At 35.5% G+C, this 288,358-nt stretch overlaps 23 protein-coding genes, 1 long non-coding RNA gene and 1 pseudogene across 26 annotated transcripts in view; 15 read left to right on the forward strand and 10 right to left on the reverse strand.

Annotated features, from left to right (window-relative positions):
* Nucleotides 1–13,077: 13,077 nt before the first annotated feature.
* Nucleotides 13,078–24,305, reverse strand: LOC124541420. Of its 2 annotated transcripts, XM_047119286.1 has the most exons (12): nt 23,528–24,305; nt 22,473–22,591; nt 21,338–21,453; nt 19,743–19,859; nt 19,369–19,488; nt 18,750–19,192; nt 18,099–18,236; nt 17,455–17,567; nt 16,683–16,803; nt 15,864–15,966; nt 14,625–14,710; nt 13,078–14,271 (listed from the first exon to the last, which is right to left on the reverse strand). In XM_047119286.1, the coding sequence occupies exons 1-12, from the start codon at nt 23,957–23,959 to the stop codon at nt 14,080–14,082; spliced, it is 2,100 nt and encodes a 699-aa protein (XP_046975242.1). In that variant the 5' UTR covers nt 23,960–24,305; the 3' UTR covers nt 13,078–14,079. The 2 variants fall into 2 exon arrangements, with proteins under 2 accessions (XP_046975242.1, XP_046975241.1); XM_047119285.1 differs by lacking the exons at nt 13,078–14,271; nt 14,625–14,710 and having other exon boundaries at nt 15,841–15,966; nt 16,683–16,800.
* An 87-nt stretch (nt 24,306–24,392) lies between these two features.
* LOC124541421 (dioxygenase tasH-like) lies at nt 24,393–26,718 on the forward strand. The gene has a single exon (XM_047119288.1). It carries the CDS (start codon nt 24,685–24,687, stop codon nt 25,606–25,608), a length of 924 nt encoding a protein of 307 aa, XP_046975244.1. The 5' UTR covers nt 24,393–24,684; the 3' UTR covers nt 25,609–26,718.
* Nucleotides 26,719–29,717: 2,999 nt separating this feature from the next.
* Nucleotides 29,718–30,654, forward strand: LOC124541617 (dioxygenase tasH-like). Its single transcript, XM_047119540.1, has one exon. It carries the CDS (start codon nt 29,817–29,819, stop codon nt 30,630–30,632), a length of 816 nt encoding a protein of 271 aa, XP_046975496.1. The 5' UTR covers nt 29,718–29,816; the 3' UTR covers nt 30,633–30,654.
* A 1,815-nt stretch (nt 30,655–32,469) lies between these two features.
* Nucleotides 32,470–34,775, reverse strand: LOC124541399. Its single transcript, XR_006967245.1, has 5 exons — nt 34,743–34,775; nt 34,642–34,653; nt 34,309–34,425; nt 33,276–33,394; nt 32,470–32,552 (listed from the first exon to the last, which is right to left on the reverse strand). It is a non-coding gene; the product is annotated as an uncharacterized LOC124541399 (long non-coding RNA).
* A 4,602-nt stretch (nt 34,776–39,377) lies between these two features.
* Nucleotides 39,378–44,353, reverse strand: LOC124541715 (tetratricopeptide repeat protein 1). The gene is made up of 4 exons (XM_047119652.1): nt 44,004–44,353; nt 42,234–42,461; nt 40,579–40,735; nt 39,378–39,738 (listed from the first exon to the last, which is right to left on the reverse strand). The coding sequence occupies exons 1-4, from the start codon at nt 44,167–44,169 to the stop codon at nt 39,459–39,461; spliced, it is 831 nt and encodes a 276-aa protein (XP_046975608.1). The 5' UTR covers nt 44,170–44,353; the 3' UTR covers nt 39,378–39,458.
* A 389-nt stretch (nt 44,354–44,742) lies between these two features.
* On the forward strand, nt 44,743–50,886 carry LOC124541730 (adrenodoxin). Its single transcript, XM_047119667.1, has 3 exons — nt 44,743–45,136; nt 48,568–48,747; nt 50,707–50,886. Exons 1-3 carry the CDS (start codon nt 44,994–44,996, stop codon nt 50,861–50,863), a joined length of 480 nt encoding a protein of 159 aa, XP_046975623.1. The 5' UTR covers nt 44,743–44,993; the 3' UTR covers nt 50,864–50,886.
* A 2,053-nt stretch (nt 50,887–52,939) lies between these two features.
* Nucleotides 52,940–54,756, reverse strand: LOC124541721 (BRCA1-associated RING domain protein 1-like). The gene has a single exon (XM_047119658.1). The coding sequence runs from the start codon at nt 54,658–54,660 to the stop codon at nt 53,044–53,046; it is 1,617 nt and encodes a 538-aa protein (XP_046975614.1). The 5' UTR covers nt 54,661–54,756; the 3' UTR covers nt 52,940–53,043.
* Nucleotides 54,757–58,305: 3,549 nt separating this feature from the next.
* On the reverse strand, nt 58,306–87,997 carry LOC124541693 (transferrin-like). Its single transcript, XM_047119621.1, has 11 exons — nt 87,706–87,997; nt 67,924–68,032; nt 65,867–65,994; nt 64,996–65,147; nt 64,149–64,293; nt 62,706–62,860; nt 61,746–61,882; nt 61,104–61,310; nt 60,186–60,383; nt 59,299–59,711; nt 58,306–58,832 (listed from the first exon to the last, which is right to left on the reverse strand). The coding sequence occupies exons 1-11, from the start codon at nt 87,809–87,811 to the stop codon at nt 58,366–58,368; spliced, it is 2,217 nt and encodes a 738-aa protein (XP_046975577.1). The 5' UTR covers nt 87,812–87,997; the 3' UTR covers nt 58,306–58,365.
* Nucleotides 87,998–95,679: 7,682 nt separating this feature from the next.
* LOC124541676 lies at nt 95,680–101,008 on the reverse strand. Its single transcript, XM_047119602.1, has 4 exons — nt 100,919–101,008; nt 99,351–99,447; nt 97,170–97,325; nt 95,680–96,307 (listed from the first exon to the last, which is right to left on the reverse strand). Exons 2-4 carry the CDS (start codon nt 99,393–99,395, stop codon nt 95,825–95,827), a joined length of 684 nt encoding a protein of 227 aa, XP_046975558.1. The 5' UTR covers nt 99,396–99,447; nt 100,919–101,008; the 3' UTR covers nt 95,680–95,824.
* A 518-nt stretch (nt 101,009–101,526) lies between these two features.
* LOC124541679 (probable small nuclear ribonucleoprotein Sm D1) lies at nt 101,527–102,096 on the reverse strand. The gene has a single exon (XM_047119606.1). The coding sequence runs from the start codon at nt 101,962–101,964 to the stop codon at nt 101,587–101,589; it is 378 nt and encodes a 125-aa protein (XP_046975562.1). The 5' UTR covers nt 101,965–102,096; the 3' UTR covers nt 101,527–101,586.
* Nucleotides 102,097–102,139: 43 nt separating this feature from the next.
* On the forward strand, nt 102,140–104,851 carry LOC124541677 (caltractin-like). 2 transcript variants are annotated; one of them, XM_047119604.1, is made up of 5 exons: nt 102,140–102,354; nt 102,899–102,992; nt 103,292–103,465; nt 103,995–104,107; nt 104,768–104,851. In XM_047119604.1, exons 1-5 carry the CDS (start codon nt 102,250–102,252, stop codon nt 104,825–104,827), a joined length of 546 nt encoding a protein of 181 aa, XP_046975560.1. In that variant the 5' UTR covers nt 102,140–102,249; the 3' UTR covers nt 104,828–104,851. The 2 variants fall into 2 exon arrangements, with proteins under 2 accessions (XP_046975560.1, XP_046975559.1); XM_047119603.1 differs by lacking the exon at nt 102,140–102,354 and adding an exon at nt 102,578–102,759.
* Nucleotides 104,852–105,093: 242 nt separating this feature from the next.
* On the forward strand, nt 105,094–106,364 carry LOC124541678. The gene is made up of 2 exons (XM_047119605.1): nt 105,094–105,276; nt 105,897–106,364. Exons 1-2 carry the CDS (start codon nt 105,267–105,269, stop codon nt 106,295–106,297), a joined length of 411 nt encoding a protein of 136 aa, XP_046975561.1. The 5' UTR covers nt 105,094–105,266; the 3' UTR covers nt 106,298–106,364.
* A 461-nt stretch (nt 106,365–106,825) lies between these two features.
* Nucleotides 106,826–107,697, forward strand: LOC124541660 (protein D3-like). The gene has a single exon (XM_047119586.1). It carries the CDS (start codon nt 106,840–106,842, stop codon nt 107,398–107,400), a length of 561 nt encoding a protein of 186 aa, XP_046975542.1. The 5' UTR covers nt 106,826–106,839; the 3' UTR covers nt 107,401–107,697.
* On the forward strand, nt 107,646–108,405 carry LOC124541661 (eukaryotic translation initiation factor eIF1). The gene has a single exon (XM_047119587.1). The coding sequence runs from the start codon at nt 107,716–107,718 to the stop codon at nt 108,046–108,048; it is 333 nt and encodes a 110-aa protein (XP_046975543.1). The 5' UTR covers nt 107,646–107,715; the 3' UTR covers nt 108,049–108,405.
* A 4,117-nt stretch (nt 108,406–112,522) lies between these two features.
* Nucleotides 112,523–151,788, forward strand: LOC124541531 (dynactin subunit 1). The gene is made up of 31 exons (XM_047119447.1): nt 112,523–112,723; nt 112,793–112,987; nt 114,248–114,378; nt 116,070–116,102; nt 118,302–118,358; nt 122,175–122,286; nt 122,600–122,716; nt 123,985–124,182; nt 125,423–125,633; nt 129,450–129,592; nt 130,059–130,166; nt 130,954–131,025; nt 131,875–132,009; nt 132,392–132,524; nt 133,408–133,620; nt 135,528–135,612; nt 136,288–136,393; nt 137,590–137,752; nt 138,972–139,141; nt 139,453–139,593; nt 139,971–140,411; nt 140,918–141,057; nt 141,975–142,096; nt 143,213–143,248; nt 144,116–144,151; nt 146,329–146,413; nt 147,176–147,338; nt 149,098–149,217; nt 149,754–149,864; nt 150,228–150,328; nt 151,150–151,788. Exons 2-31 carry the CDS (start codon nt 112,811–112,813, stop codon nt 151,232–151,234), a joined length of 3,945 nt encoding a protein of 1,314 aa, XP_046975403.1. The 5' UTR covers nt 112,523–112,723; nt 112,793–112,810; the 3' UTR covers nt 151,235–151,788.
* A 54,162-nt stretch (nt 151,789–205,950) lies between these two features.
* Nucleotides 205,951–209,768, forward strand: LOC124541755 (homeobox protein not2-like). The gene is made up of 3 exons (XM_047119700.1): nt 205,951–206,141; nt 208,290–208,431; nt 209,520–209,768. The coding sequence occupies exons 1-3, from the start codon at nt 206,104–206,106 to the stop codon at nt 209,634–209,636; spliced, it is 297 nt and encodes a 98-aa protein (XP_046975656.1). The 5' UTR covers nt 205,951–206,103; the 3' UTR covers nt 209,637–209,768.
* A 9,750-nt stretch (nt 209,769–219,518) lies between these two features.
* LOC124541757 lies at nt 219,519–229,329 on the forward strand. Its single transcript, XM_047119701.1, has 3 exons — nt 219,519–219,656; nt 227,276–227,360; nt 229,035–229,329. Exons 1-3 carry the CDS (start codon nt 219,638–219,640, stop codon nt 229,327–229,329), a joined length of 399 nt encoding a protein of 132 aa, XP_046975657.1. The 5' UTR covers nt 219,519–219,637.
* Nucleotides 229,330–232,885: 3,556 nt separating this feature from the next.
* On the forward strand, nt 232,886–235,980 carry LOC124541355 (annotated as a pseudogene).
* A 1,272-nt stretch (nt 235,981–237,252) lies between these two features.
* On the forward strand, nt 237,253–242,020 carry LOC124541526 (serine hydrolase-like protein 2). Its single transcript, XM_047119441.1, has 6 exons — nt 237,253–237,529; nt 237,769–237,900; nt 238,595–238,732; nt 239,545–239,695; nt 240,591–240,728; nt 241,693–242,020. Exons 1-6 carry the CDS (start codon nt 237,475–237,477, stop codon nt 241,997–241,999), a joined length of 921 nt encoding a protein of 306 aa, XP_046975397.1. The 5' UTR covers nt 237,253–237,474; the 3' UTR covers nt 242,000–242,020.
* A 1,373-nt stretch (nt 242,021–243,393) lies between these two features.
* LOC124541723 (serine hydrolase-like protein) lies at nt 243,394–247,799 on the forward strand. Its single transcript, XM_047119660.1, has 5 exons — nt 243,394–243,644; nt 244,178–244,339; nt 245,200–245,307; nt 246,230–246,506; nt 247,438–247,799. The coding sequence occupies exons 1-5, from the start codon at nt 243,593–243,595 to the stop codon at nt 247,742–247,744; spliced, it is 906 nt and encodes a 301-aa protein (XP_046975616.1). The 5' UTR covers nt 243,394–243,592; the 3' UTR covers nt 247,745–247,799.
* A 3,493-nt stretch (nt 247,800–251,292) lies between these two features.
* Nucleotides 251,293–256,465, reverse strand: LOC124541542 (serine hydrolase-like protein). Its single transcript, XM_047119458.1, has 6 exons — nt 256,323–256,465; nt 255,072–255,139; nt 254,258–254,527; nt 253,435–253,631; nt 252,571–252,668; nt 251,293–251,732 (listed from the first exon to the last, which is right to left on the reverse strand). Exons 1-6 carry the CDS (start codon nt 256,352–256,354, stop codon nt 251,438–251,440), a joined length of 960 nt encoding a protein of 319 aa, XP_046975414.1. The 5' UTR covers nt 256,355–256,465; the 3' UTR covers nt 251,293–251,437.
* A 2,546-nt stretch (nt 256,466–259,011) lies between these two features.
* Nucleotides 259,012–265,679, forward strand: LOC124541710 (serine hydrolase-like protein 2). The gene is made up of 7 exons (XM_047119645.1): nt 259,012–259,329; nt 260,693–260,809; nt 261,852–262,004; nt 262,386–262,488; nt 263,300–263,387; nt 264,622–264,719; nt 265,272–265,679. Exons 1-7 carry the CDS (start codon nt 259,275–259,277, stop codon nt 265,576–265,578), a joined length of 921 nt encoding a protein of 306 aa, XP_046975601.1. The 5' UTR covers nt 259,012–259,274; the 3' UTR covers nt 265,579–265,679.
* Nucleotides 265,680–267,367: 1,688 nt separating this feature from the next.
* Nucleotides 267,368–270,794, reverse strand: LOC124541564 (THAP domain-containing protein 5-like). Its single transcript, XM_047119483.1, has 3 exons — nt 270,487–270,794; nt 269,594–269,777; nt 267,368–267,772 (listed from the first exon to the last, which is right to left on the reverse strand). The coding sequence occupies exons 1-3, from the start codon at nt 270,561–270,563 to the stop codon at nt 267,401–267,403; spliced, it is 633 nt and encodes a 210-aa protein (XP_046975439.1). The 5' UTR covers nt 270,564–270,794; the 3' UTR covers nt 267,368–267,400.
* Nucleotides 270,795–271,166: 372 nt separating this feature from the next.
* LOC124541671 lies at nt 271,167–279,121 on the forward strand. Its single transcript, XM_047119597.1, has 6 exons — nt 271,167–271,367; nt 272,120–272,200; nt 273,011–273,219; nt 273,779–273,964; nt 275,683–275,842; nt 277,310–279,121. The coding sequence occupies exons 2-6, from the start codon at nt 272,120–272,122 to the stop codon at nt 278,849–278,851; spliced, it is 2,178 nt and encodes a 725-aa protein (XP_046975553.1). The 5' UTR covers nt 271,167–271,367; the 3' UTR covers nt 278,852–279,121.
* Nucleotides 279,122–287,787: 8,666 nt separating this feature from the next.
* The window catches only part of LOC124541720, a 2,707-nt gene continuing 2,136 nt past the window's right edge, over nt 287,788–288,358 (reverse strand). Inside the window, exon 2 of the mRNA XM_047119657.1 lies at nt 287,788–288,358. This exon is cut by the window's right edge and continues 727 nt beyond it. Coding sequence (XP_046975613.1) covers nt 287,884–288,358 — 475 coding nt within the window. The 3' untranslated portion in view covers nt 287,788–287,883.

Here is a 288,358-nt window from a genome sequence, read left to right on the forward strand (position 1 = left end):
GGTGAAGGAAAACATCGTGAGGAAACCTGCATGTGTCTAATTTCATCGAAATTCTGCAAAATGTGCATTCCCCCAACCCGCATTGGAACAGCGTGGTGAATATGTTCCAAACCCTCTCCTCAATGGAAGAGGAGGCCTTATCTCAGCAGTGGGAAATTTACAGGCTGTTACTTTACTTTACTTTACTTTTTATATAACATTATTGTAAAAATGTTTTATTAAAAAAACATCCTGAAGGAAGTCTCGAGCTCCAAGATTATAAAAAGGCCAATTTCAGTAGGCTAGTAGGCTTTTCAATTTTTTGCCGCCCCTACTTTTTTGAAAAATTTATGATTTGTGTTCTATTGTCCTTATTACATCGGTTTTTTCCCGTTATTAGTATGATTATAAACTAGGTGATATTTCTGTCAGTTACTAGATTATATTTCCAACCCGCTATGTAGTGACGAGTATACGGATTACGGACGTAATGTGGATACATATTATTATAATTATAAGTTTTTATTATTTCTGTAAGATAATAAATTTGGGCTAAATTTGTCGCCCCTCTAAATCTGCCGCCCTAGGCTCCAGCCTACTTAGCCTATTGATAAATCCGCCACTGGCCAGTTTGGAGAATCAAAACAGTTCCAAAAGCACTCTGCAACTATTTTAAAATTTTAAAACAGCTTACGTTTAGTGTAGAATTTCCAAACAGTTGTATAGTTTGAACGAGACTCTCAGGCGACGCAATAACCCAAAGGCTGACCGCAAATACAGCCATGCATAACACCTGAAAGAAAACAATTTGATGAATAACTCAAAATCACCGTCTGAAAAAATCACGCTTCACATCATAATAAATAAAAATTAAAAAAAAAAGAAAAACCGACTTCAAACAGAACACTATTTTAAAACAAATAAATATGCAGCAAAAGTAATGAAAATAATTGCGTATTCAACATATTTTTAAGAGTCCTCCTAAGTAAAATGCAATGAAAAATATTAGACTACTTAAAAGTCGATTTACGATTACATAACGTTGTTATATTTATTGCTATATTTGAAGTCGGTGTCAGCCAAGAAAACGCTACAGTATCTATCAAAAAACGCTATCTATCAAAAAACAATACGAGAATACTCCTCTTATTGGATAACATAGTGGGTCGTATCGCTTCTTTCTTTTGATTGTTGAGGCGCGTGCCCTTTGGCAATTTTATTTATTTTTTGATTTTAAGTAAAGCCGACGAAGACTAACTATTTTTTCTTAATATGGATAGATTAAGCGTGCCGTTTATATGACTAACTAAACTACTTCGAGGACAATTCAAAAGAAAATACATGCAGCATAAACGACAAGGACAAGGTACTACCCTCGAAAAAGCTGTAATCGATATCAGAAAAAACCTTTGCAAAAGAGCTAATATATGTCGTACATCATATGACATCACATCACATACACGAAATTTGGTTAAAGACAGTAAGAAGTTCTGCCCCAAATCGCACCCTAACTGTGAGCCGTTTAGGAGTTCCATCACTACGTAGTATATAACAAAGTCGCTTTCTCTGTCCCTATATCTTTAAAATTACGGAAACGGATTTGAATGCGGTTTCTTTATGTTTTATAATTATTTAAAAAAAACACATAACTAAGAGACGACTGTTGCTCTTTCACGGCCAAATACTGAACCGATTTTAATTAAATAACACCATATGAGCAACATTTAAAAAGCTCGCGTGAAGTCGCTCTGATAACTAGTTTCATACATCTGTCCTTGTACTAAATATGCTTAATAAGCTGCAAGGACTTTTGCAGCGCTTGAGCATTTCAAGGCTGTCTAAACTTAATTAATTCGTATGTAATATTAATTACTAATTAACATAACAATGTGGTAAGTATGACGACCTCCGTGGTCGAGTGTGTACACCGGTTTTGGGTACGCCACTCCGAGGTCCCGGGTTCGTCCGGCCGAGTCGATGTAGATTATCATTAGTTTTCTATGTTGTCTTGGGTCTGGGTGTTTGTGTTATCGTTACATCTGATTTTCCATAACACAAGTGCTTCAGCTACTTACATTGGGATCAGAGTAATGTATGTGATGTCCAATATTTAGTATTGGTTTGTTTAAAATATCAACATTTAAAGAGGATTTTTGTTTTTATATAATGTATGATATTTTATAAAACCCTTAAGAAATTATTTGTATTTTTAGTTAATTTATGTAAAATGCTCATCAATCAATCTCGTGCTTAGCGGTGAAGGAAAACATTGTGAGGAAACCTGCATGTGACAAATTTCATAGAAATTCTGCCACATGTGTATTCCACCAACCCGCATTGGAACAGCGTGGTGGAATATGTTCCAAACCTTCTCCTTAAAGGGAGAGGAGGCCTTTAGCCCAGCAGTGGGAATTTACAGGCCGTTGTTATTGTTGTTGTATGTAAAATGAAAATTACTAGTAACTACAGTATGTCTGAAAGCATGTCTATTATTTTTACTTGTTCGGTAGACTACAGGCTAAGGTATGACATCTTAGTTCCCAAGGTTGGTGGCGCTTTGGCGATATAAGGAATGGTAATTATTATAAAAGCGCTATGTCTATAGGTGGTGACCACTTACCGTCTACCTATTTTATAAAATAAATATTTAAATGTGTATCATGAATGAGATTCGAAGTGAGTCTACAGAATAACACTGCTAGGACTGTAACGTCACGAACGCTGTAAAGTGCTCGAAACGTCGGGATGTCCAAAATAATTAATATACGCGATTAAAATCCATTATAACTAGTTTTATTTAAATGTGTAATAATCGCGAAAATTTAAGACAACATTAAATGGTGCTTGCTGGCATTTCGACCTGCGATCTTTGTTGCGTTTCACGTGTGACCTATAATAAATAATTTATAAAAAATTAAACCGACTTCAAGATTAAAAACATCTATTATCAGTGAAATTACTGGACCGATTTTAATGAAACTCACACTATTCCCTAAGTTGAATTATACCTGACTTAGATTTTAAATGATCATCTCAATACGGCGTTTAGTTTTCGAAAAAATCGTTGAGAAAAATATACTTACAAAATTGATTACACGTGCTTGGAAGCCTAAATGTATTATCATACTCAAATGTAATTAAAATCCAACAATATTACATACAAACATGTCGAACTGATAACCACTTTTGTTAAAAGTCGGATAAAAAGACTACCGTGAAGTTTATTCTGGAAAAATCTAGTAGGAGTATTAAAGAAATAAATATTTAATAAAAATATTTACAAACCATAGCTGTGAAATTTATCGTAACGAGAACGAACGCAGCTAACTTTGACATTCCTTGTAATTTGCCGCACATTCTGACAGCTGAAATAAAATGTTACCATATTAAAAAAATCATTATACAGCACATTTTCCAAACTATTATAACTTGCTGTGATTTCAAACTCAAACTCAAATTCCTTTTTTCAATATAGTAGCATTACACTTATAGTACGACACGACTTAGATGTAGCATCGACAAATTCAATAAAACCGATTACTGCCGATTTACACAAGCAATAGAAACAGCTCCCTATCGCGCCATACGACGCTATTCGTCGCTATAGATTCCCGCGTCAGTTCAAACCGAGAAAGCAAGTGCATGTAAATCGACGCGTCAAATTGACGAATATAATAGGTCATATGATATTACGAGTTATTACGTTTGTGTAAAGATCATATTCACATAAGAAATATATATTGATAATTTGGGATAGCGTACTTAATTCGGATGTGATCGGTTTTACGAATTTTGCCGATGCTACATCTAATTGTACCGTACCATACTGTTTCGGAAAAGATCAGGGTATATACCCTGACCTGAGAAGAACCGGCGAAAGTAACTCAGAGGGTATATATTTACATAATATGTATGTTGTATATAAATGGGAGGCGATCGTTTCATTCCCAAGGTGTGCTGTCAATCATATAGTCATTAATTGTATAACCTTTCGTACACAAGCGTTCTTGAACAATTCGATTCAATTTAACGGGGAAATACAGTTATATCCTAATATTATAAACGCGAAAGTAACTCTTTTACGCTTTTAAGATACAATTGCTAAATCGATTTTGATGAAACTTTGTGTAAACCAATTTTGAGCCCTTCGAAGAACCAACCCCTATTAGTATTATTTGTTATTTCAATTGGTATAAATTTTATTTTAATAATCATTTTTAATAATAAATCAAAATTTAAATAATAAATCTCCCACGAAACGCGTTAATTCACAAGATTTTTTAGGAATTTCGAAAGCGATAGGTTTTTTTTTTATTCAATTTCATTGTAAGCTATTACGATTTTGAACCGAGATGGCCCAGAGGTTAGAACGCTTGCATCCATCGTCAAACTATCCTAACACGAGTAAAAAAAATTACTTATATGAAAAATTTTACTTGGAAAACGTAGGTAACCTTTGTTTAAAAGGGAATTGTATATTCCTAAGGGAAGGACAAGTCGCGTGTACATTATTAATTAACAAAGTCGCAGAGCATTCACCCTAGTTAGCGAATGGGAAAAATAAAGCCTTTTAAAATACAAAAAAAAAGTTAATAAAGAAAGCAAGTATGGAGTATATGTGATTATATTATTTATTAAAAATGTCAGTGTGGTACATGTCTTCCAAGAAAACGAGAATCTGATGTTAAGTAAAAATATAAAATACTAGCTAATAAAAAATATTATTGTAGCCTAAGTTACTCCCTATTATATCAGTTATCTGTCAGTGAAAATCCCGTCAAAATCGGTCCAGCCGTTCCAGAAATAAGCCGGAAAGCAAAGCATACAGAGTGACAAAACTGTAAAAAATGTTATTCTGGTATATGTACCGTGTATACATATGCAATGAGTGAAAAAGGGCTATTCCAATATTACAAAGAGACACTCCAATTTTATTATATGTATAGATAAAACGCCAAAATGTATACATGTAAAATGTCAAAAAGGGCACGGGTAACTGTTGAAAATTAAATTTAAAAAATAATGTAATATTATTAGTAATAGATATTGCATTGAAACTGGCTTTGGATATATAACCTCCTTGCTTAAAAGTCGGTTGGAATTGATTTTTATATACTATAATATATGACAAAAACCAATTACTTAGAAAAGGATTAAAATCAATGTTTCTCTACTAATGTATGTATTTTACATATAAACGTTCCTCTGTAATTACTTTATCTATTACACAAAACCGCATCAAAATCCGTTGTGTAGTTTTAAATATATAAGCACATATAGGGACAGATAGGAAGCGAATTTGTTTTATACTATGTAGTGATATATGTGTAATTATTATGAAGTAGCGTGCGAAATCAACACATACATATTATTATTTTATACATACTTAATTAAACTTATTTTTATTTATTTATTATTATTAAAATAATCAACACTTACCGTAAATACAGATGTCCGAATTTGTAAAACACAAATTGAAAAGAAGGTTTTACTATTTATTTTTTTCCATACAAAAAAAGTTTAAATATCAATATTGAAAATCTGTTTTTTTTTTTAAATTAGTCTCTACTTTAAACAGGATTAAATAATCGAAATAATATACAATTCGTAAATAAAAACTTTAAACAATTTAGTAGCGCGTCCATTCAATACAACGCTCGTTGCATTACTGAAAGTCTGAAACGAAAATAGAAAATATAAAAGGTAATAATTATAGAGGCGTCTGCATTTTTTATTCGTTGGCGGCAAAAATCTATCGATTGATATCAATACCTGTGACTTAAAATCTCACTACTATTAAAATTATATTGTATTTAACTGTATTGTAATATAATATAGTTTTTTCCGAACCGATACGACATGGGAACCTTTAAGAAAAGAGCGTACTCCTTCCTTAAAGGCCGGTAACGCACCTGCAATCCCCCTGGTGTTGCAGATGTCCATGGGCGGTGGTAGTCACTTCCCATCAGGTGAGCCTCCTGCTCGTTTGCCACCTATATCATAAAAAAAATATATAATAATAGAGCCGAGGGCCATACCTGGGGTTAGAACGTGTATCTTAACCGATGAATGTGGGTTCGAATCCAGGCAAGCTCCACTGATTGTTCATGTGTCTAATTTCATAGAAATTCTGCCACTAGTGAATCCACGTTAGTGTGCTGGGGTTTGAACCCGCATGCATCAGTTAAAATGTACGCGTTTTCACCACTGGGCTTTATAAAGTTTTCTGAAAGAGAGTTTCTCGGATTCTCTTATTAATACTTTATTTAGGCTATATTAGAAAATATCTTATTTATAACATAGCTATTGAACTGTTTCTGTTTCTAAATTTTATTTTTAATTTGTATTAAGTAAGTACGTTTTTTTTCATTGGTTGTTATTTTTAGTTAATTTTGCGGGAATTTTAAAGAGCGACCTTTAGTACCAATTCGTTCATGTTTGACTACGAATTTCCACCAACGTCCTTTCTGGTCATTTTATGTCGATTGATTTGAATTAATTTCTTGCTTTTTATACATTTTTGGAAAGCTAAGAAAACGGTTGGCTTTTTAAAATAATCTGCAGGCCAAATTTCCTTATGACTTTTTTAGTTTTTAAGGCATTTTTGAGAAAAAAAAATCAAAAAAGTATTGAAATAATTTCGTTTTCCGTCTCGCATTTTTTAATTTGGTCCGATAATTATTGTTTAAATAATGAAAAAAAAATAGATTTTAATTGATACTTTTTTTTAAATGAATTTTTGAAGTTACATTTTTAACAAATTTTGAAAAAGCTAAACAAACGTGATAACTCAAAAATGGTTCACCTTTGGATTATGCATATGGGGGTAAAAATTATTGCAAATAGTCACCCCTATCACCTCCCAACGGGAATATACTGTATATTTCATTTCATGACTTAAAATTTTAAAGCTTTTTTTTCCTTTACGCATTATTTTCTTTTAATTGCTACTAATATTTTCCATTTACTACTAATATTTTTTTTTGTACGACAACACTAGACAATAATCGTGATGTCTGATCGTCATTTTATGTTATATGTTTTTGGTGTCCTCGAAATCTATGACATTTTTCAAAGCTAAACACCGAACACTTTCCCTGCGTGTTACTTTCATAAAATGTCGTAATTGGCCAAATACGTCTCACAAACAAGAGATGTAAATGCTGTGGCGGATTTACCAATAGGCTAAGTAGGCTGGAGCCTAGGCCAGCAGATTTAGAGAGGCGGCCAATTTAGCCCAAATTTGTCTTACAGAAATTAAAAAAGAAACTTATATGTATACACATCACGTCCGTAATCCGTATACTCGTCACTACATAGCGGGTTGGAAAAATAATCTAGTAACTGACAGAAATATCACCTAGTTTATAATCATACTAATAACGGGAAAAACTGATGTAATGAAGACGATAGAACACAAATCATAAATGTTGCAAAAAAGTAGGGGCGCCAAAAATAATATAAATAGTCTACTAGCGGCAGATTTGTAAATCTGCCAGTATGAATGACATTAAAGAAAAAAGAACCTAATCCTTCGAGCCGGATTAGAATCTGACATTATGGATACCAAGTCCGATTGATTCCAATAAATAAGGCGAATGGGTTGTTCGTACCCTACTTGGATTAAGGCCCGCAATTCTTAATATTATTCTTGCCGTGAGTGCCTTCTGCACAAATCAAATCAATTGTATTCAATCAAGTAAACTTCAATTGTATTCAAGTAGACTTGGTGGTAGGGCTTTGTGCAAGTCCGTCTGGGTAGGTACCACCCACTCATCAGTTATTCTACCGCCAAATAACAGTACGCAGTATTGTTGCGTTCCGGTTTGAAGGGTGAGTGAGCCAGTGCAACTACAGGCACAAGGGACATAACATCTTAGTTCCCAAGGTTAGTGGCACATTGACGATGTAAGGAATGGTTAATATTTCTTGCAGCGTCATTGTCTATGGGTGATGGTGACCACTTACCATCAGGTGGCCCATATGCTCGTCCGCCAACCTATACCATAAAAAAAACTTCACAATGAAGCGTTTTTGAATCGTCGATAATTAAATACTACCACCGTTTCAGAAAGCAGCCTCTAGCGAGAAGAAACGGCAAGAAACTCGCATAGTTGCTCTTTTCATATATTTAAACAGATTTACAATGCTGTTATTTACAGTAATTCGTCATCACTATAGTAAGCCGTCCTGTGATGGAGCCCGAGCCTAGCTCAAGGGGTTTCTTTCTGAAAAGTACTCTTTAAATGAATAATATGATTTATTTATTTAATCTTAAAACTTTTTAAATTTTGTTAATGGGAAATTGATTATATTCCCGGTATCTTATTATATATGCGTATACCATTGCAAAAAACGTTCTCTTTACCGTATGCAAACGGAAACTAAGGGTTACAAGTTTATTTTTAATTTTTTATTAATAGTATGTATATCGTACAACAACAAAATAACAAAAAAAGTAAATTTAATGCATAAATTCGTTCACAAAGGATGGCGTAACCAAGGAAATAGGACTCATTTTTATTTATTGTTATAGATTAAACAAAAATATTGTGTTTTATACTGGTCAGCGCCATCTAGCGGATATATTTTTTAGTTAGCTAACAATGGTGTTTCGTTAGTATTTTAAGTAATTGATAGATGGCGTTGATACGCATTTTATTATATTTTTTATGTAATGTAGTCACAAAGTATTACACGCTAAATGAATAAAATGTAATAAAATAAATAAATCAACATTTAAATAATCATAGAAGGAGAAAACTAAATGTTTTTGTACTATTAAGAGAAAACAAGATCAAAATAATTGAATTACTAAAAAATGTAATATTGTTTGATAGGTTTACGGTCATTGGCCTCATAGAATACAAATGGGGTCAAAAAGAGACAGGCATCATGACTAATTATGACATGATATGATTAATGACCTTAATGACTTAGTATTGCTGGATTATACATAAGAAATTGGGACATAAGGTTTCAAAATTGTTACAGCCAAACATATCTCTTAATTGATGGTGTCAAAGAGAGTAAAATACCATAATTATAAATATCAGTTAGCTCAAACCGCAGGCGAAAGCTGATTCCACAGAGTGGTTGTGCGAGGCAGGAAATGTCTTAAAAATGGCGCTGTTGTGGATTTTCGGAAATATAGGGGGTGCGGGTGACATTTGAAATTTTGGAAGTAACAACAACAACAACAACAGCCTGTTAATTTCCCACTGCTGGGCTAAAGGCCTCCTCTTCCTTTGAGGAGAAGGCTTGGGACATATTCCACCACGGTTTCAATGCGAGTTGGTTGAATAGGTGTGTAAGATTTTCCTTCACCGCCGAGCAGAATGAATTATAAACACAAATTAAGCACATGAACTATCAGAGATGCTTGCCTGGGATTGAACCCGCGATCATCGGTTAAGATGCACGCGTTGTAACCACTGGGCACGCGCAGGGCGACGCGAAGCCAATGTGTCAAGTATAAATAAAATTTTAACAAAAAGAAAAACCGACTTCAAACAAAACACTATTTTAAAACAAATGAATATGCACGAATAAGTAATAAAAATAATTGCGTATTCAACATATTTTTTAGAGTCTTCCTAAGTTAAATGAAATGAAAAATATTAGACTACTTAAAAGTCGATTAACGATTATATAATGTAGTTATAGTTATTGGTATATTTGGAGCCGGTGTCAGCCACGGTGCCCTTGCCCCAACAATCAAAAGAAAGAAGCGATACGAGCCCCTTGATTGATCCAGTATATTATTGTGTAAAAGGTAATTTGTAAAAAACATATTTGTTAAAGTATTCTCGTATTGTTTTTTGATAGATATACTGTAGGGTTTTATTGGCTGACACCGACTCCAAATATAACAATAATTATAACTACATTATATAATCGTTAATCGACTTTTAAGTACTTAGTCTAATATTTTTCATTTCATTTAACTTAGGGAGACTCTAAAAAATATGTTGAATACGCAATTATTTTTATTACTTATTCGTGCATATTCATTTGTTTTAAAATAGTGTTTTGTTTGAAGTCGGTTTTTCTTTTTGTTAAAATTTTATTTATTTTTTGATTTTAAGTGAAGCTGATGTTGACTAACTAATTTTTTTTTAATATGGATAGTTTAAGCGTTCCGTTTAGATGAGTCAGAAACTACGTCGAGGACAATTTCAAAGGAAACTTGCGAATAAAGCAAAAATAGACTTTCGAAAATGCGGATTTAATACGTCACGCGGCGTAAACTACAAGGATCCCTCGAAAGAGCTGTAATCGAACTCAGCAAAAAAACTTTGAAAAAGACCAACTATATTTCGTACATCATATGACATCACATCACATACACAAAATTTGATTAAAAATAGTAAGAAATTCTGCCCCATATCGCACCCTAACTGCGAGCCGTATAGGAGTTCCATCACTACATAGTATAAAACAAAGTCGCTTTCTCTGTCCCTATATCTTTAAATCTACGCAACGGATTTTGATGCGGTTTTTTTTAAAAGATAGTGTGATTCAAGGGGAAGGTTTGTGTATATAATAAATGAACAATATAGTAAAGAAACACTGATAATTTTAGAAGTTTGCGATGTGATGTCGTAAATAAACAAATTCTGTAGTATATTTAGTATCAGTATTGCACCCGTGCGAAGCCGGGGTGGGTAGCTAGTTAATTATAATATTCCACTATGATAATTACATAAACATAACCACATTACGGAAGGTGACTCAAATATCCAAATAACCTATAAATAAAAGATTCGACCGAGTATCGCTAACGTGCTCCTCAGAATTGTTCCGTTCCCTTCCGTTCCGTTACTTTGTCATGGATCCTGTGCTCAGAATCTTACCAAACTTTCACCAAATTACCCTTGAAGTATATATTTTATAATAAAAAAAGAATTATCAAAATTGGTTAACGTGATTTGCAGTTATTCACCTATTTGTCGCGCATATACATAATGCAAATTTAAGACTTATGTCGTTTTCACATGGATTCCATCATCGGAAAAAAAAATAAAAAATGGGACCCCACGGGAAGCACTACCTTTCAAACAAAAAAAAATTATCGAAATCGGTCCACCCAGTGAAAAGTTATGAGGTAACAAACATAAAAAAAAAAAAAAAAAAAAAAATACAGACGAATTGATAACCTCCTCATTTTGGAAGTCGGTTGAAAATAGACAACTTCGCACTTTATCTAACTTAGCAATGTTTATTCTGTGCGCGGGCACAGAAGCACTCTCGCCTTTCATTTAAACACAACGATACTTTTTTAATTGCACTCCATACTCTGTAAAAGTTAATCGCACAGATTATACGGCCGAATAACAAGTAAAAAGTATTTAATCAAACGATGTTTTACCAAAAAGTTTAAAGGATTTATTTAATTCAATACAAAACTTAAAAATAAAACAACAGCATACAATCAAAATCAAGAATAATTTTATTATAAAATAACTTATTTACACATTACATCTAAGATAACATTTTACGTATTTTTATAACAAAAGACGCAACTGATTGGGTCATCCCCTCCACTCCCCCCACCGACCTGTGTGTGCACTCGTAGCGTTAGCCTCAAACTACACCTTATATGTATAACGCCGTATTGTGAATGTCAGTCAGTGTTATTCTGTAAAAACTCGCATCTCATCTATCGCGACCATTCCACGCGTTTAGTTATTCAGATGAAGTTAAACTTAATTTTCACTCCATTTTAAAAATAGCTTAAACGCTTCTTTAAAGACAATTGGAATCCCAATTCTTGTAATTTTTTATAAGATTTTAGAAAATCCATACACGATTAAAAAAAAATTGTATAATATACACATTTCATCAGATTTTTGACCAATTTAGAATACATTTTTTACTGATTTAGAAAAAAAAAATAGTTCATTGAAAAATAAAACATAAATGTTCAATATTTACTTGGTATGACTGTATATATTTTTTACTATTATTTCGTGCCAATCTATGCTGATCGAGCACGAATAAATTCATTATCTTTAAATGACTTGCAAATGACAAAATGTGGTTTCAATATTCCTCAGCCATTCAAGCTGCTGCTTGAATCCTCAACACAAGTCAGTGACAACTCACGACCGCTGCTCTCAGCCCCGCGTTACTCCTCAGACTATATCCGCAGCATCAGATCCCGGTCATAACTACTTTCCACCGACTAGTGTTTATATGTGTCACCGTAAGATTACAAAATTCGTTAGATTACAATCTGTCTCGTGAGATTGTAATCTGTCGAAATATTTTGAACCGTGCAATGATATTCCAATAAACAGATATGTTATATCCATACTAAACAATAGAAAAAAGTGTGTCACGCCGTGGACCGTTTATTTTAGTTTATTTTTACATTTCGTTAAAAGTAAAAAGGATAGCTTGATAAAAACAATAAGTAAAAGGGATAACTAGATGTTTTAATTACGCAAAACGTATTACTACGTAATTATGATGTATTATAACGTATTACTACTTAAAATGACTAAAGGCAAACGTACCAATTAGGACGTTTACATAGTCTTCACTTTTTGCGCGTAATAACATATCTGTTTACTAGAACATCATTGGAACCGTGAAATATGATTACAATTTAACGTATTATTTTTCGCTACCTATATTGTTCTCTATCGTATATATAACTGTCAGATTAAATTATGTCCCGCGTCAAACTCTCAACTGTCGAAAACTCGTTAAATTGCGATCATATATCACGGTTCACAATATATCGACAGATTACAATATCTCTCGTAAGATTGTAATCTAACGAATTTTGTAACCTTACGGTGACACATACAACTTCCAAATTGAGTTTGATTTAGTTCCACCAGACTGCGATATGGGGGATCTCATGTCTCTAAAGTTTCAAGGACTGTTGCCGAGTTGACCTTGAATGTTTATTAATACGGGAAAGTTGACTAGCAAATGTGCTGACAATACAGGCAGACAGGCTTTCGGGCAACCTGATGGTAAATGGTCCCCACCGGCCCCACACTGGCTCACTTACCCTTTCAACCAGAACATAACTATACTTATTGATGTTTGGCATGGAATAACTGGGTGGAATTTTTCAGTTATCCAGGTGACAAGTTAAGCGATGACTACCGTAAGTAGTCCAAACGCCCGTAGATGACGTTATTCTGTCCGATTGAAACTAGGAAGGCCTTCTCAATAGACATTATTTAGGTTTGCGCAAGCGCAGGTACAACTTTGCACTGTCTATTCATCGTCAGATGGATATTTTCCGTTAATTTACAAATGATTACTCAATAGGCAAAGAAATAATACATGATACGAGTATCGACATGTCTGTGCGTGTCCGACGCGTTACAAGCACGAAGTCCCCTCCCCCGGCCCGCACACCCCGCTCTCGCCCTCCGGATACTTATTGCATACATAAGTCTCGAATTCATTCTATATATGTAAAAGTACATATTACAAAAGTATTTACAACAAACCCACGACTCTGCTCGTATTATTTCTGTCCTGGTGCCAAAAGGACCAATATCAGCGAGCCTTCAGCTACTCAAAATACAAACGGATAACGAACGTCGACAGCTTGTATAACATACGTCTATTCGTAATATTGTCAAACTCAGAGATGTTTAGTACAAATGATTAGTGACTATTCGCGAGTCGCGAGTCGCTCCGACCGCGCGCGCTGCCGTGAATACGCCCCGCAGTTATTGCAATGAGGTCGATAGAGTGCGCGCAGTGACGCTCCGGCGGCGCTAGTGTCGCGATGTAACGGAGTCGCGGCGGCGCTAGTGTCGCGATGTAACGGAGTCGTGGCGGCGCTAGTGTCGCAGTATTGCGGAGTCGCCAGCGTCGAGGCGGTGCGACGTCGCGTCGGCGCAGTGTCGCAGTGTCACGGCGTCGCGGCGTCACGGCGCTGGTGTCACGGCGGCGCTAGTGGTGCAGCGCGTGGTGTGACGTCACGACGCTAGTGTCGCAGTGTTGCGGAGTCGCCAGCGTCGAGGCGGTGCGGCGTCACATTGGCGCAGTGTCGCGGCGTCACGGCGGGGCGGCGTCGCGTGTCGCAGCGTCGCGGCGTCACGGCGCCGGTGTGACGTCACGGCGCTAGTGGTGCAGCGCGTGGTGCGGCGTGAGCACGGCGCCGCCGGGCGGCAGCACGGACGTGATGACGGGCGCGCCGCCGCCCACGCCGCCCACGCCGCCCACGCCGCCGCCGCAGAATATCACCTGCGACACGGGCGTGGCGGGCTGACCGGGCGTCGCCAGCACGTACTGCTGCTGCCGGACTCCGCCCACCTGCAAACCCAATATCCACGATACGTATAAAATGGTAGCAATTGACGATCTCCATGGTCAAGTGGTATGTACACCGGTTTTCATGGTTACGCCACTCCGAGGTCCCGGGTTCGATTCCCGGCCGAGTCGATGTAGATTACCATTACTTTTCTATGTTGTCTTCGGTCTGGGTGTTTGTGGTACCGTCGTTACTTCTGATTGTCCATAACACAAGTGCTTCAGCTACTTACATTGGGATCAGAGTAATGTATGTGATGTTGTCTCATATTTATATTTATAATTACAGAACATAAATTATACGTTAGTCTCCGCTCTTAATCTTCGCGGTACCAATAATAAGCTAGGTACTGTACCTGGTGTATCTGCTGAGGCTGCTGAATCGTCTGCCGGTGGCCTTCCGTCTCCACCACAACTTGCTCCATGAAGGTGCTGCCGCTCGCTGAGAAACGTAACAGAAAGTCTGGTATAAATCGCTACCTAGCGATAAGACCGCCTTATTGTGCATCTAATTTTATTTTGTATATATTTCATTTTTATTTGTTAAATTACTGTGTTACTGTGGTGTACAATAAAGTATATTATTATTATTAAAACATTAGCCCTCAGTCTCAACTGTGTTGCAAATACATACATCCTCATCGGGTGTTACAACAGAAATTTCATAGAATTCTCTGCTAAAAGTAGCCTCAATTACTCCTTAATACGTCAATTATCTGCCAGTGAATATACCGTCAGAATCGGTCCAGCCATTACAAAGATTAGCCGGAACAAACAAACAGACCAACAATAATTTCAAGAAATGTTATTTCGGTATATGTACCGTGTGTACATCCATATGCATTTAGTAAAAAACAGTTATTTCAATATCACAAACAGACACTCTAATATTATTATATGTACAGTCGCGGTAAGAAAAGGTTCGTCACCTTAAGATCCATTTTCGTGTGCTCAGTGTGAGCGATAATCTGCTTCACCGATCGAGAGTGACATATTGCGTCGCAACGATCCGACGTTTAGATTCAAAAGGTACTAAGAGCTTAAGACATTTAAATAATGTCTGTCTGACTATCATACATACAGTCTACCCGTGACCACGAACGCTGTAAAGTGCTCGAAACGTCGGGATGTCCAAAATAATTAATAGACACGATTAAAATCCGTAATAACTAGTTTTATTTAAATGTGTAATAATCGCGAAAATTTAAGACAGCTTAAGACTTGATGTGAGCTGAGCTGAGATGGCCCAGTGGTTAGAACGCGCATCTTAACCGATGATTGCGGGTTCAAACCCAGGCGAGCACCGCTGATTCATGTGCTTAATTTGTCTTTATAATTCATCTCGTGCTCGGCGGTGAAGGAAAACATCGTGAGGAAACCTGCATGTGTCTAATTTCATCGAAATTCTGCCACATGTGTATTCCACCAACCCGCATTGGAACAGCGTGGTGGAATATGTTCCAAACCTTCTCCTCAAAGGGAGAGGAGGCCTTTAGCCCAGCAGTGGGAATTTACAGGCTGTTACTAAGACTTGATAAAGTAATGAATCTGAAGACTGACGTAGGTGTCCTCACTCTGAGTGTACGTTTAGTAACACTCACTCGTGGTGTTGTTTCCGCCGGCGCTGGTGGCGCCCTCGCATCCGAAGAGACAGTGCTGCACCGTCCAGCGGGGCTCGAACGGAATGTGAGTCTTCACCTGGAACCGTTTCAACATATAATATAGTCCATGTCATGATAATTAATATATATCTTCTCGGTAGAACCTACTTTCCGAACCGGTGGTAGCTTCACTTAATTGTTAAATGACGATTCAAAAGTGCTGGTAAAAGCCCACTTGAATAAAGTATACTTTGAATTTTGTTTTTTTTTTTAAATAGTTAGGAGTTTTTAATAGTTAGGAGGACTGATATTTGGGCCGTCGAATGGCAAGTGGCCACCACCTCTTCGCACGGGTAAATTGCTACATATACTACAGAATTCTTCTTGTGTCTTTACTATATTGTCTATGTATTATATACAAAAAACCATCCTCTCAAATCACTTTCTATTTTCTTTTTTTTTATGCTATAGATTGGTGAGCATATGGACCTGATGGTAAGTGGACACCATCACCCATAGACAATGACGCTGTAAGAAATATTAACTATTCCTTAAACCGTCAATGTGTCACCAACCTTGGGAACTAAGATGTTATATCCCTTGTGCCTGTAGTTACACTGGCTCACTCACCAAACCGGAACACAACAATACTGAGTACTGTTATGTGGCGGTGGAATAACTGATGAGTGGTACCTACCCAGACGGGCTTGCACAAAGCCCTACCACCACCATCGTTGCGAGTTAGTTTCACATCTATAATATTAGTATGAGTGTTAGTATTAAATAGTATCCGATGTAACAACAAGCACGAACCTTCAGTTCGGTGGTCAGCATGAGGATGTGTCTGCAGGGCAGTCGGAACACCTTGCTGAAGAGACAGGAGCACTCCTGCGTCGACGTGCCGTACTTGCAGATCGCCGCACTGCTATGCCTTCTGCGTCAAACATATAATTAAAGCGCAACTAGATTTGATTAAAAAAAAAAAAAATTGTCTAAAAGAGGTTTCATATCAGTGGCTCGATGTTCTAGGTTCAAAGTCTGAATCTAGCCTATAACTTATAAGTAGAGATCATCTCAATAGGCTATTTGACTGATTTTTAAAATCCATATTATATTATTTAATAAAGGTCAAGGAACCCAGTAAAAGATGATTTTTTTATTTCTAGTACATATTTGCCGAAAAATATCATATTAAAAATTCCATCTTTAAATACTTGGACAATATGGCGCTGCAATGGGGGTTGGTGACGTCACTTTGCTGTACTTTAATCTGTGGTACATATAGTAGAAAATTTAGAAAAGAAAATGATTTCATCATAACCCCCGCCAATCAGGAGCGTTTTGTGTCACGTGACAAACGTTTGAAAAAATGCATTTTTATTTATTGGTTTTTGAATAAATTAAGTATTATATTCAACTTTCGTTGGTAAATAACCATTTTTAAACTCATAATATACACTGATTATAATAATTCACAATTTATTTTTCCCATTCTCAAATAGCCTATTAACCATGTGACCATTTCAGTCTCCCTATCAGTCGAGTTGGTTCTATGGAACACACAATGGGGCTCAATATGACCGACCTGCCCGCCCTGTCGTCGAGACACTTCTGCGCGAGCTTCGTCTGATGGCTCATGAGGTTGTAAGCGTACTGCGTTATCGTGTCGGTGGGCGACTGCTTTAGAGTTTCCGTATCCTGGAACCATGTATACATCAACATCATCGCGGGACAAAGTGATCCGTTACTTAAGGAACTAGAGCAATTCTACTAACAAACAGTTACGTGTGTTAGTAGAATTGCCCTCTTATATTCTCAATTATATTTCGATCGCTGTTGTGACAATAGAATAGGAAAACAATTAAATAGAACTGTTTCAATAAATAAATAATTTGTTAGTGGAATTGACGTCCTGTATCCAATCTCAATAGCAGTAGACAAATAATAAAATAATAAATTTGAGTTGACATGACATAGTTGGTGCAAAAATTTTTTTTTTTTATTTAATAAAAAAAATAGTACTTATTGAATATTTAAAATTAGGACGTAATATTGTAAGTTTTACCATCCACGAGGAAAATTAGTATACACATATCAAACATTCAGCTACCGGTTCGAAATATTCGAAAAATCCAGGATTTAAATAATCAAAAGATAAATAAAAAAAAGTTTTTAATAACTGTTTCAGCTTACAAACAACTTAAGAATAATGGTCAAACTATAACATACCCGCAGCCTGCTCACGGCGAAGCTACGGCGCTCGTCTTCGAGCTGATTGGCGACGTTGAAGAACAGCGACACGAACTCGTCCGGCTGCATCTGACTGCGGACGAGCCCCTGGAATTTGGCCACCAGTCGCTCCAGACCCTGTGAGGTGTTCAACGAAAGGATTTCACTAAGCGATCACGTGTAACTTTGAGGAAACAAATCGACGGGCCCCAAGAACAAAATCGTATCTGCGAAATTCCTACTTTACAGTGTGATGGCTTAAAGTTTTGTAAAACTATGTTTTTCATATATGGCATTTCATATACGGTATTTTTCTACTGTTTATCTCAAAAAGTAAACACTTAATTTAAAATAAAAAACACACTACCGTGTAGTTAAAGTTATAAAGGTTATGAAAATTATCTTTATGTAATATAATACTTCTACTGTTATATGTACCGACTGTTACTTGTGAACGGCAACTTGCCCAGATAAACCCTTTAGGGGTTTTCGTTGTATTTTATATTGTTAATATAAGCTGTATTTTCTTTTGTATTTTGAACAATAAAGAGAAAAAAAAAAAAAATTAACAATAAAGTCGATTTGTCCTATTCTTCCATAAGATTTTGTTCTTGGGGACCGTCGAAATATTATAATCTTTAGTATTGCCACCTTGTGCAGGATGTTGGTGTAGTTGTCGGGCTCGAGCCAGGCGTCGAGGCGCGCCACGGCGCCGCCGGCGCGCGTCAGTTGCTCCCACACTCGCAGCGTGCCGGCGCCCGTGCCGATGACTGCGCGCTTGAGCACCTGCAGCTGCGCCGGCGTGTGGTCGCCGCGCAGCAGAGCCAGCGCGTAGGTCTTGCAGCGCGCCGCCACGTCGTCGGGCGCCAGCGCGGGCGCGTCGGGCTCGCGGGCCGCCGCCGCAGCCCGGGCCGCCGCGCGCGCCGCCTGCCACACGGAGCACGACACGTGCGCCGCGGGGAAAGCGCCGCGCACGTCCTGCTGGCTCTTGGTGGGGTCGCACACCACGCAACGCACCTGCCGCCACGCCGGGTTGCACGACTTGAACGTCTCCAGCAGCCACGTCAGGTCCTCGCCGATCAGCGTCGATATGCCTGGAACGTACGAACGGATTTTTAACCGACTTCAAAAAAAGGAGGAGGTTCTCAATTCATCGGGGCCTTTTTTTTTTTTTTTTTATTTTTTATGTTGTAGATATCATCTCCCCGACTCCACAGTACATTCTACTATAGGAGATCACGACTTTAAACGTGTTTAAATAAAAATATACCTGCACTGACGATGACTGATTTTCCGTTGCCATCCTCGGCTAGGAACAATGTGACATTGTGTTTAACACTTGGACTGGTCGTTCCGCCCACTGTTGGGATTGCACTGTTGAACTCTATGCCTGGAAATACATACACAAAAATTATTTATAAAAAATATAATTTAAGATTATTCCTAACAAGGGCTTAACAAACTAAATCATTTGCATTGTATAACAACTTACTAGGTTAGTATGCAACAAACAAGACTAATAATTTAACTTTACAGCTCTGAAGTAGAATAAGTGAATCCTTCAATAAAAAAATAAGATTTTATACAAGAGTTCAATTTAAAGAAATTTACTTTATAACAATTGGGTAAACATTAAAAACATACCCGTCTCGATGCATAGAAACTGTGGAACTGCATTGAACGCTAACTGCATGCTGGGGGTTGTGAGATATACGCACTGAATGCAACCGGACTGTGAGTGTAAAAGTTTGACGCCTGCATCTGAAATCATTGCAAACAATTTAAATGAGCATCAACGACACACATATAAGATTTGTCAGGGTAGTGTACGTAAAACTATCAATATACCAGCATCAACTTTCATTGTAATAAAATCAAGCATACAAGTAAACACACACTGGTATATTATAGACAATAAAAGCAAAAGAGAATGGGAAGAAGAAGAGCAGAGATGGCTCAGTGGTATGGTAACGCGTGCATCTTAACCGATGATTGCGGGTTCAAACCCAGGCAAGCACCGCTGATTCATGTGCTTAATTTGTCTTTCTAATTTATATCGTGCTCAGTGGTGAAGGAAAACATCGTGAGGAAACCTGCATGTGACAAATTTCATAGAAATTCTGCCACATGTGTATTCCACCAACACGCATTGGAACAGCGTGGTGGAATATGTTCCAAACCTTCTCCTCAAAGGGAGAGGAGGCCTTTAGCCCAGCAGTGGGAATTTACAGGCTATTGTTGTTGTTTGTTGTTGTACCTGTCTGAACAAGAGTTAAAAACAGATGGGGTTCAGTGACACAAGTTGGAGAATACCTTTGCCAACAGGCACAGACAAATCTTTAAAATGTTTTTATACGCAACTTTCTTTTCAATAAAGACAGCCTTAATATAACATTTATAGTAAAAAGTTTCATCAAAATCTCTTTTAGTTAATATTCGTAAAGAAAGACTTGGAGGGCCAAGCCATTTTGGTACAGTCAGAGTAATAAAACCTTCGTCAGTTTTCAAATTAATTCCTTTATCAAGTCTTAAGCTGGCTTCCCACGGCCTGATTTCTCACAGGTCAGACCGCGCCAGGACAGGCCGATAGGCCATGGGAACCGTCGCATCTGATGTGGCCTGCGGTGGCCTGATGTAACCCGTTCGACCCATCGGAAGTCGGTAAGTTCAAAGGCGCGGCGCAGCGTGGCACAACGGTGCCTGTCGTGGCCTGTACGGGAGCGTGTGCGTCGGTTGTAATCGTTCATTTCACCTGCGGCGTTGCCTGAGAGTACACGCACATGATGGAATGGACAAACGAGCTGATATTTGAGTTTTTAACTCTTTATGAAAATGAACCGGCACTTTGGAATAGTTCGTCGCCTCAACATAAAAATAAAAATTATGAATGTGGGAACGCTCAGTACAGGCCGTGACAGGCCTACACAGGTGGGGCAGCGCCTGGTGAGGCTTGTCGCCTAGCGGGTCGTGGGAATCCACCTTTAGACTCTTAGTACCTTTTGAATCTGAACGTCAAATCATTGCAACGCAATATGTCACTCTCGATCGGTAAAGCAGATTATCGCTCACACTGACCACGCGAAAATAGATCTTAAGGTGACGAACCTTTTCTCCTCTCCTCGACTGTACATTTGGTAAAATTAAATTTTATAGATCTTGAATTTTAAGAATAAGAAAACTAGATTTTTTTGTGTTTCCCTTAATGGACTTTAGATGTTCTTATATGGTTATATATTTACCATAGTTCAATTGGAGTTTCCTAACAACAAAATCATATTTTTGGTTGAGCCAGCGCACAGCACCAGCGCCCGTCGCAACCAATTGTGCCTCCGTTGTTATAATTTGACCTTCTGCCCTGCAAATGAAAACAAACAATTAACAATAGTATTTATGTGTCTAAATGAAACTATTAAATCTACTACTATACAATACATTCTTTACACTCATTAATGCTAATGTAATATAATATTTTATAGTTATTTTTAAGCCTTTATAAAACATTTTATACATTAGTTAAAAGTGTACTTCTTTTAAGATTTACGATGTGTATCTAGATAGAAATATAATGACGACCTCCGTGGTCGAGTGGCGTGTACACCGGTTTTCATGGGTACCCCACTCCGAGGTCCCGGGTTCGATTCCCGGCCTAGTCGATGTAGATTATCATTAGTTTTCTATGTTGTTGTCTTGGGTCTGGATGTTTCTGGTATAGTTACTTCTGATTTCCCATAACAAAAGTGCTTTGGCTACTTACATTGGGATAAGAGTAATGTATGTGATGTTGTCTCATATATATTTTAAGTTAAAAGGTATGAGTTCAAATTAGCATTTTTATAAGTTACTAGCTTTTGCCCGCGACTTCGTTCGCGTGGACTTCAGGTTCGTCCCGTCTAGTCTAGTAATCGCTTAAAATCGCTTCGTAAATAAGCCATTATTTCTCATACAAAGTAAAGGATAAAAAATGGTTATTGTGGGTTATTCCTAAGAGATATTTTTAAGTTGTACAATACTGTAGTACATTGTTTTGATCTATCTTGTAGGATTCAGTCAGCGTTTGCAATGTAAGCGCAAAAAATGTGTTTTTTTACGACCTCACATTAGAAACCTCAAAAATTGTAGCCTATGTGTTATTCTGATGTATAAGCTATATTGTGGTAAAGTTTCATTCAAATCCATTCAGTAGTTTTTACGTGAAAGAGTAACAAACATCCATACATACAAACTTTCGCCTTTATAATAGTATAGTAGACTAAAACCAAAATTATTATTATTTTTATACTAGTACTAAGCCAACTATAAAGTACATTTAGATTATATGTATGTGTGACAATACATTTTAAATACAACCTCTATAATACAAATAACTGTCAATACCTGTCCGACGCATCCCCAGGGTTTTCTATGATGGCTACTTCATACTCTTGCCCTTCTACTTGGGCATTATTGCTCAATTCAAACTGCTGATATGTATTGCTTGCTTCCTCCACTGGTTGCTGGAATGATAAGAGATACTTCTCAAACAAATATGATATAATATACAAACAATGACCCACAATGAGGCTTGATATTTCTATAGCTAGAACTGAAAGATTGTGAGTTCAAAACCTAATAAATACTGTTTTCATGTTCTTAATAGTGTTATAACTAATCTGATGTTGCAATTATAGTGTGCTTGCAAAAAAAATGGACAATTTTGATACTTTTACTAAAAATTCAACAATGCCTGCCCGCCTCAGTCATTTCTCTTGATCAGGCACAAGTTAAATGTCTTAAAATACTCTCTGAGGCCACATATACACAGCCAAGCACCAGCTATTAAGAAATTCTGAACAATAACTTTTAATTAGGCTAAACTTGCAATAACATTAAGAATCATAGAGTACATTTATACACAATCAACGTTTGTTGATTTATTATTAATGATTGTTGAATTATTATTACTGATTGAAGCAGAGCCGGATTTAAAGGTCTGGAGGCCCCCGGGCCACAAAGCAGTGGGGGCCCTAGACAAACAGAAGCGTGAACAACCTAATATTTATATTATCATGAATTAACTACTTTTTTTATAGCAATCAGTAACAACAACAACAGCCTGTAAATTCCCACTGCTGGGCTAAAGGCCACCTCTCCGTTTGAGGAGGTTTGGAACATATTTCACCACGCTGTTCCAATGCGGGTTCAATCAGTAAGTTATGAGTTATTTACTTGTATCGGTAACTTTTAAAATATTAAATAATAACATTATTATAATTTCACTATATCTCGGTATTTGTTAACTTGCTGAAAACTGTGGCCGCCACTAATGTGGAGGCCCCAGGGCAGTTGCCCCGGTTGCCCTCCCCTAAATACGGCCCTGTAATGAAGTATACACAATACCTGGTCTTTTTTGTTGCAATATTTAGATCATTAATAGAACAAATTCGACTTACGTTATTGACTTCAGTTGCGTTTTGAACGAAAGTGCTGCCTTCCTCCTCAGGTTCTCCTTTAACATCGTATATAGTTTCCGCCATGACAATTCTACCTGACGAATCCATGCTCCACATCCCGCCAAACGCAAAGTTCGAAGGATTACCGCTTTGTTCATATAGTATCACAGTGTTCGGACCAAGTTGCACTGGCTCCCCCTTCATGTTAACAAACACTGGTTGTTCAAAGTTTCCCTCAACTAACTGACCCGTGTGAACTATTTGCTGACCCTGCTCGACCGGTACTTCTACCACCTGGTTAACTTGAACCTCGATCTTGTCCTTTTCATCGTCGTTTTTCGCGCGATTGATCATTTTCTGTTTTTTTTCACCCTCACCTTGGTCATCACTTTTCCGCTTAATCACAGTTTTCTTCTTACTTTTCTTGTCCATTTTCACTTAATTATATATCGGCTTGCACTAAAACGCGCATATAATACGCCTGGACGAGGGGTTTATACGAATTTTCAATAGTAAGAAATATATCGAAACGCCTCGCCCAGTGTAATTCATTGTCCCACTAAGTACAAATTATCCTAATAAACCTAATTTAATATATACTTATTAGTTAATGCTATAACACAACACACGGCCACATTTTACAACTTTTGTAAACAGTAATTCTTGTTTTGATCGTAATAAAATGAAAATATCTTGTGCGAAAAGGACAACTCACAGAGACGCCATTTCTAATCGTGAAATTTATATACCTATCTCACTCTAATAGTATACGCGTCTTTGTCTGGTATTTCCTCACGTTTAAAAATCGAGTTATCATCGGAAAACGGCTCAAAAATAAAAAATAAACTTTACTCTATGAAAGACAGAGATAGTGACAACTATACCTAATTGTCAACGTCAAAAAATCAAAAATACACAAAATAATTGTACCTTTCGAATTTGTTATGATTAAGATTTCAAAAAAGATTTAATGTTTTTAAAGGAATGACTAAGTGCCTTTAAATTATTATTACAAACTACGAATTGTGAGTGAAACCGAAATGATGATTTAGAGTGCAATTTCCCTTGTTTCAAGGTCTTTGCTTCGAACGTCATTTTTTATAATGATAAGTGTTTTATGTACTTATTTACCTTGAAGTATAAAGTCAGTCATATACATGATCGTTCTTAATACGTTCACAATTCTTATTCAAGTTGCTTTTATAGTTTTTATGTCATTATTGTCTATGAATATTATTCGTCACTTTTCTAGTAGTGCGAAAAGAATGGCCGTGTTAGCACCAGCGATATTCGTTAACCATGGAGGTGGTCCTCTGCCATTATTAGGCGAAAAAGACCATTTAGGTCTAACAGTATTTCTTCGGGACGAAGTAAAGAAACATGTCAACCTTAAGGAATTAAAAGCTATCATCTTGGTCACAGCTCACTGGGAAGAACAAAAAGTATCAATATCGTCAGCGGAACATCACGACTTGTACTTCGATTACTATGGTTTCCCGCCAGAAACTTACAAATACAGGTACGATGCTGCGGGAGATCCAGAACTGGCCAAACGCATTCAAATATCACTAAAAAATGCTGGTATTGATTCTAAATTAGACCCGAAAAGAGGTTGGGACCATGGAGTATTTGTGCCAATGATGCTTATTAATCCAAGTGCTGATATACCAATCATTCAAGTATCAGTTCTATCCAATCAGGATCCCGAGCAACACTATGCACTTGGACAAGTTCTATACCAGTTTCGTAAAGAAGGTATAGCAATAATAGGATCTGGTATGTCATATCATAATATGCGTGAATTTAGATACAGTCGTGATACTGGAAAAGTTGTTAATGCTGAATTCGACGAATACCTTAATAAAGCCTGTACATCAGGCAATGATAAGAGGAAACGAGATTTGATAGTCTGGGACTCCCAGCCTGGTGCGAGAGATGCCCACCCACCAAGAGCCGCTGAGCACTTGATGCCACTCATAGTGATTGCTGGGGCTGGTGGAGAAGGGCCAGGAGAGAGGATCTTTAACTGGGATATGAGTGGTACTTTCAGATTGAGCGGGTTTATATGGAAAGGAGAATGATGTCACATAGGTACAGATTAATAATTAATGATGTATATACTGATAAAAAATAAAATATTCAATTTAATAATTATATAATGCATGAAACGTCACAATTTTTAAGAACAATTATCGTTTTAACTTCATAACTAAATATTCATTACTTTATATAATGACTTTGCACAACAAGTATTGAATAATACTTAAAAACACACTCAGTGCAATATCATGGAACAATCAGGAAAATATTAAATATGTAATCTAATACATGATACCTAAATGAAGTAAAAGTGAAACTTTATTGTCTCACTCGAAACATTCAAACTTCATTGCATTCAATTAATTTTCACCTGAATGTGTTAATGTACATGCATTTCATTGCTTTTTCTCTATAAAAACTTATATACTTTTTTATGTTTTATTAAATAAATTTGTTATTATAAAAGGATTATACAATGGGTTTAGCTGGTTTATTTAGCATTTGATGGTTATTTAATTATTAATAATAAATATATCTTTATTTATAATTTCTCCATTATTAAAATTAATGATTTGAGCATTTTAATTTGTTACCGAAAAAGTTTCACTTTTTTTTCCACCAGTTTCCTCGATGTAGTCCATCATTTATTAAATATCAGAAACAATGTAAATTAAGCCTTATTATATTGATATATTGATCAGATATAATATTTATAATCTGACATCTTTTCTTAGTTGATGGCCTTTGGTCAAAAACGCGCAGCTGTCCGTTTTAACAAAATCGTACCCACAGATTGCAGTAAAGATATTATGCATAGAAAAGTAACTATAAAATAAAAGTAACTATTATATATTACTTATGTGAAGCTTTTTGATTAAAGAAGCGTTAAATACAAACTCCTCAAATTTTCGTGATCCATTATGACCTTGAAAATTAAATGACAGCGCGCCAAAAAAAAATTGCCTATGTTATGTTTTTGTTTTAATACACACAGAATAAATAAAATAAAGAACAATTCTTTTTTTTTCTAGGACTGTATAAAATGGGACCACTAGAATATAGTTGATTATTAAAGCAATTACAACTTTTTATCTGTATTTGCGCTTTATATTGTTGTGTATTTTTAAGAATAAAATAATTATTGTTATTTTTTTTATTTTATATTTATTTTTATTTTTTTTATTTTATTATTATTTTTATTTTATTATTTTTAACTTTAAATAAAGATACTATGATTATTCCAAATAATTTGCTTCTTCACAAAAAAAAATACGTATCTCTCAAATTGTAGATTTTGAATATTTTAGCATAAGAAATGTGGGATAATTTTCATTGCCCTGGCATCCCTATACGCACGCAGTGTCACGAACAAATGAATCTTTATCATGACATAGAATAAAACAATGTCGCTTAAACCTGTTTGTCCCTATGCTTTATTAGATCTCTACAAATTTTGATGCGGTTTTTTTTAAATACATATGGTGATTCGAGAGGAATGTTTTTGTATATAATACATGGACAATATAGTTAAGAAAGATAATTGTAGAATTATAGATTAGAATATTTAGTATCAGTATTGCACCCGTGCGAAGCCGGGCCGAGTCGCTAGTCGCTGGTTAATTATCACTATATTACCTTGTTCCATGCCTCTAATACTAGTACCCTACACTCAAACGCAAGATGGCGGTTGGGAATTCTAAATTCTTAGTTTCTGTATCGAAACTTTATTGGAATTAAATAAATGATAATCTATAGTGAACTAGTCATGGCACCAGCAGGATATCCGGCTGAACATTATTCAGAAATCTGCTATATCCGGATGCATTATAATTACCTTCATTTTTCCGCAGTCAAACTACATATGTTAGACAACATATGATTAACAAAAGGAATTTCTGCAATGATTCACTTAATTTATTTTTGTATTACTAATTGGCCGAGCTGGTGACTTAGTGCGCATTTGACTTTAACAAAATGGTTATTGTTACAGCTTAAGTTACTGCTTGTTAAATCAGCTGTTAGCCAGTTGAAGTCCCGTCAAAATCGGTCTAGTCGTTCCAGAGATTAGGCGGAACAATCAGATAGACACAGTCAAAAATTGAAAAATAAGATATTTGGGTATGTGTCATTAAATAAAGTAGAGTCAGGAATTATCTTATCATACTTAGTCGAGGTTTTTGCCCCAATGGAGGTTAAATATGCAAGGGGGATGAAACTCCATGTTAAGTAGGTGGCATTAATTACTTAACAATGTGTGATCTAGTTTATTGGGATAATATTTCTGTCAACTGTACCTTAATATATTTAAAAAATGGTTTACATAAATTATTAGACAAACAAAAATTGAAATATAAATTAATATTACAATTAATACCTACTCCAATTTTATAATATTGTCAAAGAAGCTTACTAAAATGCTAGAACCCAAATATGTTTTCATATTGTAATGAATATAATAGTCAAATGATGAAAATCATTTTCATTCGATTGAGGAAATATGATATTAATTCATCCTATATGTTGTATTGAACCTACTTCTTGCGATTAAAGAAAGCACATTAATAAATAGGCGCCATATTTTATTCCAATTTCACCCCCTTGGTGATGAACATTCAGAAAACTATAGCAGCAATATTGAAAAAAAATGACGACCTATATAGCCTTCCTTAAAAGGCTTTATTTACACTGATTTCCATTTTTCTTACATAGATAATAATTCGAAGTTTCACCCGCACCACCTTGATGTCCAAGAAATGTCTAAGAAATCGCGCTGTTGTGGCTAATATTCTTAATATTCATCCACAACAGCGCGATTTCTTAGACATTTTCTGCCTCGGACAACCACTTTGTGGAACCAGCTTTCGTTGGCGATCTTTCCGAACCGATACGACATGGGAACCTTCAAGAAAAGAGCGTACTCCTTCCTTAAAGGCCGGCAACGCACCTGCAAGCCCCCTGGTGTTGCAGATCGGTGATCCATGGGCGTTGGTAGTCACATCCCATCAGGTGAGCCTCCGGCTCGTTTGCCACCTATGTCATAAAAAAAAGACAATTTCGAAATTTAGTACGTTCATCCCAATTTCACCCTTGGGTAAAATATTGACAGAATCTATAACAGTAATATTTTACTTGTGATAATAAGTCTAAATACCAATTCAAATTTTTGTAACACTATAAAGACAAATTTCTTATCGAATTTTCATCAATTTTCCGATTGCCTGTTTAAAATTTCATCATATTATCACTAGTTAAGGCTATATACCTATGTCAGAAAATTCATTGTAAATTGTAAAAATACTCAGATTCGATTTATCTTGATTACCAATTTAAATATGCAATGGCGGATTCGACAATAGGCTATTTGACTGGTTTTTAAAATCCATTTTATATTATTTAGTAGAGGTTAAGGAACCCAGTAAAAGTTGTGTTTTTTTATTTCTAGTACATAATTGACGAAAAATATCATATTAAAAATTCCATATTTAAATAGCGCGCGAAAACGCTTCTTGGACAATATGGCGCTGCAATAGGGTCGGTGACGTCACTTGCCTGTATTTTTTTTAACGTTTGAAAAATGCATTTTTATTTATGGATTTTTGAATTAATTAAGTATTATTTTGAATTTTCGTTACTAAATAACCACTTTTAAACTCACAATTTACACTGATTACAATAATTGACACTTTATTTTCGCAATGTCAAATAGCCTATTATGATTCGTTCGACAGGTAATTTTTTTTTGGTGCCATTTTTAATTCTTTCAAATAATCTGCATAAACATTTCATAACGAACTATCTTCGCATAACTTAACGATAAAATTATTTGTAATTTCAAATTAATATTATTTTAAATTCTAATACTTGATTCCATAAATTAGTTTTATAATTCGACGTAATTGGGCAAGGCTTTCTCGAAGGTTTATGTTTTTTTTTACTACTAAATAGAACAAGTTACTACTGAGTAGACGTTTACGTGTGGGCACATCGTGAAATGCCAAGGCAAAGCCAGGTTTAAAGTCTTGGACCTCCCTAATTACTATCGCTTGTAGAGGCCACAGGAAAAACTGCAAAACAAAACTGAGTTAACTATTTCGTGTGTAACATTCCTTATTATCGAGGAGTGCATTTCGGTTGCCATTTTTTTTTAAATTGTAATGATAATATGTATATCGTAGCGAATGTGTAAGCATATTTAAGTTGATTTTCTATCACAATAGTTAATCGTTACGACATTGGTGGTGCGAACAAAATGGCGGTTATAGCACCCGCGATATATGTCAATCATGGACGCGGTCCCATGTCTCTATTGGGTGAAGAGGACCACCTAAGACTAACAATATTTTTTCGCGACGAACTCAAAAGACTCGTGAACTGGAGGAGCGTGAATGCTATCATCTTGGTCACAGCACACTGGGAGGAAGAAATAGTGTCAATATCCTCAGCGAAACATCACGACTTATACTTTGACTACTACGATCACCCCTCAGAAACCTACCAATACAGGTACGATGCTCCAGGAGATCCCGAACTAGCCAAACGCATCCAAGCATCACTGCAAAATGCTGGCATTGATTCTAGATTAGATCCGAAAAGAGGTTGGGACCATGGAGTATTTGTGCCAATGATGCTTATTAATCCAAGTGCTGATATACCAATCATTCAAGTATCAGTTCTATCCAATCAGGATCCCGAGCAACACTATGCACTTGGACAAGTTCTATACCAGTTTCGTAAAGAAGGTATAGCAATAATAGGATCTGGTATGTCGTATCATAATATGAATGAAATCAAATTCAGACGCGATACTGGAAAAGTCGTTAACGCTGAATTTGACGAATACCTCAATAAAGCCTGTACATCAGGCAATGATAAAAGGAAACAAGATTTGATAGTTTGGGACTCCCAGCCTGGTGCGAGAGATGCCCACCCACCAAGAGCCGCTGAGCACTTGATGCCACTCATAGTGATTGCTGGAGCTGGTGGAGAAGGGCCAGGAGAGAGGATCTTTAACTGGGATATGAGTGGTACTTTCAGATTGAGCGGGTTTATATGGAAAGGAGAATGATGTTGTAAAAGGCTCAAATTAATTATTAAGATAAATAAATTAAACGTAATATGATAAAATAAAATTTTAATTTACTTTTCACGTTTTTGAAAAAATTTTTGTATCTTCGCATAAACTAATTTATACAAATTAAAAAAAAAAATCTTCGCTCATAAAAATATTGATAACAATTATGAGATTATCTCTCTCTATAATTAAATTCAATGAATATGCAATAAACGCGAAAACAGATTATATAATATCAAAAAACAATGGCGGGAACCGCGACGCAAAATGACAGCTTGGTTATTTTTTTTTAATTTGAATAGAACTGTGTTTGATAAGACACATTAAAATTTTGAATATTTAATTGATCTTTTTTTCTTGAATTAATAATCTTATTATATAAAAGTTTATTTGAGACAGGTACTGAATGTTATGTTTTAAACTAGTGCGCGTTTAAATTGAAATTTAATACATAATTCGAAAATAAAAGCCTAAGTTACTCCTTATTTACATCAGATATCTGCTAGTATAGTTCCGTCAAAATTGGTTCAGTTATTCCTGATATTAGCTAGAACAATCAGAGAGACAGTCAAATATTGAAAAAAAAAAGATATTTTGGTATATGTGTCGTGTATAGAAATTCATTAAGTAGAGTCAGGAATTATCATACTTAGTCGAGATTTTTGCCCCAATGGAGGTTAAATATGCAAGGGGGATGAAACTCTCATGTTAAGTAGGTGACATTAATTGTGTGAAATAGTTTATTTAGATAAGAATTATTACGAGATTCAAATGTTTTTGTCAACAGTACTTTATTTTAAAAATGGCTTACATAGATTATTATGAAGTTTCCTTCGTTTCTACAGATTAAATTTAAAATCTTAATAATAAAAAAATTCAGACGCTGGTCCAGTGCTTACCTTCTTAAATTCAAAATTAACTTTGATGGACTTTTTTAGTTGAATTCTAACAGTATGCGCGATAGATTGTCTGAATTCTTAAAATTTATATCGCACTAGGCTCCCTGGAAACGGCGAATCCCACATAAACCCTGACCGCGTGGAATGTTGACAAAATTCGCCATATTTCAATATTGAGACGCAATTCCGATGGTCCGGGTAAAAATTGAAATCGTCAATACATATGTGGTATATTTCTTATGTTATATGTGTCTCATTTCAAGGAACGCAGGTTATAATAGCTACATGCTGATAGAGAATGAATTATTATACTAATATTATAAATGTGAAAGTAACTCAAGAGTCGAGATGGCCCAGTGGTTAAAACGCGTGCATCTTAACCGATGATTGCGGGTTCAAACCCAGGCAAGCACAACTGATTCATGTGCTTAATTTGTCTTTATAATTCATCTCGTGCTCAGCGGTGAAGGAAAACATCGTGAGGAAACCTGCATGTGACAAATTTCATAGAAATTCTGCCACATGTGTATTCCACCAACTCGCATTAGAACAGCGTGGTGGAATATGTTCCACACCTTCTCCTCAAAGGGAGAAGAGGCCTTTAGCCCAGCAGTGGGAATTTACAGGCTGTTGTTGTTGTTGTTTGTTGGAAGTAACTCTGTCTGTCTGTACTCTTTCACTACCAAACCAATAAACCGAATTTGACGAAATTTGGTATGGAGCAAGCTTGAACTCCAAAAAAGGACATCCAAGCTACTACCTTTTTTTACTAACACGTGACATCCGTCCCCTAAAACGAGCAAGCAAAGCCGCGAGCGATTACCAGTATGTATATCAATTACCGTATGTCCTGTAGTGGTACGTAGACTCAATTATTTTAATAATTAATCATAAATAAGGCTGTCATATAATGGAAAAATAAAAAACAGTTATTAATAAATAAAAATATAATAAAAAATCATAGACAATACAAACAATTTCGAACAAATCATTGACACGGCACCGACACGGCAATCTGAAACATAAATTACGTTGAAACAATTCACTTTATCTATTTTATTAAACAACTAGCTGCGCCCGCGACCTTGTACGCGTTTAAATTTAATTAAATAATATATTATTGTAGCCTAAGTTACTCCTTGTTATATCAGTTATTGGCCAGTGAAAGTACCGTCAAAATCGGTCCAGCCATTTCCGAGAATAACCGAAACTAATACAAATAACAGGCAGACAAAAATTAAAAAATATATATATTTTGGAGTATGTACCGTGTGTGTACGTACATAATGCATTGAGTTAAAAAGGGCTATTTTAATATAACAAACGGACACTCCAATTTTATTATATGTATAGATAGATATTAAACAAACAGCCCGCCCCAGCTGCGCACGGGTTGAATAAGGTACAATGCATCTTAACTGACGATTGCGGGTTCAATCTCATGCAAGCGTTGCTGTGCTGTGCTTAGTTTGTATTTATAATTCATCTCGTGCTCGGCGGTGAAGGTAAAAATCGTGAGGAAACCTGCATGTGTCTAACTTAATCAATTCATTCATTCAGAAACATTGTAGTGGAATAAGTTCCAAAACCTTCTCCTCAAAGGGAGAGGAGGCCTGAGTCTAGCAATGGGTAATTTACAGGCTGTTGACGATGAATAACGGCACACCAGAGTTCTACCAAAATATGACGAAAAGTGGAAACATCAGACAAAAAATGTAGTTATAAAGTACATAATTACCTTTGAAAACAATCGGAAAATCATCCTAGGAGTGAGATCTGCGTCTCAGGCGATATCGTCTGTCACACCGACGACAGCGTTTGAAGGAGCCCGATCGCGATCGACATCGCCACGAGTAGCTGTTTGAAAACAATAGAAAGAAAGAAAGAAAGAAAGACATGTAATAGTTTAAACCCGCGGCTTTACTTGCTCGATTAAGGGTTAAAAATTACCCTTCATCCTTCCTTGAAGCGTAAGCTTGCAAATAAGTAAAAGTCTAAAGATCAATACACATCGTTTTTTAATTCATTACATCGTATAAAACAAGATCCCTTCCCGCTGTCTGTCCCTATGTATGCTTTACATCTTTGAAATGACAACGGATTTTGATGCGCTTTCGTTTCAATCGATAGATTGATTCAAAAGAAATGTCAAGCTCTAAAGTAATCAGTGTTTCTCTACTGTATTGTGCATGTATCATATACAAAAACCGCATCAAAATCCATTGCGTAACAAGCTATTTGACAATGCGAAAAATAAATTGTGAATTATTGTAATCAGTGTATATTATGAGTTTAAAAATGTTTATTTACTAACGAAACTTGAAAATAATACTTAATTTATTCAAAAATCAATAAATAAAAATGCATTTTTTCAAATGTTTGTCACGTGACACAAAACACTCCTGATTGGCCGGGCTTATGATGAAGTCACTTTGTTGTAAACCTTGCTTTTCTACTATATGTACCACAGATAAAAATACAGCAAAGTGACGTCACCGACCCCATTGCAGCGCCATATTGTCCAAGTAGCGTTTTCGCGCGTTATTTAAATATGGAATTTTTAATATGATGTTTATCGGCAAATATGTACTAGAAATAAAAAAAATCAACTTTTACTGGGTTTCTTAACCTCTTCTAAATAATATAAATTGGATTTTAAAAACCAGTCAAATAGCCTATTTCAAAGATCTAAGCATACATAGGGACAAACGGCGGTAAGCGAGTTTGTTTTATACAATGTAATGATGAGCGTAGATCTAGAATTAACTCACCGTGCTCCTCGTCTAGATCTTGATCGACAACGCCGCCTCTTGCAGCACTGTTTTATACGATAATGACGATCGCCGGACCGACATTTCTTAAATCGACCCTGCTTAGTGCGACAACGGCTGAAAAAGATCAATCTTAATCTACTATTCAGAAAAAACAATGTGATTTTTTTATGAGTTCGAAATTGAATGTATTATTTCTAGAAATTATTTCTTTAAATATAATTAAAATTAAAGAAATGTTAATTAATTATTAAAATAAAATACTATGCACTTTAATTTATTGGTGACTTATCAATACAGTTCATGGCCATACTATATTAAAAAAAAACTCACGTTTTACACATTCTGTAAAAGAAAGAAAAAAAAATCATTAAATAAAATTAACTTTCATAATTAAATTACTTTAAAGCAATTCATAGACAAAAATAACATACTTCCGTCTCCTTCGACATTTCGCCATTGTGTCTGCAAAACATTAAAAAAATATTTATTTTTCATATTAAAAAAAAATTATGTATGTACCGATCAAAACGAGAGACGATTGTATCGTATCTGATAACAAGACAAATGTTTCAGCGCTTCTCAAAAAAGCGTTTGTTTGTAAATATTATAGATCAGACCTAGAATCGAAACGCCTGCATTTCTGAATTATTTTTATTTTGAATACATATGTACATTCATAATAAGAAAACATTCGTCAGTTTTCAAATTCATTCCTTTATCATGTCATAAGACTTTAGCATAAGCTCTTAGTGCCTTTTGAATCTAAACATTGAATAATTGCGACGCAATATGTCATTCTCGATCGGTAAAGCAGATTATCGCTCACACTGAGCACGCGAAGATAGATCTTAACGTGACGGACCTTCTCTTACCCCGACTGTACATAATCTAGCATTCTTGCCACCATTCCACGCGATCAAGATTTATACAGTAACTATTTATATATATATATTTTCTTCTTTGCTACAGGTTGGCGGATAAGCATATGGGCCACCTGATGATAAGTAGTCACCATCACCCATAGACAATGAAGCTGTAAGAAATATTAACTATTTCTTACATCGTCAATGTGCCATCAACCTTGGAAACTAAGATGTTATGTTCCTTATGCCTGTAGTTATACTGGCTCACTCGCCCTTCCACGAGCATGATTCTAGTATTATCTTTTTATATTCAACAGTACACCAGAAGGCTATATAGTAGGATTTAAGCCAAAGAATAATGTAGATAAAACCAGTATGTAGTGTAAAGAGAAACAAAACTGGAGCAAAGAGGTTTGTAGTGTAGGTTTGAGAGTGTAACCTCTTTTACAAAAATCTCCTTTAAAAATAAAATGTTTAAAAAGAGACTAGGAATTTACTAGCGATATATTACATAATTACATAAAGCTATTAAATAAAAAAATATATACTATATATTCCATATATGAGTTTTAGTCAAAACAAATTTAAATTATTTTTATGTATAGGAGATTCGAATTCTTACACTAATTATTATGAACGATTTCCACACTTATCGTAAGTCTGTTAAATAATCATGCAAAGATATAAAATCATATAAAGATCATGCAATTATCTAGACCAATGATTGATATATTGATTTCACTACTTCTAATATTCCATTCAAATGTCAAAACCAATTGTGGAACAGTTAAACCCGTTACCAATGATGTTGTAGTAAACAGATATGATATTAACGCGTAAAAAGTGAAGACTAGAAAACGTCCTAATTGGGACGTTTGCCTTTAGTTGTTTTACTTAGTAATGCGTCATAATACATCATAATTACGTAGTAATACGTTTTACGTAATTAAAACATCTAGTTATCCCTTTTACTTATTGTTTTTATCAAGCTATCCTTTTTACTTTTAATGAAATGTAAAAATAAACTAAAATAAACGGTCCCCGGCGCGGCACACTTTTTTCTGTTGTTTAGTATGGATATAACATATCTGTTTATTAGAATATCATTGCTCGTTGCAGATAGATTGGTATTGAAAAAGATATGAGGGCTCCTCGTTGAACTGTCATTTGGATAGCATCCGATGGCATATTTTACACACTCAAAACTATTATTAAAATAAATTAATAAGACTCACCTATTTGCTTATAACAATTGTGTATAAGTACATTTGAAATAAATTTAATGTATAAATTTTACATTGGTTAATTTTCACGAAATAAAAAAAAAATATCTCAAAACGCGTAACTTAGTCTCCGGAAAAGTAATATGTCACTACAGAATTCTGGTTTTAAATGTTGTCAATCAATTCTTCTTCTAAACGGTCTTTTTTCAGATTGTTCAGTAAAGAGTTTTTATATGCTAGTTCAATGAATCAAATATAAATACAAAAATATTACTTTTTTTGTGCCAGATTAATCATTTATGTGAGTGTGCACATTTGGACCCACATCAGAATCATATTAAAAAGCGCCCCAAGGTTTAGCCTGGTTTCCAGGAGTATCCAGTAATGGTAGGTGATGCAGGAGTGCAAAAAATTCAAGTCTAGTCTAGTCTAGAAGTGAAGTCAAAAGTCTTAAAACCCAATTTTGGGATGTGAGATCGTCAGAACACTGTTTGTCTCTGGACCCTTGGTATCCTCAAAACTAAATTGGTGTCATAACCTCATGCAATCACCAGTCGCGACTCCGAAATTCCCTCAAAGTATTTGTAATGTTAAAACCCATATATTTACAACCACTGATAAAAAAACATCAAAATCCATATTTTTTGGGTTACCTGTGCGAGAACCTCATCAGTTGTACAACATACATAAAGTAAAAGTAAGGTAACAGCCTGTAAATATCCCACTACTGGGATAAGGCCTCCTCTTCCATTAAGCCACTGTTTGGAACATATTCCACCCCGCTGTTCCAAATTAGACACATGTAGGTTTCCTAACGATATTTTCCTTCACCGCCGAGCACGAGATGAATTATAAGCACATATTAAGCACATATACATATAGTGGTGCTTGCTTGGGTTTGAACCCGAAAAAAAAGCTTGCACAAAGCCACCACCAATAAAATATAATATGTCATTTATAATGTCTAGCTATTGTAAATATATAAATAAATTGCATTATTTGATAAAGATAATAATAAATCTAATCAACAATCATTGTTTAAATACGAAATGTAAATAAAACATACAATACAAAGTTTCCTACAAAGTCGTCCTTCCTGTGGCAATATGGATTTCTCAATTGTGTATAAGAGGCAAGATGGCCCAGTGGTTAGAACGCGTGCATCTTAACATATAATTGCGATTTCAAACCCAGGCATGAACTGCTGAATATTCATGTGCTTAATTTGTGTTTATAATTCATCTCGTGCTCAGCGGTGAAGGAAAACATCGTGAGGAAACCTGCATGTGACAAATTTCATAGAAATTCTGCCACATGTGTATTCAAACCGCATTGGAACTGCGTAGTGGAATGTGTTCCAAACGTTCTGAAGAAAAGGGACAGGAGGCCTTAGCCCGGCAGTGGGAAATTTACAGGCTGTTGTTGTTGTTTGTATAATTTTTCATCTTACCACTAGCGGCCGCCCGCGGCTCGCTCACGTATTAGTATATAAAAGATATAGGTATGGTGTCGCGGACGTTTTTGTAGAAATAATTAAGACAAACCAGGTAGCCATAAATTGTTTTTAATTTTAAGCCACTGTTTAGCCAGCGCACGCAAATAATTCTGTTTTATGAGGTATTTTTTTCCGACTTGCTAGATAAAAGTTATGATATCTCGGTTAATATAAATATTATATAAACGATTTATAGTCTATAGCACTCAGGAATAATGTAGCTTTCGGCCAGTTAAAAAAAATTAGAATTGGATTATGAGTTACAGAAATTACCCCCTACATACAAACTTACAAATTTTACCTCTTTATAATATTAGTATAGAAGTATAGATAAATATCATTATTAGACCTTATATATATATATCTCTTCTGAGTTTCTTTCGCCAGTTATTCTCAGGTCAGGTTGTTTCCTTTTTATTAAGGCTGCTTTGAAATTAATTCCTAGTTTTTATACATTCTTCGAAAGCTAAGAAAACAGTTATGTTTTTAAAATAATCTGCAGAACAAATTTCATAATGATTTTCTTAGTTTTTAAAGAATTTCCGAGGAAAAAAAATCAAAAAAATAATATCGTTTTCCGCCTCCCATTTTTAAATTTGGTTTCCGATAATGAGTGTTTAAATATTGACAAATATCCAGTGTTTATTCGTTTTTATAAATAAGAAGAAAAATAAATTTCTATTGATATTTTTTTCTAAATAAATTTTTGGGGTTTGCATTTCTGACAAATTTTGATAAAAGCTAAACAAAACGTGATAACTCAAAAATGGTTCACTTTTGGATTATGTATATGGGGGTTAAAATTATTGCAAATAGTCACCCCTATCACCTCCTAGTGGATGTACGTCGAATTACCAATAACCCTGTATATTAATAGCGCCAGAAGATTTTTGTCCCAAAGATTATGGGACGAGGTCTGCATATAAAAAATCGGTCAGCCTCATAAAAAGGATTCTTCTTGTAATTTACTAAATTACGATTTAACAGAAAAATATTTTTAAAGACCGGAAAATGTTGCTAGCCTGTAAGGGAGCTGTATATGGTCAAAGAGACCATGTACTATGTATTAAAGTTTATATACCATAGCGTTCTGTTTTCGATAGGCATCATGTAAATATATTTATCACTTACCTGCAATCAATGATGTTTTAGTAAACAGATGTTATTAACACGCAAAAAGTGAAGACTAGAAAACGTCCTAATTGGGACGTTTGCCTTAAGCAGTTTTACGTAGTAATCCGTTATAATACATCATAATTACGTAGTAATACGTTTTGCGTAATTTTAATTACATCTAGTTATCGCGGCGCGGCACACTTTTTTCTGTTGTTTAGTATGGGTATAACATAGCTGTTTATTAGAATATCATTGCCTGCATATATCAAATAGAATTACGGCCTCTGCAAAATCGAGAAATCTTTGTTTTTTTAACCGCACCAAAAGGAAGACACATAGCTATTGATAAGGGATAATAAAACAAATAAACTTTCAAAGCTAAATATATTAACAATATCACAAGGCGTAACTTAATCGTATATTTAAAAAGAAAACATACACACAAAATGTCTATTGTTTGAAGTTAATCTTGTACCCTTTCGTTTCTGGGTCTTGTTCCATTTGGAAATTCTGCGTTGACAGACCGAAGGGCTTCAGGATCATGTTTCCTAAATCCTTGAGTTTGTCTAACATTTCCGTTTTCAATTTATCGTTCCTCTCCGCGATCAATGGCGGCAAACGTACCATCGCGCTTTGTGCCTCCTTGTGCGACGGATCTATTAACAGCATCTGCTTGTAATCCTCTAGACTTTCATCTAACTTCTCTGTTATTTCGTAGCACTGGGCTCGTCTGTCAAAATCGAAAGATACAGATTATTAATATTGGTAGCAAGTTTTTTTTTTATTTGGTAATTAACTGTACTAATATTATAAAGATTTTTTTTTATGGAATAGATTGGCGGACGAGCATATGAGCCACCTGATGGTAAGTGGTCATCGTCACCCATAGACAATGACGCTGTAAGAAATATTAACTATTCCTTACACCGTCAATGTGCCACCAATCTTGGAAACTTAGATGTTATGTCCCTTGTGCCTGTAGTTACACTGGCCCACTCACCATTCAAACCGGAACACAACAATACTGCGTATTTTTGTTTAGCGATAGAATGTCTGATGAGTGGGTGATACCTACCCAGGCGGGCTTGCACAAAGCCCTACCACCAAGAAAAGAAAGAAGAATTAAAATTTGTTTATTTTGTACGTAGGTGTTAATCATTAAAACTAATTATTTAATTCTAAAATTATTTTACCCACAGAGAACATTACCTAAGTATGAATTATATATATTTTTTATAATAAGTATTGGACAACATCAAATACATTACTCTGTCTCAATGTAAGTAGCTAACGACAGCACCATAAACATAGAAAACTAATAAACTATTTCCGTCGGGAATCGAAACCGGGACCTCACAGTGGCGTACAAATGAAAACGCTACGCTACTCTATCGTGAAATTACAGATAATTACGATTAATTATTCTACAAATATACCAATAACATTATGTTAAAGCTCTGTTCCATAACTAACATAAATACAGACAGGATAAATGCATATGAGACATAATTATGGCCGTGGCTGCTGTTGTCGTCGTTGTTGTTGTTGTTGTCGTTGTTGTTGTTGTTACCTGTAGTATGCTTTCACGTATTTATCGTCCAGCTCGATGGCCTTCGTGCAGTCCTTGATCGCGTGCTTGTATCGCTCCAGCTTCAGCTTCGCGGCGCTCCTGTTGCAGTATAGGACCGCACGTTGTTCGTTGAACTGCAGCGGACATATTTTCAATGCTGAAATAATTATATTTTTTTATGGTATAGGTTGGAGGACGAACATATGGACTACATGATGGTAAGTGGTCATCATCACCCATAGACAATGAAGCTGTAAGAAATATTAACTTTTCCTTACGTCTTCAATGTGCCACCAACCTTGGGAACTAAGATGTTATGTCCCTAATCTTTGAGTCTCTAATTGTTGAGATAACTTGGAAATTTGACTTTATTTATAATACAAAACTAATCCACTAAACTACAGTACGACACAACTTAGATGTAGCATCGGAAAATTTAATAAAACCGATTACTGCCGATTCACATAACCAATAGAAATAGCTCCCTCCCTCGCCATTCGACCCTATTCGTCGCTATAGATTCCCGCGTCAGTTCAACCCGAGACAACAATTGCGTGTAAATCGACGCGTCAAATTGACGAATATATTAGGTCATAATATTATGAGTTATTACGTTTGTGTAAAGATCATATTCACGTAAGAAATATTGATAATTTGAGATAGTGTACTCAATTCGGATGCGATCGGTTTTACGAATTCTGCCGATGCTACATCTGAGTACGTATCGTACAATACTTATATCCAGTATAATAATACTTAAATCATTCCAAAGACCAATTCGACGACACTCAAAATGTATTTATTCGCGAATACATAATTAATTATTCAAGATGTCGACCGATTATTTCGCGTCAATTCAACAGCATTTTTTTTTACAATACAACAACAGCCCGTAAATTTCCCACTGCTGCTAAGGCCTCTTCTCCCTTTGGGGAAAAGATTTGGAACATATTCCACCAAGCTGTTCCAATGCAGGTTGGTGGAATATACATGTGGCAGAATTCCTATGAAATTAGACACACGAAGTTTTCCTTCACCGCCGAGAACGAGATGAATTTATAAACATAAATTAAGGACATGAATATTCAGTGATGCTTGCCTGATTTTGAACCCGCAATCATCGGTTAAGGTGCACGCGTTCTAACCACAGAACCCTCTCAGCTAAAACATACACTTGAGCATACATACACTTACAAATTTAAGCACACTATGTAAGAATATTTAACAACATCACATAAGTTACTCTGATCCCAACGTAAGTAGCTAAAGCACTTGTGTTATGGAAATCAGAAGTAACGACAACACAAACACCCGACCCGAGACAACGTACAAAACTAATGAACTTTTTCTACATCGACTCGGAATGGCGTACCCATGAATAGCGGTGTACACAACACTCGACCTAGACGTGTAAGCCTGATGGTACCACACATTTATCACATCTACCACCTAGCAGCAATAATTGGTACACTTGTTTTACTTGGAGGATGACAGAGCCAGTGTTACTATGTACAAGGAACATCTTAGGTCTCAAGGTTGCTGGTGTTATTGGTAATGTAAAGAATAGTCAAAATTTCTTACAGTACTTGTCTGCGGTGTACAAACCACTCGACCACAGAGGTCAAATATATTTGGAAAATAAAACCCATCCTTACCTTCTGTATATTTCTCGATGCTTCGTTCATACTCCTCGTTTTTGAACGCCAGGTTGCCCATCGTCTTGAGTGTTTCAGCGATACTCCGACGTTCTGATTTCTGGTCATCTGTCAAGTCGACTTCCGCATCCTTCAGTGATAGCTCATCAATCGAGTCTGTGTCACTGTCGTCCTTATCTGATTGTTCATTTTTGACTTCATCCTCCTCATCTTTTAATAGTATGTCGACTAAAAAAAAACCTCATCATTATCATCACATAGTAAAAAACAGAGTCGCTTACCACTGTCTGTCCCTATGTATGCTTCGATCTTTAAAATTACGCAACGAATTTTGATGCGGTTCTATTAGAGTGATTTACGAGTTATCTTTTTGTATATAATACATGGAAAGAAACATCGACAATTTCAGAAGTTTCCAATGTGATGTAAATAAACAAACTCTGTAGTATATTTAGTATCAGTATTGGTCCCTTGCAATGATGTGGTGGATCGCTATTTATTCACTAAAACATTTCAATTTTGAAGCCTTAATAAAGCAAAGATTAACGGACCTCTTAATAACGAAAAAGTTCCCAGGATTGATCCCGATCCTATTATCGAATTCGAAAATTGATAAACTTAAAAATAAATTGGTATACCAGTAATTCCTTAATTACCTTGGGGCTTTGCTACTATTCTTTATGAAAAAAACCCTGATACTCAAGATACATATATATCAATATTATTAATGTAAAAGAAACTATATCTCACTGTTCATGCTGTTTCATGGTCAAACATAAAATTTAAAAACAATGGACCCCAAGGAAGGGCATGGCCTACACTGTTATACCAAACACCGACGACTAAACCGTAAAATAGAAGTGACCAACTACTTACAAGGCAATAAAATATGGTGCTTAATCTACCACAATGGTCAATGGTTTTTTTAATTATAATAAAAATGTATTAAGTATAAAAAAATATTAATAGGTGATTATTTAAACAATATTATACTAGAATCTGATGCCTTATAATAGATTAATTTGTTTGTTTTAGAATAATCGTAAAATTCATCCTCAGATAAGAACACAATTCAAGACAAATATACTACATTCCAAGGAGAATCTATTGATTGTATCGGACAATGTTATATGCTTACTACTTGTTGCACATTTAATTGGTGGTAGCTTTGTGTAAGCCTGATGGTACCACTCATTCATCACATTTACCAGCAATACTTAGTATAGTTGTTTTATTTGGAGGGTGATGGGGCCAGTATGTACAAGGGTGTGACATCTTACTTCTCAAGGTTGCTGGTGTTATTGGTAATGTAAGGAACAGTCAAAATTTCTTACAGTACTTGTCTGCGTCTATGTGGTGACCATTTACGATCAGCTGTCCCATTTGAGCAAATTAAAAATGATTAGAGATTTCGTATCCCAGCTACATTAAACAGCCAGATCCTATTCTATATGGGATGGTAAAATATATAATAAAAAGGAGTTATTTTCAATGACTGGCAAAGCAGGATGTCCTGAAAATAACTACTGTTTCTGGACAGAAGCTACATTCTTAAGCAGTCAACGAATATGAATAGTGCTTGTAAAAGTCTACTTGAATTAAGTATGTTTTGATGAGACCATTTCTGTTTTACTAAGCGTGATCACATTAAATACATAAAAAAGTTTGTATTCAAAAATAATAATATCCTTGTTAATTTATCGTGTTTATATTTGCGACGACCTCATGCTTAATTAAAGAACAACAAATAGGTGTGATGCGTCAACTAACCCGATGGGCTTGCTTTCGAAGAATCGCCAGATGCACAATTATCATGATCATTAGAATTCAATCCGTCGTCATCGTCTGGGCGTAGAGAAAACTCCAAGTTCTTTGTCAAATCCTGAATAACGTCTTCGTTTGATACGCTGTTTGTACTTTTTAATCGATCAGACATTTTCTTATTTTTCTAACACTACTAATATTTGGTACTTTTTATGATCAACAAGTTATAACAATTTGTGTATAGTATAATCACACACGAACACACGATTTTATAATATTACTTATTTTTTATAAATTATTAAGGGTTCGTCACATCATTTGCGTTTGACAGCATCGACAGCGACGTTCCGTACTCACAGTATTAATACATTATTAATTTTAACAATTTCCCAAAGAGAATTAAATCACTACGTTTTATCGTTTATATACATTAATATATTAAGTGATTTATTTAAACTAGAACAACAATACATTTTTTCAATTCAACTTATCCTAAAATTAAAGATATTTTTCAAATACAAGTCCATTTATTTTTACTTGTGGTGGACGTGAATATAATCAACATTGCGTGAAACATAAAACACGTTGACAGATGACAATCGTGACAATATAAATAAGAGATTCCATTATTTGCATTCCTTCGGTTATAATATCATTTAGAGAGATTATTCTGTGAATAATATTAAAATCTCCACTAGCATAGAATGAAATAGTTATATATTTTAAAATAATATACCATAAATGAATGTGTAAAGTAGTTAGAATACAGAAGTTATTCTATTTTTAACCAATTAATTTAGGTTGTGACAGAAAGATAACGTAAAACGAAACCAAAACTAACCTATTCATGTTGCAATTTCAGGGTCAGGTAAAAATATTTAAAAGCTATCGTAGTTGCATTATCATAAAATTTAGCCGTCGCGGACGCGTATAAATTATTCATATCTTTTCTTCCGCCATAGTGTGAACAAGAGTGCTCTAAACATCGTTCAAAAGATGTTTTACAAAAACATTTTGATAACTTTCTTTAAATCAAGAACATCTTATTTACGGACATATAACGGTGTTGTTACGACTTTCGGTAATTACAGAAGTGTGTTACCCTTATCAACAACCAGACTCGCGCTAAAGGATGAAAAGTAAGTAATCACTGCTCACTGTTTCGATTAAAAAAAAAACAAATTATACATAATCACTAATGTTCTTTTTGTCATTTGGTAAATACATTTAAAATTATTTCAATTAAAATCATAATAATCTTTACATAATTTATTGTAACTTTTGATATAATTGAAGTGGCAAGCAATATTTTGAGTCTAAGCTAAAGTGTTTATCATCACCAATGATAAAACCCTTATCACAATGACTATTATAAATTGAATAAATATGCGATACATAAATTAATATTAATACATACATTTATACTAATTATTCTATTTTTTATTTAGTAAACACAAAATAAATATTCATTAAATTGTCTCATCACTAAAGTAAGGGGCATGTTAAGTCATAAAATTAACAAATTTTGTTCAATTCTGCTATGTCTATGGCATTCGTAGTTGGTTACTTTGAAGATCAAAATTAATGATAAATCACTTAAATTACATAATCTAATTCACATCTAAATAAACTAAGTTAATTTTTCCACATTTTCAATACTTTAATATAAATATTTGAGACACAATCAAAGTTATATTTTATCTATATAAAGATAAGATTTAAAACATTGCTTTTCTATAGCAGAACCATAACATAACTTGATGAAAAGAAATCATAAACTAAATTGCAGGGAGAAAACAACAAGGAATGAGAGATACATAGTCATTAAAATTTATGTATCAACAAGTTAGTTGTTGATCTACAAATAAAAAATCAAAATAAACTTTTATTCTTTTTTTACAACTCTTCAATTGTCATTTAGCAGAACTATATTAAAAGTAAAGCTACTATCAATCGGAACATTTGAGATATATTATGTTATTTAATTTCATACTATATCCTGCCTAAAAGTTAACTAGTATAGTAACTCCTGACTCGCAAAGCAGGCAACGTTTTTTTTTGTATCTAAGTAATAATTATAATGGTCAAAAAATGAGCTATGAATGATAAAACTAACAAAGTCATTCAAATTTAAATTTTTTTTTTCCTAATTTTCATGCTTTAAGTTTTGTTTTATACTTTTTTCCCTATACTTAAGCATTCTATTCCAGGGTCTATTTGGCCTATAGAAAAAGATATTCCTATGTGTGAGTGTATTGTGTGTATGTATGTGAATTCGTAATGTTGTTAACAAATAATGACATTGACCTACTTGTTTCATCAGACACAAAATTATATAATAATGAATGATAGGCTATCATTAAATTCGAATTTGAAGTTTATCTATTCTATAAATAGTTATAACACAAATTCGCTTTCTGTGTCAACTCTATAAACCAGAGATGGAGGGATAGAGGATTCTAAACATTAAAAAAAAAGGCTGAACAATATTGGTTATTTATAATTTATGATTAAAAAAAAAGTAAAACACTTTTTTTTATTCTTAAATGTCTAACAACTAACAAATTCATTCAGAATTTTGACAAAAGAACAAAAGTTATTGATTTCGTGATATTTACCAGGTTTTTTGTTCAGTGGAGCTCGATATTTCGACATGATCTACGAATGTCTTGTTAACGAGAACTAAAATCATGGTAAATATCCCGAAATCAATATCTTTAATAATAAAAATAACCATGTTAATTTAAAATCTTATAAAAGAACAAAACTCTAAAACAGCCACTACTACTTTTTTTCATAATCATCTTCATTAAATGTAATAAGTGAATTGAAGTGAAGTGTCATGTTTTTACCATAATACATACAACATAATAATATTATCTGTGCAAAGCTGCTACAAATTTCACGCTTTTTAAAACTGTAAACAAACCTTTTTCGTTTCTTACCTCAGCTCTAAGGTATGGGAATTCTGTAGAAAGAAACATTTTCAAACCATAACAAATGCATTAGACCAAAGTAAGGTTTATAGATCAAATTAATAGTTAGTAGGGTGGTAGGTTTTAAAGATTTTTTAATAATATTAATTTTACATAGCCTCATATGTAGCATTTTGAGTCATTATTGTATACCAAAAGAAATATTTACGTGTATAATATATAACTCATAAATCCTAAAAGCAAGAGACATTGACGTTACTTCAGTAGTAATGCATATGTTATGCAATCACCGAACTCGTCAAAATGAGGCGACCCCGCCGTATGATAAGTGGGCCTAGGGTGAAAATATTTAAATGGTATATATTTTAAAAAAAAAAAACGTTTAATTATTTATAGATTTATATAAATATGTCATGAGCATGACTAAAAAAAATATAAATAAAAAATTAAAAAGTAACCAAAATGTCTGATGATTTTAACAGTTAAGGTAATTATTGTAAGAGCTCTCCAAACATCCGTTCACTTGAAAATATATTATCGTTTGCACATAATTTGCAAACGGATAATATATTTTCAAGTGTTTATGTAATTGTATAGATAAATATATTATCTAGCGACCAGCCCTGGCTTCGCACGGGTGCAGTGCTGATACTAAATATACTACAGTTTTTTTCTTGTTTTTGACTATATTGTACATGTATTATATTTAAAAACTTTCGTCTTATCATCACTATTCGTCTATCATCACTATCTATTAAAAAATCCCACGTTGCCTAATTTGAAAGATCTAAGCATACATCGGGATAGACATCGGTAAGCGACTTTGTTTTATACTATGAAATGATTGCAAATAGCTTTGCTAGGACTAAGGGTACTTAGTATTCCGAGAACCATTCTAGGAGTGGAATTGCCCAAAGAAGAGAAATTAAAGAGAAATACGACGAATGTTTCACGAATATTCATGGTTTTTTTTTATATGCTTTAAACTGTTAACGTTAACACGGATAAACAAAACAAAACACATTGCGCATTGGTTTAATTTCTTGGGTGTTGGGCGTTGGCCGTTGGTCAACACTTATCTGTTGGTCCACCAATCAAATACATAAAATATAACAGTAGTCATATCTGATGTTCAAAGTCTCAGCTTATTAATAAGTAACGTTAAAATGATAATATCCTCTAGGAAATTGAAACGGTATCGCCAGTAGGCCAATTTAGCGGCGCTTGGTCTTGGTCAAAGCACGCTTCCTGTACACTTCGTGCCTTGATCTTGTAAAAAACCAGAAGAATTATTGTGAAGAAATCCAGATAAATGTGTTGTAACTGTTTATTTAAACAAAAATTAAATACATTATAAAATCAGTGTAATCGGTTTCAGAACGTCGTACGTTTTGTTTTGTAGATAAAACAAAATTGCCGATTTAATATTATATGAAAATTTTTTGTCAAGTATGATTTTATTTTAAACTAAGAATAATAAGGTATATAAAATTAAAAAAATATACATATGTATTATGTGTAGTAGTTTATTTATTACAAGATATATTTTTTAAATTAGCCGAACACAGCAGAGTCTTGGTCTACCAATATGTTATTGCCAAAGTAAAAAAAAAAAATCCCAATTAAATTTCCAGGGTCAAAGTGACGTTTAATCTCTACGATGGAAGGAAGCTGGAGGCTGAAGGAAAAGTTGGTGACACCCTTCTAGACGTGGTCGTAAATAATGACCTCGACATAGACGGGTATGGCGCGTGTGAGGGTACCGTGACCTGTTCCACTTGCCACGTTGTCTTTAAACAGGAAGACTTCGACAGGTGACTTTATTGTTTATTTTTATGCTATAGCTTGGCGGGCGAGCATATGGATCAGCTGATGGTAAGTAGACATCACTGCTCATAGACTGTAAGAAACATTAACCCAGTGGCGGATTTAACAATAGGCTAAGTAGGCTGGAGCCTATTGTGGCAAATGTAGCCCAAATTGTCTTTATCTTACAGTAATAAAAAAATCTTATAATTAAATGTATACGCATTACGTCCGTAATCCGTATACTCGTCACTACATAGCGGGTTGGAAAAATAATCTAGTAACTGACAGAAATATCACCTATACTCCAGCCAAATTCGATGTGGAATGTTTAATAACAAAGCGTTGCTTAGCAACCAACATCAGGCAGATGCTAAAAACATTTTTAGAAATATGTACAACAATTATTTTTGATGATAATAAAAATAAAAATTGATGATTAATAATAATATATTAAAGACAAATGACTAAGCGCATTCTTGGTTATAATTATAATACTTATGATCATCTGGAATAATGTAGATCTCAAAAATAATACCTCCAATTTTAAAATGATATCAGAAATTACCTCATAGTTATATAATTCTCTTTATTAAATTTATCTATCGCCTCCCAAACGACAGGACTCATTTAGATTAATTTGAAACAGTGATTTTAGTGCTATATTTATGCTAGCCAAAACAAGATGTCTTTTTTTATCTGTGTGTAATGAAACGTTGTGTGTAATTTTAACATTCTTAACCTGTTGTGGTTATACTACCATTATAATACGACTAAAAATATACACCACCAATTACGAAGAGCCTGTATCGCTATTATATACCTTCCTAAATCTGCCAATTGCTTAAAAAACACTCCAAATGTTACAAACCTGCGATTTCTTTACGTCAGTATTAAAATATAGGGTTGTTAGTTTTGTAGTAAGATTATAGTGGTAATTAAATATTTTTAAACTTTTATTTTAAGCTAATTTTCATATAAATTATGTATTGACCGGCTAAATAAAATTTTTGGATTCTGTATTAAATTATTTTTTTTGTGTTTAAACAGGAAATTGTGTTATAAAGAATATAGTTGTAATTATAATGATAATTATTTTTTATTAAGAGTGTATCAACCCTATTTATGATGACTCATGGTTTGTTTACTAAAATTCCAGATCGAATGTGGCTGGAGTATAGTTCATAATCATACTAACTAATAACGGGAAAAAGCTGATGTAATGAGGACGATAGAAAACAAATCATAAATTTTCATTTTCAGAATAAATTGTGTTGTGAACTAAACAGACGTATTTTAAAAGTAACTAGGGGCGGCAAAAATCGAATAGCCTACTAGCGGCAAATTTGTAAATCCGCCACTGTATTAACCTTTCCTTACATCGCCAATGTGCCACCAACCTTGAGAACTAAGATATTATGTCTCTTGTGCCTGTAGTTACACTGGCTTACTCGCTCGATCGATTTTGATGGAATTTGAATTTGATGAAATTCATCTCGAACTCGGCGGTGAAGGGAAACATCGTGTGAAACCCCGCATGTGTCTAATTTCATCGAAATTCTGCCACATTTGAATCCACAAACCGGCATTGGAGCGGCGTGGTCGAATATGCTCCTTTATCTATATACAACAACAACAGTCTGTAAATTCCCACTGCTGGGCTAAAGGCCTCCTCTCCCTTAGAGGAGAAGGTTTGGAACATATTCCACCACGCTGTTCCAATGCGGGTTGGTGGAATACACATGTGGCAGAATTTCTATGAAATTTGTCACATGCAGGTTTCCTCACGATGTTTTCCTTCACCGCCGAGTACGAGATGAATTATAAAGACCAATTAAGCACATGAATCAGTGGTGCTTGCCTGGGTTTGAACCTGCAATCATCGGTTAATATGTTTCTTAAATAATAAACTAGAAAAATAAACATAAATTTTCGCAAATTTTAAGTGAATATATTTGCTATTTCAGATTAGCTGAAGAGGCGGGCGACGAAGAGAGGGATATGTTAGATTTAGCATATGGTTTAACGGATACATCGAGGCTGGGTTGCCAAGTAACCTTGACCAAAGAACTTGACGGGCTCGAGGTCAAAGTGCCAGAGAGTGTCAACGATGCCAGAAGCTGATGATGTTTCACATTTAGAATAAATCAATGACGCTGTAAAAAATCTAGATAATAATAATATTTTTTGGCAAATAAGTATAAAAAATAAAAAATATGTAATTTAGTGTCGAATTTTTATACAAGGTTTAAAGGGTTGGGTTAGCTATCTATTTACGCAGCTAATAGTATATATTTTTTTACGTTAGCAACACTAGATGTTTTGTAATACACGACGAAATATCCAATTAGATAAATGATAGAGATTAATGTTACCTCAATATAAAATTTATGAAAGACTTTGTCACTAATTAAAATAATATAAAAAGTTAAATTATCTGTATAGATAATATATTATTTTTTATAATCTGTTAAATAATTAGCACTGTTGAATTGTCTTTTAATGTTAACCTGAAGTATTAGGTTTTAGTATAAGATTAATCAAGTTAGAATAAATTATTACAAAATTGTACACTTTTTTTAATCGATTTGTCCATCCATACCATCGCCTTGGACAATGATAATAATTAAAAAAGAATATGTTGCCACACAATGATGATTAAAATTAGTAATTGAAACACGTGCCTTTCTAAATAACGGCTTCAGTTCCGATACACATCGTATTTTGAATATGGTAACACTCTTTAATCGAAAAATTTAATTAAATAATTAGAAAATATAATGGAACATTGTATGATAATTAATATTTTATACAATTGTATATTTTAGAAATAGTCATTTTTATACCCTGTACATAGAATCAGAAATTATCTAGTAGTCTTAAAAATAACATTTAAAATATTTGTAATGTAACGAGGTGGTGTGGTATGTTATGGTATCATGCGTGAAATTCTTTTTAGCACTAGACACATAAAACATTTAGTATATAAGCAACGCTGGGTTCAATATTCATAATGAGCACCTATTTAATATTACAGGGTTATTTTTGGACTCCGCGTCAAATTGAAATAAGATAAACTATGCAATAAACTAAGAAAATTTGTGTCGGTTCATGTACCTAAAGCAATATACAATGTTTGCTTTTTTGGAAGTAATTTATTTTATGCATTAGGTGGTCACTGGTGAGTAGTACTAGAAAATGTCCCACAAGCAAAAAGCGCTGTTACACTCCAGGAATCCTTTTCCTCGCTTTCCATTATACGCCTTTATATAATACTTGTTCTCGCCCGCAGCTTCCGTTCGTGTTTTATGAGCTTGGTTGTCATGTGTTAGGCAAAAAACGTAGCCTATGTGGATCCTTGGAGTTCAAATTTGCTTCATACCAAATGTCATGAATAGGCTATTTGACTGATTTTTAAAATCCATTTTATATTATTTAGTAGAGGTTAAGGAACCCAGCAAATGTTGATTTTTTTTATTTCCAGTACATATTTGTCGAAAAATATCATATTAAAAATTCTACATTTAAATAACGCGCGAAAACACTACTTGGACAATATGGCTCTGCAAAGGGGTCGGTGACGTCATTTTACTGTAATTTAATCTGTGGTACATATAGTAGAAAAGCAAGGTTAACAAGAAATTGACTTCATCATAAGCCCGGCCAATCCGGAGCGTTTTGTGTCACGTGACAAACGTTTGAAAAAATGCATTTTTATTTGTTGATTTTTGAATAAATAAAATATTATTTTCAAGTTTCATCATATACAGTGATTACAATAATTCACATTTTATTTTTCGCATTGTCAAATATTTCTATTGTCTGTTATTCAATACATAATATACGACGGAAGCTACTTCGTTCGAATTGGGTATCTATTATTTATTTTAGTATAACACTTATTTAAAACTTATTCTAAATATTTATCATGTTTGTTATTTTTATTATGGTGGAGCTCGATATTTCGACATTATCTACGAAAGCATTGTTCACGGGACTCATAAATTTTTTTTTTAATGTTATACCTACTCTTAAGCACACTCTCAGTGAGGTCAAGATTTTGAAAAGCCTGGATCTGCCGAGTTAATTAAGCTTAATAAAACAGCTTTTATAACAAATTATTTAATGGTTCCAAAAAAAAAAACAGATTACAATCAAATTGAAAAATTATAATTTTATGTTATTAATACAAAGCATAATTTATATGAAATTTTTTTTGATAAAAATAATATTTTATTCGGACTTAAATTATGTACATCTATCATCATAATATCCAGATCATAGATTTATATATAGTATAGGATTCACCAAGGTTCACATAGCTCATATTTCTCTATACATTCAATTAACCAGCCAATGGGTAATGCCTTAAAGTGAGCCATATTATACATTGGCTCATAAATGTCCTTGAAAATTATGTAATGGGAGCAATTAGTGAGTTTTCCATCCTTTTTCGCATGATACGGTACTAATTTCTCTGCATCAGGTATTAATTCTGGATTTGGTACACGTCGTAACACAACACCACCTGCATCTATGATCAGTTTAGTTAATATTGCTTTAGTAAGAACAATTAATTTTGATATTTCATACTTTGTGTTGAAATTGTGTAAATAAAAATGGCAGCCGTTGAATATTCCTGGTAGCTGTTTATATTTGTTGTATCGTGAATTTTTAGGGCCTAAGTAGGAACTGTTTCCGACCCCTTTGACTTCATAATCTTTAAACGGCTCCAGATTTGTTTCTGTCGATTTAGTTATCCAGTGAGCAGATATGATCCACAGTCCACTAACAATTCCTTGTAAAATATCCAAGCTAGATGTACATATACCATCATCTTCGGTGTCTACTATTAAATGAGTGACTTTTTTGACGAGTTTAGCTTCTATATGTAGGTTTGAATGATGTTTCGATAATATCTTTAGTTTATTGTGTATAGTGCGGAATTGTGACACACAGAAAACCCTAATATCTTCAAAATCTAATTCCGCATGTAATTCTGAAATTATTGTAACGTTAGCACCTTGGGTTTGGATAATATTATCAGCAGCATCCTCGAGGGTTCTTTTCATGTCTTCCGATGCTAGCTCTATAGGTGTTTCGCCTTTACTATTTCTGCTTTTTATATTTGCACCATTCTTAACTAATTCCTCTGCTATTTCTCTGTGATTGTATCTTACGGCTTCATGGAGGGGCGTTTCGTTGCCCTGACCAGGGACGTCAATGAGTGTATTATATTGAAGCAAGATTTTCACCAAATCCAATCGACCATTTTGTACAACTTCATGCAAAGGGGTCCAGCCTGCGTTGTCTTTAGTATTTGTGTTTGCACCTTGTTTCAGTAGATCTATAACAGTATCGACCTTGCCTAAACGACAGGCTACATGTAGTGCAGTTTCTCCTTTGTTATTTCTCTTTTCCGCACCTTTATTAACTCTAGAACTAGCTGTTGACAATAATGTAGAATTTAAATTGTCATTTTTGTTTTCTACTTTTTTAGATTTTTCTGAAGCGGTCATATTTGTGTTCGACCTGACTGTTTTCTTATTTTCCTTGTCGCTAGTCTCAATGCTGTGGGCTTTTTCTTTAATGGCGCGTTTTTTACTGGTACCATTGGAACTCTCGCCTTTCGTGTTCTGTAACACATTCTTGTTTCGAAAGCTTTCGAATATATTGCTAAGTTCTTTAGTGGACTTAATACAAACGTCCAAACGATCGTCAGTGAAGGTCGTGCAACCAGCAAGCGGTATATTACATGTGGGACAATTTCTTAAGTTACTAAAATGTTCCGAACATATCAAGTGAAAACACGTACTCAAAGTAACAGGATCTTTGCATAATTCTAGACAATAACCGCACGTGTAATCCAGAGTGACCGCGTCTAATGCTTTTAAGAACTTATTAAGTTTTTCTGTAGACATTTTATGTTAAACAGTTTACAAGAAAGTATGTATGTATTTAGTATTTATAAAATGAAACTTTCCGCCGCGAAAACTTGATCTGACAGTATTTTTCAATGTCTGTCAAAGTCAAACTTAAATCAATTGACATAATATTATCACAAACTTAAAATACAGCAAAACGCCATCGAAAAGTAAAAAAAAAGATATGAATCTTTAAAACTTTTACTTAAATTTGCAAATACCTCTTTGAATTTTCTTTCGAACTTCTAAAAGTATGTAAGTATGAATATTAATCCTGATATAACTTCGTTAGAAAGTAAAAAGACAGGTTATCTTTCTGCGATACAAAAACCTCTTTTAGAGAGGTAAAATTTTCTTCCGATAGAAATATAGTCATTAATTTTCAACAACCCATGTACCATTTTACATGGGTTTTCTGTTGATATGGGTTGATTGCCCCTATCCTACTTTAAATCATTTTGAATAATTAAACTATACTTGCTTGCTTGTCTGATGAGATGAATTTATTTAAAAAATGGTCCGTATATAGACAAATGCAGGAAATAAAATAATAAAACACTTATAAATATAAAGCTTTATTCATATAACTTAAATTACAAAAATAGGGAGGATGCGAAATTTTTATTTTTGTGTCTATTTTAAAGAACTCCATATAGGATATATCACAAGTATATAAAAAATCTAAAACACTTTAATTTAAAAACTAGAACCGTTTTCGTATGACGTCACTGCTGTTTGCACTGGCCCATGGTAGGTACTTGTCTTCGCTGGCTTTCATACTTAAGTATTTTTTCTTGACCTTGGAGATACTTTTTTGTAAAAATTGAAGACGGACTATCTACACTACGAAAAAAGCTTTGTTGACGTATGTTTTGAGCCAAGTTGTTCATCAACTTCAATAAAGTTTTCAAATAAATAGCTTTTAACTGGACCCTCCGACACAAAATTTAGATAAAAGTGGTTTCCAGATGAAATTTTAATTCGAAAAACGCAAATGATTTTCGTTTTAATCTTCAATTTTTTTATAACTATAACCTCAAATAAGTAGTCATAACAGGAGTGACGTCACTGAACGCTATTAGTGTTTTGAAATATATTACGTTTCACGGTACTTTCATTCGTAATTATTGTTAATAAACAAAATTATATATGGACCTGCTGGGCCCTTCTTTTATATTTAGTTAACATTTTAATAGCTCATAAATATTATATTTGCATGTTCCCTGTTATGTGATCTATCTTACACCATATTGCTTATCATTTCTTACATTGAAAGTACTTGTAGCTAAACTTCTTTAACTACGACTATACAAGCTCACTTTAAGTAGGATGATATATATATTTACATAATTTTATACAAACAAACATGGGCTGTAATGCTATGTAACTATGTTATTAACAGCTTATAGAAACGAAATGAAACGCTTGGCCCTTGGAGTAGTGGTGCAAAAAGCTTCATCAAAAGTATAACACCTCGCCTCATTGCCTCCACTGGTGACAGGACGGCTGGTTCGTTTGCCCAGAGGATCAGAATTGCGATTCAACGGGGAAATGCTGCTAGCATTCTTGCCACCACTCCATGCGGTAAGATTTATACAGTACTAGTTTTAGTTCATATTTGTAAATATTTAAGCATTTAATGTTATTAATTCTTATGAGTAAAGTATATTTTAACAGGTTATATGAAATAATAATTGATGAACTTAACTGTAGAACAAGTCACTTCGGCGGCAGAAACAACACTGCCCCAGAGATCAATCACCATTCTATTATATCTCGGTTGGCACAATAAAGGACTTGCTTGAAGTATTTATCACCTACCCTCAACGATTGATTAGAACACAACACTTGTAATAAATAAGCATTATACTTTTTACAAACATGATTAAATTGTCATTAATATAATAATCTGTCACAGGCTTTAGTTTGGTTTACCTGGGGGTGCGTTTTTATACATTTTAACTTTGCCGTTTCGTAAATTCAAATCGTTTATAAAAAAATACATTGGTAAAAAAGGCATAATATTCGATACAAGATTTTATAGATGATAAAAAAGCGTGGAGTTAATACCTGTTGAATTCCAGGCAGGATATATTAATTGCCCACTTGAATAAAGTATATTTTGATTGATTTTTGCAATCGTAACACCCATCGTTCGATCCTGGCATACGGTTTCGATTTTATTCCAAACAACACCTCCAAAGGTTTGTGATCGGTAATCAAATCAAATTCTTTTCGGAAAAGAAAAACATTAAAATGTTCTATAGCCCAAACTAACGCTAGAGCCTCTTTCTCGGTTTGACTGTACCTGCATTCACAATCAGTTAATGTGCGATTTCCATAAGCAATTATTCTAGGTCCACTAGAATCTATTGGCAGCAAGACTGCTCCTAATCCGAAAGGACTAGCATCAGTAATCACTTGAATTTTATCATTAACCTCGTAGTACCCAAGTGTTTTAATTTTCGTAAGTTTTTCTTTCAATTGCACAAAAGCTTGATCTTGTTCATTTTTCCAAAACTTTTCAATATTTGTATGTTTTCCAAATTTAAATCGCAATAAATACTTTAATGGTTCTGTCAGTGTAGCTAGGTTTGGTATACATTTGTTTATATAATTTACTTACATAAAAGCCCTTCGAAGTAATGAATGTCCTAATGTGCCTTGAATTTGGATGCAATTCCACTTGATGAAATGCGTTCTTTACACCCAACTTGCTAAAATACTGAGCTTTCCTTATCTTTGGCAAAATATGATCCATGGATGGTAATGGGTGGTAATGGGTGGTTCTCCCGCATCATTGCTGCATTAGCAAGTCGCAAGTCTACTATTTATTCTTCAAGTGGTATTGGAACCCGGTTTCTTAAATTCAAATCGTTTATAAAAAATACATTGGTAAACAAGGCATATTATTCGATACAAGATTTTATAGATGATAAAAAAGCGCGGAGTTAATACCTGTTAACTTCCAAGCAGGATACATTATATACATATATAATTGTATTTAACTTATATGACTGCATTTTAAGTGTTGAAAAAGAGTAACTACTGAGTTTCTTGCCGGGTCTTCTCCGTAGAATCTATTTTCGGAACCGGTGGTAGCTTCACTTAATTGTAAAATGACGATTCAAAAGTGCTTGTAAAAGCCTACTTGAATAAGTTTATTTTGATTTCATTTGATTTTATTTGTTATAGCGCGGATAATTACTTATTATAATCAGTGGCGATTTTACCTATTCAACGACAACAATTCAATCACGTTGAATTTATGGAATATTAATGGTCGAAATATTTAATAATCTATGGTATTTATAATGGATTCGTAGGAAATGTCATTTTGATCGTCACAGAAGTTGGCTTCGGAAGTTTGGAAGTAAAGTGAAGGTAGGTAAGGAAAAAGGTTAAATGAACCGGGTTTTAATATAAATATATAGCAGAGCTAGTAGCAAATCGCATGAAATAATTCTATTAATGGATTGTTTAACTCTTAACTACCCAGTGTGCTTTTGTAACGTAACTGACCAGTAGTGTCTATTTAACTCATTCAATTTTATGGATTGGATTACGATTTACATACACAGGTTATATTCAATGATAACAAAATTTTTATAAAACATATCTTATTTCAAAAATAAAACCAAGTTGCTTAAAAAAATATATTTATTGCACTATTTATATAACATTTTCCTAAATTAAAAAAGGCTAACTACTTAATACGTAAGTGAGTAAAGATGACATTAAAAGTAAAAACATGGGCGCCATCTTGTCAGCCGCGCTTGGCGCCAAATCTGTAATCTGACAGCTGTCAGATGTGTTGTTCAGAAAACTTCGTTCGAAATTCAAAGGCATGGAACGATACGGGTGCATGTTCAATATATTCTCGGTGGCGAGTATCTTTGTGTTATTGTGGAACAATATGTCGAGTTGGTGATTGAATTGGCCGTACATTGTGAACATGACGCTGTGGAACGGCTGATGTTTGCCAAACAGTTGGTCGAGTTTAGTGAAAACTGTTATGACCTCGTGTCGTCTCATTTGTGTTATGTTGTTGGCGGCAAATATGTGACCAATGTTTGACCAAGATATGTAACAGTATTTTGTGTTTTCTTCCGGGCATATTGAGATGATGTCGACGACCGTGCTAGCCCAGGGTTCCATAATTAGTTTATCTGAAACAGAATTCATTAAATTAGCTACGTTAAATTACGGCTATCACAAGGTACACTTTATTTCATGTAAGGATTTCGTACAAGTCCTATCGCATAGTTAAATGGTCCTTTATTTTCTTTGTCCTTCGAGTCGAGTGGAGAGTTTATAGTTTTGTGTTATATTCAGTTTTATATTTAAACATCTATTTTTTTTTAAATATTATTATCTTAAGTTTATATGACATTATAAAAATGAGAAAAGCTCTTTTATAAATCTTATAAAATTTTATTACACCTTATACAGTTGGGCACATTTTACATTATACAATTTAATTCATTTCATTTTCCGCGGTGTAGGAATATATAGTGAGGAATATTTGTCACGTTTATTTTAATCAACATTTCCCTCTGGAATAGGGTGGTGGAATAAACTTGCCTTGCCAATTATTGTGAGGTTACCTACCAATAAAATAAAAAATCAACTCACTCTGATACATGTTAAAAGTTTTCATGCTTATAAAAGCAACGTCGCTCCTCCCCTCGACAAGTGCCCGCAACGCCGCCATTTCCCCATCCACCACCCTCCCATCCTCTTTGTAACAGGCACTCGTGAACTTATCAACAATTTCACTACTCGTATTGTATTTCTCAACACCGGGCGCACATATTTCACTGAAATAATTAAACGTTGCGTCGTAACAGTTGATCTTTTCTTTGTTCTGTATGTAGCGTAGAACGGAATGCCAGGCGACGCCGTCGTAGCGCGGGAACGCGGCTCGTTTCCCGCGCAAATCGGCCATCTTGCTTATAATGGCGTCCGCTCTCACGTATGCCAAGACCGTGTCCATTTTCTCGACGATCGGCGTGACTTCGAATAGAATTGGACGTAAATTGTAATCTCTGTAAGAAATATACGAATATTTGTATAGATTTTTTAATACGAGAAATCTTTATTTTTGAAGTTTATAATTCGTAGGGAGATGCGGCCATGTTTTTTATATTGGCTTTTTTTTGAGAATCTAAAACTTATAAATAGATCGATCAAATAAGTGTAGAGAATGAAAACGATATTATAAAAAAAATAGTAAATTTCCCACTGCTGGGCTAAGGCCTCCTTTCCCCTCGAGGAGAAGGTTTGGAACATATTCCACAACGCTGTTCCAATGCAGGTTGGTAAAATTCACATGTGGCAGAATTTCTATGAAATTAGACACACATTTATTCACGATGTTTTCCTTCACCGCCGAGCACGAGATAAACACATGAATATTCAGTGTTTAAATCCGCAATCATCGGTTAAGATGCTCGCGTTCTAACCACTGGGCCATCTCAGCTCAATGATGATGATTCATGAGAATATACTCTATTATTTACCTCATAGCGGTGGGAATGGCGTCTCCACTGGCAACACTGACGTCGCTCTCCCGCGCGTGCACGGCGCGCAGGCAGGCCGTGTGGTCGCTCCGTAGGACGCACTGTAAGGGCGGGTTCACACCGTACACCGCGCCCGCCTCGCTCAGCCACTCGCACTTATTCTTCTCCAGTAATGTCGTCGTGCAGAGTGTTATGTGTCTATAAAGTATAATAATAAAATTAATAAATAGATTCCCTAAACGGAAACTTGATCGGTGGAATCTTTTTACAGTCAAATATATTTATGTCTATGAAAAAACACGTAAGTCTCCTTACTTAGCCCTTTGCCGGTTCTTCTGCGTAGAATCTACATTCCGAACCGGTGGCAGCTTTACTTAAAATAGTTTTGTAAAATGACTTACTATACTTGAATAAAGTATATTATGATTTTGATTCATCATAAATGGTTAAAAAACGAATATATGTAGGTATTTACATATTAGCAATGCGCTTTATGCGCGATTGAATTTAATAAAAAAATAATTATTCAGTTCCCAGATTTTATTATAAATTATTAATTCTGTATCGGGCTGAGCATCTTTTATTACATTAAATGTTGGTGGGAGGCACCTGATGTGACGGTGGAGACTGGTATGCGCTACTGGACAGTATTTGGACATTAGTTTATATATAATTCTAAAATAAATGAAGTCTAAATAACTCTTTAGCTAACTTCTACTGAAAGTCCCACCAAAATCGGTCCAGCCGTTCCAGAGATTAGCCCGAACGAACATACAGACAAATTAAATTGTAAAAAATGTTATTTTCGTATACGTACCGTGTGTACACACATATGCTTTGAGTAAAAAAGGGCTATTTTAATATTACAAACAGACACTCCAATTTTATTATATGTACATATTATATACAATTACTCACCTTGGTGGATCGCATCCACTTTGACTGTACGCCTCTCTAAAGCCCTTCGCTGATGCCAGGTAGTCTAAGGGGACTCGGGGTGGGTTCAGCGGCGTGGGGGCCTGGCGTATCTCTAAGAGAGCTGTCAGGGCTCCTCTCCAGTGGTTATTGAAGAGATCTTCCTCCTTCAGCGATGAGATCAACTTGCTAACATCGTGGACTGCTTTTCTGATGATTGTTATAAAAAAAATATATATTTAAAATGATTCTGCTTAGGAATCTGAACGATTTCACAAACTGCACAGCAGATATTATTGTGCAAAAGTGTGTGTGCAAACACATGTGCTCTTTACCCCCACTCTCATATCCATATTATGGGACATCAAATCCGATACAATTAGCAATTACAGTTATTTAATATGGGATGCGAATGTCTTGTCCTGAACTATTAATTATTTTAATGATTCCATTTGAAATTTACCGCAGCGGTTTTCACAGGTGTGTGTGAAACTACCTTTAGTTCTCAAATATACCACATATGCGTCGTATGATATGTTGGTTCCTGTAATGGATTTCTGTGGATATACGAGGGCCTATCAGTGGTAGTGTAGTGTGTTATTATGTGTGAGGGCCCGTGGTAGTGTTGTGAGTAGTTGCTATTACCGTTTGGCGATGACGACAGGCCAGGGCCTCTGCAGCCACGTGCAGGGCGGCGCGTCCAGCGAGGAGTACGAGCCGTCGCGGCACAGGAACGAGAAGCCCTCGGGGGACATCGGGGGGGACTTCGATGTCGAGTTTATCTAGGAAATTTTAAATATTTACTTAGTAGTAGGAATATGTGCCAAGCCCTCTCCTTAATGGAAGAGGAGGCCATTAGCCCAGCAGTGGGAAATTTATAGGCTGTTACTTTACTTGGTGGTAGATACCACCCACTCATCACAAATTCTACCTCCAAACAACGGTACTCAGTTATAGGTGGCTCACGCAGGAGGCTCACCTGATGGAAAGTGATGACCACCGCACATGGATATCTGCAACATGAGGGCTTACAGGAAGGTTCCCTAATCGTATCGGAAAAACCGCCGGTGAAAACTCAGTCTTGTTTTGTTCCGATTTGAAGGGTGAGCTTGTACAGCCACAATCCACATAACATCTTAGTTTCCAAGGTGGGTGGTGCATTGATGATGAAAGGAATGGATAAAATTTCTACAGCGTTAATGTCTCTGGGCAGACCACTTTCCATATAAATTTATAATATATAAATTTGCCGCCATAGGCACTAGCCTACTTAGCCTATTGGTAAATTCGCTTCTGATTTATAGTCAAATAAACACTACCACTCAAGGTAACACCCAGACCTAAGAACTGGGGAAGGTAATCAGATACCTGTTGACTTCCAGGCAGGATATATTAATTTAATAATTGTATTAACTTAAAAATTAACTAACATGACTGTATTTTTTTAAATGTTAAAAAAGAGTAACTACTGAGTTTCTTGCCGGTTCTTCTCGGTAGAATCTACTTTCCGAACCGGTGGTTGCTTCACTTAATTGTTAAATGACGATTCAAAAGTGCTTGTAAAAGCCCACTTGAATAAAGTATACTTTGATTTTGAGATCTTACCCCGAAGTAGGCGAGCACGTCGTCGAGCTCGCCCCACATGGCGTCCCCCGCGCCCTCCGCGAGGCACTGCAGCGCGCCGACGGGCCCCCAGTACTTGTCCTCCATACTGCAGTCGGGGCTCGCGCACGCCGCGCACAGCGACCTGTACTTACGTTCTGGAAATTGTATCCTAATGATTAACAGGACAGGGATACTTGGTGGTAGGGCTTTGTGCAAGCCCGTCTGGGTAGGTACCACCCACTCATCAGTTATTCTACCGCCAAATAACAGTACTCAGTATTGTTGTGTTCCGGTCTGAAGGATGAGTGAGCCAGTGTAACTGCAGGCACAAGGGACATAACATCTTAGTTCCCAAGGTTGATGGCACATTGACGATGTAAGGAATAGTTAATATTTCTTACAGCGTCATTGTCTATGGGCGATGGTGACCACTTACCATCAGGTGGCCTATATGCTCGACCGCCAACCTATACCATAAAAAAAAGAAGCCCAGATGACCCAAAGGTTAGAACACGTGCATCGTAACCGATGATTACGAGTTCAAACCCAGGCAAGCACCACTGTATTAAATTAATTTAAATAATTGTATTTAATTAACATGACTTTTTAAGTTAAAAAAGAGTAACTACTGATTTCCTTGCCAGTTCTTCTCGGTAGAATCAACTTACCGAACCGGCGGTAGCTTCACTTAATTGTAAAATGACGGTTCAAAAGTGCTTGTAAAAAGCCCACTTGAATAAAGTCTATTTTGATTTGATATATTCATGTGCTGAATTTGTATGAAGGAACACATCGCGAGGAAATTGCATGTGTCTAATTTCATAGAAATTCTGCCACATGTGTATTCCATCAACTTATTGTTATGGCATTGGTTTGGTGGAATATGTTGCATCTTCTCCTCAAAGTGAGAGGAGGCCAGCCCAGCAGTGGGAAATTTACAGGTTGTTGTTGTTGTTGTTGTAACGAACAAGTGAACAGATTGGGGTGACGCACCCGTTTCTATAATAAAATTCTACGGATATTTTTAACTTTGCCGTTTCATAAATTTAAACTAATATTTTATTTACTGAACATTAATTAGCACATCTTTCGATTACGAGCTAGTCATCTTTTTAAAGGACGTGACCCACAATTACTTTAAATATATATTTTAAAAATTGTATATGATATATGATAAACGCATATGGATTTGCAAAGACCTATATTAATTTAAAAAGTTGTATTAACTAACATGACTGTACTTTTTTTAAATGTTGAAAAAGAGTAACTACTGAGTTTCTTACCGGTTCTTCTCAGTAGAATCTACTTTCCGAAACGGTGGTAGCTTCACTTAATTGTTATATGACGATTCAAAAGTGCTTGAAAAAACCCACTTGAATAAAGTATATTTTGATTTTGATTTTTGATTTTATACATATATATTAACGTTATTCATGTACTCACTAAGCTCCAGATCACCATCACGGTCCGGGACCCAGGGTCCAGCTTTGCAGGCCCTATTGAAGAACTCCCCAATTGCTTTGAGCCTGTTTTCCGTCAGCGTCAGTTCTGGGTCACAGGCGCGCGGTATGATCAATGACTCTAGATACTGGAAATAATTATAATTTAAATAAGACTTAACACTTCACTGCATGATTCTTGTGGTACAGGGCGTTTGAGACCTCGTATGAAATCTATCATAACATCGATACGGGGCTTATTAGACCGAGTAACGATTAAGAAACTAAAACTCGATGTGATGTGATCGAATTTTACATCTTCAATGCGGTAATTGGTCAAAGAGACCCCGTATTGAAGCAGGTACATCATAACATTGTGTTTCCAATAGGCATCATGTAAATATATTTATCACTATAAACAATATATCAAACAGTCGTTACGGCCTCCGCGCGTCAGAGTTGTCTATGATTTCGTAACCACATACGGGGCGTATGAGACCTCGCTCAGCATTGAACGTGTTAAAGATTTGTTTTTTGTTTTGATTTCTGGTCCGATGATATTCGCAAGATCGTCAGTGGAGGCTTGATGAGGGAGGCCCAAGCAGCGTGGCACGCTCTGGGAGAGGCCTATGTACAACAGTCAGACAGACAGCAAAAGACTGATGATTTTGTTTTTAGTCGCAAAATAAAAATAAAACATTAGATTATCGGTTTACAATCAGGGCAATTTTTTTGCCATATACTCTATTCTGTAAAATAATGGTTCAAATGTGAGAACGAGTACTTGTGTAAAGAATATTTTATATTGGCATTTAATTGCCGAAATCTCCAAAGAGCTGCTCCTGACTTACCCCTGATAACGTATCAGATAACGGCCGAAGGGTGTTCACGCCGACTCCTGGATGGCAAAGCGTGCTGTTCCTGAGAACTGCATCCAACGAGGACTCGTGTTCTGGTAGGATGCGATTGCTGACCACCGCTACTACGCTGCGCTCGAACGGTCCTGAAGGAATACATCCAGGGTTTGTATCACAAAAAGATTTTTGGGTTATTCTAATAACTAAATATTGGACATCACATACAGTACGCTAATCCCAATGTAAATAGCTAAAGCGCTTGTGTTATGGAAAATCAGAAGTAACGATGGCACATTCAAGACTACAATCTGCTTCAACAACAATCAAATCTGCATGTGTCTAATTTCATCCAAATTCTGCCGCATGTGTAATCCGCCAACCTGCGTGGTGGAATATGTTCCAAACCCTCTCCTTAATGGGAGAGGAGGCCTTAGCCCAGCAGTGGGAAATTTACAGGCATACATATTATTCAAAGGACTACCTGAATTAAGGCTACAATAGGCCTTGAATGTAAAATGGAACCGTGCAGAACCTCGACAATATAGAATCATAGTAAAAATAAATAAATATAGGAACATCGTATAGGCAACCCAGAAGACCTCTTAAGTATATTTTTTAGGAAACGAGATAGCCTTGAGACCTTGGCTTTTTTTTGCTTAATGCTGTTTTTTTATAAATGTCGTAATTCTCTCTTATGAGGAATTTCTTATCCCAATTAAGATAAAACTTTTGTGAGGAGCGGGGACAACAATTAGGGGTCAGGATCAGGCGACTTTTTATTCCCAAGCGGCACTTAAATCCCTTATATTCATTTTCTAACATGCTGTTTAATTTTATTTGATAAAGCAATGAAATGTTTACTCACTATGTCGATTTCTGAGTTCGTTCGTGACGAGAACGTCTATGTTAGCCCACTGCGCTGCTATCAAGTCTTCAGGGCTGAACACTCCAAAGTCCACCGTGCCTTTGCTTATACGTCGCAGGCAATCGAGTCTAGAGGAAAAAAAATATCGTTATTGATTAGATAAAAGTAAAGGCGATTATTTAATTATTTATTTTATGTGTAAGTAATGACAGTGCACAATATATATAGACGTCAGACGAGAGAACATAGTTGACAAGTATTCAATACAAAAAAAGTTTTAATATTTAATTAGTGTATGCGTCCTCTATACTCCTAATAGTTATGTTGAGTTTACTTGAGAGCTGATATGGCCCAGTGGTCAGAACGCGTGCATTTAAACCGATGATTTCGGGTTTTAACCTAAGCATGCACCACTATATATATTTACTTAATTTGTGTTTATAATTCATCTCGTGCTCGGCGGTGAAGGAAAACATCGTGAGGAAACCTGCATGTGTCTAATTTAATCGAAATTCTCCCACAACCACCAAAATCCTCTCCTTACTGGGAGAGGAGGCCTTAGCCCAGCTATGGGAAATTCACAGGCTGTTAGTGTATGTTAATGTAATCCCAGATAATAAGTCACCCTTTCTGTACATTTCCAATGCATGATAAAAAGGTTCTACGCTGTGGAATCTTTAGTAATAATTAGTATGCTGTTAAAATATATAAATCAATAGTGATAATATAGCTTTACTGTACTGTTACTAATTTTACTTGAACCGTTTGCAATAAGAAATTATACGTTATTGAATATATCAATGTAATATTTCTTACTAATAACCACCCGCGGATTCGCTCGTTTTACGGTGTTGTGTCATGGGCTAGGCAAAAAAAGAAGCCTATATACATATATAGTCTATGCTGGTTTTTACAGTAATTAGTGCCTTGATGGAACCCGAGCCTAGATCTTAAGGATTTATTTATTAATTTAGTCTTAAAACGTTTAATGCAGAGCGAGGTCTCATACGCATGTGACTCCAATGCGGTGTGGCTAAGAAAAACATAGATTTCTCTGTCATACAGAAGCCGTAACGTCTATTTGATATATTGTAGGTAAGTAATAAATATATTCTTACAAGAACTACCCTCTTCTCAAATAGGACCGAGTGGAATCACATAAATATGGCAGAACGCTTAGTAACGGTTTAATGTTCCGTTGACTGTCGGTCGATTAGAATCGAGTCTGTTTGTATCGATCGTGGTATTTACTGTTCTTACATACGTACATACTAATTAACCGTCTATGTATTGATATATTCTTGTAACCGATTAAAGTTATGTAGTGATAGTAATTGTGTTCAATTATAAATAAGTAAAGAACTGAAAAGTATAGGTTAGTCATTCGTGTTATTTTTTGTATTTAATTAATCTTAGGGTTTGTTAGAATATTTATATTGAAAAGATAATGCTATCTTGTCACTTTGACCACGTACCGCACTGAAGAAATAAAATTCGATCATGATATCGAGATTTAGTTTCTCAAACGTTACGGGGTCTAATAAGCCCCGTATTAGTATAATGATAGATTTCATACGAGGTCTTAAACGCCCCGTTCTACAGGAATGGCAAAAATAAAAAAAGATGCCGCTGCCAACGTGTGAAAAATCTTTACGAATTATAAAAAGAAGCATATGTGATTATGGTATTCAGACGGGCTTGCGCGAGGCCCAAGCAACAAGCAAGCAAGCAACAACAGTCTGTAAATTCCCACTGCTGGGCTAAAGGCCTGCTCTCCCTTTGAGGAAAAGGTTTGGAACATATTCCACCACGCTGTTCCAATGCGGGTTGGTGGAATGCACATGTGGCAGAATTTCTATGAAATTTGTCACATGCAGGTCTCCTCACGATGTTTTCCTTAACCGCTGAGCACGAGATGAATTATAAAGACAAATTAAGCACATGAATCAGCGGTGCTTGCCTGGGTTTGAACCCGCAATCATCGGTTAAGATGCACGCGTTCTAACCACTGGGCCATCTCGACTCCACGCAAGGCCCTGATGTAATCTTTAACTCACTGATCTGATCCCAGCACGCATTCCAATCCTGAATCCTCAGCATCCAAGAGTGGACAGAATGTGGCGCCGCGTTTTAAAGGACCTCGGCCTTCAACGATACAGACTCGCACTGAAACAAAAACATATAAAACATTTAAATACCCATGAATAAACTTAAGTGTCGTTTGTTTGTTGATTCAAAGTAACTGCGTTTTTAAGACAATATGACACAACTTAGATGTAGCATCGGAAAATTCAATAAAACCAATTACTATCAATTCACACAACCAATAGAAACAGCTATCGCGCCATTCGACGCTATTCGTCGCTATAGATTCCCGCGTCAGTTCGACCCGAGACAGCAAGTGCGTGTTAGAACTAGCGCGCACTTGTAACTTTCGTCACTCTTGTCGAGTCAAGTAATACAATATTATTGTATTACTTCATGCAATAAGCACCCTCCGTGGTCGAGTGGTGTGTACACCGGTTTTCAAGGGTACGCCACTCTGAGGTCCCGGGTTCGATTCCCGGCCGAGTCAATGTAGATTATCATTAGATTTCTATATTGTCTTGGGTCTGGGTATTTGTGGTACCGTCGTTACTTCTGATTTCCATAACACAAGTGCTTTAGCTACTTACATTGGGATCAGAGTAATGTATGTGATGTTGTCTCATATTTATTCATTTATTTATTATCTGAATATGTATAAGTATGAATGTATGTAGGCATCTATTAAGAAAACGCACCAAAATCTGTTACTTAATTTCAAAGATCTAAGCATACATAGGTACAGACAGCGGTAAGTGACTTTGTTTTATGCAATTATGATATTAATTTGTGTTTACTACGACATTTTTATATTTCAAAAGCTATGAACACTAAGTTATTATGTAAAGTTAATTAAATACTCGTTCTGTTATTGGTCATTAGCGGGATGTAATAGATTTGCACAAGCGCTTGAAGGCCTTGGAGCTACAATGTAATTATTTATACCCATTTTGTGTCGTCACAGACACAGGCCCGCCCCATCTTGTTATATCACCATTTTATAGCTGGTAAACAAACGATTTTGTAATGGAAATAATTATAGCGTGTGCATTTTTTTGCAAAGGATTTATTGATATTGTGTTTTAAAGTATACAGATTCGAAACTGGCCAGGTTTCAGTGGCTTTAATACTTGAAGGCTTCCGAGACGAAAGGTATTTCAAGAAATGTTCGTTACAATAATATATTTATATATAATATATAATTTCAATAAGCTTTACCCCAATACATACCCAGCAAACCGCATTGGAACAGCTTGGTGGAATATGCTCCAAAACCTTCTCCTAATTTGTGTGAAGGAATACATCGTGAGCATGTGTCTAATTTCATAGAAATTCTGCCACATGTGTATTCCACCGACCTATGGGTATGGCATTGGTACAGTTTGGTGGAATATGTTACACCTTCTCCTCAAAGGGAGAATAGGCCTTAGCCCTTCAGTGGGAAATTTACTGGCATCATCTTCGTCATTAATTCATAAATATATTAATATCATTATATAATATCAATTACGATATAATACAACAAATCGATATTATTATCGAATATCGATTTTTAGAATCTATACTATTATTATGTTATAAATGGGAAAAGTAACTTTGTCTGTCTGTCTCTTCGTCGCTCTTTCACTACCAAACCGCAGAACCAACAACAACAGCCTGTAAATTTCCACTGCTGGTCTAAAGGCCTCCTCTCCCTTTGAGGAGAAGGTTTGGAACATATTCCACCACGCTGTTCCAATGCGGGTTGGTGGAATGCACATGTGGCAGAATTTCTATGAAATTTGTCACATGCAGGTTTCCTCACGATGTTTTCCTTCACCGCGGAGCACGAGATGAATAATGAAGACAAATTAAGCACATGAAACAGCGGTGCTTGCCTGGGTTTGAACCTGCAATCATCGGGTAAGATGCACACGTTTTAACCACTGGGCCATCTCGAATCGCAGAACCAAGTTTGATGAAATTTGATAGGAAGCAAATTTGAACTCCAAAGATTTTATTCTTGTATTAACGCATTCGAGAAAGTTCCAGAAGTGAAGGATACCAAAAAAAAAGTAAAAATTATACCGCCGAGGAACATTATTTAAGACCTAATTTGACGACCTCCGTTGTCGAGTAGTGTGTACACCGGTTTTCATGGGTACGACATTCCGAGATCCGATTTCGATTCCCGGACGAGTCGATGTAGATTATCATTAGTTTTCTATGTCGTCTTGGGTCTGGGTGTTTGTGTTATCGTTACTTCTGATTTTCCATAACACAAGTGCTTTAGCTACTTGCATTGGGATCAGAGTAAAGTATGTGATGTCTCATATTTATAATTATTAAGCATTAAAAGCGTAAAATACAATATACATTTTGTAAGAACTAATACATATAATAGGAAAAAGGCTACTTTAAAAAATAGTGGCATTAATCGTTCTTAATTTCCAGGCAGGATGCATTACATACATATATAATTGTATTTAACTAACATGAATGTGTTTTAAAATTTTGAAAAAAGTAACTTAAATACTGAGTTTCTTGCCGGTTCTTCTCGGTAGAATATAATTTTGGAACCGGTAGTCGCTCTACTTAATATAATTGTTAAATGATGATTTTTTTTTATGGTATAGGTTGGCGAACGAGCATATGGGCCACCTGATGGTAAGTGGTCACCATCGCCCATAGACAATGATGCTGTAAGAAATAATAACCATTCCTTACAACGTCAATGTGCCAACCTTGGGAACTAAGATTTTATGTCCCTTGTGCCTGTAGTTACACTGGCTCACTCACCCTTCAAACCGGAACACAACAATACTGAGTACTGTTATTTGGCGGTAGAATAACTGATGAGTGGGTGGTACCTACCCAGACGGGCTTGCACAATGCCCTACCACCAAGTAAAATTATTCAAAAATTTTTGTAAATGCCTTCTTGAATAAAGTATGCATTTTTTTTCCTCCCCTATAATGATACACACGCTCCATCTGCCTTTTGATTTATGACATGAAAGGTAATATTCCTAACAATAAATTTGTAAACTATCTTGTCTTGTAGGTGATAAAGTATTACGTCAAACACTGTCACCGGATTGATCGTTTATAGATGTGAGTCATCCATTTACCTAACCTTACTGTCTGCTTGAGATTTCATGGAATATTTTAATTTAATATTTTACTCGGTGGTAGGACTTAGTGCAAGCCCGTCTGGGGAGGTTTTCATTAAATTATTCTAAATAATTAAACCACCCACTCATTAAATTATTCTACCGCCAAACAACTGTGCTCAGTATTGTTGTGTTCCGCTTTGAAGGGTGAGTCAGCCAGTGTAACTACAGTCACAAGGGACATAACATCTTAGATCCCAAGGTTGGTGGCGCAGTGACGATGTAAGGATTAGTTAATATTTCTTACAGCGTCATTGTTTATGGGTGATGTGACCACTTACCATCCGGTGGCCCATATACTCATCCGTCAACTTATACCATAAAAAAATACATTAAACATAAGAATGTAATGAAACTACATTACATTAACAGCCTGTAAATTTCCCACTGCTGGGCTAAGGCCTCCTCTTCCTTTATTTATTATAGAAACGGATACATTATTGACTTTGCGAAGTCGGAAACTTGGCGTTATAAGCTTATCCTTACTTCTCGTTAAGGGAAAGTACCTAAATAAAGTGTAATTGTCCAAATCGGTTTTTAAATCACAGAGTTCTCAAAAATATATATATTCTTAGAAACCAGGTCAGAAGGGATTTTTTTTAAAACAAAATTACAGAAAACTCGATAATCAATTTAATCAATTCACAAAATAACAAACAATTCGACAATTTTTACTAATGAATTTATACCTGCCTGCGTCTATTTTTTCCTGATAAATTGAAATCCGGAGCCTTTAAGAGTAGAGTGAACAGGTTTCTTATGGATGGGCGTGTACCACCTTCGTCTTCATCTACACTTTCCAACAGGTGAGATGGAAGATAAACGCCTATTCCATATAAATACGTAAAAAAAATGCAAAACTAATTTAATGCAAAACTAACCCTAGCAACACGACACTAACCAACTTAATCGCAATGGATTACAAAAATAACACAGTACGACACTAATCGACTGAACACACGATAGCAGAAATGGAGCTGTCTACCATCCACCCTCCTTTAAATACACTTCCTCCCCTTACTACCCTATATTCCTACAATATATTCTCTACTGACGAAAAGCGATTATATGTCTGTGGTTTACTATGTAAATTACACAAGAGATATATGACACTCATGTATAAAGTCACTAATAATAAAATAGCTTCAATAAAATGCTCAATTAAACATTAAATAATTACTTGATTAACTCATTATTTATCTGAGAAACAAGAGAATAATTATAGTCTATTCATGTTACATCAAATACGTGCTTATAATGTATATAGAATAATATATGTCTGCCTGTACGGTGAAATTTTACACTCTATTTCAACGATGAGAGGAGAAAAGATAAATGAACGACATTTGACGTTTTAGTTAGACCGGGAGATGATAATGACAAAATATTTGGTCATTTGTACCAGTATGGTGGTTCTTCAGGGGTCTTATCACGTAAAGGCAAAAAGGAAAATGATGGTCATAGCGCTCGCACCGGCGGCTCAAACGCGTGGGCTTTAATCGAAAGCTTCGGAAAAATAACGAGTGTCGAACGATTTGTTCCACAAAAATGCTTGTATTTTCAGATAGTCGAAAAAAAAGAAGTAGGCGGTAGCGTACTGCCATACTTCTCGGGTGTGGCTTACAGCCCGCAATACATTAAATTTAATAAAACAATTCAACCATTTGTACCAGGCTAATTTTTGGATAGCTAATTGTCGTCGAGTAGCCATTCACGAAAATGACCTTGCCATACTTTTCCGACAGTTCCCAATCGCCGCCATACTACTGCAAAGGAGTAATTTTTTTTTTGGCCTGTAAAGGGTCAGAGGAGTTTTCTATAAATTTTATCATCAAGAAGTCGGGAGGGGTTGCTAGTACTTTTTTTATTGGATGATTAGACTATAACATATAGATTTATACTTGATGCTCGCACAAACAGACACGTCACAATAGATTATTATAATATATAGTATAATATGACTATAAATAATTAGCGTGTGACTGCATCTTGAGTGGGCGTGTTGATGTACCGGTTTTTGAACGCATTCCGTTTAAAAACCGGTACACAATACGAAAACAGCATTTAACAAAAGGTATATATATATGTATGTAGATTTAACGATAATTTATTTATTTATATAACTACCCGTGTCCGCGACTTTCTGCTCGTTCTATAAAATATATAAAAAAAATACATGACATTGGCGAAATAATCTGTGCCCAAATAAAAAAAAATACACTTCATACAATAGATGATTATTTTTTATTGTCAGTTGAAACGAAAAAGACTTAAGCGCCAAATTTTGCTGACGAAAAATAAACTATCTAACTTAAATTTTAAATCTCATTATTCAAACGTCTGTTTTGTATAGTACGACACAACTTAGATGTAGCATGGGAAAATGCAATGAAACCGATTACTACCGATTTACACAACCAATAGAAACAGCTCCCTATCGCGCCATTCGACGCTATTCGTCGCTATAGATTCCCGCATCAGTTTAAACATGTCGACGTGTCGAATTGACGAACATATTAGGTCATATGATATTACAAGTTATTATGTTTGTGTAAAGATCATATTCACATAAGAAATAAATATTGATAATTTGAGATATCGTACTTAATTCCGATGATCGGTGATCGGTGATCGGTTTTACGAATATTGCCGATGTTACATCTAAGTTGTGTCGTACTATACTTTATTTTCCATTGACGTTATTAATAAACAAATCTTACCTTATAATATCAGTATGATGTTTATTGTGTTCTCCTCAATATATGTTACCTTGAGAACGTTTTACTAAGTATCGTCTTGGTTTCAAGGAAAAAAAATTGAGGAAAATATTTCGTAACAAAATCACAAGTTACGTTTAAGTGTTATTTACAAGTCATCGGTCAGAGCAGAGATGGCCGCGTGGTTAGAATGCGTGCGTCTTAACCGATGATTTCGGTTTCAAACCCAGGCAAGCACCATTATATATATATATATATATATATATATATATATATATATATATATATATATATATATTTTTTTAATTTGTGTTTATAATTCTCATGCTCGGCGGTGAAGGAAAACATCGTGAGGAAACCTGCCTCCGTCTAATTTCATAGACATACTACCACATGTGCATTCCACTAACCCGCATTGGAACAGCGTGTTGGAAGATGTTCCAAACCTTCTCCTTAATTAGCCTTAGCCCAGCGGTAAAATAAATAATGATAACTATTGGACAACATCACATACATTACTCAGATCCCAATGCAAGTAGCTGAAGCACTTGTGTTATGGAAAATCAGAACTAACGACGTCACAAATATCCAGACCCGAGACAATATAGAAATCTAATGAACTTATTCTACACCGACTCGGCCGGACGAACCCGGGACCTCGGAGTGGCGTACCCATGATAACCGGTGTACACACTTCTCGACCACGTATATTGTATATTAACAAACGACGACTTTTTGATTTTTGGATTGGTCTTGTTATACAAAAGCTTATTTTCTCAACATTTCCGTAAGGGGTTGTTGACAAAACATGTAGCTGACTCCACGATGATCGGGTTGAGGACATAGTCATCAGCTCGAGCGTTAAGGGTTTGTTTCAGTAAAGTAAACACTGAAAGTGAAGTCTGCTTGAATTTAGGATATAAACGTGCCCAGAATGATCCAGAATTTTCTAAAACACATTTTGGGTAGTTTCATTTGTAAAATAACAAATTTAAATAATACCAACTCAACATTTGTCGAACAGCAAATGTTCGCACCTAAGATTTTGATTTTAATATTATCTGTGTTATTATATGTACATTTAAATTAATTTAATTTTAAATGACATTATTTTATATATATTAAACCTTTTTTATACAACATTTAAAAAGAGGAAATAATGTGTCAAAGCGAATATAGGTACTGTGATATTCTTTTGTTTTTTTTTTTTTTTTTAATTTATTGACTACTAATACGAATGAGACAATTTATAGATAAGATTGGAAGAATAATAATATTAAACTAGTTTTTGAAGTAATTTATTGTTTTAATTGAGTTCGGCATCGGACACCAATGTCTAATAAGTGCTAGACAGTTAACAAACTGGCAAACTAAGATAGTCCTTACTGAGCGCCAAGATGTTTCCGCGTCTTTTTTATTAACCTATAAACAAGTAGTAGTTGCCTGCGGTCTTGCTTGCGTTTTAGGGTGTTGGTTTGATTTTCTTTTTTTTATGGTATAAGTTGGCGAACGAGCATATGGACCACCTGATTGTAAGTGGTCACCATCACCATATTAACTATTCTTTAAATCGTCAATGTGCCACCAACCTTGGGAACTAAGATGTTATGTCCCTTGTGCCTGTTACACTGGCTCACTCACCCTTCAAACCGGAACGCAACAATACTGAGTACTGTTATTTGACGGTTGACATGCGTTAGGCAAAAAAAGTAGTCTAGCCTAGCCTAGCAAATTTCATCAAATTCGTTTTAGCGGTTCATTCGTGAAAGAGCCACAGACAGACAGAGTTACTTTCCCATTTATAATATTAGTATAGATTAAAACAAATTAAGCACATCACGTGTTTTCACAGACCACAAATCTTACATTCGTTACGTCATTAATATCAACATCCATTTTGACAGATAACATCATAATGGCTTTTTTTTAATAATGAATGCTATGAGTCACCATCATAAGGCTCAAAAATAGTTAATTGTATTTTAATTATCTATATTTGTTAGCAGACTGTGCACCATTATGTTGTATAGGGAAGATATCAAGATAATATTGTACATCAGAAAAGGTTAAGGCTGTTGATGATTCAATTGTTAAATAAAAATAAAAAAAGAATTGCTTGAAGGTTATAAAAAAATGGCGACTATCGGTAAGCTTGTAAAGTTATTAGTGATGTGTTTAATTAACTCACCAACAACAGCCTAGGTATTTCCCACTGTTGGGCTAAGGCCTCCTCTCCCCCTTTTTGAGGAGAAGGTTTGGAACATATTACACCACGCTGTTCCAATGCGGGTTGGTGGAAAACACATGGTGCATAATTTTTATGAAATTAGCCACACACAGGTTTCCTCACGATGTATTGCACGACGAGCACGTTGAATTATGAAAACAAATTAAGCACATGAAAATTCAGCGGTGCTAGCGTGTGATTGAACCCGCAATCATCGGTTAAGATGCACGCGTTCTAACCACTGGGCTATCTCTATTCATTAATTAATGTTCCGTCCAATGGGATTATTAATCATCCGTATCGCTTCAGATAGGGGGAGAAACCGAGTTCTGTGGGAAACCCACTTCAATGATCAGAGTTATCTCAAGCTATGCTGGCCTTGGGCGTAGATCTCCTCAAGGCGAGTATATCTCATATACATATATATTCTATATAAAAATATCCAGTACGTAATAACATATATAATATTTGTATCTTATCGAAGACATACGTTATTTAGTCCAGACAATTTTACTGTTTACTAATATGATACTTTTATTGTGATAAGGCTTCGAACGGGTGCAATACTGACACTAAATAAACTACAGAATTAGTTTATTATTACGACATTAGAAACTTCTAAAATCATTAGTGTTTCTTTACTATATTGTTCTTGTATTATATACAAAAAACATCCTCTCGTATTACTCTTATCTATTAACAAAAACCGCAACAAAATTCGTTGTGTAATTTCAAAGATCTAAGCATACATAGAGACAGACAGCGGTGAGCGGCTTTGTTTTATACTGTGTAATAATGATAAAACGGACCGCGCGTTTCAATATTAAGGACCTAATAAGGTATTTCTTCCTTATCTGTCTCTCGCATGATGACAGATGAAATTATCTTTAGTATTATCCTCGTTGTACGGAGGACTTCCGCAGAGCACGTTGACGCTGGCTCGTGTTTCTGCGAAGATTTCGTAATGACTCGATGTTTGAAAAGTAACAGCCTGTAAATTTCCCATCATCCCATTAAGGAGAGGGCTTGGAACATATTCCACCGCGCTGTTCCAATGCGGGTTGGTGGAATGCACATGTGGCAGAATTTCAATGAAATTAGAAATGTGCAGGTTTCCTCACGATGTTTTCCTTCACCGCCGAGCACGAGATGAAATATAAACACAAATCAGGCACATATATACTTACAAGTGGTACTTGCCTGGGTATGAACCCGAAATCATCGGTTAAGATGCACGTGTTCTAACCAATGGGCCATCTCGGCTCACGTTTGAAAAATTGCGACAAAAATGTTACAATAAGTACTTCTTTAAATTGACGACCTCCGTGGTCGAGTAGCGTGTTCATCGGTTTTCATGGGTACGCCACTCCGAGGTTCTGGGTTCAATCCCGGCCGATGCAATGTAGGAAATTCATTAGTATTCTTTGTTACCTTGGGTCTGGGTTTTGTGGTATTGTTACTTCTGATTTTCCATAACTTAGCTTACATTGAGATCAGAGTAATGTTTTTTTTTATGGAATAGGTTGGTGGACGAGCATATGGGCCACCTGGTGGTAAGTGGTCACCATCACCTATAGACAATGACGCTGTAAGAAAAATTAAATATTCCTTACATCTTCAATGCACCACCAACCTTGGGAACTAAGATGCTATGTCCCTTGTGCCTGTACTTACACTGGCTCACTCACCCTTCAAACCGGAATACAACAATACTGCATACTGTTGTTTAGCGGTAGAATATCTGTTGAGTGGGTTGTACCTACCCAGGCGGGCTTGCACAAAGCCCTACCACCAAAAAAATGTATGTGATGTTTTCCAATATTTATTTATATTTAAATTCCTTACGAGAATAAATAATAATGATTTTTGTACTAATAGTGTACCAAGTATTCTAATTATTGTAATACATATTTCATTAAGATATTTACTGGGCACAGACTTTTACTTTCTAACAGGGAAGTGGTTTGCGCAAATGGCCCTAAACCTGTTGGCCAACTGCCATGTGTTATGGCATTAGTATGTAACCGGTGAGTCAGAATCGATTCTAGTCGAAGCGGTTTTTATCTTCTCTCTTTCGTAAACTTTTGATCGAGAGACTTATGACTTCAAAAATAAACAACAACAAACAACAACAACAGCCTGTAAATTCCTGCTGCTGGGCTAATTCCTACTCCTCTCCCTTTGAGGAGAATGTTTGGAACATATTCCACCACAATCTGTTCCAATGCGGGTTGGTGGAATACACAAGTGGCACAATTATAAAGCACATGAATCAGCGGTGCTTGCCTGGGTTTGAACCCGTAATCATCGGTTAATATGCACTCTCATCGGTTAATATAGACTCTTAGTCTAGTAGAGTCTCGTATAGCAAAGGACTAATAATTATTGGGGCAGAGCCCTAGAGTCGATACTACGGATCGACAAACGCAGGCAGTTGGACAACCTGATGACGTCAATTTATATAAGATTTTATTTGACTAAATGTTATTTTACGTAGTTGGGTTTTTTCGATATTATATTATCTGTGTACATGCAGCCTTTTTATGCGACCTTTTTTCCCGCCATTTATAAATTGTTAGTTTTCGATTTTCCTTATTCGAATTCCTCATAATAATTGTTTTAAATAATTATGATCAATTTGTAGACGAAGCTCAATAAATGTTCTATTAATTTTCTTAAATTATTTTTTTAAACTGGCAATAAATTAAATAATCTGTCACTTTGAAAGTCAATCAAATTAAGGTTCGAATTTTGAAAAATCTGAGAGTAACGGATTTTATCATACGACATATACATACATGCATTTAGTGAAAAAGGGCTATTTTAATATTACAAACAGACACTACAATTTTATTAAATGTATAGAAGACAAATAAATTGTGACGAAACAGTGAGTATACTGCGTTGCAAAACATCCTGAAGGGATTCTCTAGGTCTAACATGGTAAATACAAATAAACCACATTGTACCTACTTGGTGGTAGGGCTTTGTGCAAGCCCACCTGGGTAGGTACCACCCACTCATCAGATATTCTACCGCTAAACAACAGTACGCAGTATTGTTGTGCTCCGGTTTGAAGGGTGAGTGAGCCAGTGTAACTACAGGCACAAGGGACATAGCATCTTAGTTCCCAAGGTTGGTGGCGAATTGACGATGTAAGGAATAGTTAATATTTCTTACAGCGTCATTGTCTATGGGTGATGGTGACCACTAAGTATCGGGTGGCCCATATGCTCGTCTGCCAACCTATTCCATAAAATAAAAAATAAAGTATAGTTTGGTTCGACTTGATTAATCTCGTTTTCGACAACGCTACCTTCAAACCGAGGCAGATATATTTTTATTTACACGTAGATGATAATATCGAGACTTAACGACGCGGTCGTGCCCAAGGTCAGGCAACCGGACGCTTCGGCAATGTTTTATTGACCTTTTTTTTGCAATGAAATATTACGGACAAATTATTATTTAGTGGGAAAAGATCGACATAATACTTTGTATAGAGTCCTCGACTTATAGTACGACACAACGTAGATGTAGCATCCGCAAATTCATTAAAACCAAACTGCCGAATCACACAACCAATAGAAATAGCTCCCTATCGCGCCATTCGACGCTATTCGTCGCTATAGATTCTCGCGTCAGATCAATTCGAAAGCAAGTGCATGTAAATCAATGTGTCAAATTGACGAATATATTAGGTCGTATGATATAACAAGTTATTACATTTGTGTAAAGATCATATTCAAATGAGAAATAAATATTGATAATTTGGGATAGCGTACTCAATTCAGATGTGATCGGTTTTACTACTTCTAACTTGTGTCCTACTATAGCTACTTTATAACTTGTTACTGCATAAAACACAAGAAATGTCATAATTGAGAACCATGAACTCTGTACCAGAAGCTCTTACATATGACGAGACTGCCGATGCAGTCACCATTATATATAAGTAGAAAAGTAACAGCCTGTAAATTTTCCACTGCTAGGATAAGGCCTCTTCCATTAAGGAGAGAGTTTGAAACATATTCCACCACGCTGTTCCAATGCGGGTTGGTAGAATACACATGTGGCAGAATATCGATGAAATTAGACACATGCAGGTTTCCTCACGATGTTTTCCTTAACCGCCGAGCACGAGATGAATTATGAACACAAATTAAGCACATACATAGTGGTGCTTGCCTTGGTTTGAACCCGAACTTATCGGTTAAGATGCACGCGTTCTAACCACTGGGCCATCTCGACTTAATCATATATATAAAATCGACTTATAAACAAAAAACTTCGACGACAATTAACATAAAAACACAGATTACCTCGTTCTTTCTTGAAATCATTACATAGGCTTGTTTGCTATTCGTAATTCAACTCACAAACATGTTAGACTCGTACTTCCCCGGACTAGATCAATCAAGAGCTGATTTATCCCTTACTGTCTACATTTGATATTCGAAAGCAGACACAACGCTGATTATTTAATCCTGGACTACGCTGAACCACTCAATAGAATCTTATTTCAGAACCGGTGGTAGCTTCACTTAATTGTTAAATGACGATTCAAGTGATTGTAAAAGCCTATTTGAATAAAGTTTATTTTGGTTTTGGTGTTACTTGTTTAAATAGATTGAATTAGAACGGCAATCGAATCGAATTTCTACGCAAGCAAAGCCGCGGAGAACAGCTAGTTAGCTATAATTTATTTTAAGTTAAATAATTATTTTTCCAACTTTATAATTGTGGACTGCATAAATGCACTCTGTATTGCCTCGTCCTCATAACCCGATCGGGTGGAAATTCTCACACGAATGGAAAGAGTTCAAACCCGCCAACGGTTTCACGTGTACTAAGGCACAGGAGTGTAAACTTAATTTAATTAGAAAAATACTAACAAAAACAATACACGCAAATAACGTTTAAAACTAAAACTTACAAACATTACAGTAGAAATAAACACAAACTTGAAATACCCAAGACCAGGACGAAATATGGAATTAAATCTCTACAGTTTGAGGGAGCAAAACTATCCAATAGCTTACATAATGAAATTTTCAATGAAGAATCCTTTACGATTTTTAAGAAAAAATTATTATCTTATTGTAAAAATACATAGATTATCACTTTGTGCAAGCCCGTCTGGGTAGGTACCACCCACTCATCAGTTATTCTACCGCCAAATAACAGTACTCAGTATTGTTGTGTTTCGGTTTGAAGTGAGCCAGTGTAACTACAGGCACAGGGGGCATAACATCTTAGTTCCCAAGGTTGGTGGCACATTGACGATGTAAGGTAATATATCTTACAGCGTCAATGTCTATGGGTGATGGTGACCAAATTCCATCAGGTGGCCCATATGCTCGTACGCCAACCTATACCATAAAAAAAAAGATTAATTACTCTTGAATTGTATAAGTCGTTACTACTGTACTAAATTGTCGATTATTATGTAAAATATCTCATTTAAGTAAACATTGTGTGTTCTTTATGAGAAAAATAAAATTCTTATACCACGAACTTGCATTTAACTAATTGAAGACTATTTTCGCTAACTTTTGACCTCCTCCCCTATTTATTACGTAAGAGTCTAAAAAAAAATGAATACATGTTCGGTTTATTTCAATATTTATTTTTCAAAATTGTTGAAATGTTTATTTGTAATATCAAACGTTCTAATCTAAAGGTATCCGAGTGGGTCTCTGCACTGCGCGATTTGCCGCGCTTTTTTAAATAATTATAACTTTGCGCTTCTTTTTCGATTCTACGTAAGAACTATCGAATCGCCTTCCCACCCCGATGTAAGAAAACATAAGGGGGCCGCCCCCTTCCCCCTAAAACGCCTTACGCAATTAACATCGCAACGCATTAAATAAAACAATAACTATCGAGTATGTATCTTGTCATGTGAATATACATATAGACTGTCAAGTATAAGTTGGCGTTCCTGTGGCAGCACCTGCTACACCTTTGTTTTGCCACTTTTTTGTTTATTTTACCAATATCCCCCTAGACAATAATACTCTACGTCTCATTTTTAATAGATTTTGGGTAGTTTTCTTAATAAGGGCAAATAAAACAAATAAGATATAAATGAACAAAAAAATTAGTACATGTTTTTGCCACACGCCAACTTACACTTGACGTGCTATACACAAAAGCAAGAAAAAATATACTTAATTAAAAAAAAAACTAAATTTAGTTTTAATCTCCAAAGAGATCCTATAAGAAATGTAAACGAAACTAAAACATTGATTACATAATACTTATTTAAATATTGCGTTAACAAGATTTCTCCGGCAATTTAGGGTTGCCAGTTATGAAATGATGAAATATATTTTTAAAAAACTTGTGTATCTTGTTTATTAAATTACGTTTTTTTTTTATTTACAAATATGATTCGTTTTTTATTTTTATTAGAAATTTGTCTCATAATTTATAAAAATGGTTATTGCGTGTTTTATGTCCGGCTTTACACCCTTATATAGAAACAAACTTAAAAAAAAAAAAAAAAAAGCAAAAAGAAATAAAATTTATAATAATTTGTATTTTTGTTAATGGGTCATATTAAAATAGATTCTATTAAAAAATAAACTGAAGATAATATAATAAAACAACGAATTCCTTTCAATCATATCACATCCGGGGAATCCCGATCGGTTGGCAGCCCTGCAAACGACTTCACCTCAAAACGGTGACGTAAAATGAACTTGTCTTTCTCCTTTACGGATCGGGGAAGTCCACACCTGTTTATGGTATCAGGAAATCATGATTTATCATCGTTATAATATTTCAACATGGAAACTTGCAATACTATAGCTAATCACATGAGGACCTAAGCCGAATTAACTTTGTCAAAAAAAGAAAAAAACAAGTTTGGTATCTAATTGCCGTGATGCCATAGGTCGAGAGCTTGCACCACTACTCCAAGGGCCAAGCGTTTCGACAGCAAATGGAACAAAATGTAATTTGATGTACGATATATTTAGATCTTTTTTTAGCTTCAGCTTTTTCCGCAGCGGCACCGGCTCTTAACATTGTTTCTCGGATATGAGATGGAGCCAACGTGTCAACGCATGTAGCGTCACACACAATGGCCCGTCCTCGTTTCCAGGGAACCAATGTTAATCCATCAAAATTAATATTATAATATGTTAGTAATGCACAACATATACACAACTATAAGTTTGAAGAACAAATACAAGAAGGAAATACTGCATTTCTCCAGTTGAAGTCAAAGTTTTCGCCTTTTCTCAAGAATATGAATGCCTCGAGTGTCACTCTGTTCATGAAAACCGTCGCCACGTCTATGGGAGATTATTAATAAATTATATAATAAATAAATTGATGGTGGTGGAATGGGCCTCTCCTCATAAACAGATAAATTAGGAATAGCTTTACAACCCCAAATACGTTTGAAACAATTATTTATGCAGTTATATATATGTTATAATTATAATATGTATATTTAATAAACTCAAATTTTGTTATTGTATCCGATTTCATAAAAATGCAATCGATTTCAGAACGCCATTCGTATGGCTTTAAAAATGATACAAGATGTTTTCCGCTCAAAATTATATTTAAATTAAAACTGCCACTTATATTATACTTTTTTGCTTACTTTTGTGCAAAATATTGTATAAAAAAATTATTTGCAAGCTATCCAAACAGTTTTTAAGTGCTTAGTCATTGTAAGCAACTTCCTATACATACAAATTATCTTTTAAAAATCGTTATAAAATTCGAATGCAATTGTATTGTTGTAAATAAGTTTATTGTATTATATTTGAATACGGATATTGAGTGTGGAGGTTTTTTCTTTTGCTCATGGCATTGGTAGCCAAATTGGCACAAATGTCCAAAGATATTGGCTTCGCAAGATATTTGCACCAATTATAAAGCCAATGCGCCAACGTTGGAAATATTAATCACCATCCAAAAAGAAAAACAAATATACCTACTAAGTTACTGCTTAGTACTATAACATTTAGAGTTAGTGGTATCTACCTATATTGTTATTTGTTGTTGTTTATTGTGCTTGTAAAAAATATAGTTGTATTAGTCTACCACGAGTATATAGTTTAAGGAAAACTATGATAGCTAATAATATTTCAATTATAATAATGTTTGTAAAATCGGAATTAATCGTCGAGCATAACCGTTTTCAAAGATTTGAAGACAACATTACAATTTGTTACATAGCAACCCTAGCCCTCAATACGGTGTTATGACATTTGATTCTATATCATAATTTATATCACATTGCTATTGCATATTATGAATATAGCAGGGGCTATTGAATTTACTTTATTATATACAATTGTTATTGTAATTAATTGATCAATCATTTGTAAAACTGTAATTAATATTATTTTATATGGCATAGCATTTAATACTGGCGTGTAACACTATTTCTTATTTTAAATATGATTGACCTGTCATTAGAAAACAATTGGACGATAGCGGGGCATTCTAACAAAAGATTGAGAGATTGGAGCATAATTGTAAAACGATAATATTATGGCCATCCCGAACTACTGAAATTGCATAATACTTATTGAATACATTTAGAAATTCGTTTTAGGGAGTATGTTCTTATAGAGAGTAGAGGCTGCCATACATAATTTTTAATTAAAAATTACATTCGAATCAAATCAATTATTCCAATCAATTATGCTTAAATCAAACTTCAATTTAACGTATTTCGTTTCATTTTTATTTACAATTAGTTTTCACTTTACGAAACACCAATGTATATGACATCTATTATTATATTACTAGCGGCTCGTCCTGGCTGCGCCCGGGTAGTCATAAGTTGTTTAACACAACAACAACAACAGCCTCTAAATATCCCACAGCTGGGCTAAGACCTCCTCTCCCTTTGAGAAGAAGGTTTGGAACATATTCCACCACGCTGTTCCAATGCGGGTTCGTAGAATATACATGTGGTACAATTTCGTTTAAATTAGACACATGCCTTTTTCCTTACGCTGATTTCCTTCACCGCCGAGCACGAGATGAATTATAAACACTCAAGCAGATGAATGTTCAGTGGGTGTCTGCGTTTAAACCCGCAATCGTCGATTAAAATGAACGCGTTTTAACCACTGGGCCATCTGGGCTCATAAGTTTTTTTATATTTTTACCTTTTAGTGATATTTTTGTTGCTTTTTTTCGAAATGTTTAACAATTGTCGTTCTATTTTAATTTATTTACTTACACACAAACCTCAAATAATTATACACCTAAACCTTCCTCATAAATCCCTCTAGTTATTAGTGAAAACCGCATGAATATCTGTTCAGTAGTTTTGGGTTTCATCCGACTGACACGGCTGGGGTACTTTGTTTTATATTATGTAATGGTATCTGTAAAAATTTACAGATATCACTACATATTATAAAACAAAGAAAATATTATTTTTTATTATTGCAACACTATTATTATGGCAATACTAATTATTTAGTCAATATTGTATTATTTTATCTTAATATTAAAAATCTGTGCTTTAATACACTATTCGATAGCAAGATTTGTAGAATAATAAATAAATTTATTGTATTATTATTATTTACAGGCGCGAGAAAAACCAATACCAAGAATATGCAAAAGAAAAGGAACGATAACTGTTAATGTCACAAAAGATATCTATACCGCTTAAAAGATATGTACCAAATCAAATCAAAATAAACTTTATTCAAGTGGGCTTTTACAAGCACTTTTGAATCGTCATTTTACAATTAAATGAAGCTACTACTTGTTCGGAAAGTAGATTCTACCGAGAAGAACCGGCAAGAAACTCAGTTCCTTTTTTAACATTTAAAAACTACAAAGTCATGTTAGTTAAATACAATTATTTAAATTAATATATCCTGCTTGGAAGTCAACACTCCACGCTTTTTTATCATCTATATTATATTATGGTATAAACCTTTTTATGTACACAAGATTTAGGAGAGGAAAACCGGGGCAATTATGGGATATGAGATATTCCGACGAATTAACAAATCAAAACATAGTTAATTTATACTTATATTACTAGTAACTGTTTTAAAAGTTACCGATACAAGTAAATAAATTAAAGATTACTGATTGACATTCAAATGTTTTAATAATTACATATTATAAAACAAAGTCGCTTACCGCTGTCTGTCCCTATGTATGCTTAGATCTTTAAAATTACGCAACGGATTTTGTTGCGGTTTTTGTTAATAGATAAAAGTAGGTAATTTGAGAGGAAGCTTTTTGGATATAATACAAGGACAATATAGTAAAGAAACACTGATGATTTTAGTAGTTTCTAATGTGGTAATAATAAACAAAATCTGTAGTGTAGTCGAGATGGCCCAGTGGTTATAACGCGTGCATCTTAACCGATGATTGCGGGTTCAAACCCCAGCAAGCAGCGCTGATTCATGTGCTTAATTTGTCTTTATAATTCATCTCGTGGCAGCGGTGAAGGAAAACATCGTCAGGAAAGCTGCATGTGACAAATTTCATAGAAATTCTGCCACATGTGTATTCCACCAACCCGCATTGGAACATCGTGGTGGAATATGTTCCAAACCTTCTCCTCAAAGGGAGAGGAGGCCTTTAGCCCAGCAGTGGGAATATACAGACTGTTGTTGTTGTTGTTGTAGTGTATTTAGTATTACTATTGCGCACGTGTGAAGCCGGGCCGGGTCGCTAGTTAATTGGTAATATATTCTAAGTTCGGTTTAGCGCTTTTGTCGTGAAAGAGTGACACACAGACAGACAGAGTTGCTGTCACATTTATAATAATAATGTATATTTTATATAAGATATTAGTCCCAGCTTCACAGTAGAATAAGGTTCTATATAATGAGATGGATTTAAAGGTCTGGGCTAATAGAGGCGTAAAAACCTCAATGATGGGCCATCTCACACATTAACAACCAACACACAAAAACGCGAACGAAGCCAGGGCTGATTACTAGTAATTAATACGTATAACGTTAATACTAGATTCAGAGTGAGATAATACACAATCCGATAGTATTGATAAGGAAAGTTTTTTTTTAGACTACGGAAACAAATTAGCTTGTATAATATACTTGTGTAACTCGTATCGATAACTTCTTAATTAAGCAACTTAAAGAATGGTTCGCACCTGTGCGAAACGACGCGGAAACAGATCCACCAGTGTGGATCGACCTTAATATTTTTATTTTTAATTAAAATTTAAAAAACGTGAGTAAAATTGTGCTATTGTTTAATTTGGGATTACGTAGTGTAATATACGCTGTTTTTATCGGGAAGTGTGTGAAATAATATTATTATATAATTAACATATATAATAGTTACATTTATATGTATTTATATTGTAATATTATTTTTACATAAATTAGAAATTATTTTATTTACAAATAATGATTGTATCTTTTAAATAAGTAGATGAGTATTTTTTTTTTATTTTGAATAATATAAAACTCTGTGCTATTTCCCGTTTCCTTATTGATTCAAAGTTATATCCAACTCATTGAAGTTATTTATATTTCAATCTAATTACATAAATATGGTACAAATAAAAAAAGATCCGACATTAAACTTCTATAATATTCATAAAAAAAAATTACAGATTAATAATTTATATTTACACATTGAAAACTAGTTTAAAAAAAAAAGTAAAATCACTTACGGTTTCCATCGGAACCCGATCCCAAGCCTTGTAACTGAACCAATCGTACACCAACACAAAAAAATATAAAACAAAATAACTTCATTTTTATCACAGTAATTGACATTTATTTTCCCGCCAAAAGTTTTTTTTTTATTTATTCTGTAACACTACGACCTCTAACTTGCACAGCCAAAATATTTCAATTAAATTTAAATCTAGATTATTTAAAATTATTTTTTTAACCGCGGTTTCTACACATATTCTCGTTCAATGCCGTCTTACGACATATCGCGGTAGGAACCAGCTTCGAACTGATGCGTCAAGGCAAATTAGTATTATAATATAGTTGAATAAGCCGACCTATTTCGAAAGACGCGTAAATTAAATCTCAGGTGTATGAAAATAATATCTCCACAAATAGTATGGACAATAACATTTAAACAAAGTTACTGAGTCAGAGCAGGTTTCATTGGGTATTTACAAAAAACTGGGGCTGTATATTTATTCGCCTTTGTCAGAGAAAATACAAAGGAGGTTTTTAATGAAAATAGACAACAATTATATATTATTTAAAACGATACTAGACTATTAAAGTAAATTAATATTACAACAAGTACCCACTTATTGTATCACTTATCTTACATAATTATAGGCCGTAGTAAGTTTTTTTTTTTTTCAAATAATATCGGCAATGGCCTCACTCGGGAATTACTAATATTCCCCTTTAAGCTTAGGTCTTTTGTTAGGAGGGGGAACGACAAAAGCCTCAGGGATCAGGATCCTGAGACGAAACCGATACGTTAGAAATTAATTATTTTGTAAAAATTAATTTCGCGTAACAGCCTAATTTATGTCATGACAGTAGGCCGACTGACTGACCATCTGTTGGTAAATGATCCCCATTGACAACTCTGTAAGAAATATTAACCATATTACACCTCCAACCTTGGATAGCAAGAGTTGTGTCCTGTTGAGATATATATGGAGCCGAGATAGCTCAGTGTTTACAACGCGTGCATCTTATCCTATGACTACAGGTTCAAACCCAGGCAAGCACCGCTATATATGTGTGCTAAATTTGTATTTATAATTAATTTCGTGCTTGGCGATGAAGGAAAACATCGTGAGGAAACCTTTATGTGTCTTATTTCAGCAAAATTCTGCCACATGTGAACCCACCAAGTATACTCCAAATATTTTCCTCGAACGGAGAGCAAGCCTTAGCTCAGCAGAGGAAAAACAGGCTGTTGTTGTTGTTGTTTGTTGTTGAGAAATATATACGGAAAGGCAAGAAATTCGGGTGATAATGATGTAAGGTTCATGCGCATGTGTTTATACATATATGTATGTGGAATCACAAATCAAATCAAATCAATTTTATTCAAGTAAACTTCACAATGGAGCGTTTTTGAATCGTCGATAATTAAATACTACCACCGCTTCGGAAATCAGCTTCTAGCGAGAAGAAACGGCAAGAAACTCGCATAGTTGCTCCTTTCATATAAACAGATTTACAATGCTGTTATTTACAGTAATTAGTGGTCTATGATGGAACCCGAGCCTAACTTTTAAACCAGGCGTTTCTTTATAAAGGTAATCTTTTAATGAATAATATGATTTATTTATCAATTTTAGCCGTAATGATCTTTTTTTTTATGGAATAGGTTGGCGGACGAGTATGGGCCACCTGATGGTATTTTTTATAGAATAGGTTGGCTGACCAGCATATAGGCCACCTGATGGTCCGTGGTCACCATCACCCACAGACAATGACGCTTTAAGAAATATTAACTATTCCTTACATCGTCAATGCGCCACCAACCTTGGGAACTAAGATGCTACGTCCCTTGTGTCTGTAGTTACGCTGGCTCATTCACCCTTCAAACCGGAACACAAAAATACTGCGTACTGTTGTTAAGCGGTAGAATATCGTGGTACCTACCCAGGCGGGCTTGCACAAAACCGTACCACCAATATTTTTAAATGTGATAGAATTTCATTGAAAATAGACACATGCAGGTCTCCTCAAGGTGTTTTCCTTCACCGAACAAGAGATGATTTCTACATACAAATTAATCGCATAGATATTTAGCTGTTCTTTCCTGGATCTAGAGCGCAATCTGTTAGGATGCACGCGTTCTAATCATTGAGCAATCTTGTTTTTGAAAAATATATATGTCGGCGCGATACCACGAATTTAAGAAAAACACGTGTCCAGAAATAATTATTTTAATAATTTGAAACTGTTTGATTGTTGAATTAATATATTTAATATATTATAACATTTATTATGTAATTTTATGTTTTTTTATATCATTTTATTATCTTAAGTATGTATTAGTGTATGATAGAGATATATATTATTTAGTCTGGAAGAGATGGCTAAAAAGCCATAAGTCCGCCCATTGTACAACACTTTTAATGGTTACTTCTTTTGGTTTGTTTTTTTTTTTTTTAATTCTTCTTTTTTCTATTTTATTAATTTTATGTTACTATCCTTTTTTTTTGTTTTTGTTTGTCGTGTGCAATAAAGAATAATTCATTCATTCATTCATATTTAGTGAATTGTGAAATGTCAAATTAGTCTGAAATATTTTAGTGTTTGTAAACAGGTGTTATGTTGAGTGATTAGTCTACCCACCCATTTTTGTTATAAAAGACCAAGCGCCCGCCGGTATCTGGAGGCTTGGTCGGACCGTCGGAGCGATCGGACCGCCTCATATTGGAATAAATCAGAGAGGATTATTTCCTGAGTTTAATTTCATGACACCGAGGATGGTTAAAGATCGAAACCCTGACACTCGTGACGTCAGCAATGCGACGTCATGTTTTTTAAATGAAGTCGGTTGAAAACGGGCTTGGTCATGCCTTCTCCGTTATATATTTCAACAAAATTTAAACAATTTAGTCATATTGAGCTATGTATATATCATATGGTATATTTTTCAATATACCTAAATAGTAAAGTAATCGTTCTTGGAAAGAATATTAAGTAGATTCCTAAGACAATAGTTAATAAAATAAACAAAAAAATAACCGACTTCAAGTACTACAATATAATATTTCAAAAACAAATGAATATGCACTAAAAAGTAACTAAAGTAATTGTGAAAAAAAAGTAAAAGTAACAGCCTGTAAATTTCCCACTGCTGGGCTAAGGCCTCCTCTCCCATGAGAGGTTTTTGAACATATTCCACCACGCTGTTCCAATTCGGGTTGATGGAATGCACATGCGGCAGAATTTCAATGAAATTAGACACATGCATGATGTTTTCCTTCACCGCCGAGCACGAGATGAATTATAAACGCAAATTAAGCACATATATATAGTGGTGCTTGCCTGGGTTTGAATGCGAAAACATCAGTTAAAATGCAAGCGTTCCACCCACTGGGCTTAACTTAAGCACATAAAAATAATTGCATATTCATAATATCTTTTAGAGTTCTTCTAAGTAAAATGAAATGAAAAATATGTATTAGACTAAGTAAAAGATTTACGATTGTATAATTTTGTTACCAATGTTAGGTATATTTGGAGTCGGTGGTCAATTCAATATAAATCGTGTTTATTCTTGACTCCACCTGTGATAGGAAACACGCAAGAGAGTTTCAACTAGTTTTGCATATACATATATACACTTTGGGAATGAAACGATCGCCTCCTGCCTTTTTTATTTCATATTAAATTGTTTATATAATATATGAGACAATATAAACCCGCTAAGTTTCTTTCGCCGGTTCTTCACAGGTCAGGGTATTTTCTTTTCCGAACCGGTGGTACTGTTTCAATTGAATATCAATAAGAGAGTGTAATACTTCTATAACAACAACCCCCTGTAAATTCCCACCGCTGGGCTAAAGGCCTCCTCTCCCTTTGAGGAGAAGGTTTGGAACATATTCCACCACACCACGCTGTTCCAATGCGGGTTGGTGGAATACACATGTGGCAGAATTTCTATGAAATTTGTCACATGCAGGTTTTCTCACGATGTTTTCCTTCACCGCTGAGCACGAGATGAATTATAAAGACAAATAAAGCACATGAATCAGCGGTGCTTGCCTGGGTTTGAACCCGCAACCATTAGTTAAGATGCAGGTGTTCTAACCACTGGGCCATTTCGACACAATACTTCTATATTGAATAAATTTATTTGAGTTTGAGTGCACTAGCGATAAACTATCAATAGTCCACGATAACTGCCCGTGAACAATATTATTCGATAGTATTGCAAAAATTATAACATTTAACCTTAGTGTAGGTATTGATCAAAATGATAGTATCGTTAGTACTATCGATAAACTGAATAGTTTTCAAGGTCAACTATCGATAGCCAAAATATCGATACTTCTGCCACTCAAGTTTCAACGCTCTCGCATATTTTGACGTATAACAATTTTCGCGCCAATTATCAAGAGTAATATAGAACTTATACTTTTATTACTGTTCGATCTGCAACCATAAACGTACAGACTATATTTGTAATAAAAAAGGTTTTATTGAATACGATAAATTTTAATATTTCTCAATGCTTTAAAAAAAATAGGTCGTAATATCATTGATGTAACCGGATTATACATATGAGTCATAGTCAGTTCCAAATATGAACGTTTTAACTTTATTTTTCAATAATGATACAAGTATTATTTTATAAATAATTGACCTTTCCTTGATATTTACTATTTTATTAAATTGAACTAAAAATATATAATTTTTAGTATATGTCATTTTTACATTTAAATAAAAGTAAAATTACTTAAAAAATATTTATAATATCATTACGAACTACATAATAAGATCTTTGCAATGTATATGGATCTTAATTATGCTTCTTAAAAAATAAACAATTTATTATAAATCAATAGCAATCTAAGTAACTCTTGCAAAACACGAACTTATGTACATGTAGCAATGGCAAAATTCGTAAATCCGATCACATCCAAATTAAGGACGCTATCCCAAATTATCAATATTTATTTTCTCATGTGAATATGATCTTTACACAAACGTAACAACTTGTAATCATATGACCTAATATATTCGTCAATTTGACACGTCGATTTACATGCACATACTTTCTCAGGTTGAACTGACGCGGGAATGTATAGTGACAAATAGCGTTGAATGTCGCGATAGGCGCTATATAGCTATTTCTATAAATTCGTTGTATAAATCGGCAGTAGTCGATTTAATTGAATTTGCTGATTCATCATTATTTATCATAATCGCACTATTGAACTTTTAAGTTTGCGGACATAAATTATTTGAATTTGAGAATGTCTTCAAAATAAAAAGTACATTTCATGTATTTTTTAAACTTTACTTTTTGTTTTATAATGTAAATTCATTTTTCAAATTAAAATTCAAATTTTTCAAAGCAGTATTTTTATATACAGCCATCTCAATTACTATTAAGATATTTTTTAAATAAAATTTTAATAAATATATCCTAATATTAGAAATAGGAAAGTAATTGTCTGTTTTTCCTTTCACGGCCAAACCTTGAACCAATATTTGGTGACCCCAAAGAAGTATTTATATAAGGGGCAACATTGATACATAATGATTTTTTTGAGTTATGTCACGTAACATATTCCGGCACTTTACTATCGTTTCTGGACAGTTTCAAGTTTTTTTTTCGCAGAAAGCCTCCACATTGAACGCATTCTTTAATTAAGTAACTAAATCAAGGTCGCATTCGTTTTACTGACATTACGCGCCGACCTAGCGATTTCAAATTTTTGGGGCGACGTTTCCTTTGATTACGTAACTTTATATTTTGCAATTATTGTAATTTTTTATTTTACTAACAATATTTATTAGTTTGTTTAGGTCAGCATTCCAAGTGGAGAGAGTCACCTCTTTAAGAAAATGAAATGTGTTATAATATTATAATGTTAATCACTTTATATTTCGAACACAGACTTATTTTTGACTACTAACATTTATTTTAAATAATTAAATTATGACACAAATTAGGGTTTTATTATCTATACGTATAATAAAATTGGAGTGTCTGTCCGTAATATTAAAGCCCTTTTTACTAATTTCATATGTATATACGGTACATATGCCAAAATAACACTTTACAATTTTTGTCTGTCTGTCTGTCTAATCTCTGGGACGTTGGACCAATTTTGGCGGGACATTCACAGGCAGATAACTGATATAATAAAGAGTAACTTAGGCTACAATAATATTTTTTTTGTTAAATTCGAACGCGAACAAAATCGCGGGCACTGCTAGTATGTAAAATAAGGAAATGTAGTTTTGGCGGGCTTTTAATAAACATTATGACTATTAATAATGGCGCGTTTCACAGATTACTAAGACTATAGAATACTTATTTATTACACTTCCTAGAGAAGTTGAATCAGTTCCGACTGTAATCGAACTTGAAAGCTTACAACTGAGTTCCGATGACAATTCATTTTCATCGTAAGTAAGACCTGATTCTTCAGGGTCGGCTCCAGACGAAGGATTTTCTTTTACATTTATTTTTTTGTTCGCTTTTTTTCCTTACCTACAATATACTCTTTTAAATTCTTTCCAACCGATCCTAACCATTATATACAATATTGCATATTAAGAAAAAAAAACCTAATAATTTGTATGTTGGCAATAATGTATTTTTAAATATCTTAATACATTTGTTATTTTATGTATTTTATGTCTATGAGAAAGCTCATTTTTGGATATGTTGTAGAGTAACATAAGGAGAACATTTCGAGAGAGACTAACATGAGCTACTTTTTCTCAGCTCTACACACTATCGATGTGACTATAAGTAAGATTAAAAACTATTCTTTCGAGAGTAATCTCAGCCATCAATACGGTGTTATGACATTTGATTCTATATCATAATTTATATATATACCTACTATTGCATATTATGAATATAGCAGGGGCTATTGAATTTTCTTTATTACATACAATTATAATTGTAATTAATTGATCAATAATTTGTAAAACACTAAACACTATTTCTTATTTTAAATATGATTGAGCTGTCATTAGAAAACAAATGGACGATAGCGTGGCATTCTAACAAAAGATAGAGAGATCATCATCATAAGATCATTCTAAAACGATAATATTATTTTGGCCATCCCGAACTACTGAAATTACACTATATCAAGATATCTTACAGGTGCATAGTACGGCGGTACAATGCCCAGAGAATCGTCAGTATGGTAACAGTAATTTTGAGCATTACATCCGTAAGAGGGACAAAGCGTCTATACGACGATTAGCCTAAATATAACAGACTAGATTGCAAGGGAATACTCAAATATACACGTCAATCGGTGAGACAGTATTATAACGTAACGATCAAAATGGAGTCTTGGGTTGTTGTAACAAAATAAGTCCAGTCCATTAGTGCTCGATATCTCAAAAACAATCAAAAATAGGTTAATAATGTATAGGACCTAAATTTTAAAGCATAAACAAAACATTAAAAATATAGTATATTATCATATTTCTCGTATCACAACGCAGAGCCGAGTTATCGCGTAATAACTAAATTCAACCCCTTTTTTCAAGATGGCGACGAACGCACATTGGGAATTGAGATCGTCAATTTTTAGTTAAGCTATATTAAATGCCTCCCACAACATGTCCAAATATCTTACTACATTAATTTGCATTTCCAAATGTATCTAATGACTAGAATATAAATAAATAAATATTGGACAACATCACATACTTTATTCTGAATTCTGATCCCAATGTAAGTAGCTAAAGCACTTGTGTTATGGAAAATCAGAAGTAACGATACCACAAACACCCAGACCCTAGGCAACATAGAAAACTAATGAACCTTTTCTACATTGACTCAGCCAGAAATCGAACCTGGGAGCACGGCCACGGAGGTCGGTGCTCCGTGATCGGACTAAATCATATGCTCCAGTTAAGAAATCACCCTTTCCCTATACGTATTATTATATTTAACTATAAACCACTAATTATAACAAATATATTGAAACAGCGACAATAAATAAAAGCTTTATTATATAATAATAATGCAAACAGTTCAAATTTCTAAAACAAATTCAAAATAAGGTTTTATGCGAAAAAAAAATACTTTGACAGCTGACACTGACATAACAAAGACTGTTAATTTTATCTGTGGCGAAATCAATCCGTAGACACCATTGGCTCATGATCCATAGATGTGTAAGTGTTGTAACTGCTCATCGAAAAGTTACTCGTATTAGGATTATTCAGAGTATTCACTGAATTCGTTGAGCTGTTTTCTTTACGCGGATTTCTCGCGGCATTTTTGCTATTTTCCTGCATCCCAACGATCCTTTCACTTGACAGTAAATTATTTAACGGTTCAATATCCATTCCTGTGTCTTTGTCGATTAGTTCAACACAGCGATTCATATTTCTCTTTCTACTGGTTGATTCTCGTCCGTGCATTTTCGTTCGCCTCTTTTCAAATTTTTCCCTTCTTTTCACGCGAGACTTTCTTTCCTGCTGGTACTTTCTTTTCGAGGATTTCGCAGCACATCGAGGTTGTATATTCAATTTACGGAGTTTCTTTAATTGTTTCAGTTTCATACAAGCTCTGCATTTCGGATCGAAGGATGATATTTTCTTTTCGTTTATTGTTACCTGAAATAAACAGAATAAATAATAGTCTTTTATCTTGTCCATTTATTAGATATACTTATTCATAGCCTTTTGGATTGCGGTAGATGAGTGATGACTGATGAGTCGAAATGGCTCAGTGAACGCGTGCCTCTTAACCGATGATTGCGGGTTCAAACCCAGGCAAGCACCGCTGATTCATGTGCTTAATTTGTCTTTATAACCTGTACCACCTCGCTGTTCCAATGCGGGTTGGTGGAATGCACATGTGGCAGAATTTCGATGAAATTAGACACATGCAGGTTTCCTCACGATGTTTTCCTACATCACCGAGCACGAGATTAATTATAATCTCTATATATACAAATTAAGCATGTATATATAGAGGTCCTTGCCTGGGTTTAAACCCGCAATCATCGGTTAAGATGCACGCGTTCTAACCACTCGGCCATCTCAGCTCATAATAAGTAAGTAAGTAATAGCATCTAATTTGTTATATCTCTAGTGTATGAAAACACATATACTTAATTATGACTTTAATATAATATGCACGCACGCCCTTTAACGGTACCTCACAAATTTTACTCATCTATTCCATATTTTTACCTCAACTTATCGGAACAGCGTGCTTGAGTAGGCTCCAAACAGTGGTGGCGTAAGGCGTGGGCGGTGTGGGCCTCGCGCCCGAAATTTGAAAAAGTAATCATAACATTGGGATCAGAATACTGTAGAATAAAAAAACAAGCGCCTCGCAAATTGTATCTTGCCCACATTAAGATTCGATCTTGCGCCGCCACTGGGTCCAAAGCTCATCTTCGGAAAGGAGCTATCCTCCTGGGATAGCCCACCAGCAACTGACTCAACTTACAGCTTACTATTTTATTACCTGTTTCAGCGATCGTCGCTTGTCCAACTCATCCCTCAGCTTGGGATAAGCGAGGTTGTGTTCGTGTACCCTCTTCATCCTGTCCTCGCTCATATTACCACTATCGTGGACCGACTTGTGTGCGTTTCGGAATTGTTCCGCACTGTTGGGATTCTTCTACGAAAGATTATTATGATTAGCTGTTACCGCGACCTCGTACGAGTTAGCCTATGTTACTCTCTATTATGTCAGTTATCTGCCAGTGAAAGTCCCGTCAAAATCAGTCCAGCCGTTCCAGAGATTAGCCGGAACAAACAGACAGACAGACACACCAGATAGATTGACAAAAATTGTAAAAAATGTTATTTTGGTATTTGTACCGTGTATAAAATACATATGCATTGTGTAAAAAAGGGGCTATTTCAATATTACAAACAGACACTCTTTATTATAGGCATAGATAAGAACGCAATGTTTACGTGGTCATCAGCACCTACCGACATTGGGGCTGTAGAAGATCAACCATACCTTACATTACCAATGCGCCAGCGACCTTGAGAGCTCAAACGTAGATCAGCCTTAAGAGATCACAGTGGCTCAGTCACTTCAACCCAACTAGAGAACTAAGAAAATAAACTGTGTCCAAAATGCCATTTTTTACGGTCAGACAGTATAAGATTATGCAGATGATAAAAAAGCGTGGAATTAATACTTGTGGACTTCCAGGCCGGATATATTACATGCAAATATAATTGTAATTAACTAAAATGACTGTATTTTTAAATAGTGAAAAACTAACTAAAGTAACTACTGATTTTCTTGCCGCTTCTTCTCGTTTGAACCAACTTTCCGAACGGGTGGTAATTTCACATAACATCGTTATTAAATGACGATTCAAAAGTGCTTGTTAAAGCCTACTTGAATAAAGTATATTTTGATTTTGATTTAATCGTTGCACTCTTGGCACAAATAACAGCCAAATATATATATCGGACACATGCCTAGCCGACCCCTCTATCCCATTGGGCACTTTGGGCAAGTGCCTAGGGCCCCGCGATCGATACTCAGATCAAATAAAAAGATCTGCATATTTTCAAAACAAAGATCCAACTTTTCTAATAAAGCAGTAATTTGGTGTTTCAACAAAGCATTATTTTCAAGAACAATGAAAGTTTCTTTGTCTATTCCAACAAAATAGTGTTCTGTCAGTCATATCCGGCCCCTTATGTGCCCAGGGCCTCCAATAGGTTTAAGACACCCTGTGCACAATCAATATATAATGTACTAGCCTCCCCGGCTTCGCTTGGGTGCAAAGATGATACTAAATGTACTACAGAATTTGTTTATTTACATCACATTACAAACTTCCAAAATCATCAGTGTTTCTTTACTCTCTATGTAATAAAAACCACATCAAAATCCGTTGCATAGTTTTAAAGATATAAGCATACATAAGGACAGGCAGTGTTGGGCACCAATTAATCAATTGTCAATTATCTTGTTAATTGACTAAAAAATTAATTGCAATTAAATCAATTGCAATTAAATTAATCGCAATTGAACTTTTAATTGCACCTTGCAATTAAATTAATTTGATTAACGTATGTCAATTGCAACTTACAATTAAAATAATTGCAATTAACTTTTTTAGTTGTTTTATAAAACAATTAAAACTAACAATTAACTTTATACATCAAAATGTAATTAGTAAATTTTTAGGAAAATTAAGCTATAAGTATTAGACTTCAGACGAATAAAAATGTGGTCAAAGACTCTAAGTTTTAAGCTTATTTTTTCTAAATGTCTATTTCCACAGAAAAAAAGTGTTTATTTTTATATTATATAATATAAAGTTGCATTGATAAATATTTCTTCAGCGTAGGTATAAAACAAAAACATTTCAAGTCGTCGTTTTCGCTCAAGTCTTTATATTTTACAGCAGTATTTTTAATTGTTATTTTTAATTAAAATTAACAAAACAATTAAAAATTAATTAATTGTTAATTGTTACTAATACAGTTAACAATTAAATAATTGTTAGTTGTGATTTTCCACAATTACAATTGATTAATTGTTAACTGTAGTAGTAACAATTAACAATTAATTAATTGTTAATCTTTAATTTTAATTGCAATTAAAATTTGCCCAACACTGGGACAGAGAAAGCAACTTTTTTTATACTACTTATATTCAAAGATTTACTTGTGTTGGTTTCATATTTTTCATCGGTCGCGGACCATCATCCATGACGCCAATCTGTCCACAGGACGCCTCTTCAAATCGATGGCGTAATGGTTCTCTAAATAAAATATATATTTAATTTAATTAACGAAATACAGGAGCGGCCTAACAGGGGGCTAAGAGAAGCGGTCCGCCTTGAGCCCCCAGTTTTGTGGGGCCTCCAAATACATCCGCGTTCCCCTGACCAAATCCTATACAATACCTTTAAGAAAAACCTGTGTACCTATATAATTTCATCAAGATCAAAACACAACACTCTACAGCCATCTAGAATTTTCTTAAATTAAAATAAAGACTTATTAACACACACAAATGTAAAATGAAAAACGCTTATAAAACTACTTTTTTTTAAAGTTGGGGTGATCTCATTCAGCTTTTCCGGCCCAGGCCTCTGACGGGCTAAGTCCGCCATTACTGAAATAACTTCAATTGAGGGGGCCTTGTAGAGCAAGTAGTGGTCGGATAGCACCCTTAGCATTTGTTTATAAGCCCTTAGTACTCGACCCAATTATTGAAATTATTATAAAGCACTACAAGAGACGGTATGGCCCAGTGGTGACAACGCGTGCATCTTAACCGACGATTGCGGGTTCAAACCCAGGCAAGCACCGCTATACATATGTGCTTAATTTGTATTTATAATCCATCTCGTGCTTGGCGATGAGGGAAAACATCAAGACAACATGAGGTAACCTGCAAGTGTCTAATGTCATAGAAATTCTGCCACATGTGTATACCATCAACTCGCATTTAAACAGCATGGTGGAATATGTTCCAAACCTTCTCCTCAAAGGGAGAATATGCCTTAGTCAAGCATTGAGAAATTTTCAGGCTGTTGTTGTTGTAAAGCACTCTTTATTTAGCGTAAAATACATATTTCATCAACAATACTTTGTAGTAGGTGTTAATTACTTTATATAGTATCACAAATTATTTTATATCAAAGGAGGTTGGTTTTCATGTGTTAGTAATATACATTCTTATTAACAACACAAGGACTACGAGGCTACGAGGATGTATATAAGTATAGTGAGATGGTGAGGTACATGGATAGACTATCAATAATGTACATACATATATATACATATATATATATATTGTTTTAGTTTTTATACATAATGCGGCTATTGGTTATATGCTCATAGTTCATTTCTAAACAATATTAAATTGTCATACAGTACAGATTACAGTTACGGAATGTGTTGAAAGTTATAAACATATGAATTTTATTTATAATACCAATTATTACTGCACAATATTATAGATGCCATAACTGCAATAAAAAATATTTGTCTTGCTTTAAAACAAGTTCATTATTAAAAGAATCCCATTACAAGTAAAACTATTGGTACATGAGCATATTGCAATAGAATAAAAAGCATTTTTAATTATTATATAAATTAAATTGACTCAAGTATGATACTTACTCATTTGTCCAAAAAATGATATTAAAAAACCTTAATTAAATAAAAAAATCAGTTTTGAAATATCACTTACCATATAATTATGAACTTTTGCTTTACAATTACCATGAATTTATCTTAATAACTGTTATTTTTTTTTATTTTACTCATGAATATATGTACCAATTTCACTACACCATTTTTATTGAGCTGTCAATGAGAACTAAAATTATGTCATTTTTTTCTTTTTTTTTGGGTTATGGAATATTTTTTGTTTTAAAGGCACAGGTCAGTGGTTGAAAGGTATTTCTTTATTAATAAGGTCTTATTTGTGTTATATTTATTTATAAATATTTGTTTTACAAAATGTTCTAAATTATTGTACACTTTATAAAAATTTGGACACAAATTTTTACCTTAAACTATTATTTTTCTTACACGTCCTTTATCAAACCAAGTCATTTTCTTTGCTATCAAAAACGATTTTTTAAATCTTTCACGAAATGAATAATGAAGTCGTTACATCATTGGAAAGAAATTTTCTTGTTAAGTAAAATCAAAGCTTAGTATTTTAAATTGGTATTACAAAATGTATGAACACAAATTAGAAAAATACTTTGCTTAAATTAGGACTACCTGGCTTTCAATGTAATTTATTGAATAAGTGTTAAGTTTACAAGTTACCTTATAATTTGACTCGATTTATACAGCCCACTGAATTAAAAATAAAACACTTTTACGAATTAATATACTGTAATCACATATGAAACTTATGAACTAGAGAACACTGGAAATTATCGACGTCCACGGCCACGGCCTCCACGACCGCCTCTTGGTCCTCCACGACCACCTCGGCCTCTTCCTCTACCGCCTCTCGTACTGCCGCGCGGGAAACCTTCTCGTTTACCCTTACCTTTGGGTGCATCATCAATAAGTAACGTCTCCAAAGGTAAACTGTCGGGAAGGAGGTAATATCTGATATTGTTTCCGCGTATGCTCAAAGTTTCCAACTGCAACTCCTCTTTGTTTTTTAATGTTACTTTGACTGCTTTAAGATGTGTGTTCATCGCTACATCGACACCGGTGATGGTACCGTGAACGACACTACCGTTCTTGAGTTCGATTGTGACCGTCTCATGACTCAATTTCATCAAAAACCTTACTAATTTCATGTTTTTTCTTTGGTTGTTTTTATATTTTAAATGAAAACAAAACTAGCGTCGCTTAATAGATCTTAACCTCAAAAAGTCTACCAAAACTCCAAACAAAATATGGCGGTTTATGAAATATGAGTGTTGCCAACTTGAAATTGATTAATCACGTAGCATAACTCACCATAGATAAAAGCAAAATCAATCCTGGCTGAAAACAACTTCATTTAAATCAAAACATATTATGTCGAATGAAGCAAAGTGATTAAAACGAAGTAATTGGAAAGTATTTTCGTAAAAACAATCATGAATGTAGATCTTACACTTGATGAAACAGAAATAGACATTGATGAGGAAGAAAAAGGAAAAGAAAAAACTGTTTGTGCAAGACTAATCTTTACGAAAGAACAGGTTTTACTACTTAATATAATAGATTTAAACATCCAGCATTCATCTTGTATGTAATTTTAATATATTAAAAAAAAAACACACCAGCTGCATAAACATTTTTGTATTGATTTTGTTACATATTTATTAATCATGTACCTAAAAATGATACATGTAAGTAATTAATTAACAAATTAAAAAATTATAATCGCGATGGTTTCTGATTCTGAATAAGAATTCTTATTAACAACAGCTTGTTAATCAATACTGTTGTTAAGGCAATAAACAAAAAAAGTAAAGCTTAAAATGGATAACGCACTCGTAGAATTATCAATTACAGCTGAAATATCTGAAAAGGAATTAGAAGATATACAACAAAAAATTAAACACAAAAAAGCCGAAGCTCGATTTATTTTAACAGAGGCACAGGTGAAAAATAGACACAATTTTTTTTCAGCCATAGAACATTAAATAATTCAGGCATTAATTTAGGGTTTAAGCGAAACATGTTTTCAAAACAAATGAAATTATTCTAATTATAGTACTTTAGATAATATGAATTTTTTAGAAAGAAGACCTTCACGAAGCTTTCGATTTACTGGATTTTAACGGGGAAGGGAAAATAAAAGCAGAAGATTTTCGAGTAGCAATAAAAGCTTTAGGTAATAATAGTTACAATTATTTTTCTTAAAAGAGGACAGCCGATGGAGACAAATTAGTAGACTAGCAATGTTCACCAAAATTCCTTCCTGTGATATGTATTTTTATTATATTTCCGATATAATAAAAATACATTTTCTACCATAAAGAATCAACCACTATCATAATGAAACACTTACCCAAATATTTTTTTATCAATAATTCTTGCAAGAATAATTAATACAAATAAATACTTTGATTTACAGAGAGACTATTGACTATAATAGCTTATCTCCTACACCTTACAAGTTTTTTTTCTTAGGCTATGAACCAACGAAAGAGGAACTTCAGAATATGATCAGTGGCGTTGACAAGGGGCAAACCGGGAAGTTGAGTTTTGAAAATTTCGAAACAGCCATCATGAGGAAGGTCATGTCGGTCGACAGTGACGGCGACGTGATGAAAAGTTTTCGTCTCTTCGATGTTGATGATACTGGTAACATTTTATTTTAACACCTTACACATACATACATTTACCTATAATTTCTTGCAATGGAATTTCGGGATTGTCCCATCTTCTAAGACCAATTACACTGTAAATATAAAACAAACGAGATCAATATTTTAATGCCTTTAATTTATTGAGGCTTCAAATTAAAGGGTCTTGATCATCATCCATCATCCACCATCCTCCTGCCCTTACCACCATTTTACTTGAGGTCGGCGCAGCATATCCTTCTCTGTTAGACTTCTCTGTCTGACATCACTTCACTAGTAACATTATTTCCAGCCATATCGTTTCTTACACAATCCAACCATCCTTTGCACCCTTCCTCTATATCTATCCACGTCCATACTTTTAAACCTTACTCTTAACGTGGTCCTCATTCCTCCACATAATATGCCCATACTATGACAGCCGGTTTCCCCATAAATTTTCGGCTATACTTCCTCTTGTGTACTCTTTAGTTAAATTTTTGATTTAATCATGTGTTCGTTAATAAATAAATAATAATTTTCGGTAGGGTTTATAAGTTTTGAGAACTTAAAACAGGTAACCCAAATACTTGGAGAGAATTTGACCGATGAGGAAATTGAAGAAATGATAGATGATGCCGATAAGGACTTTGATGGATACGTGAGTTTGTTTAAATTTTATTATTATGTCTGCAAATTAACTATATGCTATATTATTGACTAGTAGTCGCCCGCGGCTTTGCTCGCGTTTAGGACGTTGATTGTCATGTGTCAGGTAACAACAATAGCCTATGTCCTTCCTCGGAGTTCGAGTTTGCTTCATAAAAATTTCATCAAATACGGTTCATCGATTTGCTCGTGATAGACCAAAAGACAGACAGAGTTACTTTCACATACATATATAATATTAATATAGGTTTATAATATATCTGTGTTGTACATAGACTCACTACGTATTACCTTGGCCTCCACCCGACCTCGAAGAATAATTATAGATCAATCACACGACTTTGACATTGGCTTTATCCAACGAATGAGTTCAAATTCAGTTCGTAAATAATCTATGCTTTTCGTTATGAGTTTGTGAACAAAATAGATTTTGAATTAGGCGAAGTTGTTATCTAAACTTTGGAATAAAACTACATGTGATATGTTTTAATACATCATATTAATTTTTGTCACTGGAAATTTTTGATTTCCACTGAATGCACTAATCGTGTGGTCGAGGCTAAAACAACTTTTATGTAAAAGCAACTTTTTTAATTTTGGAGTTTTTAATATAGGTCTAGTAAATTATTTAAAAATAATGTCCTTTTTTCAGATCTCAGTTCAGGAATTTATGAAAATGATAAGGAACTCCGTTAATATTGTAACTCCTTGAATAATATAAATTTTTTTAACAGTCTGTTGTGTTTAAATTAAATGACAATAAAAAGGAATATATACTCGTTTTCTGTAATTTGATTAATTAATTAGGCTCATAATAGTTTACTTTTGTCAAATAATTTATTCTTAGTACAAAATCTTTAAGGAATAATTAACATCATTTCCATATATAGATATCGATTATGGCGTGTATCGACAAAATAAACTTTATTATCTGTGCTCAACCAGTCAATGACTCGAAATGTTATCTGTGGAGGTCTGTGTTTATTTTGAATCTTGAAGTTCGTTTCTGTTTGAAATATTAAAAATATTGAACTTTAATACAGTTGGATACGAATTTATATGAAAAGTATATTAGTTATCGAGTATTTCATGCATAAAATTATGATCTAAAGCTGTTAACATTTAATATATTTTGAGGATACAAGAGAAATATGAAAATGGGTAGGTCATCTAGTAAATGTTTGTTTTTTTACTAACCGCTTTACAAACATTAGTGTAGTGTAGATTTAAAAATTCTACAAATAGAACTTGCCAATTCTATAAAACCAACGTCTAACTTTTTGTTGATCAGTTGTTAATAATTGTGGCATTATATCCAAAGCTTAGAGAAACAGAAACCCAAGCTTATTATATTAAGGGATGGTTTTGAAACCTGCAAGTTCCCTTTTGGGGGATGAGAATGTTATCTATGACATAACAATGGCTATGGTATTTAACATAGAGCTATTAATATATAACATTATCAATATATTGTGGTATTACACGAAAGCTTGTAACTAGAGAGGTACTTATAAACCTGTAACTTAAGGTATTCAGCATTAACTATTAAAAAACAATGAGTTATTTTCTATTTGAATACTCATCTACATACTTTTGTCAAGTTTATGTTATTTACTAAAGTATATATCTTTATATATAAAAATTGTCAGTACATGCATAACAAATTGAAGATGTCTATTTAATGATGTATTGTATTATCAATAAAGATATGATTTCACCGGGATAATGTCTTCCCGAAGATCTAAGTTCTTTATTTAAAAAAAATATATTTTTAATTTCAGAAACAGATGAAATATCTTTAGAAGATAAATGTGAGCATCTTATGAACGTAGTTGTGGAGTCCCGTAAGAGATTCGGTAAAATGTGCATAGATTACGAACAAAAAATGTCTCTTGTAGAAAATAAAATGCTTAATTTGCAAATAGAAACAATATCGAACTACCGTTTCAAGTCCAAAAGTGCTATACCTAATATAAATATTGAGGATATGTTGAAAGAGGTTGATGAGTTTAAAGATGAAATTATGAATAGTCAGAAAAGGGTTGATAATTTGAGACAGAATGTGAAGAACACTCAGAATGTTGTGCTGCAACTGAAAGTAGACAGCGTGGGAAGGAAGCTGAGAAAACCTTTAACAGTGCAGGCAATGTTAACAGATGCTAAGAGTAAAATGAAAACTTAGATTGTTGTTTTATTTATTTCAATTGTGATTATTATTAAACCTGATTTATTAAAATGTCTTTACAATAGTCAATAGTATTTTATATAATAAAAGGTAATTTACTATCCTTATATTTTATTTTTTGCTTGCTATAAAAGATTAAAAACCGAAATTACCTTGATTCGAAATGAAAGTTTATCGTATAGTTAGTACCGATTTATTATCTGTGCAATGTGTAAATCCAGATAACAAAAGTGACGAAAATTAAATTTCATAGACAATAGTGTAAATAAAAATTATTTAATTTATATATTATTAGGAAATATAATATTAAAAAATATTCATATTAATAACATTTAACAACAATTAAAAATATCTTGTTATAATTAATTGATAAATATCAAAAAAATTAAAATATTACTTTTTGTGAATCTGGTTACCTGGCAACTGAGTGAAATGTTGTTATTTCAAGCAATTGATGCAGGACAAACATTTATAACGACTACTGCGTTCTATTTATTGTATTTTGTTTTTGCATATAACAATTAAAAAGTAATATAAAAATGACTGATATTCAAAGTGCTTTCAAAAAGCACTGTATAGTGCCTGATATATTGACAACAGCTCCATCTGAACGAATAGACATTCAGTATCGTGGTGGTGTTATTGTCGATTTAGGAAAAGAATTAACTCCGACGCAAGTCAAGGATAAACCTACCGTAAAATGGGCAACCAAAGATACCGAATATTACACCTTAGCTTTAGTGGACCCTGATGCTCCAAGTCGCGAAAATCCAAAGTTTCGAGAGTGGCATCATTGGCTTATTGGGAATGTTTATGGTGGAGATATTAATAAAGGTGAAGTTCTTTCTGATTACATTGGCTCTGGACCACCTAAAGGAACTGGTTTACATCGCTATGTATTTTTAGTTTACAAGCAACCCGAAAAATGTGACTTTTCAAATGTAAAAAAACTCCCTAATAATTCGGGATCGAATAGGGGAAAATTTTCGATTTCCAAATTTGCTCAACAATTCAAATTAGGCCCGCCTATAGCTGGAAACTTTTTTGTCGCAAAATATGACGATTATGTACCAAAATTATATGCACAATTAAAGGATTAAACAATTTATATTAAAATAATTGAGAAAAATGAAAACCGATAATTTTATATTTTAATAAAATATATGGCAAGCTTTATTCGAAAAACAAACCATGATTGTTTATGGTCTCGATCGATAATTATTTCCGCCTCCGCGTGACAATCTCATTTTTTGGTCCAGTCGCCATATCATCCGCCATTACATTTTGGAGTTTGCGTAAATTGGTCGTTGCATTGTCAGCGCGTCTAACCACAAAGACTTATCAGTGACATTTATAGTGTTCGTGCGTCGTATCGCAGCGTTTCGTTACAACAAAGAGTAGAGACGTTCAATCGTATGTCCATCCAGAATCTCAACACATTCGACCCATTCGCCGATGCTATCAAAAGCTCGGAAGACGACGTACAAGATGGATTAGTCCACGTCCGAATCCAGCAACGGAACGGGCGTAAGACGTTAACAACGGTGCAAGGCCTCTCGTCAGAATATGACCTGAAAAAGATCGTGCGGGCATGCAAGAAGGAGTTCGCGTGCAACGGAACGGTCGTGGAGCACCCGGAGTACGGCGAGGTGCTGCAGTTGCAAGGCGACCAACGCGAGAACATTTGTCAGTGGCTCACCAAGTCGGGACTCGTGAAGCCCGAGCAACTCAAAGTGCACGGCTTCTAAGCCGCATCACCGACACGTAATATGTCCATTGCCGTGACATCATCATAGTTCTTCTAATATTATGAGAGCGTGCGCGTTATAACCCTATCGAATATGTATTTAGAAAGTACCGACGTTTACAGAGACCATTGGATCGAGGCCGCCCGGCCTCTCGCGCCCTGTGCCTTGCTGTCTCCCTTAACTTAATGTATCATAAATGTAATTTTGAATATCGACGCCGTCTCTATCGGACAGCCTTAGTTGCAATCAACGCCGAACGAAATAGTCAATAATCATTTTTGTTTTTTACGACATTATTATAAATTGCTGTAATAATAATAATATGGTGTGTCTCAATTATTAAAACATGTTTTTGTATGTGTGTCTTTCATTTATGCATCGGTGGCGGTTAGCGTCCTCGGTCCTATAACGGGATTAGTAATGAATAACAGTGAAAGTAGGCGGGGCGGGCGTGCTAAGTGGTTAAATTCCTTGTGGATCTGTCACGCTAAATGAGTTTTCTTCCGTCATACTTATTATTAAAACTAATATTTGTATTAAATTATTCTAACAATCGTATATGTGTAAATTAAATGACTCGTTATCGTAATTTATAGACGAGGCCATCGTATTATCAATTGTACAAATAAACTACATACTTTATTGATATGAATAAAGATATGTACGTAACTACGGTATGATATCGACAGATTAAAATATATTCGTATGTTGACCTAATTAAAATTTCACCTATAAAAAATAATATTATCCGTTATAGAAAGTTAAAGATTACCGTGTGAAAGTACATACCAAGTTTTTTTTTTTTTAAATAAAAATTTGAGGTTATTTTAAGTCAACGATGAGTATAAATACATCTTAATTGTATTCTAAAATTAGTCCAATGGATGAATAATTTATTAATAGAACTAGATTCTAAAATATTTAACTGTTGCATTTTAACATGACGGCCAATGCTTGCGTATGCGTTTAAGGAAGCACTGTATCACGATGTACGTGACTCATGACAAGGCTGAGGTCAGCTACTTCATTATTTTGATGACTTACTTCAAACAATTCTATCTTATGAAACAGCTTCATGCGTCATTGTTTCATGAATTATTTGGTTTCTTGTCATTATAATAAATTAGAGCGCTGATTCGATTGAATTTCTGATGATTAAATAGCTTTTAAATAAAAACTTTGAAATTAAAATATGATAACAAAACTAAAGATTTCTAATTATGTCGTTTGATCATTTGAAGAAAAAAAATGTTCAGACCATTTTTGAATATATTTCTATTACAATAGTCGATTAATTATTGTACTTTTACCCATGGTTTTTCTGAATTCCCTATAATTTCAACAGTAACAGGTTCGATTCCTACATCATAAATAAATATTGTTTAGTTTTAAAAATCGCGAATGGTATGGTAATTTTACTTCAAGTTTTTATATTAACATACAACAAAAACAAACTAGTATTCATCTCATCTCATATCTCAAAAAAAATATTATAAAATTAAGAATAGTTGAGAATATATAAATAAAATAGTTTTAAGATGTGTATAAATATTACACATGGGGCTGACAGCATTATTTACCTTTGCATAAGTATTTTAGCTTTTTTTTTTTAAATACAGGTGGCCGAAAATATTGGTGCTTTTTTTTTTAAATTTTAATCATTGAGGCCATATTTCTTCATATATATTTTTTATATTCTACGAAAATTTCTTAACCTCTGCAAAAAGTAGCATAATGGTGCAATGCACCATTGTACGGTACTCGTGTGCATGGCTACGAGTCTGCGGACGTGGTATTATATTGTACTAATTGTAATTTGCACAGACATTACTATAACTTGCTATTCACCTTTTTAATTTAGTATATTGGTATAAAATATTTTAATACCTCTATTATTTATCATAAAAATAATTTAAGTAACATGTTTCAAGAATTTCAACTATAATTTAAAATATCAATATAATCATTGAATTACAGTAGTAGTAGTAGTATTAGAAGTAGTCGCCCACATCTTGGCTCGCATTTGAGGTTGTCATATGTTAGACAAAAAAAAGTATTTCATGTCTATCTAAGGGTTCAAGTTTGCTTCATACCAAATTTCATCAAATTCAATGGTTCGGCGAGTCTAGATGGCCCAGTGGTTAGGACGCGTGCATCTTACCGATGACTGCGGGTCCGAACCAAGGCAAGCACCGCTGATTCATGTGCTTAATTTGTCTTTATAATTCATCTCGTGCTCAGCGGTGAAGGAAAGCATCGTGAAGCATCGACAAATATCATAGAAATTCTGCCACATGTGTATTCCATGTGGAATATATTCCAAAACTTCTCCTCAAAGGCAGAGGAGGCCTTTAGCCCAGCAGTGGGAATTTACAGGCTGTTGTTGTTGTTGTTGCAGCGGTTCGGTCGTGAAAGAGCGACAGACAGCAGACAGAGTTACTTTGACGTTTATATTATTAATATAGATGGTCAGCAATATTCAACGTTTATTTGCCGTTAACAGGTTAAATTGTTGCGGGTAATAACTATTCTAGTAAAATACTATAAGCCCTGATGGGCTCTAATAACTACAAAAAGGCAGATATGAGATTGCCTTGCAATTTTGAAAAAACTAATAGTTGATAACTCATGATACTACAAAAGTTATTTAAAAAATAATCTCAGGTAGAGACGAGTGATGATGTAGTTTTTTTATGGTATAGGTTGGCGAACGAGCATATGGGCCACCTTATGGTAAGTGGTCACCATCACCCATAGACAATGACGCTGTACGAAATATTAACTATTCCTAACATCGTCAATGCGCCACCAACCATGGGAACTAAGATGCTATGTCCCTTGTCCCTGTAGTTACACTGGCTCACTCACCCTTCAAACCGGAACACAATAATACTGCGTACTGTTGTTTGGCGGTAGAATATCTGATGAGTGGGTGGTACCTACCCAGGCGGGCTTGCACAAAGCCCTACCACCAAGTAGTAATTGCTTCTCTTACAGTTTTATGCTTGTAGATTTATTTTCCTTTTTTAATTTATATGATACTATTGTAGAAAACTTCGTACCTATAAAAAATAAATTTGGACCAAAGTGCTTACGAGTTATCGAATTTCATCGATATGCTTTTCACTCCGAATTGTTATCGAGAATAAAATGAACTAAAAAAAATCAAGGATATTTTATTTTCACACAGAGTTCAAATCAAGATCTTAGATTATTTTTATACACGTGGAAGATCTTCAGAGTGGCAAGCAGATCTAGGTAGTAGGCCAATAAAACTCTTGGCCTTCATCGGTACTAATGTGATACGATACTAGACTATGTCCGTATAGGAATATAACATACAGCTAGGTGAGGAAGGGCCCCGTTGCATAGAAAAAGAATCGGCCCTTACCCACTCTTTCCCATTCCTCTGTAACTAATAATTAAATTATAGATACCAAATAAGAAATCTTGTGAGCTGGGTCGTGATTTTCTTGCTACAGAAGTTTAAGGTTTAGTTTAGAGGGCCCCCTGAACTCCGGGGCCCTGGTGCGCTGTACCTCCTCCCACGATAGCTACGCCGCTGATAACATATAATTAAAATAAAAAAATCCAAATATTATGTCTGGATTAGTTATACTAATATCTATTGTATATGACAGTACGCAAGATTTCAGAAGGCTAAGCATACGTAGGATCTTTACCGGAGTAATGTCTTATAACAATAATAATAATCATAATTAATATATAGTGTAATTAGTAGTTAAACAAGACAATAAATTATAGTGATAATGAGTAATAAAACAGTCAGTTTAGTGCATACTATTGACCGTGAGTCAAAGCTTGCGGATTGCTATATTCTATGGCAATACGAATATAATTTGTAATAAAAGTAGCGCAAAGATTAAGAAAAAAAAAATAATGCAAATGTTCCTGATATACGTTTATTTACTATATAATAAACTCTATTGCTTATTGCAGCTTTGTATTTAAAAAATAATCATTATTGTAATTAGTTAATGAAAAGAACCTATTCGTATATATTCGTATTCGTTCTTTTCGATTTCATTGAAATTTATTGATACCATATAACACATATTGTATAACAAAACCACATCTTTTTTTAAAAAAAATAATGAATCGTTTTAGTGAAACAGTGTAATATTAAAATAAAAGTTTCCACAATATTACGAGTTTGCTCAGTTTTGAATAGATAATAAGTGGTTTATTAAGTAGAGCAATTATTAAGAGCAAATTACCACTTCATCTTATTTGTTTACTGTATTAAACATTTTTTTTCGATTTATGGAGCATTTCCATATCCAAAGATTCTAATTATAATATTATTTTATTCGGAATTTTATTTTTATCAGATTTATGATTAACTTTTGAATATTTTCTTTAAGACGAAATAAGATAGCGTAATGATTCTATTGGAATGAAAATAAAATTGTGAAACGGAATACTGATGATTTCATATTTTGACAATGACTTTTCTTGACGACTGATGTACTTGCCTTCAATTTATTTGTCGTTGCTACAGAATTACTTTCAATGCTCGATGCACATATTACCCTTATTTAAATGGTCTTAAATAACAGCATACCCTGTTGTTATGTAATAAAACATCTAATTTATAATTTAGTATAATAGATAGGAGCTTCTCTAGCTGAGAAATATTTTTTTTACATTTAAGGTAATGTCAAAAATATTTATTGATATTTCGTTTTAATATTTTCACGAGACGCTGAACTTGATTTTCTAGTGTTAAAGGCTTTTGAAGATGTCGGATAAACATTTAACGCTGGGCCAGCGTGTTATGGTGGTAGGCAAGGAAGTTAAGGGCTCTATTGCTTACGTCGGGTACCCTACCTTCGCTACTGGGAAATGGATTGGTATTATTTTAGACGAAGCAAAAGGAAAGAACAACGGAACAGTTCGGGGACACTCTTATTTTCGTGTAAGTTTCTTAAGTTACATATATTTAAAAAAAACAATAATATACCTAACAATAATGTAATAACAGCCTGTAAATTTCCCGCTGCTAAGCAAAGCCAAGAGGCCTCCCTTTGAGCATATACCACCTTGCTGTTCCAATGCTGGTTGGTGGATTAACATGTGGCAAAATTTTGTTCCAATTAGACACATGCATGTTTCCTCATTATGTTTTTCTTCACCACCAAGCTCGAGATAATTCAGTGGGGGTTGCCTCTGTTTGAACCCACATTGGTTAAGTGGGCCAACTTAACTCTTACATACATAGCAAGATCTAAAATTATTATAGTAATAGTATTTAATTATTTCACAAAAACAATGTATAATAACTTAGTTCTCAAACAAAGTATATATCAATGACGGGCTATCCTACTAGCTAAAATCCTCTCTCTTAATGTAGAAATCATCAAAATTACAGAAATAGTCCTTAATAAATCACAAATATTTTTTAGGTAAATATAATTCTTTTATTGTTGGTATTTACGCTCATGTGTGTATATTTCAGACGATCCACTCAGAGAAATAATGTATTCTTCTGTTTAATCTTACATTGATCTTGTGAAGCAGGCTTAAATAACTTATTTTTACAGTAGGATAATCTCTGAATACCTAGTTATCTAATTCAGTGATCTTTTTGTGACAGTGATACAACATATATCACTGTGTTCCTAATCAGAGTGAGTTAGTGTACAATCCACTTGCAGTGTTAGTGCTCAGTTCTCATATATGATGGACACACTGTACCTAGACAACGTAAATAATCTATACACATAATATAATTGGAGTGTCTGTTTGGAATATTAAAATATCCCTTTTTTTACTCAATGCATATGTATGTATACACAGTACATATACCAAAATATTTTTTTTTTACAATTTTTGTCGGTCCGTCTGTCTGTTTCGACTAATCTCTGGACCAATTTTGACAGGACTTTCACTGGCAGATAACTGATATAATAGGGAGTAACTCAGGCTATAATAATATATATTTTTTTGTTAAATTCAAACACGTAAAAGGTCACGGGCACAGCTAGTAAAGCATAATCAAGAATGTAGAGTTATAAGCTAGCAAAGTAAAAGTTTAGTGATTGAAAACCATATTTGTCAGTCTATTGTCGTCTCTAAATATAGCACAAGATTTAATCGGAGAGCAATACATACATTAAATTGTAACTAAAGCTAGTATCTGATAAGAAATTACCAATTATTAAATTTATAATTACAGTGTGAAGAAAACTATGGAGTATTCGTACGACAGACACAAATCCAGCTCCTCGATGCCGAAGACAACCCAATGGAGACCTCGATGACAACATCTACCGAGGAGAAGCCAGTCTCTAACAGGCGATTGAGCAGGTAACGAGGATTATTAATAAATACTAATGGGATGTTGTTATACAAGAGAGCGCATAAAAATTAATATATAGTAATTAATTTTAAAAGCTACAAACAATTCAAATAGTTGGATGTGTTGTCCTATGTTGCGTAACACTGTTGTTTTTTATAAATTATTTTGTTGTTATAATAACATGTATGGTTAAGTTTGATGGCATTAATGCTTGATGAATTCACTAATGAATTTTAAAAACTAATAATAATTATCAAATAGGATTTTTTTTTAAATATTAATAAAAAAAAGTAATTGAATTTTTAGGTAGATTAAAATTACGATTAATATTATAAGAATTGTTGTATTAAAAAAACTATTTATTTAAAAGTCATCGCAAAAGGCTGGTAACACCAAGCCAGGATGCGGGCAAGGCAAGCAAGACAACTATGAAACGGTACTTTTTATACATCAAGTAAAGCTGTTTCTCAAAAGCTATATATATAACAAGAAAAATTTGCTGAAACCATAAAAGCTTAAAAAAAAAGTTGCTTTTTTTCAGCCATATCAGTTTGGAACTACAGATTCAAAATTGAATGCATTTGCTTACATTCTTAAAAAAAAAATTATATATTTTTTTAATTAAAAACATTTTTATTTGAAAATAATAAATGTTGACATTAATCTTAAATATCTTACCAGTTTAAAGCAGATTTATTAAATCTGTAACAGTTTTGTTCAACCATCGTGTTTTCTGTACAATACTAAAGTTTTATAATTTCGCGCGCAAATAGAAGGGCACAATAAAAAAAAAATCTTCAGAAATATAGTGGAACGTGTGTAGTACAAAATTATTTTCAGTTTTTTTTTTAATGATAACTGTAAAACAGTAAAGGAGTTGTTTTAAGAGCCGTAAAAAATTTGGAAAAATAAATAAATACGTTTTATATTTTTTTATGAATATCTAAACAAACTGTTTACCACGATAAAATATTTAAAAACGAAAATTGCATACACAAGTGTCGATGTATTTTGTATACAATCTTTAAACTAAACATACTATCCTTTTTTTGCACTACAAGAGAGAAAGAGATGATACTATTAGTTTATATATTGTATACAAATCAATTACTAACAGTTTTTAGAATATTAACCATTATATAGATAATGTAAACATCATTATTGTCATTTTTAGTTCATCATTAAATTAATATTTTTTTGACAAATATAATAATTACATAAATATTTTTTTTTAATAACATAAATTTGTCATTAGCGTGTACCATTTTTTTAATTAACAGAAAATCGAAAAATCATTCATCAGATCATTTTGTGTAGGATTTAAGTAGTGAAATAATAAAATAAAAGTATTTGTCTATGCTGTGGTTAGAATGTTAATATATATGTTCAAAGTTTGTTTATTAGTGCATACTCATGTTCTATTTAAGGAAAAGCATACAGATACATCCTGTGAGGTCCCGATACAGCTAGACGTACATAACTCTTTACCCAAGTCGATTCCCAAATATTTAGTGTTGCAATGTTATCGCTATAAAAATCATCTATTCTTCACGGGCTTCGTTTATTATCAAGAATAGTTTTTAATTGCGCTTAAATTTCACGTAAACATATTATTATAGTTTTTTATTAATATGTATTTTTCGATTTTCTCGATATCATTAGACATTTTAACTGATAGAGTGTGTTTCTTTCTCGCTAGTATAACAGTGGCCCAGAGGTCTAGACCGACTACGTGAGTACTAGCTGCCGTAGATATGCACTCGCTTAAGCTTCGCACACATTATGCTTTTAAACTAAAGGACCGGCTACACTTGCGCAAGTAAACGCTGGCAGTATAATGTATTGCGTTTGCCTGCGTAGTTTCGATAATGCTATTGAATTTATCGTTGTCGTTGATCGCGCGGTTTTATTTCGTGTAGCCGGAATCTATTAATAAAAATAATAAAACGTGTTATGAAATGCCGCTAATGCGTATGATTATATGTTGAAATATGAATAATTGTATGTTAGATTTTATACGTATATTAAATGTTTTTAACATATACCTATATATATACTGTATGTTGATTCGGTTTAATTTTGACACACATTAAAACTGTCAATGTGACAGTTCTTTATTTTTAAAATTTTGACTTATGGAGTTCGGCCTATAGAGTCAGAGGTAAGGTGAAGTATATCGTGTGTAAAAAGTGTCCCTCGAAATGTATGAAGGCGCTACTGGAGCTAGAGGGTGATATTTGAAGGAACGCGCTTATATTTGTAAGAGTCAACGGAAGTATAGGGAGGAAGATAGATGGTTGGAATATGATGGTTAGATTTCTTAATCCCATTAAATAAACGCATGAATGTTAATCTTAAATAATTGTGATAGCTACAGTGGCGCCATTTTGGCAAATTATGGACATAATATTTCATACATTTCGGTATACACTTTTTCGGGTCTTCTTTATAATATGAGATAAATCTCCTTGCCTCTAAGCTCCATAGTCCGGCCGCTGAGAGATCCGGTACCTGTCAGGACTAACCTTGAAGCTGCAAAGAGTTTTCGATCACAATATTCTGGGTGATGTTATCACTTTCATCATCGATGATAACAAATGAACGCGTTGTAATTAATTTCACAATCGAATAAAATATGTGAGTGATGATATGATATTTGACAACTGCTGACAGCTAAATGACTTCCTAGAAACTTTATTTTTCTGTTTGTTTATTATGGTGGGATATCAGCTCTGGGCTTGAACACGGTGTTGACGTTTCGACGTCCCTTGTCTTCTATGAGATCGAGAGTTCCCGAAAATATCCCGAAAGCCCTTTTGCTCGTAGCACTGATTAATCGATGTCACGAATGTAGGACCTAGTTTCCGCCATCGGAAATACTGTAGAGGTATAATCAGGTATGGTGTATTGTGTTATCTGTACGAACCCCCCAGAAAACTCGGGGGTCATCCAGCTCCTAATCTCCAACTATATTATAATCGTATATTTTTCTTATACTTATGATATAATTAACTTACAGTAGTTATTATATTTTAGTGCTGAAATTAGTTTTAAATATATAATAAATATAATATTGCACTAGTTCGTGAACTGTTCTTTTTTTTGTATCGTAATGAAAAACAATTAAATATTCTCTCAGCGGCCGGAGTTTAAATTCTGTCACCACGTATGAGTAAGCAGGATAGATATATGTATCTATTTCGTTATGTCATCTCTTAGTATCTACGTCATATTTTTTATTAATATTTAGATGGATAAACGCGTTATAATATATCTGCTATGTTTTTTTTATATAATATGATTTAGTAATTAATAAGTGATATAAGTATGAATTGCATATGGATGGGGATTGATATAATTTATATTCATATACTAGATCCCATAATTAATAGGAATTATATTTAAAGTCCCTTGCCTAAGAATAAAAAGGTGGATATTACATTAAAAAAAAAAGAAAAATGTCAAATAATATTGCTTTCAATCCTTTGTCAAAGAATAAATGTTGAAATAAAAAAGAAAAAAAAGTTATTAATGTAATAAAACCTTATTTTAACTAATATCCGGTTTATCGAATTTGATTAGCTACTGTTATTATTTATAGGTCGTTACGTCCATTCGTATTACGTTACATATTTTCACGTCAATGATTTCACGATACCGAATAGCGTTTACATTCATTGTCTTATTTTACTTAGAATTAATAATATTTACCAAATATAACAAACATAAGTTTATTTATACATCTAAGTTTAATACAAAAAGGTATTATATATAATTATATATGTAAAATGTTATTCGAAATCGTTTACAATTTTATAGTTAACAAAACAAGATATATAATTATGTATTGTATTTAACATAGTTATAATTATATGTTGCGTTAATGTCAGTGATACATGTATTGTGTCTAACATATTGGATATTATATAAGGGTTCGGAGGAAGGCGTCGCCTGCGCAGACCAAGACCGGAAGTCTTTCCATGTCGAGGTAAAAATAATAATTAAATAAAAAGCACTGTATATAGAGCACGTATATGTCGTCCTATATGTTTGTATTGTTTTTCTATATGTTAATATTTTGTACATAAAATGTATATTTCGTTCTTGCATAATGCCATTTGTCTTTAGTTAGATCATTTCGATGCTATTTTGTTATTTGTTAATAGATTTAATTTATAATGTTTTTTTTTAAGTTGATCAGTCAATTATAGTGCTATCCTTTTCTTTCAAATAGCAAATCAATGGTGAAAGAATGACTACTACTATTTTACTAAACATATGCTAAATTGAGTCGAGATGGCCCAGTGGTTAGAACGCGTGCATCTTAACCGATGATTGCGGGTTCAATCCCAGGCAAGCACCGCTGTTTCATGTGCTTAATTTGTCTTTATAATTCATCTTGTGCTCGGTGGTGAAGGAAAACATCGTGAGGAAACCTGCATGTGACAAATTTCATAGAAGTTCTGCCACATGTGTATTCCACCAACCCGCATTGGAACAGCGTGGTGGAATATGTTCCAAACCTTCTCCTCAAAGGGAGAGGAGGCTTTTAGCCCAGCAGTGGGAATTTACAGGCTGTTGTTGTTGTTTGTTGTATGCTAAATTTAAAAGTTTTTAATTTGAGTTGATAGTGTTTAATTGAATTTAAATAATGTGTAAATCAAAGGAAGTAGGAATAAAGGTAAACAATAATTAGATTTGCGTTTTTTTTACTTTGCTGATAACTCAGCTATGTTGTGATTCATGTCACTACTAAGAGTTTATAATTAATATATCTCTATTTATAATACAACACTATTACACTTAACTACTTATATACACTTTCATTTTACTTTCAAATTTCCGATAACAGTTTCAGATGTGTTTGTTTAAGCTTCAAGCACAAGAGACATAATTCTTGATCTTGATGTTTTGCGTTGGAACGAGTCAGTATTTCTTACAGCACTATTATCTATAATCACTCACTAAGCTTTAATAAGCGCATACCGTAACTCGCGTAAGATGAAATCGACTTACGACTTTTGATGCGAGTATACTTCGAATTTTGTAATAGGCTATTTGACAATGCGAAAAATAAATTGTGAATTATTGTAATCAGTGTATATTATGAGTTTAAAAATGGTTATTTACTAACGAAATTTGAAAATAATACTTAATTTATTCGAAAATCAATAAAAAAAATGAATTTTTTCAAAAGTTTGTCACGTGACACAAAACGTTCCTGATTGGCCGGACTTATGATGAAGTCACTTTCTTGTAAATTTTGCTTTTCTACTATATGTACCACAGATTAAAATACAGCAAAGTGACGTCACCGACCCCATTGTAGCGCCATATTGTACAAGTAGCGTTTTCGCGCGTTATTTAAGTATGGAATTTTTAATATGATATTTTTCGGCAAATATGGGTTCCTTAACCTCTACTAAATAACATAAAATGTATTTTAAAAACCAGTCAAATAGCCTATTATCATAGATTTTGTCTCACAATTCACAAGTGGGTTACGAGCGAGTTTCGAGTTTTATTCAGATGAAATCTGCTATAGTGTCTAGATGTTTCGACTGTTGAATATTTTAAAGCTCGTATCAATAAAAACACTGATAAATAAGGCATATTACTGAATACAAGATTATATTAAATATTTGGCTTAGTATTAGTTGAATCCTGTAATAGTTTGTATTAGTTGAAGGCTGTAAATATATAAATTTAATTGTATTGGAAATGGTGGAAAATAGCAACTTAAGAGTTGAGTTCTTGCCGGTTCTTCTCTGTAGAATCTTCTTACCGGAATGATGCTGATCTTAACCGATTATTTCGGGTTCCAGCCCAGGCAAGCACAACTATATATGTATATGTGCTTAATTTGCGTTTATAATTCATCTCGTGCTCTACGGTGAAGGAAAACATCGTGAGGAAACCTGCATGTGTCTAATTTCATCGAAATTCTGCCACATTTGCATTCTCCCAGCTCGCATTGGAACAGCGTGGTAGAATATGTTCCAAACCCTCTCCTTAATGGAAGAGGAGGCCTTAGCCCAGCAGTGGGTAATTTACAGACTGTTACTTTACTTTTACTTTTTATATTTAGTTCAATATAACATGACGATGAAAATGCTTTTAAGAGCTTTGAATAAAAAAATATTTTGATTTGTTAACAAATAAAGACAAGTATTTTGTTTTATTTTTATTTATATTTTATTCCTGTTTTCACATTCTTCTTGTAAAAATGATTGCTTGAATCTTTTTTTATTCTTCGCGTAGGTATTGCATATTGTATAAAGCATGTTCTGAGATGTTTATTAGGGGCCATTCATTTATTACATAAAACTATTTTCACGATTTGCCCCTCCCCCCTCTGATACGAAAAAATAAGAATAGTGTATAATTTTTAAACATTTGTCAATAGATGTCGTTGTTCAAAAAGTTCGATTTTCTAAATCACGATATCCTTTGTCAAACGAAAATATATGTGACTGGAAAATTCTAATTAATAAACTGTCTTTTTCTTGGGAACGAGTGGTGTTTTATCCAAATAGGTTGAACCCTGGTTGAATTTAAAAGAAAAATGATTAATCGTTTGGTTTATTTTAATGTTTAATTTTCAAAGTTTTTTAAAATGTTTATTTGTAATTCGAATGAACCTCGACAGTCGCGCGGTTTCCCGCTCATTTTCAAATTTAACTTTGCACATTTTTGACCTCATTTAAGAACTATCGAAACTCCGACCGCCCTTGTAAGAAATCATTAGACATGGTCGATCCCCTCCCCCCTAGATCATCTTCGTAATTAATGAATGGCCCCCTTATACATATTTCGTTCTTCGTAATTACTGTATCAATACGTGCACTATTTTCATTTAACGCACACAATGCTATGTTATTGTATATAGACTAGGACTTTTTTTTAATTTAATTTATTTTGTAAGGCAAAGATGTATATTTATAATGCCAAGCTTAAATGGATAAGGTAAAATAATTATTATGTTTCATACTCATTTTTGGAATATTATTGCTTTTATTTATTTAGGCTGAATGTACAGTCAGAGTAAGAAAACCTTCGTCAGTTCAAATTCACTCCTTTATTAAGTCTTAAGCTCTTAGTACCTTTTGAATCTAAACGTCGAATCATTGCGACGCAATATGTCACTCTCGATCGGTAAAGCAGATTGTCGCTCGCACTGAGCACACGAAAATAGATCTTAAGGTGACGAACCTTTTCTTACCCCGACTGTACTTTATGAGAAAATATACAAGGTGTTTTTTAATAAATTAAATAAATAATATATTATATTTTTTATATTAAAATAAATAATATATTTTAATGGCTATGTCTTACTTGTTTTTAAATATACATAGTAATCTATTCTAAAGCTTTGTCAAATTGTGCTAATATATAGTATGTTGTGTCATGTATTTATATATTTATTATACTCGGGTTGGTGAATCAGCAACCGAGAATATAAATATATGTTTACATATATGTTACCGTATCCTTATAAGGACCGCTGATATTTATGTAAAATTATATACCAAACTAACCTAACTTAAACCTAACCTAACTTTTTCATCATGAATAGTTACTTAGGTCCTTATAACTTTGCTTTGACATCCATCGTAAGAGCTTAAAATGTACTATAATATACACTCTATAATAATAAGAATAAAGAACAAAATCTTTCGTACATTTTTTAAGTTCTTTTCTAGTTACGACGTTTTGCAACGGATACCTGTAATTTGTATTAGAAGCTTACATATGTGTTATTTCGTATGGATTAAAATCGACTTACTGGCAAATTTCCTGGCAGTTCCAGGACGTCATTGGCGAGCAGCCGCCAGTCGCTAACGTCGTATGTGTCCCCGACCACAGAGAGGGCCGGGTCCCCGGACCTCACGGGAAAGAGGGCGTCGTTTGTTGAGGTGCGTATCACTTGTATGGGATTAGTTATGTTAATGTATTGGTAGGGTTTCATGCAAGCCCGTCTCCATTGGGTTGTAATTTGAAGGTTGAGTGAGCCAGTGTAACTACAGGCACAAAAGACAAAACATATGAGTTCCCAAGGTTGGTTTCATTGGCGATGTAAGGAATGGTTAATATTTCTTACAGTGTTAGAGATGGTGACCACTTACCACCAAGTGTCCATCATAATATAATAAAGACATATTTAACTTAATTAAATCAAAAGCCTAATTGATAAATCTTACAGTTTTTAAAGTAGTTTATCTTCCGCAGACCGGCTTCGTCGAGACGCTGACGCCGCAGTTTACACCGGGACAGAGTTTGACGTCCCCGCAGCCCGTGTCCACGGCGATGGAGGACAAGCTGGCCAACATACAGGCACAGCAGGAGGTTGGTAGACCTGTGAATTTGAGGGGGTCAAAAACGAACGCAATAGGCTATTTGACTGGTTTTTAAAATCCATCTTATATTATTTAGTAGAGGTTAAGGAACCCAGTAAAAGATGATTTTTTTATTTCTAATACATATTTGCCGAAAAATATCATATTAAAAATTCCATATTTAAATAACGCGCGAAAACGCTACTTGGACAATATGGCGCTGCAATGGGGTCGGTGACGTCACTTTGCTGTATTTTAATCTGTGGTACATATAGTAGAAAAGCAAGGTTTACAAGAAAGTGACTTCATCATAAGCCCGGCCAATCAGGAGCGTTTTTGTCACGTGACAAACGTTTGAAAAAATCCATTTTTATTTATTGATTTTTGAATAAATTAAGTTTTATTTTTAAGTTTCGTTAGTAAATAACCATTTTTAAACTCATAATATACACTGATTACAATAATTCACAATTTATTTTTCGCATTGTCAAATAGCCTATTAGCCTTATCAAAGAGTCTTACGTGATACATGAATGGTCCCTATTAAGAAAAGAGGCTCTTAGCCCTTTCGAACCTTCAAGATGTCTGTTGTAGTCATTAAGCACATGAAAATTTAGTAGCGCTTACCAAATCAAATCAAAATAAACTTTATTCAAGTAGGCTTTTACAAGAAATTTGTATCGACATTTTACAATTAAGTGAAGCTACCACCGGTTCGGAAAGTAGATTCTACCGAGAAGAACCGGCAAGAAACTCAGTAGTTACTCATTTTTTACTTTTAAAAATGATTGTTTAAGATGCACGCATTCTAGCCACTGGGCTATCTCGGCTCGGCTAGCAGTTCAGATATAGGGTATAGGGAAGAACAACAACAGCCCGTAAATTCCTACTGCTGGGCTAAAGGCCTCCTCTCCCTTTGAGGAGAAGGTTTGGAACATATTCCACCACGCTGTTCCAATGCGGGTTGGAATGCACATGTGGCAGAATTTCGATGAAATTTGTCACATGCAGGTTTCCTCACGATGTTTTCCTTTACCGCTGAGCACGAGATGAATTATAAAGACATATTAAGCATATGAATCAGCGGTGCTTGCCTGGGTTCGAACCCGCAATCATCGGTTAAGATGCACGCGTTCTAACCACTGGGCCATCTCGACTCATATACTCTGCTTCGTATAGGGAAGAATAGAAAAAAAAATCATTTATTAATTTACCCGTTCCCTAAGTCATTCAGTCAACATCATATATATCATACTAAAACGCAAATTCTGTTTCCAGATTGTCTCACTGAAGTCCGAAGTCGAGGATCTCAAGGAGAAACTGGAAACGCTGAAGGTCCGTCGCGCGGAAGACCGCGAGAAGATCCGCGAGCTGGAGCGTGTCCGCCTCCAGCTGGATCAGGCGAATGAGTTCAAAGCGAAGATCATGGAGTCTCAGGCGCAACTGCAGAGAGATCTGCAGAGGGCAAAGCAAGAGGTGGGTCGTGGCACAACAACAACAACAGCCTGTCAATTTCCCACTGTTGGGCTTACACCTCCTCTCCCTTTTTTTTAGGTCTCCTCTTCCTTTTCCGAGAAGGTTTAGAGCATTCTCATAACACATCTTATCGCCTAATACCTTATTTATTTATTTATTTGAATGGCACATCAACAGTACATACATTAAACACTTAAAACTATACATTTAAAACTGACACTTATCTGATGTATTTACCAATTACAGACGTACACAGCACTGCTGATGATTACTGTCTAGCTGGTTAATAATAATACTTATCATTATGATTACAAAAAATATTACAAAAAAAAATTAAGATAACAAAAGAATTTTCAATTACAAAAATATTACGAAAAAATTACAGAAGAAGAAAGAATATCACATAACAAGCAAAATAAACTACAAATAAACCTTGTACAGCCTGTTGTAATGAAAGTAGGAAAAAAGTTAAACAAACCTTAGATTAACGTATTTCATGCGCTTTACTGATAACTCAGCTATATTGTGCACTACTAAGAGTTTATGATTAATTAATCTTTATTTATAATACAACACTGTTACACTTAACTACTTATATCCACTTTCATTTTACTTCTGAAAATCGGATAACAGTTTCGTCGTCTTTCTAAACAAGCTCTCGACCAAAGATATTGCGTCAGTTTGCTAGTAGTCACCTCCGCCCATAGACAATGCTGCTTCACTTTACAGCTCTACATGAGTTTATGCGCACTTGTGTCAGAATAGGCTATTTGACAATGAGAAAAATAAATTGTGATTTATTGTAATCAGTGTATATTATGAGTTTAAAAATGGTTATTTCCTAACGAAACTTGAAAATAATACTTAATTTATTCAAAAATCTATAAATAAAAATGCATTTTTTCAAACGTTTGTCTCGTGACACATAACGCTCCTGATTGACCGGGCTTAGGATGACACTTTCTTGCTAACCTTGCTTTTCTACTATACGTACCACAGATTAAAATACAAGAAAGTGACGTCACCGACCCCATTGCAGCGCCATATTGTCCAAGTAGCGTTTCGCGCGCTATTTAAATATGGAATTTTTACTATGATATTTTTCGGTAAACATGTACTAGAAATTAAAAAAAATCGACTTTTACTGGATTCCTTAACTTCTACTAAATAATATAAAATTGATTTTAAAATCCAGTCGAATAGCCTATTAGAGAGATGTGTAATAAGAAAAACGTTCCAGGTCCGTGAGGCTCAAGAGGCGCTGGACCTGCACAACGACGAGACAGCCGAGCTGCAAGAGGCCGCCGAGATGGCGGCGCTCGACAAGGAGATGGCAGAGGAGCGAGCCGAGGCGCTGCAGCTGGAACTAGAGCAGTGCCGCGACAAGCTGGAAGAGGCCACGCTCGACCTGCAGCTCATGCGCGCCGAGATGGAGGCCGGCGGGAACATACGTGAGTGCAACTTGCCTGGTTTAGGGGGGGGGGGGGGCAACTGCCCTGGGGCCTCCACATGAGAGGGGGCCACAGTTTTCAGCAAATACTTTGAGATATAGTCAAATTATAATTATGTTACTGTTTAATATTTTAAAAGTTACCGATACAATTACGAAACAATTCATAGCTTACTGATTGTAATAAAAAAAACTAATTGATTCATAATAATATAATTATTAGGGTGTTCACGCTTCTGTTTGTCTAGGGCCCCCACTGCTTTGTGGCCCCGGGGCCTCCACACCTTTAAATCCGACTCTGATGCGGGGGGGAGTGTTGTTTTTTTTGTTTTTTAAATATAAATATGAGACAACATCACCTACATTACTCTGATCCCAATGTAAGTAGCTGAAGCACTTGTGTTGTGGAAAATCAGAAGTAACGATACCACAAACACCTAGACCCGAGAAAACATAGAAAACTAATGGTAATCTTCATCGACTCGGCCGGGAATCGAACCCGGGACCTCAGAGTGGCGTACCCATGAAAACCGGTGTACACACCACTCGACCACGGAGGTCGTCTTTGTTGGTTTATGCCTTTTCTCCTTACCCATATATAATCTGTGGTTAGTGCAATGACAGTTATGGATTTCTACTCAATCTACTATCTAGATAGCGTGAAACAAAGTCGCTTACCGCTGTCTGTCCGTATGTATGCTTAGATCTTGCAAATTACTCAACGGATTTTGATGCGGTTTTTTTAATAGATAGAGTGATTCGAGAGGAAGGTTTTTTTGTATATAATAAATGGACAATATAGTAAAGAAACACTGGCGATTATAGAAGTTTCTAATGTGATGTCTTAAATAAACAAATTCTGTAGTATAAGCATTGCACCCGTGCGATGCCGGGGCGGGTCGCTAGTTTAAATTTAAAAATATAATACTGTTATCATACAGGATATGATACAGCTCATAATTTATTCGTACTTAAATTTCTCTGTATTCAAATTACTCTATGGTTTAAATTAACAGCAATGTCCATTTACGAAGCTTAACTAAGTCAACTTCCTAAGTGCAGATTACACTATAGTAATTTGCTTTTTTTGGTCATAGAGTTTTTATTTTTATTTAAGTCTATATAAAGGCGCAAGGCATAAATCCCATCTAAGAAATGATTTTACATCAAAAGATACACTTGTTAATATTAAAAGTTATGTTAATACATAAGAATTTATAACATTAAATGCTTAAATATGTTCAAATATGAACTAAAACTAGTTACACTAGTAACTGTATAAATCTTGATAATGGTGGCAAGAATGCTAGCTAATTATTTTCGAGGAGCATTAAGGATTCCTCGATAATAATATTTTTATGACTTTTTTTATTATTTATTAACTTTTCCCAATAAAAAATTAAATTTATCTTTTGTTACTTTACTTTACTTATCTTATCTACCTTTGAAGTATAAGAACTAGCGCGCACTGGTGACTTTTGTCACGGTGACTGTTTCGTCACTCTTGTCGAGTCCGTGAATATGTATGGAGGTGCGCGCACGTTACGACGTGACATTTGTGTCTGCATCTGTACATATTCACGGACTCGACAAGAGTGACGAAACAGTCACCGTGACAAAAGTTACCAGTGCACGCTAGTTGTAACATCTTCTATTTAACTTGTACTGTTCGATAAATGCCAATATTTCAGACACGACCGCTTGATTACACATATGTTTTGCACATTAATATATTATTATTTTAAACCGTTACGGATAATTATTATTAATATTGTGTGTATTTTATGTAAGGTGACAAGTCCCTATTATTAGCACTACAAATTGTTAAAATAGTTTTTTAAGTACTATGCCCTGAAAAATCCTGACCTATTCATAATAATGACATCATTTTCTTAAAGTCGTAATATATTAAATAATTAAATATTGGACAACATCACATACATTACTCTGATCCCAATGTAAGTAGCTAATGCACTTGTGTTATGGATAATCAGAAGTAACGATACCACAAACACCCAGTCCCAAGACGACATAGAAAACTAATAAACATTCTACATCGACTCGACTGGGAATCGAACCCCGGACCTCAGAGTGGAGTACCCATAAAACCGCTATATACACTACTCGACCATGGAGGTTGTCCATATTTTTTTTGCATAGAAATGATTATCATTGAAGTCTTAATTGAATAGAAATCAAGAATAAAAATAGTTGCGGTGCAAATCATGTTAGCGTGGAATGTTGGCAAGAATGCTAGCAGTGTTTCTATGTTAAAATGTAATTTTTTGGATTTATAATTATATAAAAAAAATGTTTGATATTCGAAGTCAAAAAATCAAAATAAAAATAATCTTTATTCAAGTAGGCTTTTACAAGCTTTTTTGAATCGTCACTTTACAATTAAGTGAAGCCACCACCGGTTCGGAAAGTTGATTATACCCAGAAAAACCGACAAGAAACTCAGTAGTTACTCTTTTTTAATATGTAATCATATCTAATAGTTTACTTACTTCAAATAGTGTCTTCATGTGTCTATAATAGGGTCTGTCACATTATATGAAGCCTTGAAATTGACATATTTATGTATTACTCTATTTATTTAAGTATATATTTTTTTATTTTATAGAAAATATCGATCGTCTTATGCATGTACGTATTATATATTTATTTATTGTGTGTGTTTGAGTTTTTATATATATATTTACAGAGTATTTGTGTATTTTTTTTAGAAAAATCATTGACAGTAATATTTTTGACAGATTTTGACGTAACTCATCTATTTGGTGTTAATTGAGTTGTATGATTTAATATTGTTTTATGTGTACAGTCGGGTTAAGAAAAGGTTCGTCACCTTAAGATCTATTTTCGCGTGCTCAGTGTGAGCGACAATCTGCTTTACCGATTGAGAATGACATATTGCGTCGCAATGATTCGATGTTTAGATTCAAAAGGTACTAAGAGTTACTTGATAAGGGAATGAATTTGAAAATTGACGAAGCTTTTCTTACTCTGACTGTACTTAACTATATAATATAGTCTGTGTTGTATTTTCTTTTAATTTTAATCGAATGTGTTATTTTTTTTGTTTTTAATCTATGCATGCTTTGTTGTGTTCCGTTTTTCGTTCACTCCACCACTTGACTGATGACTTTGACTATGATTTTTGACTGCAATGTTTAACTGATGGTTATTTAAGCGTTAACACGATCTATGATTCATAAATTCAAGGTCAAAATCGTTTACTCCTCTGTCCATTGAAACGGACTATATTGATCTTGATTTATTACTCAAGGGTTTAGAGAGTGACTTCCTGTCAATTAAATCAAATTAAAATGTACTTTAATCAAGGCTTTTATAAGCCCTTTTGAATCGTCATTTCACAACTATATTAAGCGATGCTACCACCGGTTCGGAAAGTAATTTGAGGAACCGGTGAGAAACTGAGTAGTTACTCTTTTTCAACATTTAAAAACACAGTCACGTTAGATAAAATAATTATATATGTATGTAATATATCGTGCCTGGAATTCAACAAGTATTAATTCCACGCTAATGGAGTCATATGCTTATAGTTATGTAACGGCTGGTCTAAAGCCTCATCTCCCTTTGAGTAGACTCTAAAAAAAAACCTAGTAAATAATTATACAAATAAAATAAATGGTTAGTTCTGAGGTGGTTCTTTCTGAACCAATAGATTTTTGATGAGTAACCAGTAGTAACCAATCTAATGGTGTGAGGCAATTTGACTTGGACTGACGAAACGGCCCGAGGACGGGACCGGAGCAGAGCATGTGTACAGAGCGGCGTGTCTGAACAGAGCACCCGTACGCAGCGGGCGAGGGCGCCACCGGGTACGAGGTGCGTCAGCTGCAGCAGCAGAACGTGCGCCTGCGCGACACGCTCGTGCGCCTGCGCGACCTCTCCGCGCACGACAAGCACACCATGCAGAAGATGCAGAAGGTGAGCGCGGGGGGGGGGGGGTTTGCCTCGCACCGGACTGTCTACTGGTGGAGCAGTGACGTTACGTCAACTTAACGTGCATCTTCTGTTTTGATTTAGGAATTAATCAAGTGACTTTGTAAAGTTAGTAAATTTACAGGCGTAAATGGGAATTGCTGGGTTAAGGCCTCCTCTCTATTTGGGGAGAAGGTTTGGAATATATTTCCAATGTGTGTCGGTGGAATACATATGTGGTGGCATTTCTATGAAATTAGATACATGCGGATTTCCTCACGATGTTTTCCTTCACCGCCGAGCACTAAATAAAACAATAAAAAAAAAATAATAATAAAAAAAATAACGAGAATTAATGCTTATCTTTAATGGCGCAATATCCCCGAAAAGGAATGTCCCTCAGTTATTGTTGGAGTTTTCCTCCAAAACTGGTTTTCAGTGACATCCATTTATTCCAGTGACGTTGTTACAGGATTTGGAGCAGTATAGATCTGAGATAGCCGAGCTGAGCCGCACCAAGGAGAAGTTATCTGCCCGCGTCGAAGAATTAGAAGCCCAAGTCGCCGATCTTCGGGAACAGGTACGTTCCCCCCCTAATCATTGCGATTAGGTTTATCGTAAACAAATTTTAATTTAGCCATCAAATACAAGCTCTGTCAAGAAGATTTGAGATTATATTATATTTTACTAAACATATATCTTTAAATTTATTCGTTTACTTGGTGATAGAGCATTTGTGAAAGTTTGTGCCAAATTGGTGATGCGGTTAGTTTTACTCCATTATATTTTACGCATACAAATTGTATGGAAAAATACATAAATCTATATCCCTGATTATATGACGATTGCTAAGCACTGTCTGCCTGTATAACTCAAATAGATTCCACTTTAAACTTCCAAGACCCTGGACTTAAATCCTAGGTCGATGAAAAGTTATTGTGTATTTCTGGAGTAAATTATCAATAGCAGATTGGAATTTGGCTCCTGAACTAATTACATCATAGTCAGATGATAGAGAAATCAGTGTTTGCAGACACATTTGTGTGCTATAATATGCATAGCGTGGTCTTTGTTGTGACCAAAATCTTTAGGGCTACATATATATATGCAAACACTTCACGTTTGTAGTGTGAATTTGCACGATGTTTTTATCATGGTCAACATTATCTTGCCTGTTCCAGAGTCGGTAAAGTCATTCGTTTATTCAAACTCAAATTTAAAAAACAAAAAGTATTGTTTATCCAAATGTTTTGGATTAAGTTTTTTATAACTAGCAATTAAGTAATATATTTATTTAAGAAATGAATCGATGTTCTAACCGGTACCGGGTACCGCTAGTATATAATATATTTCGGTATCATTTTCAGGTTGACGCCGCTCTAGGTGCCGAAGAGATGGTTGAACAACTCGCTGAGAAGAAAATGGCGTTAGAGGATCAGGTCAGTACAGTTACTATAAGATTTAAATTAAAGATAGAATGCTTATAACTCGGGTTCCTTCAAACGAGCCGTGAACAGGCATCTTGCGGTACATTCTTCTCGACTGTACTGGTCGTAGTGTGGAATCCACTATAGTGCGACACAACTTAGATGTCGCATCGGCAAAATTCGTAAAACCGATCACATCCGAATTAAGTATCCCAAATATCAATATTTATTTCTCATGCGAATATGATCTTTGCACAAACGTAATAACTTGTAATATCATATGACCTAATATATTCGTCAATTTGACGCGTTTATTTACATGCACTTGCTGATGCATGCATGTGTTGCTGGGTTTGTGTAGAGGATAATGAAAGTCACTAACTGGTTCACGATTTATTAACGAGACGGCACAATTATACGGACTGTGACGCACTTGATAGACGCTCAGTTTTACATAGGCAATGCTTCGACTTTTATACATGACATATGCCAAAGAATATGAGATACACAGATGTGAAATATTTTAGTCATAGAATATGTAACTTTACTAACTGTTTACTTTAATACCTATGTGCATGTACGGGACACATGCACAACCCGAGAAGGGTTGAACTGACGCGGGAATCTATAGCGACGAATAGCGTCGAGTGGCGCGATAGGGAGCTGTCTCTATTGGTTGTGAATCGGCAGTAATCGGTTTTATTGAATTTGCCGATGCTACATCTAAGTTGTGTCGTATTATACCACTTACCGTCAGATGGAATGTAGTCATATCCCTACCCGGAAAATCTAAAGTGTATGTCATAGATAAAGAAGAATTTAGTTAAGGATATGGTTTCTGAAGGAAGAGTCAATTTGCAGGTGGAACAGCTGAAACAAGACGTCCAAGAGCTGGAAGCGCTGCAGGAAGTTCACGAACAACTCGTGGAATCGAACAGGGAGCTCGAAATGGATCTCCGTGAGGAGTTGGAGATGGCTCATGCAGCGACCAGGGAGGTACGTTGACGGTACTAATTAAATGCCAATGTTTTTTTAGCTGAAAGTAATTACTTTCAATTGAACCAGTTTTCAATTCAATTGAACCAGTGAATAGGTCTTTAATAGGTATATTTAGCATTCTATCACACTTTAAATTAAAACAAACATTATTTAATTGGCTGAGTAACTTAACCTACGAAGATACAGAAAATCTATTATATATAAAGAAATAGATTGTAAATTGGGCAATTATACATTAATACAACACACACACACACACACACACATACATACATATATATATATATATATATATATATATATATATATATATATAAATTATATCTCGTCTTCCGAGAGAAGCATTAGGCTATAACTAGTTGTATATATATCCTTCCAGGCCGCGAGGGAACGTGAAGCGGCCCTGGAGACAATAACGGACCGGGATCTGACGATAGTCAAGTTCAGGGAGCTGGTGCAGCGCATGACGGAGCAGCACAACGAGCTCAGGGCTCAGCTGGAGTCCAAGCAGGGTTAGTGTTGCCAGATTCGTTATTTTTTTATTGACCCAAAACAATGTCCATACAGCTTCATGAATAATTGTATACATTACACGTTAATGTATGAAAATCTGTGACTTTTTGTGTGGTAACTTTTTGGAACTTTAATTTTTTTTTTTAAATAAGTCAAATAATTAAATAAACAAATACATAACATAATCAAAACAAAACAAGTATTTACTAAATATAACAAAAGTCTTGTTGACTATAAGATATTCTTCCATTTGTTAAGTCGATATGTAATAAATTACTAATAGTTAATGTAAAAAAAATATATATAAATTTAATAAACGGTTAGCGAAGACTGGGAATCAAAGTTATCAATCAAATCATTAAATAGTATAAAACAAAGCTTTTCTGTTCCTACATATGTCCCTTTGTGTGCTTAAATCTTTAAAACTAAGCTACGGATTTTGATGCGGTTTTTTTTCTTAGATCTCTATCTATAAAAAAAGAAACTGCATTAAAATCCGGACATGGAATCATGGACAAATTCGTAAAGAAACACTTATAATTTAAGAAGTTTCTACTGTGATGTCATATTATTTCACCCGTGCGAAGCCGGGACAAGTCGCTAGTAAATAATAAATTTCAATTAGTATAAATAAATATGAGACAACATCACATACATTACTCTGATTCCAATGTAAGCACTGAAGCACTTGTGTTATGGAAATCAGAAGTAACGGTACAAACACCCAGACCCGAGACAACATAGAAAACTAATTGTAATCTACATCGACTCGGCCGGACGAACCCGGTACCTCAGAGTGGCGTACCCATGAAAACCGGTGTACACACTCGACCATGGAGGTCGTCAATTAAATTAAATATTAAGTTTCGATTAACATTCCAGCTGGGTCACCGGCGCCCAGCGCGGAGCAGGAGGGCAGTCCGGAGGGCGGGGCGCGGTCCTCCCCCCCGGTGGAGCTGGGCTCGCTGGTGCAGCAGTCCAGGGCTTCCACGCGCTCCATCGACCTGCAGCTGCGAGCGCTCGAGCTGGCGCAGGCGCGCGCCCGCGCCGACATGCTGGCAGCCTGCCTGCCTGACCACTTCATGGCCTCTAACGGTCAGTTTGAGCTAGGGAGCTGTTGCACTTTATGTAAAAGTAAAAGTAACAGCCTGTAAATTCCCACTGCTGGGCTAAAGGCCTCCTCTCCCTTTGAGGAGAAGGTTTGGAACATATTCCACCACGCTGTTCCAATGCGGGTTGGTGGAATGCACATGTGGCAGAATATCGATGAAATTTGTCCCATGCAGGTTTCCTCACGATGTTTTCCTTCACCGCTGAGCACGAGATGAATTATAAAGACAAATTAAGCACATGAATCAGCGGTGCTTGCCTGGGTTAGAACCCGCAATCATCGGTTAAGATGCACACGTTCTAACCACTGGGCCATCTCTGCACTTTATATTTTATTTATTTATTTTATGGTATAGGTTGGCCCATATGCTGGCCACGTGATGGTAAGTGGTCACCATAACCCATAGACAATGACGCTGTAAGAAATATTAACTATTCCTTACATCGTCAATGTGCCACCAACCTTGGGAACTAAGATGCTATGTCCCTTGTGCCTGTAGTTACACTGGCTCACTCACCCTTCAAACTGGAACACAACAATACTGAGTACTGTTATTTGGCGGTAGAATAACTAATCATAATAAGAAATGGAGTGTTGGTGTATGTGCACTCATTTATCTTGACTGCGTCATTGGTCTAGTTTTTTATATTCAAGGTCATATATCCCCAGGTTCTGGGTTCAAACTCCAAGTCTTGATTGATAATTGTTATATGGCTTTTCTGGCCCAAAATTGTCAGTAATATCTTGGAGTCTGGAAAAGCGTTTGGATTGTAAGAAAGAGAACCAGAGTCTGCGCTTGTGTTTGGGCATCTAATTGTGCACTAAAATATGTGCGTGCAGTTGGCAGGTCGCCTTTGAGATTGGACGTTGTTACAGAAATCTGTCAGAACAATGTCTACGCATATAATAAAATTGGGGTGTCTGTTTGTAATATTAAAATAACAGATTTTACTAAATGCATATACACACAAAACACGGTACAATCAATCAATCAAAATAAACTTTATTCAAGTAGGCTTTTAAAAGCACTTTTGAATCGTCATTTAACAACTATATTAGGTGAAGCTACCACCGTTTCGAATTCAGATTCTGTCGAGAAGAACCGGCAAGATACTCAATAGTACATATACTAAAATAAAATTTTCTATAATTTTTGTCTGTCTGTTTGTTCCGGCTAATCTTTAGAACAACTGTATCGATTTCGACGGAACTTTCTCTAACAGACAACGGATGCAATTAGGAGTAAATTAAGCTACAACAATAACTTTTTTTTAATTCAAACAAGAAGTCGCTGGAATAGTCTTTTAACAAGTGCTTTGTCTTAGAAATTGTCGCAATTTTTTATAGTAAAAAAGAAAAGCAAAGTAAAAGCTTGTAAATTTCCTATGTTCCAAACCTTCTCCTCTCCTTTTGAGGAAATTAGACACATGCAGGTTTCCTCACGATGTATTCCTTCACCGCCGAGGACGAGATGAATTATAAACACAATTATGCACATATATATAGTCCATTCCAATGACAAAGGGAAACATTCAAAACATACCGTATTTTTTTTCTATTCTCTAAAGAATTCTCTTAAGTTTTTTATTACGACCTGGTTTTGTTTAAACGGAAAATTGCTTTTAAAAAAAAATATATCGTTCCTTAGCATTCATTACCCAATCATTCAATTATTTTCACCTCACTAGTCGAACGCAAATCACATATCAATTCAAGGTCAAAGTTGTTTATTTACATTTTCTCCTCTTCCCATTGGAATAGACTATACAGTGTTGCTTGCCTGGGTTTGAACCCGAAGTCATCGGTTAAGATGCACGTGTTCTTACCACTGGGCCATCTCAGCTCCTTTTTATAGTTTTAATAAATGACTAATCGAATATGTTTATTGCAGGTGACCACGACGCCATAATGTTCATTTTGCTCTTGCAACGTTTGAATACAAAAGCGGAAATCATACTGGGGCAGATAAGAGAGAAGTAAGTCTAAAATACTGTTATTATTATAATATTACCGCTGTCTGTCCTTATGTATGCTTAGATCTTTGAAATAATCGAACGGATTTTGATGCGGTTTTTTTTAATGGATAGAGTGATTCGTGAGGAAGGTTTTTGTATATATATATATATATATAATTGTATATATAATACATGGACAGTAAAGTAAGGAAACAAGAAATTGTGTAGTGTATTTAGTATCAGCATTGCACTTGTATGAAGACGGGGCTTGTCGGTAGTTATTAATAATTAATTAGAGTCCGTTCGCCGAGGTAATATCAACTTATTATACAAAAATATTCTTACTCCTTCAGTCCGGAAGCTTTAATCTTTCAGCGTAAAAGCAAGCTTCAAAAACAGTTTATAATTTTAATAAAATAATTAATAACAATAAAATAATTATTATTATTGTGACAAATATAATTTCTTATTTTTCCAACAGTACCTACATGGTACTGTTGAAAAAATAAAAAATAATGATTTGACATAACGATTGACAAACTTATATTGCTAATGAAATAGATATTGTAATATAAAATGAGGCGTGAAGTTAAAAAAAAAAATCACAAAAATAACCTAAAAAAACCAAGAATATATTTTTTTGTTTTTTTTTTTGTTACTTTCTATGTAATTGGTGTACCGTATTATTTCCTTTAGGTTCCCAGAGGTGAATGTATGGGATAAGGAGTCTGTTATGAAGACGCACACCGCGGTCCAGTACAGCTTCAGGTGTCAGCTGGAGTACCAACTGCAAATGATACAGGTATTAGCATTGCGACATAGTCTCAATATGAGGCGTTGATATTTAAATGATGGAACTATTACATATTTCAATGATATTATTATTAATTTATGTCACTTAAAATATTTATTTCCTTTTTTTTATTCATAACTAGAACGAGTAGGATCATGTTAGGATACAAAAATTTTATGTTTTAATTTTATATACCACTGTCGAATTGGTATTAAATTCAAAAACAAGGATTTAGTCAATGATTAAACAGATATGTTATACCCATACTAAACAACAGAAAAAAGTGTGCCGCGCCGGGGACCGTTTATTTTACATTTCGTTACAAGTAAAAAGGATAGCTTGATAAAAACAATAAGTAAAAGGGATAACTAGATGTATTAATTACGCAAAACGTATTACAACATAATTATGATATATTATAACGTACTACGTAAAACGACTAAAGTCAAACGTCCCAATTAGGATGTTTTCTAGTGTTCACTTTTTGCGTTTTAATAATATATCTGTTTACTAGAACATCATTGGGTATTAGCGGCGATTGCGACTGCCCTGCCTTAATAAAAAGCGTTAATATTCAAATGATTGAACTATTATATATTTCAGCGATATGCTTGTTATTTTTAGTCACAGAACCAGTAGGATCATGTTAGGTTAGGTTACACAATACAAAATATTTATGTTTTAATATATATGTGTGTCCATGGATTGATGATTCTGCACAACACGGTCCAATTGGTATTGAATTCAAAGACAAGGATTTACTCTTTTTTATTTCATGCGAGCATTTTCAGTTAATAATTTAAAATTGGAACGCAAGTTGAAGTCGTAATGTAAACATTTTTTATTTATCCGTCGTGTTCCCGCAGTCATGAGCTGAGATGGCCCAGTATGAGCTGAGATGGCCCAGTGGTTAGAACGCGTGAATCTTAACCGATGATTGCGGGTTCGAACCCAGGCAAGCACTATATATATATGTGCTTAATTGTGTTTATAATTCATCTCGTGCTCGGCGGTGAAGGAAAACATCGTGAGGAAACCTGCATGTGTCTAATTTCATCGAAATTCTTTCACATGTGCCTTCCACCAACCCGCATCGGAACAGCGTGGTGGAATATGTTCCAATCTCTCTCCTTAATGGAAGAGCCTTATCTCAGCAGTGGGAAATTTACAGGCTGTTACTTTACTTTACTTTACTTATCCCGCAGTGCATGGTGTGCATGTGGAGCGGAGCGCTGGAGACCTGCTCGCCGGAGCTGCTGCTGCGCGCCGCGTCCGCGCTGCCCGACGCCGTCGCGCAGGAGCGCGCGCTGGACGCCGCCGCGCACCTGCTCAAGGCCAACGAGTTAGACGAGAACTGCTCGCTCGACGGTACGGACACCCCCCCCCCCCCCCACGCACGAGAAACGCCCGCACACACACACGCCCGCTCACACGCCCGCACACACACTCCCGCACACATACGCCCGCACTCACACGCCCGCACGAGAAACGCCCGCACGAGAAACGCCCGCACACACACGCCCGCTTACACGCGCCCGCACACACGCGCCCGCACACACACGCCCGCACTCACACGCCCGCACACTCACGCCCGCACACTCACGCCCGCACACTCACGCCCGCACACACGCGCCCGCACACACGCGCCCGCACACACACGCCCGCACACACACGCCCGCACTCACACGCCCGCACACTCACGCCCGCACACACGCGCCCGCACACACGCGCCCGCACACACGCGCCCGCACACACACGCCCGCACTCACACGCCCGCACACTCACGCCCGCACACACGCGCCCGCACACACGCGCCCGCACACACACGCCCGCACTCACACGCCCGCACTCTCACGCCCGCACACACGCGCCCGCACACACACGCCCGCACTCACACGCCCGCACACTCACGCCCGCACACACACGCCCGCACACACACGCCCGCACTCACACGCCCGCACACACACGCCCGCATACACACACGGAGTAACAACTGAGTTTCTTGGCGGTTCTTCTCGGCAGAACTTACTCTCCGAACTGGTGGTTGTATCACTTAATATAGTTCATCATCATTATTATCAGCCTGTTGTTGTCCACTGCTGGATATAGGCCTCTCCAAGTGCACGCCGCTGTGGTCTCTCTCCGGCTACTCGCATCCAGCTCCCGCCAGCCGTTTTGCGTATATCGTCACTCCACCGTGCCTAAACGTCCTACAATACGTTTGCCGAGACGCGGTCTCCACTCTAGAATATATACTTAATATAGTTGTTAAATGACAATTAAAAAGTGTTTGTAAAAGTCTACTTAAATAACAACAACAACAACAGCCTGTAAATTCCCACTGCTGGGCTAAAGGCCTCCTCTCCCTTTGAGGAGAAGGTTTCAAAGCGGGTTGGTGGAATAAACATGTGGCTGAATTTCTATGAAATTTGTCACATGCACGATGTTTTCCTTCACCGCCGAGCACGAGATAAACACATGAATATTCAGTGTTTAAATCCGCAATCATCGGTTAAGATGCACGCGTTCTAACCACTGGGCCATCTCGACTCTTACTTAAATGAAGTATATGTTGATGTGTTCGCAGGCATGGAGCGCTGCTGGTCATACCTGTCGGCCATGTGGGCGGCGCTCAACATGTCGTCGGTAGAGGGCGCGGCGTGCTCGCGCGCAGTGCTGCTGCACGCGTGCGCGGCACTGGACGCGCTCGCACGCGCACTGCACGCCGACGCCGCCGCGCTGACACACGTGCTGCAGGCAAGCTATGCTCTGTGCTCTAATGCGTCACATCCCGCACAGGCATTAACGACGACCTCCATGGTCGAGTGGTGTGTACACCGGTTTTCATGGGTACGCCACTCCGAGGTCCCGGGTTCGTCCGGCCGAGTCGATGTAGATTACCATTAGTTTTCTATGTCGTCTCGGGTCTGGGTGTTTGTGGTATCGTTACTTCTGATTGTCCATAACACAAGTGCGTCAGCTACTTACGTTGGGATCGGAGTAATGTATGTGATGTTGTCTCATATTTATTTATTATTTATTTATAACCTCCCTCATTCCGCCCGCAGCCCTCGGACCATCAGCAAGAGCTGGGCCTGTTGAACGAAGCGATCCAGTCGAGCTGTGCCACGCTCCAGCAGCAGTTGAAGAGCGTGCGTCGGCGCCTCCCCCCCGGCGTACAGCTCCACGCACTGCCCATCGATTTACAGGTGAAACGAATATCTTTAGAAAAACTTATTGCTATGGTTTTTTTTTGTGATTCGACCCCATACTTAGACAGACATTCTATATCCTATAGATAAATCGATAAAAACCTTTGACGTCTCTCCAGGATACAGGGCGGCTAGTGCTCTCAGATTATTCGATTGATTTACGTATTCACCAACATCCCACACACGACCAGGAGGACCAAACCTATGTGGGTTTACTTACTTAGTTCTCTGTGATAAGAGGGTGCTGGGTTACTGGGAATCGCCTAGTTTCAGCAACGCTTCGGTAGAAAGAGAGAGAGCGCGTAGCATCGTACAGAACACTCCCCCCCCCCCCCCGTTACCCTGTATTAATTGTCGAGTGTGCGCATGCGCAGCTGGTGGAGCGCCTGCGCGGCGCCGGCGCGGCGGCGCTGGGACGAGCGGCGCGCGCGGCCGGCTTGTGCGCACGCGCAGCACTCGCGTGCGCCGCCACGGCGGGCGAGCGCGGCGACGGCGCGCCGCTGCCGCACGCCGCGCTGGCCCACGTGTGGGCCGCCGCCGTCGACAAGGTGTACCAGCAGGACGACGTGGGCGCCGTGCAGACCGTCAAGCAGGCGCTGGCCGCGGTCGCCGCCGACGTGGCGCAGCTGGCCGCCTTCACCAAGGACAAGGAGTACGACGTCATGTCGCTCACCAACGTCGCCTCGGAGAGGCCGACGCCGCCGATCGTGCTGCGCGCCCAGCTCGTCAAGAAGCAGCTGGAGGAGACGAAGACGCTGACGATCCGGCTCGAGAACAAGGAGGCGGACATCAAGGAGATGAGGAAGGCGCTGAAGGTACCCTACCTTAGCACATAGTATTATACAAGGGAGACGCAGTAGATGTAGACGTAGTAGTGACCACATTCCGACTCCGCAAAGTCAATAGATCCTTCTTGGGGCAAGGTATCCGTTTCTATAATAAAATTCCGCAGAAATTTTTAACTTTGCCGTTTAGTAAATTCAAATCGTTTGTTAAAAATACATTGGTAGAAAAAGCATACTATTCGATACAAGATTTTGTAGATGATAAAAAAGCGTGGAGTTAATACCTGTTGACTTCCAAGCAGGATACATTAATTGAAATAATTGTATTTAATTAATATGACGTTGTATTTTTTAAATGTTAAAAAAAGAGTAACTACTGAGTTTCTCGCCGGTTCTTCTCGGTAGAATCTACTTTCCGTACCGGTGGTAGCTTCACTTAATTGTAAAATGACGATTCAAAAGTGCTTATAAAAGCCTACTTGAATAAAGTTTATATTGATTTGATTTGATTTGATTCGGTATGTCCCGCCTCGAAGGCGAAACAGGAGGAACTCTCGGAGATGCAGATCCGGCGGGAGCTCGGGGAGCGGAAGCTCGTCGCCGCGGCCAAGGACGCGGAGGTGCGCGCGCAGCAGCTGCAGCGCCGCCTGGACGACGCGCACAACCAGCTCAAGAGGTACGCCGCGCTGCAGCGCTGGCCGCTCGCTTAACGCTCAGCTAGTGACCCGCACGTCCGGCGCTGCAGCGCTGGCCGCTCGCTTAGCGCTCAGCTAGTGACCCGCACGTCCGGCGCTGCAGCGCTGGCCGCTCGCTTAGCGCTCAGCTAGTGACCCGCACGTCCGGCGCTGCAGCGCTGGCCGCTCGCTTTGCGCTCAGCTAGTGACCCGCACGTCCGGCGCTGCAGCGCTGGTCGCTCGCTTTGCGCTCAGCTAGTGACCCGCACGTCCGGCGCTGCAGCGCTGGCCGCTCGCTTTGCGCTCAGCTAGTGACCCGCACGTCCGGCGCTGCAGCGCTGGCCGCTCGCTTTGCGCTGCTAGTTGCGTAACTATAGTCTGTTCGCGTTAAGAATGCAGTGAGTTGTCATTCTTTAACGGCCTGACTCCGCCCCCTTTGACCAATCAAATATTTTCAAATTACAAAGTCAAGTTCACATTTAATTAATTATTAACTGATATTTTTATTTTTATAATTTAAATTTTGTTCATTTATATATTTATATTTAATTTATTAAAGCTGAACACGTAATAATAAATGTAACCTATAGCTACTAGATGACGTTATGTCAAAATATGTAAATTTCTACATCGCGATGGCAAGATTCGCAAACGATTGTATATAGTGTTAAGAATTTTGTTGATTATTCACCCCGATTCGATTTTTTTATTTTAATGTGCATTTTTTTAAATTCATTATACTTAGTCTTTAAAACAAATATAATTTGTTGGTATTTTAACACGAATATGCATACACCTTCACCCTGCTGTTAGAAAAGATTTGATTGGTCAAAGGGGGCGGAGTAAAGCCGGTAAACAATGACAACTCAGTGCATTCTTAATGCGAACAAACTATCGTGACCCGCACGTCCGTTCGCAGGAAGGAGAAGGAGTTTGAGGAGACGATGGACCACTTACAGCAGGACATAGAGTCGCTGGAGAGCGAGCGAGGCGCGCTGCGAGACAAGCTAAAGCTGTACGCCAAGCGCGGCACGCACCACGGTGAGTCATGACCATATAATAGTATATGCTCAGCAGTGGCGTAGATAGGTCAGGAGGGGCCCTGGTGCATAGAAAAGAATCGGGCCCTCATCTTTCAAATCCTTTTTTAACTAATAATTACTTTTTAAAATTATATATACCAAATAAAAAATCACGGTATTTTCTAGCTTCCGAAGCTTAAGGTTTAGTTTAGAGGGCCCCCTGAACTCCGGGGCCCTGGTGCACTGCACCACCTGGCCCTACGATAGCTACGCCACTGATGCTCAGGCGAAATAAAGACGAATCAAAATCAAAATCAAAATAAACTTTATTCAAGTAGGCTTTTATAAGCACTTTTGAATCGTCATTTTACAATTAAGTGAAGCTACCACCGGTTCGGAAAGTATATTCTACCGAGAAGAACCGCCAATAAACTCAGTAGTTACTCTTTTTTTAACATTTAAAAAATACAACGTCATGTTAATTAAATACAATTATTTCAATTAATGTATCCTGCTTGGAAGTCAACAGGTATTGAAATAATAAATAACAAAAATTATTTTATTCGCATCGCACTTATACAGAAGTTTTACTACAATTAACATATTGTAAACAAAATAGCTTACCTGAAATAACAAAAAACAACATTTAAAGCGTTTACTTCTAATTTAAATACTATTATAAATATTTCTTTGTACCATATTTTCCACGTTTCTTTAAAGATCACAAAACCTCTCTTTTCATTCTAGAATTTATCGTCGGTGTCACTCACGTCACACTGACAGCAAATTGTTCCCCAGATTATAAATACAGTGGAAATGGAATGCCATTACCGTAGATAGTGATATCCTTACAACTATACTATATATATGCGCGACGGGAGCCCTCACACGTGTCTTAAGCTGTGATTAGTTTGTGCAGATTCACTCGCAAGTAATAATGTTTGGGATTACGAACAGAGCCTCCGTATTATTGAGTTAATTACAAGCGCAGACGAAGCCAGCGCCATCTATCTGGTACCCGCGACCAGTAGATGGCGCTGGGTTCGGTCCGATAGAGGATATACCTCTAGCGAATGGTTTCCGAACTCACCCGCGTGAGAGTGAGTGCGAGCGCCTAACGCGTGCCTGTCCGCAGCGCTGGCGTCGCCCGTGGCGGTCCGGGACTACGCACGTAAGAGCCCCTCGCATGTCCGTTGCGAATATCATTTACCTTTAATGCATACAAGTGCTGTATTACTCGAACTTTGCCATCATAATTTATGCAAAAATAATTAATATTAAAAAAAAAGACGTACCTATATCAACCCGCCAGGTTGGTACCACCCACTCATCAGATATTTCACCACTAAACAAGAATGTGTCTCGTCATCACTGCAGTCAGTGCGATAGTCACCTCTCCCCAGTATTGTCGTATTATATTATTGAATTAGTATCCCCTTTTTTAAATTTCAAGTCTCTTTAAAACCAAAGGAGTTAAATACAAACTTCGAAATATAATATTTGAATAGTATACGAGTAATACAGTACTTCATTCAACTAAATAAATAATATCATCAGTAACAAATAACGTTATTTTATGTTTAAGCTTCAAATATGATTTTGCGTTCATGTAATATTTTAATCCGTAGCACAGCAGTAATAATGCACATGCACATTAACGAAAAGGTTTTCTGATGTATAACTCGGTGGGTTTTGTGCAAACCCGCCCGTTATGTAACACACATTCACCAGATGTTCTACAGATCGAACATTAGTAAAGTAAAAGATCATATTTTGTCCAACCATACGGAATAATGATGTTCTGATTTATTAAAGAAGGGAAAATCATTTTCAAGATGGCGTCGTGCATGTCAAAGTTTTCGCGGTATTTTTTGTGCTGTGTCATATAATCATCTTTATGTTCAAAATGCTACAATGAGATTCATAAACAGTTACCGCTTATTTCAACTATTTTATAGTTTCATTATTAATTATTATTTTAAATTATCGAATAAGTTTCTAAGTCGTTTTTTATAAAGAAAACTAATTTACTTTTTAGCGGTGGTGACAACGCCCACACCAAAAGACGCGCCCCGTAAGATCGCTGTGAATTGATCGATGTTGCATCATTTTTGATTTAGCGATTAGCATGATTGTTTATGTTGCGTTCACACGATTCATTCTAGATTATATCATAGACTCGTGTCATAAACAAAACACTCTACATTATTATTTTTTTTTAATTCAATAATAGTCTGTGTCTCGAGTAATCCGCTTATTTATTAATTACGCTTGTGTTATCTGTGACTTTTGCATGAATGTGTTATCTGTTGACGTTGACTTGACTGCCATATTTACTAAATATACCGAGTATGTCAAATTTTCTCGCTATAATTTTGTAATGTCAATGATAAATATTAAGTATTGCAAAGTATTACAATGAAACAGAAAGTTTAATTGATATATTTATAAACATTGGACTGTATAGTCAGAGTAAGAAAACCTTCGTCAGTTTTCAAATTAATTCCATTATTAAGTCTCAAGCTCTTAGTACCTTTTGTAACTAAATCACTAAACTGACAACTGCATATAAAATTAAACTTACACAGTATGATAACTCGGTTCAAAATAGTGTACATCTTTGGACTACGTCTAGTTTTATATCAACATGAAATCTTTTTAATGGTGTAATCAGAGACATTCCATATTTAAATTAGATGTGATATCTTCTGAGAGTAAGAGTCGAGATGGCCCAGTGGTTAGAACGAGTGCATCTTAACCGATGATTGCGGGCTCAAACCCAGGCAAGCATCGCTGTTTCATGTGCTTAATTTGTCTTTATAATTCATCTCGTGCTCAGCGGTGATGGAAAACATCGTGAGGAAACCTGCATGTGACAAATTTCACAGAAATTCTGCCACATGTGCATTCCATCAACCTGCATTGGAACAGCGTGGTGGAATATGTTCCAAACCTTCTTCTCAAAGGGAGAGGAGGCCTTTAGCCCAGCAGTGGGAATTGACAGACTGTTGTTGTGATATCTTCTACTGAATTGTCAAAATATGTCTGTCAGTGTTATATATGCTGGATCGGTAAAGTAGATTATCGTTCATACTGGGCACACGAAAATAGATCTTAAGCTGACGAACCTTTTCTTACCCCGACTGTACCTACATGTATATATGTATGTGTATCAATGAATGCTGTTGACATTTGAAACAGACAAATTTTCCCTCACGACAGTAACACTGTTATAAAGTCATGAGCATTATTTTGAATATATTTAAGTATTCATGTAACTCGTAACGTGTCAGTTACATGCATATCGCAGTATTACATAGCATTATTAAAGTAAATAGAAGAAAATAATCAATTATAAGTATTAGAAAAGAAAATTACCAAAAGCGTTACCAAATGCCAGCATTGAGGCAAAGTACCAACATTACTGGCAGGAGACCTGAATTAAATATGGCAGTTAAAAGTTTACATGTAAATATAATATAGTTAAATAAATAATCTCAAGACTAAACTAAATGTGATTAATTATATAAATAACACGTCATCATTGAATGCGTAATTAAAACTCTGTAATAATATCAAATAATAATGATAACATTAATAAAGATTTAATAATAATTGTGGAAAATTGGATGAATTTGTTGAAAAGTAAGGTATATTGTAACACTGGCTTTGCCCGCGACTTGTTCGCGTTTGAATTTAACAAAATAGTTATTGTTGTAGCCTGAGTTACTCATTATTACATCAGTTAACTGCCAGTCAAAGTCTCAGCAAAATTGGTACAGCCGTTACCGAGATTAGACGGAACTAACAGACAGACAAAAAAACATTGAAAAAAAGTGTTTTTGGTTTATGTACCACATGCTTTTAGTAAGAAGAGATTATTTCTATATTACAAACAGACACTCCAATTTTATTATATGTATAGATGATGGAATGTGCCTCTGTTAATGTGGTAACATTGCTGTTGATTACTTATGATCAGCGTTGGTAAGATCCATCTTGGTCGCTCAGTTGGTCACAGTTGGTCTATCATATTTTGAATGAGTGAGCCAGTGTACTAACAGGACCGAGGAACAACACCGTTAAACTCAGAGTCCAAATATAAGTACACCTAAAATGAGATGTTTAAACTTTTAATGACCATATTCGTGAATGGTCCAAAAATTTTTGACTTATAAAATTTTCATCCAGTTTTCCACAATTAGTAGATTTATTGTTAGGCGTATTGTAATTATCGTTCGCGTGTTGTAGAAGAGACGCCCGTGAAGGTGACCACGGGCATCGCCGCGGGAGAGGTCAACGAAGCTCTTCAGCATCAGCTCAAAGTGCTCAGCTGGTAAGAGATGCTGTTGAATTCGTTTGCATATTATGTTTCTGTGTGGTTTTGTCAGGAATTTTATATTTTTGTGGCTGTAAATTTGCCTTAATCAGTCAGTGAAAGCCTAAGATGTTCTAAGCTGGACAGAGGTCTTGTCTCATTGTAAATAAAGCCGTCAACCAATCGTCGTCAACTGCTGGAAAAAGTCAACTTCACCCAAATATTTTATGTACTTCAGATCAGGTCCCAGTAGCATCTTCAGGTCATCGGTCATTGGCTAAACCTAGTCCAATTCCTTCCCCAAAGAGCCCAAGGTTCCAACGCGCCAAAAGTAGTAACTAAAAGTGGGAAACTTTTTTCTCGATTCCGTTTCGCGTCTGATTCAGTTTCACGGTTAGTTGGAAGGTAAAGACAAATTGGTATCTAAAAATGTTGGTGTTTTAGCACGGTGATACAAAACTTTATGTTGATATCCCGCGCTTAAAATTACCTGAGGAAAAACTGCAGCCTCACGTAGAGTATTAATTTCACGTCTTGACAGGAGCTCCCTAGTACCACATTCTTCCATTTTACCATTTAACATAGGGTGGCTTGAATTGTTAGCGACCAACCTGTTTCCGATTCGTTTGATCCTCCGTCGTTGACCTTCTGTATCTTCGCCGTATTTACCATTATCTGTGGCGCTCATCCAGTCAGTGGAATCAGCTTTTGCCGGCGGTATTTTCGATCCGATACTACTCGGGAACCTCTAAGACTAAGACGATCCGCTCGCGTCGGCAGGACGGTGGACCGCGAGCGCGCGGCCCGCGCGGCGGCCGTGTCCCGCGCCGAGCGCGCCGCGCTGCGCTCGCTGCGGCCGCTGCACCACCCCGCCGCGCCCGCCGCCGCGCTGCGCCGCCGCGCCGCCGCCGACCTCGAGCTGCGCCTCGCGCGCCTGCACGCCGTGAGTACACACGCACACCGCCCGCGAGGCGCGGCGCCGCCCCCCCCGCCGCGCCGCCGCCGACCTCGAGCTGCGCCTCGCGCGCCTGCACGCCGTGAGTACACACGCACACCGCCCGCGAGGCGCGGCGCCTCCCCCCCCGCCGCGCCCGCCGCCGCGCTGCGCCGCCGCGCCGCCGCCGACCTCGAGCTGCGCCTCGCGCGCCTGCACGCCGTGAGTACACACGCACACCGCCCGCGAGGCGCGGCGCCTCCCCCCCCGCCGCGCCCGCCGCCGCGCTGCGCCGCCGCTCCGCCGCCGACCTCGAGCTGCGCCTCGCGCGCCTGCACGCCGTGAGTACACACGCACACCGCCCGCGAGGCGCGGCGCCTCCCCCCCCCGCCGCGCCCGCCGCCGCGCTGCGCCGCCGCGCCGCCGCCGACCTCGAGCTGCGCCTCGCGCGCCTGCACGCCGTGAGTACACACGCACACCGCCCGCGAGGCGCGGCGCCTCCCCCCCCCGCCGCGCCCGCCGCCGCGCTGCGCCGCCGCGCCGCCGCCGACCTCGAGCTGCGCCTCGCGCGCCTGCACGCCGTGAGTACACACGCACACCGCCCGCGAGGCGCGGCGCCTCCCCCCCCGCCGCGCCCGCCGCCGCGCTGCGCCGCCGCGCCGCCGCCGACCTCGAGCTGCGCCTCGCGCGCCTGCACGCCGTGAGTACACACGCACACCGCCCGCGAGGCGCGGCGCCTCCCCCCCCGCCGCGCCCGCCGCCGCGCTGCGCCGCCGCGCCGCCGCCGACCTCGAGCTGCGCCTCGCGCGCCTGCACGCCGTGAGTACACACGCACACCGCCCGCGAGGCGCGGCGCCTCCCCCCCCGCCGCGCCCGCCGCCGCGCTGCGCCGCCGCGCCGCCGCCGACCTCGAGCTGCGCCTCGCGCGCCTGCACGCCGTGAGTACACACGCACACCGCCCGCGAGGCGCGGCGCCTCCCCCCCCGCCGCGCCCGCCGCCGCGCTGCGCCGCCGCGCCGCCGCCGACCTCGAGCTGCGCCTCGCGCGCCTGCACGCCGTGAGTACACACGCACACCGCCCGCGAGGCGCGGCGCCCCCCCCCCGCCGCGCCGCCGCCGACCTCGAGCTGCGCCTCGCGCGCCTGCACGCCGTGAGTACACACGCACACCGTCCGCGAGGCGCGGCGCCTCCCCCCCCGCCGCGCCCGCCGCCGCGCTGCGCCGCCGCGCCGCCGCCGACCTCGAGCTGCGCCTCGCGCGCCTGCACGCCGTGAGTACACACGCACACCGCCCGCGAGGCGCGGCGCTGCCCCCCCCCCCAGAAGTTCCCACTCGCAGCCCGGAGTCTGGAAGTTGGCGTCATCCTAACTTCGGTTATGATGTATGTATGTATGTATGTATGTATGAGACAACATCACATACATTACTCTGATCCCAATGTAAGTAGCTAAAGCACTTGTGTTATGGAAAATCAGAAGTAACGAAGGTACCACAAACACCCAGACCCAAGACAACATAGGAAACTTATGGTAATCTACATCGACTCGGCCGGGAATCGAACCCGGAACCTCGGAGTGGCGGACCCATGAAAACCGGTGTACACACCACTCGACCAGGGAGGTCGTCAAATGATGGTTTCTGGATTTGCCGTCCCATTTCTTACCAAGAGATTTGGGAACGGTTAATTTTTAAAATAAGAGAAAACAACGATTTCTCTTACACTAACAGATATATGTCCACCGACCAGTGATAAGACAAAACGATTTCAGGAATGGACTCTGTTCGTCGCGAAGTCCGGTCTGGTCAAGTTCCCTGAAGACCCGAGCAAGTACGCTCGAGTCCTGGAGCAGCATAAGGAGAAGCAGAAGGAGATCAGACGTAAACTGGAGGTAAGGGATCGATGTGCCTGCCAGCGGCGGTAATTTCGAACTATTATATTAATCAAATTTTTTTCCCTCAAACATAATTTTGAGGTAATTATTATAGCTGCAGTAGCGCCATTTATTCCGGAAATTTTGGTAAACACTGTTTCTTGTCCTCATATGCGAGACTCCGCCTTTATTTATACGTTATACCTACATATGTGGACTAAACTATTATACATCCAAAAGTAACTCCGTCCCTTAAAAGTTCTCTTCACGCTTAAACAACTAAACCAATTGCAGCAATTTTAAGACTTATTTCCAAATCTCACAATGCTGGACCTCACTCAAGCGCTGTACAACTCATTCTTAGGAATACATTCCACACAGTTGTTCGGTCTTTGTGTTTGTCTCCAATAAAGTCGAGGCACACGAGTGTCTTGGTGCAAATATCACCGCCAGCGTTCCGCGCAATTGTTCGGTCTTTGTGTTTGTCTCCAATAAGTAGAGGCACACGACCTGAGTGCAAGGATCACCGCCAGCGTTCTCTTTGGCGTTTGCAGGAGCGGTTGGTCGCGCTGCAGGTGGAAGTCCGCAGCCTCGTGTCGCTGCACCGGCCGTGGCGCTGCGTGGAGGCCGACTTCACGGAGTTCCCGGCGCCCGAGCTCACGGCAGTGAGTACACTACTCACACTATTTCAATACCATGGACATATTTGAGGACAAAGTCTCGCAGGACATTTTCAGTAGAATCCATTATTTAATTTGAATGAGTTTAATTTATTTTGTAATAACAGAGGAAGTCTCTTCCCAGCTTTGGGATGTTTATTTATGAGCGGATGCCTTATCTTCTTTTACCTCACGTCACGCTTAAGCCGTTTAACCGATTTGGAGGAAATTTTGCAATGGAAATAGTTTGGACCCTGGTTAAATACATAGTCTTCTTCCACTTCCACTTGGTTTAAATCACCCTTTGGTAAGATAATTGTAACGAGCAAACCCTTAGGTTCTGCTAACATGTGCTTGCAAATCTTCCAGGCTATCAACGCGAAGGCGATCGACATCGGCACCATCAAGTACCCGGCGTCCGAGTCGCTGCAGGACGACACCATCTACGTGACGCCCACACAGCTCGCCAAGTAAGACACGCGTCGCTGACGACTAGTCTAGCAAGATACGATGGCCGTTTTAACACATTAAAAAAGTGATGTGAAATGTAAATTTATTAACGATATAATATATTCAAATCTTTGTTTTTTTGCAAGTCATTTAATTCAAGTTTTTGTTGCAAGTAGTATCTCATTAAAAAGGTTTAATAAAAAATATAGAATAAATCATTCGATAAATTTTATGACTAACTGCACGTCACTATTGACAATAAAGAACAACAATTTGCGCCTTTGATGTAGTAATTTATTAAATACGAAACTTCATGAGCGGGCAAACGTCAAAACGGCCATCATAGTGTGCCGCTACTATAGTCCACACCTCCGTACTAATATTATAAATGCGAAAGTGTCTGTCTGTCTCGCCACAACTACTGGACCGATTTGAATGAAATTTGGTACACAATTGGCACTCTACACACGTGTTACTGGTTCGGATAAATAGTGGGGTGTAAATCTATTCATCTCTCACTCGCACATTGCTATTTACCGGTTGGTAAGAGTGAGACAACATGACTGCATTCGAAGATGTTTTTCTTTTTCAGACGCCTAGTCGTATTGCAACCCTTAACTTTTTATTAAATTGTTCGATTTTGAAAATTATGATACTTAAAATATATTTAAAAATAATAGTTTTGTATATGTGTTAAATAGTCTAGTTCTTTTTGTATACCAATCATCAACGTAATATTTTAAGTTAATTGGTATATATAATCATATTCTACGCAAGCAAAGTCGCAGGTAACAGCTACCTATGTTGGTTCATTAATTGTATTAATATTACCGCTGAACAGATTACGCGAAATCGTGTCAGAGTTGCAGTCGGACGACGTCCAACTGGATTTGAAACCGCTGGATCAGACGGTTTGCGCGGCCTGAGCTGGAGCGAGACGGAGAACACGGAGCGCAGGAAGAGAGAGCGAGATGGGGAGTGTGGAGATTAAATAGTATTATATTATGATGACAGAGGGTGCGGATTAATGCGAGTTTTAGATAAATGGAATTTCATATAACGGAGAATGTCTTGTATTTGTGATTTATTTGTTATCTGTGTCCGAATTGTACTTTAAAGGAATTCAGATTCAATTGGAAGTACAGTTCACTCCGTAATCAATCAATTTCAATTATAAGCAATATATTAATATTGAATTGATTGGATATGGAAACAGTGCACGTATTCACTGACGGTCAAAGTGACGCAATCGGCAAGAATTAGTGACTGCGGTCACTGAGATACGGTTCCAAGTTCGAACTCATTACTTGGTCGGGATGTGCACGCTGATTGGTCGGTCGTGTCTGATTTACTTGGTGGTAGGGCTTTGTGCAAGCCCACGTGGGTAGGTACCACCCACTCATCAGATATTCTACCGCTAAACAACAGTTCACAGTATTGTTGTGTTCCGGTTTGAAGGCTGAGTGAGCCAGTGTTACTACAGCCACAAGGGACATAGCATCTTAGTTCCCAAGGTTAGTGGTGCATTGACGATGTAAGGATTAGTTAATATTTCTGACAGCGTCATTGTCTATGGGTGATGGTGACCACTTACCATCATGTGACCCATATGCTCGTCCGCAAACCTATTCCGTAAAAAGAAAAAAAAAAGATGACGTTATAATTGACCAATCAGTGTTCAGATCCAAGGTCAAACTATTCTAATATTGAGTGAAAGCATAAACTACCCTAACAAGAACTATGGAACCGACGTATATTAGTAGCCAAACCCAAAAACGTCCTGCCTATTTGTACCAATTGTACAGTCGCGGTAATAAAAGGTTCGTCACCTTAAGATCTATTATCGCGTGCTCAGTGTGAGCGATAATCTGCATTACCGATCGAGAGTGACATATTGCGTCTTAATGATTCGATGTTTAGATTCAAAAGGTACTAAGAGCTTAAGACTTGATAAAGGAATGAATTTGAAAACTGACAAAGGTTTTCTTACTCTGACTGTACAATGTGAACGCTGTAGAGTTATAATATTAAAGAAATCGTTCAGTTTCGAAGTCTATAAATCTCAAACAGATGTACCGACAACAATACAATGCATACATATTATAAATAAACTTTTTTATGTAGTCATTAAATTATTATTAAACGTAAATTGTTATTTAAATAAAATATATTCTAAAATTTAATATATTTAAAAATGACTGATTTATTTGATTTTATTATCTGTTCTTTTTGATGTAAACAGATTAAATATCAAGCCTAAAGCACTGTACACACGTATTACTGGTTCGGATAAGGAGTGGGGTGTAAATCTATTCACCTCTCACTCACACATTGCTATTTACCGGTTGGTAAGAGTGAGACAGCATGACTCCTTGCCTTGTCGTATTGCAACCCTTAACATTTTATTTTGTGGATCGATTTTGAAAATTATGACACTTAAAGTATATGTAATAATAATAGTTTTGTATATATATTAATACTGTATATAAGGAACTGTGTAAACAAATAATACAAATGTCTAGGCTTACCAGTGGGGGAGTTTGTCTAAAGTTTGCCAAGAGATCTGTTAGAGTTGTTACAACCCCCTGAAGTTATGTTCTGTCGCGCGTATAGTCTGTTCCGTCCGCAGAGGACACAAGCAGAGTTTATTTATTTATATTTATATACTCTTTATTGCACACCAATATAGACAAAAATAATAGGAGTAAAACAAAAACAAAGAAAAGAAAAATGTACAATAGGCGGCCTTATCGCTAAAACAGCGATCTCTTCCAGGCAACCTTTGGCAGAGTTAATGACGGCGAAATAACGCGATGTGATTGGTCGACGCGAGTGGTCTGTGATATTGTCTGTGGATTTGCGAAAGTATGGCGTTTTGAACGTCGACGTTGACATCGGGGGCCGTTCATTTATAACGTATAGTAAGACACAAATTAGATGTAGCATCGGTAAATGCAATAGAATGAAAATGAAACCGATTACTGCCGATTTACACAACCAATAGAAATAGCTCCCTATCGCGCCATTCGACGCTATTCGTCGCCATAGATTCACGCGTCAGAGAAAGCAAGTGCATGTAAATCGACGCATCAAATTGACGAATATATTAGATCATATGATTTTACAAGTTATTACGATTGTGCAAAGATCATATTCGCGTGAAAAATAAATATTGATAATTTGGGATGGCGTACTTAATTCGGATGTGATCGGTTTTACGAATTTTGCCGATGCGACATCTAAGTTGTGTCGTACTATTATTCTATTTGTACTAGTTATTGTCCCCCTTATGATAAGAAGAAATAGGAATATACTGAACCCCTCCCCCTGTGTAATATTTATTACGTAAGAATTTAAAACACAAATGAATAAACGTTTGGTTTATTTCAATGTTAATTTTTTAACATAACATTTTATTTAAATGTTTATTTGTAATTTCAAAGGTTTTGATCTTATGTAAGAACTATCGAAACTCCGCCCCCTCCTTGAGAAAACAAGACACGGTCGAACCCCCCTCCCCCTAGATCGTCTTACGTAATGGATGACCCCTCGGAACTTCGGAAGTTGACTTAAAGTGGATATAAGTAGTTAAGTGCAATAGTGTTGTATTATAAATAAAGATATATTAGTCAGGATTTATTAGAAAATCGTATGAAAAGCGTGGATCTAAAGTTTAATTATCTTTGTTCCTTCTACGATTGGAATACTCTGTATGACGACCTCCGTGGTCGAGTGTGTGTACACCGGTTTCCATGGGTAAGCCACTCCGAGGTCCCGGGTTCGAATCGATGTAGAAAACTTATTAGATTTCTATGTTGTTTTCATCACATACTATACCAGAATTAGGTGTTTATGGTCTAGGTGTTTGTGGTACCGTCGTAACTTCTTATTTTCCATAACACAAGTGCTTTAGCTACTTAAATTGGGATCGGAGCAATGTATGTGATGTTGTCCAGTATTTAAAAAAATACTGTTGGTATCCATGGGTCTCCCTCAAACAGCCGTGCTCTCCTGAGCAGTGAACATAAAAACGGGGGTTGTAACAACTCTACGTTGTCTGATAGGCAGCTTTAGTTATTTGATTAGTGATTACGATATCAATCTTTATATTTTTTTGGCGTAAAGTATTCTTTTTCTTAATATATTCGTAAAAAGACTAACGGTAACATATAAGAGTTATTTAAGCTTAGGTATTGTTCTTAAGGATATGCTTAGTTTGTTTTCTGAGACGAAATAACTTATTTACAGTTCTCCATAGATTATTTAGAACATTCGCAGCGCCTACACGCCACTTTAGACTTTAACGCTAAAGAGATACGGTGTATGTTTGTCTGCGCCGTCGTTATGTACTTAGACTCATTATGAAATAAACGCTTATTTATTAAATTGTGTTTTGTTTTATTTGAATATGAATTCTGTGTAAATCCTACGTGAATCCAAATATGAGAGAATGGCAACAACAGCGGTAAGTGGTAAGGATAGCTTATCGTGTCGTACAAGGACTAGTATTGGAATTTTTATTCCAGATAATTTGTAGAAGAGATTTTAATATTAGATAAGCCCGCCTGGGTAGGTACCACCCACTCATCAGTTATTCTACCGCCAAATAACAGTACTCAGTATTGTTGAGTTCCGGTTTGAAGGGTGAGCCAGTGTAACTACAGGCGCAAGGGGCATAATATCTTAGTCGCCAAGGTTAGTGGCGCATTGACGACGTAAGGAATAGTTAATGTTTCTTACAGCGTCATTGTCTATGGGTGATGGTGACCACTTACCGGTGGCCCATATGCTCGTCCGCCAACCTGTACCATAAAATAAAAAAATAAAAAATCGTTTTTGGAGGCGAAGAATCATGCTTGGGTGGATGTAAATAGGTTACTTTTATATTGTTGGTCCACTTGATGTGAAGTGGTCACCACACCACACCACACCTATAGACGTAGACGCTGTTAGACATATCAACTCAAATTCAAGCTTTATTCAATATAGAAGTATTACACTTTCTTATTGATGGTCAATTGGAACACTACCACCGGTTCGGAAAAGAAAATACCCTGACCTGAGAAGAACCGGCGACAGAAACTCAGCGGGTTTATTTTTTAACGTAAATAATTATCATAAATATAATTGAGTTAAAGGTTTTAAAAAGAATAATCTATAAATATAATTAAGTTTGAATGTCTGTAATATTAAAGGAACCGCTTTCCACTAAATTCGTATGTACCTATACACGGTAACAGTTTTTATACGTTTTGTCAGTCTCTCTATCTGAGTGTTCCGAGTCATCTCTGGAACGGCTAGAACTTCTGACGGCACTTCCACTGGCACGCTGATGTAATAAGCAGTAACTTAGGCTATATTAATAACTTTTAAATTGAATAATAATTTCAGACAGTGTAAGTGAATACACCAGAGTAATTACTTCAATATAGTACGACATGAGCAGAGATGGCCCAGTGGTTAGAATGCGTGCATCTTAACTGATGATTGCGGGTTCAAATCCAGGCAAGCACCACTATGTATATGTGCTTGTGTTTAGAATTCATCTCGTGCTCGGCGGTGAAAAAATCGTGAGGAAACCTGCATGTGTCTAATTTCATCGAAATTCTGCCACATGTCCATTCCACCAACCCGCATTGGAACAACGTGGTGGAATATGTTCCAAATCCTCTCCTTAATGGGAGAGGAGGCCTTAGCCCAGCAGTGGGTAATTTACAGGCTGTTACTTTACTTTTTTTTACTTTAGTACGACACAACTTAGATGTAACATCGACAAAATTCGTAAAACTGATCACATCCGAATTAAGTAAGCTACCCCAAATTATCTATATTTAATTCTTATGTGAATATGATCTTTACACAAACGTAATAACTTGTAATATCATATGACCTAATATATTCGTCAATCTGACGCGTCGATTTACATGCACTTGCTGTCTCGGGTTGGACTGACGCGTTAATCTATAGCGACGAATAGCGTCGAATGTCGCGATAAGGAGCTGTTTCTATTTTTTGTAAAAATCGGCAGTAATCGGTTTTATTTAATTTGTCGATGCTACATCTAATAGACCGGGAGATGATGATGATAATGCGAACACATGCGATTAACGCCCACGCGAGTGGGCCGCCGGTGCGAGCGCTACGACCATCATTTTCCTTTTTGCTTTGACGTAATTAAACCCCTGAAGAACCGCCATACTGGTACAAACGACCAAATATTTTGTGTCTTAATCTCCCGGTCTATCCTGTCGCACTATACAAAAATATTTCACCAGACTTGCTAGTTAATCCAAAAGATGGCGTTAAAATCGCTTTTACAATTTTACTTTTAGAATATTTGGATATGACGTCACTTGTCCTATTTACTATATAATATAGAGACTAAGAAAATCTGGCTCGCTCCGTTCTTAGGATAATAAGTTACCAATTAATTACAACACGAAAACATAGATAGCGTTAGTGATTTCGAAAGTCAAAACCTTCCATTTTAATGCCTTATTGTTAAGTCAGTGGTTCCAATCCTGATTTGGTATTGGGTAAAATGTGCAATGTTTTTCTTGAGGAAAGGGTTTGATGTTTGTTGTATGTACTTGCCTCGTCATTCAATGGAGGCATTTAAATGATTTTTTTGGCATTATAGGCTGGCTGAATTTGTACTAGGAATACTCTCCCTTTGAGAGAGTTTGGAGCATAATGTACCTGCGCCAATGCGCAATTTCGTTGAATAAGATACTCAGTGCTACTTGCCTGGGTTTGACCCCGCAATAATCGGTTAAGATGCAAGCGTTCTAGCCACTGGGCCATCTCGGCACAAGGGACATACAATTTTCAAAATTAAGTAAAATTTTTCTTCATAAATATTTTTATTCTTACAGTTTCTGAGGTTTTTATTTTTAATTTTCATACTCACTGACTCACTATTAGGCCTGTATCTTGTCGTCTTTTTCCGTTAAATATATTTAAAAAAAAAACATATACACAAGCATTCATAGTGTAATTTATTTTTTTAATACTAATTAGAAAAATAGAAAAAAAACCTGCAAATGTTTTATATCCTAAGTTCAAGATTAGACAAAACTATTTATCTGCCGTTAGTCCAGCATCTAGTCTATTCGATCATGTACATTTATAATACTAATAAATAAATATTGGACAACATCACATACATTACTCTGATCCCAATGTAAGTAGCTACAGCACTTGAGTTACGAAAAATCAGAAGTAACGACGTCACAAACTCCCAGACCCAAGACAACGTAGAAAACTAATGAACTTTTTCTATATCAACTCGGCCGGATATCAAACCCAGAACCTCGGAGTGGCGTTACCATGAAACCCGTACACACTACTCGACTATGGACGTTTTTTTTATCATTCTATTTAAAATATCATCAAACAAGAATTAATGTCAAAAAAATACTTTTTTTTTTTTTAATTTAATGTTTACATGACGAAGGACCACTATTATAAGTAACAGCTATTATTTTTATTAGCTGTAACCTTTATTATATTACAACACAATATTAAAGTAATATAGGGCTGTGCCCTAACCCCCGTTACGATAAAGTTTTACACGACCGAGTCAAAATCAAGTACAAAGCGATCACCCGTCCCTTTCCGTTTAATTTGAATGCTCAACATTCCACGGAACCAGGCTTGGACTGAGAATATTACGTTAGAATATTTTGCAAATAATTTCATTTATTTTTAAGTACCTATACAAAAAAAGTCAAAAGGCAAAACTCTGCCTTTATAGAATATTTCAATAGATATAAACGCAGCCATCTTGAAATTAGCAATGCGTTCTCTATTTGTAGTAGTAGTAAGTAAAATAAAGAATTGTCATTTGCGAATTGACGCGTTATCATTGGATAAATAAATAAGTAAATAAATATGAGACAACATCACATACATTACTCTGATCCCAATGTAAGTAGCTAAAGCACTTGTGTTGTGGAAAATCAGAAGTAACGACGGTACCACAAACACCCACACCCAAGACAACATAGAAAACTAATGATAATCTACATCGTCTCAACAATCGAACCCAGGACCTCGGAGTGGCATACCCATGAAAACTTATGATTATTATGATGATATGATATTAGGAGGTTAAGGAAACCAGTAAAAGTTGATTTTATTGTTTCTAGTATATATTTGCCGAAAAATATCATATTTAAATTGCGTGCGAAAACGCTACTTGAACAATATGGCGTTGCAATTAGGTTGGTGACGTCATATGCCCGTATTGTAATCTGTGGCCCATAAAATCCACATACAGTAATCAAACGACGATAATAAGCAAGTGACGTCATCATAAACCCAACGAATCGTGTATTTTTATTTATAGATTTTTGAATAAATTAATTATTATTTTTAACTTTCGTTAATAAATAAGCATTTTTAAACTCATAATACACACTGATTACAATAATTGATACTTTATTTTTCATTGTTAAACAGCCTATTACCTACATACTAAAATATTTTGACTTATTAATTAAAAATCTTTATGTATTACATTATCTTACATTATTACAATTTTTTTTAAATGTAAAAATGTATATTACGCAAATACGTCCCTGGTTTCAAAGAGACAAATTTATAACTATCGCAGTGAGGGGATCGAAGATTTGTTATCGACATAACGCAATGCATAATCGTTACATTTCGTATTTAATTAAGTGTGTGCACGTGCCTAATGGGTCTTATAAACGTTCAAGTGTCGATATTTGACTTTGATGCTCCCTTATCGTGCTAAATACTTCCCTTTACATTGACATTATGTTCTGCCATCAAAAAAATATACAACTGTTTTTTTTTAATTTCTTCATTGGCTAAAGATATAGAAACAACATAGATAAATAATATCAACAATATGTAATTTTTTTAAATAGAGAATTAAAATATTACGCGTTTGAAGGTAAAAAATATGCTAAATCCATTTTTATGTCGAAATACTTATGATTTTTAAAGTAAATAGAAATTAAATAACATTATTATTACAAAATTAGTTAATTCAAATATATAAATTAACTTTAAATTACTATACCTACATATATGTATTGTATATTTATAAATACAATAATTTAAATAAAAAATGTAGAATAAAAACGATAGAGAAACGTAGAAAATTAATTCTATGTTATCTATATATAGGGAAGGTTGCTTAAGTTGTACCATAGCCTAAGTCGTACCCCGGCAATATCTCGTCTGATCATTATAAATATCGCCATCTAGTATTATCAATATTAACTTTTCAGTCGAGTAAGCAAACGTAAAAACATAGATCACCGGCTACATTCGTGAAGCAAACATTTAAAAAAAAAAAGAAGTTTTATACAGTTTTCATTTTTTTACAGAATTATGATATTCATATTTTTTCATTATTAACATTAATTTGTAACACTTATTTGGAAATTGTTTAGGCGTATTCAAACGGTCGAACTTTCTGAGGTAATGTCAGCGTTTTAGTTTTAAACTTACAAGTCGTCAATGCTTAAGTCGTACTCAATTCCTTAGTCGTACCGGTATGACTTGGGTATTAAGAGAATTTATGTTCTTATTATCAAGTAAATAATAAAAATGTTGAATCATAAAAAATAAAAAAACTTAAACTAGATTTAAAAAGAGCCAAAACAGAAAATTGAATAAATGAATTAAGGAAAACAGGAGTACAGGGGAAATATGTAAGAAAGACAAAAGAAGAAACAAAAAAATCATGGTTATGTTAACTATGTAAGGAAGATCGTGAAGAGAACATGATATAATGCATAAAATATAGAGGTTGGATACATGATCTATATGCTCTATATTTGAAAAACGTTAAATACTTTTTTACATTAAAGATATTAAAGTTTTGATAAGTTGAAAGTTAAATATATTAAGAAGATTTTGTTTCATTTTAATCGCAGTGAATATTATAGTGTAATTTGCTTAGGGGGTACGATTTGAGACACCTTACCCTAAATCAAAGTCTTAGAAATATTACAAGGTATGAGATGAAATAACCTGAGTTGTCATTCAGACAATTTTGAAATATTTCAAACTTAAATCATTTCTCCCTACAATTATTGAATGTTACCACTTCAAATACTTTTTGGTGTATTTTATTATATTTCTCACACATAATATCAGGCCTGTATATTTCCCTCTCTTATCCTAAAACATATAAAAAAAAACAAATGTCAACACATTCTTAGTGTAATATTTTTTTTGTTACATGACAGAAAGACAACAAGTGCAACTTTAGAAGGGCTTATGTCACCCCCCTTTTGAGAAAGCTTGTATATTGTTTGTTGCCACGTGGCTCGATTGGATTGAATACTTTTATATTTATTGTATCCATAATACGCCATCGAAATATCCATGATAATGTTTTTGTTGAAAAGTGTAGACGATGTTTTATAGCCTAACTAGATTAAAGTCTAGTTCCTTCAAATTTTTAATTATTTAAAATATATTTTTATTGGTGACAGTTTGTTTCGAAATGATCGTGATATATTGTGTCCAATTGAAGTAGTAATAAAGATAATTTATCTTAGATTAACGTATGTCATGCGGTTTGCTAAACTCAGCTGTATCGTGCACTACTAAGAGTTTATGATTGATATATCTTTATTTATAATACAACACACTGTCGTCGACGTTCAAAACGCTTTTATTCGCATATTCACAATGAATATCACAGATTAATCAAGCTCTCGACCAATGGTATCGCGACAATTCGCTGTCAGATGCTGTTTATTTGTCTTTTTACCTCTTACGTTTGGAACAGTGGCCAGTTAGATGGTTAGAACCAGGGCCGTATTTAGGGGAGGGCAACCGGGGCAACTGCCCTGGGGCGTCCACAAGTTAACAAATACCGAGATATAGTCAAATTATAATAATGTTATTATTTAATATTTTAAAAGTTACCGATACAAATAAATAAATCATAGTTTACTGTTTGAAATAAAAAAAGTAATTAATTCACGATAATATAATTATTGGGTTGTTCACGCTTCTGTTTGTCTAGGGCCCTCACTGCTTTGTGGCCCGGGGGCCTCCAGACCTTTAAATCTGGCTCTGGTTAGAACGCGTGCATCTTAACCAATGATTGATAATATTCATGTGCCTAATTTGTGTTTATAATTCATCTTGAGCTCGGCGGTGATTAAATTCTGCAACATGTGAATATAACAACCAGCATTGGAGAAGCGTGGTGGAATATTCTCCAAACCTTCTTCTCAAAAGGAGAGGAGGCCTTAGCCTAGCAGTGGGAAATTGACAGGCTGTTTTTGTTTTTTGTAATAGAGGATACGACAAATTATTTAGCAGCCCCCTTTAACAAAACAACGATATTAATTACCAGCATCAAAAGTGTGTTCAAAATATTAATTAAACCCAAAAAATAAATCCTATTTCCCTAAATCCTCATTCAGCAGTGTTCTGCTGATATTCTCCTCCTCAAATTTGTGTACACCTTCTAAGGCACCGTGGATACATGATCCAATAACTGACTATCATATCCAACCAACGCGAACCCTAACATTTGCAATTACATAAGTAAAAAAAAAACGAACAATGTAAAGAATTTCGAAGGCTCAATATAATCTGTTGTAAAAATTCGAAATTCAAATTACGAAAAAGTTTCCAAACCGTCCCCAATTTAATTTGAAAGCATAGTTATTGTGAAGTTCGACATCAAACGGCGGAATAATTTCATAAACATCCTTTGATGTTGCCGCATTAATAATAAAAACATTCAATAACATCGGCGCGCCGTACAAAGCATACTGCTATGGTGTTGCCCGTTGAAAAAAAAATTAATTGTAATTTTTGATTTTTTATATTTTTTATGTTTCATGATAGTTTGTATAAAAATAAGACTTTTATGATTCAAAATTGAAGTGAAAACGCGTGTAATTTTTAAGAACATAATAAAACTTCTATTATATAAACTTAAACTAGTTTAAATTATTAATATAATGAATATATATAGTCATTTTAATAATTATCCTCCTAATCAAAGTATTCATTAAAACTGATCGTAAGGATATTTAATTGAATACAAATTTTTCGTTTAATATTAATTTGAACAAACTCTCGTAAAATAGAAGTTAACTAAAGTGATAAATTACCCCGATAAATGGCAATATTTATTGTTGTAGCCACACCAGCGGAGCGGGGTGGGAGCGCGGGTAATTATTGCATACCGCTGTATTCACGAGCAAAAATATGATTTGTGGCGTTTTACACAAAGTGTACGAATATAGCTTTAGTTTTTATTTTATGTAAATTTTTGTACCGACACAATTATAATTCATTTAAAATGTAATAGTTTTTTTTTTAATTTTATAATTAAAAATTTTAATAGCAACGAGGAAGTTCTAATTTTAAATATTATATTAAAGCGTTTTTTATAGCAGACGTGTGTAGGAGCTACATTATAAGTACCTTTTGGTTATTATCTTTGCCCAAATACACGTTGAGTGATTTAAAAAGTATAAGCAGTATGGCGCTTCTTTGTTATTGTATTATTTACATCCTCAATGCATTAGGGACATTGGTAGGTTAAGTTGAGTTATGTTATGTCTTTGGTAAGCATAAACTCACTCATCTTTCAAACCGAAACACAGCAATACTTTATAATAAACTAGCGACCCGTCTCGACTTCGCACGGGTGCAATATTGATACTAAATATACTACAGAATTTGTTTATTTACATCACATTAGAAACTTCTAAAACTGTCAGTGTTTTTTTTACTATATTGTCCATGTTTTATATACAGAACCGTACCTCTGGAATCACTCTATCTATAAAAAAATACCGCATCAAAATCCGTTGCGTAATTTGCAAGATCTAAGCATACATAGGGACAAACAGCGTTAAGCGACTTCGTTTTATACTACGAGGTTTGTTCAAAAGAAAAGGTGAATTTTGAAATTTCGCGGGCTGTATATATTCAATCGTCGATTTTTTCTTTTTGTTATGTTGGTACATATATGGTTCTCAAATGTAGATATTATCAGCCATTTTGAATTTGTAGTTTTCTTTTGAGAACTGAAAAAGAAAAGGCGTTTTTGTATGTTCTTCGATTTTTTATTTCTGAACAAAATGGATCAAAGAATCTGTATTAAATTTTGCGTTAAAAATGGAATAAAGTGTTCCAACGCTTTTAAAATGTTGACTGTGGCATTCGGCGCGTCTACTTTATCTCAAAAAAGTGTTTATAAGTGGTATAACCGCTTTACAAACGGCCGAGAAGGTTTTGAAGACGATGAGCGTCCTGCAGTTGCAATCACGTCAACAAGCGAAGAAAACATCGAAGCAGCAAAGAAAATAGTTTTAGAAAATCGTCGAGTCACTATAAGGGAAGTTGCAGAGGATATTGGCTCATGCCATACAATTTTTTCCGATATTTTGGGCATGAAACGTGTAGCAGCGAAGTTTGTACCGAAATTGCTAAATTTTGAGCAAAAGCAACGACGCATTAGTATCGCTCAGGAGTTGTTGAATGATGTTAACAACGATCCAGATTTGCTCAAAAGGGTCATAACTGGTGACGAAACCTGGGTGTATGGCTATGACGTCGAAACCAAGGCTCAATCATCCGAATGGAAGCGACCAGATGAATCGAGACCGAAAAAAGCACGTCAAGCTCGATCAAATGTGAAGGTTTTGCTCACTGTTTTCTGCGATTACAATGGCGTCGTACATCATGAGTTGTTGCCAACAGGTCGTACGGTCAATAAAGAGTATTACAAGGAAGTAATGCAACGTTTACGTGAAGCAATACGGCTCAAACGATCGGAATTGTGGATTCTGCATCACGATAATGCACCAGCTCACACATCAATGCTTGTTCGTGAATTTTTGGCTAAAAACAACACCATAATCATGCCTCAGCCACCTTATTCAGATTTGGCTTCTGCGACTTCTTTCTATTCCCTTATCTAAAGAAAACAATGAAAGGAAAGCGTTTTGCCACTATTAACGAGGTAAAGTCGAAATCGAAGTACGAGCTAATGGCCATACCGAAAATCGCATTTCAGAAGTGCTTCGAAGATTGGAAGAAGCGCTGGTATAAGTGCTGTATATCTGAGGGAGATTACTTTGAAGGGGACAAAATTAATATTGACGAATAAATGAATACTTAAAAAAAAATCAAAATTCACCTTTTCTTTTGAACAAACCTCGTATGTAATGAACACGAGATACATTACGTATAGAATGTCTTACCTATGGATTTATTAGTGTTTAAGTATGTGTGCAGTCTCGACATGAGAGGCGCCATTTAAGTACATCATTTTGCCACAGAAGTGTCATATTTTGCAACTTCCCAACAATGATCTCCCACAGACTATATCTTGGGAGACTGTATAACTTTTTATCGGGTGTATATGGTGTGATAGATGTACTATAGGGTTTTCTTGGCTGACACCGGCTCCAAATATAACAATAACTATAACTACGTTATATAATCGTAAATCGACTTTTAAGTAGTCTAATATTTTTCATTTCATTTTACTTAGGAGGACTCTAAAAATACGCAATTATTCTTATTACTAATTTAGTGCATATATATTTGTTTTAAAATAGTGTTTTGTTTGAAGTCGGTTTTTCGTTAAAAAATTTTGATTATCTAATTGTTTTTATCACAATCTAAGTGATAAAAACAATTAGCGTAGAAAAACTGAAACGTTTCTGATGTATAGTTATACATTGCTGTAATGAAATTAATAACCCGTTACAAAGTATCAAAAAAATTAAAATAATAATATTGGCGCATCCGTAAATTACCATTTCTTGTTCTCATTTACTGTCCCACCGAAATTCTGTTTATATAATACGGCAGCCATTTGTCAGCGCTGATTAATTATTATGTTGTTCGGATTAATAACAAAGCGGGTAATCGGTGCGCTGACGTTATTAATGGCGCCAATTGAACGTGCCACAGATTATACATTGTTATGAACTGTCAAATATTTTTTTTTATTTTAGTTACTTTTTTTTTAAAATATACTCTATTTGTATTATTCATTTTTTTATCTTTAAATAAAAAGAAAAATTATTATTATTCCGTAATGAGGTTTTAGTTACATATATAATGTTTTAAATGCTCGTTTTTTGCAGCCGAACACAGAAATATCTGTAACAAAGTTTGCTAAAAGTGTACTCAAAAATTAGATGGAGTTTAGTTTATTATTATACTCTACGTCATACTAAAAATACTAATTTCATATTCAAATTGTTTATATAAAGATAAATAGTCACTAATTTATTATTATTTATCTATAAACAACTACTTAAAATATACAAAGGCAATTCCAAATTCAAATATCAATGACACTTGCACAGATAAACTATTTAATTGTTTTTTCCGACGCGTGTCGGCACTTGTACGTCATGTTTTCAGCCGAGGGATGAGACAGAGACGGATATATTAAGGACAAGGACGGAAGGATGGGATGACAAATTGTCGTTGACAAAGGAATCAGGTTTATTGGGCGGCGTTATGAGGGTACTTTGGAAGTTTGTTGAATAGCAATTGGAATGGAGTCGACTTTGTATATTTTATATTTGTCTAAATATATTGTTTTGTTTTTTTAAATATTTTATTGGAAAATTATGAATAGTTACCAGTTCTTAATTTATTTTGATTATCAAAAGGTACAGTTTATTTTTAATTAGATTCCGAACGCGGTTTCGCTTACGATTTAGTTGTTGATCTATGTACTCAATTTTATCAGATTTTCTTTAGTGTTTTGACTGTCAGTAAAACGTATAGTGAAGTAAAAGCCTGTAAATTTCCCACTGCTGGGATAAGGCCTCCTCTTCCATTAAGGGGAGGACATTGAACACATTCCACCACGCTGTTCCAATGTGGGTTGGTGGAATGCACATGTGGCGGAATTTCGATGAAAGTAGACACCTGTAGGTTTCCTCACGACGTTTTCCTTCATCGCCGAGCAAGAGATGAATTAGAAACACAAATTAAGCACATGAATATTCAGATTCAAACCCAGGTAAGCAACCTGGGTTTGAATCCATTATCATCGGTTTAGATGCCGTTCTAACCACTGGGCGAAACAACACTATTTGTTGTTCTTTGCTGTCAAAGAATAACAAATATACAGACATAGCAACATTTGTACTGATAACATTAGTAAAGATTAACCAATTACTAAGACCCAATAATTCAATAGCGACAATTATTAAGAGGCCCAGTATTCTATCTTCTATAAAATACTCTTTACTATGTCAATTTGATTTTGACATATATACATATTAAAAGCACAAGTATGAGAACTATGTGGTAACACTAAAATAGATTACAGAGTATATTAAAATCAATCCAGTCCACGTATTCCCCTGTTCCATTATTCACTTGGTATGTCGCATAATGAGATAGTGAGCTATGGGGTAATAAGCGTTATTATCCCTTATACACTTCTATATACCTCTATAATAACTAACATACATGTTATATACGAACGATGTTAATTTAACGACTTAAAAATATTTTTAAATTTTAATCATATAAAACCTTATGAAAAACAAAAAACAAGAACAATATTTGGCATAATATGTAAAGCTGTTGTCACATAAAAATAAATAAAACGTACAACAATGATACAGGTACTGTTTCTTTAACGTTTAAAATACGATATGAAACATATTAAATAACTATGAATTCAATTAAAGAAATAACTTATTTATATATTAAGTATAGATATTATGACAGGAAATAGATGCGAGTAGCCAAAGAACGATCACAGTGGCGTACAATAGGCTATTTGTCAATGCGAAAAAGAAATTGTAATCAGTGTATATTATGGGATTAAAAATGGTTATTTACTGACGAAACTTGAAAATAATACTTAATTTATTCAAAAATCCATAAATAAAAATGCATTTTTTTAAACGTCTGTCACGTGACACAAAACTATCCTGATTGACCGGGCTTATGATGAAGTCACTTTCTTGTTAACCTTGCTTTTCTACTATATGTAACACAGATTAAAATACAGGAAAGTGACGTTACCGACCCCATTGCAGCGCCATATTGTCCAAGTAGCGTTTTTGGGCGCTGTTTAAATATGGAATTTTTAGATATTTTTCGGCATGTGTACTAGTAATTAGAAAATCAACTTTTACTGGCTTACTTATCTTCTACTAAATAATATCAAATTAATTTTAAAAACCAGTCGAATAGCCTATTGGAGAGGCCTACGTCCAGCAGTGGACGAACATGGGCCGTTGATGATGATGAAATATTCTGAAAACACATTTTAAGCTGTTGTAGATATGTATGCAATTTGGGGCTTATTTGTAAAATATTGATTTGTTTAGGTCATTATAAGTATTAGTGACCAGCCCGGCTTCGCTAGGGTGCAATACTGATACTAAATATACTACAGAAGTTCTGTAACAGAACTTGTTTATTTACATCACATTACAAACTTATAAAGTAATCAGTGTTTCTTTACTATATTGTGCATGTATAATATACAATTTTTTTCTCTCGAATCACTATCTCTATTAAAAAAAAAGCTACATCAAAATCGTAGTTTGCAGTCGCGTAGTTTTAAAGATTTAAGCATAGATACATATAAGATATAGGGACAGAGAAAGCGTCTTTGTTTTATACTATGGTTAGGTACCACCCACTCATCAGTTATTCTACCGCCAAACAACAGTATTCAGTGTTGTTGTGTTCCGGTTTGAAGGGTGAGTCAGTGTTACTACAGGCACAAGGGACATAGCATCTTAGTTCCCAAGGTTGGTGGCGCATTGACGATGTAAGGAATAGTTAATATTTCTTACAGCGTTATTGTCTATGGGTGATGGTGACCACTTACCATCAGGTGGCCTATATGCTCCGCCAATCAATGCCATAAAAAAAACAAAAAAAAAATTTTGTGATAGTGATTTTATCGTTTTGATTATTTATTGGGTTATTAAGATATAATATGTAATTGATTTTTTAATTAAATCGTTTGTATACATATAAAAAAAATAACACCGACCCTGACTAAGGTTTTGAAGCTCAAAATTAATGGTTGCCTGAAGTCTGATACATCGAAAATACCGCCATTTCCGTCTAAATAAGATATCTCTTTTTCTATATTTATTTGGTTTATCATTAATGTTATATTATGTACCATAATTAAAGTTAGTTCTTAGTTTAAATTAAAATAAATATATATACCTAATATACAGTAGTAAAGAAAAATTTAAATTTTGAACTATTTTCGTTCGTCATTAGAATTATTTTAACCACAGAAAATAAATATTTTTTTATCTAGATTAGTAAAATAATAATTCATTGTATTAGAAATCCTTGAGTATTCTTAATTTAAACAAAATAAATGCGTTGTTTGTTGTTGAAAAAAAATAATATTGTTCAAATAATTAATCTTGAAAATCGAATTCGAATTATTGTAGCGACATTTTATTATATCTGAAAATAAATCGTAACAAAAAAGGTTAGGTTAGATTAGGTTAGTTATAAAAAATACTTTATTATAATTATACTAACCTCTTTTTATTACTACATTATTTATTTATTATTATTACTTATTATTTGAAAATAATCTAGATAAACAAAATTGAAACTTAAGTTAAATAAGCAATAAAATAAAATGCGTGACAAACAGACGTCAGACAGCTATAAGAGTTTTATATATGAGTTCGTTATTAGATCCAGGAATTTTAATCACAACGCACAGACCGACCGTTGACAAAACTAAGGCAGGGTTGACACTGCACATTTAAAAAGCTGGTGCAACTATAGTTTGTACCAAGCAATGATGTTGTAGTAAACAGATATGTTATTAACGCACAAAAAGTGAAGACTAGAAAACGTCCTAATTGGGACGTTTGCCTTTAGTCGTTTTACGTAGTAATACGTTATAATACATCATAATTACGTAGTAATACGTTTTGCGTAATTAAAACATCTAGTTATCCCTTTTACTTATTGTTTTTATCAAGCTATCTTTTTTACTTTTAACGAAATGTAAAAATAAACGATCCCCGTTAATCTGTGGTATTGATGTGAATTTTCAAAAAGATGGCGCTTTGAACGTCTACGAAAGTGTCATCGGAACTTAAGAAGTAAAATTAAAGTAGATATAAATGAAATAGTTTTGTAATTTGTATTATAAATAAAGATATATAGTCAACAACTGTTCTGTTAAAGTTGAGCACAATGTAGCTGAGTTATTAGCGAATTGAAATACGCGAATCTAAGTTCTTAATTTACCTAAAATACATTTAATTGAAATAATAGTAATTGTAGTCAGAAAATTCTTAGGCTAACTCCCTCAACTACAGCTATAGTCCGTGCATAGTTGTAAAATAATTTTTCAAGAAAGAAGAGAATTAGCTGTAATAAAAATATACATAATAATTGTAATTCTTTCATTATAAAATCTATAAGTAGCCTATCTGGACTATCTTTACAGAATAAATACAAGTTATAACATTTTTTTAAATTATATATATATTTTTTTAATTGATATATATTTTTGTCAACCCTAAACGTTAAGGGTGAGCGCATAAAAAGCGCATCATGTGATTGCGGGCCCTCGCTTTACACTTCGCCCTTCCGAGGGCCCTTCGATACTTATCCACACTATTAACACAAGTGCGTCGTCCGTCTGTGTGGAAAACACAATACAGCATCCATTATTATTAAGAATTTTAATACTGTATCATTTTAATTTGGTAAATGTAAATGTATACATTTCAATATTATCTAGCTTTTAATTATTGGTTCTTTTATTGAAAGTTTAATCAATTATCGAAGGTAGCTGTTAATTTCCCACTGCTGGGCTAAGCCTCCTCATCCTTGAGGAGAAATTTTGGAGCGTATTCCACTACGCTGCTTTAATGATGGTTGGTGGATACACATATGGTAGAATTTCTTTGAATTTAGTCACATGCAGGTTTCCTCACGGTGTTTTCCTTCACCGCTGAGCACGAGATAAATTACAAACACAAATTAAGCACGTGAATATTCAGTGGTGCTTGCCTGGGATTGAACCCATAATCATCAGTTTAGATGCCGTTCTAACCACTGGGCCATCTCGGTAACTAACTGATTTAATTAATTAAATTAATTGTCGTATAACGGCACTATTACACCAGTGGTTGGATTGATACCAGTCAATCTTCCGTCCATAGAATAGGCCTCCTGAAAATGTCATTTTTTTTCAATAAGTATGACTCTGAACTCCGAAGCTTAAATGGGATCGGCTAATAGGCTATTTGACAATGCGAAAAATAAAGTGTCAATTAATGTAATCAGTATATATTATGCGTTTAAAATGGTTATATGTCAACGAAAGTTGAAAATATTACTTAATTTATTCAAAAATCCATAAATAAATATGCATGTTTTTCAAAATGTTTTTTACGTGACACAAAACGCTCCTGATTGGCCGGGCTTATGATGAAGTCACTAGCTTGTTAACTTCGCTTGCCAACTACATGATCCACAGAGTAAAGGACAGGCAAGTGACGTCACCGACCCCACTGCAGCGCCATATTGTCCAAGTAGCGTTTTCGCGATTTAAATATGGAATTTTTAATAAGATATTTTTCGACAAATAAATATGTATGTACTAGAATTAAAAAAATAAACTCTTAGTGGTTGTTTAACATTTAAATAATATAAAATGTATTTTAAAAACAATAGCCTATTTGCTATTCCACTAGCTGGCGAAATAATCAGGAGAAGTAAATATCATCTTAACAACTGCAGCGTGGCTTCGCACGGGTGCACTGCTAATGATACTAAATATCAAAATTCGTTGCGTAATTCTAAAGATCTAAACATACATAGGGCTACAGGTGTAAGCTACTTTTATACTATTATATGTAGTGATGAAGATGATACCAAGTCTGCGATACCGCAAAGTCAATAATTTCTTCTGGTATCAAGGCATTCGTTTCCATAATGAAACTCTTCAGATACACCAGCGTATACTATTAATATAGATTAAAGTAAAAGTAAAGTAATAATACGTAAAAAGCCCACAGCTGGGCTAGGATAATTTATACCATCATTTAATGTAAAGGTTGGTAGTTAAATGTACGTAATGTAGTTAAGAAAGTTACCCGATTACAAATTCAGGTTAAAAAAAAAAACTCGCTAATTTTCATTCACCGGTTCCTCTCTGAGGTATTTCCTTCCTATATTATTATATAGTTATAACAATTATTTTATGTTTTATTTCTTATTACAGAACTTTATTAATTAACTTTAATATTTATCTTTTTTAATTTGGAAATGTTTTTTGTTTATTCCACATTTGTGTCGTAATAAATAATTTCAGTTGTTTCAAATTTAAGATATATTTATAATCTGTAGACTTTTGGGAAATTAGTGTATTGTTGTTATTTATGCAAGTCATATTATTCATTTCGTAATTATGTTATGTTAAAAGAACTTATTTTGGTTTTTATTTGTGCCGAGAGGACACAGATTATTTTTCAGAGAAAATGTGTAAAAGTCAGTTCAATTTTTAAGATTGTTACTGTTGTAGGTATTTTAACGACTTCAAATCATTTGTAATTTAACAGTTTGAAATTTAAACTTATTTTGAAAGGTTGTATTAATTTATTACCAAATCATGTAAATTGAATGCAAAGAATAGGTGCTACCTGTGACAAAAACAGATTTAAAATAACCAAATTGAGGAAGCACAACTGTAAACTAACTGTCAAATACTATACACTATTTTGACGGCAAATTGACGCGATCTCATTGATCGAGAGTTGGATTAATCTGTGATATTCGCTGTGGATTTGCGAACTGGTGTTTTGAACTTCGACGAAACCGTTGTCTTTTTAGACGAAAAAGTTTTAGTGGAAATAAAAGTGTAATAGCATCGCCACTAATTGTATATTGAATATACTAATCGTAAACCCTTAGTAGTGCCAATATAGCTGAGTTATTAGCAAATTATAATTTACTTGGTGGTAGGGCTTTGTGTAAGCCCGCCTGGGTAGGTACAACTCATCAGTTATTCTACCGCCAAACAACAGTGCTCAGTATTGTTGTGTTCCGGTTTGAAGGGTGAGCGAGCCAGTGTAACTACAGGCACAAGGGACATAACAACTTAGTTCACAAGGTTGGTGGCGCATTGACGATGAAAGGATTAGTTAATGTTTCTTACAGCGTCATTGTCTATGGGTGTTGGTGACCATTTATCAGGTGGCCCGGCCCATATACTCGTCCGCCAACTTAATATACCATGAAAAAAACGCATGACATATGTAAAGTTTGTTTATCTTTTTTCGTACCACCATTGGAATAGGCTATACGATATTTTATGAATTAATAATGAAACCAAAGAAATGGACTTATATATTTTACTGAACAAAAAAGAAACCTCCTATATATTCTATTCCCTAGAACGAACAAAAAAAATATATTGAAAAAAATGTACTGGCGCGAATTATTTTTCTCGATTGAAAGGGACCACCGTCGCCTTTTGACATCTGCACACTTGCAGCCTTGAAGATGCCTTTGGTTTTTGTAGGTTTTTTTATTTCTTATATAATCAGTAAGATCAGTTATACTTTTAAAGGCTAATTATTATGGAAATATCATCTTTTTCGTATGCTTCATTACTGAAGGTCGTGCTTGTCCTGTAATGCTTTAACCGATGTGTCGACTAGCTTCCTCCACACCACTCTGGTGTGGCTATTCTCAGGGCAGTCAGTTTTTTTTTATGTATTGCTGTTGACCCTACTGGCATTTACAGCATCACCGGGCGTTCGGGCGAGAACTAATGTCCTCAGCCCTGAGGTTGAGCGCTGAGCTCGGGTTTAAAGTTCTTCCTGAGGGTGTCTCCTATGAGATCGCACCACGGCTCAGGACGAAGTCGGTGGGGAGGAGGGTCAGAATATTGAGTCCCGTTATATATTGAATCCGGTCGGACCAGCGACCACGTGATCTCTTGTCTTCGATATTCCCTACTGCAACCAGTTTATCCAAACTGTCTGGTTGTCTCCTGGCAATGTGACCAAAATATCTTAGAGCTCGTCGGTAATATATAGTGGACAGTCTGATAGTTCGAGAATGGATTATATAAATATATTACTCAAATAAAATATCTTATCTGAGTTCAATAAGTGAAAATATATCACTACATAGTATGAACCAAAGTCGCTTTCTTTGTCCGTATATCCCTATGTATGCTTAAATCTTTGAATCTTTGAAAATATGCAACGGATTTTGTTGTGGTTTTTTATAATAGATAGATTGATTCGAGAGGAATACTTTTGTATATAATACATGGACAATTTTGTGAAGAAAAACTGATAACTTTAGAAGTTTCTAATGTGATGTCGTAAATAAGTAAAGTCTGCAGTGTGTTTAGTATCAGCATTACCAAAGTAGGAGCAGGTCGCTAGGATTATATAATTTTAATAAATCTATATATTATAAATGTGACAGTAAATCTGTATGTCTGTCGCTCTTGCACGACCGAACCGCTGGTTGTCATGTGTCAGACAAAAAATAGCCTTTATAATGTCCTTTCTCGGAGTTCAAGCTTGCTTCATAATAAATGTCATCAAATTTGGTTCAGCCGCGTGGTCTGATTTGGTTTACTGTAAATTGTAAATTGACATTATAAAAAAAAAAATTAAAAAAACCCGCTGAGTTTCTTTCGCCGGTTCTTCTCAGGTCTGAGGTGTTATATTCCGAACCGGTGGTAGATTTTCGACAATCAATAAGAAAGTGTAAACACTTCCATTTTGAATAAAGGTTTTTGACTTTATCTTTGGTCTTGAAAGAGCAATAGACAGACAGAGCTACTTTTACATTCATTCATTCATAATGTTAATATAGATTATAAAAAATTACTTAGAAGCCATTCCCAAGGATTGCTATCAATCCATAAACTCACTAATTACTTTAGAATACAAGCGTTAGTTTAACTATTTGAAAAGATAATTATTCACGAATCTGCCGCGATTAGGCTAGTAGGCTATTCAATTTTTGCCGCCCCTACTTTTTTTTGCAACATTCATGATTTGTGTTCTGTCGTCATTACAACGGTTTTTTCACGTTATTAGTGTGATTATAAACTAGGTGATATTTCTGTCAGTTACTAGATTATTTTTCCAACCCGCTATGTAGTGACGAGTATACGGATTACGGACGTTATTTGTATACATATAATTATAAGTTTTTTTTTTTAATTTCTATATGATAATAACGAATTTGGGCTAAATTTGCCGCCTCTCTAAATCTGCCGCCCTAGGCTCCAACCTACTTAGCCTATTGGTAAATCCGCCACTGTTTTGAACGCTTTATGGGAACGCGTGTTAACGCTGTACACAGGCTCACCAAACAACCACTGACCTAATCAGTTGGGTGACATGAGTCACAAGCTTTTGGATATTTTTTTAGGAAATCATAAAAGTAAAGTAAAGTAACAGCCTGTAAATTTCCCACTGCTGAGAAAAGGCCTCCTCTTCCATTAAGGAGAGGGCTTGGAACATATTCCACCACGCTGTTCCAATGCGGGTTGGTGGACAGCACATACGACATAATTTCGATGAAATTAGACACATGCAGGTTTCCTCACGACGTTTTCGTTCACCGCCGAGCACGAGATGAATTATAAACACTAATTAATCACATATATATAGCGGTGCTTGCCTGGGTTTGAACCCGGAACCATCGGTTAAGATGCACGCGTTCTAACCACTGGACCATCTCAGCTCTTATCATAAATATATGTATATGATTTGATAATCATAAATATTCATTAATATTTAATATCTCGAATTTAGAACACGTGCATTTTAAACAATGGTCGCGGATTCAAAACCGTGCGAGCTTAAATTTTCATAGGTAGGTATGCTTAATTTGTGTTTGTAATATTGTGCTTCTATTCAAAACCAATATAAACTTTATTCAAGTGGGCTTTTACAAGCGCTTTTGAATCGTCATTTAACAATTAAGTGAAGCTACCACCGGTTCGGATAGTAGAATCTACCGAGAAGAATCGGCAAGAAACTCAGTTGTTACTCTTTTTCAACATGTAAAAAATACAGTCTTATTAGTTAAATACAATTATATATGTATGTAATGTATCCTGCCTGGAATTCAACAGGTATTAATTTCAAGCATTTTTATCGTCTTAACGTTTTAACCAATGTATTTTTTTTATAAAAGATTTGATTTTTCGAAACGGCAAAGTTAAAAATATCTGTATTCATTAAATATAAATGTTTAAATTATTTAATGAAATTCAAATCGATATTAGAGTAACTAAAAGTTTAATGTATACTAATATTATAAATGCGAAAGTATATCCGTCTGTTACGCCTTAACGACTAAATCGCTGAATCGAATTTGATGTAATTCACTATGAGTAACTTTGAACCCCGAGGAAGGTTATGGTTTCTTTTTCATTAAATCCGCCGAACCCTAAAATCCTTACCCTTACTTCAAGGCTGTCAATCCATCTGCAAGCCCCCTGGTGTTGCAAATGTGCATGGCTGGTGGTAGTCACTTACCATCAAGTAAACAAGTGGCTCATTTGCTACCCATCACATAAAAAAACGCGATCGAAGTCGCGAGCTACAAAAGCATCTATAAAACTCACACTTAATCATATATTTTAACATTTTTTTTTTGGAATAGGTTGGCGGACGAGCATAGTAAGAAATATTAACTATTCCTTACATCGTCAATGCGCCATCAACCTTGGGAACTAAGATGCTACGTCCCTTGTGTCTGTAGTTACACTGGCTCACTCACTCAAACCGGAACACAACAATACTGCGTACTGTTGTTTAGCGGTAGAATATCTGATAAGTGGGTGGTACCTACCCAGGCGGGATTGCACAAAGCCCTACCACCAAGTAAAGTTAGCTGTCAAACATTTAAAAAATATATATTTTAATGTTAAAGTAACGCAGTGCATTTAATCTGTGGAGAGGAATATATATAAAAAAAAACAAATGTTGCCATTTAAAATAATACAAAATAAAATGTGGAGTATCGTTCTACAATTCGCGAAGCCCCAATATGACGCCGGCGTCTCTCAATTTGTTCAGCCTTTTAATGTCACTCAGTATTGTCGGTATTATTAAAAAAGTTTCGTTACGAATAAAAGATACATTGTTGATTTATTTATAACTAGTTTCTGAACTTACAAGGTATCCGTTTCTATAAAAAAAATCCGCAGACATTTTTAACTTTGCCATTTCGTAAATTCAAATCGTTTATAAAAAATACATTATACATAAGGGCATATTATTCGATACGGGATTTTGTAGATGATAAAAAAAGTGGAGTTAATACCTGTTGACTTCCAGGATATATTAATTTAAATAATTGTATTAACTAACATGACTTTGTATTTTTTAAATGTTGAAAAAGAGTAACTACTGAGTTTCTTGGCGGTTCTTCTCGTTAGAATCTGCTTTCCGAACCGGTGGTAGCTTCACTTAATTGTTAAATGACGATTCAAAATTGCTTGTAAAAGCCCACTCAAATAAAGTTTATTTTGATTATAACTATTTTATAATATTGTACACCTTTAAAGCTCTTTAAAAAAGTCTGCAAAATAATGGCTTGTTTACGAAACAATTTTCCAATCCAATTAAGTAGCTTTAATACATTGTACATTTAGTATAGATCAATAGCTCCTTTACCAGTGGCGTAGCTAGGTGAGGAAGGGCCCTAGTGCATAGAAAAAAAATCGGGCCCTCATCCCCTCTTTTTCATTCTTCTTTAACTAATAATTACCCTTTAAAATTATAGATACCAAATAAGAAATCTTGTGCGCAGGGTCGTGATTTTCTAGCTACACAAGCGTAAGGTTTAGCTTAGCGGGCCCCCTGAACTCCGGGGCCCTGGTGCTTTGCACCTCCTGGCCCTACGATAGCTACGCCACTGTCCTTTACAGCAAGTAATTTAAATGATTTTCGAAGTTATTACAAATTTAAAATGCACACATATTAGAAAAGCTGTGAACGGTATGTTTGAAGACATTATGTCGTTTATTTGATAACATTGCACCCGTGCGAAGCCATGGCTAGTCACTAGTGCAATCTTATTTTTACCGTTTGCTGTCTTTACTCGTAGCCGTCTCACATACACTACGATATATCGTAGGCACGCCACTCACTCTAATATCTAACGTCTCTGTGAATAAATCGATCTATTGTAGGCTAGGATAGCAGGTGTGATAGACTAGACAAATTCACATTAATATTAATGGACATTAATATTGGACAACATCACATACATTACTCAGATCCCAATGTAAGTAGCTAAAGTACGTGTTATAGAATGGAATCAGAAATAACGACGGTACCACAAACACCTACATCGACTCGGCCGGGATTTAAACCTCGGAATGTCTTACCCATGACAACCGGTGTACACACTACTCGACCACGGAGGTTGTCAATTATTGCCGTTACTTATAAAATTCATATTATAGGTATTTGATCTTAAAAATGTGTGTATAAAAATCAACGCCAGGTAATCATAATTTTTATAAATAAAACATTACATATATCTTTTGTTAATCAAAAAAGAAAATATTTCTTTCTTCACATAGTATTAGCACTTATTTAAAAACAAAAAAAAAAACGCTTATTTATTGAATTAATGTAATTACTCACCCCGGCTCCAAAATTGAATCTAAATATTATCAAAATTGTAGATAGAAATGGAAGATTTTCTAAGTTTTTAAATTTTAGGCATCTAAATTTAATACCAGATAGTCTGTTATCACAAACAATACTTAAAAAAAAATTGTCATTAGGTTTACAATACTTAAACAATACCAACAATACTTAAAAAAAATTGTCATTAGTTAAGTCTAAGAATCTTAAAAAACTTTTAAGATTCTAAGACCTGCACGACACGTTGGACCCAATGTTGCATTTAGTTAAAATCCGACGGTCAGGCTGTTTTTTTGACAGGTGCATTATCTTTTTTATTAAAAAAATAGTTTAATACTTTAATATTAAGTTAATAAAAACTTTAGAATTAATTAATTTACAGACAATATTACAGAAATATAGATAAAATAAAACTAAACGAACATATTAAACAGATTATAAAAAAAAAATTTTTAAATAAAAATTACTGGTCAGATTTTCCGACGTAACGTTCTAGAGATTAAACATTCTTTGGTTATACATAATAAGCTTGAAATTATAGTTTTTTTTAAATATGCTACACTTACACTTTCGAGCACTATTATGCTAGCAATCAGTACCCAGTACTATTGTGTTCCGGTTTGAAGGGTGAGTGAGCCAGTGTACCTACAGACACAAGGGACATAGCATCTTAGTTCCCAAGGTTGGTGGTGCATTGACGATGTAAGAAATGGTTAATACACACCTATGACACCTATGTCATAAAAATACAGATGTCCATAGCTTTCCATCTGTCACAATCTAAACACGTTGACAGTCCCTGCATCACATATGATACAAAATTATCTTTCACCATACGTCCTTGCATCACATCTGATGCAAGTAGGCGTACAGACTCTACACCGTTTATTGGCGAGGACGTCTGAGTTAGGGAAATAAATATTATTAGGACGTCTAGAATAGATATTAAGAAAAGTAAAACACCAATGAACCAACACATTTTTTTTACTGAATGAAAATATTGCTAAGACGGTCGGGAACTCATTTTTGCTAACTATTGTGTGCAACAATAGATCTGCGATGCTCGATTAATTATGATTAACGTTTATAATTATTTTTATGCAACTACCACAAGAAAACTAAAACAATTAGTTATATGAATACCCACATTTTTTGCTTCGACGTTCCCTGCATCATATGTGATACACTAAAATTAAGGACGAGACGACCTTGTATCACATGTGATACATGCTGAAAATAACTGTAATATTACAGTGACGGAGATTTCAAGTATAAATTTATTAAATGTGAAGTATTTCCAACTACCTTTAATAAAAAAACCGCAGGACGCCACGTGAAGGTTGTTGGATTTGGCCTGGACAGTCAACGTGTTAATTATTCTATTCCAGATTACTTTTACACTACCCCCTGTAAAAATATTATTTTTCCAAAAACTTCGACGTAAATTCTATGAATACAAGGAACAAGAATAAACTTGTTACTACAAGTACCTACCCGTGTACGCAGAGTTAGTAATTTGCTGGGCTATGTATGTATTTTTACAACAGGATCCCAGAAAACGTCCAAAAATATTCAATTGTAAAATTTAAAAGAATCCTTAAAGAGCGTTTGTGTTCTTAAGGATATTAGAACACTAATGTCTTAGCTTATTGCACACATTGGGGATGAGATGATCGCCTCCAGGCTGTTTCAAATAAGGAAAATAAAAATATGTATATTTATTATTATTGTACATTGGAGGTAAGAAAAGGTGTGCTCAGTATGAGCGATAATCTGCTTTACCGATCGACAGTGACGTATTGCGTCGCAATGATTTGACGCTTAGATTCAAAAGGTACTAAGAGACTTGTTAAAGAAATGAATTTTAAAACTGACGAAGGTTTTCTTACTCTGACTGTACGTGAAATTGACTGTTGTAAAATACGAAATTTTAAAAAAGATATACCGCTGAGTTTCTTTCGCCCGTTCTTCTCAGGACCGAGGTGTTATTTTCCGAACTGTACGCGAGGGCATTTTTAATTTAAATTATTTTATGAGCAAATTAGCGACAGGTGCAATGCTGATACTAAATATAGTAGATTTTTCTTTTAATTATTATGGTTATTTTTATTATTACAGTAATTTAATACGACACTACCGATTAAAAAAAAATCATGGTAAATATCCCATATTTAGTAACTGTAATAATAGTAGAGAATGTCTAAATTTTCAGTGTCTCTTTACTTAATTGTCCAAGATATAAAAACCTGCTCAAAACCCTTTATCTATTAAAAAAAAAAAAAAATTAAATGTTTTTAAAAATATTTTAAAGATCTAAGCATATATACAGATAGCGATAAGCGACTTTGTTTTATACTATCTATATATAATATAAAAAACTGTCAAATTGACCCCATTCAAACAAAACAATACAGGGAAATGAACTCGTATTCCTTGATTAAGATACACGGGATCCATCCACTAAGCCATTGTCATTAATTTCAAGCAATCATATCGAACGAATCTGTTTTTTATACCATGTCCAAATAATTATATAATTCTATGTAGCACGAATTGAATCCATAATATCGTAGCTCCGTAGCTGTATCGGATTATGATATTAAATTGTTTCATGGTACGCTCGTAGCAAGACGACCAGGGACGGACTGAGGGAAATAGTTTATTAATAGATTATAATTAATTAAAAGGAAGATAGGCTTGGTGGTAGGGCTTTGTGCAAGCTCGTCTGAGTAGGTACCACGCACAGTTATTCTACCGCCAAATATCAGTGTAACAAAAGGCACAAGGGACATAACATCTTAGTACCCAAGGTTGGTGTAACGATGTAAGGAATAGTTACAATTTCTTACAGCGTCATTGTCTATGGGTGATGGTGACCACTTACCATCAGGTGGTCTATATGCTCGTCCGCTAACTTACACCATAAAAAAAGAAAGAAAAATATAAGATTGTGATAATGTTAAATGCTTAAATATATACAAATATGAATTAAAACTAGTTACTGTATAAATCTTGATCGCAATTCCGATCCTCCGGGCAAACGAACCAGCCCTCCTGTCATCAATGGAGGAAATGAGGCGAGGTGTTATACTTTTGATGAAGCTTTTTGCACCACTACTCCAAGGGACCAGTATTTCGACATCACATTGAACAAAAAAGTATTCTGAAATAAAAAAAGTGAAAGGATATGATCTCTTAAGACACGTCACTATTATAATAATAAAAAAAACAAATAGGGAAAGAAAAATAAAAAAAGAGAAAGAAATATAATAGAAATATAAATTTGACAAGTTGCGAAATCGTTTATAAAAAAATACATTGGTAAAAACGGCATATTATTCGATACAAGATTTTGTTGATGATAAAAAATCTTGGAGTTAATACCTGTTGACTTCCAAGCAGGATACATTAGTTTAAATAGTTGTATTTAACTAACTTGACTTTGTATTTTTTTAAATGTTGAAAAAGTACTGAGTTTCTTGCCGGTTCTTCTCGGTGGAATCTACTTTCCGAACCGGTGGTAGCTTCACTTAATTGTTAAATGACGATTCAAAAGTGCCTGTAAGATTCTACTTGAATAAAGTTTATTTTGATTTTGATTTTGATTGACAGTGATCGTTGTTATTTTTGTAAATAGTATGTCTGATATTTTTGTAACTTCACCGTGTTCTAAGTAATCATTTCTTCCTCTTTAAAATATAATAATATTATATAAATACGAAAGTACTCTCTATGTCTAATCTAAGTAAGTAGGAGGGACTTTTTCACCTTCCAGGGGGTTAAAGGGGCATTTTTCTCACAAACTGAATAAAACCCACCGATGCCTAAAGTACAGTCATTAGTGAACATTTTGACTTTATTTATTCGTTACGCTGTTACGAATTAACTACTAAACCAGTGATCATGATGATTTGTTTATAGGTTGTATTTGTGTTTGATAATTAGGACAATATTTAAGGATTTAAGAACTTTTTGACGTTTTAAAATAATCAATTAAGAAGTAATCCAACTAAATCCGACCCTGCCTCAATCAAAGGCTTTCGCGACCGCAAATCAAAGTAAGACCACACCCACTAAATCTGGCCACGCCTCAGTCGGCGCATGCGCGAGGCCCGCCAATCGGATACCTCCCACTCTCTCCCTCACCCTCCCGGAGGCCAGAAATGCCCCATCAACTACCCTCAATTGACCGCTTTATGCGATGTCATTTTTTTCCCGCCAAACCGATCGTTTGACGTCTGGCCCCGCCCAGGTTCCAATTTTAAAATGTGCTTTTTAATCATAAACCGCAAGGCAATCGTGTCATAGCCACGAGTTCGGGCAGCCGTCTAAATCTACGAAATTAACCCATAATACAGATTACTTAATTAATACAGCTCAATTTAGATAATAAATATATATATCATTACAAAACAAAAAAAAAAAAACATTAGTGAAGTGTTAATTATGTCAAAGTGCCTATCAATGGATTATAAAGTGAATTAAAAAACAATGATGGATCAGAGACAGACGCCCGTGTACCCAAATTTGTCGGACATCATAACGTATCAGCAAAACATCGACAGCTTGAACATAGATGAGGAGAAATTCGCCGAAAATTTCGCCGACAGCGATCGATTCGTCGATGTATCGCCGACGTCGCCGACATCCACACTGGAGGAGGAGGACAGCAGCCAGTCCGCTTTCGGCGTAGACTTGACGGGGAAAGCGACGAATTTGGCCGGCAAATCGTTCACGATCGCCGCCATTTTGGGCTTGACGAATTCTGAGGAGGATGTTATGAACTTGAGCGTTCAGGAGAGGCTGCAACAGAACCAGAGACAGCTGCAGAACTATTTGTACGCTGGACACGACATGCAGAGGCTGAACGATGGCTTCTGCAGGACGATGGGAGTTCCGGCGTTGCGGCAAGGTAAGATTGTCTTTGATTTTTTTTTTTAAATGTATATGCTAGCGCTTGACTGTATCACACCTGATGGAAAGTGAGATACAGTCTAAGATGGAGCGCGCTTGCCTAGATAATGCCTATTCACTCGGAACTTGAAGGTACCCATATTGTAGGTGGTGGGGAAAACGGAGGTCGGGAGGGTATTCCAGACCTTGGCGGTGCGTATCAGAAACGAGGAAGCAAAACGTTTCGTGATAATGTTGCCAGTTTTTTTTTATAAACACTAAGGCTAATATTGTCGTTGCTCCTGCAAAAGTATGTGATTTTTTTATATTTTTCGAACGCACGAACTGTCAAAACAGTTAAAACGGTACAGCAATTGAAAAATATGAGAAAAACACGTAGCGACTTTTGCAGGAACGTTATGCTTCTTTAGCTAAAGAAGGAAACCAATCGTCATAATAGTGTCGTAAAAACAGACGATTTTTTTTTATCACGATTGAAACTCAAACAATTTGGAAAAATTACTCAAGAAATACGTTTCAAGAATGTTTGGTTTAATGGAAAAACTCCGCCATATATTTCTTCTCATCAGCAATCTTTTTAATTATAAATAAAAAAGGTAATGTAAAGTTTAATAATAATCATAGAAATATTTACGTACGCCATCTACCTACGCTTAGATTTAAACTACGCAACGGATTATAAAGCGGTTTTTATAAATAGAAAGATTCAAGAAGAAGCTTCAAGCATAGTGAAGAAACGATGATACTTACAGCATACACCATTTAAATTTTTTACTTTTTATGTTCTTCAAACTAAAGTTGTATGTTCTAGATCTTTTTTTACATCCGTATAAAATGTAGCTAACAACAATAAAGCTAGCGACCCGAATGCACATGTGGCAGAATTTCTATGGGATTGGATACATGCAGGTTTCCTTACGATGATTTCCTTCACCGCTGAGCACGAGATGAATAATAAAGACAAATTAAGCACATGAATCAGCGGTGCTTGCCTGGGTTTGAACCCGCAATCATCGGTTAAGATGCACGCGTTTTAACCACTGGGCCATCTCGACTCTTAATTATAGGTTTCTCGACCATGAGTCGAGAGACTTAATTTATGTTAGCTATCTTCCAGTGAAAGTTCCGTTTAAATTGGTCCAACCGTTCCAGAGATTAACCGGAACAAACAGACACACAAAAATTGTAAAAATGATGTTTTGGTATATTTACCATGAACGTAAATATGCATTTCGTAAAGCGGTTAATATTACAAACAGATTTTATTATTTATTGACGGTTCTGAGATAATACATGTAAAAAAATTACGGAATTGACAACCTTCTTTTTGTAGTTGATTAAAAATCAATTCCGAAATTGTAATATCATATCAATCATGCCAATACAACAACCTACAGCTTTTAAAAAAAATAATTACTTTTTTTAAACATGAGACAACATTACATACATTATTCTGATCCCAATGTAAGTAGCTAAAGCACTTGTGTTGTGGAAAATCAGAAGTAACGATACCACAAACACCCAGACCCGAGACGACATAGAAAACTAATTATAATCTATATCGACTCGGCCGGACGATCCCGGGACCTCGGAGTGGCGTACCCATGAAAACCGGTGTACCACTCGACCACGGAGGTCGTCAAGCTTTGTTATTTTTGAAGCTAAAATCCTTCCTTAAAGGCCGGCAACGCATTTGTAAAATTTACGCATTTTTAAAGTTAGTAAAATTAATTGTAAGTTGCGGTTCGGTTAATAGAAGGACGGTTAATTTTATGATTCACTACCTACTTATAGGTAACAAGTAAGTAGAAGGCTCAGTTACTACTCCCGCCCATGGACATCTGCAACACCGGGGTTTGCAGATGTCCATGGGCGGTGGTAATCACTTTCCATCAGGTGAGCCTATTGATCATTTGCCACCTATGTCATAAAAAAGCTAACGATTCCAATTCCTGTATTTGCTATCTAAACTTAGAAGTTCAATTAAAGTGCAATTTAATGAGAGCAACCTGAGTAGATGTTTATTCAGTAATGGATTTACAAAGTTGCCGCTAGTAGGCTTGCCGCCCTTACTGACTTGATATTCAATACGTTAGTTTAGTTCACAATCATATTGATTACATTTATTCTGAAGTTGTAACTTCATGATTTGTGTTCTATCGTCCTCATTGCATCGGCTTTTTCCCGTTATTTTTTTTATTTATTTTTTTTTTATTAAGGACCATCAGCAGTCACAACACTTACACAAGTAATCATAAAAACACATTGAAACTTATATAAAATGTGCGACTCTTTAAGACGGCCACAACATGCATTCTTAGGTACAATATATTTTTTTGTTTTACTTAAGATAGATTACAACATAAGCAATATTTTTATAATACTGAATACTAACAATTTCTAACCACATTTGTATATAAAATTAAAGATTTAAAAATAAATTAATTTAAATTAATAATAATAATTAATAACATTGAAAATAAAGCTAAAAAAATATTATAAATTAGTAAACTCAAATCATTTATCACATTAATAACATATGACAAAATAATTTAAATAAGAAAACAATAAATAGAAATTAATTAAATAAAAACATTTTTTTTTTAAAATTAGAAATTTAAGTATAAAAAAAATTAATAATAACATTGAATACATTTTTCATTAATTTCTTAAATTCACATGCTTACAACATATGTTTTATTTTGTAGTTACGAATCTAATAATAACTCCAGAATATATTTTTTGTATTTATTAATGGAGTCCTCAAATATGTCAAGTGACATTGAGTATTTATTATATGTTTTACCTAATCTTACAAGAGGTGCATTTTGTCCTAGTTTAGTTTTAGATGGTCTAATGTAAAATACACTTATTGGATAACGTGGACTTACTTTCCTAGGCACATTGAAATTTATTCCCCTGAGAATTTGAGGGCAGTCGATTTTATTTCTGACTATTTTGTACAAGAACAAAAGATCCAAGAGAATTCTACGACTTGAAAGGCTGTACATGTTATAAAATGATAATTGATCTTTGTAATTATAATTTTGTTTTGAACCTTCACTTGAAAAAGTTAAATGACGCAAAAATCTTTTTTGTACTCTCTCAATTTTAAGTTGATTCACGTTATAATGTGGCGACCATACTGTACTACAATACTCTAGGATGCTGCGCACATATACATTGTATAACATTATTTTTGTTGACGCATTTTTAAATATTTTGGCATTTCTAATTAAAAAACCCAAATTTCTTGATGCTTTTGCAGTGATGTTATCTAAATGCGGCAAAAAAGTCAGCTTTGAATCTAAAATGATGCCCAGATCCCGAATTTGTGTAACTTCTTTTAAAATGCATCCCTGAATGTAATAATCTGATGGAAGGTTTTTTTTATTGCGGGTGAACTTTATATGAAAACATTTTTCGGGATTCATTATCATTTCGTTCATTTCACACCACTTATGTAAAGCGTTTAAATCTTCTTGAAGGTGTACAGAGTCTAAATTACTTTTAATTGGTTTAATAAGTTTCAAATCATCTGCAAAAAGGAAAACTTCACTATGCTTGATTGTGTTGGATACATCTCTTATGAAAACATTGAAAAGCCATGGACCTAGATGTGACCCTTGGGGAACCCCAGAACTGACTCTGTAAGAGACAGATCGAAAACCACTTACAACAACGTATTGTGTACGATCGTTTAAATACGATTTAAGCCAATCGAGTAAAGAACCAACTATTCCAAAACTGTATAGTTTTTTTAATAGTGTATCATGACATACTCTGTCGAAGGCTTTCGAAAAGTCTGTGTAGATTGCATCGACTTGTATTTGATCGTCCATTAACATCATAATACGGTCTACATATGCCACCAGATTAGTGTTTGTCGATCTGCCTTTTACAAAACCATGTTGATTATTATTTTGGTGTTGCTTAAAATAAAAAGTAAGGTGCGGAAGAACCATGGCTTCGAAAGTTTTGGCAATTACTGGTAAAATAGATATTGGCCTATAATTTTCAATTATATCTACATCACCTGATTTGTGGATTGGGACAACCTTCGCAACTTTCCATTTCAAGGGAAATGTTCCTGTTTGCAGACTTTTGTTAAACATTAAGCATAACGGACCACTTAATTGATTAGCACATCTCTTCAGGAATATAGGTGGGATGTCATCTGAGCCTGTGCTTTTGTTTATTTTAAGACTATTTAAATAAAGCTTTATTGATTTTCTTTCAATATGCAAATGGTTCAGAAGAGATGTGCCCATCAAGTCAGTCCCCCGCTCTTCGATGGTGGTTTGTGATGGTGGTGTGTGGTAGTTATACACTGCTGAAAAATGCGACACAAACGCGTTACAGATTTTGATTTCTCCCTCTACATTTTTACCCTGCATATACATATTATTAGGATAGCTATTATATTTTTTATTTTTATTTTTTTAAAAAATCCAAAAGTATTTTGGGTTCCTGCCTATACAATCTTCAATATTTTTAATGTAATTATTACAGCATGCCTTTGATTGCACCCTACAACGTTTACTTAATATTTGCAATGATATTTCATCTAATGGATTCCCGTATAATCTGATTTTTTTAGTAGCTTATCTTTTTCTCCTATCATTTTGATAAGGCATCTTGTAAACCACGGTGGGTGCTTGTTGCCCTTGGATTTACATTTAGGTACATATTTATTTATTATTTCGTGTAGTCTCCGGTAAAAGATATCGACCATTTCGTTAACTGTACTGCAATTTTTGAATTATTATGATTAATAAACAAAGTTTCTTATGTTAAAAATTAATAACATTAAATGCTTAAATATATACATATATGAACTAAAACTAGTTACTGTATAAATCTTGACCGCGTGAAATGGTGGCAAGAATGCTAGCAGCATTTCCCCGTTGAATCGCAAATAATATGATACATATCAAAATAATAATAATATATATAAACTAGGTGATATAATATGATATGATTTCTTTTTATTTTTGTAAGATAATAACAAATTTGGGCTAAATTTGCCGCCCCTCTAAATCTGCCGCCCTAGGCTCTAGCCTACTTAGCCTATTGGTAAATCCGCCACTGTGTTTAATGAAGGGTATGTAGTGCTAGTATTCTGAAGCTAAATAATTAAAGACCATCCAACTACCATTATATAATGTGAAAGGATGGATGTATGTGTGTTTGTTACTTTTTAACAAAAAAAATACTTGACGTATTTGTATGAAATTACGCAGTATTGTTGGGCAGTGTTTTAAGGGTGAGTGAGTGTAATTATAGGCACAAGAGACATAGCATCTTAGTTCCCAAGTTTAGTGGCGCATTGACGATGTAAGGAATTGTTAATATTTCAGCGTCATTGTCTATGGGTGATGGTGACCACTTACCACCATATGCTCGTCCGGCAACCTACACTATAAAACAAAACAAAAAAAAATACGGTAGAGTTATTAGCAAACGCAAATACCTAAATCCAAAATGATATTAATAGCGAGTGCCGATTTTTGTGCCAGTGATTATGGGATACACATAGATCGGTTATGGTCTTATTTTGAAGAGCTGCAGGCGTAGATGTGTAGAAAATTAAAGAGTACCTATTCTTGATTGCAATTTACTAAATCGTTAAGATTTAACAAATACTTTATTTTAGGGAGAGGAAAAATAAAACAAATGCAAAACGCGCGAACAGACGTTGTCAGTTTAAACTGAAATCAAAACCTGAGTGAGTATATACCTTCATTATCATTACATAGTAGAAAGCAAAGTCGCTCACCGCTGTCTGTCCCTATGTATGCTTAGATATATAAAATTACGCAACGAATTTTGATGCGGTATTTTTAATAGATAAATTGATTCAAGAGGAAGGTTTATGTAAAGAAACACTGATCATTTTAGAAGTTTCTAATATGATTTCGTAAATAAACAAACTCTGTATATTTAGTATCAGTATTGCACCCGTGCGAAGGGTCGAGTGGCTAGTATAGGATATACGGGAGTAACACCATCTGTAACCTGTAGAAGTTACCGCTAAACCGATTTAAAAGAAATTTGTTATGTATATTGAGTTTCAGGAAAGAACATTTAAGGCCTTCCAAATTTGGATGTTGGTTTGTGTGCTATAGGTAGAGTTATTTAATTTTTTTTTAATTTCGCGCGGATAAATATATAGCTTATCCGAGATGGCGCAGTGAACACGTTCTTAGTCTTATCTTAGTCGATGATTGCAGATTCGAACCCACGCAAGCACCACTGAATATTTATGTGCTAAATTTGTGTTTATAATTCATCTCGTGCTCGGCAGCGAAGGAAAACATCGTGAGGGAACTTACATGTGTCTAATTTCATCGTAAATCTGCCGCATTGAAACAGCGTAGTGAAATATGTTCCAAAACCTTCTCCTCAAAGGGAGAGGGCTTAGTCCAGCTGTGGGATATTCACAGGCTGATGTTGATGTTGTTACTCTATAGCAAATGAAATCAAACCAAATCAAATCAAAATAAACTTAATTCAAGTAGGCTTTTACACGCACGATTCAACGTTCGGACGTCGTCGACTGAGGTTGTGTTGAATTGTGCGATAAGATTTTACGATTGAAGATTTAAAACGACACCTGCTTGACGGTTTTCGTTATCTCTGACGCGTAACATCTGGACTATTGGCTTTGTTTATCGGACACTTGTTTTGTTTAAGGATTGGTCCTATTGTTGTTGTGGAATAGATCTTTTTAGATCTTAATTGTTTCAGTTTAATATTTATTATTGTATATAAATATTTTCGTTTGTTTTATTGTTTTGTTTATAGATGTTTTTCGTTTTCGGCGATGGACGTCGACACTGAGTTGTCGTCCGACGCCCTGGTTCGTAGAAAACGGCCTTATGGGGGCCTTGCTATTTATAACTCCGACTCTGAAACGGAGACGGAGATGAGGTTGGCTGCGAAGAGCAAGCCTGCGATTCGCGGCAAAACCGCGAAAGGACGGGGTAGTGGCCTCGCTCGGGCAAAGGCTGAGCTGAAAGCCAAGGCCAGCGAGGCCAGAGAGGAGGCTTTCGAGCGGTCCCTGCGTAGTCGGGCGTTTCGAAAGGACGCTCCACAGGTTGTCGTGGACTCCGAGGAATCCTCATCCTCGGATGTACACACCGAAGATCCCACGAAGATGGGAGCAGAGGAACTCCGGGCACAAGCTGGCCGAAGCGCAGCCCTAATTTTGGAGGTGGCCCAAAAGTCCACCAATTTAAAAGGTGGCTTTGCAAAGAGGCTGAAGGAGTCGGCGGCTGCACTACAGGGCATTGTAGACGCCTTAGCAGCTCGGACAGAAGCCGAGGAGACGCAAAAGCTCCGTGCCGATAATGGCCGCCTGCGCAAAGAGGTGGACAGCCTCAAGGCCGAGGTAAAGGCTCATCGCCGCGAGTTTGCAGAAATGCGGACGAAGGTGGCAGGGGCAAGTGATGCTTCCGGCTCGGCACAGGATGCTCAAATGGAGAGATTTAAAGCCTCCATAATTTCTTCGGTCGGCGACATGATCAACGCACGGTTTGCCGCATTAGAGGAACGGTTGCCTCCCGCAAAAATACATCGCCCTCCGTTAGCTGCGGATAAGAGGCGGGAGGTGGCGCAGCAGAATGCTACGCCCTACACGCAGGCTGTCCAGCCTGCTCCACCGCCGAAAGCTGCACCCGCGCCAAAACGGGCGCCACCAGCTGTTCCGACGGCATCTATTGCTGGTCCCTCAGGCGTCCAGCCTACGTCGGAGATAATTCCGCCACAGATGGTCCAGGAGGTGTCCTGGTCCACTGTGGTTAAAAAGGGAAAGAAGGGAAAGCCGGCTTCCCTTCCGACTGTTGCAACCACCACAGTTGCGCCTATGGTGCCTAAGGCAGGACAAGCAACTAAGCCTAAGCTGTCCGCGCCTCGTACAGCTGCAGTGGTATTAACTCTGCAGCCGGAAGCGGAGAAGAAAGGCATCACGTATGCTCAGGTCTTGGAGCGCGCTGAGCAGAGCGTGAAACTCCAAGACCTTGGGATCAATGGTGGGCTCAAAGTTCGACGCTCAGCGACGGGGGCCAGAGTGTTGGAGCTGCCGAAAGCACAGACGGAACAGGCAGAGAAACTAGCCGACAAGCTCCGTACGGTGCTGGATGGAGTGGCCAACGTTGCTCGCCCCATAAGAAAGGTGGACATCAAGGTGACAGGGTTAGACGACTCCGTCACTAAAGATAAAATTATTGCCGCAGTCGTTCGCGAGGGGAGTTGCCCCGCTGAAACGGTAAGGTGCGGGGATATTTCACGAGGACCTGGTTCCATGGGTATGGTCTTCGTGTCTTGTCCAATAACTGCGGCAAAAAAGCTGGCTGACACCGGTCGTCTTTTGGTTGGGTGGAGCTCGGCCAGAGTGTACGTGATGGAGCAGCGCCCTCTGCGCTGCTACAAGTGCATGGGTCTAGGCCATACAAGGTTGCTCTGCCCATTCAGTGCGGAACGAGGAAGCCTTTGCTACCGGTGCGGCGTTGATGGACACAAATCGTCTTCATGTACCGGGAAGCTGCGCTGCGTAGTATGCGCAGACGCCGGCAAGCCCTCCGGGCACGTGATGGGGTCTAAAGAATGTAGCCCCCCCATCACGAAAGGTAAGGTGGCCCTCGCTACTCAGACTACCAATAACGTCGGACGACGCCAGGCTGAGGAGGAAGCTGCAATGTCAACATGAGCGCAGACTTCAGCTTCCTTCAGACGAATATCAACCACTGCGCCGGGGCTCAGGATCTTCTACTGCAGTCCATGGCGGAGTGGCAGGTAGACCTGGTGGTGGCCTGTGAACCCTACTACGTCCCTCCCCTACCTCACTGGCTGGGAGACTTGGACGACACCGTAGCGGTCCTCACGAGGAGCGGAACGGGGCCCCCCCTCTCACTCATCGAAAGGGGTTCGGGCTACGTAGTCGTGGGGTGGGGGGAGTACGTCGTCGTCGGGACGTACTTCTCCCCTAACCGCAGCCTGGCTGAGTTCGAGACCTATCTCGGCTTGGTCAGAGCTGCGGTGGCCAGGCAGTCGCCGAAACCGATAATGGTTCTCGGCGACTTAAACGCGAAGTCGCGTGCCTGGGGTAACCCTGTCACGAATCCGCGAGGGAGGGCCGTCCAGGTGTGGGCCCTGCTCTCCAACCTGTCCCTTCTCAACAGGGGACAGGTTCACACCTGCGTTCGCCATCACGGGGGTTCCGTAGTGGACGTTTCGTTCGCCACTGCTGTCGTAGCACGCAGAGTGGTTGATTGGAGAGTGGAGGAGGAGGTGGAGACTCTATCGGATCACCGGTACATCCGATTTGAGATCTCCATTTCTCGCAGGCCGGCGGAACCCCAGAGGGTGCCGACCATGTTGCCGAGGTTGCTGGACGCCTATCGCCAGCTGAAAAAAGAGCTGCAGCTGGCGATACGCAAGGCCAAGGAGAAGGCCAGGGAGGAACTTCTGGCGGGCCTCAATCGAGACCCGTGGGGGCGCCCGTACTGCGGTGTACGCGGGAAGTTCCGCACCCAAGGCGCCCCCGTCATCGAGACGATGCCACCGGAACTCCTCCTTCGCCTGGTTGGGGAACTCTTCCCCCATCCAGGCGAGCACGTCCCTCCGCAGATGGCGCCCCGCTCCGTGACCGAAGACCCAGTGGTTTCACCACTGATTACGGAGCGGGAGATGGAGATGGCCCTCGGTCGCTTGAGGGCCAGGAAGACGGCGCCGGGTCCGGACGGGGTTCCAGGGCGTATTCTGTGCGACGCCCTGGAATACCTAGGTGCCAGGCTTCGGGAGCTATTCGACGAGTGTCTGTGCAGCGGGCAGTTTCCGAAGCCTTGGAAAGAAGGGAAGTTGGTCCTGTTGCCGAAGGAAGGTCGGCCGTTGGATTCCCCTTCGGCATACAGGCCAATTGTGCTGCTGAACGAGACGGGAAAACTCTTCGAGAAGGTCCTCGCAGCCCGTCTCGTTCAGCACCTCGAGGAGGTCGGTCCGGATCTCTCGGAGGCGCAGTACGGATTCAGGGCGGGCCGATCGACAGTCGACGCCCTGAATGCCCTGAAGACTCGGACGACGGAAGCGGTGGCCCGGGGGCAGGTCGTCCTGGCTGTGTCGCTTGACGTGGCGAACGCCTTCAACAGTCTCCCTTTCGAGACGATACGGGAGGCACTCCGATACCATGGGGTGCCGACCTATCTGAGGAGACTGCTGGAGGCGTACCTCCAGGACAGGGAGATCCTCTGGGCGGGGGTTGATGGGAGGATCGTCCGGCATCGAGTGGGCTGCGGCGTTCCACAGGGGTCGGTCCTCGGCCCAATTCTATGGAACGTCGGTTTCGACTGGCTCCTGCGGGCTCCCGTCCTTCCCGGGATGGGGGTGTTGTGTTATGCTGACGACACTCTCGTCACGGCGATTGGACGGGACTTCCGAGAGGCGGCTCGCCTTGCCGAAGTCGGAACAGCTCTCACCGTGGACCGCATGGGAATGCTGGGCTTGAGGGTCTCCATATCCAAAACGGAGGCCCTCCTCTTTCACGGTCCACGAAAAGGACCCCCACGGGGGGCGAGTATCACCGTCCAGGGGACAGTTATCAAGGTGCAGGCCCAGATGAAGTATCTGGGCCTGATCCTGGACGGACGATGGAGCTTCGGGCAGCATTTTGTTCATCTCGGTCCAAGGCTCATCAACGCCGCTGCCGCTCTTGGTCGCCTCCTTCCGAATGTGGGAGGGCCGGGGTCGCTATGCCGGCGTCTTTATTCCGGCGTAGTGAGGTCGATGGCGCTGTACGGTGCCCCGATCTGGATAGACGCCCTCACCGCTAAAAATCGGGCTCTGCTGCGAAAGCCGCAGAGGGTCATAGCGGTGAGAGGCATCAGAGGGTACCGTACGGTGTCGTGGACTGCGGCGACACTTCTCGCGGGCGATCCGCCCTGGGAGCTCCAGGCGGAGGTGCTCGCGGAAGTGTACCGGTTCCGGGTCGAGGCGAGGGACCACGGCGACCGTCCAGGGTCGGCGGAGATCGGGCGGATCAGGGCTCTAGCCCAGCAAGCCCTGATCGCCCGATGGCAGGAGGATCTGGGGACTCCCACGGCGGGCCTAGCGACAGTGGAGGCGATCCGTCCCCACTTGAGTCGCTGGGTCGAGAGGAAGCACGGCACACTGTCGTATAGAATGACGCAGGTACTTACCGGACACGGATGCTTCGGTAAGTACCTGCACGGGATAGCGCGGCGGGAGGAGTCACCCTCCTGCCACGAGTGTGGTGCGCCAGTGGACACGGCGTACCACACCCTGTACGAGTGTGCTGCGTGGGGGCCCCAGAGGCACATCCTTGCGGCGACTATGGGCGGAGACCTCTCGCTACCGAGCGTTATCAACACCATGCTCGGTAGCGAGGTGTGCTGGTCAGAGATGCGCTCCTTCTGCGAAAGTGTCATGACGCAGAAGGAAGCAGCGGAGCGGGAGCGGGAAAAAAATGCCGCCGCTGACTCGCTCCGCAGAAGACGACCGGGGAGAAGGAAAAGGCGCTACGCGCATCTTCTCCCTCCGCCTCAATAGGCGCCGTAGGGACCAGGGGGGGTCCCAGTACCCTGGGAATCCCCCCTAGCTGTTGAAGGCCCGTATAAGCGGGCCGACCGTCAGGGCGTCACGGTAGCATGCGTAAGCGATCCCGTGGCGTCCGCCGAAAGACGGAGAGGGTACCGCTGGTTTTTTAGTGGGTAAACCCGGTGTGCTTGGGCGCACTCGGCGTTCAGGGCTCCGGGGAGTCCCACACACCCCCCCACTTTCCATCACGTGGGGGAAGCGCGCAAAGCGTTTTTCCAGCGTAATAAAAAAAAAAAAAAAAAGGCTTTTACACGCACTTTTGAATCGTCATTTTACAATTAAGTGAAGCTACCACCGGTTCGGAAAGTAGATTCTACCGAGAAGAACCGGCACGACAAACAGTAGTTACTCTTTTTTTAACATTTAAAAAATACAAAGTCATTGTTAATTACAATTATTTAAATTAATATAACCTGCTTGGAAGTCAATAGGTATTAGCTCCACGCTTTTTTATCATCTATAAAATCTTGTATTGAATAATATGCTAACATTAAATAAAGAAGGTATGTTTAAATATATAACTGCTTCATGTTCATTATTAGAGAAGTGAAACTTCTCTACTTATTCTTGTCTCATACAAAACACAGAACGGAATTCAATGAAAGATCGTTTGAAAGCTTGAATGTTAAGGAAAGATTATATTTTAATGGAATAGCTATGGCTACCTGATGGTAAGTGGTCACCATCACCCTTAGACAATGACGTTATAGGAAATATTAACTATTCCTTATATCGTCAATGCGCCACCAACTTTGGGTACAGAGATGCTATGTCCCTTGTGCCTACTACAGGAGTTACACTGGCTCATTCACCCTTCAAACCGGAACACAACAATACTGAGTACTGTTGTTTAGCGGTAGAATATCAAGCGTTTTATTTTTAATAACTAATAACCAGTAGGTAAACGCAAGTGAAGTCGCGTTTAACAACTATTTTCCTATTTATTTACAGTCCTGTTTCAAGTGCAAGCTTTAAAGATTTAATTAAGTTTGTTTATGGGAAACGGGGTTCAACAATTACAAGGGTTACCTGACTTTATTATTTCCCGTTAACAGATATTTAGAACCTAAATGGCATTGCTCTTAATAGAAGATAGAATAAATATACAATGAAAAGAACCAGGATGGTTCTGTCCTTAGAAAGCGCGCATCTTGACAAATGATAGCGGGTTCAAAGCACCACTGAATATACATGTGCTTAATTTGAGTTTATAATTTAGAGTGAAGGAAAACATCCTGAGGTAAGTTACCTCATATGTATTATATGTAATTATATCACATGTCTAATTTCATAGAAATTCTGCCATATATGTATTTCACCAATGGGCATTGGAACAGTGGGGTGGAATATGTTCCACAACTTTTCCTCAAAGGGCGAGGAAGCCTTAGCCCAGCAGTGGGAAATTTACAGGCTGTTGTTGTTGTTGTATTCAAACAAACAACCGGTCTGAATCTCGTCCGTGATAAATATTTACTTCTAGATCGTAGAACGATCAAAAGTCAAAAAGGCAATAACTATTGTACTGAGTACTGTATTGTTCTTAACTGGAGTCATACTCAAATATAAGATGAAGTGAAGATATTACCTGATAATAGAGTTATATTGTGCACTACAATCAGTTTTAATTTTTCCTTTTTATTCTTATGGCAACACTAATTAAATGTCATGAAAAATTGAGAATATTATTTTTATTAATAAAAATTTTTGTATTTATTTTTGATCTTATATTAATTTATAATATATATATATAATATACCGACTAGTTGTATTTTACATTTGAGTATTTTATATATTACATAGTGTTTCTTTTTGTTGTGATCGTCAACTGACATTACGTTGGTAACGAACTCAATTTTGAAAAGTTCCTATTTTAATATTGAACATTCTTGTTTCATTTTACTTTATAGCTAAAGACATATTATGTCACGACTAAGAATTATAAACTTTTATGTATAGTATTCCAGTAGAAGTAGGAAAAAAGATAAACTAAAGATAGATTTAAGTATTTCATGCAATTTTCTAATTGTGCTATATTGTGCACTACTAAGAATTTATGATTAATATTTCTCTAATTGTAATAGATTGTATCATCGTGATTTTTAAATATGATGTAGTGTACACAGAATTGTAATTATATAGTAAATATTATTGGACTTATATTGCATATGGATATATAAATTATCTGTGCATTTATGTATCTGTCCCCTCGAGTAACACACATCGCGGAAAGCGCGGGATTATAAAATATATGATTTGGGTGCGCGTGAAGACAGGTTAAATATAATATATATTTATATGTAACTTGTAAATCGATCTTACAATCATATATGTGAACATAACATATACTTTTATAACTTTAATTGAAATAGTAATATTTAGTACGATTTTGATTTTCAAATACGTTTTTTTAATTGAATAACATTTATTAGTATAATTATTGATTCGGTTATCGACACCGTATTGTGGGACTCCCGTCACTTCCTCTCGTGGCGTGGTGCGGCTACTGGTATTGCCTGGTACGAGAAAAACAAAATGGCGGTGGATTTTGAACGGGGATGGTGAAGAAAGCTACATTCGTGGATGGGTGGTCAAAGGATATAATTATATACAATAAGCGGATAAATAATATATGTATCGTTTGGTAAATTAATATAGTGACATAAATTAATGTTATGTGAGTAACTAGTATTTATAAATCGCATGAAATACGTGATTGGATTGTTTTTTGTCTTTTTTCCGACTTTTATTAGATTAGGCTATATATCAAAGTCAAAGTCAAAAATCTTTATTCAAAATAGAAGTGTTTACACTTTCTTATTGATTGTCGATAATCTACCACCGGTTCGGAATATAACACCTCAGACCTGAGAAGAACCGGCGAAAGAAACTCAGCGGGATTTTTTTTTTATAATGTCAATTTATAATTTACAACAATAAAACATATTCTTGTTATTTGAGACAGCCTGGAGGCGATCATCTCATTCCCAAGGTGTGCAGACAACTAGAAAGTCATTAGTGCTGTAATATCCTTTAGCACACAAACGCTCTTTAACGATTCTTTTGAATTTGAATTTGTTATATTATTGAAAATTGAATATGAATAGTGTTTTAAATAATACACATTGACAACACTTATTTTGGGTGATGTGGATATGTAAACATAAAAAAATCTTGAAAATTATTTCATTTGCATCAAGATTCAATATGTTTACATTCGTTTACCATAACTTATTAAGTTTAAATATAGAAAGTGACTACCACCGGACATCCGCAACACCATAGAACTGGCATATTCGTTATGGGCCTTGGCACCAATAGATAGAAGCCAATAAATGAAAAAAGAAAATATATATATATATATCGTGGTATATTTCCTAAACTAATGAAACAAAATAATTTCAATGTTTAAATCTGTTAGTTAAGACCCCAACAACTATTGGTCAATCTCAATCCTACCTACCCTCTGATAATTATTTAAACTCAAATATTAAAAAATTTTAACAGATATAATGTGCTTCAAAACAATTTTGTTTTACGAAGGGTCGCTCGACTAACGACGCAAGTAAAAAAAAGTAAAAGTAACAGCCTGGTAAATTTCCCACTGTTGGGCTAAGGCGTCCTCTCCCATTAAGGAGAGGGTTTGGAACATATTCCACCACGCTGTTCCAATGCGGATTGGTGGAATGCACATGTGGCCGAATTTCGATGAACTTACCCACTAAAAAACCACTACCGCACCACAAGCTACCGTGGTAGAAACGGATACCTTGCCCCTAGAAGGATTTATTGACTTTGCGGAGTCGGAAACTAGGCGTTATAAGCTTATCCTTACTCCTAGTGCACATATAATGATTATCACTGATTTTATCAAAATTATTAATGTTACTGTGAATATACATAATAATATAATAATAATATAATAATAATATATTATTATATATTATATAATATTTAATTATTATTTATATATATATTATATATTAAATATCACACTTCCAACGTTAAGCGTTTATATTGTTATTTTACCAATATGATGACCCGTAGCACCAAGGCGCGTCAGGCGGAGGAACAACTCCAGCTGACCCTAAAGGTGTCTAGAATACAGTGTGATCAGTTACTAAAAGAAAGGGCTGATAGTGAACAAGGGTTTTTGCAGATTATTAATACAAACAAAGACTTGAAACTTGAATTGTCCAACTTGCATTCACAATATATGGACTTACAAGAACAAAATGATAATCTGCAACAAATAGTCAATGGGTTTGACAACTGCAGAGATGAGTATGAGAAAGCCCTCATACTCACTTTAAAAAAAAAACAACAACAATTTAAAAAAAAAATTAAGTACACAAGGCCGAACAATATATATTAAAGTTAGAAAGAAACAATTTGAACCAAAAGGCCACCGAAACCCAGTGTTTATTTGATGAACTGACAGGGCCGCCGTAAGCGGGTGTGCAGAGCGTGCACTGCACGCGGGCGGCACGTCCAGGGGGCGGCAAATTGAGCAATACATCACGTACCTAATTCAAGTCATTATTATAATTTACACAAATCCTTAAGTAGAATAAATTATTCAAAGAATCGAAAAATATCGCACTGAGTAAAGTTAAATTCCGTCGTCTGTTATCCTATGAAAAACAGTACTGTCAAAGTTAGGAGAATCCCCTTTAAGCTTCCTTATCAATTGGTAGATTAGGTATCCGTTACTTGTAGTAGGGCGTTGTCGTAGGGCGGCTTGAAGGGTATCGCGCCGTAAGGTATATTGGTGGCCGCTCGAAATAGCAGAGCTATGCTCTCCGCGGCCGGTTTGACGGGTTCGTTGTTGCAGTCGCAATGTGCTCAACGCCAACTTAGAGGTACAGCTGTCGGCTTCACATCGCCAGTTGAAAAAGGAGTTAGAAAAGGCGTTAAGTAAACAAAGAGCAAACCCCTATCGTAGCTTGCGAGGGAAGCTCCGGACACACGGCGCCCCTGATACGGAATAACTACCGCCAGATCTCCTGCGACTGGTCGGGGAGGTATTTCCGGGAAACAGGGCGGGGCACTCAACCATCGATGCCCTAAAACACCCTGAAGACCCGGACATTGGAGGCGGTAGTCCAAGGGAATAGTCCTAGTCCTAACGGTATCACCGGACGTGGCGAACGACTTTAATAGTCTTCCTTTCTTTTTTTTTAATTTAATTTACGACATCCACGGGCTTATAGCTGCCCATGCCTTTTTTTTTTTACATTTAAATTTTGGCGTTTTATATTTTATATTTTTACTTAACATCAGCAGACATTCGCTGGACTTCAAGCTCGCCGTCGTCCTTTCGAGACCATAGGGGATGCCCTTCGATATCACGAGTTGCCTTCCTATCTCAGAAGGCCGTTGGGGCATACCTCCAGGATCAGGTGATCCTTTGGAAGGGGGCGATGACTGGCTCCTGCAGGCACCGACCTTGCCCGGGATGGGTGTGTTATCCTACGCAGACGACGCCCTCATCACGGTGACGGGGCGAACCTTTCAGATGGCGGCCCTAAGGTCGGAGTGTCGTCCACGGTGGATCGAATCGAGATGCTGGTCTTGAAGGTTTCTCTAACTAAAACGGAAGCCCTCCTAATCCACGGTCCTCGCTGAGGTCTCCTCGAGGACCGTCTACAGCCCTCCAAGGGACGGTAGTTAAGGCGCAGACACATATGAGGGATCAGGGCCTCATTCAGGATGGTAGATGGAGCTTCGGGCAACATTTTGTCCAACTCAGCTTGAAGCTCATCAATGCCAACGTAGGAGGACCTTAAACACCTTGCCTGCGTGCTCTCTATGGCATGGTATTTTTTTATTTATTGTAAATCAATAAATCTAATCCAATCCATCAGCCCATTTCCGTCCACTGCTGGACATAGGCCTCTCCAATTGCACGCCACTGAGATCGTTCTTGGGCTACTCGCATCCAGCTCCTGCCAGCCGTCTTGCGTAAATCGTCACTCCACCTTGCCCGAGGACGTCCTACACTACGTTTGCCGAGACGCGGTCTCCACTCTAGAACACGTTTTCCCCAACGGTCGTCAGTTCTGCGACAAATATGGCCAGCCCACTGCCGCTTCAGCTTACTAATCCGGTGGGCTATGTCGATGACTTTGGTTCTCTGGCGGATCGCCTAATTTCTGATGCGATCCCGCACAGAAACACCGAGCACAGCCCTTTCCATAGCACGCTGAGCGACTTTTAACAGGTGGACCAGCCTTGCCGTGAGTGTCCACGTTTCGGCTCCGTATGTCATGACGGGTAGGACGCACTGGTTGAAGACTTTCGTCTTAAGGCACTGTGGGATCGACGATGTAAAGATTCGACGTAATTTTCCAAACGCTACCCAAGATAGCTGAATTCTTCTATTCACCTCGTCCTCAAGGTTGTGTCTACCTAATCGCAAAGTCTGCCCAAGGTAGACATATTTTTGAACAACTTCGAGGACGGTACCGTGTATCGCAATCGGTTCATTCATAGGCCGATGCGCACAGAAGAATCAGCCAGATCGTTCAGCATCTGTTGTAGGTCAGCGTTTCTGCCACGATGACGATGTCGTCTGCAAATCTCAAGTGAGAGATGTATTCGCCATTGATGTTGATGCCAAGTCCTTTCCAGTTCAGCGTCTTGAACATATCCTTCATTGTAATAGTAAACAATTTAGGGGAAATAACGTCCCCTTGTCTCACTCCTCGATGCGATGGTTTGGGATTTGTTTGTTGATTCTGTACTTGGACGGAAAATACACCTATTTGGTTGGACTCCCTTAATGCTCGTAACAAGGCTCTTATCTTACGGGACCGTGGGAACAGTGCTGCTGACCCGCTTCGCCGAAGAAGACCAAAAGAAGGGGTCTTCGCTATGGATGTCTTCTCCTCCCGCCATAAGTGTCCCGGGGTTATGGGTTTCTGTAGTTATGAAGTTCCCTGAGAACTCCTTAGGAAGTCGAGCCCCGCAGAGGTGAGCCTACCGTCAGGACGTCACAGTAGTATGCACAAAGATCTCGTGAGATCCTCCAAAAAGACGGAGTGGCTTTTTAGCAGCTATACACCCCGCCCCACACCTCATGTGGAGGAAAAGTGGTATGCGTTTTTGCAGCGAAAAAAAAAGGGCGGCATCATAGGTATTGCACTCGGGCGACAAAACAGCTAGCGGCGGGCCTGTGAACTGGTATGTAAAGCACCTACTTTAGTGTCTCAAGTCACCAACAATAATGACATTTCAACAATAGATCTGACTGGTGATGACACAGTGACTTACCAATCAGTTATGAGTAAAAATAAATTAAAGAAATAATGTTGTCTTAAATTTTCGCGATTATTACACATTTAAATAAAACTTATTATAAAGTCTACCCGTGACCACGAACACTGCAAAGTGCTCGAAACGTCGGGATGTTTAAAAATAATTAATATACGCGATTCATCCGTTATAATTAGTTTTATTTAAATTAAAGAAATATTTAAGAATAAATAGATTAGACAAAAGTTAATAAAATTGAAAAACCAGCACATAAATTATAAAAAAATGTACAATGAAAGAAATGCACTCAGAACAAGGTTAAATGTTTACTCTACAGAAGTAACACAAATAAGGCAGAATTATGAGACTGACATTAAAACTCTGCAGGATGAGATCTGCTTCTTACATGGGTCTTTAAATACTGTGACAATAAAATATGAAACAGCTCAAAAGGAGGTCTCAGGCCATATTGCTGCCATGAACGATCTACTGGAGATAAGCAGATACAACTCAGAACGCTTTGACTCACTGTCAAAGTACTGTGTTTGTGATTGTCAATTGCCTCCACGGGATTGTTCAGGACTAAATATTGATATTATGTCCCCGGCTGTGCCTGCTGTAACTGATGTCAGCCCCATTCCCCACAAAACACCTTATATTTCTTCCAGGAGCTATACTAAAATATACTGCGATGAAATAGGAAGAAATATGGATGTTGTACTAAATAATTTATGTAAAGGACAATTAGTTACTAATTATTGCATGCCAGGTGTATCCTTTTCTCGAATTGTTGACAGTATTTAAAATAGTGCTCATTGTCCTAACACAACTTTAATAATATTAATTGGGAGAAGGGGAAATGTAAATAAGAAGAATCTAGAGAGATATTATACTGAATTACTTAATTTAAATTAACATTTAAAAAGTATCAGAAAAAAAAGTATACATTTCCTTATATAAAGCAATTGCCACAGGAAACTATACTATTAGACATAAATTAAATATTTCATTGTATACAATGTGTCATACTAATTATGTAAGAACTAAAAACAATAACGGTAAAATAAATTTAATTGACATAAATAATATATTGAAATTTAAATCGTGTATTTTGACTAATGATAGGTATAACCTATCAAATTACTATAAGAGACAAATAGTAAATCTGCTATATTATTATATTTTTACAAAACCAACCAATTGCTTGGTTGACCAGACCACTGCTTCTATTGAGCAGTGCAATAAAACATTAAAAAGTAATAGTTTGGAATGTGTTCCAAATAATTTAAATTAAATCTTAAGACAATAGAGGTAGTCTCTGGCTCAAGTTGTATTAATTTACCTAATAGTAATTCTTCGTTGAAATTAATTCCTAAATTTTAATATTAGAAATAAACAAAATAATAATAATAGTAAACTTGTAAACCTGGTGCACCAAAACATTCAAGGAATGCTAGGAAAAGATTTAGAGATTGAGTTATTCATAAACAGCAATGCCATTGATATTTTATGTTTAAAAGAACACTGGCTTGTAAATTATCAGTTTATGTTTAACTTCAGTGGTCACCAGATGGCTAGTCTGTTCAGTAGAAAAAAAGCTATACGCTATATATTAATACTAATTAAAAAAAATTAAAGAATGTAAGGATGTTGTGAGCCTTTCTATTGAGCAGACTATTGAAATAACCTGTGCAGAGCTTGAACATGTCATTGTTGTATGCGTATACAGACCTCCTATATAGTGGGTTATATGAAGCATTTGAGAAAATATTAGAAAGATCTTTGAAAAATTATTACTAAATCAAATGCTAGTACATTTTAACAAGAAAAAGTTGCTACACAAGAATCAATTTGGATTTACAAGGGGTCGCTCGACAACTGACTGCTGCTGGTGTTGAGCTCATAAAAAATATCTACAGGGCCTGGGAGGAGTCAGGACAGGATGCCTTGGGGATTTTTAGTGATTTATCTAAGGCCTTTGATTGTGTGCAACACGAAACCTTGGCCAGGAAACTACGACATTATGGAGTCAGGGACACTGCACTCAGTCTTCTGATTTCGTATGTGAGCAATCGGATTGAGAGGGTTGATGTAAATGGAAAGAGATCACCCGGGGCTCAGGTTACTGTGGGGGTCCCTCAAGGATCAATTCTTGGTCCATTTCTCTTCCTTGTTTATATAAATGACCTACCACATCTCTTAGGTGATAAACTCGAGATAGTATTGTTTGCTGACGATACTTCTTTAATTTTTAAAATAAAAAGACGTCTTTTAATGTATGACGATGTGAACAATGCTCTCTCGGAAATAGTACATCGGTTTAGTGTCAATAATTTAATGTTAAATAGTAAAAAGACAAAATGTATTAAATTCACTACTCCCAATGTAAGCTGTGTCAAAACGAATGTACTTTTAAACGTTATATTAGATGTATTAGAGTCAACAGAGTTCCTTGGTATGACAATTGACTCTAAGCTCCAATGGGGCCCCCATATAAGTAAATTTGCAAATAGACTCAGCTCTGCAGCCTATGCGGTAAAAAAGATTAGATTTTTGACTGATGTGGATACGGCTCGCCTTGTGTTTTTTCGCTATTTCCACAGTATTATGTCATATGGCATCCTACTCTGGGGTAATGCAGCCGACATTAATACTATTTTTGTACTGCAGAAGAAGGCTATTCGTGCAATTTATAACCTGGGCCCAAAATATTCGTTAAGATGTAAATTTAAAGAAATTAAAATAATGACTGTCGCTTCTAAATTTGTTTTTGATAATGTTATGTATGTACGCAAAAATATAAATGATTTTCCCAAAAATTGTGACGTACATTCCATTAATACTAGGAACAAGAATAAACTTGTTACGCCTAGTACTCGATTACACAGGGTTAGTAACTCTTTTTTGGGGCAATGTATACGTTTTTACAACAGGATCCCAGAAAACGTTCAACAATATTCAATTATAAAATTCAAAAGAATCGTTAAAGAGCGTTTTTGTGCTAAAAGATATTACAGCACTAATGACATTCTAATTGACTGCACACCTTGGGACTGAGATGATCGCCTCCAGGCTGTTTCAAATAACAAGAATATGTTTATTGTTGTAAATTATAAATTGACATTTAAAAAAAAAATCCCGCTGAGTTTCTTTCGCCGGTTCTTCTCAGGTCTGAGGTATTATATTCCGAACCGGTGGTAGATTTTCGACAATCAATAAGAAAGTGTAAACACTTCTATTTTGAATAAAGGTTTTTGACTTTGAAAAAAAAAACAAAAAAAAAAGAAATAATGCTTTGGGCAACACAGCCGCTCTCCATTCTTATATTTGTGCTACAGAATGGAACTATTCGCGCAATCTATAACTGAAGATATTAAAAAAATGTTAAGGAAGGCTTGTGCGCAAAAGGTTATTATACAATTAGTGAGTTTATGATTGATAACACAATTCGCCCATATGAATAGCCGATCATCCTATTCATATTGAAAATACATATTATGTAAATAATATCGTTGCTGTCGAAACGCTTGGCCCTTGGAGTAGTGGTGCAAAAAGCTTAATCAAAAGTATAACACCTCGCCTCATTGCCTCCACTGATGACAGGAGGGCTGGTTCGTTTTTTGCGCAGAGGATCGGAATTGCGATTCAACGGGGAAATGCTGCTAGCATTCTTGCCACCATTCCACGCGGTCAAGATTTATACAGTAACTAGTTTTAGTTCATATTTGTATATATATTTAAGCATTTAATGTTGTTAATTCTTATTTACTTTAATAGGTAGGTTATTTACCGCGCAGGTTTAAATGATTGAAAATAAACAACATATTAATGTTGTTTATATATTAATAACATTGTCAAAAAAGGAACTGCTAAACGTCTTTCGCCGGTTCTTCTCAAATCAGAGTGTTTCCTTTCTGTTTAATTTGACTGTCAATATGTAAATGTAAAATAAATATGAGACGACATCACATACAATACTCTGATCCCAATGTAAGTAGCTAACGCACTTGTGTTATGGAAAATCAGAACTAACGGCGATACCACAAACGCCCATCCGAAAGGCAACTTAGAAAACTAATGACAATCTACATCGACTCGGCCGGGAATCGAAATCAGGATCTCGGAGTGGAGTACCCATAACGAAAACCGGTGTACTTACCACTCGACCAAGGAGGTCGTCGTAAAAGCTGCTAAATTGATCAAAGAAATTGCTACGTCTTCAAAACACATTATTTTTTATTAATTATTTCGGTCATATTGAATTTTATATAGATTACATAGTGTTATTTTTTCTAAATGGAATATTTTATCTTGCAGATAGTCCACGACCGGAGCTCAGGCCTCAGGTGGGGCAGATGAAGTCCAGAACGCACGCGGTCACGTGTTCTAGCAAGTAAATATATTTTTCCTAAACTTGGGTGATATCTTTCATGACATCGGTTGTGTAACGGATATTTGGATTAAGAACTAGCGCGCACTGGTGATTTTGTCACGGTGACTGTTTCGTCACTCTTGTCGAGTTTGTCCGCTAGCGACAAATTTGTCACTCTCGTCGTCAGTCTTGCGCTATCTGCACTTTGAATGCCGACTCTGGCGCACGCAAATATCGTCACCATCTATTCAAAACGTAAACATTCGTGAAGACAATACTGATAATGATGTTCTAATAGAAGAAGTGGAAAAGAGACCAGCTCTTTATGATAAAAAATTTAAAGAGTTATCAGATATTCACGTAAAAATTAAAGTCTTTTTCTGCCGAGTCTCACGAGTTCACAGAGAACCACCGTCTCTTCGAAATCCATAGTGGCAAATGACACTTAGATTTCGAAAATGTTTTGTCTCTATTAATGAGCGCACTCCACTTTGGAAACGTGACGTGACAATGACAAACACATTAAAGTCACCGTGACAAAAGACACCAGTGCGCGCTAGTTCTAAAGGTCGGTTTTTACATATGATTTCAGATATCATCCTGTCTTTGTTTAACTTAACATTGTGCGATATGTGAAAAAGAGATGAAACAAATGCGATATCGAAATCGGTTTAACATTCGCTTCATCCCTTTCTTACAGATGGGTTACTGTAAGGTTAGAGAGCGATAGGGCGAGTTCATGAGTTTAATTTAATCGTACTTTTACATCATCATCAAATCGATGACATCTGAGGTTCCAACGTCATCCAATTTTATAATAGATTCGTTTCGATATATCGGACACATGCCTAGTTTTATTAACCCCGTAAATGTATCATTACTAGCGAACACCAATTGAATAGACAGCTTGGAGCTAATAAATAGTACTGAATGGTTCCGATACGATTTGTCACATTTGGAATTATTTCTTAAAAAGCTAGTATACAGGCACAAGGGACATAACATCTTAGTTCCCAAGGTTGGTGGAGCATTGACGCTGTAAGAAATAATTAATATTTCTTACAGCTTCATTGTCTATGGGTGATGGGTCACTTACCATCAGGTGGCCCATATGCTCGTCCGCCAACCTATACCATAAAAAAAAATTTATAATTCTCCAAACATTGATTAATATTTCCAAGTATATCCCTCGCCTTAATACAACTATTACTATTAATAAAGTATTGGTAAATTGTCAGATTAGACGACAAATATACACTATTATATACAAATATAACCTTCGACGTCGACTACACTATGAATTATACAATTAATTATACAATACAAATTAAGCACAGGACAACTCAGTGGCATTTTGAACCTTGGTCTTCTAAACCCTATTCCATTGTAAGTAGGAAAAAATATAAACAAACGTTAGAATGACTTATTACAAGCTATATTGTGTACTAATGGGATGTTATGATTAATATATATTTATTAATAATACAACACTAGTCACTCATTTCCATTTGTACACGTAATTAATGTAGCTTGCAGGTATTATAAGGCGTTATGTCAAAATATATAAATTTCTATATCGCGATGTCAAGATTCGCAAACGATTTTATGTGATGTTATGAATATTTGTGATTTTAGGTAGTTATCTGATGGCACTGTAGTGTCGTCAAGCATCCTTAGAAATCGTGTGATCAAGTTGTTCACCAAATGAATTTTACTTACAAAATTTGACATTCAAAACGTCATTTTTTCGCAAAGCCATAGTGAATATCACAGATTAATCAAGCTCTCGACCAATGGTATCGCTTCAATTTGACGTCAAGTGTTGTTTATTTGGCATTTCTCCTCTAATGGTTGGAATAAAGTACATGTACAGTCGGGGTAAGAAAGGGTTCGTCACCTTAAGATCTAGCTTCGTGTGCTCAGTATGAGCGATAATCTGCTATACCAATCGAGAGTGACGTATTGCGTCGCAGCGATTCGATGTTTAGATTCAAAAGGTACTAAGAGCTTAACTCAAAGGAATGAATTTGAAAACTTCCAAGGTTTTCTTACTCTGACTGAAAAAATCGATAAATTAAAAAGATTTATATATTCGAATACGGGTACCGCCGAAATTCAAATAGGTATGTTTTAATATATTTAATAAATAAATAAATATATTTGTTGTAGTTCTGGAAGAAGTAAACGTATAAGGACGATATTCACACCGGAACAGCTGGAAAGGCTGGAGGCGGAGTTTGAACGGCAGCAGTACATGGTTGGACCCGAGCGGCTGTACCTTGCGCATGCGCTGCAGCTGACTGAGGCACAGGTAATAAATACAATATTAAACTTAAGGAAATAAATTAATTCTACTTGGTGGTAGAACTGCAAGTCTGTGTAGGTACCACTCACTCATCGGGTATACTGCTGCCTAACAGTAGTACTACGTATTGTTGTGTTCCGGTTTGAAGGCTGAGTGAGCCAATGTTAGTATTAACAATTTGATATTTGATTAAACAGTCCTGTATTTATATATTAAGCTGAGATGGCCCAGTGCTTAGAGCGCGTGCATCTTAAACGATAATTGCGGGTTCAAACCCAGGCAAGCACCACTATGTATATTTGCTTAATTGTGTTTGTAATTCATCTCGTGCTCGGCGGTGAAGGAAAACATCGTGAGGAAACCCGCATATGTCTAATTTCATAGAAATTTTGCCACATATGCATCCCACCAACCCGCATTGGAACAGCGTGGTGGAATACGTTCCAAACCCTCTCCTTAATGGAAGAGGAGGCCTTATCTCAGCAGTGGGAAATTTACAGGCTGTTACTTTACTTTACTTTACTTTAGTCCTGTATTGAAACTCCAGCCTTCTTATCCATAGATTTATGAAAAAAAATTTGAATGCCGTTAAAATTCTTATCAGAACTTTCAGGTTAGTTCATATATTTTCCTTCTGCTCTTACAATATGCTGGGATACATTTCCAAACATTGTCATGACCTAGACGCATGACAGTAACATTATGAAAATGGTTGTGAAGGAAAACGTCGTGAGATGACCAGCAACTGTGCAAAGCGAAGAAAAAACTACTACTTATAATTTGTCTTATGCAAAATCTTTAAATCTGTTATAAAAAAGACTTAACGTACTGTTATGGTTATATCATATTAGTTAAAAGTAGTCAAATATATAGAGAGAGGGAGAGAGGGAGAGAGAGAGAAGGTCGAAATCTAAATATTCGACAGTTCGCTCGAACTCGCTTCAGGCTATTTTGAAACAAAGACTTACATGTATAACTCTGTACTGATTGTGTAAATATTAAGTGAGTTTACTTAATATTAACTCAATTTATATAGATTTTTTAATAGTAATGATACAAGTAACCCTTTATTAATATTATAAATATTTTTCCAGGTGAAAGTCTGGTTTCAGAACCGTCGCATAAAATGGCGGAAACACCACTTGGAAGTCACACAGCAGAGGCTAGCGTTGATGCAGAGGCATCGAACAGATGATACGAGCGATGTGTAGATAAATAATTAATTAAAAGTAAAAATCATGTAATAATTCTGTCAATAGATGGCGCTAGCTGTAACCACATAATACAGGTAACGCCATCTATGTTAAAAATGATTAAGCTCTTTCTTTTCTATTTGTAAATTTTATAACCCATTTCTTAAACGTCACGGGGTTGAATAAGCCTCAAGCCGGTAATGATAGTTTTCATACGAGGTCTTAAATGCCTCGTCCCGCAGGAATGGAAATATAAAAGATGTTGACGCTGCCAAAGTGTTAATTTACACAAAATTTGTAAATTGGATTTTAAATTTTTTTGTAAATTAAACTTATTTTGTGTTGTTGTTTAAATTCACACGGAATATTAGTCATTGTTTTGTGTTGTGATTATTCACAGACGTAGTTAGTTTTTTCACTGTCTGTTAGACCTTTATGTTAGGATACAATAACAAACATACCTCTAATAATAAATATTGAACAACATCACATACATTACTCTGATCCCAACGTAAGTAGCTAAAGCACTTGTTTTATGGAAAGTCATAATAAACGACGGTACCACAAACACCCTGACCAGAGACAACATAGAAACTAATGAACTTTTTCTACATCAACTCCGGTGAAAACTCATGACAACCGGTGTACACACTACTCAACCGCGAAGGTCGTCGATATTGTAACAAGACTTTCAGATGAATCAGTAAAGAACAGTTTCTTTTTGCAGTGAAATAATTACTCAATTAATATTTAATTACGTGGTCAGATATACATTGTGACATGATTTAAAAATAATAAAAGCCGCTTTAATTTCTAACACTATTTAATATTCGTTTGGAAAACCAGTGTTAACATAAATTAGTATAGTACGACACAACTTAGATGTAGCATCGGCAAAATTCGTAACACCGATCACATCTGAATTAAGTACGCTATCTCAAATGATCTTAACACAAACGTAATAACTCGTAATATCATATGACCTAATATACAATTTGATACGTCGATTTTCATGCACTTGTTTTCTCGGGTAGAACTGACGCGAGAGTCTATAGCGACGAATAGCGTCGAATGTCGCGAGCTATTTCTATTGATCGTGTAAATCGGCAGCAATCGGTTTTATTGATTTGCCGATGCTACATCTAAGTTGTTTCGTACTATACGTCATGAAATACAATTAAACAGTAACTAATTAGGTATGGAAACAATTAAAGATATCTAAGAATTAAGCCAACAGATGTCGCTAGTAAATGATACATCTAACGCCATCTATAATTTTTTTTCTAGAACTATCGTTTACTTTCAATTTTCGGTAATGTAGGGTGCATTCTATGGGTAAGAAAATGTAGCATTTTATTGTATTGAAAAAATTGCACAATCCAAGACAGAGTTACTTAGTTAGTTAGTGAGTTATTGTTTTTATTATACATTCAAACGAAAATGTCAGCGAATTTTAAATTTCGAAACAATAACATTATTTAATTTTTAACAGGGATGTTATGGATGTATATGAATAAATATTTAACAGGTTTCAAAAATTAAGATTATTTAGTAACTTTAAAAGAAAAAAATATTTATTTAAGCCACATTCATTTCTTATATAATAATAGTAATTTTTTTAATAAATCCAATTTGGACTAAGGACCTCTCGACAACTATGGGGCTCCATCTCTTTATTTTTTTTCCCTCTATATTTTTTTCTGTCTTCAGCTAATCTCCAATTCAGTCCATTCAAATCTCTGTTTAAAAATTTCAAAAGTTCATCACTCCATTTTTCTAGAAAAACACAAAATACGAGAATGATTTTCATTAGCTTCTCTCTTTAAATTAATAATTATCGGTTACGATTTCGGATAGATTATTATTTCGGATATCCAATAATTTCACTTGTAATTACGACTCCACAACATTCCTGTTCATTCAGAGTCGGATTTAAAGGTGTGGAGGCCCCGGGGCCACAAAGCAGTGAGGGCCCTAGACAAACAGAAGCGTGAACACCCTAATAATTATATTATAATGAATTAATTAGTTTTTTTATTTCAATCAGTAAGCTATGAATTGTTTCGTATTTATATCGGTAACTTTTAAAATATTAAATAGTAACATTATTATAATTTGACTATATCTCAGTATTTGTTAACTTGCTGAAAACTGTGGCCCCCTCTCATGTGGAGGCCCCAGGGCAGTTGCCCCGGTTGCCCTCCCCTAAATACGGCCCTGTGTTCATTAACACACGTTTTTAACAATATAATTAATTATAATTAGAATTAAATCCAAAAAAAGCTTTAAATTTATGTTTTATTAGTATTTAATATTTATTAATAATTAATTTTAATATATAAAAACTTTTTAAGCAAAACTATTTGGACCTCGAAGTTTTTAAGCGAATATATCGACGGTTCGAACCCTAGCTCTGGGCTCGGTTGGAAAAATGGTGGATTTTGAACTATTAAACTGACTTCATTTAAATACATGTTACTTTTAATTTTCATATATAGCAATATAGTTGATTTGCCATAAAACCTCCTTAAAGCTAAGCTTCAAAATGAATTCAAACCAATCTCTATGTACATACCATTTATTACTTGTAACATCAATATATTTGTTCCCTAAAATTATATATATATTACTTTTTTTTTGTATTTAGGGGTGGATAAATGTGGTGGATTTTGATCGATTGTATTTTATCGATCGATATGTCGAAACATCGATGCTGTAGTCAATGCAAAGTCCATTCAGTACAACGTATAAGTGGCGTTCCTGTGGCAGCACCTGCTACACCCTTTGTCTTGCCAGTTTTTTGTTTATTTTACCAATATCTCCCTAGAAAATAATTCTCTACGTCTCATTTTTAATAGATTTTGGGTAAGTTTTCTTAATAAGGGTAAATAAAACAAATAAGATATAAATGAGCAAAAAAAATTAGTACATGTTTTTGCCACACGCCAACTTACACTTGACGCGCTATAATAAGATTTACAGATTAAAAAATTAAAAAAATATATTGTGCCGAAGGCTTAATCTATATGTTTCTTTACTAAATATTCTGATGTAAACAAAAAAAAAAAAATTTTGACAGATATTTTGAAAAATCAGCAAAGAAAATTAAATACCTTTTAATTTTGTATATTTGTATATTTATTTCTGTTATTTAAAATGTTTTTTTTTGGAACTAAGACGAATTGCCTTGTTATGTTTACTGAAAAAAAAAGCAAAATTAATCAAATCTCACGTTTATCCACGCCTTAAGTAGTGTTTCTTGAATGGTCAGTTAACTTTTTTTACAAATATAAAGTGTCGTTTTGACAAAATATGTTCCATTAAAAATCTACGATTAAAAGTTAAACGGCGATTACAAACGAAATGAAATACCATTCCTACTTTTAGTAAATGTATTATTAGTGTACAGAATATATGTATCTGTAGTCTATTCCAATCGAAACAGGAATAAAGATAAACAAAGCTTAGATTTTCGTATTCCATAAGAGTAAGTAAGTAAGTAATAGCCTGTAAATTTCCCACTGCTGGGCTAAGACCTCTCCCATTAAGGAGAAGGTTTGGAACATATTCCACCACGCTGTTCCAATGCGGGTTAGTGAAATGCACATGTGGCAGAATTTCGATGAAATTATAAACACGTTTCCCCACGATATTTTCCTTCACCGCTGAGCACAAGACGAATTATAAACATAAATAAAGCACATATATATATATATATATATAGTGGTGCTTGCCTGAGTTTGAACCCGCAATTATCGGTTAAGATGCACGCGTTCTAACCACTGGGCCAGCTCATTTTCGTATTCCATACACTGTATGGAATACGAAAATGAGTATGGCATACAGCATACTAATAGCTTAGCTATATTTGACGTAAAATGTTGAATTTTTTTATGGAGTAGGTTGGTGGACGAGCATTTGGGCCACCTGATGGTAAGTGGTCACTATCACCCATAGACAATAACGCTGTAAGAAATATTAACTATTCCTTACATTGTCAATGCGCCACCAACCTTGGGAACTAAGATGATATGTTCCTTGTGCCTGTTTTACTAGCCAGTTACACTGGCTCACTCACCCTTCAAACTGGAACACAACAATACTGAGTACTGTTATTTGGCAGTAGAATAACTGATGAGTGGGTGGTACCTACCCAGACGGGCTTGCAAAGCCCTACCACCAAGTAAAGTTTATTTTGCTTGTGTCCGCTTTTGTGATTGGAATGGATTATATAATAGACAATTTTTTAATGTCAAATATGTAAAAAATTAAGTTGCATTTAACGACAATATTTATAAGCTATAAAAAATATCAAGAAAAACAAATGAAACGACCGTTAGTTTAAAATAAACGTTGTTCATCACTATGATTTAAAAAGTAAGGTTATTTTAATCTCAACATTTTATAAATCTGTCTGTACATATGCGCATCTTAATAAAACAATTTAAAACAATTAATTATGTAATTTCCACCCTAAATGATAATATTCCGATCCTCTGGGCTAATAACGACCCAAACCTGCGTTGTTTTACTCTGCAACCCATGACATCGCGGGTGGGTAGCTAAATGCAATAGTGTTGTATTTATTATAAACTAGCTGTAGTGTTTGTATACTCATCTCGAGTATACGGGTAGTGGGGGACAGTCGCGCGCGAGCCGGTGGTGAGAGCGGACGTGTAATCCCTAGCTACTGGTGACATAACGAGCCAATAGCTCATATTTGTGATAGTACGAGGACTACACTAGCAATCCCCGGCTCCGCACGGGTGCAATAACTGATACTAAATATACTACAGAATTTGTTTATTTACGACATCATATTACGAAACTTGTAATATTGTCAGTATTTCTTTTTTTTTTATGGAATATAAATCATCAAACTCAAATAACTTTATTCAATATAGAAGCATTACACTTTCTTATTGATGGTCAATTGAAACACTAACACCGGTTCGGAAAGAAAATACCCTGACCTGAGAAGAACCGGCGAAAGAAACTCAGGGTTTTTTTTTTTGTATGTATTATATAAATAAACAATTTAATATGAGATGAAATAGCCAGGAGGCGATCGTTTCATTCCCAATGTGTGTGCTTTCGATCATAAACTCATTAATTGTATAATAATCATCATCTTCGACATACACATTCAGGGAATAATACAACAAAACTACAGCTGGATTCGTGTATTGGTTTGTTACAATCTTTCTTATAAGCCCTGACACCTTCCGTCATCCTTCTTTTTCTGCCAGCTGACATTTCAAGTTTTTCTAACATGATTCTCACTGGCCAGAATCAAATCTCTAAATAAAGAGGTTTCTATCAAAGTATTTAATTATCTCATGCACATGATGAGACAGGATGTATCTTAGACATATTTTTTGTTGTCCAGTACCAATGATGTTGTAGTAAACAGATATATTATTAACGCGCAAAAAGTGAAGACTAGAAAACGTCCTAATTGGGACGTTTGCCTTTAGTCGTTTTCATCATAATTATGCCAGTAATACGTTATAATACATCATAATTACGTAGTAATACGTTTTGCGTAATTAAAACATCTAGTTATCTCTTTAACTTATTGTCTTTATCAAGCTATCCTCTTTACTTTTAACGAAATGTAAAAATAATCGGTCCCCGGCGCGGCACACTTTTTTCTGTTGTTTAGTATGGATATAACATATCTGTTTATTAGAATATCATTGTCCAGTACGATCTATCATGGACGCAATTGACGTAACATTCAGACCAACACTGTTATCATATTCATCCATCCATCCATCCATCAGCCCATTTCCATCCACTGCTGGATATAGGCCTCTCCAATTGCACGCCACTGAGATCGTTCTTGGGTTACTCGCATCCAGCTCCTGCCAGCCGTCTTGCGTATACCGTCACTCCACCGTGCCTGAAGACGTCCTACACTACGTTTGCCGAGACGCGGTCTCCACTCTAGAACACGTTTCCCCCAACGGTTATCGGTTCTGCGGCAAATATTCATCATATTCATCAAAAGCATCATACATTTGTGACGTACTGATGTGTCTTTAGTATTTTACTGAATCTTCAAAATCGAGTTCCACGTCGGACATGGCTCGATAATACATAATAATTCGAGATATTGTAATATTTTATTAAAATGATAGTAAAAGTGAAATCATTGTAACCGGTTACAGAACGACCTCAGCTGTAGTGATGTGCTTGTTATTTTATCGATATTTACATATATATCGATGTTTTGTAATTAATAACGATTGCACTTGCTAGTCATTATGATACATTAAATAAAAGATGTCAATTAATTATTTACTATAAATATATGTTAAATGTTTATATATTCCGTATTGTCTGGCTTGGAGCGATTAATAATAATAATAAAGCCTTTTTTATTTCCTATAATGTTAACATATTTTATAAAAGATAACTAAAAATTTTAACAAAAAGAAAAACCGACTTCAAACAAAACACTATTTTAAAACAAATGAATATGCACAAAAAGTAATAAAAATAATTGCGTATTCAACATATTTTTAGAGTCCTCCTAAGTAAAATGAAATGAAAAATATTAGACTACTTAAAAGTCGATTAACGATTATATCATGTAGTTATAGTTATTGGTATATTTGGAGCCGGTGTCAGCCACAGTGCCCTTACACCAACAATCAAAAGAAAGAAGCGATACGAGCCCCTTGATTGATCCAGTATATTATTGTGTAAAAAGTAAGTTGTAAAAAGCATATTTTTATAAAGTATTCTCGTATTGTTTTTTGATAGATATACGTAGGGTTATGTAGGGTTTTATTGGCTGACACCGACTCCAAATATAACAATGATTATAACTACATGATATAATCGTTAATCGACTTTGAAGTAGTCTAATATTTTTCATTTCATTTAACTTAGGAAGTCTCTAAAAAATATGTTGAATACGCAATTATTTTTATTACTTTTTCGTGCATATTCATTTGTTTTAAAATAGTGTTTTGTTTGAAGTCGGTTTTTCTTTTTGTTAAAATTTTTATTTATTTTTTGATTTTAAGTGAAGTTTTTCTTTTTGTTAAAATTTTTATTTATTTTTTGATTTTAAGTGAAGCTGATGTTGACTAACTATTTTTTTTTAATATGGATAGATTAAGCGTTCCGTTTATATGAGTCAGAAACTACTTCGAGGACAATTTCAAAGGAAACTTGCGAATAAAGCAAAAATAGACTTAATACATGAACAATATAGTAAAGAAACACTGATAATTTTAGAAGTTTGCGATGTGATGTCGTACATAAACAAATTCTGTAGTATATTTAGTATCAGTATTGCATCCGTGCGAAGCCGGGGTAGTAGCTAGTTGATTATAATATTCGACTATGATAATTACATAAACATAACCACATTACGGAAGGTGACTCAAATATCCAAATAACCTATAAATAAAAGATTCGACTGAGTATCGCTAACGTGCTCCTCAGAATTGTTCCGTTCCCTTCCGTTCCGTTACTTTGTCATGTATCCTGTGCTCAGAACCTTACCAAATTACCCTTGAAGTATATATTTTATAATAAAAAAAGAATTATCAAAATTGGTTAACGTGATTTTCAGTTATTCACTTTTTTGTCGCGCATATACATTATGGAAATTTAAGACTTATGTCGTTTTCATATGGATACCATCATCGGAAAAAAATAAAAAAAAAATGGGACCCCACGGGAAGCACTACCTTTCAAACAAAAAAAAAATATCAAAATCGGTCCACCCAGTGAAAAGTTATGAGGTAACAAACATAAAAAAAATACAGACGAATTGATAACCTCCTCCTTTTGGAAGTCGGTTGAAAATACTTATAGCTATGTTAGTTTTGTATTATTTCTGTTTTATACTATAGGAACCCCTTAGTAGGGTATAGGCCTCCTCCAATTATTTCCAATTTTTCATATTCTGTGCTTATTTTATCTAGTCTTTCCCGGTGGTTCCTTCTATATTCTCTCTCCACCGTGGTCTGCCCACAATTATTTTTCCTTGTGAGCGATTAAACAAATGCAAATGAGTTTTTATAATGTAGTACTGTACTCGTATGCATTACTTCGACTAAAACGATAAAGTAATTGTTACATAATGTTGTCTTAAATTTTCGCGATTATTACACATTGAAATAAAACTAGTTATAACGGATTTCAATCGCGTATCTTAATTATTTTTGACGTAGACTGTGACGTGACGGGTAGACTGAGTCTACCCGTGACCACGAACGCTGTAAAGTGCTCGAAACGTCGGGATGTCATATGATACAAATCCTTTATAACTAGTTTTATTTCAAGTAATTGTTAATTATAGAAATCACGCCAATTTATTTATTATATAAGATGAGTTCAAAGAAAACTCATTTGCATAAAAACTAGCAGCTCTGTATTGGCCGTGCGTATGGTTTGGGAATTTACAAGCAACTTGAATCTAAAATAACGACCTTTTCGTAACTATTAGGGGTGCAAAGCTTGAGTATTGTGTGCGTACCGTCTAGAACGGTAATATGTGGGCGCATGCGTATACAATAGGTGGTAGGTAAGTAGGTTGCTATGCTATTTATATCAGGCGCTAACAAATACGATTAGCCATTAAAACGGTTTATTGAAAAAAGAACAAGTGATTTTATTATGGAATATAATGGATATTATAGAAATTTTATGGAATATTATTGTATTATTATGGAAAATATTATGGAAAGTTCTAGAATCCATTTCATTACGCATGCGTCTTGACATCGTCTGGAACGTTCTAGAAGTAAATATGAGACAGAATCACATACATTAGTCTGATCCCAATGTAAGTAGCTAAAGCACTTGTGTTATGGATAATCAGAAGTAACGAAGGTACCACAAACACCCACACCCAAGACAACATAGAAAACTTATGGTAATTAATCTACATCGACTCGGCCGGTAATCGAACCCGGAAACTCGGAGTGGCGTCCCATGAAAACACACCACTCGACCACGGAGGTCGTCAATCGTCGATATAACAAATTGACAAGCACTAGAAAAAGTTAGGTGTTGTTTACATTCTTCTAACATTAATTACTGGTTTTAAACGGTTAATTTGTGTGCTTTTACTAAGTTTCAGAGCTTTAGTTCCAGCTGCCTGAATTTCCGCAAACCCCTAATAAACAGCAGTACAGTAACAGCCTGTAAATTTCCCACTGCTAGGCTAAGGCCTCCTCTCCCACTAAGGAGAGGGTTTTGGAACATGTTCCACCACACTGTTCCAGTGCGTGTTGGTGGAATGCACATGTGGCAGAATTTCGATGACATAAAACTCATGCAGGTTTCCTTACGATATTTTCCTTCACTGCCAAACACGAGATGCATTGTAAACACAAATTAAGCACATATATATAGTGGTGCTTGCCTGGGTTTGAACCCGAAATCATCGGTTAAGATGCACGCGGTCAAACCAATACCCTATCTCAGCATTGCTAGGCTGCTTTTCGGAATCGAACCCGGGACCTTGAAGTATCTATGAAAACCGGTATTCACACTACTCGACCACAGAGGTAAATAGATGAAACAATTTTTAAATTTTGTTTTTTCTTTACATTCTTAAGTCTTGCGTCACACAAACATACACACACGCGCGTTACTACCATTAATTATTTTCATTAGTATACTTTGTAATTCTTAGCTTGTTTCATTTTATAACTTTGAGTTATAAGATGAAATAGGCTAAGAATAATACAATAAAAACAGTATATAATAAAAATATTCAAATGCGGATTTATATACATTAACAAATCAAATGATTGTCACACAGTATTCATAAAAAAATAAAAGCATTTACCATATCGTAATAAGTAGGTCAGTATAAAAACGTATCGATATTTTTTATCGACAATCGCACGTCACTACAGCAGGCATTGACTCCCGCTATCGCCGTGTTTACATATCGTTCATAGTTATAAACAAACAGTATCATTTGGTTTTATTTTTGTTTACAATTCGGACGTACATTTCGTGATCGCGAGTGATTGATTGACAAAATGGATATTATCTGCAAAGGTTTGTTATTGCTTGTTCTATTTTTAAATATAGTTTTTTTTTTTTAATTAATTCGGCACAAATGTCATAATGACGTTTGAAGTTTTTTTTTTTAATTATTTTGATTGTATGCAAAGGTTGTGTGAGATTAATTAAATAAAATATGCAAATGTTTTAAATGTCTAAAAATATAAATTAACGCAATAATCAAGTTTTAATTTGATGTATATGATACGTCAATTGTGAGTTATCTCGGCTAAATAAATAAACTCAAGCCTACTTTGTTACTGTAGTATAAAACATACCCAATCTTTAATGAAATAAAATGAATATATTTAATAATACGGTACAACGCAAAACCGACAAATAAAAAAAAAACCAGCAGTTCCCATTCCTTTCTTAAGGAAAACATCAGGCAATCCCGTGCCTGTATTCCAAGCAATCCGACCGTAATAAAAAAAAAAAAAAATGTTTTCCGTACGCCCTGAATAGTACTCCTAAAATGTAATTCAATATAAACCTTCTATGCAGACCCTTTTTAGTCATTCGAAGCCAGTTCGAGTAGCTGGCATAAAATAAAATTTTCATAAATTGTAAAATTCAATGATTCAATTTTGTTTTGTAATTTGCAATGTTCCATAAAAACATAGCGCGTGTTTATTCAGTTGGTTAGCTTAAAAACTGTATCAAACGACACTTCGTAACGCCTTTTATTTGTATTAAATTTTATTTTTTATAACTTGGGTAGGCAGACTCGGAGTCTGAGAAGAAATTAACACCGGTTCGGAAATAAAAACCTCAGAGAAGACAAAAACAACACAAGATTTTTGTTTTTAATGTAAATTTGTTGTAACATCCAATGAGAATTAATAAAAAATAGTTCATATTAATATTATATTAATTTAAATAATTCTATTTAACTAACATGACTTTGTATTTTTTAAATGTTAAAAAATAATAACTACTGAGTTTCTTGCCGGTTCTTCTCGGTAGAATCTACTTTTCGAACCGGTGGTAGCTTTACTTAATTGTAAAATTATGTTTCAAAAGTGCTTGTAAACGCCTACTTGAATAAAGTTTAATTTGATTTGATTTTATACATATTATGATACATGTGTCCACAAACGTTTTGGAGCAGCCTCGTGGTTTATGCTCCTAACGATTCTCCTTAAAGGCCTTTCTTCCAGCAGTGGGATATTAACAGACTTTTATTATTATTATTACATTATATCAAATAGGTCAAATAATACAATAGATACTCCAAAGGCAATGGCATCACGTTCAAAGATATTATTTGAGAAACAAATGCATTGGCAAATAAATGCAACTGTCCGGATTTCCCAATATCATACTGATAAATAATTAATAAATTGTCCATGTATATATTATTGTCCAAAATTATCAATTCACATAATATGTGCTGTACGTGACTTTATTACTATTCGTGCTAAGTATTAATTCCGACATTTTACGTGTAACCTTAAGTTTTTGGAGTTCACCTGAAGACACTGCCCAAAGATTTCTGCAATATCTGGGGCCTTACTCAGTGATGTAAATAGGGCGGTGCCACCGGTGCCCAGGCACAGGGCGTAGACTCTCGGGGGCGCAAGAATAGACAGACTGGGCAGGACTATTGTTTTTTTGGTTTTGCTTTTGTTACGATTCCGCTGTACCCCTGGTACTGGCGCAATTATAGAAGCTCGCACAGGGCACAGAAAAGGCTATTTACTGCACTGCCCTTACTGACATTTGAAAGAATGAGTTTGCTAATGAGTAAGTTAAAATCATATCCATCATCCAATCATACTTACCAATGTCACATACATTGGTAGATAAGTATTATTGGAAATTCCTCTAGTTACACTGACTTACTCACCCTTTAAACTGGAACACAACAATACTTAATAAAGTTGTTTTGTACTAGAATATCTGATCAGTGGGTGGTATCTATCCAGACACAAAGCCCCACCACCAAGTAAATAAGTCTTCCCGAATATTTTTCTCATATGATCTTAAATCTTAAGTATAATTCTCATATACTAAAACTGCCTTAAATCTCCAAGTCGTTTTAATCGATGTTTAATTTATAAACAAGACGACTTATTATATTACTGAAGGCCATAATTATGCAGGTTAATGTTATGGCAGAGATGTTTCTTTTATCTGTGCGAATTATGCCATGGCCAAAGGCATCCTTGTTCAGTCAACTCTAAGTTAAACAAGAATAAACTATTTTTAAGGCTCTTTGCAAGTGTTCAAACATCACGTATCTATTCTATTGCCAAGTAACAGCCTGTAAATTTCCCATTGCTGGGATAAGGCCTCCTCTTCCATTTCTTGAAAGGGAGAGGAGGCCTAGTCCAGCAGTGGGAAATTTATAGGCTGTTGTTGTTGTTTTTGTTGTTGATCGGATTTCTAACTACCAGCCTGTGAACTAGACGTACGCACGAATACATTGACGTCCGCGCATGCGCCGTTTAGATAAAAAATATTATTGCTTATTTTTTTCTTAAAACCCTATTATTCATATGCGGATTATAAGTTATAGCGAACATATGTCTGTACAATGATATTCTAATAAACAGATATGTTATACCCATACTAAACAACAGAAAAAAGTGTGCCGCGCCGGGGACCGTTTATTTTAAATTTCGTGACAAGTAAAAAGGATAGCTTGATAAAAAATAATAAGTAAAAGGGATTACTAGATGTTTTAATTACGCAAAACGTATTACTACATAATTATGATGTATTATGACGTATTATTGGCATAATTATGATGAAAACGACCAAAGGCAAACGTCCCAATTAGGACGTTTTCTAATCTTCACTTTTTGCGCGTTAATGACATATCTGTTTACTAGAACATCATTGTGTCTGTATGAATAAAAAATAAATAAAGGCACCTTTTAAGTTTCCTTGCAGTTTTTAAAGTGTAAGGTTATGAGGAAAAGACATTACCGTGTGTATTTTTACACGCAAGGTTGAGTTTAAGATAAAATAAATGCCATTTAATTAACTATTCATATATTTACACACATATCGTGAACAAGACATTCGTAAGTGACATCGAAATCGAGCTCCACCCAGCGCTGTCTTCAACCTAGTGGAGGCCCTGGGATCATAAGGACATTGGTGTCCCTATGACCACAACAACAACAACAACAACAGCCTGTAAATTCCCACTGCTGGGCTAAAGGCCTCCTCTCCCTTTGAGGAGAAGGTTTGGAACATATTCCACCATGCTGTTCCAATGCGGGTTGGTGGAATGCACATATGGCTGAATTTCGATGAAATTATACACATGCAGGTTTCTTCACCACCGAGCACGAGACGAATTATAAGCACAAAGTAAGCACATACATATATATATATATAGTGGTGCTTGCCTGGGTTTGAACCCGATATCATCGGTTAAGATGCACGCATTCTAACCACTGGGCCATCTTAGCTCTATGAAGATATGCTGATAAAGAATTTGATCTGCTGCTGTAAAAGATTATTTGTCATAAATATTATCATTTATGACTTGAAGATACTTTTTTTGAAATGTCAACATTATGAAAAACACTTTTTTTTACTAAATTAAGACCCTAATCTCAATAATTCGTCCATATATTCTTATATTTATCAAATATTATCAATGATTAAAAATAAGTGAACAATAGAAAGTAACGTCAAGATTATTATTATTTTTAACAATAACAAACGTCAATATCATTGCAAAGGTCAACGCACTGATAAGTTTGTTTTTTTTTTAATAACTTACACGTATTTATTGTGCTAAGACCGGTTTTGTAAAGGACACATCGATTGTGACGTCATATTGTTTATTACTTGTTTGTAATTATAGATATAATTTTGTCCAATTAAATTCATAAATTAATTGTGTGTGCAATTCACACACGATAAAATTAGTCTATTCCCATCTAATGAATAAAGATAATTAAAGCTTAGATTGACGTATTCATTGCTATTTTTGAATAGCTCTGCTATATAGTAATTACTAACAGATTTATATGTGTTTATTTATAATACAACACTATTCCACTTAACTACTTACATAAACTTTAATAATTTTAAAACTTTAATCAAAATAGTTTTTAATTATAAAAACAATTGTGCAAACCCACAATGATTAATTATCACAGATTAATGAAGCTCGACCAATGAGATCGCGTCAATTCGCTGTCAGATGTGTTTAGGTTAACTTTTGTCTTCTTTTGTTTTGAATAGAGTACAGAGTTAATAACTATTATTTTTATTGTTTATTTCGTCGTGACGCATTTTCGTTTCATCGTGTCTCAAATCGCAACGATTTTAACAAAGTTGTACTGCAAATTTTGGGGTCCAATGATTTGATATAAATACATTTTATTACTCGAGAATAATGCTTTTTTAATTTATTTTTTGGATTTTATTTGCGCCGTAAAGGCACAGATTATTTCGCCAATGTCGCGTACGAATAATATATCTTTGTAACAATGATTTATTTGACATTAGTACTTGAGGTTACCTTACATAAAACAAAGAATAGGTACTTCTTTATCAAATTAATATAGATTAAAAACTATTGTTTGAAATACACAACAACAACAACAACGGCCTGTAAATTTCCTACAGCTGGGCTAAGATCTCCTCTTCCTTTGAGAAGGTTTTAAACGTATTCCAATTTCCAACACGCTGTTCAAATGCGTGTTAGTGGAATACAAATGTGGCAGAAGTTCTAAGAAATTAGACACATGCAGGCTTCATCACGATGTTTTCCTCGCCGAGCACGAGATGAATTATAAACATAAATTAAGCACATGAATATTCAGTGGTGCTCGCCTAGGTTTGAACCCGGTATAAATATATTTTATCACAATAATATAGCATGTTTTTTTGGCTTTCATTTGCACCAAAATTTCACCTATGTCATTTACGAATAATATATCTTTGTAACAGTAATTGATTTCATATTAGTAACTGAGGTTACCCTACATAGAATTTAAAAATAAAGAATACTTCTTTATCAATACATATAGATTAAAAACTATTGTTTGTAAAATCCATTACGTACAATTTAATACTGAGTCCTATAACATTCGTCTGTATATTTCACAAGTACGCACGTGAGTTACGTAAAAGGTTACCTAAATACTTACGAGCTCGAATAGATTATCTATAAGGAAATAACTTTCTACTTTATACCTAACTAAGAATAAAATTACAAAACTATGTCAGCCTTACCTCAACATAGTACACACACTATGACGTAAATTATATGAATACAATGACTTTTTTTTTTAATTATGGCGTCAGATGATTAAAGGCCAAGGCAACGATGAGAGGTTTTTTTAAAAAAGGTTTTATTGTCATAGGAAAATCTTAGTATCAATCGTCTATGTATATTTTATGATTCAAAATATTTTATGTCACAATAAGACAACACCGGAATCCGTGATAGTAATAAATACATTTTTTTTCTAGTCTAAGGCCCAATTCATGAAACAAACTCCCAAAGTGCCGAGATGGCCCAGTGATTAGAACGCGTGCATCTTAACCGATGATTGCGGGTTCAAGCCCAGGCAAGCACCGCTGATCATGTGCTTACTTTGTTTTTATAGATCATCTCATTCTCGGTGACGAAGGAAAACATCGTGAGGAAACCTGCATGTCTAATTTCATAGAAATTCAACCACATTTGTATTCCATCAACCCGCATTGGAACAGCGTGGTGGAATTTATTCCAAACCTACTCCTCAAAGGGAGTGGAGTCCTTAGCCCATGTGGAAAATTTACAGGCTGTTATTGTTTTTGAGCTCCCAAAGGAAATTGCCCTTGAGCGCTCATTGGTTAATTCGCATTACCATGACAAACGAAATAATTTCTTAAGATTGTCTTACACGATGCATTCGTTTTTTAAATGTTAAAAAAGAGTAACGACTGAGTTTCTTGCCGGTTCTTCTCGGTAGAATCTACTTTCCGAACCGGTGGTAGCTTCACTTAATTGTAAAATGACGATTCAAAAGTGCTTGTAAAAGCCTACTTGAATAAAGTTTATTTTGATTTGATTTGATTTGTATTGATTTGTTGACCAATGAGGTGTAGGTATTTCGTGCCCTGGTAGTACGTCTCTTGGTATAGATATATCTATTTCAGATACGGTTATGCATACGAAATAATTCAGACTAATGAAGTAACAGTATGGTTGTATAGTCGCAGTAAGAAAAGGTTCGTCACCTTAAGATCTATTTTCGTGTGCTCAGTGTGAGCGATAATCTGCTTCACCGATCGAGAGTGAAATATTGCGTCGCAATGATTTGACGTTTAGATTCAAAAGGTACTAAGAGTTTAAGACTCGATTAAGGAAAGAATTTGAAAATTGAAAAACTGACGAAGGTTTTCTTTTTCTGACCGTAGTTGTATATTGTGTGGAGTTAGGTATACTTACAAAATAAAATTACTGCTCTCTTTAAGTACAACACTATCCAGGATTCGAAGTAGTAGATTCTGAACTGATTTTCTTAGTTCCTACTCTCAACCATAATTATCATATATATCATAATTTTACCAAACATACCCAATATAACCTTTATAATCTAATGTATGTAAACCGACTTTAAAATTATTCTTTAATACAAACTAAGAGCTGAGATGGCCCGGTGGTTAGAAAGCGTGCATCTTAACCGATTATTGCAGGTTCAAACCTAGGCAAGCACCACTATATATATGTGCTTAATTTGTGTTATAATTCATCTCGAGCACGGCGGTGAAGGAAAACATCGTGAGGAAACCTGCATGTGTCTTAGTTTCATCGAAATTCTGCCACATGTGCATTCCACCAACCCGCGTTGGAAAAGCGTGGTGGAATATGTTCCAAACCCTCTCCTTAATGAAAGAGGAGGCCTCATCCCAGCAGTGGGAAATTTACAGGCTATTACTTTACTTTAATACAAACTAGTACCATCTTATCCTACTTATATTATAAACGCGGTAGTTTGTGAGGATGGATGTATGTGTGTTTGTTACTCGTTCACGAATAAAATACTGAACGGATTTGGATGAAATTATACAGTAATATAGGTTATACATCAGATAACACATAGGATAAAATTTATAATTATGTTACGTCATAGTAAAAAAAAATAATATCTCGTGCAACGCCGGGGCGGTTCGCTAGTTTTACATATTTCTTTCTTTTAATTAACGATTAATTATCTGTAAATTTTCTATTGTTCTTTTTTTTAATTTTATTTTGCGTGTATTTATTCAAGTGAAACCTTGTAATTAATATTAATTGCTATAAGCCGAAGTGACGTCAGTGTCGAGATGGCCCAGTGGTAAGAACGCGTGCATCTTAACCGATGATTGTGAGTTCGAACTCAAGCAAGCACCGCTGATTCATGTGCTTAATTTGTCTTTATAATTCATCTCGTGCTCAGCGGTGAAGGAAAACATCGTGAGGAAACCTGCGTGTGACAAATTTCCTAGAAATTCTGCCACATGTGTATTCCACCAACCCGCATTGGAACAGCGTGGTGGAATATGTTCCAAACCTTCTCCTCAAAGGGAGAGGATGTTGTTGTTGTTGTAAAGATAGAAAGAAGACACATTGATGTTCCATAATTAAAATTTCATTTGTTTTTTTTTTACAGAACACGAAATACAAAGTGGATGGCAGGAAATTTACACAGACTTTGACGGCTGGATATGTAAATACAATAAATATGTGCAGGGCAGGTAATTATTCGTTCATATATATTGTTAAAAACTTATTTAATAATTTTAAAACATGTAGTACATGAGTGGACGGGATATAGACAGACATTTTTAACTTTGCCGTTTCGTAAATTGAAATCGCTTGTAAAAAATACATCGGTAAAAAAGACACATTATTCGATGCAAGATTTTATAGGTTATAAAAAAGCGTGGAGCTAATACCTGATACATGACTTTTTATTTTTTAAATGTTAAAAAAAGAGTAACTAGGTACGGAATTTCTTCTCGGTGTAATCTACTTTCTGACGTAAAATGACGATTCAAAGGTGCTTGTAAAAACCTACTTGAATAAAGTTTATTTTGATTTGATTTGATATAGTCACCTGATGGTAAGTGGTCACTACCCAAAGACATTGGTAATGAAGAAAATATTAACCATACCTTGCATCGTCATTGCAAAACCCTTGGAAACTTACATATTATGTGTCTGCAATTGTCCTGCAAACCTTTCAAACTGGAACATAAAAATATTAATTTACTGATAATAAAATATTTGAGGAGTGAGCTGTACCTACCCAGGCGGGCTCGTACAAAGCCCAATTGGACATAAATAGTTAAGTAAAACAGTTCTATAGACTCTGTCTCCAATAAAAACAGGAGGGCTGGTTCATTTTTCTCCCTAAGATTTAGTATTGCGATCTAGAAGGAAAATGCTGCAAGCACTCTTACCACCATTCCAAGCAGTCATGATGCGAGCAGTAGCTATTATTTCTATATAATTAAAGCCATTATGTAAATAGATAATTTATTTACATAAGAATTAACAACATTAAATGCTTAAATATATACAAATATGAACTAAAACTAGTAACTGTATAAAACTTGACCGCGTGGAATGGTGGCAAGAATGCTAGCGGCATTTGCCCGTTGAATCGCAATTCCGATCCTCTGGGCAAACGAACCACCCTGTCACCAGTGGAGGCAATGAGGCGATTTGTTATACTTTTGATGGAGCTTTTGCACACTACTCCAAGGGCCGAGCGCTTCGACAACAAACATAGATTATAATTAATATTATAAATTGACATAGATTACAAACTATTTGTAATAAACAAATAACAGTTAACATGAAATATGTTTGAGCCGAGATGGGCCTGTGGTTAGAACGCGTATCATAACTTATGATTACGGGTTCAAACCCAAGCTCCGTTGAATTTTCATGTACGTTCGTAACATCGTGAGGTAAATTAAATATTTCTAATTTATACAAAATTATGCCATATTTGAATCAACCCGCATTGCGGCAGCTTTGTGGAATATGCTCTTAACCTTCTCCTTAAATTGAGAAGAAGCAGTAGCCCAGCAGTGGGAAATTTACGGGCTGTAATTATCGATCCAAGATGGCCGCCTTACTACCGATGACAGGACCGTTTCACTAGAGCACAGTTCAAACGCCATTTGATACTCTTTTCCGACGATTAATTATAAATAAACAAGATGGCGCATGCACCGTAATATCAAAACACATTATAATTCAACCATTGAATAATTGTATTAATTAAATTGAAATAATTGAATAATTCTTCGATTCATTTTTGTGTTCCCACATATTGTAACGACAGTGCTGCCACAACAAAAAATCAATAAAAGAAAATCAGTCAACGACAAAATATTAATTTTTTTTTTCTTTTTTAGATCTTCACAATTCCAGCAACGGAAACTCCACGAAGATATACAAAAATCGAATTCCCAAATCAACCCTACGTCAAATAGAAAAACTATATCCGTTGAAGATTTATTCGCTGAAGGTTTTATATTTAGTAAATTAAATTCAATAAATTCTAACTCAGACTGTTTTAAAAAAGAGCTGAGTAGTTTTTTAAGCCGTACCAAAGATGGCGAAGGCTTTGTAAATTACGATTACGTTTTATTAAAGTTAATAAATGGCGAACGAGAGTATTTCTACCAATATATGAAATCAAAACTTTAATTGTGTTTTATTTCATCCATTAATTCAACACGATCATTGCGGAGCGAGGTCTTATACGCCTCGTATGTGCAGTGGCGTAAATAGGGTGGTGCCACCGGTGCCCAGGCACAGGGCGTACTCATGTACTACATGGCCCAAGAATAGACGGACTGGGCAGGACTATTGTTTTTTCATTTAGCTCTTGTTAAGATTCCGCTGAGCCCCTAGTACTCGATTCCAATACAAACGTACTTACATGCTAGTATCATTAAAAACATACATCGCGCTCATTTTTTTGGCAGCGAACGAGCGTATTTGTGTTTAGTGTTTATCGTTAATGGGCAACGCATTTGCAGTAGTAAACCTGCGTTTACGTTTTAGTGAGTGAGACAGTGAAATAGGCAAAGGGTCTGCTTAAATAGGGCGCAGTTTTAGAAGCTCGCACTGGGCGCAGAAAAGGCTATTTACTGCGTATGTGTCTCCCTTGCGGTCCGGCTAAATAAATGTAGATATCTCTACGATGCGGCGGCCGTAACTTCTGTTTGATTTATTGTACAAAAGAGATAAATATATTTATATGATGCCTATTTAAAACAGAACGCTATGGTGTACCTACTTTAATACGAAGTCTTTTTGACCACGTACCGCACCGAAGACATAAAATTCGATCACATCACAACGAGTTGTAGCTTCTTAAACGTTTTAATGAGCGCCGTAGCTGTATTATGATAGTTTTTATACGAGGTCTTAAACGCCTCGTACCGTAGGAATGGAACAATTGAAAATTATGCCACAGCGAAAGTGTTAACTTCCAATGTTTATCTGTTAGTTTTTTTTCTTTTACTCGTTGTCTAATATTTATATGATATATCATTTTAAATTACTGCAATCTGATTTAAATAAAAAGTTAGCGAGGCTTTAATTACTGGTAATAATTTTAGATTATAACTTTACCGTTTTTTTCTGGTAACATTTAAAATTGAACAGAATCATACAATGAAAATAATCTAGATTTTAATAAACCTTTTTATTATTTTAATTGCCTCAATTACATTATCGATAAGCAATAACAATGTATAATCTGTGTTTCATGAATAACACAGCCAGTTTTAGTTTTTAACATTTTTAAACATAATTTAATACTCATCCAAATATAATGCACCTTATATCATTTGCTTTTTTAGAAATATATTTAAAAGTATCGTTCTGAAATAATAATCAAGTACTATTGTGTTATAGTTACTCACATAAGATAACATTTTCAAACTCCTTGATGTACTTAGATTTAAGAAAAGGCTATTTGACAATGCGAAAAATAAAATGTCAATCAATGTAATCAGTGTATATTATGTGTTTAAATATGGTTATTTACTAACGAAACTTGAAAATAATACGTAATTTATTCAAAAATTAATAAATAAAAATGCATGTTTGTCACGTGACACAAAACGCTCCTGATTGGCCGGGCTTATGATGAAGTCGCTTTCTTGTTAACCTTGCTTTTCCACTTTTTGTACCACAGATTAATATACAAGAAAGTGACGTCACCGACCCAATGCAGCGCCATATTGTCCAAGTAGCGTTTTCGCGCGTTATTTAAATATGGAATTTTTAATATGATATTTTTCGGCAAATATGTACTAGAAATAAAAAATCAACTTTTACTGGGTTTCCCTAACTACTACTTATATTATTATATAAGATGGATTTTAAAAACCAGTCAAATAGCCTATTTTTTTCGAACATGCGAACCGATTCGCGGTCAAAACATGTTAATATAATAAAAATAAAAAGCAGCCATGACCTGAGCAGCCTTCAATCTCGAATGATGTGATTCAAGGCGTGAGGGTCAACAATAAATTTTCTCTCAGAGTGACATTAATTATCTTGTAGGTACGTACTCATAAGAGCTGATATGGCCCAGCGGTTAGAACGCGTGCATCTTAACCGATGATTGCGGCTTCAAACCCATCAAGCACCATTATATATATGTGCTTAAATTGTGTTTATAATTCATCTCGTACTTGGCGGTGAAGGAAAACATCGTGAGGAAACCTGCATGTGTCTAATTTCATCGAAATTCTGCCACATGTGTATTGGAACAGCGCGGTGGAATATGTTCCAAACCCTCTCCTTAATGGAAGAGGGGGCCTTATCTCAGCATTGGGAAGTTTACAGACTGTTACTTTACTTTTTACTTTTACGTATGCATCAAAAAAAATGAATAAAAAAAACATTTAGGCTATTTTTTTTTAAAAAGTCATTGTGTGGCACAGATCTAAAGGTGTAAATAAAAAGTTTATATAGCAAAAAAATCTTTATTCAAAGTATGCTTATAAAAGGATTTACGTATTATAGTGTTAATTTAAATGTAAATGTATCACCGATTAAATAATGAGTTTTTGCTGAAAACCGGCAAGAAACTCAGTACCTATCGCTAAATATCTGTTAGTTACTTTAAAAAAATTGTGTACAAAATTCGTCACTACACAGCGGGTTGGAAAAGTAATCTAGTAACTGAAAGAAATATCACCTAGTTCATAATCACACTAATAACGGAAAAACCGATGTAATGAGGACGATAGAAAACAAATCATAATTTTCATTTTCAGAATAAATTGTGATTATGAACTAAACAAACGTGTCAATGTTTAAAAGTCAGTAGGGGCGGCAAAATCGAGTAGTACTAGCGGCAGATTTGTAAATCCGCCACTGGCATAAGGATGTAAACATTCTCTTCGGGATAATTTTTACAAAGTGGGAATACTCACTGTTGCGTCGCAATATATTTACAGCAATATTATGTATATTCATAGTAAGATTGATCACTTTGATAAAATCAGTGATAATCATTGTATATGCACTAGAAGTAAGGATAAGCTTTTTTTATGGTATAGGTTGGTGGACGAGCAGATGGGCCACCTGATGGTAAGTGGTCACCATCACCCATAGACAATGACGCTGTAAGAAATATTAACTATTCCTTACATCGTCAATGTGTCATCAACCTTGGGAACTAAGTTGTTATGTCCCTTGTGCCTGCAGTTACACTGGCTCACTCACCCTTCAAACCGGAACACAACAATAATGAGTACTGTTATTTGGCGGTAGAATAGGTAACTGATGAGTGGGTGGTACCTACCCAGACGGGCTTGCACAAAGCCCTACCACCAAGTAGCTTATAACGCCAAGTTTCCGACTCCGCAAAGTTAATAAGTCCTTCTTAGGGCAGGGTATCCGCTTCTATAATAAAATTCCGCAGACAGTTTTAACTTTGCCGTTTAGTAAATTCAAATCGTTTGTAAAAAAATACATTGGTAGAAAAAGCATATTATTCGATACAAGATTTTATAGATGATAAAAAGTCGTGGAGTTAATACCGGTTGACTTCCAAGCAGAATATTATATTAATTTAAATGTTAAAAAAAAGTAACTATTGAATTTCTTGCCGGTTCTTCTCGGTAGAATCAACTTTCCGAACCGGTGGTAGCTTCACTTAATTGTAATAAAATGACTTACTTGTAAAAGCCTACTTGAATAAAGTTTATTTTGATTTGATTTGTTTTATTTGAATAACATGGTCATTTCTAAAGATATTCCAATTAAGTTTTACGAAGTCAGTCAGAGTAAGAAAACATTCGTCAATTTTCAAATTCATTCCTTTATCAAGTCTTAAGCTCTTAGTACCTTTTGAATCTAAACATCGAATCATTGCGACGCAATACGTCACTCTCGATCGGTAAAGCAGATTATCGCTCACACTGAGCACACGAAAATAGATCTTAAGGTGACGACCCTTTTCTTACCCCGCCTGTACAATATAATAAGTGGTTATTGTGACGGTATTTCAAAGTTTTTTGTAGATATTGATATGTTCTTTAATATTGTAGAACATACTATTCTAAAATCAATAATTTCCGCAGCGCTTTTCATGAAAGACGTTTTAGGGCGCTTATTTTACACCTTGGGTTACGTCACTTAGGATTTAGGAAGGATTCCTAATATTTTCAAGCAATAAATATAACCCATTTTGCTCAGGATAAATGTAGCTTTCCATTGATTAAAGAATTTTTAAAATCGGCTCAGTTGTTTTTGAGTTTATTCATTATAAACTCAACACACAAAAATACAAACTTTTGTTTACGGTAGTAGTGTAGATAAATATTATTAATATTAATTGACAAAAAATACAAATTAGTGTAATTCAACGCTGTTTTTATCCAAAAATTAAACTTTTGAACTTACAGTTCAATGCAAACTATTAAAATCTATTTAGTACGGACTACCTGGAAGAGACGAACGTCTAATAACCAAACGATACGGTTATGGCGTAAGGAACAGCAGAGGCCAAAGGCTCATTGAATTCACTCTCGAACACAAATTATTTATTCTAAACACTTTCTTTCCCAAAAAGCCCAACCAACGATGGACCTGGCGCTCTCCAAATGGAGAACACAAAAACGAAATAGACTACATATTAACAAATACACCTAACGCATGCCAAAATATAGAAGTCCTAAACATTAATTACCCGTCGGATCACAGACCAATTAGAGCAACCCTGTTAATCAAAAAACAAAAGAAGAAACGAACAGCATTTAAAAACAAGGAACATTCGTCATTGAAAACAGACACAGAAATATCAAACTATAAACAAAGCCTTCTGTCTCATCTACAAGCTGTAATTATATGCCAAGGAAAAACATCAGTTCAAGACTACTATAACAAACTAGAATATGCCATAATTCAAAGTTTACGTGATGCACGATTGCCTAAAATAATTTCAAGAGATACCCATAGAGTCTTAACTGAACGTACGCTGGCACTCATCGGGAGAAGACAGGAGCTTCAACAGGAGTTTTTGACCTAGTATGGTCAAAAACTCGAGCTGAAAAAAACGAACTATCAGCACTATACAAACTGATAAGTAAATACATAAAACATGACTATAAAACCTACAGATCGATGACTTTTGAAAAACATTTAAAAAAAGCGGGAAGTTCCAAAAAGGCTCTTAAAGAATTAAAAACATACAAGCATTGGATAGATGGTTTACACCGAGGGGACGTGACAGTGAATAATCGCAAGGAAATTGTAGGGGTAGCTACAACTTTCTACAAGACTCTTTATAGCGCCAATGACAAAAACCATAGCTATGCTAAGCCTACATACAGCAAAGAGAGCGGAAACATAATACAAATATCAGAAAATGAAATATTACAAGAGATAAAAAGACTAAAGACAGGCAAAAGCACCGGACCCGACGGAATTTCCAATGAATCCATTAAAGCAGCAAGTGCGATACGGTCTCCGCCCTTAACATATTTATTTAACCAAATCTTAGTAACTGCTGAAATACCGTCGCAATGGCTAGAATCAGACATTATTCTTATCTACAAAAAAGGAGATCCGAGAGACATTACTAATTACAGACCTATAAGTTTACTCTCATGTATCTACAAACTGTTTTCTTCCATCATAAATAAAAGAATAAGCGTCACACTAGAATCAAAACAACCAATAGAGCAAGCAGGCTTCCGCAAGAGATTTTCAACCATTGACCACATACACACACTAGAATTACTAATAGAAAAGTACAAGGAAATGCAAAGGGTGTTCTACATCGCCTTCGTAGATTATAAAAAAGCTTTCGACACCGTGTCGCACTCTAGTATCTGGGCCGCTCTCCAAGCTCAAGGCGTTGAACCAGAATACATAGAAGTTATTAAAAATACGTACAAGAAAAGCACAGCAAAAATAAAACTAGACGATACTGGCCCTGCGTTTCCCATCAAAAGAGGGGGGGGGGTGAAACAAGGAGACCCACTCTCCCCAAAATTATTTATATCGATTTTAGAGTCAATAATAAGCAAACTTAACTGGGACAAAATAGGACTCAAGATAAAAAGCAAATATTTGAACCATCTACGCTTCGCTGATGACTTAGTACTTCTCTCAGAATCTCACGTACAATTACAAACCATGCTCAATTCACTAAACGCAGCAAGCAAAGAGGTAGGTCTAGAAATTAATCTTTCCAAAACAATGGTCATGACAAACGGCACAAATATAAAAGTAGACAATGACACTTTGAAATATACAGATAACTACATCTACCTTGGGAAACAAATTGGCTTTGACAGTAAACAAAATGAACAAGAGGTAGCACGAAGAACACAAAATACTTGGAACAAGTACTGGTACTTAAGAGAAATACTTAAAAGTAACATGCCAATAAATTTAAAAACAAAAGTCTGGAATTCATGCCTCTTACCTTGCCTTACATACGCGTGCCAAACTTGGAAATACAGTACGACCGTAAAAAACAAAATAATTACCTGCCAACGCGGAATAGAACGAAGCATGTTGAATATTAAAAAGCTCCAAAAAATTCGCCACTCAAAAATCAGGCAAATCACCAAAGCCAAAGATGCTTTATGCTTTGCAAAAAAGCTAAAGTGGAAGTGGGCAGGGCATGTTGCGAGACTAGCGGACGAGAGATGGACCGACAGGGTAACCAAATGGAAGGGCCCACAGGGCAAGCGCCACAGAGGCAGACCTTGTCTGAGATGGGAAGATGATATCATAAAAATTGCTGGCCCCTGCTGGCCGCAAATAGCACAAGACCGAGAGAAATGGACTTCTTTAGAGGAGGCCTTCACCTTCACCTGAGGAGGGTTCTTGCTATAAAAAAAAAAAAAATAGAAAAAAGAAAAACTAAAGATTGTAAAAACTAGTAATAATTAACTATATTTTTTCCTAATATTATTAAAAAGTATTAACTTTCTTTTCTTAATAGTCATAATCTTTCTTTTTTTCCAAAATTGTACTAAAAGCAGCACTGTGCAAGAAATAAAAGGCTTTTTTATTTTTATTTTTTATTTTATTTATTTTTAGTACGGACTATTTATCCGTTCGTGATTTTAATCGGTTTAGAAACTCGTACACTTACTCCAGCCACATTCGATCTGGAATTTTAGTAAACAAACCATGTGTCATCATAATTAGGGTTGATACACTCTTAATAAAAAATAATAATTATTATAATTACAACTATATTCATTATAACACAATTTCCTGTTTAAACACAAAAAAATTAATTTAATATAGAATCCAAAAATTTCATTTAGCCGGTCAATACATAATTTATATGAAAATTAGCTTAAAATAAAAGTTTAAATTTTTTAATTACCACTATAATATTGCTACAAAACTAACAACCCTATATTTTAATACTGACGTAAAGAAATCGCAGGTTTGTAACATTTGGAGTGTTTTTTAAGCAATTGGCAGATTTAGGAAGGTATATATAATAGCGATACAGGCTCTTCGTAATTTGTGGAGTATATTTTTAGGCATATTATAATGGTAGTATAACCACAACAGGTTAAGAATGATAACATTACACACAACGTTTCATTACACATAGATTAAAAAAAGATATCTTGTTTTGGCTAGCATAAATATAGCACTAAAATCACTTTCAAATTAATCTTAATGAGTCCTGTCGTTTGGGAGGCGATAGATAAAGTTAATAAAGCGAGTTATATAACAACGAGTTAATTTCTGATATCATTTTAAAATTGGAGGTATCATTTTTGAGATCTACATTATTCCAGATCATCATAAGTATTATAATTATAACCAAGAATGCACTTAGTCCTTTGTCTTAAATATTTTATTATTAATCATCAAATTTAATTTTTATTAACATCAAAAATAATTGTTGTACATATTTCTAAAAATGTTTTGAGAATCTGCCTGACGTTGGTTGCTAAGCAACGCTTTGTTATTAAACATTCCACATCGAATTTGGCTGGAGTATAATTATTTAAATTATTTAAAAAAACATGACATAGAATTTGACCTCAAAAAAGAAGCACCGCGTCACTATCGAACGTCAATGAGAACTGCACAAAAACAATGTGATCTACAATTTTTTTTTCACAACGTTGCTGTCTACTTTTTATAGATAAAATATTTATTTACAATAAAGATAAGAACGCAGACACCGATTTATATAATCAAAACTTCGTTCAAAATTGTTACGTCAGCCACATCATTGTTATTTGTTGATAATAAAAAATGACCTTTGCACAAAGATATAGGTACAAATTATAATTACATATTTTTCTGTATTTTCCGATATCTCAGTATTCATGGAAGATGTTAAGAAAAAGTGAAGAATGGTGCGTAGAAGCAATATGGGGTAAAATCGCCTGTAAGTTTTATTTGTTATTCTGTGTTTACGTTTTTAGTCTATCTCTTTTGAATTGACAGATCACAACATATTTGGTATACGTTAAAAAAAACACAAAACTTCGTTTCAAAGTTGAGTTTCATTGCCTGTAAGTGTTTTGCTCGGTAATTTTCCGCAATAATATCACGATTTTAACCAATTTTATCGCGTATTAAAAATTTTAGATGTTTTTTTTTTTAATTAGTGTCTGTATTGTTTAGGTGTATCATGGGGCGATCCTGGAAATTCCCCTGTGCTAATGGTCCATGGTCATATGGATACTGCCGCAACCTTCATTCCAATTGTACAGCATTTACCTGACAATTATTATTATGTGGCGATTGACTTACCCGGTGAGTTCAAAAATATGTAAAAACGAAAAAAAAAATTAACAATTTTATTTAATTAATGTACTTACTAGAGCGAATTAAGTCGAATAACACTATAATTTTTTTTCTATAATATAATAATAGTAAGGATAAGAATAACTTATGATTAATTTGCAATGTTTTTATTTCTACATGTAAAGTTAAATAAAAATATAAAAAAAGTCTTTTTAAGTGTTCCGTTCACCTTAAATGATTAGCATACATATTATTAAAAAAAAAGAATAGTTATTCTTAATTCTAAAGTAGGATGTATATGTTAATCCTTTGATGGAACTAAATAATTATGTTTTAATTATTTGTGTAGGTAACAATGGAACTTTAATAGTTTAAATTTGGAACATAGAAATATTGAATCAGAATTAAAAATAAACTGTATAAAATACACGGATTCACATTAACAGCAACAAATAATTACGAGCATATTCTTGGGATTAGTCAAAAAACACAAACTCTTTGTATTCTCTGTGATAAAAAACATTAGCTGTGAATTAAATACATTAAATAAAACTTATAATCTGTCTGGTCGAGTTTCTTGCCAAAATATGACCAACAGCAATAAATAAATATACAAATAGAAAAAGTTACAAATGTTGCGGGCACAGAAGCTCTTAATAAGTTTTATTTATAATTTGATTTTTGATTTTCTTTCATTTTACAGGTCATGGCAAATCAGATCCATTCCCAGTGGGTCCTCTTGTCTCCCAGGCTCACCATATGATGGCGATACACCTGGTGATCCAGCATTTGAAATGTGATGCATTTGTCTACATGGCACATTCCAGTGGAGTAATAATAGGCGAGCAATCTTATGCCTTAACAAAAATATTATAAACTATACACAATGAGTTTTAAAAAGCTAATTAAATCAGCAATATTTTTTTATGAAACAAACAGACAACAATAATGTTTTTTGATCAAATCTCTCATTTCCGTGAGTGGTCATGTAAATTTTTTTGTCAGATGCTATTTGCCTCTGCATCTACCACTTTTCTCCTCTTGGACACAGTGTTGCACTTTTGTGAAAGATTTGATCATTTCATTATATGAGATCACTTCTATTGTCAAATAATGTAGTATAGATTGATCTTTCTTATTTTTTTTTGTTTTTTAAATAATAAAGAAATTTAATTTACTTTTGCCTCAGAACTATAATAATAATATTGAAAGCTTTATAATAGCAAATACAAATGTAGCTTTGTACAATTTTATTCCAAAAAGTTCTGTTTTTATTTATTGTAACAGTATGCAGGCCACCAGTTGGTAAATGGTCATCATCACCTATAGATATTGACTGTAAGAAATGGTAACCAAGCACCACCAACCTTGGTAACTAATATGCTAAGTCCCTTGTTACCTGAAGTTATACTGGCTCACTCACCCTTCAAACCGAAAGGTAACAATACTTAGTATTGCTGTTTGGGAGTACAATATCTGATGTATACCCTATCTACCTACCTAGGTATCTACCTAGACAGGCTAGCTATGATCGAAAATAATCTGTTTTATATATCTGATTTATAATCTGTATTATGTATGTAATAATATATATTGGCACCAGTAAGAACTCATTTTATCAAAGCAATTAATACATTTAATTGTCTGTTACAGGAATTCTCTACAACTATATATTTCCACACAGAATATCAAAAATGGTGAACTTGGACCCTCCCCCACCACTGTCTGTGAGCTGTTTCCAAGATTACAGCCCTGATATATGGTATCAATACTTTTATGATGATTATTATGAGAATTATTCAAGGTAATTTTAATTTTTATATATGTTTATAGAAATAGCCGGGTAGAGCACAGAGTTGGTTTGTCCACTGGCAAATTAGGAGCCATCCCTGTATAATTATTAACAATGATAAAATACAAATACATTAGAACACTATAGTCTGTTCGCGTTAAGAATGCAGTGAGTTGTCATTGTTCACCGGCCTGACTCCGCCCCTTTTGACCAATCACATCTAATGGCCTCCTCTCCCATTAAGGACAGGGCTTGGAACATATTTCACCACGCTGTTCCAATGAGGGATGGTGGAATACACATGTGGAAAAAATTCTATAAAATTAGACACATGCAGATTGACTCACGATGTTTTGCTTCACCCCCGAGCACGAGATGAGTTATAAACACAAATTAAGCACATACATAAAGTGGTGCTTGCCTGGGTTTGAACCCGAAATCATCGGTTAAGATGCACGCGTTCTAACCACTGGGCCATCTCAGCTCCATAAACAATAATCGCAATTATATATAACTGTATGTTAAAGAAAATTAATACAATGCAACTTAGATGTAGCATCGGCACAAACAGACCACATTCGAATTAAGTACGCTTTCCTAAATTATCAAAATTGATTACTTATGTAAATATGATCTTTACACAAACGTAATAACTTGTAATATCATTTGACCGAATATATTCGTCAATATGACACGTCGATTTACATGCACTCGCTGTCTCGGGTTGAACTGACGCGGAAATCTATAGCGACGAATAGCGTCGAATGGCGCGATAGGGAGCTATTTCTATTGGTTATGTAAATCGACAGTAATCGGTTTTATTGCATTTTCCGCTGCTATATCTAATTTGTATCGTACTATACCTATTAATGTAATACCCACATTGTATTCAATAGCTATTTTCTAGATGGGAAGTCGAACGTAGCAAAGAGTATACATATGAGCAAGCAATAAACCTACTAGTGAGGAGTAGGAAGCTCAGTAAGGAACAGTCTGCCCTGGTGCTGTCCAGAACCTTGGTGCCTGTTGGCAATGGTAAATACAGGTAAGGTGTATCCAGCTCACCTGAGATTTGCAAACTGTAGCCTATTAATACTGTATATTTTGTAATACTACAAATAACAACAAAAACAGCCTGTAAATTCCCACTGCTGGGCTAAAGGCTTCCTCTCCCTTTGAGGAGAAGGTTTTTGGAACATATTCCACCATGCTGTTCCAATGCGGGTTGGTGAAATGCACATGTGACAGTATGTCCTCACTATGTTTTCCTTCACCTCTGAGCAAGAGATGAATTATAAAGATAAATTAAGCACATGAAACAGCAGTGCTTGCCAGGGTTTGAACCCGCAATCATCGGTTAAGACGCACGCATTCTAACCACTGGGCCATCTCGACTCATTACTTATTTTGTAATAATTCATGGCATAATATGTAAAACAATTAATATAAAAGATCAAGGTGTCTCAAACCCACCTCAGATTTGCAAACCATAGCTCTTTAAATGTGTCAATAAAGACGACATGAGATGGCAATAGGAAAAAAGTGGTGAATAGTAAAAGAGGTGAGGATGATTTAAATTAAAAGTAATTTCAGCAGGGTTGTCAGATACACCGTAGATTTGTTAACAGTAATTTAGTACAGAATAAAATGTAAGAAAAACATTAAGTACGAAAACTATCTAATACATATTTACACACAGCAGATTTTTAAAAACAATCTACTATAAGTTTTATTGCATGTTTAATAAAAAAAAATCGCCTAATAATATTATTTAATATAATAATTATAAATGTATATACATTAAGCAAAGTTATACTAAATATAGCATAGATTTTTTGTTTTAATTTGTAACTTAAAAGGTGTTTTAAGACTGCCTAACATTTTATTCAACAAAATAAATTTCCTGACAATAATTTTGGTAGAATTGGTATTTTATAGTAATATAAAAAGAGGTTTTATTCATTCATTCAGTGTTATGACATATATGTTTATTAAAATTAACTTCACAGATTATCCTGGGAGCCCAGTATGAAAAAAGTGGTAGCTATGCCATTGACTGAAGAAATGATTATTAAAATGGCAACAACGAACGCACCACCCATGATAAATATCGTAGCGTCTATTGACGAAACTATTGATACGCTGAAGGAACGCGGCGATCGTATAATGAAGATATTACAAGTATCGATACCGGTTTTTATCGTTGTCAATGTCACGGGAACTCACGATATTCACATCACTAAACCGGAAGAGTTTGTCGATAAAATTAATGATTTCTTAAATAGTGACAAAACGAAATTCCTAGCTAAATTATAATATTAAATGTGTTTTTATTTGTGTTTTGTTTTATTTTTTTGTTTATAAGCATTAGTTATAAAGTAAAACGACGACGAAGAATAAAGTTATATACGAACGGTAAATGGTAAATATATATTGTAATTTCAGTAGTGGGTAGTTGGGATGGCCAAAATAAAATTATGTTTTACAATGATGCTCCAATCACTCTATCTTTTGTATGCCCCGCAATCGTCCAATTATTTTCTAATGACAGTTCAATCATTTTTAAGATAAGAAATAGTATTACATACCAGTATTAAATGTTAGGCCGTATAAAATAATATTAATTATTGTTTTATAAATTATTGTTCAATTAATTACAATAACATTTGTATATAATAAAGTACATTCAATAGCCTCTGTTATAGCATAATATGCAACAACAATGTGATTCAATCAATAATACAGAACCAAATGAAAACACCGTATCGGAGGCTAGGTTTACTTGCTAACACCATTCAATTCAATTTGACATCAAAACTGAAACCAAGTATAGCCATTAATTGTAAAAAATATCAGCTAACAATGCTGTACGACATTTGTTCACTACAAGAATGTGCAGGTCTTTTTTGCATACGAGGAAAAGTGAAGGGTTTAGTGATAAGTCGATGGTGTAACTTTTTACAATAAATAAATAAATAAGCCGCGAAGTCGGGCACACATTTTCTATTTCCATATTACATTACAATAGAATTTCAAATTACAAAATCAATAATGTTGTAGTAAACAGATATGTTATTAACGCGCAAAAAATGAAGACAAGAAAACGTCCTAATTGGGACGTTTGCCTTTAGCTGTTTTACGTAGTAATACGTTTTGCGTAATTAAAACATCTAGTTATCCCTTTTACTTATTGTTTTTATCAAGCTATCTTTTTTACTTTTAACGAAATGTAAAAATAAACGGTCCCCGGCGCGGCACACTTTTTTCTGTTGTTTAGTATGGATATAACATATCTGTTTATTAGAATATCATTGCACAAAATCAAAGGCTTTGGATAAGTCATAGAAAATCCCTAAGGCATCTTAGGCAACTAATATCTTGACCCGTATTTATATATGTGATATTTTTTTAACTATTATTCTGCCGTAAAGTTGTAACCATTTAAAAAAAACGTTATTACGAATACACATACTTAAAAAAAAGTTCTTTGAGTTGTGGCACGTTTTTGAATTTACACTGCTATTAAATTGCTGGTATTTATTTTATTAAATAATAGTAAATAATGACCATCGAAACTAAATTGTTGTTTAAAAAAATAAACGACAATTAAAAAGTAAAAAATATATTGATAAAGTAAAACTTTAATCAGGCAACATTAATAGTTTTATCATTATGTCAAAATTCAAATATATTTTTGTATGATAAAATTATTAACAACAGTACGTAATAATTATTCAAGTACGTAACAAGTTTCGGAACTTCAATTTATATGTGACATTTTGAGTCAGAAAGGTTACAAATATTCGAATCATAATAATAGTAGAGAAATGCAAAAATAACAGGGTAATTTATAAAAAACAAATGAGGCTACATTTTAAAAACATTTAAAATTAGAACAAGTGATTAAGAATGAAAGTTTTAAATGAGTGGTTCGTTGAGGTTGAATGGGGTAAAGTTGCTGGTAAGTAATGAAATTATTAATTATTTAACAATACCAAAAGTTTTCTTAAATCAATTATGTAAATATTGGTCCGATATAGAGTACGTCTTTCATTCAGGATATAAATCATGTATTCTAAGTCTTGATTGCTCATGCCTTTACTATAATCCTCATTATTATGAAAAAAAAAAACTATTCTTTATAGATTCTCTTTCTGAATTTATATTATGATAAACTTTTAATTATATCATTTACAATAATTGATGTATTGTATACTTGTCTGATTAAAAATCTATTTACTAACAAGAATAATAATATGAGAAAAAAAACAACATTTACAACTAAAACTTTCATTTCCTAAATGTTTTTTTTGTTGGTTTGTATTTGAGTTAGATACAAGTTATATTTAAGTTTTAACACATAGCATGTGGGTAATTTATAAAGATAATATTAAAAAAGAAAAAAAAATACAGAAATAATACATACCCAAGAATAAAGAACTGTTACTGTATGTATATAAATATGAATTATAAAGCATTCTCAAAAATTTTCAGTAATATCCTGGGGCAATCCGAGAGGTCAACCAGTGCTGTGTGTGCATGGACGCCAAGATAGTGCGGCTACATTCTTGCCGTTACTGGAACTGCTGCCTGAAGATTATTACTATGTCGGATTCGATATGCCCGGTCATGGAAGATCAGACACATTGCCTATAGGTTTGTTTATAAGTACTGTCCACAACAACAACAGCCTGTAAATTCCCACTGCTGGGCTAAAGGCCTCTTCTCCCTTTAAGGAGAAGGTTTGGAACATATTCCACTGTCCACAATATCAATGATATTGCTATAAAAATTATGCAATATTGGTCTTGATCTTAAATGATATGATATTAACAAAGAACTTGCAAAAAAAATCTATCATAAATGTTGGCAAAGCTGTTATCAGAACAAATAAAGATATATCTGCCAAGAATTGTTTATCATGCCATATATCTGAGCTGAATTTTAGACAGAGATTTATTTACGTTTATTCCGTACATTAATTGGGATGGACTTTCATTAAGTTTAGTATAGTATCTCTAGATAGCTCATTAGGATTCCCTATTGTATGCACTTAGCATTTAACAGCTTTAATTTCAGTACTTTAATAGTCTAAAATGTGTAGCTGTCATTCCATAATTGTTTGGCTTTCTATTGAATACACTTAGGGCACAGAAAGTTTTTCGTTACAAACACACCTAAAAACCACAAAGCTACTCCATTGGGAATTGGTTCATATGTGTAATTTGGTGACTGTGCAGTCAATGACTATGGCAAATTTTTAATTTTGTCTTAAATCCTTAGTTACAAATCTTCATCAATTTTGAAGATATTTACAATAAAAATATAACATCAATTAGCAAAATTGAATGATTTTGATTTCAGTTGGTATTTCATTCAAATATCAAAACATACTTTATTCAAGTAGGCTTTTACAAGCACTTTTGAATTGTCATTTAACAACTATATTAAGTTCTTAGTCTATACAAATTCTTTCTTATATATTATGAAAAATTGGTTGTTTTTTTTTATTTCAGGAATGCCATTGTCGAGATCTTTTGGTATTTATGTCATTGATAAAATAATTAGACACTTGGGATGGACCAAGTTTATATATATCGGACATTCCATGGGCGGTGGACAAGGTATGTTCTTTATGATATAATTTAGGTAGGCAGATGGGGAAATGGACTTTTAAATGTAAGTGGTCACCATATGGTTTTGCCAAGCAGTGATACATGTTGTTTTTTTTCGTTTTGAAGTATGAGTGAGCCAGTGTAACAGGGTTTTTATTTCTATAGGTTAGGCGCTTTTAGAAATAATAACCATTCCTTACATCGCCAATGCGTCACCGACTTGGGGAGCTAAGATGTTATGTCCCTTGTGCCTGGGACACGAAATTGTCAGCAGCTCAGTCGAACGCGAGCGGTGTGCGAGTGTGGTACACCGTATACCTCTAATAATTTGTAACTTTTGGCCTAACTCATATATTCTTAATGAATGACTTTAAAAAAAGGATTTTTTTTTCTTGGCTACCTTTAAATTGACTGAAATAAATCAGTGTCCCGTTTTGAGTCAAAAATAAATGGTCACGTTAGTTATGCATAATTGTTATAATAAAAATAGCCATGTTCATTCATAATCCTATAAACCTCCTAAAGGAATGAGGCCTTAGCCCAGCAGTGGGAAATTTGCAGGCTGCTGTTGTTGTTGTATTTATAATCTTGTGTTCACATTATAGTCGAGAATGCCCAGTGGTTAGAACGCGTGCATCTTAACAGATGATTGATTCAAACCCAGGCAAGCACCACTGATTCATGTGCTTAGTCTTTATAATTCACCTCGTGCTCAGCGGTGAAGGAAAACATCGTGAGGAAACCTGCATGTGACCAATTTCATTGAAATTCTGCCTCATGTGTATTCCACCAACCCGCATTGGAACATCGTGGTGGAATATGTTCCAAATGTCCTCAAAAGGGAGAGGAGGCCTTTAGCCCAGCAGTGGGAATTTACAGGCTGTCTTTGTTCACATTAGTTAGAAGAACATCATCATCTGTGTAATTCCAGGATTATTCTACAACGCGATATATCCAGGGAATATCACGAAAATGATCCTTCTCGACACAGACCCGGCTCTTTACTACTTGGTCATAGAAGACTTCACGGATTTCTATTCGGTCTACGATGACTTCTATACCAACTATGCCAAATATAATACCGATGACCGTGTGTACACCAAAACTGGGGCCTTGAATGCTGTGATGAGGGCTCGGGGTATGACTGAGGAACAGGCTGAAGTTATACTCTCGAGGAATCTCAAGAAGATTGGAGAGGATCAATACAAGTAAGTCATGTATTGTACAAATTTTGTTAAAGGTGACTGCCACATTGGCCGTGTTGCTTGATATAAGGCCATATATCTCGAAGTTCTTAGTACAAACTCCCCGGTCTGGCCGATACAAAAATGTTGGGTTATTTTCATCGAAATTTTCTCGGCAACAGCCTGAAAGCTAGGATTTAGAAGTTTGCTTTCTCGTGTCCCGTTAAGTCTTCTACTTTAGGTTTCGTGATTGTGCACAAATACGAATAATATTAATATTTCCTGCTTTGACTGGTCTCCATTAACATAGACTGTTTTCACCAAAACTGGTCAGTACAACATCATAATGGATGTTAAAATTTGTAAATTACCAATCTGTCAATCCACCGCTGATCTAAAGCTGTCGTTTAAACAACAACATGGTGGACTAATCTCCAAGATGACTTAGAGATTATTCCATCATGATTTGAATTAACTGAGTCAGTTAGACATTAATTCAATGATGTTCTAGTAAACAGATATGTCATTAACGCGCAAAAAGTGAAGACTACAAAACGTCCTAATTAGGACGTTTGCCTTTAGTTGTTTTACGTAGTAATACGTTATAATACATCATAATTACGTAGTAATACGTTTTGCGTAATTATAACATCTAGTTATCCCTTTTACTTATTGTTTTTATCAAGCTATCCTTTTTACTTTTAACGAAATGTAAAATAAACGGTCCCCGGTAACGGTAACGGTATAACATATCTGTTTATTAGAATATCATTGCTTACTTGCTTTTTTTTTTAAAAAAAGTTGCATTGCCCCATTATAAGGAATTGAAACCAAGACTTATTTCAAAGATTGACGCTGCAAAGATTGTCATAGTAATATTTACGCGCTTTTAAAAAAAAAATTGCTAGCTCATAGATCTTAACAGCTATGGAGATCTTTAAATCTTTGTTTCCAGATTGCTATGGGACAGACGGATGAAAAATTTAGCACCGATGAACTATTCACCGGACTATTGCTACAAATTGTTCTCGAAGAATTGTCCACCGACCTTATACATAATCGCCAATCGAAGCTTTGCTGGCTATCATTCAAAGGAGAAAGTTATCGTGGACGAACTCATAACGAAACTAGAGAGAAATGTTAAAAACTTCACAGTTCTGAAAGTGGATGGAACTCATGACGTACATTTCATACACCCAGAGCGTATTAGTGATCATGTGTGTCGGTTTTTAGAAAGAGACGAAGTTAAAAGCAAGTTATAGTTGATATAGCTCTGTCTCGCTCTCGCAAGCAAATCTTCCAGTTGACATAGTTTCTTCCGCCATCTTTAATGACCGTTATATTTCCTTCCTCATGAATCATTCCATCCATTGGATATGAAAGTCTGGTGCTTTTCGAGTCTATCGCGTTCAGATAGACAAGACTGACTACCAAATATAGGGAACCCTTTATTTGTGAATTTCCTAATGATCTTTGTGACCTTAGCAAGGGTCATGCCTGACCTTCAGTCGATGCCGATGTATTGAGGCAGTGCGCTGAGTCTCGGAAATTCTTGATGCTATTTGAATTTCCTTTTCGGTTCCCTGGGAGTTCTAGTAAAGGTTTTAATGACGACCTCCATGGTCGAGTGGTGTACACCGGTTTTCATGGGTACGCCGCTCCGAGGTCCGGCTGAATCGATGTAGATTATCATTAGTTTTCTTTGTTGTCTTGGGTCTGGGTGTTTGTGGTATCGTTACTTCTGATTTCCCATAACACAAGTGCTTTAGCTGCTGGGATCAGAGTAATGTATGTGATGTTGTCTCATATTTATTTATTTATTTTAAAGAATTTCTGTTTGACTTTTCGCTGTTTGACGCAATATAAAACACTTATATACTTACCTTAAAAAGGACTAAATATAATGGAAATATTTGTTTTGTAAGAAAATTAAATGAGATTCCTACTATTTTTATACAGGCTGATTCATTGAATAATACAAAACCAAAAGCATTCCATTTTAATTAAATTAAAAAGTTGGTTTCAGAGTATTTACTACTTATATATAGTGGTAGTGCTACGCTATATACCTTCGCGTTGTATCCAAATTGGCTAGCATCCCCAACTTGCAAGAACTCGCATTAAAACCGGTGTAAATTTTCAGCTTTGGCTAGCATCCCCAACTTGCAAGAACTCGCATTAAAACCGGTGTAAATTTTCAGCTTTGGCTAGCTTTTTTTTGGCATTTCCGAGAGGCCCAACACATGCTGGGTCCCAAAAATAATGGACTAGCTATGCTGAGCACTAACTTTCACCACAAGTCAAATGGCTTTGCCGTATCTTTGATTCAACCAAGCCAGCCCCTGCCCTCACTCTGATCATCATATCGAAATGCCCAGGGTGAAATAACGCCTTTAGTAAGATCATCCACCCTGGGTATAAATATTACAGGGGTGAGAGTAGACAGGTTCTGGATACATTTACAGGACCTTACATAAAACCAATGTAGAATCTGTTCCAAGACAACAAAGACCTTAAAATCTGGGAGCTGGCAAATCAAAACCGGGCCTGCTTAACCAATTCGACAGCTGAAATACGTTAATTTAAGGAATAAACATATTCTGCATTATACTAAAGGTCAGATCTCAAGATAAGATGTCGCTAAATAAAGCAAACCCAAAACTTCGAGTTGTCGCTTAAAGTCAAGTCCGCTTGTGGCATTATGGATCAGCGGGTCAGGATTTAATGTCATAGTTTCAATCTTACCCATGGGGCGGATTTATTTCTCGCCGAGTGATTTAGACGTTATTGTGGATTGTCGCCGATGAAGTGCTTCAGGGTGTGGAACTCTTCATTCCGTATTCTACAGTAGCTATCGGTAGCAAATCTAGGATTTGCTTGGCTTGATCGTTGCTTTAAAACGGCGTCATATCGAAAGCGGTAAGGATACCAAGGCTGTAATATCGCCGTATTTCTATCACTAAAATAATGCCAACTCTGCCTCTTTAAGACCTTCAAAAATATTACTGGTAAGGCGAAGTGGAAGCACAGTAGATTTGACGAGAGATTAGTACGTCTCCCTCCAAGAACACGTATGTTCTGGTCTCTCGCTAAGTCTATCAAAGAGAATTTCTGTGATAGAGAAAGAAGGCTTTCCTTTCTTGCATAGGAACTGAATATCGTAGGTCCATACCTAAGGAGAAACCTTGATCTTTTAGGCTTTCTTCCGTACAACTTGACCAATAACGACAGAAGAAATTTGCCACCAACAATTCCTCGGTGATTGATAAGGTATAGAATTATTTCCCACGACACCAAGGTTAAATTTTTGCAAAGAGCAGTTTCTCCTGATGACATGTGCTCCAGAATTAGCACCGGTTTTAAAGCAATTTTTCTTGCAATTCTACGTATTAGACGTCGTCCCTAACACCTGGAATATTGCTTTGATGTACACAATCACTAAAAAAAGGCAATCCGTCTAGGTCCGTTATAATTATGCCCTATAATCATCACTTCCCTGTCCTCAAAAAAATAGAGTCCATTATTACTGCCAGCATCTAAAAGATCTGCAGTGCCCAAAGGACCAACTGATACTACTGGTACTACATTTTTTGTCGGGATCAGTCGGTGATCTTCTAGTTTACCTGACACATAGATGGTGCAAACAGTTGACCCCAAAGTGGAGGTATCATCCGACAATTTGGACATATCTGTCGCCTTGGGACAAAATTTCTCCAAGCTTCAAGTCTATTGGCATTTCAATACACATGACATAATCACGGCATTTTTATGTATTTCCCTTGGTGGTAGGGCTTTGTGCAAGCCCCTCTGGGTAGGTACCACCCACTTATCAGTTATTCTACCGGCAAATAACAGTACTCAGTATTGTTGTGTTCCGATTTGAAGGGAGAGTGAGCCAGTGTAACTACAGGCACAAGGGACGTAACATCTTAGTTCCCAAGGTTGGTGGCACATTCACCTTAAAAAGCACCCCGGTGTTGCAGATGTCCATGGGCGGGAATAGTAACTTTCCATCAGATGATCCTTCTACTTATTTGATTCCTATAAGTAGGAGGAACTAGGAGGCTTATTAACCATAAAAATAAACCATTCGTAAACCGAAGCGCAATTTACAATTAATTTTACTAACTTCATACTTAATCGTTTATTTCAAAATTGTAAAGTTTTATAAAGAACAATACCGTACATACCCCCCCCCCCCCCCCATCAGAATAGCGAATAAGGAAAGGATGTCTTGTTCCCTTTTTTATTTAATTTTAGTGTGGATGTCTCTAGATAAATATGTTCTAGACCTTTTTTATAAATATTGTTATGGTGATTTGTAAGGTGAAAGATAAATGTGATATATTTTAATAAAAATTTTAAATAGATTTGTCATTTGTGTTTTTTTACACGGGTACAATAAGGATGCAACTATAAGTAATATTATATTTCTTGTTATAACAATATAAATATGCGATGCTGTGGCCAGCAAATAGTTTTTTTTATTATGTACCTTTTGGTTTCTATAAGTATATTTATATGTATATAATATTTAATAAGCTGGTAACATAGGATTTAGGGTAGTGCATGCAAAATTTCACGATAGTGGGTAGTTGAAACACAAATTAAGTTACCATTTAAATTATTGTTTATTTCAGATTAATAAGAAAAATATATTTTATTAATACAACTTTGTTTGAATTAATTAATGGATTGTACTTTATTGTACACCACAAACAAAAAATAATAAAATATAAAAACGTGAAATAAAATATAAATACAATAAATGTAGATTAAAAATGTTGTACAACGGGCGCATTTATGGCTAATTAGTCATCTCTTCCAGACAACCCATAATTTATTTCTTTAATTATAAATGTATTACATATTAATGTTCGTTACTGTCGAGTGCCGAGCTATTACGTCAACTTACATTTGAACCAACTGAAAAATATTGGGGAGTAAATAAATCATTACAATTTTGCTTTAAAATCTTCCAATAAAAATTTTGAAATGTCATCCGCCATACAACCCGGGTTCTCCAGATGTATGTCATGTCCGCCATTTACAATTTTGTATCTGTAGTTACCATGCGGCCAAGCGTACTCGTCCATCACGAAGGGTACACGACTGTACGATCCGTTGTCTATGGAACCTTTTGCTATTATAGCCAGTGTTGGCGTTTTAAGTGCTGTGTACATTTCTTTTAAATGTTGGGGCTGGAGGGGTAATTTGAATGTACCTTTCATGCGTTGGTCGTACGTGAATCTAAAAAAAGAAAATCTGTTAAAAAGATCAACAACAACAACAACAGCCTGTAAATTCCCACTGCTGGGCTAAATGCCTCCTCTCCCTTTGAGGAGAAGTCCATGAATATGTATGGAGGTGCGCGCACGTTACGACGTGACATTTGTGTCTGCATCAGTCACCGTGGCAAAAATCACCAGTGCGCGCTAGTTCTAACACATGACAACCAACACCGTAAAACGCGAACAAAGCCGCTGGCGACTACTACTATTGAATAAAGGAGTTTGAGTTTGAACAGCGAAATAAAATAAAGGGATTATAAATTGTCACGGCCGTTCGTTTTTGACTTGGGCTAGAAAGTCTTTACATTTGTAATTACATGAGGACACTAGGTAGCGTTACAAATGCAAAGGTCATAGTAATCTGCCTGATATTAACGTCAATAGTTGATCTTATATGACTAATAACTGAACCGACCGTCACCTGCTCAATATGGTGCGGGTGTAGGAGGCTACGAAAAAGGTAAAAAATAAGTAATAGTACGCTGACAATATTATTTTTGCTCAGTATGACATCAAAGATACATGAAAAAAATTTGAGCTGGCGTACTATTACTAAATTGTTTTATTTTTTTTACCACTGCGACGTCCTAATTCCACACCCATCGCGGCAGCTGACGCTGAGTTCAGTAATAAGTATTTGAGATAAATAGAAAAAGAAGATAAACAGTCGGTGTAAAATCACTGCCGAAAATACAACGCTACCTCCCGGACTGTCACCAAAACACGAACATATGTCATTCTGAGATTGGTTGCTGGTCCACATCCTATCATAAAAAAAAACTGCGTTAAAGTTTTACCTGTACAGTCCATCTCCTGCCGGTTCTATGTATCTATCTAAAATATGATCAGCAGCCTCTTCAGAGAGCTGTTGAGCTTTCATTATTGTTTCCTTAACCTGAAATTGAAATAATATGTTGTATTTTTATTGTACAGCTTCTACCAGTTTTTAGGTCACGTGTTCTTGTACCTGCATGGGTGTGTATTGTTGTAAGTATTACTACTTCAACAACAACAACAGCCTGTAAATTGCTCACTGCTGCGGTAGGGTTCCTTCTCCCTTTGAGGAGAAGGTTTGGAAGATATTCCGACTGTTCCAATGCGCTTTGGTGGAATATACATATGGTAGAATTTCTATGAAATTAGACGCTTGCAGGTTTGCTCACGATGTTTTCCTTCACCGCCGAGTACAAGATGAATTATAAACACAGATTAAACACATGCATATTCAGTGGTGCTTGCCTGGGTTTGAACCCTCGATTATCGGTTGAAATGCACGCGTTCCAACCACTGAGCCATCTAAATATATAATGAATGAGTGGTACCAATCTTACATACCGTACTATTTTTTTTTATGATATAGAGTGGCGGACGAGCATATGGGCCACCTGATGGTAAGTGGTCACCATCACCCATAGACAACGACGCTGTAAGAAATATTACAATTCCATACATCGTCAATGTGCCACCAACCTTGTGAACTAAGATGTTATGTCCCTTGTGCCTGTAGTTACACTGGCTCACTCACCCTTCAAACCGGAACACAACAATACTGAGTACTGTTATTTGGCGGTAGAATAACTGATGAGTGGGTGGTACCTACCCAGACGGGCTTGCACAAAGCCAACTACCAAGTATCTAATGATATTGAAAGAACTAAATACCTGTTGATAACTATACTTTGGCGCAGACTCCTTGCCACTTGTATGTTTTCTATACGCTTTATCTTGGTAATGACTCCCGTATATCTCCTTGTACCAGCTCGGTATCTCCTCTGGTAGGATCGTGTGGTACGCAGGCACGGGGTCTAAGTCTACTACCTTCGTCATCACGCCCGGGTACGCCATATTGAAGTATTTACCTGCAATGGAAATTATTAAACATAATCATTTTGTATTTAATTGGAGATGTCTAGTTACAGCTAAAATACTTCTGTTGCCAAATATAAAAGCATTGTTAAGGAAGTCTTGTGTGCGAAAGGTAAGTACATAGTACCATACGTAAGTACATGGTACTATACAGTAAGTAAGTTTATGATTAGCACAAGTTGGTAATAAAACATTTGCCTCAACTGCTTTGTTTGACAGAAAAAGATCCGCTGAGTTAGTGAGTTGAGTGGTTATCGTTTTTTGGTGTGGTATTGGCTCAATCCTGGCTTTGAATCCAGAAACTCATAGTCTTAAATTTTAAACAACAATCAAAATTAAAACAACAAAAACAACAGCCTCTAAATTTCCCGCTGTTTGGCTAAGGCCTTTCCATTTGAGGAGAAGGTTCGGAACATATTCCACCACGTGGAATACACATGTGGCAAAATTTCTAAATATGTTAATGTTTCCTCATGATGTTTTCCTTAACCAATTAAGCACATGAATATTCAGGGCTTGCCTGGGTTTGAAGCCGCAATCATCGGTTAAGATGCACGTGTTCTAAGCACTGATACATTTCGGCTTACTTATCGTAAAGTCATAAACAAAATATAATTACCTACAGCTGTTCCAAGCGAGTGTGCAATGTAAATAAAATGTTCCCATTTAAAATGTTCAGCGACATTTTGTAATGTTGGTACAAGATCCCAAATTGTGAAACGCACTCCTTTGGGGAGATGATCGGAGAACCCGTTTCCTGGTAGATCGATACTGACGTAGTAAAAATTGGTGGGTAACTTCAGGATAAGAGGACGGAATCCAGAACAAGGTACGATGCGACCTGGACTCAATAAGACTGGTGGGTTATTTGAGTCGCCCCACGTTAAACCTGAAATAAATAAAAGAGGAATCTGTTAGTGGCGTCTAACCCTTTCTGCTGATTGAAGGGTTGAGGCTAATTTTTCACATGTCGAATATTCCATCCAATACTGATGTTCCTATTTCTGCATTTGACTATTGACTAATTTGTCCTGTAAGTCCGAAAAATATATATCACTACATAGTCCAAAATAAAGTCGCCTTCTCTGTCCCCATATGTATGCTGCCGCCCCTACTTTTTGCAACATTAATGATTTGTGTTCTATCGTCCTCATTACATCGGTTTTTTCCCGTTATTAGTATGATTATAAACTAGGTGATATTTCTGTCAGTTTATAGATTATTTTTCCAAGCCGCTATGTAGTGACGATTATACGGATTACGGACGTAATGTGTACACATATAAGTGTAAGTTTTTTTTAATTTCTGTAAGATAATAACAATTTTAGGCTAAATTTGCCGCCCCTCTAAATCTCCCGCCCTAGGCTCCAGCCTACTTAGCCTATTGGTAAATCCGCCACTGATTATACCCGATGTATTTAAAACGTACTTACCTCTTATATTTCCCCACGGGGCTTTGATTGTTATTTCTTTCTCTGTTGATCTTAAAGATGACATTGCTCTGTAAATTAGACGTGTTTAAGTAACTGGATTTTTAAAGTATTTGGTCATTTTAAAGCTTTGTTTAGTTTTTATCAAAATAGAAACTTATTAGGTTATTGGATGTGTTATTATATGGCTAGCTTAGCTATTAATAGCCGGTAAGTTTAGAGGCATAATTTGATATTTAACCGACCTTTAAAGACATACACAATTCGACATACATGTATGAAATTGTTAGAATCTTTGTCCACAAATTTCTCGAAAAGTAAAAGTCGTATTGAGATGATCATTTTTAATTAAAATTCAAGTGTACCAAACACTTGAATTTAGGAAACAGTGTTTTATTAAAATCAGTCTAGTAGTTACGTGGATATATTCACTAGCTGTTTCTGATTTTGATGCCGGTTTTAATCTTTTGTAAATTATTTATTAATCGATGCAGAAAACTATATAACATTTTACGAGTACTTATTTGTCAAACTCTATGTTATCATTAAAAAACGTGTCGTTATTTTAAAAATTGTATGTAAATAAGTATGAAAAAATATGAATAAAACTCTTAATATACACTTTAAATATTCTAATCCTATCTTTATTTGCCATTCATCTCTAACACTAGTCAATTCCTCATTGACTCCCTTTTTGTACATTAAATATTTTACATAATATTTTTTTAAATGACAACATTTTACCGTGTATGGTATACAATAATAAGACTTAAAACCCATTACACAATGAAAAAATAAGAGATAAGAAATAAGGAATAGCACAGCAACCAAAACACAATAGGCGATAGGCTACAATATTCAACCAATCACAGCGATTGAATAACTGCTACTAGTTACGTGCTGCTGTCAGTTTTACGGAACTTCGTTGATGCGATTGGCTGGCTATAAGAAATAAGAAACAAATTCCCATCGTGACGGAAGTTTTGTTCTTATTTATTATTCCTTATTTTTGAATTATGAATTGATTAACGGTGCTGCCATTGTTGGATTCCGCTATTCCTTATTCCTTATCTCTTATTTTTTTAATTGTGTAATGGGCTTATGACATTCTTCTCTATGCATTATTAATCTGTATTTATTTATTTTGTCCATTTCTCTAGATGTCAAAGTTCAATGACATAAAATATTATAATAAATTACATCGTATTACAATAATAAACTTAATGAAATATAATCTAAGTAACAATAATTTACCTGAATGCACACACGCGTACACTGTTTCTCATATAATATTTAATATGTTATTCAACAAATAATATAAACGAAAAATGTAACAAGTAAAACAATCTCCGGGTACGACGTAACTCGCTAATCTTACATCATACTATGCAATATACAATCCTTATCTTTTCAAACGTACACATCGACTATGTTATCAAGATAATATTTTATATCTCTCTATACGTAATACGTAAATAAAGAAAAACAAATATAGTTCATTATATTTACTTTTTCTTGACCATATTTTCGGACCCCCATATCTTTCACCCTTTAGGGTATAAATGATTTAAGTAATAGGTACAATACTAATCAATCAAACGTAACCCATTTATCAAATCCAATCAAATCAAAATAAACTTTATTCAAGTAGGCTTTTTCAAGCACTTTTGAATCGTCATTTAACAATTAAGATAAGCTACCACCGGTTCGGTCTTTTTTAACGTTTACAAAATACAAAGTCATGTTAGTTAAATATAATTATTTAAATTAATATATCCTGCTTGGAAGTCAACAGGTATTAACTCTGTGGAATTTATAGATGATACAAGATTTTATAGATGATATAAAGGTGTGCCTTTATATCATCTATAAAATCTTGTATCGAATAGTATGTTTTTTCTACCAATGTATTTTTTACAAACGATTTGAATTTACTAAACGGCAAAGTTAAAAATTATTGGATTTCTAGATTTCATCTTCAAACAAGCAATGAAATTCGCAATACATCGTACAAAATAAATTCAGCTAATTGTTTAATCGACGTATCGTGGTAAAGACTTATATAATCGTTAATTTTATTGTATAAGGTCGTATATCCTATATACTCGTATTTTAAATTATGCAACTATAGGTACTTTAGACTTCTGATAAGGACAATCTTCAGTTCCACGTTTATGTTTTACTATCTTTCCGCCTTAGTGACGTAACGTTACCTTCAAAACGTTCAATTTATATATGAAAATAATCGTTTTTTATTTTAACTTAAATGTGGAATGTTCTGTAGTGTGGAGGTTTTAATTACTATTTTTTTTAAACTAACTGACATTATTTCTGTTTAAAACTTAGTATGTAAATTAAAAATAAAGTTAAATATTAGGTGTATAAATATTTCGATGTTAACTTGTAATTAGTATTTTTTGATATTGGTTGCCAATAACTTCGACAAAATCTACTATTATTCTTAAAAGTTAATAGATAATTGGGGATAATTAATTAAAAAAGTCTTTATATATACTTTGCGTTGTAAATGGAAAATTATAGAATAGCATATAGGTACAATTCATTCTTAAATTATTTATTTTAAAAAACGTAATTAATGAATACTAATAAAGTTACAATATTAAATAGAAAATGTATTAATTAATTATAAAATATTGCTAAATTTGCATGAAATAAAAAAACGTAAATAATATAATGAAAACTTTTTGACTACTATTTTGAGCTGTATGCTAAGTTACAACTGTCTATATTTATGCATACTTTTTTTTTTAAGCAACTTATTAGTTGATTCTTACCTTGTTGTTAATACTATACTGTAATAGAATTTTTGTATGATTTTTCTTGACATTGGAGAAGGTTACTCAAATAAATACAATTTGAAACAATTTAAATTTAATAATAAAAAAAATAGTAAATACAATTAACGCTTACACTTTCATTGGTAACTTTAATATTGAACGGTTTATTTTAGTGCAGTTTATTTTATAATACGTTAAGTTGTTGATAATAATGTAAATTAATCAATTTAAATATAAATAGTATATCGTACATAGTGTATGAGTGCTTGCATGCTTCAATTTAACTAAAACGACTTTGTATTTTTTAAATGTTAAAAAAGAGTAACTACTGAGTTTCTTGCCGGTTCTTCTCGGTAGGATCTACTTTCCGAACCGGTGGTAGCTTCACTTAATTGTAAAATGACGATTCAAAAGTGCTTGTAAAAGCCTCCTTGAATAAAGTTTATTCTGATTTGATTTGATTTTCAAACCTTTCCTGAAATAGAGAGAAGATTTAAATATATTTTTATTTTATTATTCATAGGTTTTCTAACTGGCAAACAGCCCAGTTAATATTACTTCGTCACCACCGAAGAAAGTAGAGAAACTGAGTTGAAGAGCGAGTTTGTTGTTTTAAGGGTTATAGGCAGCCTATATTTCAGAAAAGAGTAAGATTAAATCAGTTTGAGAGAATTACTAACAAATTCATAATTTTTAATTAATGAAATACTAAAAGGCTTACTAAGAATATAATTAAAAACATCAATATTAAATAAATTTAAATTAAGTTCATATTTTAGTGTTTCTCTCAAATATAACAGGCACGAGGGAAATAACAATCAGTTGTTAAAGTTGATGGCTAATTGCTGATGTAAATAATTGTTAAGCTGATACCGCTGCACTATGTTATATAAAATAAAAAAAACAAAAGAAAAATGTTCTTTAATTAATTCTTACAGAATAAATAAAAGCTTTATGACACAAAAATATTTGTGAATAATTTACGTTACACTCTTAATTGGATTTTTAAATAAATAATACAATTCTTGTATAATTATGTACGCTTGTGTGATGTCTTGGGAGTACAAGTACTTTAATGTCAATAAAAGCTGTTCTGCTGTTGACGTCAAATTAAAAGTAGCATTTGGCAACACATGTACTATTGATATGTCATACTGTGATAAAAAATGGAATAAATAAATGTTAAATATATTTGTAGTTTGTACTCTAAAATATAGATAATACTCTCTTGATATTATATTTTTTCTGTATGCTATACAGATTTTTTCATACTCTCAATGTATGGATATATCAAAATTTTGTGATAAGCTAATAACAGTTATATCTTGATGTGATAAAGATTATGTTGATTGTTTACGAAGTTTTTCTGTGATATAGACTTTTTTACAATCATATTAAATAAGTTAAAATGACACTTTTAGAAAAAGAATGGTTTATTCAAGCTCCTTGGGGTCGTTTGTCCAGTAAGTATATAATGCTTAAAAAAAAAAAGTTTCGTCTAGTCTGGATTTTCCTTATTGTTCGAAATTTAAGTTATTTAGCGGAATTTGAACTTTAAACTTTATGTTTCCAAATTCAAAATGAGTTGCATTAAAGTCGCTTATAACCTTAATATATGAAATCAGAAATGGTTTAATTTTAAACTGCCATGTTACTAAAATACCTCATATTGTTTTTATTTCTATATTTAGAAATTATTAAATATTCACGTACAATTATCAAAATATTTAAATAAATAAAGATACTAAATTCATGGGTTCGAAGAACTCTTTATCTGTTATGGAACTTGTATGGAGTTCATTCCACCACAATGCATAGGCTGATTTTCATACTGCACATGACAGTTGCCTCACAATTAAAGAAATTAAAAAAAAAATTATTTTTCTTAGCTTGAGATGAAATAGACAGTTTTTACATGAGAATTCAGTACCACAATATTTAAGACTACTAAAAATTATTTTCATTGTTAATTTGAATGAATATAGATTTATACTTTTATTGCTTTATCATTCACTGAAATATTAAGTAATTTTTTAGTTATAAAATTTATTTGAAGATCAATCTTTATTTTAATTATTATATTGTCTCGTTTTTGCTGGTTAATATGTAACTCTTAAAAACTAGCCATTAAGTATATTTTTGATTTTTGACTTTTATCAAAAATAATCTACTTGTTTGGATTGAATAAATAAAGATTTGCACTATTTAACCACTTGGTAATCATAGATTATTAATTTTATATTACTAATAAATACTATACTTATAAATAAGTTCACTTAAGGCTCACCTACAATGCTGTTTAAGGAGGGATAAGTTAAAAATTGCTGTCTTTTTCTTTCAAATATCAAATTTATGACGAGGGAAAGAGAGAAATCACAGTTTAACTTGTACTAATATGGACTTAATAGCTTTGTTAAGTCATTATTTTACAATATATATTGGTTATAACTACAGACTTTCACCGCATAGACCCCCCTTTAACAGCCTTTTAGACAAAGATAATGAGATTTAAACAGACAATTATTTTAATTTTAATTCACAATGTTTATAAATAAGGCATTTGTAATAATGTAGTATTTATTACTTGTCGGTAGGGCTCTGTACTAGCCTAATTATAGGTACCACATATTCAAATAAGTATGTGTTGTATGGGTTTATTCCTGCTTCAAAGTTGAGTAAGCCAGTAACTACAGGCACATGAATCATAACATTTTAGTTCCTAAGGTAGTGTACATCAATATGTGTGTATGACTATGTATGTTGTTGTATGTCATCAGGTAGGCCATTTCTAAGGCTACCTACCTGTTAATAATATATTTGTTACAGTTGTTGCATGGGGCGACTGCTATGATCCACCGGTTCTGGTCTGCCCTGGGTCCAAAGACACAGTCGTTAGTTTCAGACCACTCATTGAAATGTTACCAAAGAATTTTTATTATATTGGTAAGTATTTTGTTGATATTCGTCCTAAAGATCTTTCGAAACACTGTTTCATACAACAATAACAACAACAGCCTTTAAATTACCCACTGGGTAAGGCCTCCTCTCCCTTTGAGGAGAAGATTTGGAGCATATTCCGCCATGCTGTTCCAATGTGGATTGATGGAAATCACATGTGGCAAAATTTCTATGAAATTAGACTCATGCAGGTTTCTCACAATTTTTCCTGCACAGCACAGCACGAGATGAATTATAAACACAAATATATTTTATACAAATGTAATATTATTATTAAAAAGTAGTTTTTGGCTGTGACTTCGATCGCATTTTAAGGAATTGTTTCATGCCTATGGTGATCAAGCTTGCTTGCTCATTGAAATTTCATGAAAATCGGTACAGTATTTTGTAAAAAAAAATTGTGTTAGCAACAGGAGTTAGATTATAAATTAACATGGTTATTTTTATAACTAAAGTTATTCAAAACAGGATATTTATTTTTTTATTTTTGTTCGGTGGAGCTCGATATTTCGACATTATCTACGAATGTCTTGTTCACGGGACTGAAGTTTGTCGTTAGATATAGACTAACATCATCTTCATATCCCGTTTTAATAAACTGTAATTTACTAATAATAATAATATTTATTTTAAAATACTTGAACGCTTCGTGCGTTCAAGTATTACGTACCCCGTGAAATATAAACAAAAAGGTTTGCCAACTTGCGAGAAGAGTTTAAAAATGACGACCAGACTAATACAATCAAGGGATTATCCGTAAAACGTAAATTAAAAGGGTTGCCAATTTTGGAGATATAATTCTCTCATTATTTATTTAAAAAAAAAAGTTACGTAACGTGTTGTAGGAAAGACCCTCGTAACGTTTTACGAGACCCCCCCTCCCCCCAAAATGCGTTACGTATTACTTGAACACTTTAGAAGGAGGTAATTTTGCATTTATAATATAAGTTACAAAATATAAATTAATATCTACATAAAATCAGAAAATAAAATAATGTAATAATATATATATTTTTTTTTATTTCAGGTATCGACCTGCCAGGCTCAGGTAAATCGGATCACATGCCGCACGGCCTTATGATCAGCATGTACGACCTCGTATACAGCATCCAGGTCGTCGTGAAACACTTCAGATGGAATACTTTCATTTACTTGGCACATTCCATGGGTTGTACATTAGGTGAGATGCATTTGGAATATTATATAAAAAAAAAAAATTGGCGTCCAACTCCATTGTTGCCATATTGCAGTTATAAAATGTTGTAAAAAAAATTTGAATTTATTTTTAGTAAACCTATGATTATTATATATATAGTAAAGCAAAGTCGCTTACCCTTGTCTGTTCCTATCTATGCTTAGATCTCTAAAATTACGCAATCGATTTTGATGCGGTTTTTTTAATAGATAGTGTGATTAAAGAGGGAGGGATTTTTGTATATAATACACAGACAATATATTAAAGAAACATGAAAAAATCTGTATTTAGTGTCAGCATTGCAACCGTATCCATTATATGAGAATTACTGTTGTATAAAAAGTTAATATATAAATTAATTTTCAGGTAAACTATATGATCTATCATATCCAGGGAAGATAATCAAATCTATTGACTTAGACCCTGTAACATTAGGGGTGGTGGTGCCCGTGGAGGAATTTCCCAAATGGTAAAGAGCAATTATACTAAAAAATTAATTAACACAACTGCCCTGAATAAATTAACTTAAATCCAGTGTCATTATGATGGTGTGAAAATTCATACCTCCCAATTATTTAGGGCATACATATATGGTACAAACATGTTGTGTTCCAGTTTAAAGAATGTGCCAGTGGCCAGGCACAAGGGACATAACATCTTAGTTTTGTGTAAGTAAGCTTGGTGGTACATTGCTGATGGAATGGTTTATATTTTTAATAGTGCCAATGTCAATGAGTGTTGGGAACTTATTATCCGCTGGCTCATTTAAAACTCAAAATATTCTTTAATCTATACATATAATAAAATTTGAGTGTCTGTTTGTAATTAAAATAGCCCTTTTTAACTCAATGCATGTTTATGTATGTATACACGGTATACCAAAATAACATTTTTTACAATTTATATCCGTCTGTTTGTTCCGGCTAGTCTCTGGAACGGCTGGACCGATTTTGACGGGACTTTCACTGGCAGATAACTGATATAATAAGGAGTAACTTAGGCTACAATTTCTTTTGTTAAATTCAAACGCGTACAAGGTCGCAGGCACAGCTAGTCTTTTAATAATGTCAGTCAGCAAGAACCACCAAGAAACTTTTTCCACCATTTTACTGTATCTCATGAACTGAGTTAGTCACTTAAAGTTTTCATAGATTCAAATGCTGCTCTAACAAAAAATCTTAATAATTTTTTTTTTTACCTTTCTGTAGATGTTTCAGAACTTCCCCACACTTGGCCTGTACCTATTATGTTAATCAGTATGGCTTTTTTTTTATTTTCAGGTACGAATTGACATTTATAAAATATTTTAAAGATTATAAAAAGTTTAATATGGCCAGTGAGGAAAAACCAACGTATGACAAGGAAACGGTAAGCTTAGTTTACTTAAGCTATAACAAATAATAAAATTGGAGTGTCTGTTTGTAGTATTAAAATCGCTTTTTGAACGCACACATAGTACATGTATCAAAATAGCATTTATTACATTTTTGTTCCGACTAATCTCTACAACGGCTGGACCGATTTTTATGGGACTTTTACTGACAGATAGCTGATGTTATCGGGCAAGGGTAACTTAGGCTACAAAAATACCTGACCCGGACACAGCTAGTATACTTATAAATTGACACATAAATGGATTACAGGCCGCCTATTGATCTAAAATGGCGCAGATCGATCCTGATCGCTTGGGCTATTGTCTTAACACGAGAGGTAGCCTTGAAAGGAGGGTTAAATAGGTATAGTACGACACAACTTAGATGTAGCATCGGTAAATTCAATAAAACCGATTACTGCCGATTTACACAACCAATATAAACAGCTCCCAATCGCGCCATTCGACGCTATTGATTCCCGTGTCAGTTCAACCCGAGACAGCGAGTGCGTGTAAACAGACGTGTCAAATTGATGAATATATTAGGTCATATATTACAAGTTATTACATTTTTGTAAAGATCATCTTCACATAAGGAATAAATATTGTTAATTTGGGATAGCGTACTCAATTCGGATGTGATCGGTTTTACGAATTATGCCGATGCTACATCTGAGTTGTGTCGTACTAAATATTAGTTATTACTTAATTAATGGGGACTTACTAATTAAAAAAACAATTTTCTACTTCCAAAATTCCGATAGCAGTTTCTTCTTTTTATAATCTCGTGCTCGGCGGTAAAGAAAAACCCTCATAAGGTAACCTTCATGTATCCAAGAAACCGCATTGGAGCAAATTAGTGGTTACTTCTACACCTTCTTTTTTTATGGTACCTACAGGTTGGCGGACGAGCACATGGGCCACCTGATGGTAAGTGGTCATCACCCATAAACAATGACGCTGTAAGAAATATTAACTATTCCTTACATCGTCAATGCGCCACCAACCTCGGGAACTAAGATGTTATGTCCCTTGTGCCTGTAGTTACACTGGCTCACTCACCCTTCAAACCGGAACACAACAATACTGAGTACTGTTATTTGGCGGTAGAATAACTGATGAGTGGGTGGTACCTACCCAGACGGGCTTCCACAAGCCCCTGCCACCAAGACAGAAGCCTTAGAACAGTATTGGATCATTTACACCTTTAACATGATATATGATTTACAGATTATATCGAAACTGATGAAACGTCGCGGAATAAGTAAAGAATTAGCGGGAGAAATAATTAGTAGGTTGTCGGAGCCGGCGGGGAATGGTCTTATCAGGTACTGTTTAAATTTCATAGTAAATTAATTCTATTTACCGATTGTGATCAAACTCGGTGTTCTGTGAACAGACCTAAAAAAGACGAGAATTATTATTTTAAAGAACCTCATTTTACCCGTGTGAAGCCGGGACACATTAATATAGTCTATATAAATGGAAATAGGAAAAAAATAAATCTACGAGTTATGATTAATTATCATGTTTAGCTAATACTTAATACAATGCACTCAGGTGCATTGTGTGCTACTAAGAGTTTATGATTGATATATGTGTATTTGTTCATAATACAACAATTAAGCATTTATTTACCCTTCAATTTTACTTCTATAATATCGATAACATAAATATCGATTGTAGACATTCCAAAACGCATTTTTTTCTCAAATCGAGAGTGAATATCACAGATTAATCCAGCTCTCAAAATGTTGTTTGACTTTTTTCCTTTTATTTATTATTCCTTTTCACCTCTATATTTTCGTAGATCTGTATCCCTACCTAGACGTTCAAGCTATAACCAATAGATGGCGCTGTAACAATATTTTTAATTTCAGGTATACCTTCGACGAAAGGGTAAACTACCCTATTCACTCCCCCTTCCCCCCCGAACAAGTACTTAAGCTCTTGAACTCTTTGAAAACGCCGACGCTGACAATAATAACGGACAATTCTATAAATGCCGGCCATTTTAAGGGGACGCCATTTTTATTGAACGGTACATCACTGTCTGACAACTATAAAGTGAAGTTTGTCACAGGAACTCATGATGTACATATCGCTGAACCGGAAAAAGTTGCATCGTTTCTGGGCCAGTTTCTTTTACATGGTTTGGAAGGTTTAGATAACAAGGCGAAGTTGTAACGTCATGGGGGAGGTTATGGTTGTTTTAAATGGGGGAAATTTATAGTATTATATTTTTGTAAAATGTACAATTTTGAATTAAAATTTATTACATTATTATTGATTTTCGTTTTATTTTTTAATCTCTCACTGTTATACAATGAGCTGTGATGGCCCAGAGGTTAGAACGCGTGCATCTTAATAGATGATTGCGGGTTCAAATCCAGGCTAGCACCGCTATACATATGTGCTTAATTTGTGTTTATAATTCATATCTCTAGTCTAATTTCATCAAAATTCTGCCACATGTGCATTCCACCAACCCGCATTGGTACAACGTGGTGGAATATGTTCCAAACCCTCGTGTTCTAACCACTGGGCCATCTCGGCTCATCTTTAAAAATACACAACAAATTTTGATGCGGTTTTTTTTAATAGATAGGTATTTTGTAAGAGGAACGTTTATATGTATAAACATGCACAATATATTATAGAGACACGCAAATATGTTTAGTTTCTAAGGTGATGTCGTAGCGGTTTGTATTGTCTAATGACTGAAAACTGGTTGTGACACATTCTGTAGTATATTTAGTATCAGTATGGCACCCATGTGCATTCATATGCATGCATACGAGCATCGGTATGACGTGGAACGAGATGAAGCATGAAGCTCAAGACAGATCGAGATGGAGAACCTCTGTGGACGCCCTCTGCCCCATCTAGGGGTCATAGGACTTTAACAAACCATGTGCGAAGCCGGGGCGTGTCGCTAGGTCTGTAATTAAAACGGGAGGGGCAGCGGACGTGCTGCGAAGGCGATCCCGCAGCCTCTCCCATTCTGTGCTGATGGGTTTTTAGTGAGTACAATCTCATATAACCCGACATCCCCCCCCAGTAGTTGGGTGTCAATGAAGATTTACCCTGCGTTAAAAAAAAGGTCTGTAATTAAAATAAAGTCTAACTTTAGACTTTCTTGCTTTTCTGGTTGTTTGTAGTAGAATCTTCTTTCTGAACCATCAATAGTTTTTTAGTTACATCCAATTTAAGATTCAAGAGCTTTTATGAGCCTACTAGAATAAAGAAAACTTTTAAAAATGTTTACCTTAATAGCTGAAGAGGTATTGAACCTCCCAGGGTCTCCCAAGGTTGGAAATTTGTATACTTACGATTTATGGCATGCTAAGAGCAATAGCCATGACCTAATCGTAAAGTTTTTATGAAAAAAGTAAGTTATGATTCATCGATTTTACCAGCCTGCCAACGTGAACTAAATCAACAATTGTTGAGAAATGCCTACATTACAAATATACATATAGTCCAAAAAATAAAGGGGCTGATGACGTGCAGGGCTGACGCCGGCAAGGACATGGCTATTGCTCTTAGCGTGCCATAAATGGAAAGTATACAAATTTCTAACCTCACAGGGAGACCTTTACTCCCAGGGTTCACTAACTCTTGGACTATAAGTAATGATTGTGATTTAATTCAATCTGAGTTTAATTTGTGTTTATAATAACACTTGTCTCAATGTTTGTAATATTTTCATTTTCATTAAGCACTCTTGATCGCGGCATTTTCTTAACGAAAATAGCCTCTTTTAAAGAGCCGCGAATAAATGATTTAAAAAAAAAGAAATGTTGTCATTTTAGAAAATAGCCACATAAGCTGCCATCTTATAGCGTAATATTTTAAATCACTTAATTATCTGTTATATGTAAATAATACAATTATTGATACAAATTAAAAAAAAACAGTATCAGTTTGTGTTTTTTGAAAGTGAAACAAAATATAGTTCCTTAAATAAATTTAAATGAACATTATTTACAATGGCAGCACTAGAATATTATTCAGATCTAGCAACCCGGATCTTTATAGTTTCCTTTTCATAATTATCATTTGAAAGTGTTAATATTAACGGAGCACTTTTGTTAATTGGCTTTTGTTTCAATTTTTTTATTTCGTCTTCCAATAGCATCACTTTATTTTTCAGAGTCCTACACAATTGTCGACTACAGCGTAACCTCTGTAGAAGTTTCCTAGACCGTTCCTTTTGTTTCAGATATATTTTAGCCCATCTCCCATCCAACGTTGACACTTTCGATGGTCTAATAATTAGCAATTTTTTCCTTTTTCGTTTAATTTTCGTCGTAATCTGATCAGGATCGGGCAAACTGCTTCTGTCCGGTGAAATACTGATTCTGCTTCCTGGTATTTCCTGAAAGATAGATATATTGTCACATAACTTAAATGTAGCATCAGATTTACACAACCAATAGCAACAAGCTAGCTAGCTCCCTATCGCGATATTCGACGCTATTCGTCGCTATAGATTCCCGCGTCAGTTCGACCGAGAAAGCAAGTGGATGTAAGTCGACGTGTGAAATTGACGAATATATTACGTCATATGATATTACAAGTTATTACGTTTGTGTAAAGATCATATTCACATAACAAATAAATATTGATAATTTGGGATAGCGTACTTAATTCGGATGTGATCGGTTTTATGAATTTTGCCAATGCGACATCTAAGTTGTGTCGTACTATACTATTATATATGATTAATTTACAGTATGCCTTGTATCAAAAAGGATTACAATCATCACTATGTTTCTATATCTATATTAATATTATAAATGCGAAAGTAACTCAGTCTATCTGTCTCTATCGCTCTTTGACGACAAAACAGCTTAAACTAATTTGATGAAATCTGGTATAAAGCAAACTTTAACTCCAAGAAAGGACGTAGGGTACTATTTTACATTTCGCTAAGGTTTGCCAATGCCTATTCATATGATTCCCCAAAAAACTAAGCGAAATTCCCCAAAGTATGGAAAAAAATTACCCAATTCCCCACACAGAAATAAAGGAAAAACAATATAATAATCGACCTACAATTTTAACTTTCGTGCTTACAAAACATCGGCTAAAGAATCAATTACCGATCGTTTTGGTATAATACTAAATTCCCTCGTTTTCTCCGCACAGTGACAATCCCCAAACCAATCCCCGAACGACTTGCGATTCCCCGCATTTTGGGGAATTCCTCATACATTGGCAACGCTGATTTCGTTACAAGTAAAAAGGATAGCTTGATAAAAACAATAAGAAAAAAAGAGACACCTAGATGTTTTAATTGCGCGTGTGCTTATTATTCGGGCTACCAATCACCGCACATTACCATCATAGACTAACAAATTAATTATGCAGACGGTACAAACCACGTATACAAAATTTGAACTATCATACAAAAGGATTCAATTTATTTCTTTGTCTCTTAGGGATATTTTTATTTCGGGATTATTTTTATGAGCGGAATGAAGGCGATGTTTTGTGTACTTATCGATTATAGTTTTCATTGAATGTACGCGATGATTAAAAGCAGGTGCTTGGTCTTTCTTGGACGGGACAGGTTTTTCTTGAATGTTAATTCACGTACGCGTTTTTTAAGTGCTGCTTTTCTAGGTGTTTCAAAAATATCTATCTGTCTAGTACGCTGACATTGTTGAGACTCGTCGATGAGATTTGAATATTAATGTGTTCCTTGGAAATTAAACAATATAAGTTAAATATATCTCGCCACTATTGAGGTAGGCTAGAAATATATATATTATTTAGTTAAAATATATTTAGGAGATTCCTTTAACTATGCCACTGGCTGGAAAGAATAAAATAAAAATGAAACAAAAGCGCGCGAAACCATATCAAGCCGTCATTATTCTTTCTTTTTGGGCGCGAATAGTAAGGTCAATATTGGCGCGACTTGTAATTTGTTATAAGTGTTATTTGTGTCTTTTTTGGATTTGTAAACTCAATTGAGTAAGTAATTTACTTCAATATGTATGATTTGATGATTTATTTATGTTAAGATATATTCGAAGTTAGAACTATTTTGGTTTATTTTTAAATGATTGAAGTTGTTTATGTCCTGATTAAAGTTATTTGTGTTCTTGTCTTTTTTTTTAAATCTATTTCACATCTGTATGCTAAATATATATATAAATATTTCATTTAGTTTTTTTACTCTTTTTATTACCTCTATAAAGGGAACAGCGTTCTTCTCGAGAAGTGTACGACCTGTGTTTGAAGTATATTTATCGGTAGTTTTGAAATGGTCGCTACAAATTCTACTGCTTTTTGAAGGCATCCAACTGCGTTCACTTCTTTGTTTTCGAACGATTGCGATCCACTCTTGAAGCCGAATCTCAGTAGTTGGAAACCTACGAAGTAAAGACGGTAAATAGTCGGTGTCGTCCAATGATGTTCTAGTAAACAGATATGTCATTAACGCGCAAAAAGTGAAGACTAGAAAACGTCCTAATTGGGACGTTTGCCTTTAGTCGTTTTCATCATAATTATGCCAGTAATACGTAATAATACATCATAATTATGTAGTAATACGTTTTGCGTAATTAAAACATCTAGTTATTTATTATCCCTTTTACTTATTGTTTCATTCAAGCTATCCTTTTTACTTGTAACGAAATGTAAAATAAACAGCCCCCGGCGCGGCACACTTTTTTCTGATGTTTAGTATGGGTATAACATATCTGTTTATTAGAATATCTTTGGTATCGTCATAATATACACGAAGAAAATTATTTGTTTGTTAACATTAGCGATCTACTCTTAAAGCCTAATTTCAGTAGCTTTATTTTAACATATTATGGTAATGATAAACTATTTATATTTTATTTTCTTATATTCGACAAGTTTAACTTATAATTAAGTGTAACAAACAAAATTATAAAGAAAGGTTAGTAAAAGAAAAAAAAACTAAAGTAAAGATGACTTTACTGCCTAATATACGCATCTGTACTTTTATTCTGTGTCCGGAATGCAAGCATCTTTGTCGTTCTTACGAAAAAAGTGGATTTTCCATCTCTTTCTTTTTTCTAACTCCAAATATCAGAATATTAGCTTACTTACATGTGGTATGAGATCCCTTGTGTTTTATTAACTTTGCTATCGTAATTGGTACACTTTCTAAACACACACGACGGCATTTTGGATAGTTATTATTGTAATTAAGTAGGAGCGCGAAACGTATTACTCGTTGCCGTGCGCGACACAGACTAAATGCAAACGTCCCAATTCCTAATTGTCAAAAACGTCCCAATTCCTAATTGTCGTGCACTGTGTTTAGTCTGTGTTTTCTTTTCTTCACTTTTTGCGCGTTAATAACAAATCTATTTACTAGAACGTCATTAGTTATATGACAAATTATTTTAATATTTCATAAACAAGTTGTGAACAGGGGCACACCTAAAACAATAATAGGCAAAAAAAATTGTGAGTTGCTTGTTTTTGGTAATATTATTTAATAACAATGAATTTGTTGAATAACAAATATTTTACATGGAAAATGTTAAAAATGGTGAAACTATTAATTGGTAATACCAGGGATTTGATTGCCAATATTTTTGTCATAGTGGTTGACCAATACTCAATAATCATTCGATATCTTAAACTTTTTAAAACATTCTGTAAGCATTTTTAGTTTAACTTTATTTAGACACATTTAAAATATTTTAATGAAATTTTTCTTTGTTGATAAATTTGTAAAAAAACTGTAATATATTTGAGTCATTTCTTTTTCGATTAAAGTATATCAAAATTATATCGATACTCGTTTTTTAAAATCGAATGACTACTGACATCTTGCCATATCATTATCTATTATCTAGTGAGAAAATTTATTACAACATTAGAGCTATCTTTAAAATAAAATATTATTCCAATAAGTGTAACTTAAGAAGAAAATGATAATAACTCTTATGAATTAATTAAATAAAAGTAAACTCGTTAAGGTAAGTTACATTAAAATACAACAAATAACTTGCGACTATATTTATCAGCTGTTCATTAACCGGCGTTAATATGAAACATAAACATTTATAAATACATAAGTATTTATAAATATTTATTTATAGTACGTACGCAATAATAGAATAGAAAAAAAAGAAAATATATTAGTTACAACTACGGAAATAAATAAGGTTGTTGCCTACTAACATTATAAAAAAAAAGATATATCAACGATATGGCTTTTTATTTCTTGTGTCTATTTTTATTTACGTAAGGAACTATGTGTGTTATGAATCTTTAGTTCTTAAATTTTTTTAAGTATATTATCTATCTTTGATTGACTAACTAGAGCTTATAATATTCATAAATAACCTCATTCTTCAGAGGTCCTGTTTTCCAAGTGGGTTTGCAAGTAAACAATAAAAAAAATCGTACACTCATTATTATTTAATTATGGGTAATACATGCGTAATTATATATCTTATATGTTTGATGATTTTACTAGATAGTATGTCACATTAAGTCTTTTTTTAAATTCAAAGTGTATTAGTAATAGTTAAGTTTATTTACTTAAAATCAGAATATTGCTTATGATAAATTTGAGACATACAAATACATAACTTTCTGTTAACTGATTAACTATTCTAAAGTTGCTTATATATATCTATAAACAGACAGAAGATTTGGTATTGCTAGTTAAGCTATACAATAAGTATAAAATCAAATTTTAAAATTTAATAATTAATATTTTCAGATGGCATTGTTCATGAAACAGGATTTCAATCCTCCTATGTTATCGAGACGATGGATTGCAATCAAATTCAGACCAAATATGGTAAGATCTTAGTTTTAGTTATTTTTTATGATATAGGTTGGCATACGATAATATGGGCCACCTGATGGTAAGTGATCACCCATAGGCAATGACGCTGTAAGAAACATCAAATAATCCTTACATTGTCAATGCACCACCAATATTGATAACTAAGATGTTATGTCCCTTGTGCCTGTAGTTACACTGGCTCACTCAACCTTCAAACCGGAACAACAATAATGAGTACTGTTGTTTGGCAGAATAACTGATGAGTGAGTGGAACCTATCCAGAAGGCCTTGTACAAAGACCTACCACCAAGTAGAGGGTAAATATATACAATTATGAATTAAACATAGTAACTGTATAAAATTGAAGGCTTCTATTTTAAACACTCATCTTTGCGTCTCATTTAAATACAATGATTATCAGCGATTCTACCAAAGTGATCAATGTTACTGTGACTACATAATATTGTTGTAAATATATTGTTGAGCAACAGTGCGTATTCAAACTCTTTTTAAAAATATCCCTAAGAAATTCTCTAGCTTCAACGACCTCCGTGGTCGAGTGGTGTGTACACCGGTTCCTGGCCTAATCGAAGTAGATTATCATTAGTTTTCTATGTCGTCTTGAGTCTGGGTGTGACGTCGTTACTTCTGATTTTCCATAACACTAGTGCTATAGCTACTTACATTGGGATCAGAGTAATGAATGTGACATTGTCTCATATTTATTATTATTTATTTAAGTAATGTCATCATTTAAATAGAATTATTAGATGGTTTGTGATGAGTTTCCACGACATTAATAATTATTAAATATATTTTCAGCTGTTATACAGCCGGGAGCACATTATATCGATACTCGAAAGCGGTCTCCTGTTTCGAGAGGACAGCGTGGAAGTTGAACAAGAGGCCCCCGCGGCGGAGGCGTTGTGGGGGCGCGCGGGGGGCACTAGGGGGGGCTGGTTCACCCAGGGGGAGCGGAATCTGGCTATACTCGCTACATTGGCACTCATTGCGGCCGCACCTCCTAGAAAGTAAGAATGTTTTTTTTTATTTCATTTATTGTTGAATCGTCTATTTTATTTTTAAATAGCCTTCCTCTTTAGTACTAAAGAGAGCAGAGATGGCCCAGTGGTTAGAACGCGTGCATCTTAACCGATGATTGCGGGTTCAAACCCAGGCAAGCACCGCTAATTCATGTGCTTAATTTGTCTTTATAATTCATCTCGTGCTCATTCAATTCTTCATTTTTTTAAATTAAGAATTTTGTTGTCTGTGGTCATTGGTCATTTTTTTAGATTGTTAACGTGCTTTGAATTGAAAACGTGGTGGGCAGTTTTCAAATAAGTAAATAAATAAATATGAGACAACATCACATACATTACTCTGATCCCAATGTAAGTAGCTGAAGCACTTGTGTTATGGAAATCAGAAGTAACGATACCACAAACACTCAGACCCAAGACAACATAGAAAATTAACGGTAATCTACATCGACTCGGAGTGGCGTACCCATGAAATCCGGTGTACACACCACTAGACCACGGAGGTCGTCGAATGAAGCGATTCTCCGAACTGTATCTCGTGGGCCAGCTTCCAGCGCGCGTCGCTGCTGAAGCTGGCGGGCTACGCCCTCGTGCCGGCGGCGTTGCGGGCGGCGCACCGCTCGCGCTGCGGCGGGGCGCTTCGGGCGCTGCTGCCGCTGCTGCGCGACTACACGGCGCTCGTGCGCCGCGCGACTGCCTGTTGCCGGGAGTACGCCGCCCTGCACGCCCGACTGTGAGAATATACTTCTGTTTCATTATCTTATCCCACAGCTGGGCTCAGGCCACATCCCTGGGCGAATGTTTGCGCCTGATTCAACAACATCAATATTGGCGCCATATGTGAAGGTTTGGACCTGATTCAATAAATAACATTGACTTAAGAGAAAAGAATATAGAATTGTTTAACTTTGTTTTGGTTTATTAAAGTATTTTTTTTTGCACTGGTAACATTCATATGTATAGAAATTGGAGCGCCACCGTTCACGATGATATGTCCATATTGTGTCTAAATATACTAGCTTATCGCTGTAAGGGTAATTTTGGTTATTTTTCAATCCCTTTGAGACTGCTGGGCTCAAGCCATATGTGAAGGTTTGGACCTGATTCAATAACATTGGCTTAAGAGAAAAGAATATAGAATTATTTAAATATTTTGTTTTGGTTTATTAAAGTATTTTTTTTGCACTGGTAACATTCATAAGTAAAGAAATCGAAGCGCCACCAATCACAATGATATGTCCATATTGTGTCTAAACATACTAGCTTATCGCTGTAAGGGTAATTTTGGTTATTTTTCAATCCCTTTGATATTCATTATAATATAATTTCATATAGTATTTAACCCTGTGCAGTACACCCGCTTTTCGCTTTATCACATTATCTCCTCCACGCTGGTTGTCTGGAAGAAATCGCTTTTAAGCGATAAGACCGCCTGTTGTACATTTCTTCATTTTATATTTTGTGTTATTGAATGTAAAATTTATTTTTTAGTGTGTGTGTACAATAAAGAGTTATTATTATTATTATCATATCACCCTGCTGGGCTCAGGCCACATCCCTAGGCGAAGGATTGCGCCTGATTCAATAACATCAACATTGGTTTAAGAGAAAAGAATATAGAATTGTTTAAATATTTTGTTTTGGTTTATTAAAGTATTTTTTTGCACTGGTAACATTGATAAGTAAAGAAATCGAAGCGTCAACAATCACAATGATATGTCCACATTGTGTCAATCCCTTTGAGAATGCATGATCCGCTAATGACCCACACCTTTTAGGGTGTTTTTGGCTATTTTGATATATCTTTCCTCCATGTGGAGTTGGATGAGATTTCTCTCGAATAGCCACTGGCCCCCACCTTAGATTGGTTATATTACAATGATGAAGAGATTTTATACAACATTTGGGCTCAGGGAATTGTGTATTTATTAAAGTTTACAAAAGGGCCATTCATTTATTACGTAAGATTTTGAGATAAGTGGTCGACCGAGTCTCATGTTTCCTTACAAAGGGGTGGGAAGGAATTTCGATACATAAAATTTTTACTTGTCAGGGATCAGCCTATTCATATTTTTCTTATAATTAGGGGTTTAAAACTAGCCAAAATAGTCTTATGTAATAAATGAATGGTCCCTTAGTTATTATATATATGTCATAGTCCCCCCCCCCCCCCCACAGATAGCGCTGTAAGAAATACAAACCATTCCTTGTATGTAAATTTCCTTTTTTTTTATCGATGGAAAAACGTTTGACGCGCTTCCCCCACCTGATGGAAGGGGGGGGGGGGCGTACTCCCCGGTTTCCTGGCCGCCAAGTTCGTCCAGCTTAACCGGGTTTACCCACTAAAATACCAGCGGTACCCTCTCCGTCTTTCGGCGGGCGCCACGGGATCGTGATAGCCAGACTGCCTGACCAAACCCCCGTCCAACGAATTGTTGTCCGTCCTTCCAGTACGTCAGTGACAACAGTGATAGAATCGATGCGTACGATGCTCTGTCGGCAACAATCCGAGCTGTTGGTTCTGATGTCGCGGGCGACTTCCTCGCTCCTCGGGAACGTGCCCTGGCTGCACGGAGACGTGGCTTGCGAGTTCGATAGCGAGAACCTGATGGTGAGTGTAAAGTAAAGTAAAGTAACAGCCTGTAAATTTCCCACTGCTGAGATAAGGCCTTCTCTTCCATTAAGGAGAGAGATTGGAACATATTCCACCACGCTGTTCCAATGCGGGTTAGTCGAATGCACATGTGACAGAATTTCGATGAAATTAGACACATGCAGGTTTCCTCACGATGTTTTCCTTCACCGCCGAGCATGAGATGAATTATAAACACAATTAAGCACATATATATAGTGGTGCTTGCCTGGATTTGAACCCGCAATCATCGGTTAAGATGCACGCGTTCTAACCACTGGGCCATCTCAGCTCTTGATGGTGCTGGATGGATGGATGGTGATGGAGATGGTGAGTGTATCAAACCAAAATAAACTTTATCCAAGTATGCTCTTACAGGCACTTTTGAATGGTCGTTTAACAATTAAGTGAAGCTACCACCGGTTCGAAAGTAGATTCTATCGAGAAGAACCGGCAAGGAACTCAGTAGTTACTCTTTTTCAGCATTTAAACAACACAGTCATATTAGTTAAAACTTTATTCAAGTAGCCTTCTTACTTTACAAGGACTTTTGAATCGTCATTTAACGATTAAGTGAAGCTACCACCGGTTCGAAAGTAGATTCTATTGAGAAGAACCGGCGAGACACTCAGTAGTTACTCTTTTTCAACATTTAAAATACACAGTCATATTAGTTAGAATGGACTGGTGAATGATTTCAGTTTTTTATTAATAGATGAATTATGATTGATTTAATAATCAAATAAATGTTTAATAACATGTACAAGAAAAGCCTGTAAAGTTCCCACTGCTGGGCTCCTTTCCCTTTGGGGAGAATTGTAGGAGCATATATAACCACGCTGCTCCAATGTGGGTTGATACACATGTGGCAGAAGACACATGCAGGTTTCCTCACGATGTTTTATGTTACAGCACGAGATGAATTATAAAAACGAATTGAGCAGATCAAAATCAATCATCGGTTCAAATGTACACCAACCACTAAATTAGTGAATATATTCAACAACAACAGCAGCCTGTAAATTCCCCCTGCTGGGCTAAAGGCCTCCTCTCCCTTTGAGGAGAAGGTTTGGAACCTATTCCACCAGGCTGTTGCAATGTAGGTTGGTAGAATACACATGTGGCAGAATTTCTATGAAATTTGTCACATGCAGGTTTCCTCACGATGTTTTGCATCACCGCTGAGTACGAGAGAGATGAATTATAAAGACAAATTAAGCACATGAATCAGCGGTGCTTGCGTGGGTTTGAACCCGCAATCATCGGTTAAGATGCAAGCGTTTTAACCACTGGGCCATCTCTGCTCTTAATATATTCGATTTGTCTTAAATAGTAACAGCATTAGATATTTTTGAATGATTTATTCTTACGACATCACAAAACATATGTCGTACTTAATATTTTCTGCAACTCTTGGCACACTAATTTTATTATTTGCTTCAACAGAAAATTCATCACGCCTTCCTAGTCGTCCAATCAACACTGTTAAAGTACATAGCGTTAGCACACGCCATACCATCTGCGCATGCGCTGAAAATATACAAAAACCACAACGAAAGGATACACTGGATCCACAATGTCCTAATCGAGCACCTAGTCCAAGAATTCAAAGAGAATTACGAAGCATTGGAACGCATGTACAGGCTATTGAAGAATTATGGCGCGAAAGATAGCGATAGTGCTCTAAAAAAACCGGGTTCCGCCATAAACGATACCTGGTTATACTCAGACGTACACACAGGAATAGCTAGGTCGTGCCTAGAACTGAAACTGGCTCTCGAGAAATGTCACCACCTAGATATGTTCCTAGATTCGTGCGCGATGAACAAGCAGGAGATAAGCCTAGATGTCCTAGACAAAGATATAGATGAGATTATAGATAACATCACCAAATGTCTATCGACAGTTCAGAATTCACAGATAAGACTGAAGAAGATGAAGAATAAATTGAGAATCGATGATGAAGAAGTTAAAGTTGAAGATAAGGAATACGAGGAAGCGAATGTCTTAAGAATCGAAGATAAGGAACCGGTTATACGTGATGAAGTATTCTATTTCGTCAAGACTGAGGATGAAAGCGTTCCATCACCCCTCGGTGATATAGTAACGGGTCCTGGATTGAAAGAAAGGGAGACGTCGAAGGTCGTTTTGAAAGAGTTGCAAAGGAAGTTGGTGAAAAGAGAGGATATGATGAGGGAGAGAGAGAGGCAGGCGTTGGCAAAGACGATGCCGGAGTTGAAAAACATACCGGAATTCCCGAGGCAGATTAAATACGAGGAGTTCTTAGACCGCAAAGGTTTTATATCGAAGATAAAAAGACCAAAAGCAACTAAAAAACTTTTTAAGAATTATAAAATAACAAAACGCAATATTAAAGAGAAAAAAATAGGTGATTTCAAATTTAGAATCGATAAATATGAAACAGAAAGCGACATACCGTACGATATATTCAAAACAACAGACAAATTTAAGGTTAAAAGTCAAATATTAACAGTGGCAAAGTCAAAACGATTATTTATAGTGACGAAATGGCTCGATCTTACCAAAGACAAGAATGGTCTGGATTCGAGCGGCCTCTCAGATGGCTTGAGCGATGTCGAAGCGAGCGCTGTTAATAGACAAGTAATCAACAATAATAAGGACACGATCGACACAAAGAATTACAGATTCACAAGAAAAGATCTGGAACTGTCTCCGTCGTCGTCTGAAAGCGACTTCGATCATTTGTACAACGAAAGAATATCAATACTGAACGATGTGAGAAGATATAGAGCGGTTAGGAAGAAGAATGTACCCGCGAAAAGATTATCCATAGACAATGTAGACGAAAGCCTGAAGCCCATAGAGTATAGCTTCGGAACAGGTTTAGCTATGGCGTCTGTTCTACAGATAAATAATAACGCTAAACTACCGAATATGATACAAGAGGAGGTTTTTATGGGGGATGGAGAAGTGTCAGAAGATAGTGGAAATGATGAGGATGCTTAGTTCAGAAAACTATTCTGTGAAACGTGGAAATCGATTACGGTGCTAAGCTATTATGATACGTATTATCTTATAATAAAAGTGTTGAAAACAATGGCGCATATGACGTTTTAAAAGTTGACAATTCAAGTTCATTCATATAATGCAAGGCCTACACATGCTAGATGCAAGGCGCTGAATATACATCACCGTAAAAAAATCTTTATATTCCATGCTAGTGTATATCTGCTATATAATATTTAAGTACAGTGCTTGATTAATATTAGGTGGGAGGTAAAGTTCTGTCGTATTTATAAGCTAAAGTTATTTTGTTAATTAATTGTTGAAAGATAACTCTTGATATTAATTAATAATTTCTTCTGGGTAGGTACCACCCACTCATCAGATACTCTACCGCTACGCAGTATTATTGTGTTCCGGTTTGAAGGCTGAGTGAGCCAGTGTATCAGGCACAAGGGACATAGCATCTTAGTTCCCAAGGTTGGTGGCGCATTGACGATGTAAGGAATAGTTGCTATTTCTTACAGCGTCATTGTCTATGGGTGATGGTGACCACTTACCATCAGGTGGCTCATATGCTCGTCCGCCAACCTATTCCATAAAAACAACGATACAGTAATGAAAATTAATGTTATCACAAAGTTCCCGGTTCCAGCGTATTCTGCAGAGTTTAAGCGAGTTTAATTTCTCGCCATTGTTTTCTTTTTTTAATAATGTTGCCCACTTCAAAAACCGTAGCGACTTATTTTAAAGAAACTAATTGATTTTATTTATAAAAACATGTATTTAATATCAATCAATTATATTTATTGTTGCAAATTGTTTTTCATCTTTTAGCTAAAAATCCTAAAGACAACAAATAACAAGAAAAATTACCTGCTTATTTAAAATACGACAGAACTTTTCCAACAGCCAAAATATATTTATTTACGATACAATACTCGCTCATCTACTTATATTCTTTAATTATATAAAATGCTGGTAACAAATTCGCCGCCATTTTTAACCACAGATAACTCAAGATCTCGATGACGTCACGTCAATTGAATGTCAAAATTATTTTGTCTTTTTAATTCGTCGAGAGATATTTTAAAATTTTGAACTGAGTAGTAAATAAAAAAATCAGTGTCTCAATTTAAAATAAACTGACAAAGTTAACATAGTAATTTTTAATTAATATGTGATTAAGTAACTGTTTTAATAGATCTGATTTTCTCTATATCAATAGGCTATTTGACAATGCGAAAAATAAATGGCCAATTATTGTAATCACTATATATAATTAATGGATTAAAAAATGGTTATTTATTAACGAAAGTTGAAAATATGTTCGAGATATAAAAACTACTTTTACTGGGTTTAACCTATTAAACTAGTCAAATAGCCTATACTCAGTGGCGTAGCTATCGTAGGGACAGGTGGTGCACTGCACAAGGCCCCTGAGTTCAGGGGGCCCTCTAAACTAAACCTTTTGAAGCTAGAAAATCACGACCCTACGCACAAGATTTCTTATTTGGTATCTATAATTTTAAAGGGTAATTATTAGTGGGAAATAGGGGGTGAGGGCCCGATTCCTTTCCTATGCACCGGGGCCCTTCCTCATAGCTACGTTACTGCCTATGCTGGTCAATTTTTGGATCCAATCTGAGCTACAATGAATTGAAATGGAATCTAAAATTGTGGTTTTAACTAAACATAACAATATTATTCTGAGTTATTTAATAAGCTCGATTCTTACAGCGGTTAAGTGATGTGAACTTAGTAACAAGTCATTATAAACAATAAATAATCCTGTATATATGTAATGTATTCAGCAATAAGTAGTGATCGTTTGTTTTATTAGGTGCTTCGATTTTAATAAACTTTTATATTGATATGTCATTAATATGTTTCAGTATTTGTTATGTTATTTATAATGATTATTTAATAAATTATGTGATTATTAAAATTTAATTTGATTGTATGGTTTGTTTTATTATACGAGTAGTTTTAATTTTAATGTATCATAATGCCTGTAAATTTCCCACTGCTGGGTGGAATACACATTTCTATTAAATTAGCCACATGCAGGTTTCCTCACGAGCACGAAATGAATTATAAACAAATTAAGTACATGAATGTCCAGTGGTACTTGCCTGGGTTTAAACCCGCAATCATCGGTTAAGATGCACGCGTTCTAACCACGCGGCCGTTTGGGCTCTTTAACCTACAATAGATAATAAATCAAAATTACATTTCGAAATTATCTAATACTATAGATATGGGAAAGTAACTGTCTGTCTGTATATTACGCCTTCACGGCTAAACAATCTGGAACCCAGAAGAAGGATATCTTTACTTTTTAATACCTATTTCCTAAAAAAACATCTCCCTTCCCCCCTGTAACACGAGGGCTAATTTCATTCTAATATGTAAAATTGTTTTTTTATATTTTTATTTAGAATATCTTTACAAACTTTTTCAATATTTTCAATTAATCTACACTAGGGTCGTCATCGAAACCTAATTTTCATTATATCGATATTTTTTTATTCAATTTCATGATATATAGTTTCTATATAATCTGTAGCGTGCAACATTAAAAATTAAAATTTAATGTCATGGTTATGAACGCGCCAAGAAATTAAAATTCAAAAATCAATAAATCTTATCCCTAACATAGCTGTATCAATTTATTATTTAAAGCTATAAAAGCTTAAATAATTCAATTTATTTGAATCTAAACGACACCATCAGATTCACTTACTAATAAATGAAATTCTCAGAGCATTGATCTGACTAGATTCAGAAATCTTGTAAAAAAGTTATTTAAATATGTACATATATATCAACCATATATTGAAAGCTTATTAGTTGTTGATTTTTGCATTGGAACAAGGAGAAAATACAAATTTGTTACTCCTGTTACTTGATTGCGTAGTCAGTAACTTTTTTGTGAGGTCATGTAGCCCAGAAAGATTTTTTTTAAATATTGTGTCCAGAATATAGTTATACTAGGATTTCATGGTTGTTGGCGCCTTGGAAATGAAACGATCACCTCTTGACTATTTCTTTTGACCACAGATTAAAATACAGGCAAGTGACGTCACCGACCCCATTGCAGCGCCATATTTAGCGTCCAAGTAGTGTTTTCGCGCGCTATAACACGGGATTTTTAATATTATATTATTCGGCGCATATATATTAGAAATAAAAAGATCAACTTTTACTGGGTTCCTTACCCTCTACTAAATAATATAAAACTGATTTTAAAAACCAATCAAATAGCCTTTTGTGTGAAATTCGTCTGTTTCAAACAATTCCGTTAACGTATCTTTATAATTTTGATCTCCTCGCTGGCAGCTACTTCCGATTTAAAAACGGTTCCTTATGAAGTTAACTTGAATAAAATCATTAAGACATGGGAACCTTCAAGAAAAGAGCGTACTCCTTCCTTAAAGACCGGCAACGCACCTGCAAGCCCCCTGGTGTTGCAGATGTCAACAAGGGCGGTGGTAGTCACTTCCCATCAGGTGAGCCTCCTGCTCGTTTGCCACCTATGTCATAAAAAAAAAGATTTGCTTTGATTCCAATGATGTTCTAGTAAACAGATATGTCATTAACGCGCTAAAAGTGAAGACTAGAAAACGTCCTAATTGGGACGATTGCCTTTAGTCGTTTTACGTAGTAATACGTTATAATACATCGTAATTATGTAGTAATACGTATTGCGTAAATAAAACGTCTAGTTGTCCCCTTTTCTTATTGTTTTTATCAAGCTATCCTTTTTACTTGTAACGTAATGTAAAATAAACGGTCCCCGGCGCGGCACACTTTTTTCTGTTGTATAGTATGGGTATAAAATATCTGTTTATTAGAATATCATTGTTTGATTCAATAATTTCGATTCTTGATTTTTCATACAAATTAGTTTCTAGAATCTAGACGCGTCCATTAATTAATCTATAATGATTATTGAACGTTATCCAATTAGTTGATCTATTATTAATTTATATTATAATTTGTTGATAAGCAGTTGTGTTTCTGATCGCGTTCAAGATGCGCGTATATTACATGTAAGTGTTTTATTTATTAATGGAATATTTATTTGATATTATATTTGCCGTTTTATTTTCGTTATTAAAATTTTAATAGTGTATTGTATTATATCACGGTTATATTAACAATAGGTCAATGAATGTTTTTTGTAGACTACTACGTTTTTTTTTTTATTTTCTTTTCCGAAGATTCATTTTTAGCAGCCAAATATTTATTATATTAATATTTTATTTAAAATTAAATATTTATGATTATTAATTTTTTTTAAATAAAATATAGAGTCTATCACATATTTCCGCACTTATTTTCTCTGTAAATATAATAATATCTCAAAAACTTTTTAATATTCATAAATCATTATATATTAAGATACAATGTAACAAGCATAATGGAATAGTATTACTCAATATTATTATTTAATTATACTTATTAATCATAGATTTATAATGTCAAGTTAATTGTAATGACCATAATTAGCAATTTAATACAAAAAATGGTTAAAATTAACTTAATTTACAGATTAATTAACAACATTATATTTTGTAAATTAATATAAATAAAGTTATGATACCTTGACTGCCCTAGCTCTTAAATAATACTTTCGAGCCTCACTCGATCTTTAATATATATTAGTAAATATAGTTTAATTAGAAATTGTTTTTTTTAATACTTGTTTTTTGTTACAGCCTCATTTCTTTATTCCTAATATTAAAATTAAATATATTAAGTATATATTAATAAATATAGATTAATTAGAAATTGTTTTTTTTTAATACTTGTTTTTTGTTACAGTCTCATTTCTTTATTCCTAATATTTAAATTAAATATCTTTAATATATATTAGTAAATATATGTAGATTAATTAGAAATTGTTTTTTTTTAATACTTGTTTTTTGTTACAGCCTTATTTCTGTATTTCTAATATTCGAGACAACGGTTCAGCTGCCACAAAATGGCGGGCCAACAAAAGAAATAGTGTCAGTCACAACGGAGAGTCATAACGGTAATATATGTTTATAAAGGAGTCTACACACGAGAGCTGTCATCTGTCGACACTGGCTAATCTTTCAACCTAGTATTTCTAGACTTGCTCATTAAAGATGGCGGTCGGCGAAGTGTAGCGATATTTTTTTTATATAATACAAGTAGGTAGACAGACTAAGATGTCACCTAAGTGGTCAACGGTTTGACAGAAATGACTGTAATAAATATTAATCAATCCTTACATCGCCAATGCGCCACCTATCTTGGGAGATACGATGTTATGTACCTTGTGGCTTTAGTTACACTGGCTCACTCACTCAAGCCGGAACACAACAATACTAAATATTGCTTAGGGTGTAATTTATATAATAGGTGGTACCTACAAAGTCCTACCACCATGTGTGTACGGGATTTAAGTCTCTCTATTATGTTTGGATCTAATCTCAATCTCTAATAACTCTTTCTATCTCTTATAAAATCTATAGATTTTGACGGTCGCCGTCCCACACGGTCGTAGTGTGAACACACCTTAAACGAACGGTGCACTCAAAACTATTGATCGATAAAAAGTTTAAAATGCAACGCCAATTTTTGTGAGCGCTTAAATTTGATAATTGTTGAACTCTTAGACAGATTACAAAAGAAATAGAACTATATCTAACGGATATTAATATTTTATAACATATAAATAACTATATGTTATAAAACGAGTTGATGCCCGCGGCTTCGCTTGCATTTCTTGGATTGGTTGTTAGCTGTTAGGCATAAAAAAGCCTGTTCTCTCCCGTGGAGTTCCGCTTCGATAAAGCGATTTGGTTTGTCCATAGAACAACTGATGGACAGACTTATTTTCGCATTTAAATTATTAAGTACAGTGAGGTAACTAGCCTTTTAGGGCTCACTGAAATAAATCGAATTACCTTTGCGTATTATACATACGAAGTGGATGACTCCTTCAAATTATAAATACGAAGTGGATGTGTGTTGAAGGCCTTCAAGGAGTATTTTGAAACAAAAGTTATCTGTGGTCCGCAGGGGCTCCCTAGCATCCGGGGGCCTCATGCATTTCTGCATTAGCATAGCCACGCCATTGATTAACTATAGTCATAGTGTATATGAATCCTTCGCCGCGTCTATCTGTTATAAAAAACGAGGTAAACCCAACAACGACCTGATTTCTATTTGATTTTCACCATTAGAAATTGATATTGAAGGTTTAGACATATAATGATATAGGGTTTCGTGTAAATTACGGCATAACCATTTTAAGTGGACCCCTATTCCATTTTTTTGTTTTACGAGGAGGAAAGGCATTTACGCCTCCCGCCCTGCCGGGGGACCGGGACGGGTATGTGGGATTCAACCGGGGCCATAAGGGCCCCGTGCCAGGGCTGAAGGCCCTGTCCTACCCACTAAAACCATCCTCGGGTTTCCACCATGCCGCTGAGTGATGAGGCAACGGGATCGCCCAGGGCATGCAACCGCGACCCCACCAGCGAACTCTCCCGCGTCCGCCACTGGAGGCAGGGCGTCAACGAAGCTGACGCCCTGTGGCGGAAAAGATGGTAGGCTCCGCCGCTAACCGCCGGTATAAAACACCTGGTAGGCTCGAGTAGCGACCCCTCCCACTCCCTCATAGCCAACGAGGCTACTCACATGGTCCGCCCTGATGCCGTACAGCAGCAGGAACGTACCAGGAGCAGCCCCGCGGTATCCCTCCCGCCAGTCCTAGCCGTGGCCGACGAGCAAGCTCAAGCCGGCCCCGTTGCCCAGGGTGCACCACGAGGAGGTGACTGACATGCACCCCGGACCCCTATTCCACCTGGGCGAAGCTGGTAGGGATAGTTCTATGTACTGTAACTTAATTTTTTTTTCAGTAATGACGCAAGCGCCTGTTGACTGTCAGACTGTCAGTAATGTCAGCGGGATTTGCGTTACGAGAGCGAACTGCAATTACGGCCCCGGAGTGATAGACTTCACGCTATACGCCCCCCACTGGTATAAGAGGTAATAACAATTATATGTATATATATATATATATATATATATATATACATAATATATGTATACATAATATATGTATATATATATATATATATATATATATATAATAAATGTGTAGTGTCTGTTTGTAATATTGAAATATGTGTGTATATATTGTACCGAAATAACATATTTTTACAAAATGTTGTCTGTCGGTTTGTTTCGGCTAATCTCTGAAACGGCTGGACGGACGGATTTTGACTGGACTTTCACTGGTAGATAGCAGATGTATTAAGGAGTAACTTAGGCTACTTTTATTCTACAATAACGACAACAGCCTGCAAATTTCAACTGCTGGGCTAAGGCCTCTTCTCACTTTAGAAACAAGGTTTAGGAACATATTCCATCACGCTGTTTCATTGGCAGAATTTGTATGAAATTAGACATAAGCGACTTTTCTCACGATGTTTTCCTTCATCGCTGAGCACGAGAATAATAAACACAAATTAAGAAAATGAATATTCAGTGGTGCTTGCTTAAGTTACAACTTACAACCCACAACCATCGGTTAAGATGCACGCGCTCTAACCAATGGGCCATCCCATCTCGGCATCAAATATAAGAAGCGACATAATTCAACCAATTGAACATGAAGCATACCAAAAATATTCAAAAACTACTGAACGGATTGTGAAACAATATTTAATGTAAGAGCAACATATAGCGGACTGACGACGCTCTTGATAGCGCGATCTAAAGCCGTACAGCGCCATCTGTGATCCATATTTTCCACTAAAGCCTTCTTAGTTTAGCAAAGGAAGATTCTATTTGAGCGGTGTTTTCAATTTGAGAAATAGTTATTTTATTAATAAGAAATCTATGTACTTATAGTATCGTTAAACTCTTAATAACAGTTCATTTTTAAATTATTCTTTTTAAGTGTGTAAACGAAATAATTTAATATTTCTTGTGTATTGTCAGCACATTATTACACAATGATTTTTCCCGCTCTTTTTAAAACAGATAAGAAATACAAACAACAACAACAACAGCCTGTAAATTCCCACTGCTGGGCTAAAGGCCTCCTCTCCCTTTGAGGAGAAGGTTTGGAACATATTCCACCACGCTGTCCCAATGCGGGTTGGTGGAATACACATGTGGCAGAATTTCTATGAAATTTGTCACATGCAGGTTTCCTCACGATGTTTTCCTTCACCGCTGAGCACGAGATGAATTATAAGGACAAATTAAGCACATGAATCAGCGGTGCTTGCCTGGGTTTGAACCCGCAATCATCGGTTAAGATGCACGCGTTCTAACCACTGGGCCATCTCGACTATAACATATAAGAAATACTAGACTTCAATTTGTTAAAAAAATAAATTTTTAGTCTATAAGATTTCTTTAAAAAAGTTGTTTACTATACAACTTACATAAAATAAATAAATCCATACATAGGTACTTTTTTATAGATAAAAATTTTAAAGGTGAAAGAAGCTATCTTTACTTTGTAACAAATGAGTTTTTATATTGTCCTTATTTTGTTAAAACTGTAAGTGGAAAATCTTTGTTTTTGGAATAAAATTATTATGAATATGATAAAATTAAATACATATACAAACATATAGGTTATATTTCTTTTATATAAAATTACAGTCATAGCTAAACTGGAAATTAACAATTTCTTTAATTCATTACATAAAGGTAGGCTGCCTTAGATCCTGTGCAAGTATAATACGACACAACTTAGATGTAGCATCGGCAAATTCAATAAAACCGATTACTGCCGATACAACCAACAGAAACAGCTCGCTATCGCGCCATTCGACACTATTCGTCGCTATAGATTCTTGCGTCAGTGCATGTAAATCGACGCGTCATATTGACGTTTGTGTAAAGATCATATTCACATAAGAAATAAATATTGATAATTTGGGATAGCGTACACAGTTCGGATGTGATCGGTTTTACGAATTTTGCCTAATGCTACATCTAAATTATGTCATACTATACTTGTGTGTGCGATGGTTTTAGCATCGATGACACCACCAGTTCTCTGCTAGTGCCGACATTGTCATTTTTTTCTTGCAATTTGTGCAATTCCAATCCGGCTCATTCTGGTGTTGTTCGTTAAAGTGATTGTGAAGTTCATTTAACAAATTCTGTCCTGCAAACTTGGCCGAGCAAGGTTCACACTCAAGTATCAAAAATGGAGTCGTATCATGAATCTGTCCGAGCGTTGTGGTGTACATCGGTGACACCATTTCTTCTAGTTGTAGATCAATGTTCTTAAACTCTTCACTTACTTCATCGAATGTGTTTACATACAGATACCTTATATATGGATATTTATTTGTATACCTCTTGTAAATGGCTCTGGGTTGAATGTATTGAGGAAGCAATTTTAAGTCTTTCTTTATAAACTCATATATGTCATTGTATTCTGGCGACACAATTGAGGTTTTATGGACTAAGTCTATGTACGCAGTCTTATCAATCTTACTT

Source organism: Vanessa cardui, chromosome 28, assembly GCF_905220365.1.
Source record: "Vanessa cardui chromosome 28, ilVanCard2.1, whole genome shotgun sequence".
In the NCBI taxonomy this organism is placed as follows: Eukaryota; Metazoa; Arthropoda; class Insecta; order Lepidoptera; family Nymphalidae; genus Vanessa; species Vanessa cardui.

What these genes read in the sequence shown, in the direction of transcription:
- LOC124541730 (XM_047119667.1), top strand. Translation starts at nt 44,994, where the DNA reads ATGTTTTACAAAAACATTTTGATAACTTTCTTTAAATCAAGAACATCT. An exon ending in CTCGCGCTAAAGGATGAAAA is followed by an intron (nt 45,137 to 48,567) that starts GTAAGTAATCAC and finishes TTAAATTTCCAG; the next exon opens with GGTCAAAGTGACGTTTAATC. An exon ending in AAACAGGAAGACTTCGACAG is followed by an intron (nt 48,748 to 50,706) that starts GTGACTTTATTG and finishes TTGCTATTTCAG; the next exon opens with ATTAGCTGAAGAGGCGGGCG.
- LOC124541679 (XM_047119606.1), bottom strand. Translation starts at nt 101,964, where the DNA reads ATGAAATTAGTAAGGTTTTTGATGAAATTGAGTCATGAGACGGTCACA.
- LOC124541693 (XM_047119621.1), bottom strand. Translation starts at nt 87,811, where the DNA reads ATGTCAATTACTGTGATAAAAATGAAGTTATTTTGTTTTATATTTTTT. An exon ending in TGCGTGCTGGGATCAGATCA is followed by an intron (nt 65,995 to 67,923) that starts GTGAGTTAAAGA and finishes TTTTTCCTCTAG; the next exon opens with ACTCGATTGCCTGCGACGTA. An exon ending in CGAACTCAGAAATCGACATA is followed by an intron (nt 65,148 to 65,866) that starts GTGAGTAAACAT and finishes GTATTCCTTCAG; the next exon opens with GACCGTTCGAGCGCAGCGTA.
- LOC124541710 (XM_047119645.1), top strand. Translation starts at nt 259,275, where the DNA reads ATGACACTTTTAGAAAAAGAATGGTTTATTCAAGCTCCTTGGGGTCGT. An exon ending in TTCCATGGGTTGTACATTAG is followed by an intron (nt 262,005 to 262,385) that starts GTGAGATGCATT and finishes ATTAATTTTCAG; the next exon opens with GTAAACTATATGATCTATCA. An exon ending in CAACGTATGACAAGGAAACG is followed by an intron (nt 263,388 to 264,621) that starts GTAAGCTTAGTT and finishes TATGATTTACAG; the next exon opens with ATTATATCGAAACTGATGAA.
- LOC124541755 (XM_047119700.1), top strand. Translation starts at nt 206,104, where the DNA reads ATGAAGTCCAGAACGCACGCGGTCACGTGTTCTAGCAA. An exon ending in GCGGTCACGTGTTCTAGCAA is followed by an intron (nt 206,142 to 208,289) that starts GTAAATATATTT and finishes TATTTGTTGTAG; the next exon opens with TTCTGGAAGAAGTAAACGTA. An exon ending in TGCAGCTGACTGAGGCACAG is followed by an intron (nt 208,432 to 209,519) that starts GTAATAAATACA and finishes ATATTTTTCCAG; the next exon opens with GTGAAAGTCTGGTTTCAGAA.
- LOC124541420 (XM_047119286.1), bottom strand. Translation starts at nt 23,959, where the DNA reads ATGGACAAGAAAAGTAAGAAGAAAACTGTGATTAAGCGGAAAAGTGAT. An exon ending in CTCGACGACAGGGCGGGCAG is followed by an intron (nt 16,804 to 17,454) that starts GTCGGTCATATT and finishes TGTTTGACGCAG; the next exon opens with AAGGCATAGCAGTGCGGCGA. An exon ending in AAACAACACCACGAGTGAGT is followed by an intron (nt 14,711 to 15,863) that starts GTTACTAAACGT and finishes TACGTTTCTCAG; the next exon opens with CGAGCGGCAGCACCTTCATG.
- LOC124541723 (XM_047119660.1), top strand. Translation starts at nt 243,593, where the DNA reads ATGAAAGTTTTAAATGAGTGGTTCGTTGAGGTTGAATGGGGTAAAGTT. An exon ending in TGAATGGGGTAAAGTTGCTG is followed by an intron (nt 243,645 to 244,177) that starts GTAAGTAATGAA and finishes AAAAATTTTCAG; the next exon opens with TAATATCCTGGGGCAATCCG. An exon ending in TTCCATGGGCGGTGGACAAG is followed by an intron (nt 245,308 to 246,229) that starts GTATGTTCTTTA and finishes GTGTAATTCCAG; the next exon opens with GATTATTCTACAACGCGATA.
- LOC124541671 (XM_047119597.1), top strand. Translation starts at nt 272,120, where the DNA reads ATGGCATTGTTCATGAAACAGGATTTCAATCCTCCTATGTTATCGAGA. An exon ending in TCAAATTCAGACCAAATATG is followed by an intron (nt 272,201 to 273,010) that starts GTAAGATCTTAG and finishes ATATATTTTCAG; the next exon opens with CTGTTATACAGCCGGGAGCA. An exon ending in TCGATAGCGAGAACCTGATG is followed by an intron (nt 275,843 to 277,309) that starts GTGAGTGTAAAG and finishes TTGCTTCAACAG; the next exon opens with AAAATTCATCACGCCTTCCT.
- LOC124541715 (XM_047119652.1), bottom strand. Translation starts at nt 44,169, where the DNA reads ATGTCTGATCGATTAAAAAGTACAAACAGCGTATCAAACGAAGACGTT. An exon ending in CATCGAGAAATATACAGAAG is followed by an intron (nt 40,736 to 42,233) that starts GTAAGGATGGGT and finishes TAATTATTTCAG; the next exon opens with CATTGAAAATATGTCCGCTG. An exon ending in TACGTGAAAGCATACTACAG is followed by an intron (nt 39,739 to 40,578) that starts GTAACAACAACA and finishes CGATTTTGACAG; the next exon opens with ACGAGCCCAGTGCTACGAAA.
- LOC124541421 (XM_047119288.1), top strand. Translation starts at nt 24,685, where the DNA reads ATGATCGTTCTTAATACGTTCACAATTCTTATTCAAGTTGCTTTTATA.
- LOC124541757 (XM_047119701.1), top strand. An exon ending in AATAAATATGTGCAGGGCAG is followed by an intron (nt 227,361 to 229,034) that starts GTAATTATTCGT and finishes TTTCTTTTTTAG; the next exon opens with ATCTTCACAATTCCAGCAAC.
- LOC124541542 (XM_047119458.1), bottom strand. Translation starts at nt 256,354, where the DNA reads ATGAGAAACAGTGTACGCGTGTGTGCATTCAG. An exon ending in CTCGCTTGGAACAGCTGTAG is followed by an intron (nt 253,632 to 254,257) that starts GTAATTATATTT and finishes TTTCCATTGCAG; the next exon opens with GTAAATACTTCAATATGGCG. An exon ending in GCAGGAGATGGACTGTACAG is followed by an intron (nt 251,733 to 252,570) that starts GTAAAACTTTAA and finishes TTCTTTTTTTAG; the next exon opens with ATTCACGTACGACCAACGCA.
- LOC124541564 (XM_047119483.1), bottom strand. Translation starts at nt 270,563, where the DNA reads ATGCCGTCGTGTGTGTTTAGAAAGTGTACCAATTACGATAGCAAAGTT. An exon ending in CAAGGGATCTCATACCACAT is followed by an intron (nt 269,778 to 270,486) that starts GTAAGTAAGCTA and finishes TTTACTTCGTAG; the next exon opens with GTTTCCAACTACTGAGATTC. An exon ending in ACGCTGTTCCCTTTATAGAG is followed by an intron (nt 267,773 to 269,593) that starts GTAATAAAAAGA and finishes TCTATCTTTCAG; the next exon opens with GAAATACCAGGAAGCAGAAT.
- LOC124541526 (XM_047119441.1), top strand. Translation starts at nt 237,475, where the DNA reads ATGTTAAGAAAAAGTGAAGAATGGTGCGTAGAAGCAATATGGGGTAAA. An exon ending in AATATGGGGTAAAATCGCCT is followed by an intron (nt 237,530 to 237,768) that starts GTAAGTTTTATT and finishes TGTATTGTTTAG; the next exon opens with GTGTATCATGGGGCGATCCT. An exon ending in GTTGGCAATGGTAAATACAG is followed by an intron (nt 240,729 to 241,692) that starts GTAAGGTGTATC and finishes TTAACTTCACAG; the next exon opens with ATTATCCTGGGAGCCCAGTA.
- LOC124541531 (XM_047119447.1), top strand. Translation starts at nt 112,811, where the DNA reads ATGTCGGATAAACATTTAACGCTGGGCCAGCGTGTTATGGTGGTAGGC. An exon ending in CAGAGGTCTAGACCGACTAC is followed by an intron (nt 116,103 to 118,301) that starts GTGAGTACTAGC and finishes ATATTATATAAG; the next exon opens with GGTTCGGAGGAAGGCGTCGC. An exon ending in CACACCAAAAGACGCGCCCC is followed by an intron (nt 144,152 to 146,328) that starts GTAAGATCGCTG and finishes CGCGTGTTGTAG; the next exon opens with AAGAGACGCCCGTGAAGGTG.
- LOC124541617 (XM_047119540.1), top strand. Translation starts at nt 29,817, where the DNA reads ATGGCGGTTATAGCACCCGCGATATATGTCAATCATGGACGCGGTCCC.
- LOC124541721 (XM_047119658.1), bottom strand. Translation starts at nt 54,660, where the DNA reads ATGTCTACAGAAAAACTTAATAAGTTCTTAAAAGCATTAGACGCGGTC.
- LOC124541677 (XM_047119603.1), top strand. Translation starts at nt 102,637, where the DNA reads ATGGATAACGCACTCGTAGAATTATCAATTACAGCTGAAATATCTGAA. An exon ending in TTATTTTAACAGAGGCACAG is followed by an intron (nt 102,760 to 102,898) that starts GTGAAAAATAGA and finishes TGAATTTTTTAG; the next exon opens with AAAGAAGACCTTCACGAAGC. An exon ending in ATAAGGACTTTGATGGATAC is followed by an intron (nt 104,108 to 104,767) that starts GTGAGTTTGTTT and finishes TCCTTTTTTCAG; the next exon opens with ATCTCAGTTCAGGAATTTAT.
- LOC124541661 (XM_047119587.1), top strand. Translation starts at nt 107,716, where the DNA reads ATGTCCATCCAGAATCTCAACACATTCGACCCATTCGCCGATGCTATC.
- LOC124541676 (XM_047119602.1), bottom strand. Translation starts at nt 99,395, where the DNA reads ATGGATGATGGTCCGCGACCGATGAAAAATATGAAACCAACACAA. An exon ending in AAAATATGAAACCAACACAA is followed by an intron (nt 97,326 to 99,350) that starts GTAAATCTTTGA and finishes AATCTTTCGTAG; the next exon opens with AAGAATCCCAACAGTGCGGA. An exon ending in AGCGACGATCGCTGAAACAG is followed by an intron (nt 96,308 to 97,169) that starts GTAATAAAATAG and finishes TGTTTATTTCAG; the next exon opens with GTAACAATAAACGAAAAGAA.
- LOC124541660 (XM_047119586.1), top strand. Translation starts at nt 106,840, where the DNA reads ATGACTGATATTCAAAGTGCTTTCAAAAAGCACTGTATAGTGCCTGAT.